The sequence below is a fragment of the Dicentrarchus labrax genome, unplaced genomic scaffold, assembly GCF_905237075.1.
Source record: "Dicentrarchus labrax unplaced genomic scaffold, dlabrax2021, whole genome shotgun sequence".
NCBI classification, from domain to species: Eukaryota; Metazoa; Chordata; class Actinopteri; family Moronidae; genus Dicentrarchus; species Dicentrarchus labrax.
The window spans coordinates 11,932,524-12,147,409 of record NW_026136717.1 but is presented as its reverse complement, the minus strand read 5'-3'; the positions used below and the strand labels follow the sequence as shown (position 1 = coordinate 12,147,409).

Here is a 214,886-nt window from a genome sequence, read left to right as displayed (position 1 = left end):
AAGAACGGATCTACCTGGTTATCCATGAACTCTACAGTTTCCAGACACTGTATCACAATATGTATTCATATCTTACTTGAAAACTGGATATACTAGTATAGATAATGTTATCCCATAGTAAGGTACCCATAGTAAGGTAACCTTTTGTACTCGCACATCAAAACTCAATGTAGTTCTAGTGTCCAGAAGAACTGTAAAGCTTGAGGCTACTTTTTAGGCACATATGGACAGATGGAGACTTACTGAACTGTTGGTCCAGAGTTGAGTTGTTTGGTTTCAGTAGTGGCAAAATACACTTCACGTCTTCTAGTTAATTCTATCAGACAAAATATACATCTTATATTGTGAACTTCATTTTGTTGTAATGAGCTGAAAATGAGACTCACAATTGTACACATACAAATACATTTGTTAAATGTTTACACAATTTTACACAACCTGAGTTTTAGTGTTTAGAACTTGTCAACATGTGACACCAGAGAGAAATACGACCAAATTAAACTTGATTTTTTTGGGGGGGGGTTTTGTAGTTTATTAATTTTTTGATGTTATATGGGAGGAAACCGGAGAACCCGGAGTAAACCCAATTTTTGATGTTAGTTTTCCTGAATTGTTGATGGATTTCTTTTTTGATGTTAAATGGGAGGAAACCGGAGAACCCGGAGTAAACCCAATTTTTGATGTTAATTTTCCTGAATTGTTGATGGATTTCTTTTTTTATGTCATATGGGAGGAAACCGGAGAACCCGGAGTAAACCCATGCCATCACGGTGAGGATAGAAACTCCATACAGCAAAGATCAAGGCTGGGAATCCAACCCTGACCATTGCTGTGAGGCCAGTGTTAAACACTGAGCTGCCGTGTGGCCCGAGATGTTTCTCTGTCTTTTACTCACTGCTGCAGCCCACGATGCAGCACCTGAAGGGCTTGGTAAGAGCGTTTCCCACTGCTCTAAAAAACCTGACAGCTGCACCCTTTTTGTTTGTACTGAGGAGGACGTTCAGTTGGCTTTTTAGTTGCTTAACAAAAGCCTCATCAAAGGACACGGGGTCTGATCCCATTGCAGCCTCCAGGAGCAGTTCTTGAGAGCCAAATTCCTCTTTAAGATCCTCCATCACTGCTTTGTTCACTTTTTTCATGCTGTGCTTAATTTTTCTGACAGCAGAGTCAGTGACGACGATCTGGACCTGCGCCTTGTCTGTCAGACGCTTAATGACGGCATTGATGTCTTCCGTCTGAATGCCTTTTATGGTCTTTTGAGGGGCCTTTCTAATCATTCTCATGACCAGAGCAGTGATGATTTTGGTGGTTATCCTCTGTACTTTATGTGTAGGTGTAGTTGAGGTGTTGGTCGACACTACTGAAAGTCCGCTGATGGACTCTTCAAAGCTCGATACCTCACAGGTCTCTGGCTCGATGACGTTCTTGTCCTCTGGCTCGATAATGTTGTTGTCCTCTGGCTCGATGACGTTCTTGTCCTCTGGCTCGATGACATTCTTGTCCTCTGGTGTGGTCAGCATTTTAGTTATAAGCCCCTCAATGTCTTTCAGTGCACCATGCACTGCATTGCCGCGACTTGATTTGTTTGATGGCTCCATGTTGACCCAGAGTAGCACCTGCTGTAGGAACTTCCTGACTGAGTCCTCTGTCATTAAATACATCACATCAGGAGAAAAGGGGAACTGAGTGGTGGCGTCCACCTCCCTCCTGAGCTCTGAGATAACAGAGTAGGACAGACTTCTTGTCATCGGAGCAGCAGAACGTTGAAATGTCTGAATGCTCATCAGGTGATCACACAATTTATCAGTCAGTTCCTTAGCAAACTTTCTGATGTGCTCACTGGACATGGTGTTTTCCAGTGTTTTGGTCCCAAGTACTGCAGGTTTATCTGGGGAGATTAACTGCTGAAACAAGCTGTCAAGATCGGTTTTGATTGTCTCAAAATCTACTGAAGACAGCTTCTTGATCTCTGCTGTTGATGCCATGTTGCTTTGACTGCCAGCCTCAGATTCTGGCGTTGGAGACTCTGGAACAGTTTGTTCTAAAACCTCTTTGCTGGCGTCGTCCTCTTCCGTCAGTCTCTGCTGAGAGGATCCTGAATCCTGTCGGAGACTCACGAGAAAGTCTGGATGTTCTTTGTGACTTGCCTTCATCAGCTGTGCCATCATCTTTTTGTACTGATTCTTGGCAAACTTTAGAAAGCTGAGTCTGCGAGCAGTCTGGCTGTTGTCTGTGGTGTCTTTGTTAATTGAGGCTTGTGAGGTATAAAAGTCTCGGACCTTGCCAACTATTGACCTCATGTTAAAATGAGGTATTGGAACAAGGCTTTCCTCACTGTCCCTAGCACAATCTTCAATGTCAGGATAATGCAGGGTCTCAAGTGCATTCCTGACTATTTCTGGTGCTGCAGCCTCCGCATCCAGGATGGTGAGAAATGAAGGAGTGTGAGCAATCTCTGGGTTCTCACTGGACCAGCTGACAAGGATGTCAGTGACAGCTTTGGTCACACTGTGGACAGAGATTGCAGACTTGATACTCTCAATAGATTCTTCTTCTTCAGATTCCAGGATATCATCTGGACATTCAGATCTTTTTGGGCTTTTTGGCCGCCAACACTGACACCGGTATTCCACTTTAGCTAAATATCCCTTCAGACATGAGGACACTTGGAACACCATGCGCCGAAGAGACACTGTGTTTGAGATGTTGCCCAGGATAAAAATTGCAGGCTTCTCCGGCCAGCTGGGGCAGTTGATGGCAGTCGGCACAACAGAATTGACTTTCTGTGACACCTCCTTCACCACCATTTCGGTCAGTGTGTCTGCACACTGACACATCTGCAGTGGGATGCGCAGAGCGTCAGCAAAACTGCCATTGAGGGAGACTCCTAGTTGAGCTTTTAAAGTCTCTAAAGGTGCACTTGTATCAGCCAGAGATTCACTCCTGGCCACGCACTCCTCAACGATAAATTGGGCAGTTTTCATGGTGGCAGTCTGAATCACTTCCGTGATCATGTCTGCCAGAATGGAAATTGTATCTGTGTCCAAAGGGCCTGTAGCCAGCAGTGCCCACTGGGCTGCAGAGATTGCATCGAAATATTTCTTAACAATGGGCAGAAGAGTGTCTTTGGTGATGAAGACAGTGCTGTCCATCGTGGATTCAGATGTGTTCATTGTATTCACTTGTTCTGTCACAACTAATTTACTGTAAAGTGTTCAGTAATGTGTGGATCCTCAGTTTTCTGACTGTGGTCTGGAACTCACTGGTCAATGGCGAAAATGAAATGCAGATTTTACAAAGCAGCCCTCGATATATACCTCCAGGAACACACTTCATTCTGAACATCAAAGCACGAACGTCACATAGAACACATCAAAGCACGAACGTCACATAGAACACATCGAAGCACGAACGTCACATAGAACGCGCGTCCAAGCCTCTGGAACTGCTTTGACGCGCATGCGCACTTTGACGCGCTCGTACGCTCTGAGGCGCACAGAGACGCGCATGTTTTGGCAAACGTCAACCAGCAATAATTTTCATTTTCAAGTTTCATTCGGCAGCTACATGAACATAAAGTAAAATAACACACGCTAAAGCTGTTCTCAGAGATTAAATTTACTGCAAATACTTTTGTCCAGTCAACAAACCCTCTCAACCTTTTCCCAGTTAAAGTTTTTTTTTCCCTTATCTGAATCAAGGGTCTAAGGGCAGAGGGTGTCAAATTCTGTACATAGTGTAAAGCCCCTTTGAAATCTTATATTGCACTATAACAATAAAACTGATTTTTAAACATACAAAATTAAATACAAAATATGCCATGATGTCCTTGTTTGACTTAAACTATCACATATTCTCACATGAGCTGAATTAATATTTCCTTTGGGCCATTTGTTGCTGATTTTGGGAAGCACATGACTGCATGAAGTTTTTGCCTGCACAACCTAGAAGAGAAAGGATCCCTTTTTTTTACTGAAAAACAAAAAACAATGAGTGCACACCTTCAGGCAATATAACATTAACCAAGAAAAGATGCAGCATTACCAAAAAAATAGAACAGCCAGTAAGAGGGAGGTCTCTTAACTAACTAATATTAGTCTCTCAGTTCAATTGTTACTTGTTTGGTAGCACTGTTATATGATCACAGCACATAATAAAACACATTAAGAGCTCAAAGAGGTATATGGGAATGATATATCTATAGATCAATGTGTGCATAAATACAAAAAGCCAACAACCAACAACCCCACAAAGGCTCAAGGGACAGAAATTAAACAGACAAGGCAGACAGAGAAGTAAAATGTGAAAAAAACATCCCTAACTTGGCTGAAGCTAACAGCCCCATGGGTTTCCACATGTCTAACACCAGAGGGAGGCAACCACAAGGTGTAGAAATATCAGCTGCATATACAGTAAACTGCTTTTACAGTATTTTGTCTTCCTATTGACCCGGAGGCAAATATTGTATTTCTGTATCTATCAGACAGCTTTATAGATTAACACAACAGTAAATAAAGTATTTAAAGTAGTAGTTAATTTGCTTTATCTTTACTTAAAAGTGCTGATTAATCTGAAATCAGGTTGTTCATCATAATAACTCAATAATGCCCTTTACTAAGACAGAGGGGGGTTGATATGTTTCCTTTTTCAGGTGATCTGGAGACATTATTTGCTCCAGTGTTTCAGTGGTTCACCTCTACAATCTAATGAAATCCAATTATTCTGCCATAAAGTTTTCTTTTGTGATGCCTATAATGTTCTATTGTTGTTGACACTGTTACAGAGTTTTTAATTAAAGTCATATAAAGTCAAATCATAGTTTGTGATCCTTTTGTACTGAACTGCCTTATACTGAGAGATACTTACAATATTCTGTCCCTATTAAGCAGCGCTTTATATAATGTAGTCCACAACAACACCACCTTTAACTATGACCTCAGTAATAAGCACATAATTGAATTTACACATTTCCAACAATGTCAACATAACCTGAACATAAAGGTTGAATTCATGGCAAAGCTTTTACAATGTAAATGTGCCAAGAATTCACATGATAAGGGATTTAGAATATATGCATTTTAACTTAATCTTGAATTACAAGCCCTGTCTCTCAATCTAGTTATAATTCCAGTATTATTTCAGTTAATCGTATGTAACTATAAATATTAACCTTGTGGCAGAATCAGCCCCTGTGTAAAATGCTGCATAATAATGTGGCTGCCATGTGTAGTCTTTGTACACTGCTGAGTGTTTAAAGGCAATACAAAATGGGTTGATACAAAATGGAAAAAGAACAAGATGCTAGCTACATTTGTCACCAGTGTCCTGATAAAGAGGCTTTAATTTATTTCTGTTTTAATTGTTAAATTGAATATTTGAGATGGATTCCTCTCATTTGACTCAATCTGCTTACACAACAGTATATCTCTATGCACTGTAAGAAGAATTGTACGGACAGACACACACACACACACACACACACACACACACACACAAGCTGCCTGATTAGACAACATTCATAAGGGTTGTGAGTTTGGTTCCTTCTTGTGTCCCAAGGAAGAAAATACTTCACCAAAAACACACTGACACAGTAACGTTCAGTAACCGTCCTGGATGTTGTACAGTTTCAGTAAAATCACTCAAGAGTTTCCAGTAATACTCTCTTCGTGAAATCGTGTAATATTCACTTCCTGAAATGTGTTCCACAAACAAGTCCTGTTTTCTGATCGACTCTTATGAACTGATTTGTGGGGAGACCCCTGACAGCTAGCCAGAAATCGAATGACGGGGAAAAACTACACGAAGGTTTCATTTTTTTTAAGTGGAAGAGGGAGACGAAGGTTGGAAAGCCCCATCAAACCTCCAACGTTTGTCTGCGGAGCACAGACAATAAGCCCAACTAGCCACAACTCATCAGGGAGCAGGAAGCTGGGGGTGGTGGTGACAGAGGGTGGGAGAGTTCAGCAGGAGTCTGCAGCCCCTCCACAGTCGACCCCCTCCCATGTAGGAAGCTACAGCGAGCTTACACACGTGTTGTCGGCTGGTAGTGCGAGTACCCGGCGTTGGGAACCTGGAGGAAACAGGTGCCCTCGGCTTCATTGTTTCCACAAAAGCACCAAGAAAAAAAAAACACACACCAAATCTGGAAAATGGCGGGACAGAATTCACTTAACAGAAGTTGTGATTCATGGGTAGAAAGAGTGTGTTAATAAGAGGAAGGAAGTCCAGGGAGGAGAAAGGTTGAAGCAGGGAAGTGTGGCAGAGAGAGCTGGGTTTTCACTGGTCTGCTCAGCACTTTGGGGGCTATTTTCATATTAATAATTTTAATTCCATAGATGTAAACATTTGTTTATACATCCTATATAATATCACATATATCATAAAACAATATTAAATGAGACACTGAACACCAAAGCTCCAATTGATATAAAAATGATTTAATTTAATTTGTACAAAACCATCTTTGTCCAGCAAATGAACTCATAAACATACAAATGTAATATTATTATCACTTATCCAATTGCTTACAGTCATCTTATTTATGTCGGAAAACAAATCATTTAATTTTTATACTTTATGCCAAAGTACATGACAACTAAGTCCTTTGCCTGCTCGGACTATGAAAGCAGATATCACTGCTTATTTTTTTAAAGAACACGCAGGCCCCAGGCCTCAAGGTTAAGATAAATCTGAGTTAAATACACATTTAACATTTAAGATTTCAGTAACTGAACACTCATTAAGTGCTTCTCCAGGCTTAAAACAAATGTCAGAATTTAATTTACTCCAAAAACTCCAAGATTCATCACCTCTCCTTCATAAAACTTACTTTATCTTTCCTTCAAACCGTTCACATACTCAGACTTCTTTAAAACACAGTGTGCACACATCCCAAACTTCTCTCCATATTCTTGTTCCCTTCTTTTCATTCCTTCACAAACCTTCAAAAACACTTTTCTTAACACCATCTCCATCTCCAAAAAGCCACCCAGGGTTTTTAATGAACCTTATAATAATAATTCTTAAGTGTGTTATGTTAGCTCCAAGCTCCAAAACTCATCCAACAACATGTCAATGCTAATGTTATTTGTCTCTTTCTCCAAATCTACAGTCTGTTAAAAGTTATAAATTACCACCTCATATTTAAAAACAGCTGTGAATAATTTAAAATTGTTAATTAAATCACCAAATTTCACATTTTCTTCAGATTGAGATATTCAGACATTATTCTGATAAACGAGTCAAAGGTCAGACCTCTTCAGCAGACCTGCAGAATAGGCTGGTAGGTCTCAGTCAGGACCTTGTAGCGGATCTTGGTGTTGGTGACGGCTCCGTGTTTCTGACGCAGGTGAAGACGCAGCTGACTCTTGTGGCGGAAGTGAAGGTCACACTTCTCGCACTGAAAAACAAAAGGGTCAACGGATTAAACAAGCAGCGGCATGACGGGACAATGATGAGGGTATTTTGGTATTTTCTGTGTGCTACATGCTGTGTTTCATTGTGTGTGTGTGTCTCTGACTCACAGTGTAAGGCTTCTCTCCGGTGTGAATGCGCAGATGACTCTTCAGGGTCTGTAGGTGGCGGAAGCGGGTGCCACAGGTGTTGCAGGGGTAAGGCTTCTCCCCTGTATGGATCAGGACGTGGGCCCTCAGATGGGCGACCTGACACCAGGACAAACCACACAAACAGGTTGAGAAGTGTGAAAGATGTATGCCTTGCGTTAAATTAAAGTTCTGCTGTTAGGTGCAATATGTTTCCTGTCCACAAGAACTCAAGAAACATTAAAAACGGGTCTCCCTCAAACTCAACTACCTAAAATTTAACTTTTTTAATCACTGTAATGCATGATTTCTTGGTTGAATTCAGACTTTTTAACTGGGTGCCGCTCACTTTTTGAGGATAAATACAAAACGTTATGTGCTCTTACAAGATAATAGTTAGCATGAGGATGTTTTTGTTCCATTGAAGTTTTTAGAAAGGATTTCTTTTAATGGACTTTTAATGAATTACTAACTTAGAGTAAGGGTTGAGTTGGAAAATCTGACATTTACAGGCACCTACAGGTGAGAAAAAGAGGAAACACTCTCTGAGAGGAAGTTATAATGTGTATGACTGACGCCTGTTTTAGAAGAAGTTCATTAAAATCTCCTCATGCACACACACACACACACACACACACACACACACACACACACACACACAGCAGAATTAGCCCTCACCTGAACAAATCGTGCGCCACAGGTGTCACAGCGGTAAGGTTTCTCCCCTGAGTGAATGCGAGAGTGAGTCTTCAGGTTGGCCGGTCGATTGAACTGGGCGCCGCACACATTACAGCGGTACGGCTTGTCACCTGCCAGGTTCAAAGGTCAGCGTCAGGTATTGGTTTTAAATCAAAGAAAAGTGAAAGAAAGTGATTGGGAAAGAGATTCTTTATAGCCTCACCTGAGCAGACTGTCTTGGTTCCTTGGAGGTTGCCAGAATAACAGTAAGGCACATAGTAGTTCTCACGCTTGACTGCATGCTGGTTGTGGTGGGCTACTTCTGCATCAGAGGGGTGCGGGTTTGGGAAAATGCTGCATGGTGAGACTGAGGAAGCAGACAAATACGTACAAACATGAATGAAAGAAAAGGATTTAAGGCATAATAATGTGTTTAAAAGCGACATTTTCCGTTTGCCTTGTACCTGTTCCCTCCTTGTGAGTGGAAGGCACTGTTGGGTGATCCACAGAGGGGGGTGGCCCCAGGGGAGGGGCTCGGCCAGAACCCTCGTAGCAGGAGGCCTGCCCCTGTCTGAGGAAGCAAGGTCCATAGTTATTCTCAAACCTTCAAAAACATGTAATTTCTTTCCTCTGTCATCTAATAATTGGCATTATTCCATCGTACCTATCAATCTGACCAGGCACTTCTCCAGACCACGCCTCTGTTGAGCCCATCCTGTCGACCAGGGGTGATGTGTGACTTTGTGGTGCCTCCATCTCTTCTTCCTTCACTGTGGTGGCTGCACAGAGAGGGTTGAGGACTATGTACTTGTATTTTTTCCAATTGCAGGCCTTTGGGTCTGGTGTGGATTTGACATCACTCTGCAGAAATAAACAAATCCCAGTTAATTACTTCAATTTAAGGCAAAATTTCCCAATGGTAACATAGAGTATTTTAGTACCACTTAGTGATAATTACTCTCTTAGGGCTCTCTGAATACCTTTTAAAAATCCTGCTTAATCTTCTCTAAACTCACCACAAGGTTTTTGTTGCAGGTGTTGGATTCTGCTGGAGAGTTTGGTTGGCAGCTGGAGCGGGTGGGGCTGTCTGGAGATGGAGTCGGGGTGCCCACGAGGGGCGACTCAGGCTCTCCTTTCAGCGCCTTTGACCCGGGCTGGCAGGTCGGGAAAGCCCCTGGCTTGAGAGAGCCCCCGAGCTCCGCAGGGACCCTGCAGGAGAAACAAAGGAAGTGCTGTAATGAGCTAAACCTGAGCACAGACAAAGACACACAAACCACAGCAGCAGCAGCACTTGAGACGATCTGTAAACAAAATCAGAGAGATAAGCAAGGAGGAAATGTAAGAGTCGCACCCACAGAGCACTTTCTGCCAAATTCAGCTCATTAAATCATTTCAGTTACACTCTACCTTGTTGCAGCCATTGTTGGGAGGAATCTCTGGGGTCCTGGATTGGGCAGGTCTCCTCCTTTGGGGGCTACAGAGGCTACAGACACCCTGGAGTCCAGCTCCAGTTGAGGGTGTCTTGCACTCATATTCTCCCTGCTGGAAAACAAAGAACCACCCACAGTGAAAATCAATCAGTTTTGAATCACACTGGATTTTTTTTAATTCAAACTATTTTGAATTCATGTTTCAGTTTATGGCCCAGCTATGTGCATGATGTAATCTGTCCTGGCCTCACAGCAGATGTTCTCTCGCATCCCTCACCAGTGTAGCTGCATGAAATCCCTGCAGGTATCGGCCACGTGGTCCATCTGCAGGTAGGTTGCAGCCGTGAGCACCCCGGGGACGATGCTTGGCGTCAGAGGGAGGCGGGAGGTGTACATGAAGTCGAGCAGCAGGGAGATGCTGGATGGGTTGAGGGTGTCGGGGAGAGACACTGTCATGAGCTGCTCCCCGCTGCCACCACGCCCCTGAAGCAGTACACGGTGAGAGTACAGCGAGTAGAAGAACCCACTGAGAGGAAAGAGGGAAAGATATTTTAATTTGGACCAATTACAGTGTTTTAAATCTGGGAGATAAGGCAGAAATGGTGGAGAAGGGGTGGAGAGAAGAAGACAATGGGTGTTCCAAGTAGAAAGCAGGAAAGAGTGAAGTGAAGAGAGGACAAATTTAGAAGGAGAAAAACAACTATGACTCAACCAGAGGAACAGAGGAAAGATGTATCACACAGAGGGTTGTTTTTAATTAAGAGAAAAGAAAAGAACCTCAAGAACCTCCTCCATGGTTTAAGGCCACAGAGGGAGTATTCTGCATAGACCTTTGCACCAACCTGCAGGCCACAAGCACGGCACAGTGTGCCCGTAGGTGTACATTGCCCACAACCAGGGTGGTGTCAGTCAGGATGTTGCGGTGCCGGAGTTCGTTCAGGTTCAGCAGCACGTCGTTGGAGTGGCGCGTGAACTCCTTCACATATCCCTCAGCCGGGGCAGCAGCCCTCATCTCCTGCACTCTGTCGACCCTGCATCCTTCCAATACTTCCATTGTGCTCGTCTGGATCTGTAGAAAAGGCATTATAGATGAAACAAGCAAGCAATCCATAAAATTTGAATGTTTGTATGAACAGAGATTTTTTTAAGGTATGATGCACAATAATGACCTACCTGTATGTAATTGATAGAATAAATAGACTGGAGTGTCCCAGACACATCTGTTAGGTGAGACCAGCTCCCTACTCGTACCTATATGAGGAAGGAACAAGAAACATCCACATTCAAAGTCATATTATTGCAGATATCAAGAGGGTTTCAAAATGCAGCAAAGGAAGAATTACTGAGAACTCATCAAGATATTAAATGGTGTTAAAAAATCTTAAATTCAAACTATTATAAGACCTACATTGATCTCACAGTCACTGAAAACAAATCAAATCAAAATAATTAAATCATTCACTCCTCTAAAATCTAAATGTAACTGTTAACTATTAAGGATTAATGAAGACAAGACTAATTCATTAAATCACTTAAAAACAATCATGTCAATCCAAGCAATCAGTTATCAGACACTCCATTAAAAAAGTGAATATACTGAAAAAACATTTCTCCAACTTACCCCGACCAGCAGGGACGAGAACTAACGTGCCCCGCGCTGACGTCAAACCCTCTCGACTCAGTGTTCAGTCTACAGTCAAACAGCGGAGCAGGGCCTCACGCACAGCCTCCACTGGCTCTGATCAGCACTGTGAGAGGAGGCTGGAGGGAGGGAAGCTCTTTATAATGTCGTGCAGGAAGCCCCCATACAACCAGAGCTGCTTGTTTCCTCTTTCCTCAATGGCCCACGCGTATACTGGAAGCAACGCAGGAAAAGCCCTGGCCCAGGCCCCGGGCTCCAAGTATTTTTAGTGGCCTATTAGTTTTTCTAAACCCCCATAGCTCTGAGCGAAGTAATGGCAGGAAAGCGTAGTGTGTTTTTGTGCCATGTTGAAAAAATATATATGAGGACCCTTGGGGAGAAGCGGTACGTGCCTGACTATCCAGGGGTAAGCCAGAGAGCATCAGTGTTCCCCCACCAACGCTTTCCTACCCTTCACCCCACTCCAGGACAGAGGAAACTGTCTGAGAGGAAGCTGGAAGACCAACTTATTGTTGGATAAACAAGCTGTGCCCTCATCATTGAGATCTTATCAAAAATAGTTTTTTTTATTCAAGTTATTCAAGTTTCACTCACATTTTGCAACATTATTTCTCAAGCATTCTTATTTAAAGTCCCCCTTCACTCAGAAATGTGTTTTTCATCTTGTTCCTACAGTTAGATGTTTGATCTTCACATTGCAGAATGATGTGTGTGCAGAGTTTCACATTCATCTGCTGAACGTAGAAAGTTACTCTGTGCTCATTGAAAATCGGATTTTTAAAGGGCGGGGCCTACGAGCATGATTTGTGACATCACAAATAGTTTAGAAATGAATCCTGGTCCTTGTTTTGCAGAAAGAAATATATTAGACACACATTATTGTTCCAAGCAGACTATTTGTGCATAATGTCTCATTACATGTCAGGAGGAGATCTTTAAGTATAAGAAGCAACGACCCTCAAAGTGAAACTGTGTCATTGCTGAGTTGAGCAGTTCAAATGTAAACGGGCATTAATAATAAGGGCCCCACAACAGTGTCCGGAAGCTCCTGGCTTGCTGCCTGAGAGCAGAGGCGTTGTGTTATGAGGACCAAAAGGAAGGAAGCAAGACCAAATTGATCCATCTAGATGGGAGACACCTTCTCCTGGTGGTGAAAAACAACCTTTGCCCCGCCCTGACTGAGAGAAATGCAGCCGACAGATGTGCAGGAACTGCCCTACACACCAACACCCACCCACACACACACACACACACACACACACACACACACACACACACACTTGTGAATGCATCCTGCAAAGCTGCTCAGAGACATGGATGAAAATGCCTGCGCAGGACATCCGTCAATAATAAAGCGAGCAGGAGACAAGGGAGGAGAAATGGAGGTGGGGGGGGGACAAGGGCTCAGAGGTCACGAATAACTAAAAAACAAGCGGAAAGTTACCTCATCCTTAGGGCAGCATTGGGTTCACAGAAAACCAGCCACAGGACAGTTAATTGAGGCACCGCGAACGTGAACCATGAACTGTATTTCCTTCACATCAAAGTATTTTACAGGAGGAGACACAGAAGAAGGAGGAGAGAAATCTTCAAGGTTGACTCAGGGCAGATAAGCTGTTCTTGCTCATACAAAGCTGGGACTGCAGGATGATTCACCTGGTCGATGGATTTATAAAGAGAAATCAGAAGATTGATTACTGTGAAAGAAATATATAGACTGTCTTAACAGTGCAAAGAGCAGTGGAAAAATAGATAATTGTATTCATTTATATTATTAATTTATATTTTATAAGTGTATTATATAGAGAAGTAAACTAGGAGACTCTACAATATGAATGAGGTGGAAAATAGGTTTTTTATTGCATGCAAGTGTAGGTTAATTTTAAACTGCAACAAACTAATAAATTATCTTTTTATAGATTCAATTAAAATCAGACAACATGACCATGTTTGGATGGACCTTTGTAAATGTGGATCGGAAGTAAAGTGTTTGCACGGGGGTGCAGAGCTCGTGTGCGTGTCCTTGTGCTTTTATTTGTTTGGATGGAGGTCGGATCAATTGTGTGCTTTGTAAAAAGAAAAAAAGGAAAAACCATAAAGGAAAACAACGATTAAGAAAACAGAGAGGGAGATGTAGGTCTCGGCTACTTCCAGGCATTGTGAGAAGAACGGATGAGGGGGGCGGTTGAGGAAAAGTGAGAACATTACTAAACAGGTTCACCAATGGCCGGAAGCCATTGAGTCCATCCCGTTGGCAAAGCTTGGCAACGCTCATGGTGACTTCCTGCTTCTTGCCCCGTCCATCAGTGCCCATCAGCGACCCCATTTTTGATTAAAAACCTTAAAATTGAATTTTAATGATCTTTCTGCAATCCTCAAACGAAGAACAAACAGTTTAGTTTTTATGAGCAAATAAAACGTTCAACTGTCACTCCTCGTCAAACAGAACAAAGGCAGGGATTCCCCTTGTTTTGTGGTTTCCTGGTTGCCTGGACAGAACTATACTGTTTATCTGATAATGTATGGGCCGAAGCCATGCTTTGACTTCAAATCCCCCCAGTTGGTGCCAAAGTGTTGATGGCTCGTGCAACAATAACAAATCTGCTCAAACTGCCTCTTCCTGTGATTGCAGAGCACTGTGGACATATATGGGCAAACAGCGAAGCTACTGGAAGGAGGAGCAGGAGGAGGAAGCGGGGATATCCCAGGGAGCAGCCTGGGTTGTTTGTCCACTTACTGGCAAGAGACAGACTGGGAAATAAATAAATAAATAAATAAATAATGAAGTTATGAAACCTTTGAAGAAGAGCCTCGGGGAAAGCACCGGGCCCCCCAACATGGTGCTGGGTGGAGTGGGAGGAAGAAGAAGAAGAAGAAGAAGAAGAAGAAGAAGAAGAAGAAGGAGAAAGAGGGTGGAGGGATACAGGAGAGGGACAGTTGACCCAAATCTCATGAACTGCATAATAATAAATCAAGAGCTTGACCTCCATATTCACTGCCGCTTACAGGGTGGTAAACAACTGGGGATACAGAGAAAACATACCAATTAAGAGCAGACTGTGTGCTCAATGGGAAGCCTTATAATTACAATCAAAACCCAAAATAAAATAGCTTAAATATTGATACAATAATTAAAATGTGTTGGTACAAGCTCAGTATTTCTGGGCTGAGTATCATTTGTCTTCTAAAATATACAGTTGAGAATAAACTGATTTAATGCTATATTGTAATGTACCTTTCTGTACAATTTAATTCAGCGATATATACATATATTCTGTATTAAATAGAGAGTATATGTATATGTATGTAATGTATGTATTGATCTGTCTTGGGCACAAACATTTCCTTTGTGTTAATTACAGTTCTATTTAATTTTATCTCTAAATAATGATTCACTGTAACACTATTGTCTTCCTGCTCCAAGATTTGTCCTTTGACGCACAAATACAGCTCACATATACAAAAACAGATGTTAGCAATATAATACGTTTTTTAATGTCAAAAGACAATGTTAAAAATAAATATCTATAAAGTATATATATTATTTTAATTTATTACACTATGTTTTTATTTAAACAGGTACAGGATTTACTTTTAATACACTTTTTTTGGTTATGTCTGATGCCTCTATACCCTTTTCCTGCAGACATTATATTTAATTTTAACTTTATTTCATTTTATTTTAATATTTGGAATCTTTCCTAAACATATAAACATATAAAATTCAGCTCTCAAAACTGTGTTTCTTGTTTATAAAGTATAGGATACTCCTATTAAGGCTAGTATTAATATGTATGTGACAGACCCCCCCACCTCCCTCTCCCTCTCTCTCTCTCTGCACACACACACGCACACACACACACACACACACACTCTCTCTCTCTCTCTCTCTCTCTCTCTCTCTCTCTCTCTCTCTCTCTCACACACACACACACACACACACACACACACAGAGGCAGCAGTACGTCACACATCGGGAATGCAGTGAGGATCTGCTGCTGCTAAAGGCCTCAGGATCCGTCACAAAGTAGGTTAACGACGCTAAAGCTAAAAGAAAGTAGTTTGGGGATAACTTTCACTGACCTCTGAGCTTTGAAACGGAGGGGCAGTGTGTGTGTGTGAGGCTCCTTTCGGGCGGTAGGTGTCGGATATTTCATTGTTTGCTCTCCGGTTCTGTTGAAGTTAGCCTGGAGGCAAGGCACGAGCTCTGCTCGAGTTCAAAACAGGCTCGCAAACAAGTAAACAAGCCTGTTATTAAAGTTAAGTATTGCTAATTATCCTTCATTATGGGTGCTTGTATTACTTAAGTGGTGTGTTTTTACACGTATGTGACGCACACGGACAGATTTGGACATTTCTGTTTCTGTTCAGAGGTTAGAGACTGCTGAGAGGAGCTAACGAGGCCGATACAAACTAAGAAATGTCGCCTTTATGTGAATGTGTGTGTTTAATGTGCCGTCTGCGTTGTGTTTGACCGATTGTACATTGTTCTTGATTTGTAGATGAGACTGAAAGGAAGAGGAGAGTCACTGTAAAAGGTAGGGAATGCTAATAGGATGCTAATATTGATTACAGATACTGTGTGTGGGTGTCTTTTGTTTTCTTAATGTTAATTATTAACCCATACTGACTTTAACCATGTTGTCCTCCTGTTATTTATAATTTTAATGTAACTAGCACACGTCGCTACATTATTAAGCTACATTGTGTCAAACATGTTAAGCTGACCAGAGCCCTTCAAAATAAAAGCATGATAATACGCTAATCGCTGCAGAATAACAAAAAGAAGTGAGTTAAACGGAGAAAAGGAGTCATATGAATTAAATTTGTATTTGCTGCCAGTCGCTTCAGCCTGTCTGTCTCTCTGTTTAATCATTTGTCTGTGTGGCTGAAACGCTTAAGTTAAGACACATTTTATTTTGAATTTTAATCACACCGGATGTCGTCTTTGTTTATTCCCTCTTTCTTTACCCTTATGACTGTCATCAACTTTGACATTTTGTGAGCTGCTACGCCTCTGTTTGCGTCGAGCCGAGCTAATAAATGAACAAATAGACGAGCTTTGTGTTTTAAATCACATAAAACAATAAAACCCTCACACCTGGCTTTTAAACACTGAGTAATAAAACCCGTTCAGATTAATGTCCTGGCCCAGCCATCCGCGGATTTGAGTGAGTGCTCATCCGGATTCAGACAGGGGGCTTAAATCAGGTCGGTTGTGGAGGTGGTGGTCACTCTTTCCTCCACGTGGTCACTGTGCAGTGTCAGTGAAGTCCACACTGATAATACATACCAACTTAAACATGTAGTAAATGAATAAAAGTCAAAACCAAAACCAAAAGGCTTTAAAATGCAGCGTTCAGGCAATGTGTTTCTGTACATCATCCTCTCATCCATCATCATAATCCTCTTACCAACAAGGATTTATGACGGACACACGACCCACATACAATCAGTCTGAGTGGGCTGTTAATTTCTCCACTCTGGTAATATCGGTTTGACTCTGAGATCCATTCAGGGAATGGGTCAGTCACACAGTGGCTTTTCCCAAAAAGTTTATAACTGTAGTTATAGCAGTTTCCTTTGTGCATGCAGTCTGTGCATTGATGATCATTTTAAAGAGCAATATGTGTTTGTAAAATGGTTAAAATGATGAATCCATTATCAAAAAACTGGTTAAATCTAATCAGCACTAACTTCAAAGCCCTAAATCCTCTTCATGCTTCCTTGTTATGTAACTTTTAACATTTTATCTGTATTCCTGTGATATAAATCAGTGTTTTGAAGTAGATTTTCTTCCATTACAGATCAGTATCTTTAATAAAGGCCTTCAGGTGCAAGTCAGCACTTTGTCGGCTCAGCTGTGTGCTGAGGTGTTGTTATTTATCCCACAGAGAATACATAATATATTGTTATGAGCCAGGTGTTCACATGTACACAGACACATATCATCACACAACATTTCCTGCCCTGTTTTTGTCTCTGCTTCATTTGGAAATCAATGATACCAGTGTGTAAACACCCAAAGACAATAACCATTGTGGTGTATAACAAGCAAGGGGTAACCAGCGGACTTGCACCTGTTTGTGTGTCTGTGTACGAGTTTGTGTGCGAGTGTACCACAGAGTTCTTTTTTTTACATGATTGTTTGTCTCGTAGTGCACAAACACACACCGTTTAAGGGCAATGTGCAAGGCTGCTGGAAATCCCCGAGCCTTTCAGAATGGCCGCTTGTCTTCCTGCTCCTCAACTAGAAGCCTATTGTTCAATCTGTGTGTCTCCGTTGCCATAGGAAACAAAGTCTGAAGCATCCCTTTGTTTCCATTGGTTACCTGTTACGTAAATATACACAACATCCATAACTGGGCTCATGCAAATTATGGATAAAAACATGTTCATGTGTACTCGCTGAACTTTTATCAGGCAGAGGAATATTGTGTGGATGTGTGTACACAATGTAAACTGTATTCATAGATCAACCTGACGGACACATCTTCCTCTCTCGTTGTGCTCTCAGGAGCCTGCCATGTCCGGTCCCACTTGGCTTCCACCGAGGACTCTGGATAGCCCAGAGCGAGCCGTCCCCCAGATGTCCCACTCTGCTGGGTCAGCGATCTACCGGGCCCCCAACAAGAAGGGGATGCCCGACTTCCGGCCGAAGTACGGCCCCTATGACCAGAACGGAGGAGGAGGAGGAGGAGGAGGAGGTGGAGGTGGAGGAGGAGGAGGAGGGATGGCCAACAGGTACATGGCTACTGGACCCACAGGTGAGAAGACCAGTAGTCACACATTGAAGTCAGTGATGGCATGTAAATAAATGTAAACTAAAAATGTAATTGCACTTTTCAGATCAAAATAAATACATTAATACCATCATATATAATTTACTGTTTCAATCTCATGGGTCAACACACACACACACACACAACACATCTAAAAGATACAAAACACACATTTATTATTCAATAAATAATAAATGGTCACAATAAAACCGGATTTAAATTTTTTTTTTTTCTTCAAAATACATAGCTATTGCATGGTGACTCGTGCCTTATTCAAACTGTACCAACATTTACACTTAAACTTCTTTCTTACTGATCATATATGACACACAATAACATCCTTCACGTTTAAGTCTGTGCATACTGTTTATTTATATCTACACAACAACCACAACAACTGGACTTTCAGTTGAGTGTATTTGAAGTTTGGCTTCTTCTAAGGGAACTGTTATACATGTCTTTACATTAAAGTCTTATTTCAATATGTCCAATCTCTAGATCATAATAAGGAAAGACTTTTGGAGAGAAGACCTTTTGGCCCACGTTAAAGAGGTTGAAGATTGTCTTGGAAAATAGTTTTTTAATATCTCTTTTCTGATCTTAAGGTGGGCCCATTCATCATTCCTCCAACGATCACTATTACCCTCCACCCCACGGGCCCAAAGAAGACCGCAACTGGAGCCCCCACATGGACAGCTACGAGCTGATGGTGGGTGCAAGTTTCTGTCACTTTACTGATAACAAAACAACATTGTTGACTTGTTTCACTTCCCTACAACATCAGTTTAACTTTGCTGTTCTGTTATTAGCACCGTGGTCCTGAAAAGCCGGCGAGCTATCACTCTAAAATCGATGCTGATATTGACTCCCTCACCAGTATGCTCGCTGACCTGGACAGCCACCCACAGGACTCCAGCACACAAGTGAGACAATACTCTTTACTGATACTGCGTTAAGTGTTCTCTCGAGAAATTGAACTCAACACTTGCCTTTTGTTTTCACAATCACTCCCCACAGCTGTACGACAATGTGCCTTACAACAAATACCTCTCAGGGGATCATTACAAGCCTGCGCACCAGAACGCAGCCCCTCCTCAGGGTCGGCCATCCATGGGCTACCCCCCTCATCCCCAGAGCCAATACCACCCAGCGCCCCCTTACCCCAGCGAGCACCAGTCACCTCAGTACGCCACCTCCCACCAGCAGGACTACTACTCCTCCTCTTCAGCCCCTAAACCGTACCCCCAGCCTGTCCCAGCCTCCTACACCACAGCCTCCACTCCCACTGGACCCAGGTTCAGTGTCCAGGTGAAGACAGCACAGCCTGTCACCTACTCTCAGACAGGGAGACAGGCTGAACAGGCCTACACCCCACCCCCTCCTCGCCAGCACATGTCACGCCCACCTCCCCAGACTCAGACAAGTCAGCAGGGCTGGTACCCTCCACATCAGGCTCAGGAGATGCACTCCGAGGTGGGGTACAAGGGGAACAGCTCAGGGTCCGGAGGAAGAGGTAATCAGGTTCCGCTGTCCAAGAGAGGGATGGAGAATAACCAGACAGGGTCCGGGGCTGCACAGAGTCCTGCTTATCAGTCCAGTAAGGTAGGGACACACATCTACACATCTCTGTTTTAAAATTAAATGTGAGCTTTAAATTAAATTAGAAAATTGTGAGTTGTTGATATTGACTGATCCAAATGTGAGCACAAGAATAAACATACACACAACTATACTGTCAATAATGCTGGATATTAGTGCCAGTATGTTACCTGCATTTTCAAATAATACATTGATACCCTAATTTAAGAGAAATTAACATGCATTTCTACAAAATCCTGTTTTCATTTTACAGAAAATGTCAAATAAGTATAAACTAGTCAGAAACTGGCTAAATGTTGAATTAAATCATATCTAATTAAAGATCTGACCAAATATTGGATGTCAGCTTCGGTATATGATTTGATTCTCGTTGCTACTGACACATTTCTTCTCAGCTCCTAACTATCCTAAATATTAAATTAACTGGTTTTGAAAGGGATGATTTGTGGTCTTTTGGTGTGATTCGTGTATTCTCTCCTCTCAGCAGGGATTAGTAACACCCAGACCTGAGGAAGAGTTGGAACGACTCACCAAGAAGTTGGTATATGATATGAACCACCCCCCTTCGGAGGACTATTTTGGTACAGTCGCCGCTCGTTACATTAACAACCTATGACACCGCAAACCGTCCACTCTGGTATTTAAAGTAAAACTCGTGATACGTGACACTTTCACCTCCGCCTCCAGGTCGCTGCGCCCGGTGTGGTGACAACGTGGTTGGTGACGGCAGCGGCTGTATCGCCATGGAGCAGGTCTTCCACGTGGAGTGTTTCACATGCATCACCTGCCACGCCCGTCTCCGAGGGCAACCTTTCTACGCCCTCGACAAGAAGAGTTACTGTGAGAGCTGTTACATTGTAAGTAAAGGAACAACGTCTGCTCATATACACTAAATAAATACTTCTATACTTCCTGGTTTATTCTACTTCCTTTCCTCTGTTCTGTCCTTCCTACTCTGATCCGTACACCTGTCTCTACTTTTCTTTTCAGAGTACATTAGAGCGCTGTTCAAAGTGCTCCAAGCCCATCCTGGACCGTATCCTGCGGGCCATGGGGAAGGCCTACCACCCTCGCTGTTTCACATGTGTGGTTTGTAACTGCTGCTTGGACGGGGTGCCCTTCACCGTGGACGCAACCTCTCAGATACACTGCATAGACGACTTTCATAGGTGCAAACACATTGAAACACCATGCTTGCTTGTTACATGATGTTCTTCCTGATGTCCACTAACTGTAAATTCTGGTGCTTGTTCTCCCCGACAGGAAGTACGCACCTCGCTGTTCAGTGTGCGGTGAGCCCATCATGCCCGAACAGGGCCAGGAGGAGACCGTGAGGATAGTGGCTCTGGACCGCAGCTTCCACGTTAACTGTTACATCTGTGAGGTGAGTCTGGACCGGATTATATAACACAAAACACCAGAAACAGCAGGACCTGTTGATTTAATTTTGATAGGTTTGAGAGTTAAGAGTATTGGAGTTTGATTTGAGAATGCACATTCTTCTTGAGATTATAGTTTTAACGCAGGTAGAAGGAGAACTGTTGATTAAGACAAAGTTTAATGAGTCAGTTAACAGTCACTTATTATAAGTTATAAGAGGCATTGACATTTGATGAATAGGGTCTATGTAGCTCTTTTAAACTATTTAACTAATAAGAAAAGTTATAGTAAGACTACAAGATTTGTGCAAAATGTTTAAGAAAAACCTAAACTTGCATGTAAAATGTAGAATTAAATGACTTTGTCACTGTATTTGCTGGATTTGTAACCTTTTTACGTGTATTTGTGAGTCCGTGTGAGAGTGTTAAGTTGAACTGTGTCTGTATCCATCAGGAATGCGGCCTCCTGCTGTCCTCTGAAGGGGAGGGTCGAGGCTGTTACCCGCTGGACGGCCACATCTTGTGTAAGAGCTGCAGCGCTCGCCGCATCCAAGACCTCTCAGCCAAAATCTCCACGGACTGCTAACCAAACCTCCTGCGTCCTCTCACTCTCGCACATCCACGGACGAGTCAACATATTACACGTCGTCGTTGATAGTACAGAGAGGAAATGCCTGTGCTTTGTTCAGAGTCGTGAGCTACTTTTTCTTTTCTTTTTTTCTTGGTTGCTCTGACTGTGAGTTGACATAAACATTGCTATAGTTCCCTCTGTTGGTATCCAGCTGCAATTTCATTTACAGAGGAACACTTACTGATTTAAAATTAGAGTTCGGATGGAGCAACCACCTTTGCTACCTTGTTTCCTTCCACTCAGAAGTCCTACGACATTTTTCTTTCACTTTTGGTACACAGCTGCCCCATTTTTCATGTTTAGTTCTGTATTAGTTTGACAGTGGCCTGACCTGCAGGCAGCTTGGGCTCCACTTACCATTTATTCACACCGGTACTGCTCAACTATTAGCTCGCACATTGTTATGGTATGAAAGGATATTATAGATTTTGACCTGAAAATGAGGAGGGTTATTTTTGTTTGCAAAAGAAGCAGCATAAAGGATAATTAGGATGACGGCTTGTCTTAATCCGACTCAACGACGGGACCTGTACATTTGTAAAACACTAAACATTTAAAGTGCAGAAACTGCCTCAAAACAAGCATATTAAAAAGCACATAATGCAACAACTGTGACTGTACATAACAGGCTGGTTTGGTTTGATGATGAAACTGTTTTGGAAAAAGCATGTAGCCTTTTTAGTGCAGTGAAAGTAGCCTCATAGCACGAGAAATGTAGACGAAAGGAATGTGTAGTTCACTTTACGACCCAGACCGTAGTTTTCTTTAGCTTTTCTTAATCGCTAGTACAATATTCGCTACATTACAGTATCATGTTTAGTTATTAAATCAAAGCTCATAACAGGATTTTTGCCATTTCTTTTTATTATTTTTTTTAATCATCCAGAATAACATTTTTGAATGTCTACGAAACACAATCTTGCTTTGGTTTGTTTAACATTTGTTTTTGGTTGATACTTGACTGTTACATTGAAGATGATGGTGCAATGAAGTCAAACGCTTTGTTCTAAGGAAAAACAGGGTGTCGGCCCCTAACGAGAACATCCTATTGTGTGAAGCTTGAGCCTCGTGAAGAGTACATGTGCCATTTACGGGGGAAATATGAAACTAAAATTATACTCGATTTAAAAGTATATGGGTTGAATTCATTTACTCGACAAATACTGTTTATTCTTCACATTAGATTAAATAAAAGTGGAATTTAACGTGATGTTTTTTGTGATTTTGGAAAACAGCTCTTCACACGCGTTGTTTTTTGTTCGTCCTTGCACTCATGTGGGCCAAGTTTTCATTCTCTGAGACTTTGGAGCTACAGTATTTGTTATGATTGTGTTTAACCTCTTGTCTTTCCGTCCTGATTTTTGTACACGTGTAACTTTAAAGGGCTAAAAATCTCAAAAGCCTTACCTCAAGGATGTCACTCAGTTTCATAATGATCCCTTTTTTTTTAAACCGGATTTGTCTGTGAGTTCTGCTTTTTTTTTTCTTTTGTGACAGATTGTGATCATGCTATAACGGTTCAGTTTTTCATCTCTTGTTAATTTATCTTGTGACGTGTATACTGTGTTAGCATTAGCATCCGCTTTTTTATCAACTTTATCACTTCATTCGTGCTCAGATGTGTCCTTTTTTCTTTTTTAAATCCTGACCCATTTCATCTCTCGTGTCCATGAATCCCGTCATTTTCTTTCCGTTCCATTTATCCTCCTTTACTGTGTTCAGTGTTGAATGCTGTGAATTGGAGCTTGTAGATCAAAGCCTGTGGTACTGCAGCAAAACTCTGTCTGCTGATGAATTCACACTGGTTACACAATTGAGGTCATTTTGTATGAACAGGTTGTTCCAGTACAAATGGCAGTTAGTTACATTACTGGCAGAGCATGTGAACACATTTTCTCCTAATACAGGTTGTAGTAACATAATTATTAAAATGTCAACAAGTCTGTCCTGTGTTTGTCACCTTTTTATACAAATATTTAAAGTTGGAAAGTTGGTAAAAATCTGGGTCATTTTGGATTGGAGGCTCCAAGACGGTGTTAAAATGTGAGTCTGAGTTTGAAAGACTCACCAGATAAGAACAGTCAAAATATGCAGTTGTGTTGCATTAAGGTACATGTAGGATGCAGTGTTTTAAGGAGCTTTACCCATATTTAAGACTTGAAGTGAGTTTAAATGTAACTCTTGTAAGTCTCCAAACGTCATGTGCAATACTAAATAACTGGAAATACCATTTTAAATCACCAAAAATTATCCATAAAATCACAAAAGTTTTATTTTAGACACTTTACATCCCAACCAATCTCAAAACATCCAACCTCATTACTGTTTACAACTGCCCAATCACCTGTTTAATTTGACCTCTTGCAGTAAATGATCCAGTTACAACAAAGTGAGCAAACATGGAAGAACTGATCCTTCAGTCAAAAACAAAAATACTCCCAGCTTGAACGGCTCTTGCACTCGTGTTAACACGAGGTGAACGTCTTCCAGAAGAAGTTGCGGCAGCCTGCCTTGCGCTCTCTTTGGGAGAATGGAACATGTCGCCGCATCACCTCCTCCCTGACTCCCGCCTCCTCAGCCTCCTCCGGCTCGGGGAACATCTCGTCTCCTCGGGCCGCCATCAGTTCGGACACAAACTTCAGCAAGAGCAAGTGAGCGAGATCCTGCGGGAGGATAAAAGAGGAAAGGAGCTTAAAAAAAAGCAAGTTGTTCCAAAGTGTTAGACACCGTATCTCAACTCCTGATTGGCACTCCCCAAATTGAAGTCTTTTCCATATTAAATATGATTCACTCACCTTGTCATTTGCGAGATCTGCTCTCAGTGTCTCTGTCAGCATGTCTCTGTGTGGAGCACCGCTGACCTGCACCAGAAGCACAGAGGAAAACAAAGCCACGAGAAGTACCTGCACCTGAGAGCGAAGCATCTCCAACTCAAACAGCAAAACACAAGAATTCAACTCTTATATTCCCCCGATTCCCTGTTCAACAATGACGAGGTGCAATGCTGCAAAAGTGCCCCAAATATAACAAACGCTGACCAATCAGAAGGTCGCTTATCGCTGTTTGAGTAGGATGTGTTGAGCTGATAAATAGCTCTCTTCATCTTCAGATCCTCCTCATCCTCAAGCCAACGAAAGGATGTGATTGGTGGAGGAGAATGGTGGAGGGGAGGGAATTGAGGAGGTGTGTGGTGGAGGTTGTGAACAGGAAGTGTCACTGTATGGGATAAGGTCATCTTCAGCCACGACGACACTCCAGTGAGACGTCCAACAAAACCTCCAAGAACTGACTGTTTGGGTCGATCGGCTCTCATGTTGCAGTAACTTTAAATGTGAAATATATAAGTCAAACTTAATGGAAACAGGACTTTACTTCTGTCAGTCATGATTAGCTACAGCAGCTTTGTATGTGTCATGGACTCAACATGAGGCCTGCATGCTGTGCAGTGCTGCTAATGACACAATGTGACTCAAATGTTAATGAGGCTGCTAACCAGTCCAACTCTCCACCACCGTCACTTTGAGTCAGAGGAAAATAAACACGGGGAACAGCTAAATGTCAGACTGCAAACAAAACACTTTGTGTACGTGTTTTGTTTGCAGTCTGGGTATAAAGGAGGACATAATTATAGTGTTTGGTCAAGTTTTCCATTAAGTGTTATCACTTTTAATCTTGTCTGAAATGGAAAATTGGCAATAATTTATAGTTTGACCACCCGAAAGCTTGATGTGGAAGCACTGGGAAGGTCACCGAGCTACCCAGTTAACTTAGTTCAGTGGTTGTCAACCTGAGGTTTGGGGACCACCCAGGAGGTCACGAGATCAATCTGAGGGGACGCAAGACAGTTAAAGTGGAACAAATTATACACATGAAAGTCTGTTTACAGTAGGTTCAAAGCTGTTTTAAAAACCTTTTGGCTCAAGGCCAGATTTGTCATATGTAGCATTACAGATGGTGGTCGAGTTGCATTGTGGGTAATGTAGGCGCCAGGTTTATGACCAGGAAGATAAGTGGACTAAAAAAAGACAGATATCTCTGGTTCTGCTGCATTGATTTTTATACTTTTTTAACTTAAGAGAAAGCAGAAAAAACATTGATGCTAAAATAAATCTTGTAACAGGTGAAACCAGCAGTTCTGATACTTTTATGGCTCAATATTGGTGAAAGTAGTCACAAAATGAGTCAAGTTGGATGTATTTTCTTAAAATACTATTAAACTTTTTTTTTCAGCTTTACATGAGCTGAATAAAAATAAATTCATGTTAAATGAAGATGAACTGAAGCCCATCAATCATATTTGAGGGATTAGCATTAGTCGTATGAAAGCACTCTTGTTTATTTATCATTCTCACATTAACCCAATTCATTAATTCTCCACATTTCCCCTCCAGTCATCCACCATCAGTTTGAGAACCACTGACCTTTTTACCACCACAGGACTCTCACCGATACGTCTGATTACTCAGTCTTTAATCATGACACGACTCGACTTAAAGTAACATTTTCTAAGTAGTGAAGATGTTGTGACCATCGGCGTCCAGCTGTGCTGTTCTGGACGAAGGGGAGGGGGATCCAACAGTGTGATGATCACACAGATCACACTTCCATTGCCTCCACACCTGCTGCTACACAATACAAAATTGTTGTCGATGTGTCAGCACTTTGTCAGTTTTAATTAAACATCATCACCTGTTGTTAACACGCAGTAATTCCTCCCGCTGATCTGCATCTGAACATGATTCTTCATGCTGTTGTTCATTTGAGTATTTATCTATATCTATATATATTAATCTATAAGGAGACAAAGAGAGATCGTCATTTATGCTGCCAATTTGTTGTGTATGTACATGTATTTATCCAGTATAAACTGTGTGTATGAGGCACACACAGTAAGATTAGATGAGTTATTAAAAGGGATAAATGCATTGATCTGTTAGTGGAGAAGCAGACTCAATCAGTAATGCTGGCAAACAAAAATGGTGGAAGAAATATACTTTATATGTGAAAATAAGTTAAAGCCCTGCATTGAAAAAGTATTATCAGCAAAATGTACTTAAAGTATAGAAAGGTAAAGTACTCCCAGTCAGTGTTTTATATATTATGTATCACTGCTGCATTAATGTGTAAGTTGCATTTTACTGCTGTAGATGTTTGAAGTTAAGCTCATTTTAACTACTTTATATACTGTTGGGGGGTTCAAACTACAGCAATGCATCGTATTATAAAAGATCATCATATGTTTATGCTGTGAGAGCCACGTGTCTCTATAAAGTTATCAGAAAAACTGCTTATATTCAGTTTTGTGACTGAGTTGTGTATTGTTGGGTGTTTGACAAACAACAACTGTACAATTAAATCCTTTACTTCCTATATTTGAAACTCCAAATCAAGAATCAAACATTCACCTAACCATTTAAAATAAACTAAAAAACGTTATTCTTCCTCGAAATTATAAATTGAACTCATAACTGTATAAAAACCCTTTAATAATCTCAACACTCATCAACCACTCCACCTCTAACTGCTGCATTAAACAATACACACTCCGTCCACTGGGTGTCACTGTAAGATCATATTTTTATTCAGAGCCTCAAACGCAGCAGTTCACATGAAGGCCTTTAATGTAATATAGGTTTATAGAGTTTTTGGCGATTTACTTGTAATTATAAGACATGTATCACCTGTGTTTACAAAGATAAAGGCGGGTAAAACAACCTGGAGCTTTGTGCTAATGAGCGTCTCAATTAACAGGTGCGTCAGTCAAGATGGCGACACTGCCGAAGATAAACACACTGACACATTTCAAAGCGAGATATCAACAAAAGTCTACATTTACTCTTGAAAAATGAAGATATTATTCCATATTTTGTGTGGGTAAGTTTCATGTGAAAGGGAAAATAGCATGTTTTACTGTAAGTTCAGCCTCATACAAAGATATTTGTTTGTTTCAGTGTGATGTTGCTCCTCGACTCACCTTTCTACTGTGTTACCAGTGCAGTGCCGACAGGTAAGAGCAGTTTATGGAGGCACAATAAGGGGTATCATAAAGCCAGAATATACTGTTTTATAACATTACATAGAATAAGAACCAGACAACTCTAGAGGGCCCTTCAGGAAAGAAGTGGATATTACTTCAGACACACTAATAAAGTGATTTTCTTTCAATATAGTGTATTACCTTCCCTTGCACAGAGTTTTATATGCCAGGACTATTAAATATGCTTCCACAGGGGAAATATCGTACTGTTAGAGAGCTCTTGTGTGAAATTATATACAGGATATGGTGCAGTGTGGAGTGAGATAGAGCAAATACTGTTATTTCATGGTCCCCCTGAACGTTACATTATCTAATAAGAGCTGCAGTTTGGTGATATGGCTGGAATCAGTTAGTTGTTATTAAATATGTCTGTACTATATGGCTAATTTATGCTAAACTCTGGATCAAGTAATAAAATGTACGTTCAAAGCCATGGATACTGTCCCACTGTTATGTATAGACAAATGTATTTTCATATAATCATAATTCCACCAAAGGTTTATACACAATAATAATCCATTTATGCCCAGACGTATTGCATCAGAATGATCTAATCTCAGTTTAATGCATTTCTTTACATAATAATTGTAATAATTGTCTTGAATTGACGCCATTTGTAATATTTCCAGGACAGTTTCAGACCAAATGTCTTGAACGTCACTTTCTGCTTTCTGTCAAGTCGAGCTTTCTTGGCCTGATGATCCGTTTTGACTTTGAAGGTATGTTTCTTTATCGTCCTCGAGGAAACATTTGGGTTCTCTCCAAGACTGGTTGATAATCTTTTGCTGTAAACCACCAGATCAGTATGGAGTCCACCTGTTGTCCGATCAGGAGGTGACGCTCTGTGGTTACACTGTCCTGATCGATGATGTTGGAGACCTGGTGTTTCGTGCCTCCTTCCTGGCCTGTCATGTCCACAGCAAGGTAGATTTATCTGCAGCTCCTCCTCTGCAGAGAGCCACAGACTATCGCCTGCGTCTGTGGTTTGTGAACGTGCAGGCAGACGGGAAGGTGGCCGCGTATCCCTTCCAGCTGCACTGCTCCCTCCCGGGGCGGTGGAGCACCAGAGAGATCGTGTGTGAGGAAAACTACATGGAGGTGAGTTACTTCCTCATCATCATCAACCACCACTTATTCTCCAACTCGTGTTCGGTTCACTTTTCCTTTTTCACTAAGTTTTGGTGCATTTAAGTGAGAGAATCTGCTGCATTATATTTGTTCTTGAACTGAATAGAATATTTAAAGGATGTTTAATTAGGATGTATCCATAAAGATTAAGAGATGGAGGAGATTTGAGTATATGCTGTTATAAAATAAAAGATGAGGAACAGAATTCCCTGCTTTGTATTGAAAAATAGAGCTTCAACCAGTAATGAATTAAGATGCAACACTATTATTATATGTTAATATTTATAAAAATTGGTTGATATATTGTTCATTTTACTTATAAATGAAAAATATTTGAATCCACTTAGGTTAAATATGGTCAAAGATGATGGTAATGTTGTTTTATATGTTTAGTATCTATGGTGATCTATATGTCAGTATACGAGGAAACTGGAAACAAGCTCAAACACCATTTCTGTCTTAAACAACAACACAGTTTTATTCTGGTATCCTGGTGTGTACTGGATTATATATCTGTGAGCTGTTTTTCTTTGCTTTGCACCAGCTGGTGCCCAGAAGAGAAGCACTGCTGTGCGTCATTTTTAGTCCTCATTTAAATGTGTGAACAAGTGCGAGGGCTGAGAGAATATTTGGGCTATTTGTGAAGGTTTCTCAAGCCTCGTCTCTTCCTTTGTAGGTGTCCATTCAGCAGCCTGTCCTGCCAGTTACATCCAGAGATGAGAAGGTTGGTCAATGGCCCAGAGATTGGTTGTGTTTTAATGATTTATCATCACAATTATAATAATTCCAAAGATAAGAATAGTTACAATAGTTGCTTTTAACTGATGTTTTCGCTCTATGGCTTCATAATTATATAAAACTAGTAGTAAAAACAAGTTGATTAGACGCCTCTCTGTCACTGATCAGGGAGCTGATGAGGCAGACATGGCTGTGAGGTTCCACAGAGCGGACCAGCCGCCAGAGGAGGCGACAGTCTTGTCTCTGATTGAAGCTTCTGCTCTGGGCTACAACATCCTCCTGCGGGGCTCACGTCTCACCCTCCGCTGTCCCTACTCCTCCCCTCTCTCATACTTTGTAAAGGTACTCAGAGGCGCTGTTGTTTACCGGGAATTAAGCCTGTATTGTTCAGTTAATTAGTGGATGTTGTGTGTGGGTGTTTCTGGTTTTCCCCCAGGAGAGGGGAGTGGATTTAGAGGTCGTCAGAGCAACCATCCTGTACCGACTCCAGAGCAACTTCCTGGCTGTTGAGACCACTGTTGCCTGTGTTCTGAGTTAGTGTGGTTCATCAGTATTACGTTAGTTTGCAACTGTAAAATACCAGAGTGAAACGTCTCTCCCCTCTCTCACCCCCAGATGAGGCGACAGCAGATGGGTCCGACCTGCTGTGGACTGTCCCTCATGTTCTGTCCCCGTTAGTCCACGGTCAGTTCAGGGACGGGGGCATGAGGATCGGAGTGAAGGGCCAACCTCTAAGTGAGTCTGAAAATAAAGAGAGGGGATTCAAGATGGGCCTGCAGGAGGGGAGAGTGGAAGTCAGGATTCCTTTAGGAGCCTTCGGTGGACGCATTAAGGTATACAGATAAGATGTTACTGTAGACTGATAGTGGTTCTCACTACCTCCCAGTGGGTAAATCTGAGGGACAACATGATTCAAAAGATGAATATTTAGGCTTTTTTTTGTGAAATATTGGATTCAGGCCTCTAGAAATACTTCAAATGAAGCAGCCTGAGAGGAAAAGTTGCTGTTTTGTGGAAGCATAAGTTGACAAGAAGGTTGGGAAGCACTGCGACGAGTACAAAACGGGTTTTAAAAACAGCAAGGACATTTATCTGGGTTGTTGTGCACAGACAAACTCTCATCATATCTGGAGGATCCAGTTTAAGTGTTTTACTTTAATGTTTTGTCTGTTTATTGTTGTTTTTTTAATCTACCTTGACTAGGAACAGTATTTATTTCTGCATACTTCTAATGGATGAATGTCATGAAGTACATCTCTTGCTACCAGTCTGCTTATCGCTAACACAATTAAAATACAGAAAGAAAGAAATATTGTGTCTGCTCTGGTTTGTTTCAGAGTAGTGTTGTGAGAGGACAGTACAGCCAGTCCATGTCAGTGGATCTGTTCTTCATGAGGCAGTGGGAGGAGGAGCGCTGGCCTCTCACACAGCATCGCTCCTTCAGGCTCCTCTCGACTCCTCTCATCCCACAAATCCCAGTCTTCACCAACAGTAAGGCTTTCTTAGGCCACGTTAGCTTATTTATTTATGCATATTTAATGGAAAACAATAATAAAGATTGTGTAATGGGGCTGGGTGATAATTTGGCAACATTTAACAGGAGATAAGATGAAGAGGAGGTAAATATTATTGTTATTGTATCATAATAATGTGAACATATGTTACAGAAATCAGCTTTGGAAATTAATGATTTCAAGAAAATTAATTAATTGAAGGTTTTATTTTACATTTGAGTTTTTTCTCATGTGAATCGTTCTCATGTGAATCGAATCGTGTCATTATTTTAAATGTCATTTTGCATGCAGTTGATGTATCATGACATTTAGTTTTGGAGCTATTCATCATTTCACAGACTGCTTTTAAAGTTACACAGAAAAAGATGTTGAATTGGAGCCTTTAGGTTGTTCCATCTCTCTCTCTCTCTCTCTCTTCTCTCTCTCTCTCTCTCTCTCTCTCTCTCTCTCTCTCTCTCTCTCTCTCTCTCTCTCTCTCTCTCTCCACAGACACGGTCCCATCTGAGGGAATGTTTACTGCCACTTTAGGCGTCTTTGCGCCTGATGTTTCCCTCCAGAAGGTGACAGTCGATGGTGGCGGTGACCTGTTAACCTGGACCCAGAGCCACCAAACAGAGAGCAACACAGACCTCAGGGTGTCCAGGCTCTCCACCTCCAATGGGAGCCACTCTTACCAGCTTCGTTTCCTGCTGTCACACATGAAAATAATCCCGGAGGTGAGATTGAATGAGCAGTTTTATTATGTGTGGAAGTTCAGGAGTATGTGAAACAACCTGCTGTCTCACCCCAGTATATAGGTGGTGGCTATACGACGTACAGCCTCTCTTTCACCTTTACTCTTACTATCTTACCCAGTGGAGAGGTGTTTTACCATCAGGCCACCGTAGAGCATAGTGCTGAATACACAGGTGAGTATTTTGAGTAATAATTTTTTTAGAACAATTGGTGCAGTTTAAATAAATATACTAATGGTTTGCATGTTTCATGCCCATATTTAGAACATATATTGTTTATATGACAGCCAACCATTTTCTGATGTGTACTAATGTTTGTTTTTGGATTAATTCATTACTTCATTAATCTGTTTTTTTTTAAAACTGCAATATGAGACTCTTTTGATTTTACTTGATACTGCGGCTGATTTTTTTTGATGTGATGGTGGGAATCTCTGACATGCAAGAATAAATGATCAAACTGTTTACTGAGGGAACTGAGTTAAGATTTATTTTATAGTTTAAAGAGTTTTATAGGTATTACAGAAAGGATTTTTTGTAAACTGCAGTTTAAATTTTCATCCAGGTTTTGTCTTTGTGTTTGTGGTATTTTCTGACTGTGTGATGATTTTTGCTGTTGATGTAACAATTTGTTGTGTACTTTTATTTTGAAATTTCTGTGTTAGGGGGGCAGCGTCTGGGCTGACCATCTCCTGTATGTGTCTAGGTCTCACTGTCAACAATATTCAGCCTCCTCGTAGAGTGCACATAGAGGTTGTTAAACAGGGCGATGAGGCCTTGTGTCAAAACATATTGTTTAAATTAATCAGCTAGTGCTTCGCAGATAGAAGAAAAAAGGAAATTAATCGTATAACAAACAGTGTGCTTTAGAAAATGGAATCATCCTATTAATGAACAGATGTTAGAAATCAATGCAAACCAACCAAATGTTACACTCCTCTCATAAAACAAACACGTGCCCCTGACGATTCCCTTTCTTTCCTGGTGCAGCTCCAAGTTCCCCCAAACTGGAGGGGAAGTGCACAGACAGCAGCCTGGTGGTGCTGCTGCACCACGGGGCCCAGGCCGAGCTGCAGTGGGAGCTCTACCTCGGAGCCCGCAGGCTGGACTGGGACCTGGTGGAGATGGGGGGGTTCGTGGTGGAGCCGGAGGAGGACTACCTGACTGTGGAGATCCCCCTCTACAGCCCTGGGATGAACTATGGGGTGATGAATTGTAGTTTTTTACACCTCCTGTTGTGGATAATTCTGTTGTACCTGAGATTTCTGGAAAATATTCCCACCTTGTTTTCCATTTTCTTACTTAATTAGTCTAAAACCTCCTTTTACATGAGCTTTGGGAAGACAGATAGTGTAGCAATTAGACTGTTAGAAGGTTGTTTTTAACTTAATTAGTTTTTTCTTGCTCATTTACTCGGCTATTGTCTAATCTCCATCTTACTGAATCTGATGCAGGGATCCCATCTGTTTGCTCAATTCGGTAAATTAACTTTCTAATTAAATTAAAGGATTAGAAACACTCCTCAGGCTGGGTTTCTTAAAACCATCTTAATGCAAATAGAGGATTTTAACACGTCATGGATACTTAAAAACAAGCTCCTGTTTATTACCACCAGTGCTTATATAAAAAAAGATCCAGCGTTTGTGCTTGTTTACAGTGTAATTTATACTGTTACTCCATCATAAAGCTGCTTCTTCTTTTCCCATGCAGGAGCTGACATTGCAGGGTCTTGTCTCTGGTGTGGACGTGTCTGTTGTGGGTGCAGAGTCTCTTAAAGTAGAGGATTTTCTCATCCATAAATGCACCTTTGCTGTTAGAGAACTACTAGGTACAAACTACAACCTCCAACTGAACCCATAAAAGTCTTCGATTTAATTCATATTAACGTTGACACTCGCAGTGTTTCTGTAGTATGTTTGCCAGAAGGGAGGATGGTGGCAGTAGTTGACACCACCCACACCATCCCGCCCACTCACCCCAACCGAACCACCCTATTGGACCCCGGCTGTGTTCCCATGGAGACGGACAGTGCCAGAGCGCTGTTCAGCTTCAGCCTGGACTCCTGTGGGACTACGGTCACTGTGAGATCCCCAACTGTTTGAGATTCACACACAAAATATGCTTTCTGGCCTTGTTTCTGATCTCCTCATATTTCCTCAGACTGAGGGAAATTTCCTTGTTTATGAAAATCAGATCAGTTACCCTCAAGATGTTCTGCCTTTGGATGATCCTCTCATACACAGAGATTCTCCATACAGGTGAGAAACACACATACTGACCTCAACCTGTCTTTAAACCAGAGGATAGTGTTGATGTAAGTCTTGTCTTTTCTCAGGCTGACAATTCAGTGCCGCTACCCAGCAAACGATACGAGCACTCTTGCTATACATCAGCCTGTGAGCTCTTCTCGGGACCTTTCACCCATGCCAGTCAAACGCACACGCAGGGAAGCTGCAAACACAGGTGTGTGTGTGTGTGTGTGTGTGTGTGTGTGTGTGTGTGTGTGTGTGTGTGTGTGTGTGTGTGTGTGTGTGTGTGTGTGTGTGTGTGTGTGTGTGTGTGTGTGTGTGTGTGTGTGTGTGTGTGTGTGTAACTGTGACTTCAGTTAGTAGTTTTTTTTTAAAGGTGATATTTAATATGAATTATGTAAATGTGTGATTTCCACTCCTATTAGGTCAAAGAAAATGGAGGGTGAATTTGGAGGGACGGCAAAACCTTCGTCTAGGTAGTGCTGCTGTGGAACTATATTTAAATCAACTGATCTCGGGCGAGTCGTATTATGGGGATGTCAAAGATAATTTATATATTTTACTGTCATAAGTCGGTGTAATAAGATGTTTAACTTCTTTTTTCTTATATGGAGTTTCAGAGTGGATCACATGGACGCTTGTCTCCATGCTGCTGCTGATACTCTGCACATCGGCTTCTGCATACAGGACCTGCAAATTAAATAAATGAGCTCTGTTTTATTTTACATTTTTGTTGTGAATTATGTGTATGTATTTTCTCTTTGTCCTGACAAGATATGAGAAATTAAATGAAAAGGTATTGTTTCTTTTTGTAAACATGTTTGTGTTAAATGATTCATTGAATGTATAATAAAACATATAAACACTGGCATTGTCTACCTCAAGCATCTACTACTGAAATAGAGACTTTTGGTGCTTTTTAGATTTTTCTTAAATACCAAGGCCTGTTTTTAATGAAGGTGAACCAGAGAGAAACCTCAACCTGATGAGCTGTAACAGTTTTTTACGACATAACATTTTGACAAGAGACACAGGATACATTTACAATATTAATAATGCCCCGCCTTGTTCCTGGCAGCTGGATTGTGTCGGTTCGGGGAACTCTGACAGATAACTCTGAAGTAAGCATCATGGAGAAAGAAGACTGGGTCACCTCAGTCCCCCTCAACCAAGACCACAACTGAAGCCAGTCCCTAATAAACAGGCCCCTCATTGGGGTCTGGGACCAGCTTAGGAAGGGACCAAACCCACAGTGGCCCAGCTACCTCATGTGTCCAGGGGCGAACTCATATCTGGATCATTGTCAATCATTATACACAAACACAAATTACAGTTAACAAAATAACAGTATTGGAAATGTGGTAGTAATGATGCATGAATGATATTTATCCCATTAATTACAGAAGGTAACACTGACTGAACGCTGACCTGAACTGATGTCTGCTGTCAGTTTTGGTGTGCTAGTTCAAAAGCTCTGATATTAAACATGCTGCTTCACTGACATGCCGTTAGTGTAATGGGTTGCACCTGTGTGTGAAAAAGGTCCACTGACTGAAGATAGATTGATTGCTAATGAGCTACACATGTGGCTGTAACGCCTGAGGGCCTCTGGTTGGTTGGTGAGGAAATGGACTTATAAAAACTGGTGTAGGAGATAACCACCATGTGGTGCCAGTTTGGCCAGTACATTACAAGGAAGTGGTTCACTTTAGCTTGTTTTGGTTAGCAGGTGTAGTTTGCTAGCAGCTAGGCTAGCTTTAGACACTGCCAACACATCAGTGGCTATGGCTTTGGGTTTTTGCTTTGGGTAAGGGGCTCTGATTTCAGTTTACGAGCCAGTTGATATGAATTCACTTGTATATTGGCAGTTTATATACATATGCCTTTGTTTTACAGTGTGGCCTTCCTGCTGTCTGTGTGGTCAACTGCAAAATGTCAAATTCCCAATGGTGAGAATTTAAATGTTTGCTTATAGGCCTACAATAACTGAACCATTTTGACCATTTTGTTTTTTTGTCAATGCAGAAGTTCTTAACATGGAGTGTCGTGATCGCTTCTTCATGATAGCTGTTGATCTCTCGTTTGCTGGGAATGAACCTCACTTTGAGGCTGTTGGTAAGTTCTACATGGCTTCATTGCAAACGGACACCCCTGAAATTGAACATCTAATCACTGAAGTGTGGTTTGAGAATTAGGCTTTGAGGATTGCAGAGATCTGTTGGGTTTAATAACATGTATTGCCCTCCAGATGAGACAGGTGTATACCCAATCAGTGAGCAGTATGCAGCAACATGTGGCTACAGCATCAGCATTGTTCCTCAATCAGGTCATGTGGAGCTACGAGCCTCTTACTTCAGCTGTCACACTGACAACAAAGTATGTACAATGTCATTTATCAACCCAAACGAAAGGAAATTGGGTATTACTTCAAGAACAAAACTCTAGATTGCCCAGTGGTTACAATTCTAACACTGAGGTTTTTATAAAACACATTTTATGGGTTTTTCTTCAGGATGATGAAATGTTCACATTTAAGTTCAACCTCGTTGCAACACATGACAGAGAGGAGGCCGCCTATGCTTTGAACAAGACCTGTTCTCCCACACTCCCCTGGGCTCCCAGAGATGTTACCTGTGAGGTTAACTACATGGAAGTAAGCTTGGGTTCCTGTAATATTAATTTTTGAAGAATTGTTGCAAGTCTTTGCTAATCCTAGTTTCTCTGCAGGTGTATGTGAGGAATGAAGTCACCTGTCCGTCTGGGAACGAGGATCAGAATGCTTCTCTAAAACCTGTATGGTTGAACTTGATGACTAATATTGCTGAAGTTGATTCTTCTCAGAATAAGTCTCCCATTTCTGTTTTAGGCTTCAGCCACTTCAGACTGGCAGGTGCTGTTGCACAGAGATGGGGAGCAGTTGATGCCCATGAACCTCTCTGAAGCCCATAAGCAGGGTTATGCATTTGACTTGACAGATGGAAGGCTTGTATTTCGCACACCATACGGACAACCTGACTCGCTCAGCACTACGGTAAACCACTAATGCAGAACTTGGCTCATTTTGTAGGTATTTGAAATTCTCTCTTATATAGTTTACAAATGCCTACAGTATTTGTCTTGTAAAGCTTAGTCCAAAGCAGGTTTTGATTTTGAGTCTCTCTCTCTCCAGGTGAATGGCGTTCCAGTAGAGGTGGTCCATGCAACTCTGTTTTCCAGACAAAGCTGGGTTGTCCTCATGGTCGACCTGGTGGCTGCTTGCTCCATGTGTCAGTATTACCATCTGTACATTACTGTAGTTTAATTTTCTCATGGTAATTAAAATGAAGCTGTAATATTGGTGTCCACAGATGAAGGATCATATGATGAAAGCGGATACATGATGTGGGAGACTCCAGAGGAGCTGCAACCGCTGATGTCTGGTCTACATGAGACACAGATCAACGTTGGAGTCAATGGTGAACTTGTGGAGCAGCCAGTTGCAGAGGAGAGAGGCTACATTGTGGAGAAGCACAACACCACAGTCCAGATCAGCATCCCCTATAATGCTGAAGGGGGATACAGGAAGGTCAGAAGGCACCATCATGACACTAATGTCGTCTTGGCAGTCAGAACAGGATTAAATGTATTGCACTGAACTAATTAATGATTCATAAATATACTTTGGGTATGAGGTGAATTGGTTTAATCTTGCTGCACATTTTGTTCACTTTGGATGTTCTGACCGTATTCCTTCACAAATCTCTTGCAGAGCTTGGTGTCTGGTGACCTCTACGAGTTCTATGTCTTTGATCTCTACGTGGAGCAAATCTCAGTGGATGAGGATCATGTTGACACCAGACTTCGTTTCCACAGGACACTAGCCACTCCCCTGCTGCCACGGCCCGTTTTTAGTTTAAACCGTAAGTCTAATGACTCGACATTTGTCCAGCTGATGCAACCATAATCTCAACGGCTTTTCGTTTCAGGAACGGTTCTTGAGGATCGCACGTTCACGGTCTACCTCGGAGATGTTCCTGAGGACGTAGAGCTGGCAGCTGTTCATCTGAATGGACATAAATACATGCTGCCATTTAATAATACAAGCAGCCAAACCATCACAAAGGTTGTTCATCCCAACAACACTCATGGCTACACTCTGAAGGTGCCTTTTGACGACCCTGTCGTTGTACAAAAGGTAACGGTTTTCTGAAAGTAGGCTGATTTCAGAGTTTTGCTCCTTGCAACAGTTTCTGAACTCAGTCGTAATTGTATTTTGTTTCTTAGTTCTCTAAAGAACAAGCAGTTCTTCAGTATAAGCTGGACGTCAACTACACAATGACAATTTTGCCTGAAAATGAGCCTTATTACCACCTGGAATCTGTTGAGGCATTGTTCACAGATGTGTGTAAGTCATTCACTTTTGGATAATTTCATTATTTCTACTGGCAGCGAGCGGAGTTACCATTGTCTTGTATTTCAAAGCTCCTCCGACCTTTCAAGCCGTCTGTTCGGAGTCTGGGATCCGCTTCAAACTGGACCACCGGTCTTTTGACTACATGTGGGACATCAGTGTCGGTTCAGACCTGCTGACATCAGAGCTGGCAGCCCAGCACGGCTACATCCTGAGCAACAATAGCCAGAGTCTGCTGCTCAACGTGCCGCTCTTCACTCATGGCTACAAGTACAAGGTGAGTTGAGGGGAAATGGCGTATTGGAAGCATCAACTTGTGTTGCCTTGAAGACGAATAACTGAAGCTTCATGTATTTTACAGGATGTCACTTTGAAGGGATTCTTTGGCACTTTTGAGATCCTTGTGCGGGATCATGACACATCGGAGGTCCAGAGCTCCACTGTCAAGACTTGTCCCTTCACTGCTACTGAACTCATTTGTAAGACTTTACCATATAGGTGGTTTTTGGGGACTTTACATGTAGATGACAAGTTTAATATAATCCTTTATTTGTCCCACAATGGGGAAATTCCAATGTTACAGCAGCCAAGTGGACAGAGGAAGAAAACAGTATTTAAAAAAACAAAACAAACAGTACGAATATGCTTTCTGCAGTGTGTTCGACTGACGGGAGGATGACCGTGGTGGCTGACTTGTCTCTGGCCATCCCAAGTGGAGGAGTTCCTGCTAGAACCAACCTCGTAGACAAATACTGCGGACCCAAAGAGGCAGACGACACCAAGGCTCTCTTCTCTTTTCCACTCAACGGCTGTGGATCCACAGTCAAGGTAGCGCTGCTTATTAATGGAACTGTTCTTCTACAGTTAAACTCATTGCACAAATAACACTCGCGTATGCTTTGTTTCACCAGCTCGGCAAGGAATACGTGACCTATGAGAACGAGATTTTCTTCAGCCGGAAGTTGAACGCTCTGAAAAATCCAGCAGACTCCAGCAATGACATTGACAAGTACCTTCTACCCCAACTGTCTTTGCCTTATCGACTAGTTCAGGAGGGGTAAATGACAAACCGTTTGTCCCTCTTGTATTTCAGGGTGATGGTGCAGTGTACATATCCTCTGGCAGGACTGTATCGACTTTTCTCAGTGTACAAGTTTGAGTCCGACACGGCTGGCATCGGTCGCATCGTGCGTTCTGCACGCTCCGCTGAAGGTGGGTGGCTCAACCCATAAACCTGTTTCACTCTGTATATTGCATGCTGTCAGTTTGTTTGCTCCTGTACTCTAGGTCTACAGAGTTCCACCACCAAGCCCCCTGCTGTGCTTCAAACGGCAGTGCCCGCTACAAGACTCACCCCAAGACCTGTCTCTATTAAACCTGGTTACCGTCCTCCTGCTCAGTACATCAGAGTATCTAGTTTTCTGAAAAATCTTTCTAAAAGTCAGTACTTGATGATACTAAATGCTCAAACAGGTTTTTAATTAAGTTCTTGGTTCCTAAATCTTCAATTCTGTTCACAGGAGGAAGAGGATCTTCACAAGTCAAACTAAATGCTGGCATATTTTGAAGGACTAAACTTGTATTTTTAAATGTAAATCTCAATAAATTGGTGTCTTTAAAGAAACATGCAGACTTGTCAGTTGATACTGGAAAAACTACTGTACATGAAGGAAGCAGGAAACCAATTAGTGTTGAGTGGCTGATGCGGGGTGGTGTTACAGCTTTAATGTAAATAAAAGCCTGGTTATGGTAAGCTTTATGACATGTCCTAAAAAATGGTTACAAAGTGCTCCATAAACAAATGTAAGTATGTAATCCTACATGGGGAACATATATAACATGGATGGCTAAAATGAGGAAAAGGATAAGTCAAAGTCCATATAGGAAAGGAGATCTATGAAAAGGCTCACCCTTAGGTGGGTTTTGAGGTGCTTCATAAAACAAAGATTCAGCAAACCTGAGTGAGGAAGCTGATTCCAGTGTTGGGGCTAAAACTGCAAAGGCACATCCCCTCTAGTTCTGCAGTTAGTGGGGAATGGATAAAAGGCCAAGATATGAGGAACAAGGAGATCTGAACTGTAACTGGGGCAAGGTCAGGATCTTGTTTGTCAATTGTCTGGCAGATGCATTTTTGGACTAAATGATTTAAAGAAGCTGGACTGAGGCATGTGTAGAGAATTACAGTAATCTAGATGAGAGAAAATGAAGGTGTGAATTAATAGTTCAAGAACAATCTGATTTTTGCAGTAATTCAAAGCTGAAGTTTTGTAACATGGTCAAATGCCAATGTCCAAGATTCTTAGCAGTAGGTTTGATATTTGTAATGGTCCAATAAACTGTAGTGACAATTGTCAGTTCCAATTCAAAGGATTTTTTTTTTTGGCTTAACACTTTTTAAACAGTTAGGTACAGACCCAGATCTGAGAGAGGAACTGATAATGGGCTATTTAATAGTAAACAGGTCAGAAAAGTAAGCATCTTTAATAGTCTGGTTCAATTCCTTCAGAGGCAGTGGACAGGGACTTTCCCAATTGCACTCTGCCTTCCTATATTCCCTTTGTTGTTTAACAGTTAATAACTGGGTCAGCCCTGGATGCATGAGTGGAAAAATAAATTTCTTTCAAACACATTAAACCTATTAGCAAACTGAGGGAGGGAATTGGCCCAACTAGAAAATTGGCTACAAAATTTGGCTGCTGAATTAAGATGCAAAAGTGGATTATACATTTCTGGGATGAAGCAGGTAAACACATTTATGGTCAGACAAAAATCATGCACATTTTAAAAAAACAAAAAAAAAGACTTAAAGAGTCAAGGTTGAGTGCAACACAAGTGAGATGGTCTTTAAAGACAACTGCAATACATACCCCCACCACAGCCAGTTACTCTTGAACTAAAAAAAAAAAAAACTGGGTGGGCAGACTTCAGTTTCAGTAAGAAGTAGAACAAGGTTTTTCAATCATTGAGAATGAAAAGTTAAACACACAAGACTGTCCATTTGGATGGCCACTTACAACTTCACATACTGTATGTAGAATTACACCAAGATGTACAGACTGGCCTGTGGTTGTATGAGCCACTCATTCACATGCATTTGTCCTTATGTTCATATAGTGTTAAAGTATCAATGACAGATCAGGAGCATTTAAGACAAATTTATTCAACTTTACATTTAAAATACATGCAGTCACAATCCAATATATGGTGTCACTTTAGCTTGTGGTGATCCTCTAGCTCCTGTAAAGAGAGTTAAAACAAGATTTAAAATAAAACCCCTACATGTCAGCAAACTGCAAATAATCAACCAACCTTTGTTAAACTGATTTAGAAAACTAGATACTCTGATGTACTGAGCAGGAGGACGGTAACCAGGTTTAATAGAGACAGGTCTTGGGGTGAGTCTTGTAGCGGGCACTGCCGTTTGAAGCACAGCAGGGGGCTTGGTGGTGGAACTCTGTAGACCTAGAGTACAGGAGCAAACAAACTGACAGCATGCAATATACAGAGTGAAACAGGTTTATGGGTTGAGCCACCCACCTTCAGCGGAGCGTGCAGAACGCACGATGCGACCGATGCCAGCCGTGTCGGACTCAAACTTGTACACTGAGAAAAGTCGATACAGTCCTGCCAGAGGATATGTACACTGCACCATCACCCTGAAATACAAGAGGGACAAACGGTTTGTCATTTACCCCTCCTGAACTAGTCGATAAGGCAAAGACAGTTGGGGTAGAAGGTACTTGTCAATGTCATTGCTGGAGTCTGCTGGATTTTTCAGAGCGTTCAACTTCCGGCTGAAGAAAATCTCGTTCTCATAGGTCACGTATTCCTTGCCGAGCTGGTGAAACAAAGCATACGCGAGTGTTATTTGTGCAATGAGTTTAACTGTAGAAGAACAGTTCCATTAATAAGCAGCGCTACCTTGACTGTGGATCCACAGCCGTTGAGTGGAAAAGAGAAGAGAGCCTTGGTGTCGTCTGCCTCTTTGGGTCCGCAGTATTTGTCTACGAGGTTGGTTCTAGCAGGAACTCCTCCACTTGGGATGGCCAGAGACAAGTCAGCCACCACGGTCATCCTCCCGTCAGTTGAACACACTGCAGAAAGCATATTCGTACTGTTTGTTTTGTTTTTTTAAATACTGTTTTCTTCCTCTGTCCACTTGGCTGCTGTAACATTGGAATTTCCCCATTGTGGGACAAATAAAGGATTATATTAAACTTGTCATCTACATGTAAAGTCCCCAAAAACCACCTATATGGTAAAGTCTTACAAATGAGTTCAGTAGCAGTGAAGGGACAAGTCTTGACAGTGGAGCTCTGGACCTCCGATGTGTCATGATCCCGCACAAGGATCTCAAAAGTGCCAAAGAATCCCTTCAAAGTGACATCCTGTAAAATACATGAAGCTTCAGTTATTCGTCTTCAAGGCAACACAAGTTGATGCTTCCAATACGCCATTTCCCCTCAACTCACCTTGTACTTGTAGCCATGAGTGAAGAGCGGCACGTCGAGCAGCAGACTCTGGCTATTGTTGCTCAGGATGTAGCCGTGCTGGGCTGCCAGCTCTGATGTCAGCAGGTCTGAACCAACACTGATGTCCCACATGTAGTCAAAAGACCGGTGGTCCAGTTTGAAGCGGATCCCAGACTCCGAACAGACGGCTTGAAAGGTCGGAGGAGCTTTGAAATACAAGACAATGGTAACTCCGCTCGCTGCCAGTAGAAATAATGAAATTATCCAAAAGTGAATGACTTACACACATCTGTGAACAATGCCTCAACAGATTCCAGGTGGTAATAAGGCTCATTTTCAGGCAAAATTGTCATTGTGTAGTTGACGTCCAGCTTATACTGAAGAACTGCTTGTTCTTTAGAGAACTAAGAAACAAAATACAATTACGACTGAGTTCAGAAACTGTTGCAAGGAGCAAAACTCTGAAATCAGCCTACTTTCAGAAAACCGTTACCTTTTGTACAACGACAGGGTCGTCAAAAGGCACCTTCAGAGTGTAGCCATGAGTGTTGTTGGGATGAACAACCTTTGTGATGGTTTGGCTGCTTGTATTATTAAATGGCAGCATGTATTTATGTCCATTCAGATGAACAGCTGCCAGCTCTACGTCCTCAGGAACATCTCCGAGGTAGACCGTGAACGTGCGATCCTCAAGAACCGTTCCTGAAACGAAAAGCCGTTGAGATTATGGTTGCATCAGCTGGACAAATGTCGAGTCATTAGACTTACGGTTTAAACTAAAAACGGGCCGTGGCAGCAGGGGAGTGGCTAGTGTCCTGTGGAAACGAAGTCTGGTGTCAACATGATCCTCATCCACTGAGATTTGCTCCACGTAGAGATCAAAGACATAGAACTCGTAGAGGTCACCAGACACCAAGCTCTGCAAGAGATTTGTGATGGAATACGGTCAGAACATCCTAAGTGAACAAAATGTGCAGCTAGATTAAACCAATTCACCTCATACCCAAAGTATATTTATGAATCATTAATTAGTTCAGTGCAATACATTTAATCCTGTTCTGACTGGCAAGACGACATTAGTGTCATGATGGTGCCTTCTGACCTTCCTGTATCCTCCTTCAGCATTATAGGGGATGCTGATCTGGACTGTGGTGTTGTGCTTCTCCACAATGTAGCCTCTCTCTTCTGCAACTGGCTGCTCCACAAGTTCACCATTGACTCCAACGTTGATCTGTGTCTCATGTAGACCAGACATCAGCAGGTGCAGCTCCTCTGGAGTCTCCCACATCATGTATCCGCTTTCATCATATGATCCTTCATCTGTGGACACCAATATTAATAGCTTTACCATGAGAAGATGAAACTACAGTAATGTACAGATGGTAATACTGACACATGGAGCAAGCAGCCACCAGGTCGACCATGAGGACAACCCAGTTTTGTCTGGAGAACAAAGCTGCATGGATCACCTCTACTGGAACGCCATTCACCTGGAGAGAGACTCAAAATCAAAACCTGCTTTGGACTACCTTACAAGACAAATACTGTAGGCATTTGTAAACTATACAAGAGAGAATTTCAAATACCTACAAAATGAGCCAAGTTCTGCATTAGTGGTTTACCGTAGTGCTGAGCGAGTCAGGTTGTCCGTATGGTGTGCGAAATACAAGCCTTCCATCTGTCAAGTCAAATGCATAACCCTGCTTATGGGCTTCAGAGAGGTTCATGGGCATCAACTGCTCCCCATCTCTGTGCAACAGCACCTGCCAGTCTGAAGTGGCTGAAATATAGGCCTAGAAGGACAAGTGAAAACTTATTTTACTCTATATGCTTCTTTATTTTATTTTTGGGGCTTTAGACAAGACCACTTTAGAGAGCTATGGGGTCAGATTTGAACCCATGGCTGCTGCAGCAAGGGAGTTACCTGTATGTGTTTATTTAATTGCATCTCATTGTATCCCAGCCATATGTGATAAATTCCATAAGTTTCCCAGAAGGCAATCTCACACATACCATTTGGACTACAGCATCCCAGTCGTCTTGTTTTGTCCCAGTTGGACAGGCCATGTCACTCCTTACAGACACCTAGAGAGACATAAGGGTTAGCAAGCGTCTGAAATAGTTTAATAAAAATGTTATGTTGAAACTTAGCTTACTTCCATGTAGTTAACCTCACAGGTAACCTCTCTGGGAGACCAGGGGAGAGTGGGAGAACAGGTTTTGTTCAAAGCATAGGTGATATCCTCTCCTCCATGCATTGCATTTAGATTGAAGTTGAACGTGAACACTTCGTCATCCTGAAAAAAACAAGGTTGTAGAGAAGAGTCTCAGGATTGCAACTGTAGGCTCTAGCGTTTTGATCATCACATTTCTAAAAAGGGTTAGTAGTGATCTGTAGTCGTTTGTGGATTTTAAAGAGTTTTTATGCCATTTATACATACTGTATTGTCAGTGTGACAGCTGAAATAAGATGCTCGTAGCTCCATACGGCCCAGTAGAGGGAGAAGATTGGTGCTGTAACCACACGTAGCTGCATACTTCACAGTGATAGGATACACACCTGTCTCATCTGGAAGACAATTTTATTTGCACCTTTATTCAGTGAAATACATCAGCATCAATTGGGTGGATGCGCCAAAATATAGCTGATGAAACAGGTTAGTCTTAACTGACCAGAAATTTGGTTCATGAGCTACTGTAGTTAAGTGCAAGCACTTTGCAATCTTCCTGGCTTCCAAAATGTATTTCAACTTAACTTAACTGGAACCCCCCCCAATCAATATTCTTAGTCCCAAATGGCACATGGTGGTTAGTAAGAATCTGTAGGACTTACCAACAGCCTCAAAATTAGGTTCTTTCTCAGCGAAGGAGAGATCAACAGCTATCGTGAAGTAACGATCACGACACTCCATAGTAACAGCTCCTGTGTGAACAAACAAGGTCAGATCTAAATATGTGCCAATGACTACAGGCAGTATCTAGTTTAATTCTTACCATCGGGAATATGACATGTTGCCATTGACCACATAGACAGCAGCAAGGTCACACTGTAAGACAAATGCATATAGACATCAAACATACAGGTAGACTAATGGCAACTTAAAGTATGCAAATAATTCTCAGAGCCCCTTACCCAAAGCAAAAGCAAAAGCTAAAAGCCATAGCCACTGATGTGTTGGCAGTGTCTAAAGCTAGCCTAGCTGCTAGCAAACTACACCTGCTAACCAAAACACGCTAAAGTGAACCACTTCCTTGTAACGTACTGGCCAAACTGGCACCACATGGTGGTTATCTCCTACACCAGTTTTTATAAGTCCATTTCCTCACCAACCAACCAGAGGCCCTCAGGCGATACAGCCACATGTGTAGCTCATTAGCAATCAAATGTTTGAATCATTTGCAGCTGTGGGGTTAAACCTGCCCTCCTTCAAACCTCATGGGTCAAGAAATGGAGTATAAAAGCTGGTGTAGCAGGTAGTAGAAGATGCTGCCAGTCTGGCCAAGATATATTAAGCAAATAGTTCACTTTAGTGTGTGTTGGTTAGTAGGTGTAGTTTACTAGCAGCTAGGCTAGCTTTAGACACTGCCAACACATCAGTGGCTATGGCTTTAGGGTTTTTCCTTGGGTAAGTTGCTTAGTTGCAACTTTATTAAGTTTTATTTGTGCTGGTATTTTTGCATGCTAGAGACATGTTTTGTCTTACAGAGTGGCCTTATTTCTCCTGTCTGTGCGGTCTGTTGTAAAGTGCGCTGCCATTCCCGAGGGTAACTAAAATATTGGCTCAGTGAATTATAATAATTAAGATGTATGTATTTTGACCGTAACTTGTTTATGCATACAGGAGTTCTTCACATGGAGTGTCATGAGCGTTATTTCATGATAGCTGTTGATCTTTCCTTCACTGGGGAGGACCCTCGCTTTGAGGCCGTAGGTAAGTCCTGCACAGCTTCATCATGCTGTTATGTAAATACTTTTGCACCATAACTATCTAAAATGGGCCAGGCCAACATGTGCTAGGAGTTATTATGATCACATTTCTAGATTCTTGCAAATAGTACCCCTTCAATCATGCATCTAATCAGAGAATCCTTTATTGTAGTTTCTAGTCAAACTCGAAGTTCTTGACCTTGTCTCGAGTAAATATTAAGCCACACTATTAATAAAAAAACGTATTATTTCTTCCAGCTGGGACAGGTGTGTACCCAATCAGTGAGCAGTATGCAGCAACGTGTGGCTACAGTGTCTGCCTTCTCCCTCTGCAAGACCATGTGGAGCTAAGAGCCTCTTACTTCAGCTGTCACACTGACAACAAAGTACGTACAAATATTATCAACACAAACTAAAGGAAATTGGGCATGGTTTCAGGAACAAAACTCTACATTGCTTACAGTTCTGACACCTAGATGGTATGTTTTTATAAAATATTTTATGGGGCTTTTCAGGATGACAAAATGTTCAAATTTAAGTTCAACCTGATTGCGACACATGAAGGAGAGGAAGTCACCTATGCTCTGAGCAAGACCTGTTCTCCCACACTCCCCTGGTCTCCCAGAGAGGTTACCTGTGAGGTTAACTACATGGAAGTAAGCTTTGGTACACTTTTGTAACAAATTTGGGCAATTGTGCCAACTGTTCACTAATCCTAGTTTCTCTGCAGGTGTCTGTAAGGAGTGAAGTCAGCTGTCCATCTGGTACAATGAAAGATGACTGGAATGCCCTCAGACCTGTATGTTTCACTGTTGAAGGAATTCCTTAGCTCATGCAGTCAAGTTCCACTTTTTAAGCCTTTACATTTTTTTTCCAGGCACATAGCTCAACCACTTCAGACTGGCAGGTGACATTTCAGAGAGCAGAGGAGCAGTTGCCGCCCATGAACCTCTCTGAAGCCCGTAAACGGGGTTATGCATTTGACTTGAAAGATGGAAGGCTTGTATTTCGCACACCATACGGACAACCTGACTCGCTCAGCACTACGGTAAACCTCCTAATGCAGAATCTGTTTTTGTAAAGCTTAATCCAAAGCAGATTTTGATTTTGAGTCTCTCTCCAGGTGAATGGCGTTCGAGTAGAGGTTGTCTATGCAACTCTGTTCTCCAGACAAAGCTGGGTTGTCCTCATGGTCGACCTGGTGGCTGCTTGCTCCATGCGTCAGTATTACCATCTGTACATAGCTGTAGTAACATTTCACTTAATTTACAATTGAAGTTACAATATTGTCTCCAACAGATGAAGGATCATACGATGACAGCGGCTATATGTTGTGGCAGACTCCAGGGGTGCTGTATCCCAGTCTTGACAGCACACAGCTCAACATTGGACTCAATGGTGAACTTGTGGAGCAGCCAATTGCAGAGGAGAGAGGCTACATTGTGGAGAAGCAAAACACCACAGTCCAGATCAAAATCCCTTATAATGCTGAAGGAGGATACAGGAAGGTCAGAAACCTAAGATGTCCAAACTAGGCATAAGATCCCTTCAAGGTCCAGATTGGGGCAATTAAACATGTCTAGATTATTTAAACACCACTACTTAAAAGGAGACGAATATTACTGATTATGCATTAACAGATTTACAGCAAGTATAAAATGTGTTCTATCTGGCAGCATAATATGAAAGCGCAGAAGAATCTGACTAGAAGCTTATCTGAACTGCATGTGTCTCTTGCAGAGCATAGTGTCTGGCGATCTCAACGAGTACTATGTCTTTCATCTGTACTTGGAACAAATCATGGTGGATGAGGAAAACGTAGAGACCAGGATCCGCCTTTACAGGACGCTGGCCACTCCCCTGCTGCCACACCCAATCTTCACTGAAAACCAAACTCTTATCAACGAGCGCGCGTTCACGGTCTACCTCGGAGATCTCCCTGAGGACGTTGAGTTGGCAGCTGTTCATTTGAATGGACATAAATACACGCTGCCATTTAATAATACAAGCAGCCAAACCATCACAAAGGTTGTTCATCCCAACAACACTCATGGCTACACTCTGAAGGTGCCTTTTGACGACCCTGTCGTTGTACAAAAGGTAATGGTTTTCTGAGAGTAGGCTGATTTCAGAGTTTTGCTCCTTGCAACTGTTTCTGAACTCAGTCGTAATTGTATTTTGTTTCTTAGTTCTGTAGAAAACACTCACTACTTCAGTATAAGCTGGACATCAACTACATACTGAGCATTTTGCCTGAAAATGAGCCTTATTACCACCTGGAATCTGTTGAGGCATTGTTCACAGATGTGTGTAAGTCCTTCACTTTTGGATAATGTAATTATTTCTATTGGCAGCGAGCAGAGTTACCATTGTCTTGTATTTCAAAGCTCCTCCGACCTTTCACGCCGTCTGTTCGGAGTCTGGGATCCGCTTCAAACTGGACCACCGGTCTTTTGACTACATGTGGGACATCAGTGTCGGTTCAGACCTGCTGACATCAGAGCTGGCAGCCCAGCACGGCTACATCCTGAGCAACAATAGCCAGAGTCTGCTGCTCGACGTGCCGCTCTTCACTCATGGCTACGAGTACAAGGTGAGTTGAGGGGAAATGGCGTATTGGAAGCATCAACTTGTGTTGCCTTGAAGACTAATAACTGAAGCTTCATGTATTTTACAGGATGTCACTTTGAAGGGATTCTTTGGCACTTTTGAGATCCTTGTGCGGGATCATGACACATCGGAGGTCCAGAGCTCCACTGTCAAGACTTGTCCCTTCACTGCTACTGAACTCATTCGTAAGACTTTACCATATAGGTGGTTTTTGGGGACTTTACATGTAGATGACACAAGTTTAATGTAATCCTTTATTTGTCCCACAATGGGGGAAATTCCAATGTTACAGCAGCAAAGTGGACAGAGGAAGAAAACGGTATTTAAAAACAGTACGAATATAATGCTTTCTGCAGTGTGTTCGACTGACGGGAGGATGACCGTGGTGGCTGACTTGTCTCTGGCCATCCCAAGTGGAGGAGTTCCTGCTAGAACCAACCTCGTAGACAAATACTGCAGACCCAAAGAGGCAGACGACACCAAGGCTCTCTTCTCTTTTCCACTCAACGGCTGTGGATCCACAGTCAAGGTAGCGTTGCCTATTAATTTAAACTGGCAATGTTGGATTTGAATCCTTCCTGTAACTTTCCCTACAGTAATTGAAAAGATTACAATGTTGTATAAATGTCACTATTTGCTCTTTGCCTTCAGATTGACAGGCAAAATGTGACCTATCAAAATGAGATTTTCTTCAGCAAGAAGTACCTTGATGTGAACGGAGCAGTATCTGTCAATACCACTGAGAGGTATTGATGACTTGCCTCTTCCTGTAGCTACAAATCTAACGCTGTACAGTATTTCAAGTTGTCCTCGTGTCTTGCAGGGTGATGGTACAGTGCACATATTCTCTGGCAAGTCTCCATCGCCTCTTCTCTCTGTACAAGTTTGAGTCTGACAAAGTTGGTGTCGGCCGCATTATCCACACTGCACAGCCCACAGCAGGTACAGTAGTTTGTTCAGCTGCTTGACGTGATCAGTTCTCACTCCTCGTATTGGATTTTAAGCATTGTCTATCTGCACTGTAGCTCAGAGTCCCACCATCAAGCCAACAACAGCACTTAAAACCACACTTGCTGCCAAAGGCCCAACTAGAGTACCTGCTGCATACCTGCCTGCTGCCAACCCACCAGTTCGCTACATTAGAGTTTCCAGGGTTAAAAGTTTTCTCAGTGGTATGAGAAAAGGTAAAATTTTGATTTTAAAAAATTCACATTTAAGAGGTGAACTCACTTTAATGTGTTTGACGTCTCTTCACAGGAGGATCCTCCCAAACTAAAATAGATGCTGCCAAAATTGGAAGGGCATCTAATTTTTAATAGAAAATATTGAATAAAGCTGTTTTTTGTAAAGAGCTGTTTGTCTCCTCTATAGGCGGGTCCACCACCCACTATACACACGCGGTAATATTGACCCAGGAAGGTGTTAAACACTAATTTGGAGACACTGGCTATAGATTTGGTAAATGTGGTAAGTGAGGATGAAGCTGTTACTGCCCCAATATGGCAAAAGGTGAGCCCTTGTGCAGAAGTGTAAAAAACTTGAAATGTCAGGTTACACTAGGTACAGTACTTGTAAATATTACAATAGTATTTTCCTACTCTACATTTGAAAGGGAATGATGTGCTTTTTTTCACTACACTATTTGCTAGCTATAGTCACTAATTAACCTGCAAAACTTGAAGTTCTATGATTTTAACTACAGTGTAGTAAGTGGTTAAAATTGACTTGACCTTTACCAGTTGCAACATTTAAGGTGTCATTAATAAAACTTAAAAAACACCTTTACACATTCTTACTAAATGAATTTAATGTCCTGTAGTGAAGTTTTACACTATTTCTGTTTTTTTTACTTCAACATGAGGCCTAATCAGTTTCAGGATTAACTTGACATTAAAGAGAAACTGGGGCAAATTTGCCCAAGAAGCATGGATTATACTATGGGGAACTTCTTACTGTACTACAAAAAGTTGAAACTAGGACTAAACTATGCTGTAAAAGTATAAAATGGCATTTAATTTTGGAAAAACTCTTTTCCCAAGTGGAAACTCTTAATTAGTAACCGGTGACACATGTTGCTCCATAGTGGATGAATGCGGGGGAATGTAAAAGTACATTTACGCAAGCATTTTTCCCCCCCCCACATCTTTTGCATGCAAAACATTTGAAGTGCTTATGAAATATTTTGTAAATGAAACTACCATTACAGGATCTTCCTTCAGCATGAATGCAAGACATAAGGATGCCATTTGAGTTGAAAGTTGCATAAAACATGACTGACAGACTAATACTTTATAATATTATAAATTGTATTTTTTTAAAAAGGGGAGAATCTTAGTTTCATAAACAGTCAAATAAACGGGGTCTTCTAAGTCAACCAGCAGGGGGCGCTACTTAATTAGCTGCTAACACAGACGCAACGACTGTTTCTCTTTTGACTCCAACATGTGAGCTGAAACTAACTCGGACACCACTTCAGACTCTCTCCAACAACGGTTTCATAAATGGTGAACAATGAACTCCAGTGAAGCGCACTGTGTGGTGAGTTTCCACTATCAAAATGTCCTCTGGCGGTAAAAAGTTTGACCGAACCTGCTCGGTGTTCACCAGCTTCCACCTCCCGCTCATGTCTCTCCTCCAGCGGGGGTCCAGGCCGCCAACCCTGCCCCCTCTCTCCAGCAGGACCCTGGGACACCCCTCTTTCCTGCCCCTGTACCTGACTGCGGGCTACCCACACCCTCACCCGGACTGCCGCGACGTCCACCCCATCACCCCGGAGGAGTTCTTCTACTCGGACCCGACCATGAGCTGTGGGAGGAGGGTCCCCAACTCAGTGAGTGAGCTGAAGGTGAGTGAGCACAGGTTGCCATGGATACCCCATCACACTGTCGGTCACATAGCAACCGTGTGATCTAGTCCCTGGATGACAGAATAAACACACTTTTATAAACTTTAATGTTTTAGAGCAATGGTTCCCAACTTAAATGGCTTTTTCTATTAATGACTAAACTGACCTTTTATGGAAATTTTGATGAATGTTGAGCAGATTATTTCCTGTGAATATTGCTTAAGAGATGAGTAAATCTCTTAAAAAAAAAAAAAGACAAATAATAGTTTGTCCACTGTTTGCAGGTTGAGAGTGAAGGCTCTTTGAATATAACTTGAATAATTTAAACTTTAAAAAAATTGTATCTTTTTCTTCACAGAAATTAACAAAATGCTGATATAGGCCTTCTATGTATCTAAGTACAACCCTTAAGAATCAAGAAGGCCTCGCAACTCTCTGTGTAGCTGCGGTGACAACTGGATCTTTTATCTTCCCACCTGAAATGATTTAAGTTTTCGGAAATACATCAGTTAAACCTGGGCACCTTTATCCATGACCATGTCCAGTTGACTTTTTAGTATTCTGTTTTGATGCACAGATACATCTATTAGATCTAATTGATTCATCCTATAAGTAGTTAACTTGAAGAATAATTGAGAACAGTATTTTTCAGGGATGTTGCAGGGCTGCACAATATACAAATTGAAGACGCTGCATTGTTTTGAAAAAAGGAAAATATGTGTCCAAACAGCATAACAATGACATTTTGTAGTTCTGAAGAGATGTCCTGGCCTACAAATCTTGTTCTCTAGATTTAAGAAAACAACAAAATTTCACATCATGATTTTAAGGTTTTTTTTTTCTGAGAATTAAATTTGTGATGCAAAAATTAATAGCAAATCACAATATCTGTCAAAATAATTGCAATATGATGTTTTTACTATTTCATGCAGCCCTACTTATAAGGGAATTGTTAAAACTTGTTTGTTGTTAATGCAAATGAAGGGTGTAAATTAATGCACAAATTATGAATACTGGACATATATTGAAATTGGATGTTAAATATGATGGAAAGATTAGGATTAAAACTGGGACTTAAATTTACTAACTGCTCTCGGTTCAGTGAACGAGCGACTACAACCATTATTTTAAAGTATCTGACGCATTCATTGCTCATTAAAATATTTATTAAAATGACCTCAGATTGTGAGAACAGTTTCTTCCCCACTGTCGCCCTCTGTGCTCTTTGTGTGGTGGTGGGGGTTGTAGAGGGTAGAGCTTATGGAGGAGCTCAGACAGACAAGGACATTTAATAAGATTGGCTCAGTGCTTTCAGACAGAGCTAAGACCCTAACCGGGGGGCTGGAAGGAAATTGAGACCTACGGCTAAGGAGGAGTCAGATTGTTTTGACAGTTAAGACTTAGCATCAGTCATATACAGTTTTTTTATTTTAGAGAAAACTGTGATTAATGTTTTTTATGAACGCACCAAAAACTCAACAATTAATTGGACTGAAGCACAGAAAAGGAAAACACATAAAACAGAAAAAAGAGGTGGGATGGTAAGAAAACACACAAAAAATAATGTTTAGAATAAAAAAAAAGTTTTATTCCCATTAACTTAAATATTGTAAACTAATGTTTGAGCTTGTAATATCATTATTTTGGTAATTTAGACTCACAGGTGTGTAAAGCTGCACAAGGCAAACTATTGGCAAGTATTTTATTAGTCTAAAACACATACTGGGGCTGTAACAGCTGTAACAGAGCCTCAATAGATTAAACTCACAGAAAAACACCAGCAAAGCAGTTGTGTGGAGTTTACTGATGATACTCAGTGTTTATGCTGTTGAACATTGATGTGGTGTTGCCATTTGAAGACACCAAAATTCAAGACTTTCCTGTTTTATTTCTTTTTCCACAAGGTCTTCGATTGCTTCCAGCTCAACACTCCCTCACCCGTTATGTCTGCCTGCCCGGCCCCACCAACCGGTCCAGACCCATTCAGATCTGAACCACAACCCACCAGGGATCTGGGCGACTTCACCTCCTTCAAAATAAATACCCTCCACCCTCCAGTGCAGCCAAGCCGCGTCGTCATCCAGCTTACCCAGGAGGAGGACCAGGCTATTACTAACCTCCTGAAACTACACCACCAGGAGCCTATACACAGTGACGAGACCCTTACTGCTCCGCAAACGGACTTCCTTAGTCACGCTGATCCTATGGACTCCTCTTCAGCTCTGGAGGTTTACAAGCCCTTCTGTAGCGATGTGCAACATCCGAGCGAGGCCAGTTCGCGGGGTCAGGGAAGATGTTGGTCAGATACGGAGCTCGAGGCAGCCAACACCCTCTTGAGTGGCTTTAGCCTGATGGAGGAGGACAGAATCTGGAGCCAAAACCACAACAAATCAGACATACCACTTCCTAATCCTCTGCCATACCAGCGGCAAAGATCTGAGACTCCTCCTGTAGCAATAACTGCTGGTTGCACTCAAAAGAACATCGGCTACATCAGCTTTAGTTGTGTCAGAGAATGTGGAGAACCAGGCTGGGAGGATTTCGTGTTTCTGGAGGGGAGGAATGCTGATAATGTTCACGTGCAAGTTTGTCAGGAATACATGGCATCACCTTTACCCCCGAGGCTGTCTTCATACCGAAAGCCAAAGAGCAGCTCGAGTGTCTCTGGAGATTTCTCAGAGGTGAAGGAATGGATGCTGTCGGACTCTGAGGGAGATGCTGTGCATGTACTCCTGAACCTTGGAGACATGGGAGTGATGGATATTGTCCAGTGATTGATCCTTTAAAAACATACCCAGGGATTTAAGACAGTGTGTAGACTGTAAATGTTTGAATACAGCTCCACTTGAACATGAAAGGGCCAATCTAGAGCCAGTGTTTGGTTTGTTCTTGATTACTGTGGTGGTTCAACATGGAGGCTTATTCCAAGGCATATATATTAATGTTTCTGCCAATAGATCCTCCTAAATGTTACACACTGGACCTTTACTACCTCTTCCTTATTATGGAAACAACTAGTTGAGTTCTTTGCACTGTTTTGAATTTTGATCCAAATATGGTCCAAAACTTCTTATTTATCTAGGTTGAGAATTTATTTCCCCACTTGAAAAAATAATGAACAGTATTTTCATGTTGAATACTGCACATTTGCCTCCTAATTTTCTTACAACCTGCATCAGTGTTCAATAAAAATGGATCAAAAGTTGAGCCTCTGTCACTAAGAAACAAACAACTAGCTAAAAAGACACACATTTTTTATTAAAAGCACTACCGGAAGGAGGGAATCCCCTGCATCCATTATTTACAACGTATTGTACATTTACAGCTTATCCACAAATAATATCCCATCTTCACTGACATCAAGCTGCAGGGGGAGCTACAGTATTATTCCACAATGGCTAGTGACACAAGCTAACAAGCTAGTAGACAGCACAACCACTGAAATGTCATAATGGCAGTACAGCTCAGCCCACATCTACATGCATTTTCAAAGCTCTTGTGCTAGATTTGATCTCAAGTCTTGGTGTGTAGTTATGTGTTTTTACTTTCTTCGAAGGCACTTCCTGATTAGATTTTGTTTATTACAGGTTTGTCTTGTAGTGAGATAAATTCCTCTAAATGTTAACACTTGATTTTATTTGTATTCTGGCCCACCTTGGTGACCCACGACAGGTTGTTGTGCGTGGAAGGAATGAGAGGGGGTTGAACTTGCTTACACTGGAGGCATTTACAGGAACACCCAGCTCATTTCTTTGCAGCAGCTCTGACAATTGCACAATCTGGTTGAGCGACAGCTAGAATGATTGGCATTTCAGACCTACAGTTTTACGGCAGTGCATCAGGAGACGTCAATAGGGGGCCACATGCTTACAAGAAGAGGTGTAGACTCTACAGCTGTAGTGCTGTAAAATGCAGATCTCTGATAGTGAATGCATACATGCACAGTCACATAGTTTGTTTCAGTGTCCGCAGTAAATCCACCTCCAGTTCCCAGCTGATTATGTGCACACTCACGTCCTCCAGTCATATAAATAAGGTGATTATTGCAGGTCTGTTATGTCTCGTGATCGTTCTCCTTTCATCTTTCATTTCCTGGTTCTTAGAAGCTGGGACTTTAACTAATAAAGTCCCTAAATAAGTCTTTGTTCTTTTAAAGATGATTTAATGTAAACAATCCTTGATGCGTCGATCCTAATGGAGTGTGCTGGCCTTGCTGTTGGCGACCATGCTCGCGGCCTGCATGACTCTGTAGCGCTCTCGGAGGTTCCGCCGCCTCACGTGCTCGTTGGTGATCTCTATGACGTTTGCTACGGGGAACCAGCCCTTCTGACCGTCGGACAGGCGGATGCCTTCATAGCAGCCTGTGAGAAAAGAGGCGAGGCAGGAGGAGGGAGATGGGAGGAGGACAAACAAGGGGAAGATTGGAGGTTTCTGTTTCGTTCATGCAAGAAAGTCAAAACAAATCAATAAACTGCTACGGTGGAGGGTTCGGGATTGAGGCAGTTATGAGGATCGGGGTGTATAAACAAGCAGAGTCAAAGGAAGGGGCGTGTTAATGGTACAAAGTCATGTGAGGACATTCAGTTTTGTTTTGATAGGAAACCTGTTGGAAACCTTTTTAACCCGTCTAGATCCTCAGACACTGATAAGCCAAATACAGAGGAACAGAAGAATGTCGTAGTAATCTGACGCAAGCACAGATTTATATCACTTTTGTTGGTTCTCTGTAAAAGAGGAAATGTTTCCTGTGTGTGATCGTCTTTTCTCTGCTGTCTCCTTGACAGCCTGATAAATAAATAAACAACTCATTGGTCCAGCTCCTGATTTCTTACCCTCGTTGGTTTTGCGGATGACGTTGATGATCTCAGTGGGCTCCAGGGTGAGCTCATCGGCCTGCTGGGCGATGTACGGCTCCACACACTGCACCTGAGGACAATCTGACACACGTAGACGTAAGAAAGTATGGATATGAAACACACACTGACACGTGGTGTAGTATCACTTTGTGTTTACTGTGTGTGTGTGTGTGTGTGTGTGTTTCCTCACCCCAGTCTTCATAAATCACTTCATCATCGTCTCTGTCTGGGTTGGTCGGGTTGGGGAAAGCCGCCATCCACCTATGCATGTCTGACCTGTTGACAGAAACGTCGTAATTTGCTCTTGAAGTCTTAAGTAACATGTCATGAGTTAGTATTTTACTGTAGATTGTAAGGAAGCTACTCACTGGGAGGGAGCTTTAAACAGCCTCTCCATCATGCGTCCCTGGTGGTTTTCCAGCAGGGTGAGGTTGAAGCAGTGCTCCAAGGGGCCGCTGCTGCTCCCACCTTCCTCTAATGGCTGCACCTGCACCAGAGAGCGATGGGCGTGGTCGAGTACCACAAACCGTTCCGCACTGGTCAAGAAAAAGGAGAATCTCTGTTGTATCCCATTGTTTTGTGTTTCTTATCTGATATGTGGCAACAATGGCATATTTAATAAACTCTCCTCTTCCTCTCAACTCTATTCCCTCTAACGCTACTTCCTACTACATTTGAGGAAGCCTGGAGTCATTTCAGTAGTGATGACACCATTGAAGAGTTGTGATTACTTTTGTGGTCAGTGTTTCCATTGTTTGAGTGGCATTATGACAGCTTGTCAAAAGAGGCAGAGATTTTTTTGTACAGCTTCCAAGGAACATGTCTTGTTCCCCTGCCTAAATATATGAAATATACTAGAGAACAGTGAGTGAGTACCACCCTCCCATAACCTATGAATACCATTATTGTTAACAAGGTTAATGATAAACCATCATTTGTGATCTTCAATATATATAGTGCCGTGCGTAACTATGAAAGAGCACTTGCCCTGTAGGTAATACATGATCTCAGTTTACAGGATAACTTACAGGAGACGGTGGCTCTATATTATTGTAGAGAAACTGCTTCGACGGGGTTTACTAGCAGTTGTATAATAGGTGGCAGGTGGGTGAATTGTTGATTCAGCACTCTCTTATTAATTATTATACAATTGTATTGTGTGCAGACCACTGTGATGTCAGAAAGTGTTTGGCACAATTTGACATCTGCAGGAATTTGAGAGGAATGTGACTGAATCAATCAGCGTCCACAGATTAAGACATACTGTAAGAAATTCCACCCTCAAATGTTAACAAGAGCCTACAGCCATGCTCGCATGCTTACATGCTGATATTCAGCAGATGTAATGTTTATACCATGTTTTACCATTTTTGTTTAGCACATTAGCATGCTTACATTTGCAGGTATTTGGTTATTAATCACTGAAATTTTGGCCTGATGAAAGTGTTGAAGATCACAAAAGTGATGAGAATTTATCCTGGCTGGGGGGTCAATTGGTGCTGAATATCAACTCTGCCTCACCCTTTCTTTGCAGCGATGATGAGCAGATCATTGAAGAGGAAGAGGTTGACAGGGATGAACTTTGCCCTCATGTTGAAGAGAGTTCCTCCTTTGGACATTTCCTGCAGCTCTCCCTTCTTCTCCAGATATCGTGTTTGGGAGATGATTGGGATGGCCTGGAGATAGACAGAAACATTTATCTCTTCTTCAAAACGAGTGTCCAACAAGAGTCCAACAGAAATGCTGACAAATCAAAATCATTTATACGTTTATTGTGTGTATTGGAGTTTACCTTGAGCTTGTCAAACTCCAGTGTTTGAGAGATGTGGATCAACTCCTCCATCTGTCTCATCTTTCCCACCTGTGTGTTACACTCGTCAATGATCTGTGGGGGAAAAAGAGAACAAGATTATGAAATAAACACTTTATAATAATATAAAAGATTTATTTTTCTTTCCACACCCATATTCCATTCAGCCGGTGTTATATAAAACTGACTCCCTGGGAAACACACTCAAATGTCTCCCTGTTGGACCAGACTGCCTCATGCTGCCTTTGTCCTCAGTGACACATATGACTCACTTTCACTGTGGAGCTCAATCAATAGGAAATCCTTCATTCAAACAATGGCTGACGTCAAATTTCCAGAGGCATGCGAGGCCCTCGAGAGTCAAATTATTTGGATTTGTAGGCAGAAGGGAGGGTGAAGAGTGAGGGGTGTTTACCTTTGACACCGAAGCCAAAGCCTTGGAGGCCGTCTGCTCCTCCGCCGTCCTCTCCTTTGTTCTCTTCAGGATGTTCTGAAACAGCAAACAACAACTTTTCTATTTCTGCAACGGACAAACAGCATCAACAGGATCATTTTTTTCCATTTACAAACGAGGTCATAAGGTTGAGGCGAGGTGTGCCCATGTGTTTGCTCACGGGTCGAGAAGCAGTGACGAGTTTGAGCTGGAGATAATGCTTGAATAAGGACATACCACAAAGCCATGCACCGTGATGAACTCTTTTTATATAAGACTATTGACATTCAGCGGCTTGTAGCAGGAGCGGAGAAGGGTCAGTTATACAGAATGTAGCGTGGCTTTCTGCTCAGTCACCTGAGGAACTAATATAAAGGTTGCGATGGCTAACTGCATTGTGGTCACGCACCACTAACGTAGCTGTGGCACTGAGCTCCAGAGCTTTGTTCTCACAGAAGAAAAAACAAAAACAAACATATTTATAGTTCTTCATTTAAAAAGCTGACTCAAAACCACATGCATTTCCTTCTTAATCAGATTAATTCTACTTTACAAAGACAGAAACAGACTTTTTAAATACATCAGTAGTTTAGTCAGTGTGCAGCTGTTTCCCACTGATGTGGTTTTCCAGCCCTAGCCAAGTGATGTGTGTATAATTATGACATTATTTGACACTAAGCTTGTTCCTAAGTTAGAAGAGAAGACTGGTACCACTCTCATGCCTCTACATTAAGTATTAAATTGGAGCTTTTGGAGCTAGGAGCCAATGAGCTTAGCTTAGCATGAAGACTGGATGCAGGGGACAAAACAAAAGCAAACCATGCTAACTATTTATTGGCAAACATTAGTCGGACCGAAAGCCCGGCTAGCTGTTTCCCCCTGTTTCCAGTCTTTATGCTAAGCTATGCTAATTCCCTCCTGTGTGTATTTATCCATCCATTGTTCTTTATTATTAAAAGCAGAAACATGAATTCCCATGATGCCACTCACCTCAATGAGCATTTTAATGCGTGTTATTCGCTGGAAGGGCAGCAGCAAGAAGGACATGAAGGGCAGCCGCTGGCATTGAGGCGACTCTTGTAGACGAGTGATGACCGTAGCAAACTGCACGTTGTTCTTCCTGTAGACGCACATAAATGCACAATTATATGCGGCTGTAATATTCATACACTTGTGAAACAGAGAAAGGTCGTTTTAGAGAACAAAACGTCTTTGAAAAACCGTATTTTATCTAATCTTTTGTGCTCCTGCAGTGAGAAAATTCGATCTTTCTATCTGAGAATCAACGTCTGATTTAGCTTTTCCCAAATTCCCTGACTGTGATTCAAAGCTACAAACATTCATCTTTAAGAATTGTAACTTGTGGAAACGACTAATAATAAAAAAAATAAGAAAGTTAAGACCCAACCAGTCTGATTCTCAGATTCTAAGAAGACAGAAAGTGATTCAGACTGCGGTTCCTTACATGAGCAAGGTGTAGGTCTTTTCTTGGTAGATCTGGTTGCGGACGTAGTCGATGTAGGCTGGGAAGTTGTGCTGGGCGTGGTAGTGGATTATGTCGCATATGTCGGGGAAGACGAGGTCCTCGAATATGCGGTCCTCCAGGTCTTTGAGGAACCTGTGGAGTCAGAAAGCCAAGGTTTCACTAAAAACTTAAAAGTGACTTGAACCATAAACGAGACCAGTGGTTGTCAACTCAAAACGGGCCGTTTAACAGACATTTGCAGGATCTTTTCTGTCAAAAATCAAAATCAAACATGGACTAGACAACCACTTACAAAGCTTTAATTGACCATTGCCTGGCCTCAGTTCAGGAAATGACTCATTACATCTTTCGTTTTCCTTTCCTATCTCTTGGTATCTTCGTTCCAAGCACCGAGTGACCTCGTGGTAGTTCAACTCATAAATCACCTTCCTATTTCCCTTTTCCTTTATCTCCCTGTGTCCTTCCTTCTGCCGTTTCTCACCTCTCGCTGACCTCCCGGACCCTCAGGATGTTGGAGAAGAGGGTTTTCTTGTCTCTGATGATCATCGTCTCCTCTAGCTCCCGGCTGTCCAGGAAGTGTTCGGTCAGAACTCGCAGGGATCGAAGGTAGGAGGCCTCTGATGTCAAAACCTCAAACATACTCTGCCGGGGACGAAAAACACAAACATTAATTGCAGCCTTAAAATGATTCTGTGGTGTGTCCCATTTTGTACAGAAACGAGCAAAGAAAGAATCTTTTTAAGTATGTAAATGTTGGTGATTTCAGCAAAAAAAAAGGCACCACAAATTGGATAAAATGCCCTTTTTAAGGGAGACCCATGGCTCATAGCATGACTCATACTAAAAGTTTTAAGAATTTCTAATGAATAACAGTAAGAATGATTGTTATTAATTATGGTTATTAATATATAACCCATTATATAAGCAAAAGTGTTCCCAAACAAGGCCCCAAATGACATGTAATTAAAATACACCTTGAAAAAAGGGAGTAAGGAAACAAAAAGCCAAATAATAAATTAAAATGTACATTTTAAAAAACTATCTCTTTTAAATAATCACTATGAAAAATATCCATTTATATATTATTTGATATGTTTTTTGCCTTTATGATGGAGTAGAGCAGAGAAACAGAGCAGACAGCTGAGAGAGACGTGGATGTTAAGGTTATATGAAATGCATCTTAGTCCACTAATCCATCGTGAAGATTTAAATAATCAATTTTAAATGAATCTTTGTAACTATCGTTATTCATACCATCAATTCCTTTTAATACAACCTGTTTTATTGATGTATTTCAGTCACTTAAATCAAATAAAGACAAGGTTTATTTGCAAGCTCTCAACGTCTTACGCTTTGTATTTTTTTTGGTCTGCTGAGTTAAGATGTCGCGTGGTATTTTTCCTTTTATTTGACGGTAAAGAGACATTAAGGACACAGGGGGAGAGATGTGGTGACGGAGGAGGTTCCTGGCAGGACTCCTGTGGTTGTATATATTTGCGACTAAACAAACTGCTGCTAAGAACAAAACTGCATCGCTTCCTGAACCTGTGCATTTTCCTTTAAAAGTCCTGCCTGACGCTGGAAAGAGAGACTGTAAAAGCTTTCATGAACTGGGGATAGAGGGAATCAATATTATATTACAGCAGTGAGTGATACAGTGGGGCAGAGTAGGGCTTTATATTATATAAAAACATCACATTATTACTTTAAGATGTGATTTAAAACTTGATACTGCATCTCCCATTTCTCTTTCCTCGCATCATTGATTTCTCTTGATGTAATCTCTCCCCAGTACATTAGCCTCCACCTCCTCTCCTCACCTCCTGGTACTTGCACTGCTCAGGGGTGAGCTGCTCCAGCACTCCGCTCTCCCGAACAGTTGGGAGGTCCTGCCACAGGGTGCTCTGACCCGGTGTGGGCACAGGACTGCTCCTGAGCGCTCCATTTCCAGTCCCAGTCCCAGTCCCAGTCCCAGTGCGACGGGCCGTCCAGTCCATAGCGTAGTCCGCGCTAGTTTTACTAATGTTGCGGCAAACTGTCTGGCGTCGGATCTCCTTGGTGATGACGGTGGCACGGTACGTCTGGTACAGAGGTTCTGAAACAAGTCACAAAAGGTTCCTAATAGTCGACCCCAGTATACAAGTAACAGATATACATGCTGTCCCCAACACATTATGCAGATTTGATGGATCCTGCTTCCAAATGCAGTTAAAAACTGAATCGTACACTGAGTTAACAGTTTATTACCTGTACAATCTAATACACCACCCCTATAATGATTAATGTATGTAGTTTTTATGACAATGTTTGAGAGTTGTAGATTATATTTTAGTCTTTACATATTATTCATATTAAAGTCAATAGTTTATTTCATTCACATTTTGTCCTATTTACTAAAATTAAAGTGCACCAGAAAAAAAACCCCTCAAAAATCTCCAACATTGCATCATCAACAAATGTGAAACAACTAAAAAGGGTTAATGAAAGTAGGATTTAGAGGAAGACCTTTGTATTAGGTTGTAAAAGGGTATGTAATAAACTGGTAACTGTGAGTGATTGTGCCTCTAATAACCCAAACAGTGTGATTTGTTCCCTGACAGTTTTGTCACAAAAAAAAGATCAGTACAGCCTGAAGCTGTGTCCCATTTCAAAACTACACACTAATCCCAAACTGGTTTTGAATGTGTTCACACAGGAAAGGAGACACAAAAAAAACGTGTTGGTGCTTGTATTGTATCACCTTCTGTTATTATAAAATAAATAAATAAATAAATGCATGTTCCCTTTTTTGTATACTAATGGCAAAACAGTTTTAGACCAAGCAGAATTTAACTTGTATGCAGTACAGAATTTGGACAGCTTTTGCAGCTAACAGATTAAATTACTGACTGAAGATAAATATTTGCTGATAAAAAAAAGATAAAGGTGCATTGCTCTCATACTGACATTGTTATCTGTTTACTGTGATATGTTTGTGATACTGTGTCTGTGTCCCGTTAGTCTGTTTATGTCTTGTTTGTGTCAGGTGTCAGTCTTACCATCCTGCAGCCGGGACTCCCAGCTGGACGAAGACTCCTTCCTTCTCCTGACCGACCGTGTTGAAAGAGGAGAAACAGATCAACCAGGGAGATATGATACCAAACTGTCCGACCTCAGAGTTACTGACATAATTAATTCCTCAATACACACAAGAACATCGACGCTGACTTTAAGGGTAAGGCTGGTGAAATACTATATTTTCCTTATCGTCAACAAATCCCATAAAAAGAGCAAAACCAGTAGAGTGATAGTCCGTCTGTGTATACTATCCAACTTCTGTCTGTGGCTCTCAGCTCCAAAACAACAACAACAAAAGGCTAGTAATAGTTTCCTAAAACAGCTGGGCACCTTTTAGCAAACATTAACACAACAGGAGTAAACAATGCATTGGTTGGGGACTATTTTCAGATGCGGATTAATACAGATTTGGTGTATGGAGTATTTAGAGCAGGACAGTGTATGTTGAAATGATTAATGATGAACTATAGTGCCCTGGTTCATTGTGGCCCACTGATGTGTTTTTAGTAGTTTGTATATGTTTTTTATGTCACAGTAATAAGCTACATCAGGCTTTGACTAGACTTACTTCTATACTTGTTAATAGGATCAATGCTTTTGATCTTTTCATGGGATTTGTTGAAAACATCGAATAGTGTCAGACTCGTAAGTAATAGTGAGGGTCAGAGTGATAACTCACGGCTCCTCCACACTGTCCTCTTTCTCTCCTTCATTCCCTCCATTCTCCTCTTCTTCTAAAAAGAGAAGAAGTAAATGGTGTCATCGCTTTTGATTACACAGAAAATTAACAACTTGTGCATCATTCATATCTCATCTCAAGCAAAGTCATGTTTGTTCAGCACAAACCTTTTTTCAGTGTGAGGGATTGCACTGAGGCACTGCTGAGCCTCCTGGGATCGGTCTTTGGCGGTGGAGGTGGGGGTCTGTGAGGGCTGGCCGGGGGTGGAGTGATAGCCCGTTGGGGGCTCAGTCCACTGGCAGTGGAGCCGCTTGGGGACGAGGGACGCAAGTTGCGCCACTCCTCCAGCGTGGGTTGGGGGAGAGGAATGCCGCCCCGGTGCACGGGAGTGAGGCTGCGGCTGTCCTGAGTCACAGGCATCCTTGGCGGGATGGCGGGCGGCACGTCGGTTGGGCTCGAGGTGGGTTCTGCGTTAGCCTGAAATTCAGATGTTGGGTCTGACGTGCTGTAGGACAGTTTAGACCGACGGGCTGGTTTACGCACTTTGATCAGAGGGATATCCAGTTCCTTGATCACGTTTGTGGTCTTTTTGGGGTCGACCACTGGAAGTGTGGCCTCATAAATATTTTCTTCTTCGTTTTGGGTGGGCAGGTGTTGGATCTGTGCTGACTGAGCAAGTTTAGGGGGAACAGGGGGAGACTGAGAGCGACTGACAGCAACGGTGAGAACAGAGTGAGGGCCAGGGTCTGAACGTCTCCTGTGACCCTCTGCGATCAAAACATCCAAAGACTGGTGGAACTTTTTCATTTGTTGCTTCGGCACTTCACTGTCATCGACCACGATAGTCCTGTCCCACACCTCACCGTCCTCTTCCCCTACCCTCTCTGCCTCCTCATCCTCGTCCCAATCCTCCCCATCCTCCGCCCTCTGCTCTTCCCCATCCATCTCGTCCTCGTCTCTACCCTCCTCCCCATCATCGTCCACGCCCACAGGCACCCACACTAGTTTCATGCCGGGCCACTGGAGGTGGCACACGCAGCTGCAGCTCTGGTCGCAGCAGGGACTGAGAGGCACATGTGGACTGTGCTCCGCCTCCGCTTCATCTCCTCCAGCGAGCTGAATCTCCACCTCTTTTCCATCTGGTGCTGCATCAGAAAAAAGCAACACAGATTTAATTCTTTGAAAGGTTTATGAAAAGGGAAGAAAATAATCACCATAAACTGCTTTGCATATTTGACTCCGTCCTGATGTTGCTATAAACCCAGGCAAGAACACATTAACAACAAGCTAATGAGAATTAGCTGCTTTCTTTTCCTACATGTGCTTCCCCAGATAGGGCGGCAGGCTTTTATCAAGAGCTGTTATTTTTTTAAATTCCACCAGCAGCAGCTGCAGACGGCACACCCTGGATTGTCGAGTCAGCAGTTCATCACTATGCAAATACGGCACATCTGCAAGTGGTGTGTTCAAATATTCATGGGACGTTTGGAGCGTTTCTTCAGGGGGAAAATTCCAATATTGACAAAAGGAAATGGAAGAGGTTGAGAGACAGGAGAGTTAGGGGGAAGGTTAAATGGGTCAGTGAGTGAAGTCCAAACTCCAACAATCCAACGTTTTCTGTATCAGCCAATACAGATGTCTTTTTAAAAACATAGTTAAATGAAGATCTAAAGAGGATTGAGCTTTATTTTTAAGGTAATGACATTATTTTAATATAAAGCCATGATACTTTTATTTTGTTGCTAATGTAATAATTGAATCTCCATAATCTCTCAAATATCACCAATAAGGCTGAAACTATAGTTCAATTTATTAATTAGTCATTCTACAGGAAAATACCCAACTATTTTGATACTGGATTAATCGTTTTCATTTTTCACATTCTTTGGATCCAGCCTCTCGTATCTGAGGATTTACTGCTTTTCTCTGTTTCATATGATTGCAAATTAAAAACATTTGTGTTGTGGACTGTTGGAACGATTGACCGGACAATAACTGACTGATAAATCAATACTGACAATAATGATTAACTGCAGCTCTGATCAGCAATAAAAAAGAATATTGAAATTGGCTTTTGAAGCTGATATCGATAATGATGGCATGTGATTACTTTATATCGTGCAAAATCTGCTGTCCTGCTTAAAGGCTTCCTGTTGCTTGCAGGGAACCAAAACAAGGAAGTGATAGTAAAGTACATTACGTGTAACTAAGGAGGGAACCCACAAATCAAAACTGTCCAATCAGACAGCTAATAATATGCCACTTCTCTGGGTTCCTCTTTTTTCAAGTCAGGACAAAGCTGACCATCAAAGCTGACACAGCAAAGTACGTCCTGTTTAAAATTAAAAGTGAAACAAGTATTTATGTTCTTTACCTTACGGCTGTATAATTAACAATCAGAGGATAACAAGGTGATTAAGTGGGTGATGGATATAAATGCTTGTGGGATATCTTTTCTTACTGCAGAGCGTCACTTCCTGCTTTCACATTACTCTCTCTCTCTCTCTCTCTCTCTCTCTCTCTCTCTCTCTCTCTCTCTCACACACACACACACACACACACACCCAAACCCTCTCTTCTACACACAGGTGATCAGCTGACTGACAGAACCTGTTTATGGTTGTTGGTTCAGACTAGCCAGCACCAGCCTGACACTCAAATGGTAAAGTCTTTACATGCATGTACAGAGTTTTTGCATCAACTAACAAATGTCAAATAATGTAAAATTAAGATTTATTGCAGTTTTATCAGTGAGATTGACTTTACTGTCTGAAACTAGCCCTAACTGTAGCTACAGTGCCGGGTGTGTGAGTCTGTCAAAGGTTACGAGGAGGGAAAATTAAATACAATTTATAGGGTCATCTTATCTTTCTGCTGACTAAAAGCTGCAATGAACAGCTTTAACTGTTTCCAGCTCTGAAAAGGTAAAAGTCTAAAACCTCTTATCTTTTCAAGGAAGCATGTAACACAGCTCCCTGATGTATTACCATATAAAGTAAGAGTGACTTCATTATTCTCCCAAAGGAAATTTGGTTGACAGAAAGGCATTCATATATGTTATATGTGTGATATATATTCAGTACAATACAAAAATAAATATAAAAAAAGCAGAAGATCAAGCCAAAGACAGACACAAACCTAAATGATCTAAATAAGTAACATCCGCTGTACCTGATCGACCTCCTTCCACACTGATGCTGTCCCCCTCCTCTACTCGCTCGCTCTCTTTCGGCTTCCTGCTCCTCTTCTTAGGTAGAGGAGGTGCCTGCTCTCCTCCTATCTGGAGCTGCAGACTGGAGCGTCCTGGTTTGGGCTTTACAGTAGGCGGCCTTTTGAACCGTTTACTTAGCGTTACTTCTGCCGTACCATTGGTTAGTTGTTCCACCGGCTCGTTCGCCACACACTCCTGTTTGCTAAACTTGTTCACGATCCTCTTGACCTTCCCTTCAGAAAGGCTCGTGCTGCCGCCTCCGTCTCCCGGAGGAGGGGAGCCGGCTTGTGGTGTCGGTTTTGGAGGGATCTCCGGTCTCGGTTTTGCCTCTGGTTTGACGGGTGAAGGCGATGTGGACCGCTGGGATGCTTCCGGGACAGACATGGTAGCTGGGGTCTTCTTTTACGGTGTGTTTCACTCCCAGCCCTGACCAATCAGAGGTCAGAGGTCAGTGTGAGCATGTCATCATCACCTGATGAGTAGAGAGAGAGAGAAAGGATAAGAAAGTTTAAAACCAGTAAACTATTAACTGACTGATAGACAGTTAATATCAGAAGAAATAAAGTATTGATGCAGCAGAACCAGACATTTCTTCTGGCATCACATTCAGCGCAGCCCCGTCTGGAGCCACAAAAGGCTTCATGCAACGTTTTTCACATATGCATAACATAACAGACTTTGATGAGTAAAATCTGAGGCGTTCCCCTTTAACACTGGGGGGCCTCCTGGGCCCCCTGGGCAGTGGTTCCCAACCAGGGGATCGGGAGATAAACCACAAGATAAGACACAAGAAAATTAAAGAGATGAGGAAAACTGTTTGTTTGGCTCATTTTCTCATTTTCTACTTTCACCTCCTCGGGCCCCGTAAATAAGGACACCTGTGATATGGAGCCACAAGTAGACACGACTATTATATTATACTTTATTAGACAGCGAGAGCAAGAGGGGAATGCAATAAAGGTCCATGATCAAACTCGACTTGATGTTGCGATTACATAGTGAGCGCCTTAAACCCAAGGTTAGTGGTTCTCAACCTTTCTGGCTCGTGACCCCTTAAAAAAAAAAAGAGATGATTCACTATAATTATAGTAATTCTCTGTAGCTGAAATAAACATATACTCAAAGCGATAAACACAACATAGTTCAGTGTTTCCATTGCTGTATAATCCTAGAATCAGACTTTGAGCTCTCTGCTACAAATCCCCCGACTGTAAGGCCTAAGGAGGAAAATGAACTTTGCACTGTAAGGAGCCCGTTCCCACAACTGAAACAGGAGATAATGTAAAGTGTGTTTACTGCACTGCAAGGTGACGCAGTGAAGGGAAATCCAGTTACAGATCATTGATTTTTCCATTATGAAATTCCCTGACATCACTATACAACTTCTTATATTGTTATTTATTAATGACTCGCCTCAATGGCTGCTATGTGTCAGCAGTATCAGAGCAGGGATGCCAGTCAAACATGAGAATATGACAGTCTGCTTACGGAAGCTGTAAAACCTAATATTACTCTAAAGGTTTATTTTATTACACCTTGAACTTGTGCGTCATATGATTCATCTCATATGGGTGTAATTCAATTAATAGTTAACCACTGTTTCAATACAAACATACATTTACAATCACTCCGCCCTGTCCCAGCCTCAAGCTCTTTGTAATCTTTTACCTTTCAGCTAGTCGAGTGCTCTGAAAACTTTTAATATTTGCTCGAGGTCTTTACATAGATTTTATTACATCACATGACAAATCTGCAAATGTTGTTATTACAGATGAACACGCTGCCGCCGCCGCAAAGCTTCAAGATTCAAACACAGAGAGATTTCTGTATTCAAAGCAGTCTAAGTCTTTCAAATGAAGCAGTCAAAACGTGGCACTTCTTTCAGCCGGAGAGTCTATAAAAAGATACATGACGACAATAATATAAAATTCAATTTCCATTCTTGGAGTCCAAATGGCCATGCTGCACATTCTTCTCACCATGTTTTTTTGATGTGTGTGCAACAGCTGATGCAACACCAGACCGAAGGAGGGTTAGTCATCTTCTGAATCATGCAGAGAAAGAAAAAGAAACAAGAGCTCCAGATCCAGAAGAAGACGTGACTGCGCTGCTTTGTGAGACTCTTTGATTAATACGTTTGGCATTTAATTAACAGTTAATTTAGTGATTATGTTTTAGGTTAATTGATCAATCGTTTAGTCTGTAAGTATTTTTAAAATGACAAATGTTTGTCACAGAGACCAATAGAGCAGCCGGCAGTCATATGAACCCCAAGTATCTATATTTTAGCCACCAATGCTAGCAGCATTTATTCATATATGTCAGTGTCTGTCTGTCTGTCTGTCTGTCTGTTCACCACTTTGGGTTCAGACTGAAATATCTCAACAACTAGCTGCTGAACTGCCTGAAATGATTTGTTGATGAGTTGTTACACTTTATGTTTAACTGATTAATCGTCTAATTATTGAAACAATCAGTTGATTAATCCTTTGAACTGATGATAAAATTAAGCCATAAACTGGTCGCAGCTTCTTAAACATGAGAACTGTTAGCTTTTTCTCACCTATATATATATCGATGAATATCTTTGGGTTTTGGACTGATGTTGGGAAAAAAAGAAAAGATGTGAGCACATCATCTTTGGGTCTGGGAAAATGTGGATTAATTGCTAGTTGTGGTCCTATTCCAGCACTGATGATAAGGAATATAAATATGTAACTGTAGCCCATCATATTCTTAAAGAGGCACTCAAATGAAGGACAGTGAACTTATCACGAGGAGTTAAGGAGCTCTACTCAGTCTGGGAAAACACTAGTTTAATTAAATTTTTTCAATTAAATTTTATTTGTATAGCGCCAACTCATAACAGAAGTTATCTCAGGACACTTTTCAAATAGATCTAGTCTAGGTCTAGACCGAACTCCTTATAAAATAATTTACAGAGACCCACCATGAGCAAGCACTTGGCGACGGAGGCAAGGTAAAACTTCCTTTTAAGAGGCAAAAACCTCGGACAGACCCATCTGCTCTAGGTGGGTGGTCGTCTGCCTTGACCAGTTGGGATGAGAGAGAGAGAGAGAGAGAGAGAGAGAGAGAGAGAGACAGAGAGAGAGAGAGAGAGACAGAGAGAGAGAGAGAGACAAACACACACACACACACACACACACACACACAGAGAGACAGAGATAGGTAGAGAGAGAGAGACACACACACACACACACACACAGAGACAGAGATAGATAGAGAGACAGGGATAGAGAGAGAGAGAGAGAGAGAGAGAGACTTCTGTGGTCCTGCAACAGTATAAGAAAATAAGACACTATTTGGTTGCATTATGGGAAATGTAGGATCCAGTGTTTTTGGAGCTCGTACGGATATCTCGTCCTCTGCTGCATCAATTTTGACCTTTATTTATTTTTTTAAACATTATGCAAGAGCATTACTAAATCAACAGAGTACCCCTTTAACAGCTCATTCACAAAGTGTTCAATTGCTTTGTGAAAAGATTGAAGGCTGTGCCAGTAATTTCATATGAAGTCGTGACCAGACCAGACGACACTTTCAAGAAATTAATCGAACAGCAGTGACCAAATACCAGCGTCACAGACGAGGCAGTTATCTACTATTTCTGGATCTTGGCTTTACAAAACTCTCTAGAGTCAATAACCGGTAGATGTTTGTTACTGAGAGAGCGCACCAGCTAGTCAGACCAGTTTGGATGAGACGAGCAGTCAGTGAGCTTATAATAAAGAGACAGACAGGGTTTTGTGTTTCAGGGCTGACGAGTAAAGTGTTGAGGGCCGACAAACAGCCGAGCATAAAACAATTACACACTGACTGAGCAGGAACGTACGGCATGAAACCTTCAGGAGGTTCATTAAAAAAACATCATTTTATAACATGCTTTCATTTGTTGTTACACTTTAGTTTTTTTGATTTTCCAAAGTGAAAGCTCACTCCTAACTTGTTTCGTAATCTCAGCGATGACACATGATACGCCAATACTGCAATGTATGTATGTGTGTGTGTGTGTATGTGTGTGTGTGTGTGTGTGTGTGTGTGTGTAGGGCTTTCCAGGTTTCAGTTTTGGCCCTCTGGCTATTATCATTGTCCACAGGGTGACATATAAAACTCAAACAGGAGGGTGTGTTCGCTCACAAAGCACTCATCCAGCGAGCGGGGATAACACACTTTGATTGTGTGTTAATGCACTTGTGGACAAAGTCAGAGAGACCAGACTTGAGGTTACAATTCCCCCATGACTTTCTTTCAATCATCCCCCACCAGACTTCACTTGTCTTTTGTCTCCTTTTTGCTCTATTGACCTGGTTACTTCAATAGCTCCATCCTGCAGTCTGCTGGACCCTACACACACACTCCGGCTGGGTCAGTGGGACAGTCATTCATTCCACTGAGTGTATTTGTCCTGCTAAATCCAATACATCCCAGATATGGTGTGATCCCTTAAATCAGACCAGCTTGAGAACAATCCTAAAGTGCTTAAAGGGGGCGTCCATTAACACAATGCTGTGTGTGAGTGTGTGTGTGTGAGTGAGTGTGTGTGTACAGTATGCCATCTGCTCTGGACACTAATGGGTCAATGTGTATATAAAATGGGTAGGGGGGCTTTAAGAGAGCTGCCATTATAATACATGTGATGTGTATGGAAGCTCCACGTTGGACAGGAAGAGAGGGACGGAAAAGGTGTGTCTGGAGGAAAACACACAAACACACAAACACACACAAGGTGTGGGAATACAGGATGGAAGAGGAATATAAACATACAGAGCTGGTGACATGAGTACAAATGTAAATATGCTGTTTAGGTGTGATAAGATTGTGACATAAGGAAAGATACCATTTAGCTGCCAATGGTGGTCTAGTCTGTATGCCAATTTTAGGGATAGCAAAATTCCTCACATGGAAATTAATATAGACGAATTAAGTGTCAATGGCAGATAAATCATGAAATATTAAAAAACAAAATTTCCCTACAACGGTCTTATTTATATCCCTTAATCGCCTAAAATAGCCTATGGCACTGGTACAACCCCGTGCTGTTACACACCCACATTAATACAACAGGCAAATATACCAATATATTGAACTATAAGCTATTATACAGTATTAACACAGGGGTTACAATAATCAGTATTCAGTTTAACACTATATGTCACTATAATCTTATAAAACCTTTAGCGAGTATTACAACGTTGGGTATGAGGGAACAGGTGCCTCCAGGCTGGACCGTCAAACTCAACCAAACCGCACCCGCTAAACTACCAATAATAAACTAAACTCACTAAAACACAAATATTACAGAGATAAAACTCACCGATGTTATTCAGACATGTTTGTCTGTGTCTCTTCTTGTATTCGGCCCTAGTGTTGGCAGTCCAACATGGTTAGCTTTGAAGAAAAAGAGGGGTTTTTTTTGTGGTTAAAATCGGTCCTGGGCGCAGCTACGTTAGTGTACTTTAAACTTCACCCGGCTCGCGGAGGTTTAACAAACAAAAAACAAAAACGGTCGTTCAATAAACTGTAAATAAAAAAATGTCCACAACTAACGATCACTTTCTTTATGTTTCTATGACAGTCTTGTTGTCTGAGCGCCCATCATCCCCCTGTTGTTGTCTCCTTTGTTACCAGCAGCATGTATGAGAGGAGCGGACGGGAGGTAGGAGGGTAACTGCCCCCTGAGAGCCGACAACCAACCGCCAAGTCACACACACACAGTCATGTTTAGAGGTTCCGGTTAGGGATTTCAAAATAAAATCTATCGACTCTAAAAGCTTCTGCCCAAGTGCTATATATTTTACATTTAATTTGAGCCTGTGTGGTGGCTTTTAGCACTTAACATGTTTGATTATAATGTTTTATGTATTTATTAAGGTTTTCCTTTCAAGTCTGTGTGTTCTGGGTTTCACTTGTCTGCAAGCCACATTTCCCCATGGGAATATAAGGTTAAACTTGAGTTGAAATTGAGTTGAATTAACTAATATGTTATCTATAAAAACATATATTTGTGATATGTGACATTATCATAATAGATGAGCATTTACTAACGTATTCCTTCAAGAAATCCTTCAATCTCATAAAGGAAATATGGCTTGCAGCATTTCAAAAACAGACACATCAAAACATTCTTCAAGCAGCGAAAAAAAGAAAACAGGATAGCAATAAGCAAAAACAAATTCAAACCATTTTAAAGCACACATTCAAAAAGAAAAACACACAGACTGTATTATATGTCTACAGTACTACAGTGGTGGTAACTACAGAGTGCAAATGAAGAGATTTATATACCATTTATTCACATTCTTTTCCATAATATTCACAATTAACCGAAATCTTTACAACTCTGACTGTGTGAACGTTGTGCAACATACACTGCACGCAAAAACACCCTTAACTTAATCTATGAATCCATCTATAAGTTGATTTGATCTGTATATTACTGAATTTACCATTTTACTCTTGTATGATAATGTAAATCTTATATTTTCAACCAGAAATCTTGCTTTGATAATTTAGCGCTTTTGCTCTCTTATTTTGAAAGCTAAAACGTCACAGTTCCGGTATTTCCTGAGTGTTTGTTGTGAACTTCACAATCTTTATTCTCCCAACACGCCTCTAAATATGTGTTTATTTCATTATTCATTTCACACACGTTTTATATTATGTTTTATTTGTTTATTATTATTGTTTCTAACTGAGATATTATTGCCAATATTATTAATTAATTAAATCATATTTCTTTTCCTCAATCTCAATCTAAATTAAAGATTTACACGTGTTAATAAGTGGCATACATCATTTAATCCTATGGTGACCTCTGCCTGTAAGTGAGTATCACATGATACAGTATATAACCAACTCTTATCGGTAAATTAAATGCCATAACAAGTTCACAGAAGAAGGAGGCGCTTGTACGACTCTCCCTTCACCTCTGATTTCACTTTTGTATCCCACTTCCACCTAGTGGTTTGGAACAGGCACCAGAAGTGTCCATTACACTGGAGAAACTGGATTCACCTTACAGTTTGTTTTACATGTGTTATTGTATTCACCACAAGAGGTAAATGAAGAGTTTGGAGTTTGAAGGTTTTAATAGTTCTGCAAATTAGTATCATATGAAAAAACAAGATAGGAAGTAAAATATTTGATTTATTAACTTAGAAATTGGTTTTACTATTTGAAAAAAATCTAACAGTTATCCAAAATTTTTACAATCTCATTATATTTTACTTTTACTTTGTGTTTTTGACTTACTATCTCATTATTTTGATCTTGTAAGTCAAAGTTTAGACTTATTCTCTACTTACTGTTACTTAGTAACTCAAAATGTTGACTATTTTAAAATATTAGTAACAAAAACATACTTATTTAGTAAAGAAAACCTACTTACTATCTCAAAATATTTGATTTAGAAAGTACATTTAGACATAATATTATTAGCTATGTGTGACTTTATATAAGTATTTCTATTTCTATCGTTTATTAGTTATATTTTCCTGGTGAACTTGTGCTATAATAATATGAAAGAAGCTGATAACTTCATTAAAAGTAGACCCTCTGCCTCCTGTAGAGCACACAGACCATTATGAATGAGAAGTAGACCCGGTCAGTTTGATGATCCTTTCTTAAAGGAGGAAACCTTTCACCTATCGATTAACATTCAAGACACCACATCTGGGCCTTTTTTTTTTTTTTCCCACTGCTGAGTGAAACAACAGCACAAGTGGAGTGAGACGCAAAACCAGGCGGATCTATTTAACTTGGATGCTCCTGTTGCGCAAAGATACTGCGGCATTTCCTTTATACTCGGTGAGTCGCAGTGCATGCTCGTATCGCTCCGCGGGCAGAGGAAATGCTCGTAGACCAATCACATCTGTGTTTACACCATCACCTGTCAAACATACACCCTCTGCTATATTTTCTCTCTGAAAGGTAGGGTTTCTATATCTAATATCGCTTTCTGTTTCAACCTAAAAACCGTGAGTGGACTCAGAGTCCAGGTCCGGGAGCGAGAGAGCCGGTTCCGACTGTTAGCGAGAAGTAGCCCGGGTTAGCAAGGTTAGCGCCCCGCAGCTAGCGAGCTTGGAGCTGGTTATCTCTCCGTGTGTGTGTGTGTGTGTGTGTGGTTTTTTTTAGCCGATTATCAGAAAGTCCTTGCGCCTAATCATCCCCAGCTGAGGTCGGGGCACGGCTGTCTAGTGTTAGCTGAGCGAAACCCGGCTAGCTCCCGTTTGAACCCCCCCCCTTTAGCATTTGTGCGCTAGCAGAGGTTAACGTAGCCTCCGGAGCTAACGGGACCAGCCGTGCAGCGCATCCTCAACACAGCCAGCAAACACGGTCGGCTACACACAGATGCGATTATCCGTTAGCTTGCAAGGTGCACGGTTGGATTAATTATATCTGTAGTGTGTGTGTGCAGGGATATCGATAACACGGCGGTATCGATAGGCGCTGCTGCTGCAGGGTTAGCGTTAAGCTGTGTTTGCAGTGAGACAGGTGCTCTTTGTGTCTTTGTAGGTTTTTTTCTTTTCTTGCTTTTCTGTGTAATTGTTAGTCAGCTATCATTGTGGCAGCAGGTGAGGAGTAAAAACACAAATACAACTGTAATAAAATGCTACAGTTTAAAGTCAGGCATAAAAGCACATAAGCATTAACAGCACAATACACTTAAGTTTTAAAGGTAAATATTTATTATAATTGCATTAATTAGTACTGTATCATTAATGTTTGAGTAGCACTTCACTGTACTGTAACTATTTGCTGTGGAGTAGTTTAATCTGTAATGAAGCTTCATGTTTTATAAACTTATTTCTGCAAAGTAGCTATTACTGTAAAATAAGTGTAGATTGGGGATGTGAATGCGATGTAAAATCTTTACAGAGTTTGGCTCTGAAATGTGGTGAAGTAGGGCTTAAAATGTAAATATATGTACAGTAGTTGTTTCCTCTTAAGTAGATCTTTATTGGAGCTGTTGGTTTAAAATATTTAAACCCAAGACTTTATGCATTTTCTGTCTCCTTATCCTGGTATATTTGGTATCGTTGAAAACATTTGAATCTCCATTAGACTTTAAAATGAGGTTGAACAATCTTTGTGTCTGACAACTGGCTGCTGTTGGTTGTTTCCCCCCCTGTGAACCCAGTGTGAGACACCAGGGGCTGAAACCTACAAACTATTAGCGAGAGAAAGTGTTTTTTAGTACAGTGCCCCCTCGTATTTTGTGGTTACATTCGCTCTTGAATTTCCTCGGCCATTTAATAAGTAAAACTATAAAGGAGGGACGATGGGCAGAGAGATGAGGGGAGGGGGGAAGAGAAAGGAGGAGAGTGAATCAGATCCAGACAGTATAAGGTGCAGTGCAGTGTGGGTGTTTACAGTGTTAACCCAGTCTCCGTGCTGTAGAGCTTTTTTTTTGATTTACAGTGTTCACTTTCGGCCTTTTGTTCCTCTCCTGTGCACCCAGGAGCTGAAACACACACTCAGACTGAAGCGCCTACGGTAGCCGCTAACTGGACGGACTCTCTGGCAATTGACCTTTTGCAGGTAAGCCTGGGCTCACTTTGTGCAATACAGTTAGACTAAGCTACGTCGGCTTGATCGGATCCTCCGCAGCTTTAACTTAGCGTTACTATATCCTTCAGTATTTCCCACAGGATTTGTTTCTTACTCCTTGAGACACATTGTGTTGGCTCTTACAGGGTCTTTACATGCAGGAGCTTGTTTCACATGGCAGCACACACTGCAAGCGCATGGTAACATTTTAGGACAGTTTTACTGGATCATCTTAGATAATAATACAAAGTCACTTTTGTGCTCAGCCAGGAGCATCACACGGCAAAGGGATGGATTTGCATTCCTGTTTATGAGTGAAAACAACAAACATCAAAGATATTATAAATGTGGGGGACTGAATCTCAGTGAATCTAGGAGAGATACACAGAAACACACATTTGAAGTGCCTTGTGTACACTGACGATAAAGTAAACTTCTAAAGCAGAAATATTGCGACTAGCTGTTATTTCAGACTTTAATCTCAGAGGTAGAAATCAGAAAAAAAGAAGAAAAAGATGTAAGAGACCTGATTTCATCCATCAAGAGTTAATCAGAGAACATTTTTATGTTGCTCTCATAAATGTCTGCTTTTTAGTATTCTAATGATTTTATTTTATCGCTGTACCAGCGGTTAGTAGCCATAAAAATGCAATTTCCTCCCGAAACCACAAGACTGTGTCTGTGTTCACAAAACATGCACAGTCAGCTGAGCAGTACGAGGATTTGAACATTTTTATTGTCTTTGGGTTTTTAGATTTTATGAAAAATGCTTAAGGAAGACCCACTGTTGACAAGATCCTGTGATTCTGTATCACAAGGAATGTCAGCCGCAGTTGTTTTTAGTCCAGGACTTAGTGTATGACTTGTGATAACCCTTTCCCTGAGGCTTCGTGGCATCGTGTGTTTGTCTGAGGCTTGTAAAGTGTTAATTGGAGCATCTCAGGTGTAACGTGCAGCATTGGCGCAGTGTAGCAATGCCACAGAGGCAACCTCAATCATCTGGGGCTTGTGGAAAGCGATGCTAGAGAACATACACCAGTGCAGCCGAGGGAGAGAGGAAGAGAAGATATAAGAGACGCTGTATTTCTGATGGGTCTTTTTGCTGTTTGATCATCCAGTGTATGAATATGAAATTGCTGATACAGCCACTAAATTCCTCCTCAGAGATTATAGGCTGTGATTTCTTCTTCTTTTTTTCTGCACTCCACCTTTCTTCACCTCTCTGTCTTAGTGGAATAGCGGAATAAGTCTTGGAACAATGAGCTCAGTGGCAGTGTTGACCCCGGAGAGCTTTGCGGAGCATCGGAGTGGCCTCAAGGATCAGGAGATTACAGGTAACGTCCACCTGTCATCTACTTACCTGTTTCCCCTCAGTAGCCCAAGCTAGTTAGCCACTTATTAGCCCAAGAGAACAGGTAAACGTATTTAGATTTTTTTGACGCAGGTATGATTTCTTTAGTATTCCTCCTCTCAGTATATTTATTATCTCTTCTCCTTAATTATACTAATCCTCCCCTATCCATCCATACATGCACGCTGTTTTCTTCCTCCATCTTTACCTTCTTCCTCGCCTTATTTATCTTTGTCTCTCCGGGCCAGGCTGTGTCCCGGAGGATGAGGCCTACATCCCCACCTACCTGGAGGCCTTCCCTCCACTGCCGGAGAAGGGGGCACCAGGGGAAAAGGCCGGGGAGCCGGCTTCAGCATGGGGGAGTAAGATCAGGCCCATTAAAGCCTCTGTCATCACCCAGGTCAGGAATCCACCGACTGCATACATACACAAGCTCCCCTGATTATACAGAAGAAAACATTGTCAGTTTCTAATTTGCAAACTCTTTTGACTAAAAAAAACATGAAAGTAAACCAGTTGATGTTTGTCATTCATTCTTCAGCTCTTTAGACATTTATTCTGACTGTAACTACATTTTGCAACGAGCCACATTAGCGTCAGTAGAGCTGGTCAATAAGACGCACCTGTTATGGGAAAGTAAGCAAATGAGACGTTGCCTGAAATCTGAGCCTCCTCCCCTCTTACTCGCTGCGTGTTTAGGTGTTCCACGTGCCCCTGGAGGAACGTCGCTACAAGGACAACAGCCAGTTCGGGGAGGGCGAGGAGGCCAAAGTGTGCTTGGACATCATGCAGCGGACGGGAGCCCACATCGAGCTGTCCCTGGCCAAAGACCAGGGCCTGTCCATCATGGTCACCGGCAAACTGGACTCTGTGATGAAGGCTCGAAAGGAAATTGTAGCTCGTCTGCAGACACAGGTAAAGTCACTGTAGTTGTTTGTGCTTATAGTTTGTTATACTCATGAAAAGCAGCAATGTGTTAAGGCCATGGTGTTGTATTGAATAATATGTATTTCTAAAATGTTAAGTAGTTTAACAAGTGGGTTTATGTGTTGATAGTGAAGACTATTGAAACGTAGCAGTGGTTAACAGATGTTTCTTTGAGGAGGAACAAAGACTCACATCCCTATTTAAACTAATTAACTGGACCAGAGAAGCTTTAATGCATCTGTGTGTTACTTTTATTGGTATTTTCCATCCTCTCAGAATTATATCACAGTGGTTTATTTAGTTTATTTTAACTCAGTCCAAAGTTACACAGGAACAGTTAGTTCCAGCTGCAGCTTGTGCAGGCAGGTCAGTTTAGGACACAAAGTTGAGCTGAAAAATTACCGTCAGCTCCCCAAGGGCGGCCTCTCTGAGCTTCAGCAACAAACATGCTGATTTCCACTTCAGTTGGTGCACTGAGGTCCACCTGTTTAGCTGAGCTGCAGTTATTGATACAATAGTGCAGAAAATACTGCTGCCCTCTTCGCAAGGTCGAATGCTTTTGTTGTTGTTTACCTACTGAAAACTCTCATATTTCATGGCTTCTGTTAAGTTTCATCCAATTACTGTCCTTGGTAAATTCTGTATCATATAAATATGGAAACTGAAGTTTCACCATCAACAATTGTTTGTTTCGAATACGTCTGAACCGTAACTCCCCAAGAGAGATTCCTATAATGCAAATGAAATCAGTTCAGGATTGATAATGCGCCTTTCTCCAGCGATTTACTGCCCTTTGTGTAACAATGAGAATCTAACTTAGTTTCTCCCTAAAACTTTCTCCCTAAAAATGTCAACCAGGCCTCAGCTACGGTCGCCATCCCTAAGGAGCACCATCGTTTTGTCATCGGTAAGAACGGTGAGAAATTGCAAGAGCTGGAGCTGAAGACCGCCACCAAGATCGCTATTCCACGTCCCGACGACCCCAGCGCTAATATCCGCATCACTGGCACCAAGGAGGGCATTGAGAAGGCTCGTCACGAAATACTTCTCATCTCTGCTGAACAGGTCAGCCGTGGGGCTCAACTTTAAACATTTAACTGACTAGTAAATAAATGGTAATTATACATCCATCAAGTATTTTAATTGGCTGTTTTAAGAGCTGAAGACTAAAGATTTCTTTTTGATCCTGTACTTTATTGCCTCTCTAAACAACTTCAGTATCTCAGCAAACCCCTATTTACATATATTATTGTTTGAACGACTCTTTTGTTTACCGACTCCTCCTCCTCCCCCTCCTCACGCTCACCCACTCACCAGGACAAGCGTGCAGTGGAGCGTCTGTCCCTGGAGAAGGCCTTCCACCCCTTCATCGCCGGCGCCCACAACCGGCTGGTGCAGGAGCTGAGCCAGGAGACGGGCGCTCGCATCAGCATCCCCCCGCCCAGCCTGCCCAAGGACGAGATTGTCATCACTGGGGAGAAAGAGGCCGTTGCCCTGGCGCTCAGCCGCATCCGAGCAATCTACGACGACAAGGTGCGTTCATTGCCAGCGGTCGTAGAGCTCATTTAACCCCATTCTAACTAACTCACTCCTGATTGAGTTTAGAATTGATCCGTAATGTTTAATTGATTAATTTTTAAAGCAATTAGTGGCTTAGCAACAGCTTGAATAGCAGAGCTTTTATCTCCCTACGTACAAACCAGTATTTAATCTAACTGCAATCTGCTTGAGTGGACTAATGTTAAAGACACATATCAGATAACTTCAACATTCACGGTTTGATTCCAGCCGGGTACTTTTGTTTCTTGGCATACACTTCATACAATAACTCCGCCTTCATTTGCGTCTCTAATCTCAACTGTCAAGTGTCTAAAAATGCCTAAAACCCCGCTGATTGTTTTGTGTCATTTGAAGTCAGGGCCCTTTGATACAGCGTTGTTTGAATTGCTGTTTCCTTCTATGTTTTTGTCTACATATTTGCTGTGCTAAACTCACCACTGATGATTGATGATCAGTTTATTTTCTCAACGTGAGCATTGCAAAAAACACAAAGTACAAAATAAATCACAACTGGATCACACACGGATAATGAAAGTGAGTCAAACACATGAGACCCACTTCTTTGTTTATTTTTCTACCTGCTCGTGTTCTTGGTTTATTTTATGCCAGTGTTTAGTCTTTGTTACCCAGAATGACTTGTGAGCGAGCAGATTGGGGTTTATTTTAGGGCTTCATGGAAGGACACACGTGATTGCAGATATGATCTTTGTGGTTCTTTATTTTCACCACTTTAACCACTTGTTTACTCCGCTGCCTAGATCTTAAACTTTGTAATAAAAATATTTGGCACAGTTACACAAACTGTGTGTTTTTAGAAATGAAGAGGTTTTCACCATTGTTTTCAACAGTGGTGTCCTTTATTTCATACCACACAAATATCTGCATTTTCTATAGAAGTTTACAAGAAAATGTGTAAAAGATGGAGGAAGTGTGTGTTTGTAAGTGTCTACCAAATGAACCCTGGTGACTGGCAAGCCGGACCTAATGTGGAGAGAAAATTGGATTTCACTAGAGAACAACAGGATGAGAATGCTAATGTCATTTAGTGCATATGTATGAGAGGCAAAAACAATTTTTCTCTGTTGCCGTCTGGCGTTCAATCATCTTCCTCTCCTTCACCTCTTGCCTGCTTATTTCCTTGTCTTACTGTCTCTCAGTCCTCCTTTTACCTTTACTCATGTCAACTTTTATCCTTTCTGTTTCCTGTTTCTCATTCCTCTTTCTGTCACCTGTTGTGTTCTCATCCATCCCTCACTGTGCTCTTCAATTTCCTGTCTTTCCCATGCGGCTCTTGCTTGTCGAGGCGAGGCAGCTTCACTTCAAACAGTGGGGCAATTTAAAGTTCCTTAAGGAGTAATAAAATACAGTAAAGGTAAAATATCCACAATTGAAAAGTGCAAAAGCACAGGCAGTAGATACAAAAGACTTAAAAAGTAAACTAGTGCATTTAAAGTGAAACTGAAAGAGAAAAGAACACATTAAATACTCCTTTTAAATTAACCTTGTGAGTGAACCATATGTATATTTAAAGATCTCGCTGCATAAACCTCTCCATCCACAGATGGATGAGAATCATACAGGGTAAAGCTCTGTCCCCATGTCCGAGATGTATGTGATAAGATAAGATAAAGTTTTCCTTAATTGATTCCCCCATAAGAGAAATTTTAAAAAAAACTCTTGCTGTCAGAAGTGGGATTCGAACCCACGCCTCCAGGGGAGACTGCGACCTGAACAGCGCCTTGGACCGCTCGGCCATCCTGACTTCATTAGGCAAACAGCCACAGAGTTATTCATAGACAAGCGGCACTATTTCGAGCTCAATTCTGTGAGTGACTGGTTGTAAGGATTTTAGAACTGGTGTAATGTGGTCGTATTTTGTAGTTTTTGTCAGGACCCTGGTAGCAGCTTTCTGAAAAAGCTGGAGTTTTTTTCAATAAGCCTTGTGAACAAACCATTCCAGTAATCTGATCTACTGGAAATTAAGTTGTGGGAAAGCTTTACTAGATCTTGTTTGGACATTGTTCATCTGAATCTTAGAATAGTTTCAAGATGGTAGTAAACTGACGAAGTTAGTTAGTCTGGAGCATCAATACTGTTCTTCTTTAGGAGAGAATTAATGACTGCAGTTTTCATGGGAAGATGTCACATTGGAGAGAATTGGAGAGTATTGTTTCTTTCACAAGGCTGCAAAAAAAAACTGTTTTTAGGAAGCTAGTTGTTAAAACATCAAGGCAACAGGTGGATGATTTGAGATTGGAGACGGTTTCTTTGATTGTGTCAAACCTACTAGGAAGACTGCAGTGAGCTAATAGCAGTTAATAGCATGTCTGTCTGATGACTTGTATCTTAAAATCATCATTAAAAAGATGCAAACTCACTACATTTGCAGGTAGAAACTAGTTCTGTGGATATTGGAATCGAAGGGTTTGTTCCATCAGTGGTAGCAAAGAAGAATTGTTACTTTTCCTTTTGATGATCTCAGAGAAAATTGATTACTGAACACTTTAAATATGGACTGAAACCAGAGATTTGATTTGATCCACTTCCAATCTTCTCTCTGTTCTCCCTGCAGAAGAGGAAGACCACCACCATCTCCGTGGAGGTGAAGAAGTCTCAGCATAAGTACATCATAGGTCCAAAGGGCAACACCCTGCAGGAGATCCTGGAGACAACGGGGGTGTCTGTGGAGATGCCCCCTCTGGACTCCGGCTCAGAGACCATCATCCTCAGGGGGGAGCCTGACAAGCTGGGACCGGCACTCACACAGGTGTACGCAAAGGTGAGGAGGAGAGAGGGGGATGTGGAAATAATGAGGAGTGGAGTGGAGACTGAGACATTTCCTCTTTTTGATGCTGAAATGTTTTTATTAGTTTCTCTTTTATATATCAGAACAACAGCAGGCACTATCACATCCACATCCCAGTTATTGAAAGGCAGGTACTCTCTGTGTGTGTGCATAATTAACCTATAATTGTCCATAAGCAGCAGTGCATGCAACATACGTCCAAAAAAAAAAAGGGGGGAAACATATAAGGCACATGAAAGCATGGAAGAACCACAATTTAAACAAATATATTGTCCATTTAGTCTTATTTAATATATTGATCATTTGTCGAGCTGACACAGAACAACCTTAACAAACATGTTGTTGTGTTTCTGGCCACCTGATGAATGCACATTGGTTTTGGTCTCAACCAACTCTTGAGGGAAATATCTGGCCTCTTTAGCTGCTAAATGCGCCACAGTGGACACTAGCTATTTGCCAACTGTGTCTGACTGTTCCTAAGCAGGTTAGTGTGTAGTGTTTATTAGAGCCTGCTGAGGATCGTTAGGGTAGATATTTCATTCCCTTCTGATCAGGATGTTAGCCAGCAGTTCTGTGAGGTTTGGAGAACCAAAATTAGCTCAACTGTCCAGAAATTGGATTCAGAGCTCTGCTTTTTTTTAAACCGTCTTTTAACCACCAAAATACATCAAACATTGAAAACGTTAGTAACATAAGTCTTTCCATCAGGGCATTAAGATGTACAATAACTCTACAACATCATGTTTAGGCTAGGGTTAATTTTACTGAGATTTATAGGAAAAGAATACGAAAAGGAAAACCCATAACTTCCTCCCCCTTCCTAAAGTCTCACTTGGTACAGTCCACATTGCCAACACCTGGTGGAATAAAGGGCATTCATGTGCGAGCGTTCATGAGAGCACCAGCCTCAACCAGGAAGTGGACCTCAGAGAGAACAATGATTATTATTGTTCAAAGCAAACAAGAAACCAATAAAACAAACACTTGAATGAAATCTAAATAAAGTCGATGTATTAATCACCTAAAGTGGATCCTAAGTTTAGATGATGAACACATCTCACATGACCAAAACCAAAGATTCAACTAAATTAATAATTTTATTTGCACGTTTCCCGGCAAAAATAGACCTTGAAAAGAGTCTGTTCATAGTCATATCAACATTATACCAGCAACATGTACACCTTGTACTACAGTTTCAATCTCTATATCTATAGAATATGTCACAGACATGGAAAGAAATATTAATGTATTTTTTTAAAACTCAACACCTCCCGTATCGAGAGGCTTTTATTGTGTTGGTATTTATCAAAGGCAAACTCAGTATAGACAGATAAGGCTGAACAGCAGCAGCCACGCAGCTGACACGCTGTCGGTGTAAACACCTCGCGCGTGCCAGACGCAGCTGTTCAGCGCCGTAGCCGCCACGTGCTGCTCAGGTAGTTTGTGTAAACCAAGTGTAAGCCTTTTGTCTGTGTGCAGGCGAAGAGTGTAATGGTGGTGGAAGTGACCGCCCCGGCCTGGCTGCATCGCTTCATCATCGGCAAGAAAGGACAGAACATCGGGCGTATCACGCAGCAGCTACCACGGGTAAGAGGAGAGAGATGATCTGAGGTAGAAACCAGAGATAAAACACTTCTTCTTCTTCCCACAATATGACAGGATACTTTGAGCAAGTAGGATAAGTGGTGTATTGCAGTGGCAGTGTGTGGGACCAGTAAGACGGAGAGTGGTGAGCAGTGTGTATCATGTAGGAGGTGATAAAGGAGGGAGAATTGACAAGTGACAGCAGCATGGCAGAGGATACTTATAACATGGACTGAGCTGTGTCACACTTAGATTTGTGTGTGTGTGTGTGTGTGTGTGTGTGTGTGTGTGTGTGTGTGTGTGTGTGTGTGTGTGTGTGTGTGTGTGTGTGTGTGTGTGTGTGTGTGTGTGTGTGTGTGTGTGTGTGTAGGTTCATATAGAGTTTACAGACGGTGAGGAGCGCATCAGTCTGGAGGGACCAACAGAGGAGGTGGAACAGGCTCAGGCCCAGATACAAGAGATCATCAAGGACCTGGTGAGTTCTCTCTCTCACAGCTAACAAGAGCTAACATCATTTCAGCTTTTTCAACAAACCATCTACAACAGAAAGTTTACAAACCAAAGATCACTGATTAAATGATCACTTTACTGTTAATATGATTGTTTATTAACTACTTGTATCACAAATACCGCTCACTCTGGTTAAATGAGATTATCAGATTAATATATCAGTAGTTAACCCAAACAGAGCCATCAGGGTTTGGTTTTTGCTTGAAAAATAACGTTTAAACAATTAACTGTTCGTTCAAGCAAAAAAGCCAAACCCCTGATGGCTCCAGCTGTGAAGATTTACTGCTTTTCTTGGTTTCTATATCAATTGAACTTAATATCTTTGTGTTTTGAACTGTTGGTCAGAGAGAACAAGAAATTTCAAGCTGTCATCTTGGGCTGTAAGAAGTTGTTCAAAGCATTTGACCAAACCATGACGCAAATAATTGACAAAATAATTAGCATTAATAAATAATGAAAATTATCATTTTTGCAGCCCGTCAGTGGATATGTATCACAGAAAGCAGATCAGTGTTAATCACTAATTGCATTAATAAAAAGGAAGTTGTAAAATAAATCTCTTAAAAGCCTCAACCCAATTAAGACACTTGGAAAGCTGAGAGATAAGAAAAAGAGACAATAGACACAGATTTGATGGGGTTCATTACTGTATCTGAGACACAAATCTTGAATCTCCCTCTGTGTGCAGCTGGTGAGGATGGACTACACTGAAGTCATCATAGACCAGCGTTTCCACAGACACCTCATCGGAAAGAACGGAGCCAACAGTGAGTACACTTCTGACACTGCCGATGTCAACAGAAAAAAACTGGAACATCAACACTGCTGGGGATTGGGGTTCAAATGTCAGTGGGACCGGACATTTTTTAAATTTAATGACAGGATAAAGTACTTAAATTATCCACTGACATAGTGACTTCAGCCACTTTTTAGTTTTTACTGTTCTACTTAAATCGCCACATCCGTCTGGGTTCCAAAAAAAGGCTGATTTTTTTTACTTTTGTTGTGTGTTGGTCGTAATTATCATATTATGACTCTGTTCTGCTGAGTCGGACTTTCACCGGATGCTGGATGAAGCCTCCTCACAGTCCGACAATAGAGTTGGTTGTTTTTTTGTTATGTGGGTTTCGACAGGCAATCTGGCTGATGGATTCAAACCTTAAGTTAATGTATTGCTGTAGATTTAAATGTATTAAAGGCTTGTAAAGGTACAACGTTTGTAATTTCCCTCCCACCATCCATCCTACCCTGCTTTTCCTCACCCTCACTACAGTCAATCGGATCAAGGAGCAGTACAAAGTGTCGGTACGAATCCCCCAGGACTCTGAACGAAGTGGCCTGGTCCGGATCGAGGGAGACCCTAAAGGAGTCCAGCTGGCGCGCAGAGAGCTCATTGAGATGGTCCAGAGAATGGTGAGAATGTGGTCAAAGTTTCATGGTTAATTCGTTCATTCTGGTGATCGGTGGCCGTACACAGACTCCACAACGGCACGCTCACACTTTTTTCCTGTTTCCAGGAAAACGAGCGCACCAAAGACCTGATCGTGGAGCAGAAGTTCCATCGGACAATCATCGGCCAGAAGGGAGAAAAGATCAAAGAAGTTCGAGACAAGTTCCCTGAGGTGAATGTTCTCCCCGACCCTCGCTTTATCTCCCCAATTCGTCATTCTAAATGAGTTTTTATCCGGTTCTAATTTAATTTGACGAGAATTATCTCTTCTACTTCCAGGTCATTATCAATTTCCCCGACCCGGCACAGAAGAGTGACATCGTGCAGCTGAGAGGGCCGAAGAACGAGGTGGAGAAATGTGCCAAGTTCCTCCAGAAAATCATTGCTGACCTGGTATGACCCACCGTTTGCTATCTCCGTCTCTTCATCTGTCTCCGTCTCTCTACAATCACTTCACAGCCGCGTTCTTTCTTTTGTAGATTGAGAATAGCTTCTCGCTCTCGGTTCCCATCTTCAAGCAGTTTCACAAAAACATAATTGGTAAGGGTGGCACGAACATCAAAAAGGTGAGACTTTTAAAATGATTGCTTCAAATTATGCAGCAATTTCACTTCTTTATGGTTTTGTCAGACATGTGATGACGGATGTTGTTAATGCCACCAGATCCGTGAAGAGACCAACACTAAGATCGACCTGCCAACAGAGAACAGTAACTCCGAGATGATCGTCATCACAGGCAAGAAGAGCAACTGTGAGGCAGCCAGAGAACGAATCCTCGCCATCCAGAGAGAACTGGTGAGAGACGTCAGACTGGTTGTTGTTGCAGATTACAGGGTTCTGGTCAGAAATAAATGTTTTTCTTTTGTATTTACCTTCTTAAATGGTCCCACATATAAGTACTTAATAAAACAATGGATGTAATTGAAAATATTGAGACATGTAAACTTACATTTAATTTACTAGATTATCCTTTCCAGTAGTCACTGGATGGCTGTATGATTAGAATAAGTTTAATTCAGTTAAAAGTCCAATTAATAGCTTTTTCCTGAGCTTTCAGCCATATCTTATATTCTTCTTCACTGGATGGAAATGGCTCAGTCGCCATCACATGCTACTGTTCGTGATGACAACTGAGCTGAACTATATCTGAATAGAATAAAGTTTAATTCCAATACAACCCACAAAATTTAAAATATAAGATTCATTTAAGAATAAAAGTTTAAGGTTTATATATAAAAAAACGCTCTCAATGTCGCCCTATCACAATATCTCCCTGACTCGCCTCTCTCTCTTCATTCCTTCAGGCCAACATTAAGGAGACAGAGGTCGCCATCCCTGCCAAGCTGCACAACTCTCTAATCGGCTCAAAGGGATGCCTCGTGCGCTCCATCATGGAAGACTGCGGCGGCGTCCACATCCATTTCCCCTCCGAGGGCTCCGGCTCGGACAAGGTCACCATCAGAGGGCCCGCTGGTGAGGTGGAGAAGGCCAAGAAACAGCTGCTGCAGCTGGCCGAGGAGAAGGTGGGTGGGAGTGTGGGGAATACGGATACAAAGAGTGAATGGAACAGAAGAGGGGACTTAAAAAGAAGTGAGTTAGTACAGAGAGGAGGGAAGGAAAAGGCAAATACTGACATCCCTTTCCTGTCCCCTGTGCTTTCCAGCAAGTCAACAACTTCACAGCTGAGCTTCAGGCCAAACCAGAGTACCATAAGTTCCTGATTGGCCGCGGCGGGGCCAATATTCGCCGTGTGCGGGACAGGACGGGGGCCCGCATCATCTTCCCGTCGCCGGATGACACCGAGCAGGAACTGATCACCATCGTAGGGAAGGAGGAAGCAGTTCGTCAGGCCCAGAAAGAGCTGGAAAGTCTGGTCAAAAACCTGGTAATTACAACCCGATGGTGAAATTACTTCATCAACCATCCCCTTAATGTGTTGGTTTACTTTCTTGATTACATACAAGTATGCCTGCCTTTACTATTTACTAATATTTACCCCTTATTGTGTGATAAATGGGCAAAATTTGAATGAAATTGCAAAAACTATGTACAAAAAGCTAAAGATATTGCTTGACTTGCGTTTAGTTTAGGAACCTCTTTAAATACCTCGACTTAAATACCCTCCACTTCCTGTTTCGTCCTTCTCCAGGACGACGTGGTGGAGGACAGCATGGTAGTAGACGTTCGCCACCACCGCCACTTCGTGTGTCGGAGAGGCCAGGTGCTGCGGGAGCTGGCAGAGGAGTACGGGGGAGTAGCTGTTAGCTTCCCTCGCACAGGCGCCAACAGTCAGCGGGTCACTCTGAAAGGAGCCAAGGACTGTGTGGAGGCCGCCAAGAAACGCATCCAGGAGGTCATCGAGGACTTGGTAAGAGACATTTGAGAGATTGAGAAATAGTCGAGAGTGACAGTTGGGTTGGGTTGTTCCAAAATTAATTAATTTTCATCAATTTTGCCCATTAAACAACTGACGATAAAGAGAAAATGACAAGAATGACTGTACGGATCAATATCGATGATCACATCAAAGCTAAATCAGTGAAATCTAGTTACTGTGAATGTCACTGAAATAAATTAATAAATATTAGGTAGAATCAAACATGTTACACTACACTCAATGATTTACATCCAGGAGTGATGGAAGAAATCCTCCTGAACTTGTGATGTGTGTTTTCAGTCAGTACCGTTGTTACCCAGCTGTCTCTTCTCCCGAGCAGGAGTCGCAGGTGAGTGTGGAGGTGGCCATCCCTCAGCGCTACCACCGCGCCATCATGGGGCCTAAAGGTTGCCGCATTCAGCACATCACCAGGGAGCACGAGGTCCAAATCAAGTTCCCCGAGAGAGAAGACAGCTCTGCAGGTCAGAAACAACACACAGGAGTGAATCTGCTGCTGTAATAGTATCATAATACAATACATTAAAACTCTCTGAATACAGGAATGTTAATATCTGGTGAATGTTATTTAAATAAAAGTTAGATCACTGTAAATTAATTCAGATTAGAAGCTATAAATAATATTTTTACACAATGTGGCAGCCAGATAATCATGTTTACGTAGGAAACAGAGCATTGGTTGGCCTTTCAGTCTATTATCTGTGGTAAAATTACAGGTCAGGAGGCTCCACCCCAGGAAAACGGTGAGGTCAGTCCAGAGGCCGAGTTCGTCCCTCGCAAGTGTGACATCATCACCATCGCCGGGCGTGCCGAGAAGTGTGAATTGGCTAAAGCCGCCCTGCTGGTAGGCCCCATTTCACATCCTCGCTGCCTTCCTCTTTATCATCCGTTTCCTCAATAACAGTCTTGCTTCCTCCCTCAGGCGTTGGTGCCCATAACGGAGGACGTCGAAGTGTCTTACGAGCTGCATCGCTACATCATCGGCCAGAAGGGCAGCGGGATCAGGAAGATGATGGAGGAGTACGAGGTGAGTTTCCACTCTCTGCTGCCATCTTCTGGCCAAAAGACCTTTCATACAGCAGGTCAGAAGATCTGCATCAGTGATGAGAAGAGCTGTTTGCTTAGTTATTGTGATACACTTAACTGATTATGTTGATAAAAAGTGATGTGATTGTTTGTGTGTGTGTGCGTGCAGGTGAACATCTGGGTGCCGCAGCCAGAGAAACAGCTGGACGTGATCAAGGTGACGGGTCTGGTAGCCAACATGGAGCGAGCCAAACAGGGTCTGCTCGAGAGGGTCAAAGAACTGCAGGCTGAGCAGGAAGACAGGGTACACAAATATTTATATTTTCTGTTTTTTGCAACGTATTTATCTTATAACAGCTGTTGGCAGTTAAAGAATTAAAGTTTATTCTGTGGTTTTATTTGTTATAAGTCACATTGGAGGAGGAGGAGGGAAGGTTCACAATGAACCTGAGTTCAAGTGTTTCTCTCTTTTTCAGGCCCTGCGCAGTTTCAAGGTAACCATGTCTGTAGATCCAAAGTTTCATCCCAAGATCATCGGCCGCAAAGGAGCCGTCATCTCTCAGATCAGGAAAGACCACGACGTCAGCATCCAGTTCCCCGACAAAGGAGACGAGCAGCAGGTGTGTGTGTGTGTCTGCGTGTATCTGTGTGTGTGGTTTTTTTTTTTTTTATTGCTGCAAAATATCTATTTTTTAATTGTATTTTCTCTTCTATAACTGGCTTTATCTTGAGCTCTTAATACACATTTTGCCCAGTTCCTCCGGTCTTATTTATGTGACATGTTCCTGTTTTGTTTTTTTTCTCCCCCCTCCCAGGATCTGATCGTGATTTCGGGGTACGAGCGTAACGTGGAGGAGGCGCGTCAGGCCATCCAGCAGCTGGTGGCCGAGTTGCAGGAGATGGTGAGCCAAGATGTTCACCTGGACCCGAGGACCCATGCTCGCATCATCGGAGCCCGTGGCAAAGCCATCCGCAAGCTGATGGAGGAGTTCAAGGTGAGATGTTTATTGTGGACACGGAGGAGGAATTATTATTTCCTTCACCTGTTGTTTTCCACTCTTATTTTAACGCCTTGTTCCTGTGTTCAGGTGGATATCCGGTTTCCTCAGCCCGGCTCCGGCGAGCCCGACAAAGTGACTGTGACAGGCCTTCCCGAGACTGTCGACAACGCCATCGACCACCTGCTCAACCTGGAGGAGGAATATGTGAGTTCACAAAGATAAAAGAAATGTTCTCTTCTGTAACTAAAGCTGCTTATACACATCAAATTATAGAACGGTTATATGAAGTCTGAGGAGTGCAGAGCAATAGGAGTTCACTGGGCTGTTTCCTTCTCCACCTCTCTCCCCTCCCTCCTCTCTCAGATGCTCAGTGTGACAGAGACGGAGACGTTGGCGGCGTACATGAAACCTCCATCTCGCTACGGAGGGGGAGGCGGAGCAGGGGGAGGGGATGATAGCAGCGGGGGTCCGGCTAAGGGCTTCGTGGTGCGGGACGCCCCCTGGAACGCAGCAGGGAACAAGGTTGGTCCTTTATGAATGTATTATGATCAATAACAAGATCCTTTATTTATTAATCTCATTAAATCTGAATCAGCTGGAAAGAGGGGATGAAGATGAGTTTAAAGAGGAAGTTTTAAATGTTTCAGAAAGATGTATTTTCATATTTTTAAGTGTCTTTGTTTGCATCCAGGTTATTAGTGCAGTTTGTCAAACAGGCTGTGTGTGTTTGTTCCAGGCTCCTGACATGAGCAGTGCAGAGGATTTCCCTACGTTCGGGACAGGTGTGGCCCCGAAGCAAACGTCCGCCTGGGGCCCCAAGAAGTTCTGAAGCCGCTCATCTGGATGGAAAACATAAAAAAAAAAAAGAAAAAAAAAAACTTCTGTAAAGTAGATGATGAGACAAAACGAATCTCTAATCAAATTGCTGCTCGCCTTCCTCCCTTCTCCTCTTCTCGTTAGTGACCTCTCTTTCTTTCTCTTTCTCTCTCTTTCTCTGTAAACTACCGTCCTCCCACAACCAGCCACAGTGAATTCTGGGAGATCCCTATCCCTTTCTTTTTTTTCCTGCTGTCTTTCCTCTTAGTACCTCCACCTCCTCCTTCTCCCCCCTGAGAGAGGGAAAAAAGAACATCGAGTGCTCTCTTCATAGTTTTGCTGTCCCGCTCTGCCTCTCGGGTTGCACCACTTCTGCCGGTCTCGCTGAAATATTTCAAAAAAACTGTCCCCCTCTTCATTTTTTCCCCCACCTCTGACTGACAAACTCTCCTCAAAATCCAACTATCACCTCACTGCAGTATATCAGAAATGTTTAAACTCTTCGAAGTCTGCTGAGTCAAAGAAGTGGGGACAGAGAGCACGGGGGGAGATATCCTCGGACACCTGAAGCGAGGCGCTTTCAGGGAAGTGGTCTTGGATTTTTAAGCTCAAAAAGAAGAAGAAGAAGAAGAGGGGAGTTTTACTGTGCAAGAAAAGTTTGTAAACAATGACATCTTTTAAGGTTTTTTTCCTGTGTTTTTTACAAGGAGGTTCCGTGTTGGCTCACCTTTCCAGTCACTAATGTGGTGCAGCAGGTGAGGCAATGAGCTCTATATGTGTGTGTGTGTGTGTGTGTGTGTGTGTGTGTGTGTGTGGGCGTGCGTGGTGTAGTGGGTTCAGGAGAGGTTTTTTAACCCACAAGTGTTTGTAGATCCACTTTTTATTTATGTCGGAGCTGGGAGCAAAAAACAGCTGCTGTAGTCGACTTGCTGAACGTTTTTCTTTTAAAAAAAATCATGTTTGAATCAAAAGATGTTGGAAGCTCTGCGCCGATTGTTTGTAATGAAGGTTTGTTTTTGTCATAACTTGTTTTATTTATTCAGAAGAGAAAAAAAAAGGAGCCATTTTATTAGAACTACTGTGATCATGCGTTTTTATAAAAGCACCCACTGTAGCTTGATGCTTACAACCTTATGTTTGGGAGTGAATGCTGTATGTCAGGGTTCGGGCACATGTTAACAGTTATTATGTGTAAGTGTACAAAGAACTTTTTCGCTATTTTTTTAAACTGTGTGGGATTTCTTTTGTTGTTGGTTTTTGGCATATTTGGAAGACTGTATGTAAGTATGTAAGTATGTATGTATGTATGTAAGTATGTATGTGTGCGCGCGTGCAAGTTAAGATGTATATTTGAATGAAGCTGAACCAAACTTTTACATTGTCTTTGTCCGTTTGTCTCTCTTCTCAGAGCTCATTTAGAGGTTTTTACCCTCTCAGCTCGTCATTAACACTTGATTATTTCTTTATGTCAACATCCACACAACGCTGCTTAAAATCAAGCCCCCCCCAAAAAAAAAAAAAAAACTAACTTAGCATCAAGAGCTGCACTTTGGTTTTATTAAGTGCTTCAACATGTATTTAGTGATATTTTGTAGCATAAATCTTTGTTGCCCCCTTTTCCTTTTCCCAGTTTTGAGACTTAAAGCGACACGTATCCTGTTGCTAAACCGTACAGTTGGCCCAGATTTCAGTTCAATCAAAACTTCCTCGTGCCGGAATGGTTTGGCAGTTTGAGAAATTCACTCATTTGCTTTCTGTCTGAAAGTTAAAAGAAGATCGTTCTCCCTTTGAAGTGGAGCCAGGAGGTGATTAGTTTAGCTTAGCATAAGGACTGAGAATACACCTCTAACACAAAGTAATTGACAAGTTATACGTCGTTCATTCAATCTGTACACAGAACAACAACCAACGGAGACAGTTGGATGAGACTTTTCTTCTACTTTAAAGGTCCAGTGTGAAACATTTAGGAGTGTCTATCGACAGAAATGGAATATAATATTCATTGTATGTTTTCATTAATGTTTAATCACCTGAAAATAAGAATTTTTGTGTTTTCGTTACCTTAGATTGAGCTGCCTTTATACTCAGATGCCGCGGGTTGCCCTTCATTAAGTCCGCCATGTTTCTACAGAAGTTTCACAGCAAACACAGTTTCTCCTTCACACCTCACAGCCGCTCTCATTCCCAGGTCAAACACAGACGCGAGCAGTATTCAGTTAGTTGCAACTTCACTGCTAGATGCAACTAAATCCTAACACTGGTCCTTTAAGGTATGTGACCGTATGTAGTGCAGAGGTCACAGATGGGGCTACTGGAGATTGATATCAAGACAGAAAGTGAATATTTCTCAAAATGTCAAACTATTTGACGGGGCCAGGAAGAGCTTGGGACCAGATTGACAGCGCTACGCGTACATTTGAATTAAAGAAAAAAGAAAACTCAGGGTCCAACATTAAAAGTGACAGCTGGTGCAGAAATGACTCTTTTAAAGCTGATTAGTAAAACATAACCGACTATGCAACCAAACAGGATCATACAGCAGATCACTGTCTGTCAGCGGTACATTATTGTACTTTATGGCATCATTATTTATGTTTGTGGGACAGCAAACTATTTTTAGTTGTTGAACTCTTGGCTGAGTCTCTGCGTTTTTTTAAATTTCATCATGTGTGTCTGTTCTTTAATGGCAGGACAGAGCTGCCCCCGAAGCAGCCACTATTTCTGTAAAAAGCTATGAGAAAAAACCCACTATTGGCCTTAATGAGTAATTAGTCTACAGCATTTTGGAAAAGGTGTGATTGAGTAAGTATGCAACACTGCAATAACATGTCAGTGACCAGACTTTTTTTCCTACTCTAAATAAAATTTGAAAAAAAGGAACCAAAAGCACCCGTAGATTTTGTCTTTTCTTCATGACATCTTTTTGTTTTTAACAGGCCGAACAAACAAACATTAACCATCCTTCTGTGCATACTGTCTGTCAGTTTATTTTTATTTTTTATAAATCAGGAAGATATGATTTGTTATGTAACAGCCTGTACAACGCAACATACAGAAAACAAAAAAACAAAAACAATACAAATTAAATTGTACAAAGCAGCACTGGGCCATAAATAACCCATATAATAATAATATTTTTCACATTTTTGATTGGAAGTTTTTCCTTTGCCAAACCCCGTAGATCTTCCATCAGTCAGATCACAGCTGCTCTTAGAAGGTGACTGAGCTTCTTTTAATTATACTTTTTGAGTTTGACTCATTAAAACTGTGCCTTGGAAAATGTTGGGGTTTCATGTTCTGTAGCAGGTTCATCAAATTGGCAACAGGATCGAGAACGGTGAAAAAGAAAACAAAAGATACGCTTTGGAAAGCTGTTCACATACAATCAACCATTAGGCAGATGTTTTGGATTAAATAAAACCCTTGTATAAACATTTGACAAATGTAAATCGATGTTATTTGAAATAAAAGAGCCCTAATTAATAACATTCGCATGTAAACACCAGCGTAGGTCGGGTGGGGGGGATGCAGGCGACTCGTCCTCCTGCTGACCTCGAATCTCCTCGGTGTTGGCTCTGGAGGTCCTGCCAGGTAAACATGGTCAGACATGATGGGTGGATAGATCAGAGTAAACGATGGAGGGAGGGGAGGGGTGCAAGACAGCGGGAGTGATCTGGAAAACCACTTAAACATTTTGGCTTCAGTCCATTTAACCACAAAAATAAAAGTCAAGTTTGGGAAATTCGCTTTCTTGCTGAGTTTGCTGGATGAGACTGATCCCACTGATCCATAGCTGTATGCTAACATAACACAGCCAGGAAACTAAGTTATTTTAAGTAACACTAACTTGATTTTGTAAGTTAAAAACATTCTTCATTAAGCAGCTTTTTACTGGAAATGTTAAGTGAGACTAACTTAGTTTTGTAAGTGAAACATTTTTGATAAAGTACTTTTTACAACGGGTTTTGTTTTCACAGTACAAGTAAAGATTAAAAAGTCAGTCAACTAAAATCTCTAATAAAAGCTGCTTAATCAAGAATGTTTATAACTCACAAAACTGAGTTAGTGTTAATTAAAATATTCAATATTAATCAGTTTCAACAATTGAGTTAAATTAACTCATCAGGTTTTCACAGTGTAACACCTCTGAAGCTTATATCTCCTTAGTTTAATCTGTACAATAAAAACTGTAAAAACTACGAACGAATCCACTACCAACGTTTTCTTGGCCGGAACTACTTCTTGGTTGCCAGACAACCATCAGTGTCTCTCCACTGGCTGCCTAGCAACTGGTCCTAGCCAAGAAATACCCCCCCTCCTCATAAAAGGGCGAACTTTACTACAATTTAGATTTTGTACGCATTAAACAAACGAGATACAACATGTTTCATAATAAGTGAGCTGTAGAGGTGCTGATAGGGTGATAGGTGATCTGCTGCTTTCTCCATGTTTCCAGTCTTCATGCTAAGCTACGTAAGCGAGCTGCTGGCAGTAGCTTCAGGAGATCGGCGTTAACTTTAGGTCCGGGTTAAAAAAAAGCAAATTTCCCAAAATGTAAAGCTTCTCCTTTTTTCCCCCCTGTTCCTGTATGAAAACCTATCAAGTCTACAAGTAAATATATATATTTAAATATCTCATGATGGATCCTCTCAGTTGTAACATACAAGCTGTAAGGCTGGAGCAGAAGTTACCGTCCATTACCCAATACACAATGTTTAGCTTCCCAACAGGTGCAGGAGGTTGTTTTTTTTTGTTGTTTTCCAGAGGTCCATTTTTCTGTAAAACCTTCCAGTTTCCCTCCACAGTGCAAAGCCTGTGAATGTTTTCAGACGTGACGCCAGGGCCAAGAACAGAAATGCAAACAGGACTGATAAAGTAGCCAGACTGCTAACGTGGAGACACGAAGAGGACAGCAACATACAGTGGTACATGTGTAAACATTTTTTTCTTCCTCCAGTTTTAAAATCTTCTCCCTAAAGAAGTCACAATCACAAGACACTCTTGGGTTCATTCTCAGATTCAAGTGTCTTTCTGTTTTTTTTTAAACATTTTTTGAAAACGTCACTTTTTTTTTGTTGTTGTTTTTTTTTTCTTTTTTTGACCCACGTCTCTCTCGTCTTTTTTTTTTAGGTGACAGTCGGTTAACGTGCAGGTTGGCAGGGGACAAGCTCCTCCCAAAATAAAACACTGACCAGAGCGGAGATGATTAAGTGTTAAAATAAGTGCAAAATAAAGAAAATATAAGCTGTTTGTGAGGGTGCAAGTATGTCGGGAAGAATGAGAACAAAAAACGTGGCAAAAAACAAACAAAAAAACAACAACTGTAGCAAATGAACTAAGGTGTCGTGACGATGAGAAGTTAGTTTTAAAAATCGCCCACGAGTGTCCGAAACATAAAGTGCAGGCAGTGTCTGTTCTTCTTTGAAACCGCCGTAGCCCCCGGCCATTAAAAGAGTCCAAGAGCAAACAACCAAAAAAAGAACAAAAAACAACAAAATAAACAAAACAAATCTATAATGCTGAATTGTCAACAATCCACAGTAGGAACAGCTGGATTCCAGAGGAGTCTCTCGCTCAAGGCAGGGGTTGGATTTGGTTGTCAGTTTTTTAAAAGTACGAGGAGTGGCCCACGTGGACCCTCCCCCCACTTCCACCCGATTGCCTCCCTCGTCGCTCCCTTTTTTCACTCGACCCGGATGAGCAGTCCGTAGAGGAGCGTGCCGCCCTGCTCCTTGGTGATCCACTCGATCTCTGAGTTGCTGAAGCGAGGGTCCAGGGGCTCGCTGTGGTTGAGCGTCTGAGGTCCCACCTTGTAGGAGCCAGGACGCACGCACACCTGGAAGCCCACCTGAGCCTGGTGGCAGCGGTGAGAACGGGGGTCCTGAAATCTGCAAGGGGAGAAGCAGAGTCAGTAAAATGCCTTTTACTGTCAGCTCTCCGATATAAAGGCTAAAATAAAAACAGGTGTAGTGATTTTGTGAACCAGGTGGACTTACTGCACTTTGGGGGCAAAGATCTCCATGCCGGAGTAGCGCATAGTGGGAGAGAGCCTCACTCTGGGAACCTCCCTCCCGGGGGCGCTGTTCTCATCTGGCTCACTGTAGCCATTAGGACCCTCTGCCTTCACCGGGGACACCGAGAAGATGGACGACGTCCCTGCGACAACGAAATTACATTCACAGTTCAGGTATTTTGTTTTAGAAGCTCTCTCTTCTGCTTCTGGTGAGAATTTCAGTGGATCAAAACTTTGAGGTTTCTCAAGACGGCTGTGGTCATAACTAAGATGAATGAGTGATTCTCCTACCTGGCAGCAGCTGGCTGTGGTCCAGCGTGCGTCGCAGGGCTCCTACACTGGTGCCGTGGTACGCGATGTGCCACTTCTTCAGTGCGTTAGAAACCTCACAGTGGGGTTTGATCCTGCACATAGAGGATACGTGCATTTATAGACACACATTCTTCTTTCTTTAGTTTAATATTATTGTAAGCATAAATAAATCAGCTTTGCATTTTGGGAAGTAAAACATGAAAAGACTTTTACAACTAAGAGTTACTACACAACTTATGTTATTCTCTCCTAGCGTCATCTATAATTAAAATTAAAGGTGTATTCAGTCATTTTAATAAACGTTCACAGTGACCTCAGTTAGAGCAACGTACTGCTCTAAAGTGTATCTGAGAGTTTGTCCTCTCACCTGAGGGCGAAGCGGCACCATCCGAAGGGCAGGGCGTAGTCCCGGGGCGGCTCTCCTCTCTTGTAATAAGCCTCGTCACCCCGAAGCTTGTGGCAGGACTCACAGTAGCACAGGTTGTACTTTGCGTCTTCGTTGAAATAGCCATCTTACAGACGGCGGTGGAGAAGACAGAGATCACAGTTGTAAGGTGATTTTAGATTAGAGAGAGAGAGAGATCGTGGTGGGGAGGCTGGAATAAAACTCACCTGGTAACGTAAGCAGGTCCTTGAAGCGTGAGCACAGCGCCTGGTACTCGCAGGTCTTGTTGGGGTTGACCTCTGGAGGGGGCGTCCAGCACACACTCTCTTTGATTCCTGTAAAAACACGGCGACAGGTGAACAGGTAAAACTTCAAACACTGAACAGAAGCTAAAAGAAGAGATGAACAGTAACCATCGAGGTTCTTACCGTCAACCATGTCTGCCTTCTCCATGTCGCCCTGACAACGGGTCTCACCACTCTCTCCGCCCACAGCTGGCACATTGTTTGTTACTATAGTAACCTGCCATGATGAGACAACATTCATTAGCATATCTTAGGATTTGGTTCATAGTGATGCAGTGCTGAAATAATTTTTAATTGACAGTGGATGTGTGTGAAGTGATGGTAATTGTAATGGCAACATTATTCTGCTTTATTTTATTGGGTATTTTTGAGTTCTGGACTGTTGGTCAGATATAAGAAGAAAGATGTTTTCCTGTTTTTGACGTTTCACAGACGTAACAATTAATCGATTTATAAAACAAAATCTCTCCTGTTGATCACTGTTGGTGAGTCTAATGACAATTAAGACTTGTTCTTATTCAAGTAAATATTAAAAAGCAGAATTGATTAATTTTCTTATTATTTTGACCAAATTATATATTCACAAATATAAATTGTTAAGGAAAAACTTAAATACATTCCCTCTTTATCTGAATGTACAAACAAAAAAAGCTTTTAAAATGTGTAACTATTGTAAGATTTACACAATATTTATCTATCTATTACTTTTTTAATTTAGTCTACCTCTAGCATAACTTGTGACTATGGACTCAAGCTGTGTATACACACAATGATTTAACTGGTTGTTACCTGTTCAATAAAATGTATTCAAAATAAATAAATAAAGCAACAACAACAGCAATAAAAACCAAATCTAAAACAGCTTATCAAGACCCTGACGTTGAGGCGACAGTGAATAGGGACATTTTAGATAAAGTTAATAAAAGGAGTTTTGTAATTAAGATTTATATAACACAATAAACAGGATTTTGTTCAAGGTAAACACTTAATTGACTCATGGCCCTCATACAGTACGAGGCCAGCTGACTGAGGTGGAGTACGTATGTGTCTGTAGCACTGACCTGTTCACACTGGCCGTAGAGGTCAATGAACAAGTAGCAGGGCGAAGGAATGTCCTGCGCCGCCACACCCTGGTCCATGCCGTTGACGTAGAGGTGGAGACAACTGTTGGCGTCCACCAGCAGACCCAACACCGTCCCCTCCGGACAAGTGTCCAGGTTAGGACCATAGTTCTCACATATCTGAGGAGAAAGCAGTGTCGTTGGAGGGAAGAGAGAGGAGAGACGATGGTGAAAGAAGGGGAGCAGGAAGCGAGGGAGACAAAAATGAGAGACGATCAATCAATCAGGCAACGAGGCCGATGTGAGCGTGAACACACTCAGTTTGTCTTGTGAGACGAAAATCAATAGACAAACACGGCAGACAGATTTTGTGTGTTTAGGTGTGCGTGTACCTTTAGGGAGTTGTGGAAGACGGAGTCTCTCTGCAGCAGCCAGGCAGAGCGTTTGAGACAACACGCTGTGGAGGGGAAGTTGAGCCGGTCGGGGGAGTGACCTATCACGCCTAACGACAGCGACGACGTCCACGACGGGTTCAGACGGTCGATCTGAAACTGGTGAGCAAAGAGAGGATGTTGACAGACTGGAGCAGTCGCAGCTTAAATAACGTCTTTGTATTTGGTAGATTTCATTTTACGTTTTTTTATTATGCTGCTGAATTTAGGTTTGTGTGACGTCCTCTTTAACACTACTATTACTTCTTATCTACCTTCTTTTCTTGTTTAAGATTTTCTTTTTGGAACTTTTTCTGCTTCCAAATTGAGGGTCTAAGGATAAAAGGTGCTGTATGCTCTACACAGTGTAAAGTTATACCATTATCACAGGTTTCACACTGCATGATAATGGAACAAACTGAAGACAGCTGATAATGATAATGTAATAATATGTATCACAAATATAATTTAACACAAATATTTATTTACAACAAATTCCTGGTAATATTATAAAACAGGGCAAACAAGGACAAAAGGAAATACACATACACTGATATATAAAAAAGGTATTTTTACATGTATTGCTATCAAGGTAAATCTAAGAATTCATCATACACAGTTTAGTTATAAAACTTAATTAAGCTAATTAACTGATGCAATCTAAGTTAAATAGATCTCAGTGGTATGAAAATATAGTTTACTATCTAGTTTTTACCCTTTTTATTTAACATGGAGCATTATGTAAAGCTTTTTATTTCAAACTCAAGTTATTCCGATGAAGGAACTGAGCCCCTCGTACCACACAGACACCAAACCGTACGGTAAAGTTACCTGGAACAGCTGCTGGCGAGCGAGCGGCTGGGCGGTGACCAGCAGGCCCTGGTTGTAGCTGGATACTCTGGCAGCCGTCAGGTTCTGATTGGACAGCTGGATGTTTTTGCCGTGGTTCTCCAGGAACGCCATGATGGTGGGCACCAGCGCGCACGGCTCAGTCTCGACCTGGAGGTGACAAGAGGTGACGTGACGAGTCTGAGTCGCAGGCTCTTTTAACGTGCCGGTGCCCTCGTCTCTTTAGGCTCCTACCTCTCTGACGGGGGTGCTGTCCTCCTCTCCTTCGCTGCAGCTGTCCGAGGACAGCGAGGGCGCCTTGATGCTTTCCATGTCCTCCATTAGCGAAGAGCTCACGATGGACACCGCGGTTATCCGCCCGTACAGGTCCAACACTGCATACACATTCTGCGAGGAGCCAGAGAGAGGTGGTGAATGGTGGCGTGGGGCTGAGAGGCTGTGTGCGCGTGTATGTGTGTGCGTGTATGTGTGTGTGTACCTTGGCTACTGCAGTCGCTGCAGGTCCCATGTCTTCTCCATCGATGAAGATGTGCATGGTGTCGTCACTGCACCTCTTCACACCCACACGGTTCCCAACCTAAACAACAGTCATATTCAGTGAAGATCAATCAATAATGAGCACAATATCTATTGACAGAATTAATAACCTGTTACTGATTTAATTGTGTTTAATTGACTTTATGCAAATATCTGGCAACCACAGAGTATCATCCATCACCTGTAGTAGAACAAAAAGAATATTTAAATCATTGAACTTGATGGATGACAGTAATCATCTTCAGGATTCAGGTCTGTGTGTCCAAGGCCTCTGTTGCCTTAAGGTCAATATTAAATAATAGTTTTGTGTTAAACTACCACATTTCTCCCTGTGAACTGTTAAATATTATCTGATCCCACTGCTGCTAGTGCTTCTCTTTATTGCCCTGCAGCTTTTAAGGTGCTCAAGTGATAACAGTTCTAAATGATAACAAAGTCAAAAAGATAAAAGGAGAAGAATTAAAGTATGGTTAGAGAATAAGAGAGATTACATAAAAAGATGTGATATTTTTGATGTGAGATACTGATCAATACAGATTTCTGTTAAGCTTCTCTGGCAGATTGCGACAATCTCAAAGCTGTGATAACGTCTTTAGTCTTTAATCAGGGCTTTGAAGCAGCCAGAGGGGCTCCATCAATGAATCTGAGACAGAAGACAACATTATTGAGGGTGTAAAGGTCTTTGATATGACCTCTAACTCATTCTGAACGGACTGTAAATCTAACAGTGTCCACGAAGGGCTGCCAAAATCAGTGTGAAGTGATTTTCCTCACAGAGCAGGGAGGTGCGAGCTTACCGTCAGCCGGTCCAGTGAGCAGCAGTAGTTCTGGCGCTGCAGCACACCGTTGCGACGGACCTCAGAGCCGCAGAGCAGCCAGGTGACCTTGGTGCGGAGCTGCGGGAGGGAGGGGGAGAGACCTGACAGCGGGCATGACGGCAGCTCCGGGGGTGCGAGCGTGGTCAGACCGATATGCAGGGAACCGCACCACTGCTCATCCACTTCATCAATCCTCACCTGCAGAGGGCAGACAGGAATCAGGAAAGAGAGAAAACATTTTTTTTCCATATACGCAGACAGCAGCATTTAGGAGGTTAATGTGCAGATTATTTTAAAAGCAACAACAATCAGTATCAGGTTTATTTTCAGCCCTACTTTACCTCAAACAGCTCGTCTGCTTTCAGCTCCTTCACACTGAACACGATGCCGTGAGCGTAACCTCCTACTCGGACGGCCTGGCAGCCCTCACCGAGCAGCACCACGTTCTTACCATGTTTACTGTGGAGCCGGTGGGCAACGCCTGCTACTACACACGCACGCCGACACACACACACACACACACACACACACACACACACACACACACACACACACACAGACAGTGGACATATGGAGATGAGACTTTGAGTGCAATTGATATGTAATATATCTCATCTTTTACTCCCTTTCTTCTACTCTTTAGCTTTACTTTCCATTTGTAGAATTCAATACAACTGAATGGAAGAAAAAAAAAAAGAAAACCAACTATATAAAAGAAATTATCTCACTAAACATTCACAAAATTTCCCAAAAAATCTGACTTTATTTTCTTTAAAGTTCCAGTGTGTAACATTTAGGAGGATCTTCTGGCAGAAATTGAATATAATATTCATAACTATGCGTTTTCGTTACCATAAAGGAGCCTTTTATATCTACAGACACTGCGGGTCACTTTCCACACAGTCTGCCATGATTCTACTGTAGTCCAGAACGGCTGCAGTAGTTTCTCCTTCATTCTTAGAAAGAGTGAGTGAAATGAGGGAGTTGCGATCTGCAATAACACCGCTAGATGCCACTAAAGCCTACACACTGGTCCTTTAATGCTTTTCATGGCTTTCCAGACCTGAGTTGGGTCCCTGATGTGTACCTGGTGAGTGGATGGGGAAGCTCTTCTCAGTAATGTTGCTGGTACAGAGGCTGTTGTCAAGCGGGCCTGAGGAGCTGGTGATGGACACCTGAACACACTGACCATACAGGTCGATCACAGCGTACACCTCTGAGAGAGAGCGAGAGCCAGCGAGAGAGAGAAAGACATGGAGCACTGGGTCATCAAATTAAATTTCTAACTCAAGACAGTGGTATTTCAGCCGTATCTAATTATGATTTCTATTAACTACTCTTTTACCTGGTGGCAGGCCCGAGCAGGCGACACCTTGGTCTACGCCGTTGATGTAATAATGGAGGTCACCGCTGGCTGAGCGCATCATGCCAATCCGTGACCCTGTGGTCAGAGAGTCCAGGTCACAACCGTAGTTGTTGCGCATCGTGTTGCCATCCTGCATGATGGCTGTTCCACTGCAGGAGAAGGAAGAAAAAAAGGTTTTTAATTGATGATTTAAACTATATGTGTCCGTTTTGTAATACATTCCTTTTTTTATGTAGCTCACTGATACAGAAAGTTTATTTCTGTATCAGAGTTTTGGAGTTTCTTTTATACAGTTCTACATCTTTTGAGTCTTCATATTCACAGTGTTCTACCTGAGCATCCAGGTGTCATAGTCAATATCGGTCATAGTGTTCGGAAACTCGAGTTCGTCTGGCCTGATGGCTGTCACTCCTGGGCACACAGAGAGGGGAGAATAAAAGGTTTAAATATAATGTCTAAAATGCTTTATAGATACAAATGTTTGGTAACACAGAAAACACAAGCAGCTGGAGTCCTAGTGGACACAATAGAAACACCTCACCTGCTTCTATTGAACCCGACCAGCGGTCCACCATCTTCTGAATAATGATTTCAAACAACTCTCCATCTCGAAGGCACCTACAAGGAGGGAACAAGTTCAAACCAGATTAAGTTCCTTTTTCATCTGTTTCATCTGGCTGTTTAACCACATTACTAATAACCCTGATTAGTTGTGGATGGCTTCAACTAAAACCTTGAATGTGTCCTAATTACTCAGTATAGTGCTCAAGAATGTCTAAAGACACTTTCATGATTAAACTCTTAATATTCTTGGCACTCTGCTGAGTTGTTGTCAATCTGTCCCACATAAACTTTAATTAACAGAAAACTCAGATTGCTTTCTTACTTTCTGTGGCCGTCTGCAGGTAACTGAAGTTTAAACTGAAGCACAGATGGCAGAACTGATGTAGAAGCTGATGTGTGTCAGGTAAGATTTACACCAGCTGTTAAGGTGTGTTCCTCCCAAGCTTGTGCTTTTCACTGTGTGTGCTTACTGTCTTTAATGTGTGTGATCCATAGATGGATATGAACCACTAACAGGTGTTCATAATTAGTTTCATCACCTGTTGGAAATGACAATAGCGTCGTTGAACTCGCTGCGGCAGTTCTGACGCAGGGCGGTGCGCCCCCCATTGGTGATGACGGCGTTGGTGCCGTGTAGCTGGTGGAAACGCAGGTCGTTGGTTGTGCTGGCCCCGCCTACCGAGCAGGGGCTGCCGGGGGACATGGCCGTGGGGCCTTCTGAGCTGTCCTCTGGGAGAGGAGGGAGGTCCACTAACAGAAAGAGAGGAAATAGTTAGAAGTAAAATCTTTATTTTTAGCATCCAAACTGTTTAAAACGGAGCTTCCTCCCTCTCTCACCCATGTCGTCCATGATGGTGGCCTGAGCAGCCTGGCCGTAGAGGTCAACCACAGCATAGACACTGGGAGGGACATTCCAGGCTGCCGGGCCCTGAGCCACACCGTTTACAAAAAAGTGGAGGCTGCCATCTTCTTTCCGCACGACGCCTACTGTGTCACCAGCCTGCAAGAGGAAATATAAGCGTTAAAAAAACAACTTACTAGAAAGGAAAAGGTCAGCAGCGTTGTGGGAGGAGGACGGAGGACGGAGGACGGAGGGTGACTGTCAGCTGAGTAATAAAAGACAAATCTCACTCACCTTGAGTCGGTCCAGGTTGTGTCCGTACTCGTCCAGTATTGTTGTTCCATTGTGCATTACACCATTCCCTGTCATCATCCACGTCCCTGGAAAACAACAGCAGCAAAGGTTTTGTTCATCATTACATAATTTATTGGTCATCAGAAAGGACTGAGACTGAAAGAAATCTCCACTCAGCAGATTTATTGTCCTTTACCTGAGCGCAGGTTGGTCATGGTGGAGGGCAGCTGCAGGTATGCAGGGTTGTGCGTTGTGACTCCGATTTCGATGGAGCCCGCCCACTTGTCCACCATCTTGTCGATGCGAACCTGGAACACCTCGTTGGAGCGCAGTGGCCGGCTGCTCAGGACCACGCCATGGTTGAAGTCATCAGTCGCACTGTGGAAGCAGTGGTGTAAACTTATGAGTGTGTCCATGTTTTATGTTTAAAGTGCTGCATGTAGACAGTTTCTATCCATGCTCCAGTGCAAACGCAGGTATTTTGCCAGACTTATGAAAATACTAATTGAATAATAAGATCAAACGCCTGAAAAGCTGAAGACTTTAAGTATTTAATCTTTTAAAACTTGAGCACAATCAAGATAATTTATGACTTTCCACACATAGAAATGTTCAGTTAAATTCATTTTTTTTACTTAACATAAAAACATTAAATTCAATGATACCAACCTAAAAATCTGTAAAAAGAACAGCTGTAATAAAATCAGGTGTGAGGTGGGAGGTGGACTCACTGTGGCCGCAGAGCTGTCCTTCCGTCACTGATGATGGCGGCCTTCTGGCCACAGTTGGTGTGGAAGAGCAGCCGGTCAGGCCCCTCTGTGTCTGGTGTGAGGGAGAGAGATGGCCTGGGCCGGCCGACATCGGGAGATAGAGCCCTCATGATGGCGTTGTTGCGTCTGAGGCGGTCACTGTGGTTGTGGTTGTGGACTATGGTCACTTTGACAGCCATGCCGTAGAGGTCGACCACGCCGTAGACCACGCCGGGGGTCTGGGCTGCCGCAACACCTGGGGAATGACACCAAGTGGTTGGGAGTTTAATTACACATTCTCAGTTACAGTTATGTCTAACTTGTGTTTGTAAGTATTGATTATAAATATTAGATCTTCAGTCACATCTTTATATTGTTGCTGACATTGCGGATAGTCTTTAAGCAGCTGATTGGTTGGGGTGTTTCTTAATCACTCATTTATAACAATCACCATCATATCACAGCGACCACCTACTTCCCGCCCTCCCCCAGCAGGGGGCCTCATGAAGGAGGGTCTCACCTTGGTCGATGCCATTGATGTAGAAATGGAGCGCTCCACTGGCTTTGCGCATCAACCCAATGTGATCTCCCTCCTGAACGTGGATGAGAGGAGTGGATGGAGATTATAAAAAGCAGACACACTTGCATGACAGGTGGCAGAAAGAAGTGTGTGTGTGTGTGTGCGTGTGGTGTGTGTGTGTGTGTGTGAGAGATCACAAACCTGAAGTTCATCGAGGCTGAATTCACAGTATTCCCTGCGAGTTCCTTTCCCGTTGGTCAGTATCCCGCAGCCACTCATCATGATTGTACCTGATACAAACAGCCAGAATAATCATTCACACTGAACACTGAATGTTTTGTTTAATACAGTTTCTATACGTCTGTGTGTGTGTGTGTGTGTGTGTGTGTGTGTGTGTGTGTGTGGTGTGTGTGTGTGTGTGTGTGTGTGTGTTACCTGAGCGCAGATTGGTCATAGTTGCAGGATAGTCCAGGTTGTTGGGATTGTGTGTGGTCACACCAATCTCTATTGAGCCTGACCACTTGTCCACTAGCTTATCAATGCGGATCTGAAAGTGTAACAGAAATGCGTTTAAATATTTCTAACAATTCTTTTTGATTATTCATCAGCTATAATAAAGAGATCTTCTCTGCTGTGCCTGAGTGGAGAATATCACCGGACCTCCGGGCATTAAGTAAGCTCATTTTTGATTCTCATCATATTGACATTACGAGCAACTCTTTTCAAATATTTATTCTTTGTAATGATCCTCTGGCAGTTCTTAAACGGCTGTGAAGCAGTTAATCAATGGACTGAAATGTTTGATAAGTCATTTATCAAGCACATATGTAAAACATTTACTGGATCCACCTCCTCAAAATGTGAGAATTTGCTACTTTTCTTTGTTTATACATCTTTCCATCCAAAAAGCAAGAAATGTGAAGATGTTGCATTCCCACTCTGGGAACTAAAATTCCTACGACTATTAATCAGTTAAGGATTCAACTAATGATTATTTTATTTACTTATTAATCTGCATAGTATTTTGTAGATTAAGATTGAATGTTTGGTCTATAAAATGTCAGAAAATGGTGAGAAAGACCGTCCAAGTTTCTCAAAGTCCGTCAGTCCAAAACCCAAAGATATTTAATTTAATGTGAAATGAAATAGAGGAAAGCAGGAAATCTCTTTCATCTTTTTGCATGAAAAATGACTTTAAATTAAAAATGTATTAATTAAAATTACTAATAGGCTAATAAAGAATCACCATTTGAAGCTCTATTTCTCAAATACATTGTTATGTTATTGGTCACATACACAGTGATATCTCAGTATCACGCGGCTCCTTCGCTGCCTCGCCATTATTCAGTTACTAACAAACATCCCAGCAGTGAGTCGTGTGATTGTAAACACCTCAAACATCTCGTTGTGTCGGAGCGGCCGGTTGGTCATCACCACGCCGTTATTGAACTCGTCCAGCGGTCTCCTCCGCTCCGCCGTCTTGTTGTTGTTGCTCAGTTTGATCAGTGTGCCACATTTCTCGTGGAAGAGCAGCGCATCGTTGGTGGTCATCCCACCTGTCACAACCCCCGGCCCGACCCCTCCGTTACCAGCGGGACTGTTATTAGTATTTCCACTGTCTCCACCAGCTCCTCCACCTCCTCCACTCCCTCCCGTTGTCCCTATACCACTGTCGCTGTTGACAGCACCTCCTCCGCTGCTGCTGCAGCTTCCCCTGTCGTTTCTGGAAGAGGAGTCGGTTCCTGTGTTTCCTCCTCCGCCGCCGCCTCCCGTTCCTCCACCGTCTTCCCCTCCGCCCTCATCCTCAGAGCGATAAAAAGATACTATTGCGTTGTTGAACACGTCAAAGAGCTGGTGCTCCGTTAGAACTGAAGAGAGAGAGACAGAGAGAGAGAGAGAGAGAGAGAGGAAGGTGTCAATACCGGTCGTATCGCACTACGTCCCATCGACTGATCTGAGGAGGGTTTTCTTACCCGTGTCAGGCTCCAGGTTGTTGGGGAACTTGTCTGGTCTGCTGTGACTGCAGCTAAGCTCAGGCACTGACGGGGAGAAGAGTGAAAAAGTGAAACGACAAGTCCCAGAATGCAGTTAGGAAAATAAACAAACCATACAGATAAAAGTCCCCCTACCTTCATCTCCATTCATCATTCCATTCATTGCTGCCACATTCATCAGTGCCGTGATCCCTGCATCCTCCCGAACCCCACACACCACCACCTCTTCTTCCTCCTCCTCCTCCTCCTCCTCCTCATCTTCTTCCTCCTCCTCCGCCTCCCGCTCTATTGTCTCTTTCTCCGTGGAGGGCGGCGGCGGCTCGCAGCTCACCACTGTCACTTGAGTGCACTTGCCGTACAGGTCCACCACTGCCCAGAGTTTGGGTGGCAAGCCACTCGCGGCTGCACCGCAGTCCTGCCCGTTGACCCAGAGGTGGAGCTCCCCGCGAGAGCTACGCTGAATGCCCACCCGGTCGCCCTCGGCTAGCTGGTCGAGGTCGCGGCCGTACTCCTCCAGGACCGAGCGGCCGTCACGTAGCACCGAGCAGCCCGACACGATCCAGGAGCCGCCCTTAAGGCCTGTGGCGCTGCTGGGGAAGTCCAGCCCGGCAGGGTCAAGTGCAGTCACACCAATCTCAATGGAACCGCTCCACGAGTTCACCTGAGGGGAAACCGGAAAGAGTGAATGAATGACAAATAATGACACATCATGTTATCAGAGTCTGATCTTATTTCTTACATTTGACAATCTTTACTGATTGTTATATGAATTTTTAGAAAGCTGATGAAATTTAGAGACACTGGAAACTACAGTAACAGATCCAGAGAGAAGAAGTAGTAACAAAACAGTAGCTGTTACTCAGTGTGACATGTCGAAGCATCTGTGTGCTGTGATGTTAAAAGAGTGAAGCACTGCGCTAAAAACTGCAGGTAGATATCTATGGAAAACAAAGTGTGCCTTGTCGTATGATCCATCTTGTTATTTTTAGTCGTCCTGTCAGTGGAGAACGTAGCTCAGGGAGAGCTCCTTTGAAAACAAAGCAGGACAGTGTGAACACGCAGTGACACAAAGGGAACAGACTAAGCTATGTGATGGCAAAATATATAAATATATAAAACATACTCTCTTCCAAGAACCAACCAATGGTATGTACCGCACATGACTGTAGCACCAGCATCCAACTTCCATGATGAGAGGTTTAAAAATATACTGATGCAGAAAAGAAGTAGAGTGCACATCCCCTGCTATATTTAGACCTGATGCAGGAAAACAGATTAAAGAAAAAAAAAAAGAAAGTAATACATCTCGCTCACGTCACATCAACACTTCCTGTTGCAAATGTTGATGGTCGGTTGACCACGAAATGAGAGGACTGGACCTGTAGGGTCAAAACAGTTCCCTGTGAATAAAGATTTGGAAGCTTTCAACCAGTGTGCAGATTTCCTCTCCTACTTTTTGGAATTTGAGGCCTAAAAAAATCTTAGTGGAGTCAATTATAATTCCCCAGCTACTTGAGTTTCCAGATGACAGCTGTCAGTCGCTAACGCTCCTACTTCCTTCATCATGTTTTCTTCTTTCCACTGTATAGTGACAGAAACAATAATTGAGCACTCTCATGAAGACACAGATGTGATAAACCCCTCGCATACAAAGCAAACAATATTTAAGCAAGCAGGCGTCACCTCCGTGATCGTGCCTTCCATTGAAGACTCAAGACGTGAAAAACAAATGTTTTACTGCAAAACTCCTTTCCGTCTTTGCATGACATTGGAATCATATCGCGTAACACGCAGCCCACGATATCCATCTCTTCCCAGAAACACAAAACTCAACATAAGCTCACGATAATGTGATACTTTATTGATCTCCAGGGGTGAATTCTATTATTTTTTTTTTGCCTCCATGATGAGGATGACAGAGTGCAGTGTCAGCTACAGAGCGGAGTCGGTGCAGCTGGTGGACATTCAGCGTCCCGCTTAGAGGTACAAGCAGATTCTTTCCGACACACAGGGGCATGAACCCACGTCATCCCACTGTGGAGTGATCTCCTGGCTCGCTGCACTCCACCTGCTGCCCCCCGCAGAACGACATCAAACAAAAAGCAATGAAGTTTGTTCCTTCAGAATCAGATCAAAAGCACTCCGACGCTTTAGGATCAATCGTCAACCGATCTCCTCTTTCCTTTTTTCCCTGGCACGCCACAGGACTCTAGTGTAAGCTGGCAGAAATCCACCCTGATGAAGTGACCTTGAGCATAACATTGAAGTCCTGCTGGCTCTCGGGAGGTTTTTCTGCAGCTCACCTCCGTGCCAAAGAGAAAAACAAAAGAGAATTTCCTCAGAGATCAAAATCATTTAAAAAAAAAAAACAGCAATCATTGCCTCCACTCCTTTGTCTGTTCCCGTGGTGTCCTCCTCAGCCGCGTGGCAGGTGCTATGTAAGGCAGTGTGCTACGAAAGCCTGAGTATCTGGGTTAACAGATTTAGAAGTAACTCAGCCTGACCGGGTCGCTGTGTGGAGGAGACAGACATCTCCTTCCCTTGCTCATTCACTTATGTAACAACCAGCCTGTGGGTGTCTGCCTCAGAGTCTCTTTCTCTCTCTCTCTCTGTTCAAAGACCAATAACTACAGGATACAACCATACATGCCGAGTCGGACCGCTAGACAGCTTTCTAAAGAAATGAAAAATTAATTGCATCAAAAGCAGAGCCTGAGACTGCTACGACTATGCAGAGAGGGAAAAGCTTCTCCTCTCACAGACCACACACACACACACACACACACACACACACACACACACACACACAGAGACAGTTGTGTACAGGGGAGAGGTGAACTAAAGTCTCACAATAATAAACTACATTATAGAATAAACTGAAACTGTAACAGCAGTTAACGTTTAAAACAGTGAAATGATTTTGACAAAACTTTTACTGATACCTTCATTTTTGTAGCCTAATTAGTAACATAATGCTAGAACAGACTGTAAACAATATTATAATACAATTAGCGTATTGATAATATTGGCTGCAAAAAAACATTTTTTAACAATCAATCAATCTGGCAATTCTTTCTCTATTAATCCAATAATAGTTTAGTCTATAAAACAGAAATTATCCCAATTTCTCAGAACCCCTCAAACAGCTTGTTTCATCCGACCAACAATCCAAAACCAAAAGATATTCAGTTTACTGTCATACAGCTGGAATTAGAGATGTTTGATATTCATTCTTTAAAAATGACCTAAAATAATGAATCTACTATCAACACAGTCACTGATGACTATCAATGAAATCAGCCTATTGTTTCAGCTCTAACTGGTTGTAACAAACACTAAGCTGATACAGACATCTACAATTTAAATTAAACATTTCCAGTTCATAAACACACAACATCTTCCTTACAAACTTCCTCTACAACCACAGCTTTTAAATACAAAACCCTCAACCACTGACAGTGTCCCACTCTGGGTAAACTGTCTGCACTCATCTACTAACATCCACTGTAGCTTGGTGGATTGTTAGTAGATGAGGTTGGGCCGTCATGCCAGTCTGGGCGCGCTGTGATGGAAAACTATTGATTTTCAGACAGGCAATGCATGTCATGACGGAGCATGAGGCAGTGCAGGAGAGCTCTTATCAGGCTGAGAGCCCCATAAGGGATGGATAATCATTGACATACAGTAGGTGCTATTAAACCACATGTTCAGCTTCACCGGCTCACGTGCAGCTTTTGTCTCATCACGGTAGATCTGCTCAATAACTATGTGTCTTGGCCGAAGACACTGTCATTCAGAGGGGGAGCAAGTGGCCCAGTTGGCACTGGCACAGGCTCCAGAGCTGCCATGTTGTTGACAAACCCAGTAGGGTTGCACTCTGCAGAGGCCATTACAACAGACAAGCACTCCTCCTACGCTGATAACAGCCAAAATGTAAACACTGCACAGCCTTTGATATGATACGAGGGAGACCTGAGTCACAGAGCGCAAGCCGAAGATAAGCAGTCGTGTTAAAGCTACAGAAACGAAAGGAATATTATGGATGGAAGAATTTAATTTGTTCTTTTAATCACACCCTCATATAAAAAACAAAACAACAGAGCTGAACACACGCTTACCACTCATCTTCTAGTCACATGGCAATAACATATTTTAGGAAATACACCTTCAACCTTGAGAGACAATTCAGGTGATGAGATCAGAAGTACGAAGAGAGATCAACCCGTAACTTGGTGAGATTTTACTGGCGTTAAAATAAACCCCTAAAACCATACAGACATTCCCACTGAGGGAGATCTCTCCTATACAGTGGGGAGAAATGAATCACCGTCTCCAGATACAACAAGGACACATCACATCTGGATCTGGATGAATCAATATGGAGATAAACACAGCAGATACTGATGATGAGCTGAAAGAGACTGGAAGAGTGTATATTCCCAGACTCCAGTGATTAATGAGTTACAGGCTTTAGTGGTCACACTGGTGCTGCTCTACACTTTAGATTAATCCCAGTAGTAACACATAACACATCCTAACTGAGCTCCTGTGTGTCTGTTCACACTGTGAGAGCACTGCAGTATCATTAGCCATCACAAACCAACCACAGCGACGTTCACCACGTTAGTTGGACTCCTGCAGTGCACTACACAACACCGAGACCCCCGAGACCCCCCAGACCCCCCCAGACCCCTCAGACCCTGTCAACACACGACTGAGCCCCACATAGCGCCTCCCAGAAAGGCTAACCCCGGCTACCGTGAGCTACCGTGAGCTCCCACCGCCTGCTGCTGCTAGCGGCTCGTTAGCATGCTAACGTTAACGGCCGGTACCAAGGCAACGCGAGCCGGTCCTCGTTATCTCGGTGATGAGTTCATGAACCCCCCCCGGGTTAAAGCCCCGGCTGTCTGAGCTACTCGCCCCTCAACTACCGCGACAACCGTGGTCGCTGTCAAGCAGCGTGAGCCGCCCCGGGCAGCCCCTCACTGCGGACGGACCACCGGCCCGACCCACCGGCGCTGCTCCCGGACTCCCGCTGCTCTCAGCCCGGTCTGGAGGAGCAGCAGCGGGCCTGCGGTTGTTTACCTTCTTGTCAATGCGGACGGTGAACACATCCCGGTCTCTCAGCGGCTCTTTACTAAGCACCAGGCCGTGGTTGAACTCCTGCACTGGCTGGTTGCGCCGGGCGGTTCGGTTGGAGTTGGACAGGCCGATCAGCTTTCCGCTCCGCGGATGCAGCTCCGCCGCCATCTTCAGTGGGCGGCCAGTGTTCACGACAGTCGGGCTTTGCGACAGTAACGTTATGACATCCGGCAGATTTCTGCAACCGCACCGCACCCATTTCTGTTATCAAATGACACTTGTTTATAAATAATGAAAACTGTATTTAATGTGATTTAAACACTAAATTCAACTTATGTTACTATATTGTGTGTGTGTGTGTGTATTTTATTATTTATATATTTTATTATAGCTTTAGCTTTCATGTTTTATTTTAGGCCTTTATCTGTTTTTATTTGTTTTATTTTAGGCCTTTATCTGATTCACATCTGTTTTTATTTGTTTTATTTTAGGCCTTTATCTGATTCACATCTATGTTTTTATTTGTTTTATTTTATATTCACATCTATGTTTTTATTTGTTTTATTTTAGGCCTTTATCTGATTCACATCTGTTTTTATTTGTGTCTTCAGTCTGGATAATGTTGCTCCCACTGAATGTCTAAAACCTTTTATTCATAGATATAAATGCCCCAAATTACAAAGTGGAAGAATGAACTGAATCTTCTTGCAAAATCTGCCTAAAATTACACTTTTTATTTATTTTTAATTGAATTGTTTATATTAATTGCAAGAGCCTTCACCATTATGCATTGTGCACTGGTTTCATTGTGTTATTATGTTGTGTATGTTCTGTTTTGTTTACCATGAATGTGTAGTTAAATTATTCAAATAAAGCCTGAATTCTAGACAATAAAGAGATGAAAAATCTCTTTATTGATCATTTCTCTTCATAACTTTAAATATATTCAGTGTGTAACATAATACCCTGATTATACCCTGATTATTAATACATTTACATAGTTAAATAATACAAAAGAATATCTCACTCAAACATTGCTCAAACTCTTACAGATGTGAAAACGTAGAAAAAAAACGTGAAATGTACTTTTGTACTGTTCTCTTTCTTTTCCTTTTCTACTTATTCAACTCAAAAGGTGACTCCCGCAGGCACATGCAATATACTTTCAACTTTATGAACATTTAATAAAGAGGAAAAAAGAACCTCAGATTTGTGATTCTACATGAATTTAGTGTCCAGATATTGTTGGATGGTATGACTCTGACATTATCTTTAACGATCCACTAGAGGGAGCAAAATCCATGTGTTTAAATCTTAGTCACACCCCACACTCAGTGTATCTAACATTATTATTGAATCAGAGTGTTTTAATCTCCTCAAAGCACTATCGGCTTTTATTTAGCCTTAAATATAGCAGTAAAATTCACATTCATGGAAAGCCATTATAGGGAGAATCATATTTTATTTAGAAACATACTGTTACACGTACCAAGGTCACAACATCACTCACATTTCTCAGATTAATCAGCATTTTCTGTTCAAATGGTGCTAAGGGGAGGGATATTTATTGCACAACATACTCATATTTTATTTCAAATTCTCCACATTTTAGAGGTTAATTGGTACAAATAACACATTCAACTACAGAATGACTATCTGTACCCTCATAAGAAGGATGTTAGGGTATTGTTATGCTCTATAGATGTGTCTCTATCATTTTATAGACAATTTTGAACTTTACATATTGTACTTTTTATGCCATTCGGACCCAAAGGTGTGCACTGCAAATGTCTGGTCCATGTATTGTATGTGCATACTTTCATGCTTCAACAGGGCAGCTGTGAGAGGAGATTGACTTGTGTTTGACGCCTAAGTCCAGGTCCAGATCCTTCCCTTGGATCTGAATCTTCTCCAGACAGCCTGTCAAGAAGTTGGAGCCAACGCTGTCCTCACCCTCACCTGAATGAAAAGTAAAAAAGAGGAGGAAGAATGACCTTGTATGGCACTCCAGCAAGCTCCATGTTTGGCCTAATCAGTGGCTTCTCTGTATGGGAATGTATTTTATTGGAACTGCTTGTTTTGTGTGCTGTCCATGTTATGAATGTTTTTTATTGTGTGGTTTTTCTATAAACTCTGTCTGCAAATCAAATCCCTGTTCCTCAACAGTAATATAGGACCTTCAATTCGAAGATATAAAAACTGTAGCTGACTGTGCCGACAATTTGAAGATACACTGCACATCAGCGCTGTTTTAATCTCACCTAGGAGACCTCCAAAGGCAAGTCGACCCTCTCTCCATGTGGTCAAATAACCAGGGTGGCTCGTTGGATTGATAGATAACGTTGTGGTCTTTGATTCATCTTCATCTTGAAGCACTTGCAGTAAATCTGTCTGAAAGGTTATCACCAGTCTCTTGACGGTGTATTTCATACTGAGCTTTTCTTTACCGAAAGTGAGACTGACCTCCTGCACATTCAAGAGAGAGAAACAGAAGAAGAAACAAATGTTCATGTAAGCTCTGAAGGCACGCTTACAGTGCTATGAGCAGTTTTAAACAGATGCTAGGAATTACAGGCAAATTTAGTTTGACTTACGTCTGATTTACATGCATACCTCTTTGTTATTACTGGCCACTAAATCGAACATCAGTTCTTGCCCAGGAGCCCTGATGCTCAAAATGGTCCCATCCATCTTACTGAAATCCCCCTGGAATTCAACCTTGACCCCATGATCCGCCTCGATGGGGAAAACTGCAGAGGACAAAACAATAACTCAATTAATGAATACAATATTTTCTACCCAAGATGTCAGACAAAAAATGCATTATCCAGGCCTGTTGGAAAGCTTGTTATTCTATGCAGGAGTGTTAGCACTTGCCCATATCTTGTATAATCGAGCACAAAGTTCCCACCTGAGGTGTTGAAAATGGCAAATCCAGTGCCAGGGAAGTAGCTGCCAGGTTTCACTCTGTCACAGCAGGGCCAGAGCTCCTCCACCTCTGTCTGCCAGGGGACGCTGAGGTTTAGCCAGTTGCCTTCGCGTACACAGCCGTCCATCTGCGGCTCAAACTGTAGCAAGGAACAATGCATTAAGTGGTATGAACTTAAGTTTACATTGTCACAGTCCCATTACAGGGTGCTTGAACAACCCCAAACACCCCAAAAGCCACTTATAGTACTTTACTCCTACGAAACAAATCAAACTGTAATTTATAGGCACATTTTATGGTAATATGTCTGCTTTTCTTCCAAGGACAGCTGACCACATGTTGATACTAAGTCATGTCCAGCACAAAGCTGCAGCTACAGTGCATTGTGATATATTATCAATTTTATAACAGCTACAGAGAAGTAATGTTTCTGGTGTTAGTCCTTCAGAATTAACAACAAAAGCTGCTTTTTACACTCATAACAAAAGAGGCAGAGAGCCTGACAAAAGCCTCAATAAAGCAGAAATCAACACAGCTGCCAAAGTTTGCAAAACCAATCCCAACTCAAGGTCCACAAACTGGCTTTGTCTGAGCTTTAAAGGACCAGTGTGTAGGATTCAGTGGCATCTAGTGGTGAAGTTGCAGATTGCAAAAAACACAAATGGCCCTATTTTGAGCAAGTGGGCTACTGTAGAAACATGGCAGTTCAACAGACTACATATAAATGGACCCACTCCCTCAGTAGATAAAATGTCTCATTCTAAGGTACCAGACAGATAGGAGAATCGCCAGGGTGGATGAACACACTATACCTGAACAATCATCTTTTCCTTGCTGATCAGGATCCCACCAACAGCCAATCGGAGTTTGCCTGAAAGGACCTCATCCATCTGTTTGGACTGCATGCCCACCGCCAGCCCGTTGGAGCCGTCCACATCTAGAATCACAAACTTATCTTGGTTGCTCACCTCCAGCTTGGTGGCACCAAGAAGAAGAATTCAGACTTAAAGTTCCTGCGTTGCAACACATGGTCACCAATTTGTATTATGACACACTATGTCCAGTAGACTATATGATTATTTAATATGTGGCAAGAAAGTCCATTTAATCTAGTATTTAGCCTTAAATCTTCAAACAAACTGAGAATTTGTCCTGTGTTATTTCAGGTTAAATCAAACTACACCAGAAACTCACTGTGTGCCATTTTCCGTCGTTGAGTTTGGGGCCGCCTGCCACACTGATGAGGACGTCCCCTTTGCTGATCTGCATCAGAGGGATGCCTTCTTTCAGGGACAACACAAACCAGTCCTCCCCGTTTTTGGTGTCTCCATAGAAAATTGCACCTTCTGGGTCAAACGTCCGGAACTGAAAGGATGACTTGATGCTGCAGAAACAGAAAAAAAGAAGAGAATAGTTGTTCATGGGAATGCAGGTCCATAGTAGATAAAGAAGTGTCTCAGGTTGCCTTTTAAATATTAATCATTATCCGTACGGTTTACAAAGAACAATGCCACTGACAGAGGGAGAATATAATGAATGGTTATTTAATATTTAAGTTACTGAAAATAACGGGGTTCAGGATCAACAATCGTCCAGTGGGTTTCCTAACTCTACCCTCTACTTGCTTCTACACATTCTTCCCAGAGTTCATTTTCAAACATGCATTTTTTTTGCCTCCTAAAGCTTAGATTTTCTTTGAGCAGTTGATGTGAAGCCTTCGCGGTGCAGTTGGTCTGCTGCTGCTGACGTACCTTCTGATCTCACTGAGGTTGACTGTTGTGTGGATCAGTGGCCTCCAGATGTCTCTCTCCTGGCCGAGGTAGACGCTAGTCGAGCCTGATACTTCTTTCTGAAAGACACAGTGTTCACAAGGTTCTCATTAAACACAACTTCAGCTCATTATTGTGTTCACAGTTCACATTCATTGCTTTAGTATTTCCTTGTCAGATATGATGATTGGTTAGTGGTTAAAGCCATATTAAACCGAGTGATGAATGTTATTCAATTATTGATTCAACTTAATTACTGTTTAATAAAGTGTGGTCACTCAAATTCTTAAGTGGTAATGAAGTAAAAAATCAATGTGGAGTCATTGACAAGAGAGCCATGTGGCATCAGTGTATCTGTACACAATGACTATCATGAAACTTAATGGGAAAAAAATAATAATTCAATCAGGTAAAAACAGCTGGTTGTCTCACAATCTGTTCTGTTCAAAATGTTCTTGATCTAAAATCACTGTTAGGAGATGCTGCGATACCGCTCTTCATCTGGCTTTGGAATTGCTTGTATGAGATGATTTATGATATTTGTTTACTGGTTTATAGAATATTATACAGGACTTCTACTGGATAAAATATACAGAGGGAAAAACAATCATTTTAAAGTTGTGAAAGAGGCTCTGAAACAGATATTTGCAACTATATAAGGAATTAGATTTATGTTAGCTATTTAATTTATGTTAGGGATCCCACTCCTTTTAAATGTGTTCCTTTATTTATTCTTGACCAGTGGATACACATGCTCTTTAGACTATCAGATAAAGCCTGATAGGAGCATTTTAAGAAAACACACACACACAGCAGTGCACTATTCATTCCAGGCATTATAATCGTGGCATCGCACATGAACGTACCTTTTCCCGTCTGTTCTGCTGTCCCTCAGCTCCCCACCCCAGCAGAGTGAGGCTGAGAGTGAGGAGCAATCCACCTGCCATCACTTTCCAAACCGTGACCATCCTTCGGTTGCGTTCACTACCCTCAGATGTCAGTGGTGGGACGAGGAGCAGAGAGACTCTACAAGTGTGAGTGTGTGAAGCGTTGGTGTGTGCTGGCACACTTTTCTGGGGTCCAGAGGGCAAATATGCCGTGGTCAGTGAGTGCAGGTTATTGATCCCCAGGAGGGAGCGCTTCATGCCCAGGATCTTCGTGAAAATGTAGGTGGGCGAAAGACACTGAGTGGGCAGCAGGTAAACAGAGGATAGAGGAGAGAAACAAGATAGTCAAAGGCAGAAGAAAGATAATAATTCCAAATTCGGCAAAGTATAATTTTTTAATAAAGTGTGCATTACCATCAGTCTGTGGATTTTCTGCCTTTATGGTGATTCATGTAGAGTGGACACTACTGCAGGCTGGGTGAGTGACCTTAGCCTGACCACTGTGTTTACCCATTACACAGGGACCTTGATTCACCCCAACTGACTATGAGTGTGTGTTGTAGAGTCAAAGGGGGAGAGATGGGAGGGGGCCTGTGTTTCAATTCACAAAACAATTTTTCTGCACACTGCCTCCCTGTGACACAGCGCCCTTCCAAGAAGGCTGTGGTGACTGGGAAATACCGGGAAAACACAAAGAAAGTAACATTCAGTAAACAACCTGTTATTCAGTAAATAACAATTGTGCCTTAATCATGTCTTAAACACACGGTATGTTGTAGGGCTGTCATGATGATTACCATTATCTCAATATTTCATGTTTAAAGAGCCCCTCCAGACATATATACGACATTTATAAATATTCTGCTTGGAAAATGTATGTTCGTCTGATGTGTTTTTTCTACAAAAAACAAATATAAGTTACAGATAAAAAAATCCTTAAAAAGTCATCTACTGTTGTAGTTTCACTGTTGGGACACAAAATGTCTCCTCCTTCACTGTAAAGTCCATTCTCAGTGTTTGTGCACTGGTGGCTTCAGGTTTCTACATCACACTTTTATAAGTCGCATACTGCACCAAGATTGACTTCCTGATCTATTTTGATGTCACAAAGCATGCTCTTAGGCCCCACCCTTTAAAAATCTGATTTTCAATGAGCACAGAGAAACTTTCTCCTATCAGCTGATGAGTGTGAAAACTTCTTTTCTACATGTATCTACACAAGTTAATGTAAGATCACGTGGATGTAAGTAGATGTTGGGAATCAGTTGCATAAATCTATTTTAATTGTATTTTCTTTCTTCCTTGTTTCTAAATAGTTAGTTGGGCTTTAACACTTTTTCTACATTGAAAAGTCAGAATGTGCACAGTGAAAAAGATCCATTGAGGTAAACTTATTCAGTACTTTACATTAGTGAAAAAATGTATCATCGACAAGAGAGCACTACTCCTTTAAATCCCAAGGATCCTGCAGGCCATGAATGCACCTTTTTCATTCACTCTCAACGTTTCATGATGAATGTTTTGATAAATTTATTCAATTTCTGAAATTCTTTCGTTCATATTCAATTTTGCAAGAAGAAATTCATCTGTGAGATCATCTTTTAGGAGTGCAAAGCCGGGTGACTCACCGGGCCGAGTGTTTCTGTTTAAACCACTGAGTCACTAGTGGGAAAGTGCTCATTCAAGGATGGTAAAAAATCAGCTCCTGACTCTGTCAAGAGGAAGCTGTAATTAGCCTCTGGTTTATATGTCAGGAACAAACTTTCAGGACAATATTTGTATAGAGAAAACATGAAAACGCACTGTGGTTAATGTTACATAAAAGAAAAACCATGGAATGAATAACCAAAGATACTGAAAAACATTCACCAGTGGAAACAGAGAAGACATTAAATCAACACTGAGCGATAGAAGTAAATTGCATCAGTATCAAACAACGGACCATGCGTTTAAAAGAAGTGCAAAGGATTCATTTTGACCAATTTCGATAAATGCTGAATGCACATTTCACCAGAGAATTCACAGGGAGGATCAAGCAATGTGGAACCAGGCATCCGCCAACTTTAAGCACATGGTTCACATTAAGAACTCAAGATCAACTTGTAAAGATGAATAGAGACATCATCTTAAAAAACATGAGACCAGACTAGAGCTGATTTCATTGGGTCATCAGGTTAATACTTTATTTTGTTTGATTGCAGCAAAGAGAAAGAAAGGGAGACGGAAACAAGGGGAGAGAGAGAGCGAGAGAAAGAGAGAGAGAGAGAGAGAGAGAGAGAACAAGAAGAATGTCGGAAAAAGGAGACTACAGACTTTGGGAGAGCTGTGGCTACAAGCCTTTGTATCAAATCTAAAGACAAAGTCATCAGGCAACATTAAAACATCTTTTAAAAATAACATTAACATATTTCATGGGCTCTATATGGCACAGTATTACCCTAGACATGTACACGATACCAAAACAGTTTAGCCACACCCCTACATCTATGAACAGCTTCATAGCAAACAAAGCCATGAAATCTATCTCCAAATTATACTGTCGTTTCTCAAGAAAATGTTCATTTACTATTCAAATTTCTTATGCCATAACAAGGCACCTTAACAGTTGAAATCTGGCAGATCCACATCTTACTATAGATAATTATTTAAATATCAAAGCAGAGGCACATTCATTTAAACTAAAACATACAGTAAATAGTTGTATATTACCACCAGATTCCAGTCCAGTCACTACAATACGTTGATTTGCATGCTTTTGGTCTGTATGATAACCTTGATGGCAAACTATGGCATAAGAAATGGTCCAAAAACACAAACATGTCCATCTACAGGAATGGCTTGAGAGAGAGTATTGGAGACAGCAAGGCTTTTTTACACTGAAACTAACCCACAGAAAAAGTGTCAAAGAACCAAAAAAAACAACCAAAAAAAAAAAAAACAGGTGGCCCATATACCGCCATGGGGTATGCTGCTTCGGCAGATTTACAGTATTTTGGTTTCCTTATTCAACCGGTCACTCACGTCTCACGTCTTGTACACAAGACACGTACGGCCTACGCGCAAAAGGCTTGTAACCACACCCAAGGGGGATGCTTGTGCATCCACAGTTGGTCATGCTGTGTTTTAACACACTCCTGCCTGAACCAAAAGGCGCCCCGGTACCATCACACACATGCACACACACGCTGAAACATATGTACTCCGTTCAGGAGGAGGTGCAGTGCGCAAGTGTGTATGCATGAGGGAAGAGGGAGAATTAAAAACAGCTCCTAAATAGTGACTGTGAGACGTAAATGTGGCAGCTAGTTTTGTGGAATATCTCCAAAACTGCGGTCTATAACGAATAATAAAAAAAAAAAAAAAGAAATATTAAGAGAGATATGGAAGATGAAGAGGCCAGAAAATATAAAAGGAAACAGAAACAAAAGCTGTGCGCACAATGCCAGATTTGCTGAGGATATAAACGGTTAGGAAGCAAGTGTTGCTCATGCTTTGTGGATACAGAACCCAAGTTTACTGACATGTTCCTAGGACTACTGTATATATGCATACCAGACGTTATACGGTTCTTTAACAGGTTATTTGTGTCAAAACAGAAACAAAAAGGAACTGAAACCAACTCTACCATTAATGCAGCTGTACTTCATTAACCTCATGACTAAATTTACATTCATATTTTTAAGTTTACTCCCCCTTTTTCACTGAAGCCATTTCCATCTGGTAAGAGGGCTAAACAACATAAACAACAACATAGTTTAACAAAACAAACATATAGAGATAACATTACACATAACAAAAAGGCCCCAGGAGGGCAGCTGGGGAGTGTCGGGCCACCACTTTGGCTGCTAAGCTCAGCCTTTTCCTATCTCTTAGTAAATGACACAGGGCAGGAGGGGAAATAGTTCAGGCTATTTCCAAACTCTCCTCAGGTGGGAAGCAGTTTTTTTTGTCATTTTCATTTCTGTGGGGCCTTCTGACTCAGAGTCCAACAGTTTTGTGCCCATATATTTCTTCCTATCCAGAAACTCAATACCCTGAATCCATTTTTTTTCTTTTTCCTTCCTTGCTATTGCTTTCTTCTTCCTGGCTTCGGAAATGGAGCCTTTTCCTCTTCCAATCAAAGAGGGAAAGGCTACGTAAGATGAAGGCTGATTGGTTTTTATTCTTTTCCTTTTTGTTTTTTTACGTGAAGGAAATGAGATGAAAAACGGAAGTGCAATGGTCTACCAGCCTTTTAATTCTTACCCAGTGGCCAGCTACATATCCAAAGCAGCTACAAGTGTCCCCTTTAAGTGACCACTACTTTTCTATTTTGTGCACGTAAGGTTTAAACTATGGTGAATGCTATACAGATCCTACAGTGTCATCTGGCCACGAAGTCGCCAGGTTAGCTGAGACATAAGAAGCTCAGATGATCTGTCATTGTCATGCGTCCATCCATAGCATTGACTTCTTAATGATTTGGATATGAGGAATCACTTCTAAATGCACTTCTACACATTGACCTACAGCTAGCTATTCCAACTAGAGTAGGAATGCTGTGTGCGTCTCACACGGAATGATCTAGCCATTCACACACACACACACACACACACACACACACACACTGTCACACACACGCAGTAATGCCTGCTTAAGCCCACCTCTGCATGCACACATCCCTACATACATGTGCATGTACATGCTCATATATAACTTTCATGGACAGTTTGACAACAGGATAGACCTGCATTCTCATTCGCTCGCACAAACATACGCAAAGGTTTGAGTTGCTTAATGCTCCACCTCTAACTGCGTCGAGTAAGGACTCTTCTGTCTCATCCCTTATCCTTGCCCACACAAGCCTTCCCTGAAGAGCGTTTATCCTCGTTATGCGGTGACTATAAAGGGAAGCAGACTGAACTAATTTTTCACACAACACACCCTGTTAGCAGTTCTTATTCTTATAAGATAATATAATGAGTCAGAGAGGAAGATTAATCAAGCTCTAGAACTACGACACACTACAGCAAGACAGGAGAGACACAGAGAAAGGTGAGTGAGAGTAAAGAGAGGGGAGTAATGATACGTCACTATAATATCGGCCTCTCTCCCCGTTTCTTTGCTCCTTCTCCTCCTTTCAGCCTTCCCCTGTTTTAATGCCTAGCTCTGATCTCTACTGAATAAAAGAGAGGCAGGGGTACTGTGCGAGTGTGACCCAGTGAGCAATGCACCCCTCCCGCTCCCATCCTAAACAGGCCAGGCCATCCCCTTTGAAATATATTCCTTATAGTGCTTCTGTGTCCTACGGTTTGCTGCCGCTGCTGTCTCGTTGCTTCTTGCTGCTGCCACTGCTGCTGCTGTAGAGGCTGGGGTTTGCCACAAGGGGGTGAGGGGCTGCGCCCATGTAGGGTCCAGCAGTGGCGGCATAGTTGAAGATGGCAGGGAGGAAAGGCAGAGGCTCCACCTTGTCTCCTCCAGGTGCCATCATATTCAGAGCCACAGGAAGAGCCGCAAGGTTATAAGGGTATGCCAGCAGCTGGGGCCCATAGAGCAGCTGGTAAGGGTCAGGATAAAATGGCAGCTTAGCCAAATCCCCACCATTAGGAACCATCATTTTTCCCAGTGGGCCAAAGGGAAGAGCTCCAGCAGGATAGGAGGACATAAGCAGGTTTTCCTCCTGCTTCTTCCCAGAGCGGTAGCTGTCCGGCACAATAAGGGGTAGGGGATAATTCTGGGCATGGTATCCCACCGGGTTGGCGTCCCCCTGCTGGGAGTCTCTGGAAGAAACTGTCTCCTGGTGCTCCGGCTCAGGTGGTTGGGGGGCTCGGGGGAGAAGCAGAGCGTGGGCAGAGGGGCGGTCACCGGCACCAGCTGCTCCAGTGGGCAGTGTGAGCCTGTCGAGTCCTTGTGAACTGGAGTGAACCTGGCGGTTGGCTTGAGCTAACAGTCCAATAGTTGAGGGTGACCGGCAGGGCGACTTGGGAGTGTGCCTGTGTGAGGAGGGTCCATTCATAGTGGTTTGAGTGGGGATATGCTGGGGGGACGGCACAGGGCTCAAGGGCTCCTCTTTAGGGACCAACAGAGAAATCTGGTCCTCGGGGGCGTGTGCAACTCTACTCATTTGCTGGGTCCTCTCTATCTCTTTTTCTCTCTCTTTTGCCATTTCTTTGTCCCTCTCCCTTTCTCTCTGTCTCTCGAGCTCCCTCTCTTTCTCCCTCTGCCTCTCTATCTCCCTCTCTCTAGCTAGAATAGAGGACATGGTCAGGTCTTGTGCTTCATTGGGAGAGGGACTCCTGGACAGGGATGCAACTCTGAGATCTTGGACCAGAGGTGGTTCCTCATAACCTCCATGTAGAAATATACCACTCCCACCCTGCCTCTCTCGGTCCATAATGACCCCATCCCGTTTCATGAATCCCCCCTCAGAGCTGAGAGCTGTTGTCATGGAAACAGGAGGAGCAGCAGTGGTTATTCTGGTCTGTGACGTCACGGGCACATTTGGAGAGGTGTTGGTGGATGCCACTATGTGCACAGGGCTGGGTAGTCTATGGATCTGGCTGTCTAGGTTCTTTTTGCTGGGTGTGCGGTAGTCCAGACATTCAGGTCCATTCATGACTAGCACGCTCTGGAGAGCGGAGGGCGTGGCAGGCGTGAATTCGTGTTTGGTGGGTGTAAGGTTAACTGGGCTTTCTAATGGAGGGTCTGCAACTTGTGGGCTGGGCTCTCTCTCTGGAGATGGCTGTGTGAGCTCTGTCAGTTCAGGTTTGTCACTGGATTCTGACATCTGACGTCCATCCGTCACTTCACTGAGATGGTCTTCATGCTGTTGTGATGCCAAACAGTCACCACTGCTGGGCGGGTCTGGTGTTGAATAGCTGATAACTGAAACAGAGAGAGCACTGGGAACCAGTCCTTTTTCAGTCTCTAGGTCTCTGCTAACAGTGTTAACAACTGTTTCTGTTGTTTTTGAATCTTTATCCTCCTTTTCTCTCTCTGGGGAACTGCTTAACTCATGGCGTCGGATATGGCGAGTTAGTGCTGAAGATGTCTTGCACACCTTATGACACTGTGGACAGGTGTGTCGTGATAATGCTCTTCTGCTTAGGCGACTCGGACTAGAATTACTCCCCGCTAAGCCTACTTGCCCCCCTTTTTCTTCATCATACTTGGCGATCTCTGGCACGGATTTAACCCCGACTCCTTCAACTTGTTCACCAAGTGTCACTTTAGGGGGTACGGAGGGTGCCTCAGCAGGCTTGGGATGCTGGGCTCTCTGGTGATCTTCCAACTTATCCCTTGAGGGGAAAGTGGCTCGGCAGAAGAGGCATACAAACTCCAGCAGATGGCTCAGCTCGTGTTTGTCTCGCTTCCTGGGGCTTGAGAACCAGCGGCCACATGTACCACACTCTGCTGCATTCCCATTAGTCCAAGGCCGCCTCTTTATTCCTGTAGGAGCCACTGAGGTAGACACAGGGGGCTTTGGAGAGTGCAGAGGAGGAGGAGTGGAAACCTTGTGACAGGCCTCCTTAACTTGTTCTTCTGCATCTTTGTTTTTCTCCTTTAAAGGGGCAGAGAAATAATTCCTTTCCTTCTTTTTCCTCTCTCCCTTGTCTCTGTTAGCTTTTGACGTTTTTTCGGCTTCCTCAATCTTCCCATCCTCTTCCTCATCTTGTGATTTATCTGTTTCTTTATTCACGTGGTTCTTGAGTCTCTCGGCCCTCCTCTTCAGCCGGATGGAGCGCTTGAACTTCAGTTTTCTCTGCCAGCTCTTGACCCTCTGTAGGTGTGCTTGGGCCTTTCTCTTAGGCTTGTAGGAGTAGTAAGGCCGCCATAAATTATCCTCTGTGTCATGGTCGCTGTCCTGCTCACGCACCTCCTGACGGAAGTAGTACTCCCTCACTTCATCAGGGGATTTGGATGTCTTTTTCCTGACATCCTCCTCCTCCTCCTCCTCTTCACAATCATCTCCTTCCTTATCCCCCTCTGCTTCCAGGCTGGCCCTGCGGTGGAGGCGGTGTTTATGGTGATGGTGGTGGGAATGAGAGTGCCGTTGTTCCTTGGCTTCCCGCACAGAGGATGTTTCACTACGTTTGATTTTTGGGGGAGAAAGGCTCTTATCTCTCCTGAGGTCTGTTTCAGAGATGCTGCGCTTCACTATTGCTTCTTCACCGATACGTACAGTTATCTGGCACAGTGGCCCTGCTTCTTTGACCTGTGACCCTACAGATGCTGACAGCTGCTTCGAGTTAGAGATGTCACTTTTGCTGTGGGACTTGCGCGATTTGTGAAACAATCTGCCTGTCTCTGCATCCTGTCTACCTCTTGAGCGCTCCTCTGTGGTATCTGAACTGTCTCTTGACCTCTTTCTATGGCTATCTGCGCTATCTCTTTGTTTTTTGATTGGCCTGGGACTGCCCTTGTGTGAAGTCTGACTGCTGCTGGTTTCAGGAGATGGGCTGTTCATTGGGCTTTTTTCACTTCCAGAGGTGACCTGGTTGCTATGCACAATGACAGAGGATGACACTGCTGTTCCATGAACTATGACAGAGGGTTTTGTATGGCCATATGTTATCACAGAAGGCATGCTTGTTTCTGTACCTCTACCAGCCTTGGGAGTTTTGGTTTTGCTGCTACTAGACGTTTTGAAACTGCCACTGCCTCTTCCCTGCTCTAACTCCAGGGCCTCACTGTCATGTTTTCTAACTTGGGGCATGTCTGTCTGGGGGAGGGTTGTTAGTCCGGAGATGTCCCTGTGCTCAGCAGGCACGGACACAGGGAAGCCATCGGGGAAGGCATCTGGGTCAGGCTTTACACTCTGAGGGTGGGCCCCACTGATTAGGCTTTGTAGGTCCTCAGGGCCCAGAGTACAGCCCAGGCCGGGCAGGGAGAGGGAAGGTGTTTCAGTTGATGGCAGTAACAGGCCATTATGCAAACTATCACTGTAGGTCTTGTAGGGTCTCTTCTGGGAGCGCATGGGGAGAAGGCGGTAAAGCTTGAGGGCATTAGCTTTCTGTTTATAACCACCGTTAGCTGTCTTTTCACTGGAGATGAGGCTGGGATTAATCCCGTGGATGGCCTTCTGGTGTGTTTTCAGGTTGTAGTAGGTAGCGAAGGCATCCCAGCAGAAGATGCACTGGTAGCGCCGCTCACCTGTGTGCCACACCTCATGCTTTGTGCGGTACTCAGCCAGGGCAAAGACCTTGTCACAAAAATGGCACGGATATCTGCGGCGCCATGAGTGTACATTAGAGTGACGCTTCAGGCTGGATAGAGTCATGTAGGAGCGCTCACACACAGAGCAGAAGTAAATGACATTGCCATCTACCACCTTCACAAAATGGTGTTCATCACCCTCTAGTAGCTCTGTGGCTGCTGCATCATCACCTTGGATACGTGCCAGGAGGCTCCGCGCTTTCTTCCCTGGCCGCGCCTTACTGATGTCTGTTTCTCCCACAATCACTCCCCCCTCCACTCTCACCTCACCCTCCTCCAGTGGCTCCTCCTTTGGCTGCACAGTGAGAGAAGGAGGGCCCAGGCTGTTGGAGGGTAGGCTTGGCACCCTGCAGGAGGCCTCATGGGATTGCAGTCTCTTGCTGTGGATGAAGACTTTGCCACAGTAACGGCAACTGAGGGCGCGGCTGCCACGATGCAGCCGCATGTGGACTGTCAGGGAGGAGGCCGAGCTGAAAAGTCGATGGCATACTCCGCAAATCAGCTCGGGCTTCAGGCTGTCGGTAGGGGAGTAGGAGGACGAGTGAGGGGGTGCGGTGAGACCCTCAGATGGGGGAGGAGGGGGTGGTGGGAGGGGGGGAGGGAGGTGGAGGGTGGGTGGGTGAAGACTTGGTCCATGAGGGCTTCCCACCTTCCCAGCTGGTCTTCCTGTTATTTTCTCTCTCCTCTCCGCATCCCCGCCTCTCTGATAGGCTGACGTGCCCAGGCTGAAGAGGATCTGGGCAGTTTGAGAAGGTGAGGCTGTACCGTTGGCCAACCTGTGCCTCTCATCCCATCCATCGCCACCATAACAGCCCCCTAATGACCCACTGGAGGATCGTGGGGGCGACCTGTGAAACTGAGTCTCTGGATTGAGTTTAGAGCACTTCAGAGGAGGCGGGGATTTTATATCCCTCCTGATAAGTGCATGAACAGTCATGGGAGATGAGGAGGAGGACGGTGAAGAGGACGGAGAGCTGTCGTGCCTCGGGGGCTTAAAAGGTCTGTGCTTTACGTCCATGGTAGCATCCAGTTTCCACAGCGACCCCTCGTCTGAACTCTTGGAGGATGGCCGCTGTCGGTGAGGGGAAGGGGAGGATGACGAGGAGCTACGACAGTGGTTTGGAGATGTCAGGGAGGCTGGAAGGGGGGCGGCACTAAGTGGGAAGCTTAGGGTAATTTTTGCATTCTTAGGTCCATCAGCCATGTCCTCTAGCCTGTCCTCCATCACGGCCTCTCCCCGGCCTCCATGCCTTTTACCCTTCATCTCCAACTGCTCAGCTTCCCCTTCCTCCTCCTCTTCTTCAGGCTGAGAGACCACTCCAAGACAGTGGACTGGTTTGTGTAGCCCTTTGATCTTGCTAGAGCTGCAGAAAGCGACAGGCGGATGTAACTGTGAGGAGTCCTGAACCGGGTGAAGGTTGTCTACAGCCACTAATGACAGTGGCAGGGAAGACAAAGGTGACGACCGCTGACTCTGGTAGCACGTGGTGTCCTTAGTTGCACTATGTGTGAGGTTGCAGAGGGGAGTTAGCCCAGCAGCCAGGTGTTGCTCACTCAGACGTGACTGAATAAGGCCCGCATGGAGGGGGTCCCACACCTTCTCACCGGACACCATGACCAGCCCCCGAAATCTGGAAGAGAAACCATAAAGAACCCATTAGCATTATATACATCCCAAGATTAATGCATAACATGCAAATATACATCAACATGAAGCAAAGAATTAACATTGCACCCAAAGCTTTTGCAGTAGCAGCCATGACGCTTGTGGAGCTTTTGAGAAACGGAAAAGAAAACTAAATGCCCCAGCAATGCTGAACTCCAACAGCTCAGCCAGGAATGGTGAGTGAAAGGAGGGAGAGGGTAGGGGGAAGGAATGAATCTGCGGCAGTGCTGGTTTAGATTTCAGCGTGCCACAACCAAGCCTTCAGAAAGGCATTCCAGAGATCCATCTCTCTCGACTGTGACACAACATTCCCTATGCCTAATTGGAAGGCGTTCAGATTTAATCAAGATTCAGAACAGTGTTGAATTAGATCCATGGCCCTAACTCTAACGTACGTAAAAATAGTCCCACTCTCTTGCTATTTGAGCAAGAGCCTGGTTAGCCATTCCTGGCAGTGGCTAGTATTTGCCGGGCATGACTCTAACCATTTATTTGTGAAGGCAAAGGCGGGAGGGAAGGAAAGAGGGGAAGAGGAGAAGGGAGGGAGATTGCATGCATGTGCACAGAGAAGGGGTGTTTTTCCGCCCTCTGCATCCGGTACAATCTCAGCTAAGCTGTAGGAGATGAGCGACAGGCTATTCTCATTTCCATTCTAATTCGCGGTGGTGGCGGATGCAGTCCTCCTGCAATTTCTCCATATATAAGATTCATATGTGAGAGGCAATTTTCTGTTGCTACTTATTTAAAATGGGTCCATTTGTTTAGGTCTGCAGAAGGGGGAGAAGAACGAAGACAGTATAAGGCCATAATGATGAGATGAGAAGAAAAATCCTCAGTCATGCTTTTCTGCCTGCGTTTTCAAGCAGCAAAGCAGCCAGGAAGGCAGGCCGCTGTAAAATTCCACAGGCAGCCCTGAACAGGCAGAAACTAGGTCAGCACTGTTATTGCAGAGGGAAGAGGAGGGAGAGAGAGGGAGAGAAAGGGAGAGAGAGAGAGAGAGAGAGAGAGAGAGGGTGAGGATGAAGAGAGTGAAAGGGTGATAGAAAAAAGGAGAGAGAGAGAGAGAGAGAGAGAGAGAGAGAGAGTGAGGGTTAGTGAGAGAGCATGAGACAGAGAGAGACGGAGAGAGGAGGAGGGACGGTGGGTTTGAAACAGGAACAGTCAGACACACTGCACTGTCAGACAGACAGGAGCCCGGGCAAACACTAACACACAAAAAACAACCAGCACACAGACAAACAAAAAATCATGCACATACACTCACACAAACAAACATGCATGTGTACATAACACTGAACATACATTCATACATGCCCGCAGGCAGGAAAGACAGCCATAAACAAAGTAGTTCAACATGGATGGGCCTACTTGTAAATGACATTCAAAATCAAAAGGTGAATCTGAGTGCAACACCGCACTGAGACTGAGGGCACAGGTGGAATAAAGTACAGTCAACAAAAGGAAAACAGAAGTGGCAATTAATGACGTTCTTAGGGCAAGCAGTGGCGCATGCATTTGTTGTACAAGGACAACAAACCAGTTCATGTCTATTAAAGATGATCTGTGTCTAAAAACAAGGACAATCCGGTCTCGCCAGACTTGCCATCTTTCGTTGCTCTGTATTGAAACAGGCCGTCATTGTCGCTCACATTTGCTGAGCGATAAATGTTGTGCAGGAAATCCCTTATGGCAAGCGTCAGTCTGCTACAAGTGGGCGCACACACTGAGAGACAGTGCTAAGGCTAAAAATTTCACCATCTCATCTGATGCTTGCGCCGCGGACAGGAAAATGCGTATGACGCCCCCTCGCTTATCTCCCTGTGACGCACACAGACGCTGCACAACCAGAGCCTGCACGACACGCTGTCTGACTGTGACAGGCAGCTTCTAACAGGCTTTAAATGTACTAGATTTACTCAGACACACAGGGATATGTGCACAAATGCATAGGACATGCAGAAAGACACTTTTATCGTTTTGTTTTTATTTGTGCAGATGAGTGAATACACACATGAAGACACGTACATCTTTCTGTACCATTCACAGGCACACAAACAAATGTGACCATGAATGTGGTAAGGACCCTAAAGCAAAATCAAAATAAACAGCAACCCTGTTCCCACACCTCTCTGCAACAGGATGTTCTGCACAAACAAACATGTTGGTCAGCTTATGAAGTGCTCATCTATTTACGCTTGTGGCAATACAAAACCGCATCGCACGAACAGGTACTCAGCTGGTGCAGGACAAATTACTAACTAGATTCACGTAAACAAAAAATACATTATACCAAACGCAGTGGCTTTCATGTAACAGACAGTCGCTCTTCACTGGCAGGCGGAGGGAACAGAGGCATACATTTTGCCACGCACTGATTCAATTTGTATTCCATATCAAATGACAAATGTGAGGCAAAAGTAAACACTGTTGGCTCTTGATTCTGGGAATTTCCTTTTTCCATTCTTTCATGTTAAATCATTAGAAATAGCATAAACTGGCAGATTAGTCTCGCTCTCTTAAAACCAATTAACTAACTAATATTTTAAGTGCTGTTTGGCTCAATAATCCGAGCATATTCTCTGCTTGAATTTTGGGACCAATATAAAACGGCAGAAGTTTTACTATTTGACTCTGAGATACTTTGCCACTAGCATCTGAAAAACATAGATGACTTTATGACCTTGGAAACCATTAGTTAGTAATCCACTGAATTTAAACAGTCACTGGGAACATCACTGCTAAAGTGGCCTTGCATAACATAAGGCAGGACGGCAGAAGAGTTAGGCTGGTGCGCCAGCTCAGGGCCTTGAACCAGCCGTTGAGCAATCTGTTTATTCCACACTGAAACTGGTACTTGTGCTGACAGACAAATAAGCTTTAGGATTCAATGTTTTGTTTTCCATCCCTAAGAAAATCTCTAAGAAAAAATCTAGCCCACAAGTATCGTGATATTATGCACTTCAGAGAGAAACTACATGCAAACTGAAACTTAATTTAGTTATAAAATAAACAGTTTAAAGCTATTTGGTCCAATAGCTCTTGTAATTGAGGGTTAGAAGACTGATCATAGCAAATTGCATTTTTAATACTGTTTTAGTGCCATTTAATTTAACATTTTAATATAAATATAAACAGCTATTTGTACTGAAGCCTCATTAAAATGTCTTTAATAGAGTTTAGCTAAACTCAAGTCATCTCTGCTTCCCCACTACTCTCACTATTAAAGGACAATTCTGTTTGAATACAAGTTGGGTTGTATTTTCATATTTTTGGCCACAAAACACACCAAAGTAGTTCCTGAGTAGAAATGATCTAAATCACTCTACTTTGAGATGAAAATGATTTTATTTGTTTATTTATCAGAGGCAATGGATTAGCTACATTTCATCAGCAAGTCCCCTTGGCAGTAATCCCTAACTGCACATGAAACCTGCGTGTGCACAAAGCTACAGTAACCTGACAGAGTACACTGCAGGTCAAAGCAGAACCAGGAAGTTGATCTGTAATTTGTGTATTTCTATTTTGCACTTCTATTTTAGCAGTGTCACTGTAGTCACAGATCTCAGCAATTAGGTTGCTGAGTGCAAAGTTATTATTACTGATAGGAACGGGGGCCAAAACTACCAAAATAAGAAACCAAGTTGTAATAAACCAGAATTATCTTTTAACTATATCTTTAGAAGTGATGTGCCGTCATTATGTGTGTTTGTGTGTGTGTTTGAGGAATTAAGGGGAGTGCCCGCGAGGCAGAATGTGGGGGGCCTCGGTGTTCCAGCCGGTGAGCCAGTGGCGAGGAGCATGTGGGAAGAGGAAGGTGTCAGTTGGGCTTTCTCCCCAGTGAGGGGCAGCCAGAGGGGCCCAAGTATCGGAGCAGCAGTTGGTCTGTGAAGAGGGAGTGTATGTGTACGCATGAGGGTGTGTGTGGGTGGGTGGGTGGGTGGGAGGCAAGGGGGGGGGCGGCATCGTTAGGAAGAACAGCTACTGAACTCTCCACAACCCCCCGGCCAAGAGAGCGTGATGGAGCCAGCCAGATGGGATAGAGGGAAGGAGGGAGGGAAGGAGGGAGGAGGTAAGGGAAGTTGGTATGGGTCGGGGAGTGGTTGAGTGGAGATGGTGGTGGTGGTGGTGGTTGTGGTGATGTGAGTGGGGTGGGGTAGGGGTAACTTCAAACATGCCTCTCCTATGTTCACATTTCATGGTTTCCTTGTCTTTCAGATCCCCCTCAGCATGACTGACTGCATGCCCCCCTCATCTCCCCCTCCCCATGTGTAAACTGTCGTATCGTGGTGTTTTCGCATGCCGCTCCATGCACCAACAAACCTACCCATGTCTAAAACGCCATACTGTCCACGCTCTGTTAGCTCCCAGCCAGCACGTAATTCCCATAATTCTGCTTGCTGCAACAGAATCATGGGAGGCATTAGGAAACAGTAAGGCCAAAAAGGTACCCCTGGAGAGCAGTAACACTACACCGGTGACCCTTTTGAGGTAATTTCCCCAAAATCATTTTCAATTTCACACGCAGTCCCTGTTGAAGGGAGTGTGAAAGCCCCATTGGAGTTCTCAGTCTCAAACAACCGAGAAACATTTGAGTATTAGCAAGGCTGAGTCAGAGCGCCATGTAAACTGCAAGTATATGTCGGTTTAGAGAAGATGAAGTGCTGCACCAGTTTCCTGAACGTGTCCACATCCTTTATGTTTGTGGCATTTAAAAAAAAAAAGCACAATAAAACAAAGCCAACAAACTCGGTCTTGCAACCCGCAAGAGTTGCATGTTAGAGCTTTCATGCCCGGGGCAAAAAAAGGCTCAAAGATAAATACAGCAGACATGATTTATCTGCTGTGTGACCTAAACACAAATGACCACAATAAAAAGGCTGCCACCACTATGACAACATAATTTGTGTGACACCACAGAGCAGCGAGAAACTACACTTCCTATTGCCTGACCTATGACCCTGTGGCAGTGTGGATCATATAGGGGCCTGGCTTGGCATCCATGAAAACCAGGAATGTGGAGTAGTTGGCAGCAGATGCTCTGTTGTTTTGGTTAAAAAAAAAAAAAAATTAAAAAAATAATTGAAGGCTTAGGGCCCCAACAACGGGGTAGGTGACATCAATATGCCCTCTGCTGCTCTAGGAGAGACAACCTCCAGCACAACAACAGGCTGGTAAAATGGAGGACAAACTGGGCGGCCCATAACTGAAATAAGAGACACAACTGTTCGGTGGAACTAGAGATGTTTACCGTCGCATATATACAAGTTTTTCTCCCAAAACACTTCCTCTGATGTTGGTAGTAAGTTGATGGGCAGGACTGGCCCACCATGTTAAGACCCTCAACAACAAAGCTCACATCTGTTCAGACGTGTGCTGAACACCCCCTGACTTGCGGTGAATCACAGAGATGCAAGAGGCTTCGATAAATTTAAAGTTTGATCACAATCTCAAAACGAGTCATTGCTCTGAAAAAGAACTGCGTGGTGCGCCAGTAACAGAGGGGAGGATGAGGGAGAGAAGGCCTGCGCACACGCACACACACACACACACACACACACACACACACACAACAGACCCAGTACAGACACACACTCATAAATACGCTTCCAGAAACACACACACACTGCATAAATACGCACACCCTCCAACACTCACGCCCCAACACACGCACAGTAAAATAAAAACCTTTTCCTCCTCTTCACGCGCGGAGCAACCACCGCCACAGCAGCGGAGTGAAGCAGAAAAACAAGCAGGAAAACAACAGAATTCAGCCTCTCTTCCTCTTATTCTCTCTGGCTGTCTCTCAGGAAGGCAAGCATACAAGAGAACGTACCTCGGAAAACCTCCTGCTGCATCTCTGCTGCGATGTGTTCTCTCCCCTCACACTCACACTCCCTCTCTCCCTCTCTCTCTCTCTCTCTCTCTCCCCCCCTTGGTCTGTGTATGCGCACGTCTGAGTGTGTGTGAGTGAGAGAGAGAGAGAGAGAGAGAGAGAGAGAGAGAGAGAGCGTAGGGAGAGGCGGTGCGCACACACAAGTACACACACATACAGGCAGCAGTGTGTGAAGACAGAGGGCAGGAGCGATTCTCACACTCGAACTTGCCTGCTCTCTCTCCCTCTCTCCCTCTCTCACTCCAGTTTTTGCCAGTGACACACCATTCTTAGTGTTTTTGCTCTTTTTCTCCAGCAAGTGAACCCCCTCCTCCTCTCTGCATGCACACCCCCCAACCAACTCCCCCACTGAATCCAATCTTCTTTTTATTTGGAAGTGTTGTTCCCTCTCTCCCTCTCTCTACACACACACACACACACACACACACTAACACACACACACACACACACACACACACACACACACACACACACACTACTTTATATACACAAAGCCCAGCGATAGGGAGAGGGAGGGAGAGGCAGAGGGAGACAGAGTGGGAGAGCAAGCAAGCAAGAGGACGCCATTTAAGCAGTTTGTTACGAGCGCTGCAAGTCCCCAAAATGGCTGAAAACAAACAGGAACCACGCCAACTCCAAAACCTGGGCACAAGGACGGACAGACAGACACACAGACGGAGAGTGAGAACAGAGTGAGCGGAGGAGACAGAGAGAAAGTGAGACAGAGAGAGGACAAACTGGCAGTAGTCAAATGGCGGACTGGAGCACTCTGTGAAACAAGTGAAGTTGAGGGAAAGATGGAGGCATTAAAGGGGTACTACAGTGATTTAGCACTGCATTTCCATAAAGTTTAGGGGCTTATGAGAGACAGGTTAAAAAAAGAATGGTCAAAATCGACGCAGGAGAGGCCGAGATATCCTGACTTGAAGTCCACAGTCTGCGTCAGGTGCCAAAAAATGCTGGGTCAGACATTTCCTGTGATGCAACTTGATAGCGTCTTTCTCGGCCACATCTTTCAAACTCTACTCCCTCAGATTTCTGACCTCGAAGGGCTTTCAGATTCAAAATAGGGTTAGGTGATGACAAAATACATCAGCTATCTCCTTTTGCTGAGTCATTTGTCACTTTATTGGCTAATTTATTGGTCTCCCTCCGAAGAATGGAGCCGCCTAGTGGCAACAGTACACACACTGAGCCAAAGAACGAGTAAGAGGAAAAACAGCTGTTGAGTATTTTCATATCTAACTGCGGTGAATTAAGGGTTCATTTCGACTACAGGGAATACACTTATAAGGTGATTTGCAGAGGCTCCAAACAAAACTCTAACTCCGGGGGAGATGAGGACACAGCAGTGACAGCCTGGGACGGAAGAGGGGCAGGCCAGGAGAGGAGAGGCATGAAGCGGGTAGAGGAGCGAGGGAGGTCGGCGACCAGAGTGGCAGCGACAGCTGAGTTAGCTGGTCAGACACCAGAGTTTGTGATTGTCAGAACAGTGGAAATATTAATAAAGACGGTTTGGTGAGTTTTATTTTGTTTCTGTCGAGGTTGAATGAGTCTGTTCAAGAAGAGTTAACAAGGTCTTAGTTCGGTAAAAGAGAGAAACTTAAATTCAGAAGGTGTGTGGTTGTATTTTCTGTTTAATGAGGAAAATATTTGGTTTAGAGAGTTCAACTGTTAGAGATTGTTAAACTTGCCGCTCATCTCCCAGCTGAAACTACTGGTACGGTGATTATGGGGAGTTGGGGGGCGCTGGCGTAACACACACACATGCACAAATATATCGGCAATTGACGATTGTTGGACTGACGGTGGGCGGTTAGAAAATTTTAACATGTTGCCCAACCCGACCAGTTCGATCCAGGACGGATGATCTGAGAGATGAATCCATAGGTATGAAGGTCAAAACACTGCACACAGGTTTAGAGTACTTTAAAAAGGATTTCACAATGTTATCTACCATATTTGCACATATTTGATTGCCCAGCAGAGTATGTTGCCAGATGACGTTGCTTTTGGTTGCAGGAAAACTTACTTACAAAAGCACTGCTTACACACATATCGCAAATGGTGCTGGCATCACATTACACATCTATATCTATAATGTTGCTTGCACATTATAGATAAATCGAGTCTGTCAGGCTCTTGCGTGATAATACATGAGCGAATGGTGAAATGTGTCAAATGGCTTTTAAAATCTAGCTCAGTCTAATGTGTTTATAACGTATGTAATGTACTGTTTTATATTGTTTTACTGATTGATGTTCTTGTATTCTTCTTATATTACATTGTACAGTGTCTTTGAGTATTCAGAAAAGCGCTTTCTAAATAAAATGTATTATTATTATTATTAAAAATAACTGGGGAGGAAATTATCATATGTTGCAAATTGCAGCTTGAATGTTGCAGGCCCATGGATCAAGGTTTTTGGCTCCGCCACTGTGCCAACGCCGTGGTCCCAAAATGGCGACCAGAACACGATCTCTTTCAGACTGTAGAAGGCTCCCTCCAGACATTATACAACTGTTTTCACAGGCTGAGTAGTACTCCCCATGACAGGTAAACCGATCTTCATGTGAAATACCAGTGGAGTGCCTCTTTAAAAGACAAAAGGGGGTAAAGGTGGACAGACAGGGACAGAAACTGGGGCAGGGAAACTCTTCGATTGTCCATGCCCTCAGCTAAAAGGGTTCAAGTGCTATCAGCAATGATGCCAGTCATGTCAATTAACTGCTTTTAGGTCAGCGTGTGTATCCGTGTCTGACACATGTGGCTAAACTAAAACTACTGGTGACAAGCGTCTGTTTTGTTTTGCGGCTCGACTAAACTCCACCTCCCCTCCACCAAAACAACGGCCACAACATCAAGGCCTGCAGCTGGACATCACTTCTGATTCGCCCGTATCCATGCAAAATGCCTCACAACAACAACTCTCTTCGCTCTGGTCGCTCTCGGCCATGCACGTCATGGTCAGTGGAAATTCCACATATCTCTGTTCGGCAATGAGCCATTTGGTGGCCTTAGATCAGGATTCTATCATCTGGAACAAGAGGGCAGAAAAATGAGTGGAGGGGTGGAAGAATGTTCCAGTACTGTTATGCTACAACGCCATCATACTTCCCACTGTCCCTTTGAGTGGAGCTGCTACCCCCGACTCTCCCCCCTCAGTACCCACCAACTGAACCTTGACGCCAACAACCCGCCCTCCTCCTACTCTTCCCCTGCCCTTTCCCTCTCTCCCTCTCTTTCATCACTCTCTCTCACCCTTATTGTACGCTGCCACACTTGTCTCCATGGGAACTGCTCTGGGATTGGGTGTTGTTCCTGTGACCTCTCTGGCTCTTGGAGTTGTACGAACTTTTTTTTTTGTTTCTCCCCCCGGCGTCCTCTCTCATGCACTCCAGCACGTTTTCAAAGCATGCAGGGTGTGTGTGTGTGTGTGTGTGTGTGGACGAGACACATGACAGCAGTAGTGACGGGTTTCAGGACAGGACAGTAAAATTCAAACTAGAAGAAAAAGAAAGAAAGGCTTGTGTGTGAAGCAGATTGCACGTTGGCAAAGACAATAGTGTGCGCGTGTATGCGCGTGTGTTCCAGGAGTGTGGCCGCTCAGTCCACACATGTGTGCTGGCATTGTCCTGTGGCTGCAGCCAGCCACAAACTCTGTATTCAGAGGCACCCCCGTCGTCCAGCCGTCCCTTTTCATGGATGTTTGGCCAAACGTGATCATAGCTTTTCATGCTGTGCTACCAAGCGACACACACATCTGAATACACAAAGATGGAGGAACTAAGAAAGCCATCTTGGTGGAAAATGTAAACCATTAGCTCACCAAGACTTTCAATATTTAACCGTTATCCGAAGAAAGTAAAAAAAAACTGTTTAAGTGAGTTCCAAGAGTAGTGTTAAATCAGGAGGTGTTCATCAACATTCTGGCGTAAATATATTTCTTTGGCAGACAAACGTATTTATTTTCTGTAAATATAAGATGTGTTTTAAACCGCACAAATGGCTATTAGAAGAATAAAACAATAAAAACTTCCTCAACACCTTTCCAAGGAAAGACAACAAGTGCAATTATCCTATAAATCACACAAACATACACACACTGCACTGCAGTTAAAGGCACCCTAAGGAGGGTTTGCTTGCTGGCAGCTCTGCAGGAGCAGTGTTTTGATAAGAGGGTCCTCGTATTGCATGTGCATGAGGACACATATGTACACACAACAGGGGTAAAGTAAAACGCATTTCTGCCGACCGTGAAGGGAAGTAACAGTTGACACAGTTAATGTGCTGTAGTGAAGCGGCAATAAAAGAAAATGCATATTTCAAAACATTTAAACAATCTTTTGCAAATGTTGTATGAGGAAGTAATTACAATTCAACATGTCTGTTAGGCCTTAAACCAGCAATAACTGATTTTCTGGCCTTGTTGGGGCAGCACAAACAAGCTGTGAATATCTCGCTTACTTATTAAAATATAAAAATATTGATTGTAGCAGCTTTAAGGAGACACTAAATACAAACTATGAATACAAACAAAGCTTTGTATGCTTACAATGAAAACTGCACAATTCAGATGTCAATGACCCTCAATGACCTTCTTACATGTGCTTTTTGCACAGAAATCGTCGCTGTCAGTTCCCAAAATGCAGACTCACGCCTGCAGCCTGATTTGTTTTTTGTGCAAATGAGCAGCGAATGTGTTCATGCCATGCTTATCAAGTATCAAATATTTTGGTTAGGTCAGAAGAAATACAGTATAAAGACATGAACAGTAACAGTACATGAGTCAACTGTTTATAATATTAGTTTCTACTTAAATTCAGGCTGAATTCCTACTGATACGTGTGTGAATATATCCTGAGGCATGCTCAAGGGTCAGTAAACATCCTCAAGGACAACTAACCTGCTCTCCAGAGGGGTATTGCACAAAACCAAGATAAGGGATTAAGCCGGGATATGTTGGTTATCCTGGCTGAATTTAGCCTCAAGTCGGTTGCATGAAAGCAGGTCAAAGTTAACCCGGCCAAGTTACTATGGTGATTTATTCTCTGCAACTAGCCTGCTCCTGACCAGGCTAACAGCCAGGCTAAGATTAATCCTAGTGATTCACCTGTATTTCCACCGTCAATCCTGTGAGGAATTAATGTGTTTTACAGCATGTCCATGGTCTTTCTAAGTATGTTGCATCATTTTAATTATCCTGCATTAAAATATGACATATATATTGTCATTTCTCATTTCATTTAAATCTGTTGGCTGTTTGTAATTGCAACAGTCTTTTTATATTGATTCAAGTGGTAGTATTATTACTCAGGCCAAGTGTTATATTGCTATGCTAATGAAGACTGCTTGTCAAAATGCCATCAGAGGTTTCATAAATATGTGTTTTATTGCAGTAATTGAGATTACAAAACACAGCTGATGAAGTTGCAAAGGTGTTTTCAAGGGCAATATAGTATATATATATATATATATATAATGTGTGTGTGTGTGTATATACATCTAGTACATAGTGTTTTTTATTATTTCCCTACTCTTACTGTTTATTTATACTGTCTTCTCTCTATCCATTTTGCTGCTGTTACATTGGAATTTCCCCATTGTGGGACAAATAAAGGAATATCTATCTATCTATCTATCTATCTATCTATCTATCTATCTATCTATCTATCTATCCATCCATCCATCCATCCAACTCCCATTCACCTGTTCCCTCTTCATAATGGCTTGCCCTTTCTTGGAGGATGTGCTGGATGAGGAAGCCCTAATCCTCAGACGAGCATTTAGTCATGAAAGAGTCTTCTGGGACTGGTCAGACCCATTGGCCGTTGGAGATGACTATCTCATTGAAAGATACAGATTCTCAGGTGATTGACTAAGATATTTATGTAGGCTGCTGGGTCCAAAAATACAGGTAGGAACCATTTGCCGCACATATCCTGGCTTGGTGGGCCGCCCCCTGTGCCAGTTCTATGGGCTTTTTTTTTAACTGCTACAAACATACAGACATTAAACATGGCAGCAGACACCTAATCTATTCACCTCATTTGTTCACTATTATCTACTTTAGAGTCACTTACCAGCCGGCAAAATGTTCTTGTATTTAATTTTAACTTGCTGCCAGATCCTTTTATGGCCAGACAAGTTTGTTCTTTATGAAGGATAGAAAGATAAAATAGATAAAAACGTAACATGAGAAAAATAGATTAAATGACACACATTGTGGATAATTGTTTGCACTTAATCATACTCTACATTTTCTGAGTAACATCCACCTCTACTTGCCACATTTAAAGCAAAGTGTACAACAGTTGATTAGTGGACTTAAAGTAACTCATTTAGTCCTTTAATTGTAGCCTAATTATGACACTTCCAGTGGAGCACTGTTTATTCATTGTACAGTTATGGACTACTTAAGCATTAAGCCGGTCCGCTATTGTCTGCCAGGCTTTCTCTCTTTCTGTAATTATGGCATTGGCATTGCCTTTTTCTTATATCTTTCACCTCTTCACAGAACTCCATCATGAGCTGTTTTTCAGCGGCCGTGAAACATGAAGCGCGACTCTTATCCATGTTCCCATCTGTGATTCTGCGAGCGATCGCGAGGTCTATTTCAGTATGCCGTGAACACGCACTTATCCCAACTATCTACACCTGGCTTGACATAGCCGTACCTTTTCATCCTGGCTCAGCAAACGTGCAACCAATTAAGCCAGGATGCGCCGAGCAGACTAGGGGGCCGTCCACACGAGTACGTTTTTTTCGAATCCGGATAAATACTTCGTATCGGCCTCGTGTCCAGAAGGATACGGCGTTTTCGGGGTGTGAAAACGGTATTTTTTGAAAACGGGTCCCAGAGTGGGAAAATCCAAAAACGCCAGATTGCCCGGAGTCGTCTGGACGGCAAAAACAGATTTGCCCCATCTCTCTAGCCTTTAACCTCAGCCGCCACCGCTAGACGCGTCATAACAACAACAACAATGGTGGACTACTACTACTTGTTTGTAAACAGCTCATGCTCCATGGCTTCTCTTCCGGTTTTAGTGTATTGGTGTGGCGGCGTCACAGCGCCACATACAGGCCTGGCATATGTACTACAGCGTTTTGGGTCGTTTCAGTGAATCCGTGTGGACGCAGATATTTCTGGAAAGGACGCCGTGTTTACAGAGATTTTTTTTAGAAACGACATCGTATTGGGTGAGGCCACGTATCCGTGTGGACAGGCTCTAGGTCAAGCCGCGCTTGCTCAATTATCCTGCATTTCTTTATTCTACTTTTGTTCAATACCCCTCTGCTGACTTGTGCTGAGATCAAAGTGGGAAGTCAGACGACGTTGGAGGAGTTCAAATGTGGGTGGTTTTCTTAAAGAGGAAGCTGCGGCTTAACAAGGACAACACAGAGATTCCTGTTTCTGTGGCCTGGACAGAGACGTGGAATGAAACCACAACACATACATTTTCACTACATGTACAGATAAGCATGACAAATGTTTACATATGCATCGCACACACAGACAGGTAAAAAGGGTGCCTAAGCCCTCAACACTGTCTTACAGACACGGGGGCGGTACAGTGGGTAAGTTGAAGAAACCTCTCTTGAAATAATGAAAGATGAGCGTGCTGGAGCATGTCCTTAGCTAACACTTCTCTTCCGTTTACAAAAACAAATATCAGGGCAACAATCCAACAATATGGAACAAATCCACACACCAGGCCCTGAGGAGCTTCCACTGCAGAACTGACATATCAAGCAAACTGCTCATCCTCTACTAGACTGCTGAGAGCTACAGTGAAACACCTCCTTACATACAAGTCAACCACATGAAATGACACATACAATTATAAATTGTAAATCATTATCAATCAAACTGCGAGATGCACGCACAGTTGAATGCCTCCTTGCAAGAAAGGTTAAATGTTTAGGCTCTAATGAAAGCCTTTAGGTGAGATGAAAATGGAGTGAGAAAAGTTCACATTATGGAGCAAAGACTTCATGTACCTCCTCTTTTTTTCACATATCATGTGATATGTGATTTTTACAAGACCAGCAAAAATAAAAATTGATACCCACTAATACATATCTGTTGAACAATGTAAAATTCCTATTACATGACCACTTGTCTATCAAAGTTTTATCAATGAAAACAGAAACAATACATGTTCATCGAGTCGAGACGAGTCCTGAAGTAAATCTATTAAAATAAAAAAATATGCAGCTTTTAAAGGTTAGATTATTTTTCTATGTTCCAATATTGGGTCCACATGTTGCTGTGTTACACCACTGTATATTGTCATGTGCCAGATTTATGTCAAATGTGCATTTTCATATATTTTTCTTAGAAAATCCAGACTTTTACTTTTCCAGTAAAGTGTCAAAATCTTTTCCTTACCCATCACTGGGTGTAGAAAACCCATCTAATAAAATGTTATAAGAGATTTGGAGGCAACCGGTTCCAGCTTGGCCCGGATGAAGAGGATTTAAACCGGGCCAGTCAAAATGTAATAAAAATTTAAATATTAGAGTTCTGCCCTGATATCCTTTCTAATGTGGCAACCCGACAAATCACATGGCCAGAACTGCAGCAGAGGAGAAACTTTCAATCCAGAGGTCAGTGCAACAATGCCTTTCTATTCAGAAATATCTAATATCTACAGCTAGATAAGATTAGTTTATTTAAGCTAAATAACTTCAACAGTAGCAACCAACTAAAACAAAATGTTTTCTAATGTCCTGACAGGCTGTTAAGATTTTTGTGTGAGATATGGAAACTATGCTATTCTTCTAATACTAATGGCATGTATGTAACTTATAAAGGACAATTTAAGTTCTCATAACAAATTAAAAACATAATTATCCAGATACCTGATTTCAAAAATTCACAAATCCCCACATTCACTTCTTACATAACTTTCTAATGTTTCGGTTTTAAATAATTCCTTAAATTAAGCCATATTTTTACTGTCTTTCAATTCAATGTCACAATCATTCCATAACTTCACTCCATACACTGACACACATCTACTTTTCATATAAGTTCTTCCCCATTTCCTTTCAAAAATGAAATTTCCCCTCAGTGGATAAGTGCTTGTCCTCTTTGTGAATAACCCTTGGATACAGTCTGGAAGTGTTTTACAATGTGCTCTGTACATTAACTGTAATGTTTTAAAGTTAACCAAATCCATAAACTTCAAATTTTGAGAGTGCACGAATAACATATTGGTGGGGTGTGTATATTCAACCTTGTTAACCAGTCTTATAGCTCTTTTTTGCAACAAAAAAATGCAATTTGTATTTGTTTTGTAAGTATTTCCCCATATCTCTATACAGTATGTAATGTAAGGAAGAATGAGTGAGGAATACAAAATTAATAATGATTTATGGTCCAAGATGTCCTTAGTTTTATTGCAATTGCAATAGATTTTGATATTTTAGATTTAATGTAGTTTATGTGGGGTTTCCAGTTTAATTTAATTCAAATTACACCCAGGAATTTGTTTTCATACACTCTCTCTATTTCTACTTTGTTATTCCTGAGTTTAACCTCATTGTTGATTTTTTTTATTTCCAAAAACTATGAATTTTGTCTTACTTAAATTCAGTGATAGTTTGTTCACATCAAACAATTTTTTCAAATTATACAATTCACTTTCGACTATATCCAAAAGCTCATTCAAATCTTTTATGTGAACAAAACGAATTAGTGTCATCAGCAAAAATAACAAAATGTAGCAGCTCTGATGCTCTGCAAATATCATTTAGATAGAGAATGAAAAGTTTGGGTCCAAGGACTGACCCTTGGGGTACCCCACAGGTGATTTTGAAGCTCTGAATCTTCAGTGTTAACATTTACATACTGGTACTGGTTATCCAGATAGCTCTTCAGCCAGGAATATGCTACACCTCTAATGCCATAGTTTTCCAGCTTACTCATTAATATCTTGTGATCTATTGTATCGAAAGCTTTTTTGAGGTCGATAAATACCCCCACTGTATACTCTTTGTTGTCTATTGATGAAGACATTTGTTTCAACCAGTTCCATTATAGCCTGTGTGGTTGATCTATTGGCTCGAAATCCATGCTGTTGCTCACTTGATACATACATTGGTAAGGGTTGCAAGAGAAATCTGAGGGGTTGTGAGATGATGAACAGGATAATGAAATCATATTTCAGCTATAATAAGTTATGCTTGTTTACAGAATTACCCAAATAATTGCTTTCTGTTGAACTGCTGGATAGTTTTAACTTTACATTGCTAAAACGATTCAAATGAAACAAGGAGAAAATGAACTCTTTGGTTGAACTGGTCACAACCAATGATGAGCGGTCACAAATACACTGCTTCATCGTGAGGGATCAAAAGTTAAACCAAGTTGTCACAAAATAACAAAAACTGTTGGTATCAAATAATTGTATGACCTCTTGTGACTATAGCCACATTATGTGAAGATCAAGAAACTATTTTCCTTTGATCAAGTGAAAATGGTTTGCCTATGTCCTCTGTGGTCTTTTGCCTAAAGCACTTCGGTTAAAAGAAAAACTGTATTTCTTCAGCAGCTGACAAACATTTTCCGACATTTTCAACCTTTGAAGTTTCAGCAGAGGAGAAACTTAAAAATCTGAGAATGCCTGAAACTTTTTCAGTTTCCATAGAGGGGTAAGTGAGTTCAACACTGCACCACCCCTTGCCTGCAAGACAACACTGGAGGACTGAAACTCATAGAGACTTTCCAGAGCAGATGTCCACAACATGCATGCTGCAAAGTTCAGAGTATCTATATACAGGATGAAAGCACAGGAAGGATTCATAGAGTTATGTTGACAAGTGATGTTTGATAGCTATATAGCTGCTCTAGACTTGTGTAATATAACTCAATGGGCGGATCCATCTGAGTATCAAATGACAGAAATGGGGTTTCATCAACCAAAGTCTGACGGGCTTAATTAATGTCCCTGGGCACACACAACAGATAAAATGCTAAAAAAAGGAATTAGATGGGTGTAGGCCACACAAGAGTTGCAGTTGGCATTCAATTTACCGTGCGTTTGATACGCAATAAACCGCTGGCAAAGTATGGTTGTGTAACAGGAAAGAAAAGAGCAAAGGAGAAGAGGAAGAGACGGGTTGGAGTGTGGACATTGCCAACAGAGACTGGAAAGGATAGGTGGAAAATCATCTGGGAGGGGTGCCTGATATGGTGTGGAGGAGGGAGGGAGGGGGGTGGATGGCTGGTTTTTCCACTGAGAGAGAGAGAGGACGGCTAAATCAAATTAATTAGCTCCTTCATCTCCAGGCAGCTACTCAGGCATGTTGTACTGGCGAGGAGAGACAGTCGGAGGGAGAGGGGCGGGGGCTGTAGGCACAAGAGAATGGGAGAAAGCGAGATAGGACATGGTGGAGGGGTGAAAAGCCTGCTGTGTATGTGCGCCATTCAGGAGGACAGGCAGTGGAGGGGTGCGGGGCATAATTCTCTGATAAGCGTGAGGGTTGTTTTGCTGGAGCCTCTGAGCCATGAGGAGGAGGAGGAGGAGGAGGAAGAGGAGGAGGAGGAGGAGGAGGAGGAGGAAGTGGCTGCATGTTGGCTGACACTGTGTGCTGCTGCGCTTCGGGGCGATGGTACTTCCTGTTTCTAGACAGCCTGTATTTTGAGGACACTGTAAACAACCCTGCTTTTCTGCACGCCTCTTTAAATAGCACACAGACACTTCAATCACAACCGCCCGGAAAGACAGGGAGCCGAGAAAGTCTTGCAAAGAAAAAGAACAGGGAAGATACAAAGGGTTTTTTTTAGGCAACGGCAGCATGAGATAAACCTATCCTGTGATCAAAAATAAAAAATAAATCACAAAAAGTAGAGTAGAAAAAGGGAAAAGAGAAACAAGAAAGTGAGGCAGATGGTCAGAGGCGATGGCATCGTGCCAGCGGAAAACAAAACAGCAGCACAGCAGAGAAACTCAACACAAAAAAGTAGGAAAAAGGGGAAAAGAGGCAGGGCGAGTGGTACAGCCAGCTGAGAGAGACACTGCAGGCAGCATGTGGTCATCTCTGAGGCAAGGAGGGATGAAGGAAATGCAGCAAGGGAGGGAAGATGAGAAGAGGGAGAAAATATAGAAAGTATAAGTGGGAGGTTCAGTGAATGAGGAAAAGCAATCATGTGACAACAAGGATGGACTGTACGGAGAAAAGAGGTGGGCCGAGTTAATTCAGGGTAAAAAAGTTTAAACAAGAATTGAGCTCCTCCAAAAGCTTAACAATGAGCGAGAGGAGAATGAAAAAAATAGGAGTGTACGGCAAAGCAGAGAGCAAAACACTGTGCCAGAGGTCAAAACCTTGGGAGAAGAGAGCAGTGGACAGCTCGGTGCAGCAGCATTGCCCGGGTGAGACTTGGCTGCACTGCGAGAACCCCAGATTAGCACTAAGCCGATTGCAACGCGAGGTGGGATCAGGAGCAATTAATTTAGCACCCAGATAGTTCCAGGAAGAGGCTGAAAGAACCTTAACAAAACGTAGATATCCTGCAAAACTCCTGGTGTATCCTCTCAGTCAAACACTAGCTGACTTAACATTCCTACCTCTGTCTGTCTGTTCTCTACAAATGAGCCGCCTACAAAAAAAAAAAATCCTGTGTAAAAAGAGAGTAGACGAGAATTTGGAAGGTCTGAAAGGGTGTGAGGATGATAAAAGGAAGGATAAAAGAAAGATGAAGACGCTTGGCAGGGGCTGACATGAGCCAAAACAAACACCCAAAGAACAGGACATTCTCTCGTGAACAAAAATGGGCCGGCCTGTTCCAAAAGGCTCTCAGAGAGCATGCCTCCGACCCTGCGTCACCCATTTTTATTACAAAACAGCATCCTGGTGTATAACTTAAGGGGAAATACAGCTTAAAACAGATTATTTCTGGTTCGCAGACAATTCACTCTATTTTGCGGGCTAGGACTAGACACAAAACTGCCATGACTAGACAAATTTCCCAGGAGTTTCTTGTCTATTTTTTTGATGGTGCATATTAAAGCGGACACTGTAGACTGGGATTGGTTATTTTTACAGCATTAAGTGCCCACAATCTGGTTCAAAAACTTCACTAAGGACCACAAAATCTCCATTTTATGGTCCACGGGGATGCTTTATCCAAAGAACAGCATCACAGCCTGCAGGAGATTGCCTTGGTTTTGAGAAAGTTATCCCTGCTCACAATAGCGGCTGAATTGTTTTTAGAAAACACGGGTGTATTCTGTCTTTAGCTAATTGTGCTTCTGGTGTGATGGCCCACCAGCTGAATACATCTAATAAGGGTGCTGTTTTTCTCCAGTAACTAGGGGGCAGTTATAGTTTGGGCTTTGTGATTGTAAATCAGATCAAATAAATAGTCTGCTCCTCCCACCATGCTTTGCATCTGCTCGTCTGTCTCTCCCTCCCTCCTTGCTCGCCTACTTTATTGTGCTACAAGGTTCCCCCTTCCCTAACTCCCCCACCAACCCCTGAAACCACACTATCAGCTCTGACAACACCAGACAAGAGCTCCCCCTAGATACAAGAATCCTCACCCCTTCAAGGCATTACTGCCCCTGGAAGGGAAACACACGCTGCTACATGAACTGTATACATAGTATATATATGTATATATATATTTGCTGTGGTAGGAACAACAGGTTATAGTTAACTATACACTCTACGGGAACAACCACTGTGAACCAAGAGCCATAATCTTATTAGGGTGCCTGCAAAGCTTCATCAGCTTGGGTTTAAGACCGTTTCTACATTTTTACATACATTTTAATACTTTTAAATAATATTAAATTAGAATAGGAAATATAACAAACTTCATCTCTGAAAAAAATTAACATTTAGACAAATCTATACATAGCAATTTGACTCCTTGAGATGAATCTAAGACATGAAATTAAACTGTATTCAAAGGCATTCTGGGCCTTGAAATTATAAGTCATGCTTTCACATTTTGAGGCTTTTGCAAACATCAAGCTCACTGTAAACTACATGTTTAAATTGCAGTGGTGGAAGAACAAACCAGATGCTTTACTGAAGTAAAAGTAACACAAAAGTATAAAAATACTCAAAAGTTCTGCATTTAAAATTGAGTAACACTATGAGTAAACAAGTATTAGAAGCAAAATATATCAACGTATCAAAAATATTCATGTTATTACACAGAATAGTTAATTTCATTATATATATATTATTATATAGTTAATAAATATTATTAGATTAATATTGAAGATGTATTAACATGAAGGTAGCATTTTACAGTTATATATGTCATGTATGAAAACTATATTTTCAAGAACATGCATGTAAAATCTAAATCTGCAAAAGTAATGAGTCACAAACTATATAAATAAAAGCATGAGCTGGAAATGCTCAAGTAAAATACACCTCAAAACACAGGCGAAGTACTTGGATAAATGTACTTAGGGTGGCTGTGGCTCAAGAGGTAAAGCGGGTTGTCCACTAATCAGGTTGGCGGTTTGATCCCCAGCTCCTCTCGCGGCATGTTGAAGTGTCCTTGAGAAAAGATACTGAACCCCAAATTGCCCCCAGTGCTGTGATGAGCAGTTGGCACTCCTGCTGCCATCAGAGTATGAACGTGTATGAATGTGTGCAAACGGGACGTGAGAAGTGCTTTGAGGGGTCAGAAGATTAGAAAAAGGGCACCTGGATAGCTCACCTGGTAGAGGTGGCGCCCCATGTACCACGGTGAGTCCCTGCTGTAGAGTCCCAGGGTTCTTCATTCTCCTTTGCTGCTTGTCATTCCCTCTCTCTCCCCTTTCCTGTCACTCTCCAGCTGTCCCTATCCATTAAAAGGCAATAAAAGCCCCCAAAATATAATAAAAAAAAAAGAAAGGGGCCATATAAGTACAGTACATTTACTTAGACTACACTGCGTTACACAAAGTATGTACATTTGTTTCAAGTCATGGTTTTTCTTCGGGGATTTAAACACTGTAGTGAAAGGCAAAATAGAAACAGGAACTAAAAACTTAACTTACAAAAAAGGGAAGCAACTGTTTCTGATATCAGGCTGACATTTTGTAGACATGCTTTAAGAACAATGTTGCACCTATCAGCCTTTACAACTACTCAAAACATTTGGATGAATTCCCACCAAGCAGAGGAGACACCAACAGGCCTCTATGCACTAACCTCATTGGCGCAGCAGAGGGAGCACCTTTGATAGCCTTGTGGGACTTCCGCATTGAAAATGTGGTTGTGCAATGCAACGCTGATCATTCTCAATATGAGCCAGAGGAGGGAGCCAGCTGGTCAATAATGAATCCTTTGTATAGTCATGGTATTGCATGGCACATGGTGAACAAAGTGATGTACTGTCACATTCTTCGATTCAAACCTGGCATTCACACATTTCCTTCAGTGTGCGGTACTTAAATAAAACAGGAACATGGTTTAACTCCATAAAGGATACTGCAGATGTGGCATACATCCTTGCTCCTGGACTTGAATGAAGCCTTCCTCTGCTGGACCTACCAAAAAGAGATGATGGCAAAGGGGCATGTTCATGCTGGTGGCAGCACATAAACACCAAGCTGTCCCACTTAACATGAATGTAATGTTTGGACGTGACTTTAAAACATTAAAATGAAATTGCCAGAAAATAAAAACAACCCCACAGTCCACCGTGTTTTAGTTCAGTGTCTTTATTTAAACAAAAGGCAGTACAAATTCCAACAATATGACGAGATGTTTGGAGCACTGTTACATAGTCATCGCATGTAATAAACACATCAAATTGATATTATGTAATCACAGCAGTGAGACATTGAGAACTGGTTCAACCACAGTTTAGCTTTTACTTCCACTTCTTTGAAAGACAAGATGCACAAAAGGATCAACAGAAACATAATTCACCACCTTGTACCCAAATACCTCAAGACTGCTTGAATGAAGCGATGGAGACTTACAGCTCTCAGAGGACCATACATTAACACAGTGTACCGTTCTGCCTTTGGACATTTAGATTAACACCAACCAAATGTTATTTGTTCTCGTCCCTTGGGTACAACTAACGAGAGCTAACCGGAAAATCTATTGTGTAACAAGCTAATGGTATTTCCTAGCCCCCCTCCCTGAAGACGAGATTATTACTTAAACTACAAACACCTAAACTTTAAGTATTTAAACAGATTGAGTAAAAAGAGTAGTCACAATCACGGTAAAACCAGCTGTAAAAACATCGACTACAGACTATTATGGACGTAGTTAGCTAGCAAGATGGCTTCAACTTCGCCACCGACAAGAGTCCGGACTGTTGAAATACAAGCTAACAAACTTCCGATCAGTTTCGATCCGTTTCATCCGATCACATTAAATTTACTGAGATAAAACATTCACACAGCGGTTCCCTACTTCGTCCCGGAGCTCGCTAGTATTTTTTATTTTTATTTTCTTTGAGAGGGGGTGGTGGGGGGGAGGGAGAGAGAGAGAATACGCAGCTATGTGGCAGATCAAGTTAGCCAACAAGAAGCCTCCATCTTTCTCCCTCACAACAAGAAGCAAACACCGCCATGTTGGGCGCTAATGGCGTCCGGCTATGCTACCTGTAACAGCCTTTAATATCAGTGATTTTCGCTCCGAGAGGCTAGCGTTAAACCGTCGGGTTGAGTTGCTTTACCCGCATACAAGACGTCTGAGCAGAACAGGTTTAATGTTGCCACCGGAGCTTCAACATCTGTACACAATATTAAATAAAACAACACAGGCTAGCGGCTAGCAGCTAGCACACCGTCGTTAACGACAGAGCAGTCCTACGTTAAAGCTAACCATCTCCTCTAAAGCCAAGAAAGCAAAATGTGAACGCTGGTATTTAAATATATAATCCACTGGCTGTTAAATCACTTGTAAATAATCACACTTTTATATAATAATAAAGAGTTTTTGAGCGGTTTTAAAACACAAACGCAGCGAACTGACGTTAGTTAACCGCCAAAACCAACAGCTTTCGAGCCGAGGCCTACAACAATGTCTCATATTTTAACACAAATCTTAACAACCGAAGCACAACTGAACAATGTAACGAGATATTAATCACACATTTAACACGTCTGCGTAGAAATAATCCAAAACCGGTGAAAAAGAAACGTTAAATTTACACCCGAGGCTTCCCCCGGACTTTCCTGGAAGGGCGTGCGGGGAATCCGGCCATCACTCACAGGCGAGTCCGAGGCTGCCGACAGAGTCCCGGAGATCCAAAAACACAGAGGACGAAAAAACCAACAAGTCATTGTGTTTCTAAAATAGGTCGAAAATAATCCATTATACAGTGTTTCCAGATTAAAAATATAATGTATTTCGACAGTTTCCCCCTGTTTAATGAAAGGTCTGAACAGGCCTCAGCCCTGAGCCTCTTTTCTTAGAGCCCAGGCTGATCTACAGCGAGACGAACGGGACAACAGAGATTTTTTTTATTTTTGCTCAGAGGGAAGAAATTCACATCGGACACATTCGGCAAATATCGGAAGAAGGGCGGGTTTTGTTGAAATTATTCTAAGAAGGTTCATTTGTTCCTACCGATTGGTCCTCTCCGTCCTGCTGCTCAATATTAACAACAACGCGGACGAATCGAGAGGATTTTAGTTGAATATTCATATTTCACATGCAAAACGGACGCCGCGCCGCCTTCTGTGTTTTAATAAAGCCAATCAGGATGAGTTCAGATAAAATCAACGCCCGCCTCCAGTGTTGATTGGTTGAAAAAATAAACGTGCTCTGTGATTGGCTGTGCGTGTGATGAAATTAATTATTCATATGACTGTCTTGAATGGCCAATGAGCGTTTTACTACAGAGATCCATGTCCCACCTTCCGAATAGTCAGTCCCTGTATTCTTGAGTGGGCAACCCCGTAGCATACAGTCAGTCTATATAAACAAGCGTTGCACAGCTTCATGCTCAGAAGCGCTTAGAGCGCTCCAGAGGGTAGATCAGAAAAAGGGAAGGGAACAGTCGGTAGCCATCTTACTTAGGACCAAAACACAAATAACTCGGGTATAAAGGCAACCGACAGCAGAGGTTCCTGGGATATCGCCTTCGGAGACTTTCCGGTCACCGTTGGCGGCCTGACCAGAGTCGTGGTGACTATTTAAAGGCTGTTCCTGCTCACAAAGCGGCGTGCCGAGGAAGGACGCGTCTCTTTGAATAGACAGGATGCACGGACCGCCCTCCGGCGACAGCGCATGCCCATTGCGCACGATCAAGAGAGTTCAATTCGGCATCATCAGCCCAGATGAGCTTGTAGGTTTTCTTTTTGGGGGAGTGGGGGTATTTATATTAATTTTCCGACACATCACACATCACTCTTGCAGTTTCTTGTCGTATCTTGTAGTTTAACATAATGTGGCAAAGACACGGTTCTGTTTACAGCGGAAGATGCTCGCTGTTAGCCTAGCCTAGCTAGCTGTGTCAGGCTGGTGGAGCTTGTGCTAACTAGCATGTAGCAGGAAGTTTGAAAAACTTTAAGCACTACATTATCAGAAAGGATCCACGCTATCACATCAATTAAACCCCCTTTTTATTCATGCAATGTACCTTATAGGCCCACCAGTAAGTAAGATTTTTTGTTATTTTTATAGCTCTTGGTTATGGACAACGCTTGTTTTGTTTTACCACTGGTCGCATTGTACGCATTGGTCTGCTTTCTCACTCAATAAATGAATAAAAGGGTACTTCAACAAAGTCAGATATGCATGTTTTCTTTAACACAGGATTCGGTGTTTTGTTTGTATAAGAATTAATAGTAGATTATCTTTATGTAATGGAGCATAATGTTTTATTTTATTGTTTACAGAACAATCGTTAGACTTTCTGTTCACTGAAGTAATTTCCTTTAATACTAAATAGTGGATGGTGGTTTATATACATTTAAATTTCCTAACTAATGTGTATGAGTACTAAATATGGAAAAATAAATATTTATGGCTGATATATCTGCAGAGTTATTGATACTTATTAATATTAATATTCTGGCGCTGATGGTAGATCAACTGCTTGTTATTGTAGCATCAACTTATACACATGATTTCTTTCTCCCCAGAAACGGATGTCCGTTACAGAAGGGGGGATCAAATACCCCGAAACAACAGAGGGAGGACGTCCTAAACTCGGTGGCCTTATGGACCCAAGACAAGGGGTCATAGAACGAACTGGGAGATGTCAGACATGTGCAGGTACAGGGTCATGTTCGCATTTCATGCTAAAATATATTATTGATCAGTTGAGTGCTGTCCATATCTGATGATGATTTTATAATGCATGGTTTGTCTCCTCAGGCAACATGACAGAGTGTCCTGGTCACTTCGGCCACATAGAACTGGCAAAGCCAGTTTTCCATGTCGGCTTCGTAACAAAGATCATGAAGGTTCTCCGATGCGTTTGCTTTTTTTGCTCTAAGCTATTAGTGGATTCAGTAAGTATACTCCGCGTATTACAGTACACAATGATAAATATTTGACCATAAAAGTGCATTTTCAGTCTCATTCATAGCTTTGGTAATTTTGATGTTTAACTTTCTCTCATTGCTGTTTTCTTTTTAGAACAATCCGAAGATCAAAGACATCCTGGTGAAATCCAAAGGACAGCCCAGGAAGCGTTTGACACACGTGTACGAGCTGTGCAAAGGAAAAAACATCTGTGAAGGAGGAGAGGAGATGGACAACAAATTTGGAATGGAGCAGCAGGAGACCGAGGAGGACATCACCAAGGAGAAGGTATGTGTCTTTTTGTCATAGCTAATGTGTGTTTCAGATCTCAACATTCACGGCACTGCTCAACTTATTTGTTTTCTCACACCCTTCCCTTCACTCCCACTGTGTGACTTATGCAGGGCCACGGAGGTTGTGGGCGCTACCAGCCGCGTATCAGACGCTCTGGCTTGGAGCTGTATGCCGAGTGGAAGCATGTCAACGAGGATTCGCAAGAGAAGAAAATCCTGCTGAGTCCCGAGCGTGTGCACGAGATCTTCAAGCGCATCTCGGATGAAGAGGACGTCATTTTGGGCATGGACCCCAAGTTTGCTCGACCGGAGTGGATGATCGTAACTGTGTTGCCTGTGCCTCCACTGGCTGTCAGGCCTGCTGTAGTCATGCAGGGCTCTGCTCGCAACCAGGTAGAGTAATATGATCCCAGACTGAATGTTAAGTTGGATTCTTAGTGTGCATATTTTGTTTTTGCGTGTTTTTAAGTTGTGTAAACAATTAGATATATGTGACAATGATAACAACATATCCTCAAACTTCTGTTTTAAAGGATGACTTGACCCACAAGCTGGCCGACATTGTCAAAATCAACAACCAGCTGAGAAGAAACGAGCAGAGTGGTGCGGCAGCTCACGTCATTGCCGAGGATGTGAAACTGCTTCAGTTTCATGTAGCTACTATGGTGGACAACGAGTTGCCAGGCCTGCCAAGGGTATGTATACACTTCCCAGATGCCTTTTAAATATATAGTTAGAGTTCTGCCCTTCACTTGATTCAATGTAACACTGTTTAAAATAGACAAAATGTGAGTCTCTGTTGCTCTCACAGTTTTGGACAAATATTTTTCTTGTGCTCAAAATTACAATTGTTTCCTTTCACAGGCAATGCAAAAGTCTGGCCGTCCTCTTAAATCCATAAAACAGCGTCTAAAGGGGAAAGAGGGTCGAGTTCGAGGTAACCTCATGGGCAAACGTGTGGACTTCTCCGCCCGAACTGTCATCACCCCAGACCCCAACCTGCAAATCGACCAAGTGGGCGTACCGCGATCCATCGCCGCCAATATGACCTTCCCAGAAATTGTCACACCCTTTAATATTGACAGGTACTGTAGAGAAGTTAGCTGATTAAAGTTGATGGGATGTTTAAAAACCTGTATTTGAAAATGTCTATTAAATGTATTGTCAGCTAATTCATTCTTGTGACCCTCCTAGATTACAAGAGCTGGTGCGAAGAGGCAACAGTCAGTACCCAGGAGCCAAGTACATCATCCGTGATAACGGAGACAGAATTGACCTGCGATTTCACCCCAAACCAAGTGACCTTCATCTGCAGATTGGCTACAAGGTTAGATTAAAGCCAACTATATGTTTAAAGATTATCTTTTATTAGATGATTTATAGTATATTTTTATCATGACTAAAACTGAACCCTTTCTCTGTTTAGGTGGAAAGACACATGTGTGACGGTGACATCGTCATCTTCAACCGACAACCTACACTACATAAAATGTCCATGATGGGGCACAGAGTCCGGATTCTGCCCTGGTCTACATTTCGACTCAACCTCAGGTACCAAATGAAGAGCCCACCTCTCTGGCTCTTATAAATGTGTTTGTACTCATAGAAAATAATTTATTAAATAATTATGCATTGATGATTTTTGGCCTGTATGAATTTGCTCTTGATGCAAATACCTGTCGCTGTTACATTTTCCCTGACTGAAATGAGCGTTCTCCATGTGGTGTAGCAGTTCTAACATCCCATCCTCATATCTCCCTCCAGTGTCACCACCCCATACAACGCTGACTTTGACGGGGATGAAATGAACCTCCACCTGCCTCAGTCCCTTGAGACGAGGGCAGAGATTCAGGAGCTGGCCATGGTGCCCCGTATGATCGTGACACCCCAGTCCAACAGGCCCGTCATGGGTATCGTGCAGGACACGCTCACAGCCGTCCGCAAATTCACCAAAAGAGACGTCTTCTTAGAGAGGGTAAAGAGATTGTCACGGGGTCACCAGCAGCTGCTTTTTCTGGTCTGAAAGGGTCTTAACACACCGTTTCTCCACCACAGGGTGAAGTGATGAACCTCCTCATGTTCCTCTCTACCTGGGACGGGAAAGTGCCTCAGCCGGCCATCCTCAAGCCCCGCCCTCTGTGGACGGGCAAGCAGATCTTCAGCTTAATCATTCCTGGTCACATTAATGTGATCCGCACACACAGCACTCATCCTGACGATGAGGACAGCGGTCCTTACAAACACATCTCACCAGGAGACACCAAGGTACAACACCTCTCGTTAATTATGTTTAAATTAAAGAATTAAAATGAACGACAATACGATTGACTCCGCATGTCACTCATTCACATAGGTCATAGTGGAGAACGGGGAGTTGATCATGGGCATCCTGTGTAAGAAATCTCTGGGAACGTCCGCCGGCTCCCTCGTCCACATCTCCTACCTGGAGATGGGCCACGACATCACCCGACTCTTCTACTCCAACATTCAGACTGTGGTCAACAACTGGCTGCTCATCGAGGGTAAGAGAACAGTAAAGCACACGTACCTTTATTACTGTATTGTAGTTGTATTGAATGATGAAACAAATTATATTTTTTCAACATGGATATTTAATGATTTTGAGTTTACTTTTTGATGTTTCCTTCAGGTCATTCCATTGGTATTGGTGACTCCATTGCTGATGCCAAGACCTACCTTGACATTCAGAATACCATCAAAAAAGCCAAACAGGATGTGATAGAAGTAAGGATGGAGTATTTGTGTACTCAACAGCATCTAAAAACTCAAATTTAGTCTGTTTCTTTTTTCAGCTGAAATTGCACATAGAAACGTTACACTTTTCCTCTGCCAGGTCATCGAGAAAGCCCACAACAACGAGCTGGAGCCGACCCCCGGTAACACACTGAGGCAGACCTTTGAGAACCAGGTGAATCGTATCCTCAACGACGCTCGTGACAAAACGGGATCGTCAGCCCAGAAGTCTCTGTCCGAGTACAACAACTTCAAGTCCATGGTGGTGGCTGGTTCTAAGGGCTCAAAGATTAACATCTCACAGGTAAAAGAGTCTAAGTATCATTACCGTACAGTAGATGAACAATAGGTTTGATTCATATCATCTTTAATGCTCACGTCTCTTTACCGCTTCTCCTATCCAGGTTATCGCTGTGGTGGGGCAGCAGAACGTTGAGGGTAAACGAATCCCCTTCGGCTTCAAACACCGCACGTTGCCTCACTTCATTAAGGATGATTACGGTCCTGAGAGTAGAGGCTTTGTGGAGAACTCGTACCTGGCTGGCCTGACGCCAACAGAGTTCTTCTTCCACGCCATGGGAGGCAGAGAGGGTCTGATCGACACAGCCGTCAAGACTGCTGAGACTGGTAAGTCCATGCAGCTGCGTGAGAGAATGGCTATAAATACCATACAATGATGTGCTTTAAGTAGCCATTTTTAAGTAGTAAATACTAGACTCAGGACTAAAAGCTTTGGTTTTCTAACTTTGTAAATGTGTTCCATCCCACCAGGTTACATCCAGCGTCGTCTGATCAAATCCATGGAGTCGGTGATGGTGAAGTACGATGGTACGGTGCGTAACTCCATCAACCAGGTGGTTCAGCTGCGTTACGGCGAGGACGGCCTGGCAGGAGAGAACGTCGAGTTCCAAAACGTGGCAACGCTCAAACCGTCACACAAAGCCTTTGAAAAGAAGTAAGTCACACACCTTTATAGCCCGAGAGTACAGTACCTTGTTTTATTCATGATAACTGGAAGGGAGGTATTACTGCTTTACACAGCTACATTCATAATATTGTTAATATTAATTAATGGCCTATAATCAGTGGCTTAACTCTTGTCTGATCTGTCTAGGTTTAAGTTTGATTGTACCAATGAGCGAGCCCTGAGGCGGATGCTGCAGGAAGACGTAGTAAAGGACGTGCTGACCAATGCCCATGTGCAGAGTGCCTTGGAGAGGGAGTTTGAGAAGATGAAGGAGGACAGGGAGGTCCTCCGAGCTATTTTCCCCACTGGGGACAGCAAGGTGGGTTTATTTGTTGACACACCTCTACTCTTCAGCAGTCTCTAAGTCTGCCACGTGAAATCATATGTATATTATATACTCATATGTTTCTCCTTGCCTGCAGGTGGTGCTGCCCTGCAACCTGGCCAGAATGATCTGGAACGCTCAGAAGATCTTCCGCATCAACATTCGAACCCCAACAGACCTGAATCCTCTAAGGGTGGTCGACGGTAAGCTCAGAAATAACAAACCCAATTAACCAAAAGGACAATAAATCATTGTTTGTTCTCACTTTGTAAAGTTAGGCGTAAACTCATACAGCCAAGTTGCCAGTCAGACATTATATCTTCAGTATATATTTAGTTACAGGATTTTGTGAACCCTGTGGAAGAAGCACCGGCTGTAGAATTAGAAGTAGGAGGTTGTGGCCTGGCCTCAGGAGCTCCCTAAAGCCATTTAAAGCCACCTGGCGAATCCCTCCATTACATAATAAGTAGAACAGTTTAAAGTCCTAGTCTCTCTTTGCTAGAGAGGCTTACAGCCTCATGGTATCGAGGATCCAATTTTTATACTATATTGACATTGTAATATACGATATGCTCTTTCCCCACTGTACGGCTTGTCTCACAAAACACACAAATCTGTGTTATGTTTCTTTTGTACAATACATAAGTACACCCGTAAGCCTAGTTAAACAAAGATGTTTGCATAAATCTCAGTCTGTGTTTGTTTGGATGCCCAGGTGTTCAGGATCTGAGTAAGAAGCTGGTGATTGTGAATGGTGAGGACCCGCTGAGCAGACAGGCCCAGCAGAACGCAACGCTGCTCTTCAACATCCACCTTCGCTCCACGCTCTGCTCCAAACGCATGACCGAGGAGTTCCGTCTCTCCACTGAGGCGTTTGACTGGCTGCTGGGAGAGATTGAGACCAAATTCAACCAGTCCATTGTATGTTTAGCACATTGTTGTTTAGTTTAAGAGCTGTCTGATTTCTTCTTAAACATTGAACTTTGAAGATATTTTTTTTTAAATAAACCCTGTTTTCCTCCGTCCCCAGGCCCACCCAGGTGAAATGGTTGGCGCTCTGGCTGCTCAGTCGCTGGGAGAGCCGGCCACCCAGATGACCCTGAACACTTTCCACTACGCTGGTGTGTCAGCCAAGAACGTAACACTCGGTGTGCCTCGTCTAAAGGAGTTGATCAACATCTCCAAGAGGCCCAAAACACCCTCGCTGACTGTTTTCCTGCTGGGTCAGGCGGCACGTGATGCTGAAAGGGCCAAGGACATCCTCTGTCGACTCGAGCACACTACACTGCGAAAGGTGAGCGAAAGAAAGTGATTGGAGTGTTCCTCCCATATCCAATAATGTCATATAAGCAAAATAATGTTGTCCATATTTTGAAAGTGGTGACTAAATAATAATCTTTTGTACACAGGTGACTGCCAACACCGCCATCTACTACGATCCAAACCCCCAAAACACGGTGGTGGCCGAGGACCAGGAATGGGTGAACGTCTACTATGAGATGCCCGACTTCGACGTGACGCGCATTTCACCATGGCTGCTGCGCATCGAGCTCGACCGCAAGCACATGACTGATCGCAAGCTGACTATGGAGCAAATCGCAGAGAAGATCAACGCAGGTGGGTTGTGTGCACACATTCTGATTCAATGCTTTAAAAGAAATAAGGCGGTTTCCCCCTAATGACACTTTTGTTTTTCTGAAAGGTTTTGGAGATGACCTGAACTGTATTTTCAATGACGACAATGCTGAGAAGCTCGTCCTGCGAATCAGAATCATGAACAGCGATGAGAACAAGTTCCAAGAGGTGAGCGATAGTATTATATTCTTTAAGGATAAACACACTTTGGTCTGTTTCAGTATTAGTCATGAATGACTGCTGTCGTTTTCTAGGATGAGGAGGTGGTGGACAAAATGGATGACGATGTGTTCTTGAGGTGCATCGAGTCCAACATGCTGACAGACATGACCCTTCAAGGCATTGAGCAGATCAGCAAGGTAACCAATTGAACACACACACAGACACAGACACACACACGTAATAGGATACACCCACTGTAGGTTTCTGCTGTGGGGTTGTTGCTGATCTCATACAGACTTGTCTTCAGTAACAAAAGCATATACCTGCCTGTGGCAATAAGTCAAAGGTCACACTTTTCTTCTCCAGGTGTACATGCACTTGCCCCAGACTGACAATAAGAAGAAGATCATCATCACAGAGGACGGCGAGTTCAAGGCCCTGCAGGAGTGGATCCTTGAGACGGACGGAGTGAGCCTCATGAGGGTCCTCAGCGAGAAGGACGTAGATCCCGTTAGGACCACCTCCAACGACATTGTGGAGATCTTCACGGTACGAAAGCATAAAAATAGTTTTTTCTCAACAGTAGAAATACAGCAGACTTAATTACAGTGGTAATAAAGCCATTTTTTCTCTCTTCTACTCTCTTATGTAGGTCTTGGGAATTGAGGCAGTAAGAAAGGCTCTGGAGAGGGAGTTGTACCATGTCATCTCTTTTGACGGTTCCTATGTGAACTATCGTCACTTGGCTCTGCTTTGTGACACCATGACGTGCCGCGGTCACTTGATGGCCATCACACGTCACGGCATCAACCGTCAAGACACAGGACCGCTCATGAAGTGTTCCTTTGAGGAGACGGTGAGAGGATGATCAATTAACTGAAAAATTACAGCCTAAGTCATCAGAAGAAACTACTTTAACCTTGTTGTCATTTAATAACTTGAGTCCATTTTCCCGCTCTCCTCTTTCTTGGATTTCCTCCTCCAGGTGGATGTGTTGATGGAGGCGTCATCCCATGGAGAGAGTGACCCCATGAAGGGTGTGTCGGAGAACATCATGCTTGGCCAGCTCGCCCCAGCTGGCACAGGATGCTTTGACCTGCTGTTGGATGCTGAAAAGTGTAAATACGGCATGGAGATCCCTACAAACATACCTGGCATCAGCGTGGCTGGACGTAAGTGGAGAAACGTTTTTTTTTCCACATACAATGCAGGAATGATTTTATAGTAGATATAGTTTAAGATGATTTGTGATATTTATGTCCTGTGTCCGTCCTATTTGCAGCCACTGGAATGTTCTTTGGCACAGTGCCGAGTCCCATGAGTGGTATGTCGCCTGCAATGACCCCGTGGAACACAGGAGCAACACCGGCCTACGGTGCCTGGTCCCCCAGTGTTGGTGAGTGTATGCCCGGGTTGCTTTGGCTCTTCTATTTTTTGGGTTTCATTCACTGAGTTTTTCCCCTTTTGTTATTTTTCCTCCAGGAAGCGGCATGACCCCTGGAGCAGCTGGTTTCTCTCCCAGTGCAGCATCAGATGCAAGTGGATTCTCTCCAGGCTACTCCCCAGCCTGGTCTCCCACTCCTGGGTCTCCAGGATCTCCAGGACCTGCCAGCCCGTACATCCCATCTCCAGGTTAGACACTGCAGAAATATTTCTTTTAAGTTGCAGTTTGTTGAAAATGTTCTAATAATTTAGGTGATGTTACTTTTTCAGTCTTTCTTTGTACAAATTGAATATAAAAGATACAAAATCTGAGTGCAGGGAGAGGGGAAGAATGGCTTATTTAGTACCATTACCCAAATTATATAAAACAATATCCACAATATACAGTATGGAGATGATGTAAAAGACATTTAAAAACAAAATTAAACAGATATTCAAATCTTTTTTTTTTTTAAATTGTAAGACTTACAGAAAAATCATTTTTAAACAAATGAAAAAATTGGTTTTGTAAGTATAAAATAAAAACTTGACTACAACTCGTGAAATGTTTGAAAAGAATAATATTAGATTACAGTCCGACTAAGTGAGTGTTTTATTTAGCAAATTCTATTAGGCAAAAATGCCAAAATTTGATGGTTTAAGCTTCTCTAATGTGAAAATTAGCTGCTGTTCCTTAAATTACCTTATAATAAATTAAATATCTTTGGCTTTTGGAGTGAGGTTTGGACAATAAAGAAAATTCTTGTGGGTTAACCAAAGGGTTAATTGAAAAGTAATCAACAACAAAGATAATTGTTAGTTGTAGCCATGGTTGTCATCTGCAGAATTATGGAAGAAACTGAATTTGACACATTTTGAATAATTTATATAAATGGGAAATAACAGTGGCCCAAGAATTGCTCCCTGAGGCACTCCTGAAGTCTTTCTCCATCCTTAAAAGTGTTCCTGTTTCCTCTCTAGGTGGAGCCATGTCACCCAACTACTCACCCACCTCCCCAGCCTACGAGCCTCGCTCCCCTGGAGGCTACACCCCACAGAGCCCCGGCTACTCCCCAACATCACCCTCTTACTCGCCTACTTCTCCCTCCTACTCCCCCACCAGCCCCAACTACAGCCCGACATCTCCTTCCTACTCACCCACCTCGCCCAGTTATTCCCCAACCTCCCCCTCCTATTCACCTACATCTCCATCTTATTCCCCAACATCTCCTTCCTACTCCCCTACCTCCCCATCCTACTCTCCCACTTCTCCCTCCTACTCTCCCACCTCACCGAGCTACAGCCCAACGTCGCCAAGCTACAGCCCAACGTCACCCAGCTACTCGCCCACCTCACCTTCTTACTCACCAACCTCCCCCTCTTATTCTCCCACATCTCCATCTTACTCCCCCACCTCCCCGTCCTACTCCCCCACCTCTCCTTCTTACTCACCAACCAGCCCAAGCTACAGCCCCACATCACCCAACTACACTCCCACCTCGCCCAGTTACTCCCCCACTTCTCCTTCCTACTCCCCTACATCGCCCTCTTACTCCCCAACCTCCCCGAACTACACACCAACAAGCCCCAATTACTCCCCTACCTCTCCTTCTTACTCCCCCACCTCTCCGTCCTACTCGCCCTCCAGTCCGCGTTACACCCCGCAGTCGCCCACCTACACACCCAGCTCTCCCTCTTACAGCCCCAGCTCCCCCTCCTACTCCCCCACCTCCCCCAAATACACCCCAACTTCACCCTCATACAGCCCCAGCTCCCCGGAGTACACTCCCACTTCTCCCAAGTACTCCCCCACCTCGCCAAAGTACTCCCCAACATCGCCGAAGTACTCACCGACTTCTCCCACCTACTCCCCGACGACTCCAAAATACAGCCCCACCTCTCCTACCTACTCCCCCACCTCCCCCACCTATACCCCCACCAGCCCCAAATACTCCCCCACCTCCCCTACTTACTCCCCAACTTCTCCCAAGTACTCACCCACGTCTCCTACGTACTCGCCAACTAGTCCTAAAGGCTCTACATACAGCCCCACCTCCCCTGGATACAGCCCCACCTCACCCACCTACAGCCCGGCCATCAGCCCCGACGACAGCGACGAGGAGAACAACTGATGCGTCACGGAGAAGAAAGAGAGGGAGCTGAAGGCACCCCGTCACCTCATGATGGACACCTGAAGGACAGCACCTTTAACCAGCTGGAGGTGGCGGTGCTTCTAGCCACAGGGGTCCCAATTGTGGTTGTTTTTCTTTGGAGAAATCTCTCCTTTGGGGACCTCTGTTATGCTCCAGTCTTGACCATCTGAGGGCCCCCTTTACCACAAGAAATTGTGGTAAAGGGCAACTGCTTTGCCTGAAGGAAAAAAAAAGGCTGCCTTTTTGAAGTAGTTTTTTAATTTTCACGTGGGGTGTTGAAGCAAAACTGCAAATCCCAAGAAGGAATTAAAAGGAGAGGAAGATGTGGTGAACACAACAGGGAGAAAATGTCCCTTTTTAACTTTATAGTGTACTGCATCCAGTCTCTCTCTCATTCTCTTAATGTTGGGTGTATAGTTGTGGAAAGCGTACATATTGCCAAAAGCCTTTTGAGAAGTGGATTGTACTCTAAACTCATCACTAAAGCATAAGCTCTAAAGAAAATCAAGGAGGTATGGGTTAGACTTTGTTTACTGCATATTTCACCAAGGTGTATCTTGTTAGACCTTTTGCTGCTTTGGATTCAAATTTTCTGGATCAAAGATGGAGCTTTAGGTGTTTGATATATAAAAATTGTTAGATTGTCTAAAGAAAGTTGGATGATCAGCAGAAATACATGATAGGAGAGAGAAACTGGCTTGCAGGGGAAAAAAATATATCACTCTGAACGTCATTGACTACATAAGTGTATGTACCCATCGCCCTCCCCTCTTCCTCCTTCACACCCCAAAGACAAAACCTGAAAGATGTCATGAAAACACCCACCAGCATCCTCTTGTCCTCTACCATTTTGGAGACTTGTGCATCAGAAGAAGAAAAAAAAAAAAAAACACTTTTCCACATAATATTCTTCCCGTGACACTGGGAATTTAAAGATTTATATGAAAAAAAAAAATAATAGAATGATTATTCTGTCTTTAATTTTGATTCTAGGAGGAAATGGGGCAAACGAGGACGAGGCATACTAGTTTGGCGTTGCTGCTTTTGTCATTGTTTGCATGAGTAGCACATGTTAATACATTTTAATCAAGCTTTAGGTTAAAAAAATTTCAAATCCCTCCCACTTCTTGCTAATCTTCGTCCCATTTCTGATAGCTGACGTGTACACAGGTTTATTTGGACTATTCAATTTATTTAAGAAAGAAAGTTAACTATTCTGTGTGAATATGAATAGAGGAAATTTAAGAATTTTTGGCTTTTCTCTGCTTTTGGTGACTTTGTAAACATGTTTGCAGGAGGCTCATGTTCATATACTGTGGATGAAGGGGCAGAGGACGGAGGGGAGTGCTTTTATTTTCACCCCCGTTCTCCCCAAAAGTCGGGAGTTTTTGCCCCAGCGGCAACTTCTCTTTTCCACTTACAGTTCTATGAAATGTATGCTGTCACCGGGCTGCTTAAGTTAAAAGGTAGAAGGGCAAAAAAGTTCAGTGCCCAGTTCAATGTTTTTGGGATGCCAGAGAGCAACATTTCCTCCTCCTGTTGGCTTTTTTCTTCACAACGGCGTGTAACAGTTTATTTTCATTTAAGCAGAGATTGTCCAAAGAAAACACTATTGGGCCTCTCTATTTAAAAAAAACCTTACCCACTACATTAGTGTGATCTTCTTTTTGAATATGGGTGCTTTCTCACATGACTCAACCTAGTTTGACCGTGTTAGGGAACCGTCTGTACGCCTGATGACAATGGAGACATTTTTTTCCTTTTCCCTCCTCGTTCCATTTGATCATTCATTGCGGTTTCTGAATTTTATTGGACTTGCTGGGTCTCCCCCCTCTCCCCTCTTCATCCACAAGTGATCCTCATTTCTGAAATCAGTGTTTCTTTTTTCTACCAGTGTATGTACCTGTGATGAGGGGAATCATGGGGAGGGGTGGGACGTATTGGTTCTGACTGGGAGTCCTGAAGAGATAAAAATACAACCAGTAATCTTTAAGGTTATATTTAAATGATTTGTCAGATTTTGTGAAAACATTGCTTCCAAGATGGTCTCGAATTGAAAGGACTGCATCTTCTGGCCTTTTGAGATAAAGCAGGTTTGGAAATTGCACTTAGTAAATATTGTAGTGGACCTAAGCCCCAGACATTGTGATATTTTGTCCACTATGCTTGCATCTAATCCTGTTGTCTTAACTGTGTGCTGTCCAGTCAATTCAGAACATCAGGACTCCCGGGTTGTATGAATGTGTGTATGCGTGCGCGTCCGAGGGCGTGACAGGGTTTCAAACTGAGGAACGAGTTCACATGTCTGGGCGAAGGAAGGGTTTTGACTTGAAATTGCCACTGTATAGAAATTGATTCATTATCTCATTCTCTGTATCTTTGTTCTGTTTGTTTTTTGACTTGGAAAAAAATGAATAAAAGTTTTACTACATGTCTGTCTCTTTTGTCAGTTCTGTGTTGTGTTGGTTATTTGGATAACAAAGAACGATATACATAAGGTTTTTTTGTACATTTCTAACACGCTTGTCCTCAGCAAGTAGACATAGCTGATTTAAGATTTTATATAAAAATGTAATTGTCTTAAAAAACAGTGTAGAATAGGTAAAAATAGCTCAGCAATGACCAGATGTATTAAAATGTTGCTTAAACAGCAATTCATCAGTAATACCTGAATGATATAATATAACAATAGTCTGTTATATATTCCCCCAACGTCTCTATATATTTTGCTGATAATACTTATAATATAGTTTTAGATTTCAATACAGGACTTTTACTTGTAATTAAGTATTTTGCATTGTTATAATTCTAGTTTTAACTTAAGATATGAATACTAGTTTATAGTTTACAACCAGAGAACAGACTTCTCTTATGATGGAAAATCAAACACAGCTGCAGTTAATTAAGGTAAATGACTTTCCTAATAAAAAGAAAAGCATCATCACATGTCACTTGATGAATCCAAAGCTCTAAATGTGAGCTAACACCCTCCTTCCTCTTGGGGGCGCTCTCATCTTGCTGAACTTCATAGAAAATTGCTAAAGTCTGACCATGTGAGGCTGGTTTGTTGCCTGTTTTGAGAGCAAACTTCAGCCAGCTGCCAACTGGAAGTCCTCTAAAGCTGGACATTGAATCTACAGGTAAACTATGGATGGTTGAGGCTGTAATTTGGGATTTACAAACTCTGCCAAACCATAGCTAGCTCAATATAAACACCTGTTAAATGTGTATCTCTTATAAACCTGGGACCATATGGCAGTAATCTGAGTGTACACATTATTTAATAGATACCTTTTAAGGTGTGCTTACAGAATGATGTACATGATTAAATTGATGTGATTAAGCATTATCTTACAGTAGTTAAAACACCACTAATATAATATTTGCTCTTAAATGAACCCTAAAAGGCCATAAATAGCATACTAGCATAAGTAGCCTAGGTGGCCTGAAATGGATGTTGTGCAAGTAAGGACAGACACAGTTATGTTTAGTAAAGCTACATTGAAAAGCACACCATAGGGACTACGCTCCACTGGACCTACAATGTGTGTGTGTGTGTGTGTGTGTGTGTGTGTGTATATATATATATATAAAAGGCCTTAAAATTGTTATTAAAATCAGTTTATAAGCAGATGTTTGTGCAGACTGCAGGGATGCTAGGCTCGCTTACAACTGCATTTTACCTCCACAAACAGCACAAGCTCGTGTGTCTTAATACTAATGCAGAGATGTTTCATGTCATTGGAGCTGTCGTCTCTCCAGCACGTAGTAAACCATCTTTGTGTTGCTCTTCCTGGCCACCAGATGCAGAGAGGGCTCTCCCATGAGAGTCTGCCACAGACAGAAGAGGCCACTCAGAACAAACCAGGTAAGGCTGTTCCACTGATCAATGTAATCAGTAACACTTTTTACATTCCTGTTTTTAAATAACTTTACTGTTGGAAACTCATCCTGTTTCACACAGTATGACGGTATCCTACAGTAGTTTGTGCTTGTTCCAGCTCCATGTTGAAGCTATAAGATATTTTACACTGAGTGAAACACTGAAACAAATCACCCGAAGCTACAGCATAAAATATTGTAGATGTCGAGTGTTTAATTTCATACGCATTTTCACAAAATACTACCTGGAATATGTGCTATCTTTGGCATCTCTGCTGAAATGTAGAATAAAGTTTTTGTGTGTTTGAACAATGTTTATTTGTTGGTAAGGACCGACTCACCAAAGTTAAATAAATCAAGTTTGTACATTTTAATTCCACCTAATTTAAAATTTGACTTAGATTATTCAGTGTAATCAAATTGATTCAGTGGTCCTTCTTCAAATCCATAACTCAGTAGATTTTAGAAACTAACAGAAGCCTCCACACAGTTTTATATCTCAATTACAACCAGATAAGATAGTTCCCCCACCTGTGATTCACCTGTGTAAACGCTGAATCACAGGTTTCCCTCTGACTTTACCCAGTAATACCTGTGCAGGAGTCATCATGATCAGAGGCTGCACTGTGCTCTTCCTACACATACGGGCGTGTTTGACCGAGAGAATCCCACGTATGACGTATGATAAGTGTGTTTGGATCGGTTGCTGTGGTGATATTTACCTTGACGTGGAGTTACCAATGAGAGGGCAGCTGTTAGTTAGACATTAACATTAACAAAGTTATTTTGTTAGACATTATGTACAAGAAGAAAGGAATTCAGGGCATTAATATGCAAGTTAGTGGTACTAGAAAGCCAGTGGTGGAAGAAGCATTCAGATGATTTATTTAAAGATGCCACAAGGAAAGCAGAAGTGTTTCTACCACCTGGTTTCATTTGATTCATGGGAACCTGACCGAAACTGAGCCAGTGGCTGGCATTAACAATAACTACACAGAAATAATGTATAGAAACATCAGTATTACATTTCATTACCAGTTTAAAAACTCCTTGTAGTAAATTTAAGTGAAAATAACAATACAACAGTGTAAAAATAATCTGTAACAAGTAAAATAAAGTCAAAATCCTGCTCAAGTAAAAGTACATAAGTATAAGATATCAGAATATTGATATATGATTGTGTATGACATTATTGTTAATACTGATGCATCAGTGTGTAAGTGTAAACAGGATTTTACTGTTGTAGCTGGTCAGTCTGGTGGTGGAGGGGTCGTGATGAGACGATTAATGGGAAAGGAAAGATCCAACATTCTGATACACACTTTTCTCTTTGATCATTTGATTCTTGTTATTGAATTGAAACCACGTTGGAAATGTCTCGTAAACATCTGAAACATGACAAGAGGCCCAGTCACACTGTGTTTCATCATAAGAGGCCACAAGCAACAAAAAGGTTGGGAGCCACCGGTTTAATCTCTAACAATTAGTTTTATTTATGTTCTCATATGTTGTTTAATGTAAAATCTTAATCTGCAGCTGTCAGATGTGTGTAGATGATTCCACTACATTCTCTCTCAAATTTAGTGGAGTACAAGTAAAAAGTAACAAATGGAAATACTCATGCACCTCATAACTGTACTTAAGCACAGTACAGTTTTGAGTCAATGTATTTTACTTAAGTAGAAAGCAGGGAGGGATTTCATAAAAGGACATTTTTTGTTGTTGAGTGTTTTTGTATCACCTTATCTTTTGTATAAAGCAAGAAAGTCTAATGAACTTTAAGTGAAAAAATGAGCTGTTTCATCAGGACAATGATTTTGTCAAACAGGCCTAGTTTGCATTTGAATTCTTCCTCCGCTCATAAGTCCTGATTGAATCAGGTTTCCGCACTTTTTTTTTTCTTTTTTTCTTCTTTTGTGTTTGAGTCAGAGGGCTGGGCTACGACTGCCGGAGACAGAGGCAGGAAATATCTTTGTGTGTGTGTGTGTGTGTGTGTGTGTGTGTGTGTGTATATATAAGAGAGAGAGAATTTGTGTGTTTAGGGACGTGTTGCTCTTTGCATGACTGCTTTTCTCTCCGGTCTTCACTCAGACGTGTCCTACCACCAACTCACTCTCTAATCTCTAAGGTAAGTTTTAACTTGAACTTTAAGCTTGAACTGTTTTGCACAGTTTGCTGCAGAATCTAAACTTTTCTTTTCTTTTCTTACTGTGTTTTTTTTCTTACTTATTGTCTGTTCTCAATCTTTTTTCCTATTTTTCCTCCCCCGCATTCTTTCTCTGCTTGCTCGTCACATTCCTTCTTATTTTCAGTGAGACTTAGTGAAGTCTCTCTGAAATCTCATTCAAACTCAGCTGAAATGTTTGTGCTATAAGTGGAGAAAAACCACACCCTTAATTTCTGTCTCTCTGTCTGTCTGCGTGTCTCACTTCCTGCACATCACCGTTGTCCTATTTGCTGCTGTTTCACAATTTCCTTAAAGTCAGGGTGGGGTGTTTAAAGAGGCGGGCGCCTCCAGATTGGGTGACTTAGTGGACAAAAGTAAGCTTGGCATTCAAAATACGATAAAAACACGTTTTCCTGCAGCTGTAAAAGTGTAATTTAACATTCATACATACTATATTTCCTTTCTCCTTCCTCTTTGTTCTCTCAGTTTCTATCTCGTCTGCTTCACTGTCTTGATTTCAGCCTCCTAATCTCATAAACATACAGTGCACCCAGCCATACAAACACACACACACACACACACACACACACACACACACACACACACACAGCGTATACACTCACCCTCCATTGACAGATTGCTCTCAGATCTCTCCACGCTTGCTGCTCTGTCCGCCTGCATATTGTCTGCTCTCATATTTCTGTCTGCTTATCAACGCATGAATAACTGATTGAGTCAGTGACCCCTGTAGCCTATCTGTGACCTTGTGTCTCCATCTGAACCCCTCCGTCCACTCTGTCTCCGTCTCTGTCTCGCTCTGTTTCCATCTCTGTTTCCTACGTCTAAGCAGACGCCACTGACCACTCCAGTAGTCAAGGCCGAAAGGGCAAGTTTCTATCTTTTAAAGGTCTTCTCCTTGATAACATTATCAAGATTCACTTTTAAATGTATTCTTTGTGTATTTTCTTTCACTGTTTCACTGATATAAATGATTTGATTGAGAGGTTGAGATGAATTGTAATTTTGATGCAGCTCGTACATTAAATAACTAGCTCATCAGCCCAGAACGATAACAGGAAAAAGAGCAGATCTCACGTTTGGTAAAGCTTTACCCACAGCTTTCCATTGACTGACTAACATCTAATCATTTTAGGAAAAGTGACCACCAAGGGCCCCCAAATTGAGGATGTGTGTTTTTTTACTTGGGTGTTATAGTGATGATTCAACCAGGAGAATTTCATGCAGAAACTAAGCAGAACTTTTACTTCTTGCTCTTCACACTTGCAGCTCTTTTGAGAAAGCCTGCCTATATATTTGCTGTTGCTGTCAATTTTGTGAATTTCATTAATGAATGAGAAAGTCTGGAGGTGTGAGGCTGCTAGAAAAGGCAGAGGGGTGTTACTTCCTGGGCATGTCGTGGGGGCTATAATTCCTAGCTACGCCCCTGCTTGTGAGAATCTTACAGTTCTCTTCATATCTGTTGCTGTCTTTGCATAGAAGGAGGGAATAGCGACAGAGTAAAGGAGGAGGGAGAAGAGCTGGAGTCAGAAGAGAAGGGAAGTGGAAAGATGGAGGAGCCAGCAATTTGCTCTCCCAGTAATTATCCACCCTGGTGTTTAGCTTTAGCCAGGAACCAGGAACCCGACTCTGCTCCCTCCCACCCCCCCACACACACGCACACAGCGTCCTATCCACAGGCCGCAGGTAGGCTTTCATCACACCGGCTCCAGTTACCTCCCACATATAAGCTAACCAGGCCAGGTGAGCGCAAACACTCCTCCTCGCCAGACCTCTCGATCCCTTACAACCTCTCTCACACACACACACACACACACACACACACACACACACTGGTCCACACACACTTCAGTGGACACGCAGAATGGAGTCGGAGTCAGACAGCATGCCGGAGGTACCAGAGGAGATCATACAGTTAAGTGGTTCGGGGGCCTTTTTCTCTGCCTCCTTACTTACTCTTAGAGTGGCTGTCCAAGCATTGTAACTTTAACCCAGGGGCCCTTGCATGAGCTGCCTCAGGCCCTTTCTCTTTTTCCTCGCTCTCCTTACCTCCTCTACGGCTCTACTCTAACATCTGCTGTCTCTCTATCTGGCTTGTTTTTGGTCAGCAGGCCAACTGCAGTTTATTGGTCACAGTTTACTACATTGATGCAGAGTTGATATGAAGTTGTGAGGAGAGCAGAGAGATTGAGTATTAAAGCTTTCCCCTTAACTGAAAAACATGAAACGGAAAGGGGCGAAGCTGTGGCTGACATCCTGTTTGACTGACCACAATGCTGATAATTAGCGCTAATAGGTGACACTTTTTCTGCTGCCTACTGAGCGATTTTTAAAAAAAAAAAAGAAAAAGTATAGAAGAACTAGGGGAGTAGTGTCGGTGTCCTCAGCTGACTTATCTCTGTAATTGTTTGTTTTCCGGTCCTTTATCAGTTATGGTTGCTGCCTGGCGCCTATCAAGCAGCTAAATTGCAACTGCAGTCTTATATAATGATCGTTTACTAAGAAAGTGTAGTAAAGGCTCCACCCGTATTATGTTGATGTTTATCAATATTTTAACAACTTATTTTTAATATGGTAATGTAACGCTGATTTTAGCTGCATACAGTGCTGTAAACCTCAGCAGAAGCTTTTTGATGTAGCTCCAAAGTGGGTTTGATAAGGGTTTCAAATGTTTATGTGTTATCGTCCAGCAAAAGCATTTTGATTATCTGTCGAGGCTCGAAACTGAATATATAAAACACGGTTTTACTGCACCAGTTATCTACATACCGCAGTTTTTCTATAATCTTCTAATGCTGAAGCCTTTTATTCTATAAATTAGTCAAACTTAAAATTTGAAAAGTTCATTCTTGACTGTGAAACCAAAAAAAAACCTTAACTCAGGAGCCTCTTACTCAGATTTGCTGGTGCCTTCAGCTGGATACGAAAAGCCTGGCCAATCACCTGAGCTCCAAATCCCCAGTTTGTTAGTTACTTAGGCCACATGATGAACTGTGCCCTCTCTATCTGCTGGGGACGGAAGACCATGTATGAAAGTTAAAAGCTCTGGAAAAGTTAATCTAAGATCCAGTTTTCTGTAAAAAAAAACAAACAAACAAAACTTTATCGACATAGTCATAATTGACGTACTCTGTTTTTTCTGGAGCTTTCAACTACAACCCATTGTCTTCCTCATCAAGTTATCTAACAACTGAGGGTGCTCCAGTTCATAAATAAGGTCACATTATAATCTGAGCGAATCTTTTTTTTTTATGTAAAGGAAATGGGGTTATTAAACCTACCTGAAAATCATGGCATTACATTTTTAATAAAGTGGGAGACATTCAATGTTTCGCAGCTTTGCCTCATCAGATTATTGTGAAAAGAAGGTTGCAGTGACTCTCTTCAAACCTCACTATGTCGAAGAACAGACAGGAGGAGACAGAGGTATAGTTAGTTGACACACTCATCCAAAACCACAGTTTCTTTTCTTCTGCCTGTAAGACAGGGTGGTGAAAACTGTGAGACAGACCGAGGTGTACATTAGAGTGACTCAACCAAATCCATAGCTGGCTCATTCTCACCTGTGACATGATCGAGCTTGCATATAACCACACCTGGTTTTTGTACAATGACACCGTGTTCGTGCGGTGTTGCATAAACGTGATGTAATGTGGCTCCTGGTCATTAAGCAGCAACACAACCCTTCATTTTGTGTCAGGTCTAAGTGTAATGGCTCTCATCACATCAACCACATCCTCCACTCTGGTCTTCTTAAAAGGATTGTGGTTTAGAGGTGTCTGTGTTTAATTCTAGTCTTTGCAGTAAAACACGTTGGCCTCAACATGTATCTCAAAATCTACCGTTCTCCTCTCTGAAAACAAGTAAAGTTTCATAGAAACTTTAAAAAGAGTCCAAAAACGGACACTCGTCTTCTGATCATGACAAATTCACTGTCATTCAGTCATGTGTCAGTACTGTTGTGGGCTCGACTTCTGCTTTTACTTCTCCTTACTCCAACCAAAACCAAGTATTCATTCCCACTTGGAAACCGTGACACAACTCCACGTATTTACCCTTCCTGTTTCAGCAACTTCTTCCCCTTCTGAGAAGATTTGTGCAATTTGGCTTCCAAGTACGACTCAGAGACCATATTTGTGGTGACTGTCCACTTCCCACCTTTGTGTGACCGTTATTTTCCTCCTCTTTTCTTCTTGCAGAATGCTCCCCTTCCAGGCAGCGCCAGGTCAGTTTGGTCCGGAGGTCCGGGAGCCGGGTCTCCGAGTTTGGAGGGTGGAGAAGATGAAGGCAGTGCCGCTGGATCACTCCATGGTTGGAGCCTTTTTTAACGGGGACTCCTACCTGGTGCTGGAGAACCGTGGTGAACTGGGAGCCGACCTCCACATGTGGATAGGTGAGAAGCTGGAGAAACATCTGGGTTATGTAATCTGTATCTGTCTTGAAGAAAAAATGCTTACTGATAATATTCGGGGCTGATGATTGTTAATAAACCAGTGAGTCTGATTGAAGCGTGGTCATATAAAATGTGTTGCAGCATGTGGGGCAATACAATGGGGTTATGTAGCATGTCGCTAGGCCATCTAACTCGAGACTAAAGCTCTTTGTTCACTCAAAAGTCTTCCAGTGTGTCTGAGTAGGTTGCACATTTACATTGATGGCCTCTCATTTCAGGACCACTGCTATTAATCAAGTGAGATTCCTTAAGAAAGAGTAAGCTGTGGAGAAAGGAGATCGATGAACGAACAGCCTTTGTTTTCGGTGACTCGTGTTCAGCTCCCACAGTGAGTCAGAACTCGGTAGGCGGGATCAAGAACGGGGACATCATTGTCCACCACCAGAGCTATGGATTCAAATAGAGTCTGACCAATACGGGTTTTTTCGAGGCCAATACTGATTGTACAGGGGAAAGAATGAACTGATTACCAATATGCAGGCGATTGTAGTGAATTTTTTGGGCTGGAATGAAAATAGATGTGACGGTGTGAAGGTACTGAGAAGGCTGTTTTCTTTAACAAATGACTATTTAATGAATATTTATATATTATATATTATTATATTCATTGCCAACCAATTCTGAACACTGAGAAAATAAAATAAAATCATTACTGTATAAACTACAACCCTTTTTGCATTATATACTGAAAAAAAACTGTTTTCATATCACAAAGCACATATTGGCAGACATATATGCGGATACCGATACTATACTGTTATGTTTGCAATTGGCCAATGTGTGTGTATGTGTGTGTGTGTGTATATATATATATATATATATATAAGAATATATAAGAAGCTCTAGATACAACTGATGCAGTGATCCACGTCCACATCTCTTAAATCAGTATATTTATTCACACAACATGAAAAATGTGTAAAAACAACCGCTCCTACAGCTTCTACTAGACACTGATATGTTACTCTTTAATGATTGTTTATTGGCAATACAGAATCACTTTTCTCACCAAAGTAAAAGAAAGATTAAAAATTGACATGATTATTGGTGCAAAAAATTACAATATCCAAGGACAGCACAGGGGTTCAAAGACATATGAAATAGTGCAGCTGTACTCTACAACATGCAATGCAAAGAACGTGTAGTCCTGACTGAAAGAGAAGAGATCCTGTTTTCCATTTTACCCCGTCCAGCAAAAGCACGCTAACCATTGTCCAGCACTCATTACACACCTAATCCTGGCCCTGTGCTGCGGTCGAAAAGCTAATAACCCTCCCGCTGATGGTGAGGACACATGAGACACAGGCGCTGACCTGCTGCATCATTGTGTGAGGACAGAGGCTGGATGGAGAGGGATGATGAGAGGGAAAGAAGTCCCGAGGGAAACTGGGATGTTTTTTGAGCGGGGCTCATTAATAAAGCAGGAGGACTGTTACAGTACTCAAATGTGGCTGTTGTTTCCAGCATGTATCCGGTGCTTAGGTAACACTAAGCTGATTGTCACAGCTTGGAGAGGGCTCTCCGAAGCCTCCCTCCCCTCCTCCACTTGTTTTACAATTGTGACGACACACTGTTTGCCTCTCGTCTCTTTGTCTCCGTGACCCATCACCTCTGTCAGCGGCTCTTTTGTTCCTCATATTTTGACATTTTAACCTTTCTGGCCTCATTTCCGAACGCTTTCTCTCACTTACGCTGTGTTTCTGTTTTCTTTCCTGTCTCTCTACCTGCCACTGGATAATTTGTTAATGAACAAAAAAATCACTTCTCATCTCATCATTTTTGGACATGGTTTTGTTGACATGCAAAGTCAGTTTTAGGAGTAGCCGTACATGTTGGCTTAATACTTGTTGATCTTCTACATAATCTGACATCCCAAATAAAGGTTAAGTTACTTTTTTCCAGTGCTTTTGTAGATATTTTTACCGTATGACACCATGCAAAGATACAATGTTCAGGCTTGGTCAAAGTTAATAAAAGGCTTTTATTCATTACATAGCTCATTAATTAACAAGATCACGGTTGTAAGTCTTCATCAGGGATCAATCAGTGTTTGAAGAGACCTTTCTGTACATTCATCCAAGAGGGAGTGTGTCTTAAGATGATTATCACCTCCCTCAAACTCATAAACCACAAGATTTACAGAAGAGCGCCCTAAAAGAATAAATCAGACACAATGTGTATGTGAACATGAATTACATGTTTAATCCTTTTCTCCGTTGTAGGTGAGAAGTCGTCTCGGGACGAGCAGGTGGCGTGTGCCATGCTGGCCACCCAGCTGGATAACTTTCTGGGCGGTGACCCTGTTCAGCACAGGCAGGTTCAGGGATACGAGTCCCCGGAGTTCATGGCTCTCTTCCCCAGAGGGGTCAGCTACAAGGTGAGGAAGAAGACCTGGATGTTTCTGATGCTTTAAAACTGTAATGTCATTGACCTATAAGGGAAATTCGGTACAAATATCTCTTTTGTTCATAATGATTTCCTAGAAAGTATCTTAGAGAGAATTTGGTGCTAATTATTAGTAAAATAGGAATTAAAGCTCCTTTAAACCCATGTAAATATTAATTCACTGTTCATTTTTAATATTAGTTTTGTGAGACAAAGGTAGAAATGCAACTCAATGCAAATTTAAACAGACAAAGACAAATACTATTTTTAAATGAGTAAAATAGAATAATACAGTGAAAATAAATGATTATAAATGTTGAACTTGCCTGTAGACAAATTTTAAAACAATTTAATTTACTTCATTCACTTACAGTTTCAATTAAACGATAAACTGAGTATAAAAAAATACCTTTTGATGTAGCTCTCATGGTATCTAGCTTCCTTTTTATTGCTGTATAAATCCCTGTTATGGTTTTAAAGAAACCCTGGATATTATGGCCTCTGTGCCGAAGTTCATTCATGTCACTTGGTTTGGACAGACGCCAAGTCGAGCTTGTTAAAACAAACCAGGATGTTGAAGCTGAAATCTCAATGACATTTCCCAGCAGGACAACTACCATTTAAAACTAAACATAAAAACCACAATGTCTTGTCTGTCACAGGACGGTGGTGTGGAGTCGGGCTTCAGGAGGCCTCAGGGCTCCGGGACGGTGCAGAGGCTGTACCAGATCAAAGGGAAACGCAACATCCGTGCCAAGGAGGTGGAGCTGTCCTGGAGCAGCTTCAACAAAGGAGACTGCTTCATCCTCGACCTTGGAGAGGTGAGGACTCAAACTGCAGCATGGGCTTATATCAAATAAATAATACTGCTGCAATACAAAATAAAGTTAGTTGTGAAACTAAACTGCAAATTGTATTAATACGGTTATAGTGAGGGTGTGATCGTTGTTGTTTCTTTGCCCTCCAGACCATCGTGTCATGGATCGGGTCGCAGGCCAACATCTTCGAGAAGCAGAAAGTGCGCGAGATCGCCTCGCTGATTCGTGACACGGACAGACACGGTAAAGCCCGAATTGTGGACAGCAACGAGGGCGAGGAGCCGGAGGAGATGCTCAAGGTAAACGCACACTTTTATTGTGGAACTAAACTTCATCTTTATAAGTGGAACTGTTTTATTCAGAGGACATAAGTAAGATTAAGGTGGACTAAGAGAAGAAGAATTTTACTGGACAACATGTCATGTTAAAGGAATAGTTCGGGCACTTAGTTGGTGTTGCAGGGGCTGGTAGGTGGATTTTGTTATCTGTGGACAGAACCAGGGAAACTCTTCTGGTGCCTGTAGTTCCAAAATTAGCGAACCAATCTTCTCATCTAACTCTAAGCGAATAAGCGTATTCCTTTTTTTTTTTGTATTTCTAGTTTCTGAGCTTCTTGTTATGTTTCTGTGCAGGTCCTGGGGCCAATGCCGGCGCTAACAGAGAGCACGCCAGAGGAGGACAGCAAAGCCGACGTTTCCAACTCTGCCTCCCTATACAAGGTAACTTCATCTGATGAGCTTTAAAAACTGCACTGATGGATTAAACAACCATTTACCACTTTTATAAAGGCCAAACTAATTTTAACTAATAGATATCACCATGAAACTTTTCCAACTGATTACTTACATTAATACAATTATATTTTGTATAAAAATGTGTAGTATTTGCCTTAAAGCCGCTACAAGGAACTTTAATTTTGCGCTGATTCTTGTGGCCCCTGTGGACAAGAGCGGTAGTGTCATATAGAGGCATCAGTACTACACTGAGACTTTTCATAACCACTTTAAAAACCCAATTTAGTACAATTTAGTAAAGCATAAAGCTGTGTGCATTCACCCCACAGGTGTCTGATGCGACAGGCTCCATGACGACGACCAAAGTGTCGGAGAAGAGCCCGTTTGGCAAGGAGCTGCTGGTTCGTGACGACTGCTTCATTCTGGACAACGGCGCCAACGGGAAGATCTTCGTCTGGAAAGGTGAGGAAATACTACTTGACCCCCTCAACCCACGCCTGAAATGCAAACCGAGGAAAGTGATAGTTGATATTCAGTATCTGACTGGATCAAATTTTAATGAGCATTGTGAAAAATAGTGGTTGACAGTTTTCACCGAGAGGCGAGTCTCAGAGCAAGCTTGGATATGTCGAATATGAGAAGTATTTCTGAAAGAAGAGCAGCATTATTTATTGTTACTGTACAGCACAATACTGCTCTGATTTCACTATGTATCATTACATGTTGTATGTATTTAGATTGTTATCCAATATAATAATAAAAAGCGTCCGTCTGCTAACAGAGACATCTGGAGGAAAAAGACGTGAATGTTACAAGAATGTTTTCTAATATAAAATATTTTAAGGGTTTATTTAGAAACTGTCATCTCAAAGCAAAATTATACAGCTCAAGAAAACACACACAATGAAATACAGAGAAAACAGCAACAAAACTGGGATGGATCTAGAAGTCAGGGTTTCAATTTTAATAAGATGATTTCAGTATTTTTAGACTCAAATTCTTTAAATTGGACTGCTGTGTTCAAGTCAACATAGTAATAAATAAATAAAAACTCGATCATTTCACCCCCATCATTTTATTCCTGCCAGCGTACAGAGCTGAAGTGTGAGACGAAACTTAATGCATATGGTGGTCTATATACTGTGACAGTTTTCCTAAAATTAGATTTAAGAAATCACAGTATATCACCTGGATTACAGTATTGCAATATATTACAATTTATTGAATCGTATCCCCTGTATTATGTATCGTATTGGCAGATTCTTGCTTACACACAGCTCTACTAACATATTTACTTTAAGTTATTTAGTTATTTTCTCCTGTGGACATCAGAAAGAATAACTGTGACAGCCAACCAGGAAATTATCAATATAGATCTGTTAGTGACAGTACTAATGTCTTTCATTGATGGACTGTCAGGTAACGGAGCAAACGCTGCGGAGAAGCAGGTGGCCCTACAGATGGCAGATAAATTCATCGACCAAATGAAGTACCCCAGGATGAAAACGCAGGTACTGCTCATAACTCCTACTACAGTTAAACATCTCACACTTACTCTTTATAGGAGCCGCTCTGGCTGTTATGATTTTAAGTGATCATTTATGTGGATTATTACCTCCGTTTACATCTGCTGTAACGCCTCTATCTATACAATGAGCAGTAAAAGTGTTTTATGTGCTGCAGGTGGAGATACTGCCACAGGGGAAGGAGACCATCATCTTCAAGCAGTTCTTCAAGAACTGGAACTAGAAGCATGTTCCTGGGAACATTTGACAAATCTTGCACTCGAGAAGAAGCTGCACAAGAAACAGTTCATTTTTTTATATGCATTTACTTATATGTACATATTTGTAAGGTACCATGCTGACACTTTAGCTTGTTTGGACTGGTAGAATCAGAGATGTGATGCCACTTTTATAAAAGCAAACGAGTGTTTTAGTGAGCTTATATTAAAGATATGAAAAGATATAAAAGGAATATTAAGTAAATGAGTTTGGATTTTTTTTTTTTTTTACAATCGTTCTAGTGTCACAGATTTGCCTGTATTTGAAAAATAAACCTGAAACTGCTACTTGTAGAGGAAGTGGTTTCATTTCTTTCCTGCCACTGCACGTTGCCAGAGGGCAATGTGTCAATGCATGACAATGGAGTTTATGTAATGCTGTTTATACTATATAATATAATCTTCCCACAATAATCTAGTTTGATAACTGTAATCAGTGGTGGAAATTTAACTGCATACATTTACTTATATGTAAGTATGAGGTACTTCCATGTTATACTACTACAATGTAGTATCTTCTACAGTCTGCAGACATAGATTTTACATTCAAAACATTTTATAGACATAAAATGCATTGTGAGTGGATTTTAAAGGTGCTATACAAATAAACTTACAGCTGCACATGCATCATCATATTCATTCATGTTACTGCTTCTTGCCACCAAAGGCAATAAATCAAGTCTGGTCCAGTGATGTATTTATGGCCTATTAGTGTAATGAGGTCATGAGAGCAAGGTGGTGACGGTACATGGAGTGATGTAATGTCTCTGTGACGTTTCTTTTCCGCAACTAACCAGGAAAGTAAAACGGTAACTCTAGGCACGCAAAAATACCAAGTTTATTTGGAGCCCACTTTCTTTTGTGTGTGTGTGTGTGTGTGTGTGTGTGTGTGTGTGTGTGTGTCAAAGAGGGTTTATTTGATTTTACTGAATCAGGATCATCGTGGCCAAGATATGAGCACAATTGATGTGAATCACACAACCATAAGAGAGTGAAACATATGATATAAGATTCAGATCAAACCTTTATTATGGTTTTGTCCTGCATTTGAAAGTCCTTCCCTCCAATGCCAGAATGGACAAACTCCAGATCTATTTTTTATGGCAGTTTATTTAAGTGAGGTGATATGAGAGTAATTACAGTAAAAATCAAATATTACCAGGAACTACTTTATTGCCTCCCCATGCAGCGATATACAGCGTTGAATCTGACGCACTGGTACATGCGGTATAATATTGCAAACATGGTTTATAGATCATGTTAAGACCAGAAACCCTATCCCTTTTGTTTTAGGTCTTTTAAAAAAATATGTCAAAAGTAATTTAAGTATATTATAAGTTAATCTATTTTAAGACCCTCACTCTTCCAATTATATCTCAGCTCCTTCTATATAAAAATATCAACTGTAACAAACTAAGAAATGTTTTAATAGTGATAATGACACAGTAGAATCAGATGGAGTGCTGCGTGATATTCAGAGACTTATCAATGTTATAAAAAAAAATGGTAAACGTGCCAGCTGGTGCCGGGAAGTCAAGATGATTTCGTGTCAGGGACCTCTGCAGAAAGTTTCCCTCCCTCAGAGACCATAAAGAAGTCCAAAGATCAGGGAGACACAGAGAGGAACAAATACGCTGATTAGAGCTCAGAGCCTGTCCAGTCTTCTCCACCAGCAGAGCTGCACCACCGCTCCCTCAGACTACAGGTACGACACAATGAACTCTGGGTTATATCTGGGCTAGGTTATATATGATATACTGTATATGTCTACAGGTCTGTGTGATATGACTGAATTTATAACCTCATATTTCAATATTTTTATATTTTCTTCTGAATTTTTTGTTTTAGAAAACTGATCATTTTTCATTGTAAGTGATGTAAAGTGATAAATATTCAACAGTGTAAAATCATTTAAAGCCTACTTTTATCTTTTAACAGATATTAGTTGAAATCATTTACATACTTTTATCTTGTGTTTTGGCTTTTATCTACTTTTTATCACTTGTTTATTACTGTAAAAGTATTTGTAGGTAAACAAGTAAATTAAATTAAAGTTTTATTTGTGTATTTATTTAAATGTAAGATAGTTTACTTCATATTCTAAATTAATCTTTAGGCATCACTGACCTACAAATTCCTGTTGGTTAGTTTAGGCCAAAAATGACTATTACATAAATTATTAAATAGTTTTAGCAGGTGTTGGTTATCATTAACAGTAAAAACAAATAATTATCAACAGATTTTAAGCTTTCTGTACATCTTTCCAAGTGAAACACATCTGAATTAGTTGTTTCTCAACATAATGTAGCTGATTCATAGTTTCCACTGATATTTGTTCTTATTTTGAATTTTGTTAACAAAGAGAAAGGAAGTATGTAAATACTGATATAGGTTGAACGTCTCAATAGTAGTAATACCAGTAGTAATAAGTAATATCGTTGTATTGGTATTTTTACTTCTTCCACCACTGGTCACCAAAATTAATTTTTTAATGTGTCCTCGGCTCCACAGGAGTGAGTTCGCCACCATGGAGATGAAAAGTATCCTGAAAACTAACAAAAGTAAGTTTTTAATGCCACTTTTCTACTTTTTCTAAAACATGCATGTTTGATAACCTTTGCCCAGTGTGGGGAGATAATGACTCAGCTTGATGAAAGGTTTGATTGTGTCCGTAGAGGCTTAATCGTAACCCTTAAAGACACAACCTTTTTCCTCATTTCTGTTAGAAATCAGCTCTGTGAACTGATATTAACAAAGACGTTTTCTCCTAAATGTGTCCCCCCACAGGGGAGAACACCCAGAGCAGCTCCATTGGGGCCGTTCGCTGGACCCTGCCAGAGGAGAGCTTCCAGGCTCACAGCTCGGCCCCCAGCAGACAGGCCAACAATCTCACCAAACACTCACAGGTACATGAAACAACCTTGATTTAGTTGATTACTTTGAGGTTTCATTAAAAAAAAAACCTACAGTAGAAATAAACATTTAAATTGTGACCTGCAGCAACATCCTCGTCAGAGCGGCCTGAAGGATCTACGCAGCCTGCAGGAGTGTGTGCAGTTCATCAATCACTGGAAGGACCAAGTGGACCAAGTCTGCAAGGTAGGACATGAGGGAGGGAAGGAAAGTGTGAGTCACCAATTCATCAGACACATATTAATATTAATACTCATTAATAGCAGTCTTACAGTGTAAATTCAGAGGGCAAAGAACAAATAGATGAGAAAAATGTGTGTCTGAATGTATAATACGTAATTTATAGACATGGTGGTACTGACGTTAAACATTAGCTTGCCTCATTTTTAACCTCCAATTTCCTTTAATATAAAGGCCATTGTAGGCTGTTTGACAGCTCAGTAGAAAAGTCAACAAAAAAAAAAGATAAGAGCCTTTTGATTGGAAAATGAGAAAAATGGTGTTACAGGCTCATATGGTTGATCATTTCAGCCTGTTAAGAGTTCATAGCTGGAGATAAAGTTTACAAATGTGCAGAGTTTCGATTCAGGACTAACTGTTACGCCTTATTTGGTGCATAATGAGCTCATGTGAACCCAGTATTTATGGCCACACAGACTGGACTGGAAGCGTTGCTACTGGAAACCACTTTGCTTGTCAGTGTTAATTGGGTGGGAGGATGCTGATAGGACATATTTATTGACCCTTTTACAGCCCAGTTACGTGACCCTGTGGGCAGAAACATGAAGGGTGGGGGACAACGCCTACAGTAAGAAGTTATGTACTGCATCTGATTCTTTTCCCCACAAGAGGTCATATTGGTTTAAAATTGCCCTTTTGACAACTGTAAATGGAAAACTTCCCACATGTGACTTATTTCACACTAATTCTAACCAGAGTGACCTCTTTCAGCTTTGGCCTTGAAACTCACATTACTGTCAATGTGAGCTGGCTCTCATTTGTAATTTTATTTCATTGTAATTGTAGCCGTCATTATGTTCTGTGTATAACAGTGTCTGACAGTGTGCTGTGTTTGAGCAGGGCAGTAGTGATCCAGAGGAGGGCACCAGTACAAGAACAGCCCAGAGTTCAGACCGGCGTACTGAGCGCAGTCTTGAGGAGAGCAGGAAACTGATCCTGGAGTGGGCTGACGAACTCCATCACGTCGACAAGGTCAGTGCACAAACGAGTCAATGTGTGATTGAGTACTGAGGTGCTTAAAGAGATTATACTGTAATTACCAGCTGTGAAAATGTATTTAGATATAACAGATAGAAAAAATATATAAATCTAAACGTATTGATTTTGTGTCCGTAGCTCCTGAAGGAGACCCCCTGCGCATCTGAGAGTCAAGAACATGAAAATAAAGAAGACAAAGATGCCGATGAGGAGGCACAAATGAGGATCATGGAGTGGGCAAAGGAGCTGCAGAAAGCAACTGAGGTGAGGAGTCGTAAACCTGAACCTGAAAGTTATTAGTATTTTAGTACTGTCAACAGAAATGATATCTAGTGCCGCTCAGTTAAGAAGTGTGAGCCTTTTGTCTGTTTGGCATTAAACTCCAGGAGGGCAGGGAGAGTTTGTGTCAAATATCGCAGCTGAAATGAGTGTTTGTGTTTTCAGAGTTGTGGTGTGCAGAGCGACGAGCTGGGCAGAGTGTTGCGTCTGCTCGGCCTTAAGAAGAAACGACTGTTCAAACTTCTGCCTCTGCTGGAGTTCATCACCTGGTCTCTGCTCAAAGAAGACAGCATAGTAAGAAACCGCTGGCAAATTAACATTTCTACCAGTTCTTTTATCAAATACTGTACATCTCGATAATAAGAAAATAACATTTATTTAAACATATTACAAAATTTCAGCTGATTCGTATCTAAAAATAACTAAATTAGAAATGAGGAAGGAATGTTTTTTACCATAAAACTGTAAATAACTTGATTCCTCAAAAGGACGAAATGAAACAGAAACCATTAGAAGTCACTTGAATATAAAGATAAACATTTGAACTGCTCTGATAGCACACAAATAACCGTTAATCCATAAAACACAGAACTGAATGAGGCTGTTTGATGTCACGCACTGCGGACATGATCAAGTTATACAATGACTTTACATAACATGTGATTCGAGTGAACCCTGCTCTTTGAGTTTGTGCGGAGCATTAATAACTTATATAACTCTGCCTCTGCTCTGATAAACAACAACAATCAATGTCCTTGATAACCGATAGTAAAGACTCCGCAGATAAACTATCATAACATTCATAGATGATCGTGTGGTGTACGTAGTAAAGTTCTTGATTGAAATGTGAAGGAATATATTGTGGTTGGTGCCTCGTTTTAAAATATGAATACAACATGTGCAGTAACAAAAAACTGCTCTTTACTCTACTTGTTATGGTTATGACCTTCCAGGCAATCATTTAATGTTGACCGACTTCTAAAAAGTGTGGGAAAAATCAATATTTACAAGATTTACTAGTTAGGATTATATTTGCAAACTACATGGTCATAAGGGAAGGTAGAATTAGAGAATCACTACATATAAATGCTTTTCATATGAAACATATCTTCATTTTATCTTTATTTTTTCCAGACGATGATTCCACAGTTGTGGCTACTGGCAAAGCAAAGGACCTGGAAAGCAGGAATTCCCAGATACATCCCCAACTCAGGTGTGCATTTTTAAATCAGTTTTTAGATAAGATACATTAAAAGCCTTTTGAAATGCCACAAATTTACCCAAAGGAGAAGTACAATTACAGCTCATAACAGGGTGACTAAATGTTATTTAGAACCAGTGGTTCCCAACTTTTTCTTCATAAGAAGTAAATTCTCCCTGCAGCCCTTCATCACAGTTTGAGTGTCTTTGAGTTAAGCAGTTCCATCAAGTAGGGATTGAAAATAAAAAACAAAAACAAAGATTAGACAAAAGTTAAAACTAAATAATTATTATAAATTATTTCCTATCTTGGGACCCCTTGGAAATCACTGGTTTAGACCATGTACAATAAGCATTTCCCTTGTTTATCCAGTGTAACTTTAATATAATGTCTGCACTTCTACTTTCAGTTTGGAGTTGGATTTGCAGCGCAGAAGGTAAGATCAACCTCCACTTTATCTTCATCTCAACTGAAACAGAGAAAAGGCAAACCAAACATTCACAGTACGACGCACTCATTTATACCAACAATCTCTTTTCCTTATCAGCTGATGTGATTCTCGACCCAATGACGAACCACCCCTGGCTTCAGCTGTCAGACGACCAGCGTAGGGTCCAGGAGGGCATGTTGGAGTCCGACCTGCCTTACAGCCCCCAGCGATTCGACAGCTGGCTCTGTGTGCTAGGCTGGGAGGGCTACGACAGAGGCCGCCACTACTGGGAGGTTGACATAGCCAACACTGGCTCCTGGCGTGTGGGACTGACCACTGGCGTTTCCAAGCGTCAAGGCCGCTTCCCCATGACCCCAAAGCAGGGCTACTGGGCCCTGTGGCGCAGCACACACCAGTTCTACGCCTGCACCAAGCCAGAGATGCCACTGCCTGTCGGTCTAGTGCCACGGCGTATAGGCATCTACTTAGACTACGAAGAGGGCCAGATCTCCTTCTACAACGCAGAAACCAAGTCCCACATCTACACCTTCACTGGAACCTTCAGAGGGAAGCTGTACCCGTTGTTCGCACCGCTGGATGGTCGCACACTCATGACAATCGTCCCACCACAAAAAGTGTCAGAAGACTGAGGAAGATTAACCTTAACAACTCTTGTTGGACACTCTGGAAGAACTCACTTTGACTTTTAAAAAAATGCCTCAACCTAAAAGTACCAAAACCAAAATCTGCACAAAGATTAAGTTTTAAAAAAAATTTGGTATAATCAGTGAAAAGCACAAATTCTGGCTTTTAGAAACAAGGAAGTATTTAAAATTTCACATGAGCTTGCCTTCCCGAAATGTTACTTTAAATATATCTGTCAGTTTCTCCTCTTAAAACTGAATTTAAAATCTCTTAAGTGTCAGTTAAAACTGAAAAACAGCAGCAGACACAAGACTGAACTACATAAAAGTGCTGATCACATTGTTATAGAACACGTTAATAGATGTATCTGATCATAGCACTCAGTAGATAAAAGTGGAAATTGTTATACGAAGTTGAGAAACACACCTAAAAAAAATTTTATTTATAATTAATGGAATTTTAAAAGATAAGCAAGAAATGCTATTTCTTAAAAAAAACACACATTCTGCATACATCTATATACATGCACTTTATTATGCACTTTCAGACTTATCATAAATACTTCATATACATTTCATGTTGTTTTTTTCTGCCATCACATCACACTTCACACACATATTTCACTGAGAGGAACTTATTCCGTGCAAATGTCAACTGCATGTATCTCTACTCATGTAAAGCTTTTCAATAAAAAGTCTTTGGGAACTTTGTCCTTTTGCAAAGCTGACTTTACCCTTCAAGACTTTGCATTGCTGGTGTAAAAGTGTCAAAATTCTGTAACAATATCCAAATTACAATTAATTTACTAGAACATTGTACATAAAGAAATATAAAATAATGTGTGTACGTATGTGTGCTGCCTGTCAGGAGTCTTTCTCACAAGCCCAGGGTCCATAATCCTCGCAGCTGGCTGCGAAGAGCCTCCCACCTCCCCTCAGATCTGCACAGTCCCTGTGATCAGCATCCCACTCCACCATTGCCCTGCAACACACACACATATATATATATATATATATATAAACACAGGGAGGTGATAAGAGACTTCAGTGTTTTAATAAAAATAAAGTTGATCTGTATAAAGGTATTTGGTAAATGTAGATCAATACAATAGTTGACTCAATGTATATATGTATATGTATGTAACTATGTATATGTATGTATATATGTACTGTATTGTTGTAATAAAAAAAGAAAGAAGAAAATCTTCAATAGTGTTTGTTTCTTAATCTTTAAGAAAATAGACAAATATGGTTAAAAATAAGTGTTTTCTATCAATATCTTGAGCTATTGATATTGATACTGATTGGCTGCAGTGTGTCCATTAATTCCATATAATGTATACCTCCTTGGGCATTATCCCTTACTTACTGGGTACTGTCACTGTACAGTATAATAGATATTAGTTAAAGATTATCATTATTGTCCTGCTTATAGTCTTTATTCTCTGCTGTTATTGAATTATTTTTGAGGCAACAAGAATTTTCTTGAACGTTTCGTTTTGATGTAATTGAACACAAATGTATGTAAAATACTGTCGATAGAGTGTACAATTATTAACAAATATTATAATATAAACAAATATTTGTATCTTCACAGACAAATGTCTCCTGAGCTAACTTGGGATACAGATATTTTACTATCTTACAAAGACTACAGATTCATAACAATGTTTTTATAATTATTGATTATTTGTGGAATTAAATAATTAGATTTTGAAGAAAAATGTACACTAATACTCATGTTAGGAACTTAGGAACGCCTCAAAGATCAACAAATAAACTAAGAGCATCAACGGGACACAGAAAACCACATGTGTGAGACTTTACTGAGGTGAAGTGTATTTCTATTATTTAATACTGCATCTGAAAAACTGTTCGTCTCCTAAACCGTGTGTCAGTCAATCCAGACTTACGGCATGTAGTGCTGGATGTCCAGCCCATCCAACCACAGCCACTGACCCTCCTTCTCAGCGTCCGTCAGTCCCACCCACAGGAAGGGAAACTGAGGCAGCTTCTCCATCACACTTTGGATAAATTCCTGAGGAGGACGCAACATTTAGAGGATTTCAGATCCACTGTAGGACAGAATTTTTGATGTTTTCGGTCTGGTGTCTATAAAACTTAATCTGTGTTATGTTCAAGTGGACAAATGTTATATTTTAAGATCACAGAACTTATAGAGAGAGCTGCGTGTACCAGAGCTGCAGGTGTAAGTTATAATGTGATCTGATGTGTCATGTTGAGTTTTTGTGCCAAGCTAAAAACATTAGAGGGATTTGTTTACAGGTTATAGATACAAAATTCACTTAGCCACTAGATGTCACACTACAGCAACAGCATCTCAGACCACCATGGGTACTACAGCCAACCAGACTCTATTGACAAAACTAGTTATTTTACGGAGCAGATGATCATAAAAAACTCTTGTTGGACACTTGGAAGAACTCACTTTGACTTTTAAAAAATGCCTCAAACTAAAAGTACCAAAATCCAAAACCAAAAAAAAAAAAATTTGGTATAATCAGTGAGAAGCACAAATTCTGGCTTTCAGAACCAGGAAGTATTTAAAATTTCACATGAATTTGCCTTCCCTAAATGTAACTTAAATATATCTGTCAGTTTCTCCTCTTAAAACTGAATTTGAAATCTCTTAAGCATCAATTGAAAACTGAAAAACAGCAGCAGACACATGACTGAATTACATAAAAGTGCTGAAACCAAACCAATAATCACCAAGGATCCCTACTGAGATAAACCTTGTTGTTTAACCAGAAACAGCCGTAGTATCACTATCGCTCGCCACCAGACTCAATATATAAAAAGTGTAATTTTACCTTGCATATCCTCGGAACATCATAAAATAAAACTCACCTACAACATCTTTCCGCTGTCCCAACAATCATCAACTCTGGTTTGGCTAAAATAAATCCTTAATTAACTGACATAGATGAGAAAAACAGTAGTTTCAGGTGTACGCACTAACACCCACACATGGCCAGGCAGGATTTGTAAACAAAGCACAGAGAGGCTGCCATAGCAACACAGGCAAAGGGAGTGTGACATCATTGAATGTTGAGTTTAGCACAGAGCTCCTGCAGGTAAATCTACACCTCTGTGACTCAATCCAATTATTTTCTTCTTCTGAATTATTTTTTTTTTTAACAATTGTGACAAAAACATACTGTTCTTATTCCCTGTGTATTTAGTCTGTGTTTACTACAGCTCCAGATCCTCCCATAGGCTGTTATCATTTTACAGAAGTGCATCAAAGTTACCATCTCTGCAGAGTCTTTGATTACAACCAGGCTGCTGTTGTGTTGCTGGCAGAACTCAGCGCTCTCATTCCACTGACGGTTTTCCTGCAGTTCCACTGAAAAGAAGTAGCAGCGACCCCTCCACCACAGCCAGTGGTCTGGACACAGACTGCACCTGGAGTCTGCACGCAGCAGGAAGGGAACACTTTGAGATGCCACATTTGCAGTAAAGTCAGACATTTGTATTGGAGAAAGAAAATTTAAATGACCTTGAGTGACATTGTGGAGCATCAGGTTCACATCACGACGCTCTTTCTGGCACTGCTGCAGTCGCTCCATCAGCTCCGTCACCGTTTTAGAGGCCTGATCCACTTGTGGTGCAGCTGTCCACGTGACAACAAATGAACAGTAACTTATTGCATAACTTGATCAAGATTGTTTGTGTGTAAAAGTATGGCAGTGACAGGAAAGGCTGTTTGCTCATTTCCCCACAGAATGTGACCACTCTGTCCCTTCCTCATTTCACGAAGGAGCCCAAAATTGAAGTTTAACAGAGGAAGTCAACAGAGCGTACATGCAGCCCCATCTCAGACCCAGGAGGTGTTATATGTGCAGATGTTCATCTGCTGGCCTGACCTAATCGATCTGCTGCTTACCTATTTATTATTTTCTCATTATAAAACAAAGCCATCGGGTCGAGGTGATAATGTTTGTTAGTCGTTGATAAAAGCTGCATTTATTGAGCCCTGAAACTGTTATTACTTGGAAATGGGAGTGTGTGCAACTTTTTATTTCTCATGGAAGATGTTGTAGTTGTAGTCCACTTTATTCTACTTTATACTTCTACTCTTCTACATTTTAGAGGAAAATTTACTTTTTATTTCACTGCTATTCATACTAGTTACTTATAAAACAGACGATCAACTTATTAAATATGATACAATGCAACAGAACACACAAGAGAACCCCTGAAAGAAATATGAACCTGTGTGTAGAAATTATTTTCTTGTAGGCAAAAGATAACAAACAATATATCATACTTCAGAACACTTGAAAGGAGCCATTTTGCTCTAATACTTCTGATCTTAATATTTCTTCCACCACTACACAGATGTTTTCACATATTCTGGTTAATTACACATTCGACAGCCAACATTTTGACTAGGTGTTACTAATAACAGTAAGTGTGTGCCAGTGAGCCAGCATGCACAGTACAAGGAGCCTGAAACTAAAGCAGCTAAATGGAGCCATCATTAATTAAATTATTTAAACCTTGTTTTTGTTCATGTTTCAGTAAGTAGAGGGTATAATAAAACTTAAAATGTATATGAAGAATACAGAAACAGAGAAAGGCATTAGACAGACACAGAAATAAACTAACATACCTAAAACTTATGATCTCATATTAATTGTTTTACTTACTACATAATGCCAAACACAAAATAAGTCCAGTGACCAGGATTGTTGTTGCCATAACAACAGCCACAGAAGCTGCCAGCTGACAGGTGGGCCGACATCTTGTGCCTACAAAAGTAAAAGTTGGCATGACACACAAATCATTTTAAAATGATCATTTTCAACATCATTTGGAAGAAATATTCACCTTTATCTAAGATGGCTGGTTTATGTTTCACCTTTTGACCTCTGACCCTCATTAAGATAAAACTGTGACACTGACACTAAGAAAAATAAAAGTAAACTTGGACTTTGCAACCAGAGAAAACTGCAGATTTACTTGTTATTGTTCAGCCTGTTAGAAAATGATCTAGGTTGTTCTGAAAGTTTACTGCTTACATGAGTATGGAGAAAAACTCTATATTTGGTCAAACTCTTCATCTATAAAGTCCAGTTTAGTTGTTGCAGGAGTTTTATAACTCACCTGCAGATGTTTCCCTCCCAGCATCCACCTGGTTTCTCAAATCCATGCAGCTGTTTGATGCTTTTTGTCCTTTTACGTCAACTCTTTCACTTGCTTGTTCGCCCATTTTCACACAGAATGTGACCACTCTGTCCCTTCCTCATTTCACGAAGGGGCCCAAAACTGAAGTTTAACAGAGGAAGTCAACAGGGTAGTAACTGCACCATCTCAGACCCAGGAGGTGTTTTACAGTATGTGCATATGTTTATGTGCTGACCTAATCGATCTGCTGCTTATCTATTGATTATTTTCTCATTATCAAACAAAGCCATCGGGTCAAGGTGATAAAGTTTGTTAGTCGTTGATAAAAGCTGCATTTATTGAGCCCTGAAACTGGTATTACTTGGAATGGGAGTGTGTGCAACTTTTTATTTCTCATGGAAGATGTCAATAAAACTAATAAAGACACTAATATGTTTGTAATTGCCGCTACACGACAGAGGAAACGGAGAAAAGGCACTGTGGTATTATCTTTTGCTCAAAAGGTAGAAAACCTACAACATACAAAACACACTGTAGTCAGTGACTACAGGACTACCTCAATACTAAATATGCATAGAAGAGAAAAGAAATATCAATGAGATGACTTCTACGTATTCTACAAGACAACAGAACAATGTAACCGTAGAAAATGAAATGGAAATCACAAATATGTCCTCTGCTTAGTTTATTTTGAAGGACAAACTTGCTTTTCATGAAGCAACTTCAGGCAGCAGCTTAGAGACCATTTTCACAGCTAGAAGGCAGAACTTGCCCTGTGCTGTGATGTTGTTCCCTTTTCTGCTGTGAAGACACAATAAAGGTGAAATTTCCACCCAGTGAAGTGAAAACATTTATTTAATTTTTTTCACAAGAGGCCATAATAATGAATTGGGGACTATACGATTAACTGTGGTGTTGTAATGTGTGTGCACTGCACATGTGCATGGTAGTATATCATTTTTTACTTTATTTATCCTGCTAATAATCACCAGTTTTACTTAATGTACCCTCTTAATCCGACTGTGGATTACAATCTGTTGCTTGAACAGCAGACACCGTAGAGCTGGCATGAATCAGCAGGATGACGACAATGAGCAGGGAGCTCTGGCTGCAGGCAACATGCTCATTTGCATATACCACCCACATTGTAATGATACAAAGGCTGTTATTTATCTGAGGTCATTTCTGCAACCATAGTTCATTATAAATGTTGTCTTATTTACAATACGTGCATGGAGAGAGCAGTCAAGTTGGAGTTCACCTTACACAAAAACTGTATTTAGTGTAATAGTATTATATGTTCTATTCAATTAAGACTTTAAACGAGGTCGCTGTGATGTGTCAGCTAGAAAACTTTATTGAGCACTGCAACAATAGAAAGAAATGTTTGATCATTTATAATGTTTTATTTTTTATGTAGTTAGTTACAACATCAGACACACATTTGGAACAATATCAAGACAAAAAATATATTTTAAAAAAGTAACATGATAAAAACTGAAATGCTCACGGTAAATTAACCAGAGAACAAATATATATATATATATATAAAGTAAATAAAAGTAGGAGAAAATCTGAAATATACTAAAGTAAAGTTTTTTTTATACCTTTTTATTAGTAAAATTCAGAATATAAAAGAGTCAATACACATAATAAGAATCGTAATTTGATTTAAATTCACATTCAGTCACATCAACAATTATGACTTCTTAATTCTTCTGAGAACAAAAAGACTGAAAACACTTCTATCGAAAAAACCATCACCGCTAACATTTAATATTTAATATATAATAATAATTATATATATATATATGATGTTCTTTGAGTTTTCAGCTTCCTTTAGATTGACCCTGCTCCAGTTTCCAGCTTATACTGTCCCCGAACAGACTTTCAAAATGTGCTTTCAACTGCAACAAAACAGAGGAAAGGAAAGAAAGATGTTAATGGCCACACAGTTTTAAAAACAACTCTTTAAAATATAAAACGCTAAATTGAGCCACAAGTAATCACTGCATGTCCCATTTATTTATTTATTTGAAGAAACATCTTGAGGAATAAAAATAGCACCTTTTGCTCAAGTTTACCCCAGAACCCTGTATTTGTTTTTATTTTTATGTACATATGGTGTTTGACATACCTGTTGAAATACTTTTTCCCTCTTCTCTGTGCTATCACAGTAGAGAGGTTTTGTTGAAGAGCACATCATAGACAGACCGATTTCCCTTGCCTCTGTAACTGAGGAACAAACAGAGACTGTGTGAGGAGGAAGCTAGAACGAGGAAGCACACACTCATTATGCTGTAAAATTTGCATGTGGAGGAAGAAATAATGTCCACTGTGGTCAGACGCAGTTTGTTTCGTCGCCTGAGTTACCAGTTCTTTACAGATGGACTTTCAACAAACATACAATATTTACGCTGATTTTTTCCATTCATAATCTGGTGTATTCAGGCTGGCGTGAAGGCTATCCCATAATGCCTCTGGCCAGGGTTATCACCAGCATGAAGGCATATAAGGGCTAACTGCATTTAAGGAAGCTCCAAACCTCAAGCTTTGCTGCCATACAGCAACATTATCTGTGAATATACACATAATTCCTATCATCTTTTTCATGTTTGCTAATTGTTTGTCTTCCTGTAACCCTAACCTCAGATGTTGGAGGTTCCTTGAATGCACCAAAAATGTTTTTCTCAAGATTTTGCCAGTTTATTTTCAGCAAACTAAAACTGATTGCTGCCTGAAAGTAAAAAATAACTTATGCTATGCTTATTAAAAGGTAATGGCAAAGTATACACAGTTTGTTGCTAACAGTCTAAAGCATGCAAAACAACCAGTATGGTCTTACCTGTATGTTCACATACACTTGCTGACAAACTGGATAATTTGCCCACCACTGTTTGCACTCTTAAGTTGTACTTTGTCCCGGACTTCAAGCCAGTAAACTCGCAGCTGGTTGCGTTAAAAACATTCTTAGACATTGTGTAGTCCCAGAAGGTGGAGTTAATACTGACAGTGTAATTGACTGTTGCCGAGTTGGCAGGGGGCTTCCACTCGAGCGTGAGCTTATCTTTCAATCTGGAAGTGACCTTGGCATCAGTAGGCCGATTCGGCACTGGAAAAATGGGGAAAAGAAAGAAAATGAAGCAGTAATTTATCAGATAATCTTGGAGTCAAGGGTATTGACAGTCAGGTCAGCAACAGCCATTAAATGTATTTACATTCTGTGTGTAACTCTCTATATGATAGCTTTCATTGTTAGTGGCGGGGTACGCCACTGACTGCAGCATTTGGATTGCACAAGGGGGTCACAAGAAATGTGGTAGCATGTAATCCAGCTTCACTGTTTACTGTTCACTCTCCTAATGTCAGAGCTGTAATGCTAACTGCACATTTCTCACTGCTGCTTCATATTAAAAGCATTCAACTGGCAAAACACTGGCTGGCTTTTATTGGCAAGTCACATGAAATGCTTTATATTTGTCACAGAGGTCAGTGTCGATGTGGTTCCTCCTTGCCGTTACCATGGTAACCACAGGTGTCGCCTAATCGCACCAGGACTGAAATGTTAAGGACTCACGTGTGAATTTTGAGCTCTCCTCCGGTGGGCCTTTGAAAGTTCCACTGACAGCGCTGATGATCACTTTGTAATTGCCTCCATTCTTCAGATCGTTAAAAGTCTTCTCAGGTTTTGTTAGGTTGGTTGAACTATCTACAACTTTGCCTTCCAGCTGCAGCGTGATGGTGAAAGTTGAATAATTACCCGTAGGAGGATCCCATTTAGCAGTGAGGGTGTTCTCTGTTGTAGTCAACGTCAGGTTTGAAATTGGTCCAGGAGCTATGTAGGAGTCACAAAGTCCGATTAATGACTTTAATTAATGTTCTGTTCCTGCGAATGATTTATTCCTCTACTGACCAACAACAACAACAACAAAACCATTAGCTCAGAGTTACCGGTGTAGCTGACAACGGTCACTTTGTCTCCCTCCAGAGTGTAATTGGCCACTGCTGTCACGCTGAGGGTTATCTTGGTGCCCATCGGCAGCCCAGTGACTCTCACGGTGGTTTGGTTCACCACTTCATCAAACAATGTGCTGTTAGGAAGAGAAACAGTTATGTCATTTAAGAGGCAACTGTGCATCTCAACAATTAAAAGATAATACCAGTGCATTACAACTTGGGTCTCATTTTCATTGTCTGGGACAATTCAAAAGTCAGAAGGGGTGAGAAACACAAGCAATAAGATGACTGCAGATTTTAAATAAACTCCGAGTTAGACAGATTTATTATGAAAAGAAAATGAAAGAAAAAGATAAAAGTATCCATCACAATTTACGAAACGACTCCCTGGATCAACTCTACCACCAATGTTTCAGTTGCGCTCACTCTCAGCTTTTCCTCCAAATGAAATAGTTAGATAATACTAACATGTTATGGCAGGTCTAATGCTTCACAATCTTAGCTTAGCTTGTTAGTGTGCTATCATTTGCTAATTAGCATTAACTGGTGGAGCTTAGGCTGATGGGAATGACATTAGTCTTGCAGGCCTTTGGTCATAAACCAAAGTACTGAACAATTTCATACTTCGAAATTTCACAGTACTAGATTAAAATTTAAGGGATCACCAACTTTGTTAGAGTTTCTCCTGGGGTGTGTTGAATGTCTGTACCTAGTGTCTGTACCTAGTCACCATCCATCTGGTAGTTGTTAAGATGTTTCATAAAAACCACAAAATGTGAACCTGAGAGCTCAGTCTCAACCAAAGCTGTGGATGGAGCAGCAGGCAGCAGCAGCACCGCTAAAAACAAACATCACTGTAAACATAACTGATTTCAAATAAGTAAATAAGTTATGGACTATCTAGAAGTCCATACCCATCACGGTCATTCATAGCCTTCACTATGAAACCTGTGGCAGCCCCCACAGATAGCTTCCAGGTAAGCAGCAGCGAGTTGTTGGTATTCTCAGACACGCGCAGGTCGGACACTTTCTCCGGTTCTGAAAGAGAGAACAGACGAAACATCGCTCTGTTTACTGACAATAATCCAAAGTACAATCTTACATGCAACTCTAATTTGCCTCAGCTGATTTGAATTTCATTTTATGTGTGCAAAAAAATACCAGCTATAAACCTTTTCCTCATTTAAACCTGAATAAGCTTTTGATGTGCTTTGACTGTGTACTTTCTTCTGTATCAAATGCTTCCTTCTGTCCATAGAGAAAGGCGCATTAGGAGTAACAGGCAGCGACATACGTTCTCTGAGGCGTTATAATCCTTTTATTTGTTATATGTGATACAAACTCACTGGTGTATGCTGTGATGTTGGACTCTTCACTCCACTGGGACTTGTCCATCACTCCTGAGATGACGGAGAATGTGTAAGGGCTCCCAGGTATCAAACCTTTGAGCTCAGTGGTCTCTGCCGTTGTCTGAATCTGCATACCCTCCGTACCCTTAATAGTATAGAAATCCAATTCTCCTGGTTTACTCCAGCTCAGGGTGATAGAGGTTTCTGTCACTGTGGTGACTTGGAGGTTTTTGACTTTGTTAGGTACTGAAAAAAAGAGAGATATAATCAGGGTTACAAGCCAAGTGTTTGCATTATTATTTTATTCTTCTTTATGATTGCCCACATCAGGCTAATTATTGATGATTTTGGACACAAAATTATTATTATACTGCAGCTCTAAAGACTCAATTTAAGACTAAAACAGAGTTACAGAGTTAAGACATACCCTATCCAGCTACTTTACTATTACAGCAGGTGTGAGAGTAAACTTTAAGAGCAGCTTTCAAACAATCACATGATTAATCACACGTTTGATCTGAGCAGGAACCAATCGAACACAAGGAGTTAACCTGCATATTCCACTCTTTAGAAAGGTTTTACTTTTTGTTGTTCTAAAGTTGTTTTAATTTTAGTTTTTTAATTTCTAACTTGTATTTGTGTGACATGTTTTATCTTAATGTCAGATGTTACAGAAGAAGGCAAACTCACTGGTGTAGAAGGCCCTCTCCTGCGGGTTGAGGTCTCTCTGACACTTAACAGGGAACACCTGGACTGAGTAACGCGCGCCTGCTGTCAGGTTGAAAAGGTCGTAGGTCAGAACAGTCAGATTTTCCATCAGAACAGTCACATTTTCCGTCAGAACAGTCACATTTTCTGTCACTTTTCTGTCGCTTTTGACCTCTAAGCGGTAATGGCTGATGTTACCGGGGGCGGACAGCCATGTGAGGACGGCACTCTCTGAAGTCACGTTGGTCACGTTGGCTTCGCCTACGAAATAATCTGGAAATAAGATGAAGAAGTTGAATTGGAACCAGAGACCAGAGACGTCCACAGAGGTACAAACACAGAAATAGAGAGTGGTGTATGATTCTGAATAAACCAGGGTGTACATCAGACACCTTTACTTCCACACTTGGAAATCTTCTTTTTGTGAGCATTTGTAGATTTATTTCATTTATCTGTTGGCTGGTCACATTGTGATTGTTATTGTTATTTATCTTTACTAAGTTTCTTTTGTCTTTTCCTTTAAAATAATCTTATTGTTCAAAAACTTTGTGGAAATGTTTGCTAGATGTATTTAGGCTTCTTTTTGTTGAGACCTGTGGCTACACGGATCCACACAATGGATTGCAATGGAAGTTGGTGTCTGTTTTGACTTAGTATCTTGATATAAGGAGGATAAAATATGTCAATATCAATAAATAAATAAATGAGTTATATAAATCTTATTTAAACAATACAGAGACAAACACACCAGAAGATTATTTATCTAGACAAATTAAAAGAAAATAATTTTAAATATTTCCTTCCAAAAACATTTTCACTTCCCTTAAATATAATAAAGTTTCTGTATCATCATCAAAACTAGGTAATTATAATCACAGAAAAGTGCATAATTCAGCTAAATAAATGTGTATGTATACACAAAACAAGATCTTAATATGTGTGCTGAAATTGTAACTATGGTTGTTTTCTTTTTGTATTGTGATGTACTGTTTATGGAAATTATTAGAAATAAAGAGCAGATTTAATGTAATGTTCGGGTACAGTGCTGAGTACAGTTGCCCTGCACAAGTCATGTATAATAGTTATTCTTGGACTGTGTGAGATCTAAAATCAAACAAGAATCATCATCACAGAGGCTTTACGTGAGTCTTACCCTCATAACATATAAAAGGTAGAAGCTCCCAGCAGTACTTTTCAACCCAAGCCCCACTGCTGAGCATGGCCACACAAGAGTCTTCAATATAGTTCTCATCAGGGTCGGGGACATCCGGGAACAGCATAGGCGATCGCATGCACTCTGATTCTATTGGTGGTAGCATGGTCGTCATGGGCTTAGTGGGGGTAGCTGTGGTAAATACCGGGGTGGTAACTTCTGTAACATTAACGGTTGTGTTTCTTCTCAGTCCGGTGGTCTCGTTCTGGGTGCTGGATCCCCACAGTCCAGTAACATCTGTCACATCTTCAGTTCCAGTTCCGCTCAGTCCGGTGAAACTGGGGTCATTTGTGACGCTGGAGTCCGAGAGATTAGTAACACCTGTCACGTTTTCGGTTGAATTTTGTGTCATTTGGCTGAAATTTGTCACCTTTGAGGTGGTGAATTCTGTGTATCTGGTGTAGCTTGGCATTGTTGTGGTTGGCCTTGCTGGGCAGGTGCAGGAGCAGCTGCAGCAGTCTCTTCTTGGGAAGGAGGATTTGAACACGGGCCAACCAGGGTACCAGTTCTGGAAGGTGAGGGGATCCCCGTTGGCCCAGCGAGACCAGAACAGGGCGGTGCTGGTGGAGGCGTTGCTGGTGGAGTTACTGGTGGAGTTGATGGTGAAGTTGATGGTGGAGTGGATGGTGGAGTGGATGGTGGAGTGGATAGTTGTGGGGTTGATGGTGGAACTAAAGGTGTAGTTGCTGGTGGAGTTGCTGGTAAAGTTGCTTGGGTAGCTGCTGGTGGGGTTGGTTGGGTAGTTGCTAGTGTGGTAGGCGGTGGAGTAGAAGTTCTTGCGGAGGCCGATCCAGTGGTCAGAGGTGAGTTTCTGAACGATGATTTTGATGTTTTCAGGAGTCAGCGTCACCAGATCTTTGAAACAGATCTGAAAGAACACGAGAGAGTCAATGTTTGACAGTAGTAGTTCCACTCAGGGGTCATTATGAGGTTTGTGGAGTTGTTCAGGTCCTTCAGTCAGTGCTGATGAGGATCTACTATACTTATCCATCAGCTGTTGATAATTTAATTCAAAGTTAGCAATGTGAAACCAAAGTGGAATAATTACTAACTCTGAACACAACACCACTTTTAACTTGACAGCTATATAATTAAACACACATATGCCACAACAACCTCTTTTTGTACGTAAAACTGAGGTTCATGTTGTACCTGGCAGTAGGTCCTGGCCTCATCCCAGGTGAGATTCTTGGATTGAGGGAAGTACTGTTGCTTTGCAGCGCTGTGTGTCAGCATCAGAGCTGAGGAGAAACATAGACGTAGCAGATATGACAGGTCAGTATTTTGGAGAATAAGAAGTGTTTCTTGGTCAATTTCATTACAAAATTCAGTTGCATTGATGAAGTCACTGCTAACCAGTGTTGGACAGTAAGGCATTACTTTCCCCAGTAACAAGTAGTGTAGCTAATTACTTATATATTTTAGTAATATTATTACAGTTTCTCTGGCCAAAAATAATTAGTTACAGTCTTACTTTTGTTGTCACCCCTTACTGATTTGAAATCCAACAATCCAACCACACCCTTTGTAATCGTGGAGGAAAGTAGTTGATTTGATTTTAACAAACAAAACAGATATTAATAAAGTAGTGTAACTAATCACTGTTGGCAGGGACCAATAAGTAATGAGTAATAAATATATATTTTATAAGTAACTAGCTAACTACTTGTTCAGTTTTAGTGCCACAGTCAGTCAGATTAACTGACATTAAAATGAAAGCCACACAGAGCTGCAACTAACGCTCACTTTCATTAATCTGACAATTATTTTCTTGATTGTTTAGTCAAGTTCAGTTTAAATAAAAAATAAAATATTGAAAAATGTTCAAGGTGATGATGTCTTTAAATTGCTTTTTTTTCCCCAACTAACCAAAATCTTTAATTTATGACGTAAAAATCAATCAATCCTTAAATGTACTGTGTATACCAGTCAGAACAATATGATTAATAACTACACATTTTCAGTATATGTACTTACCTTTAACATTTTAAGTTAGCTCTTGTAACATCAGTCGACATAATACTGATCAACTTTGATGACTCATTAATCCAGAGGTAATCAATAGACACACATTAGAACATAGTTGGAGAGGATTTTGTGAGTATTTTTTTATTATAATCTTTAGATTTGAAGATAATAGTCTTCAGAGTACAAAGGATTCCTGTTGGTCACCAGACCCCAGTTTGAAAATCATCAAATCATTCATCAATAAAAAAACAGCCAAAGTGCGTCTGACACTTCATGCAGAGAACAATTAATCATGATCAAATTGCTGCATACTGGCTACAAATGAATACCATTGAGAAAATAATACTCACCCCAACAAATCAAAATAAAGACTTTATCCATGTTGAGATTCCTGTAGACTCAGCTACTTCAAAACAAAGTTTTAAACAAGTAGGGAGCGAAGGAAATCCATTCACACTACATCAAGTTAAAACTGTCTCACTGCTCAGCCAGGCTACAGATGCTGCCAGTGATCTGATCTCTCTCGGTATGAGAGGAGTTCATAAAACACAAATAAGTCTGTTTGTAGATCAACAGGTAATAAGCACATTTGACTGGCAACACAAGGCTCCATTCAACTCGGGACAGAATACCTTTCCAAGCTACTGGTTTTGCATCCATCTTCCAAACATGCAAAGTGAACGAGGGGGAGGGTTGTAACAAATGACGCAAAGACAGAACACACAGTTCTATGTTACAAGTATGTTTATTTAGTATCAAAGCTGTGGAAAACAAAATGCAAATTATTACATAAAGCCATGAAAAAAAATGACAATGAAAAAATAGAAAGATAAACCTCTTATACAAAACTAAGTTCCCAAAATAATCTATAAAGTTACAGAAATAAAACAAAGAAATGCCTTTAATATACTTTTTTTTGGCAGTGTAAAAAAAGTGGTTTTGCCTCAACAGTGATTGGTCACATCAAACTGAAGCGCTAAACAAGTTGCATGGTCTGTGGGTGGGGGCAGAAACGGAAATGTAAAATCAGATCACAGCGGGGGCATCCTGACAGACAGGCAGTAGTTCTCAGTATCTGAACCGAGGGGCTTTAACCTCAAAACACATCCTAATTATTTTTTAAATAAGGAGTTCCTGGTTAAATTGTGCATTTCCTGTATGGTCATGTCAAAATTCCACTTATTCTTCCTCCAACACTTTCTTCCGTATATAAGACGGTACAAATACTAAAAGGTGATTAGGTTTTGGGGTGATCCAGCCAGCCCTTCAACTACCAAATCTACTGTTAATTTTCACAAAAATAATCATGACAAAACATGTTCCCTGCGAGCAGAATCATCACCGTTTAATCGGAGGCGATCCTGACGAGAAAATAACTGATCCTTGGATTAAAAAAAAAAAAGAAATTACAGCTTTATGTACTGAACTATATATAAAAATGGAGTACAAAAAAAATATAAAGAGCCCCACTGACAGTAATACAGCTACGATAATGGAGGTAAACATCCATTCAAGTTTTACAAACACTTTCTCAAGCGAATGGCAGTGACTCGTATAAAAGATAAAAACTAATTTGGCCAAATGCTTTTTCTTAAAAACCCAAATTACCATAATTACTATTTTGTACTAAACATACAAATGTTATTAAAAAAAAGAGAGAAAAGAAAATAAACTGGAGTACAAATAATGCATTATAAGTGACATGACAAATTTTAAAAATGTAATCATTAAAACTCAAATGAGTTTCCCTGCCACGATTAACACTGATTGAGTGCAGACCCTCCCAATGCTAAGTCCCACCCTCATATCCTGTTTCATGCAAACGCTGAGAAAGTTAAAGCTCTCAAAAGCTATTTCACAGACTTTTAAACGCGATGAGGGGTATTGAGGAGGAGGAGGCGGCAGACCTGTTTACAGTATGAACTGCCCTCCTCTGCATAATCTTTATTTGCATATGTCAAAAACAGCAAGTCACTGAATCAAGTTTCCGGGGGAACTGAGGCAGGATTGTGATTGGGGTTCCATTGTCGAATTAAAACCTGAAATAAACCCGATTGCTTGGAGGGACAAAGACATGCCGTTGGTTCTCATGATCAAAACGAGCCTCTCAATCGCTATCGCTCCTCTCTCCTCTTTGCAGGAGTTTCTTTCCACTGGAAGGCAGAGCAAACTCCTGCTTCACTGACACCTTGGTCTTGGTCTTGCTGTGGAGAGAAACCAGGACAAACTCAGAAATAAGGGCGATAAGTGGGAAAGACTTTGTTTATTTGAGTTGACACACAATACTGAAATTTATAATGCACTTGTGTCTGTGTGTGTGAACCAAATGACCTGTTCTTGGTATTTTTCTTTTAGTGTTTCACCTGATATAATGTTGTGCATCTGGATTCAAATGTCCAAAGTAAACACTTAAAGACAATCACAGAAGACATGATTCACTGTTCTTTATTCAAGAGAACTCAGTAAATACAAAAAAAATAACTCACATAATACCATTATATAACCTAAACACACTTTGGTGAAGGTCATTAGGTCACTGATAATATAACAGTCTACAGTACACCATAGATAGTATGATCTGAGTTATGTGGAGTGATATATGTAATAGAAGTATTTCCGAAACCTCAGTTGAACCGTGTTTGCAGACATTTTAAACATAAATATTAACCACAGTGACCTCTAGTGGCAGATCCATACAGACTACAGCAGTTCAGATTAAAACCAGACATGTTCACAACAACGTGGGTTTAATTTAAAACTCTCAATAATCATTCTGAGATATTCTTCAAGACTTAAATTAGACATTTAGTCCACTGAAAGTGATTCAGGCTGTTTTAATGCAAAGTTACTGGATGCTCCACTTACCTCTCTTTGGTCAGCAACTTCAGACCATCGTTGATTTTCTTCAACATCTCGTAGTTCTCACGACCATGAACCTGCACGAGAGATCGAATTAATCCAACAGCATTTTTCTAAAGACGTCCAGCTCTACAACAGTATGTATCTTTACTTACGTGAAGGACAAAGACCTCCTTGTCCTCCTCCTCTGCACTGGAGGCCGACTTTGACTTCTTCACTGAAGTCGTGTCAGGAGTTGGGGCGCTTTCTAAAGAAGCAAAAAAGGAGGTTAGCAAGGTGAAAGCAACAGGGAGGGAAACTGAAATATTTGGCGATGCAACAAGAACACACTTCTTTTCTTTGTTTGTTTGGTGCCGTTCTGCATCTTATCACTATTTGCTTCTTCTGTTTTGCGGTCTCTGCCCGGACATGCGCAGACACGCACCTCGAAGCACCTCCGGCCCAAAACAAGTCCCCTAGGAGGATGAACAGAGGGGTCAAAATGCTTTCCTACGCTGCCCAAAGTTATAAGAACTATAATACACGATTCAACAGGGACATCCTTACAGCATACACAGAAGATGTATGTTTCTACCTCTTCTCTATGCACAGAAGATACATCAAGATATCTGGTAAAAGAGCAGCAAGACTTACTCTGGAGTCTCTAGGGTCAGAATAGTGAGGATGGGTCTGCGGTTCATGCCCCCCATGCAGGAACTGTTGCACATGAAGCTCAGCAGGATGGTTGTCATCTCTGAGCCCAACTGGAAGAGGAAGAGCGAAACACTTTCTATTCACTGCTGTTTAAAGTGTATAAAATTAGGGAGGGAAAATGCTACTACACCAGTCAGTCTTAATAAAAGATTGTAATATTTTGACAAAAGTTCTCATTCAGAAAATCCACTACAAACTAAGCTGCTCATCGACTGTTCTGGGCGTTTATAATGCAGCCAATGTTTTTATTTTTGCTGCACGTTCTTTTTGTACATCGAACATTTGAATTTTAAGGCTAAAACATAACATCAATGTGACACACTGTTCATATACTCACATAGAAAACGCTTGAAGGTCACATTAAAAAGTGTGAATGGGTAAAAATAACTGCTGTAGAAAGAGTAGACAGTTCCCCCTCAGACAGATCGAGTGGGGCAGTTGTACCTGTGGAGGCTCGTATGGGACAGTCACACTCTGCCTCTTTGTGTGCGTATCTTCAAAATACTGAGCTCTCTGGCTGCCCTCCACCCTGATCAGATGGCTGCGATGTTCAGCAGCTGAACGGAAAAGAAAGAATTTAAGTCACCTCAGATCTATTGTGCTCACAATCTGATTCTTCCACTGTACATAAAAGCCGATTTTTAACTAAAACGTTTTCCTTACCGTCCTCATTCTGGTGATGGGGACATCTGCGGACCACTTCGGCCACGTGCTCCGTCTTCTTATAAACCGCCGTGGCCCTGATGACGGCATCCGCAGGAAGCTCCTTGCTCACTAGCACTTCAACTGGGCTGGTCTTTGCTAGCTGGCAATAGAGCTTGTTGAGCTGCTCCGAAAACTGAGAGAAAGCACAGGCAAAAAGCCAGAGCTGTGAGTACATATGTGAAGACTCAAACACTGATCTGAGAACTGTCAGACTCAAACACTATTCTTAAAGTTCAATAAAATAAACTACTCTTTCTAAAGAATCAAAACTACATATTAAGTTCTCTAAATAAGAAAGGCCAGATTTATCAAATTAAAAGAATTTAGTTTTTACCTTGCTTCCATCCGTTTTTAACCCTTTCGTGCTGGAGGAAGACAGCGCAGGAACATGTCCCGTCATGTCAGAGTTGAGCTTTACAACCAGACTGCACCTCTCCCACAGAGGACAAGTCGCAGGGGGCGGGAGTTTCAGGGCCACCCTAACCTCAACTAAACTGGCCAACTGCAGCACGGTGCTGGGTGAGTCACCGTGGACACATTAATACCATTGGCTCTTCAAACTCAGTGACTGACTCTAGACCTTAAATTTTAGCGAATCGTCAGAATGAATTAGATTCCACAAGAAAGCCACCATGAGAGATACGAAATAACTTTTTTCTAACGCGGCGCCAAGGTAAGATTTAATTTAATGTTTCTTGAAGACGTTTTCTGTGTTTTACTCATTTTAAGTCATTTTGTGGGTGATTAAAAACTTAAAGTAAAACCTTTTTAATTACAAACCTGAAAATTTTAAATGTCTGTGTAGTTGAGTTGAATATAATTTATTCAATTAATATAATGCATGACAGGAGGAGGAGTTTCTGCCTATGAAAATTACACTGGATGTGAGAAACTTAGTTCTTAGTTGAACAGTGAATGGCGCCTCAAATCTGAGCAGCTGTGGAAATCCCTTTTGTTCTCTGGCGAGGAGCTCAAACAGCAAACGCCTGCTTCCTTGCCATGTTTGGTTGCAGGATAATAAGCTGCCAATTAAACTTTGTAGTTTAGTATTTAAGTGTAAATCTGTCAAAATTAGACACTATGTGCAGTAATTTGTCTCTGATATGATAACAGATACAAGTTATCTGGTAAATATACTGTTTGAAATAATTTAAACCACCAATCAGAATAAATAAAAACACATCAACAAAAGGTGAATTTCTAAATTTTGAGCCTGGTATTACTTACAGTCGAAGTGACAGACTTTGCCGTGCCCGACTTCTGAAAGCGAAGCTGGAAGCCGTATTCCCCTGGGTAGTCGGATGTAACCGGGACGGTGGAGGCCGGGGGAGTAACACCATCTCTAGAGGGCACCTCTGGAGGCAGCTCAAACAGATTCTCATCAAATCTTTCAGCAAGCGCTTGATCATTCATAAGCTGTGAAATAAGAGGGATGAGTTTAATATCTAAAAAAAATAATAAAATAAACACACTTGTGCAGAAATGTAATCTAATGTTTTTATAAACAATGGCATGAATACTCATTGCTTACCAGCGCTTCCATGTTTCCATTCGTCCCCCATGTTTCAACACCAGTCACCGTAGGAATGGTAGAGATGGAGGGAGTGACTCTACAAAAACAAACATACACTAATGGGTTAATTTGTTTTTTCCTGGAGTAAACTGTATTGTTTTAAATCGAACCATTAAAACTCAACTTACACGCTGTCCCACAGCTCTATAAAGGAGGACTGGCTCAGCAGGGGCTGGCTCAGTGACAAATTTTCAAAATCTTGCTCTTCCATCATTTAATTTCCCCCTTTCCCAGCGGAGAGAAAATATGGAAGAGCCAAGACGCCTGCGTACGGAGGGGAACAAGAGGAAGAGAGAATTAGTGTTAGACTAACGAGGTACGTAACATCAAGATCTCTGCCAAACCCTCCATTTGACTAGTTCCCTCAACGCTACTGAAGTAGTGTATATAACTAATATTTTGGGCAACCATTAGTTATACAATTTAAGCTTCAGTAGGTAACTTCTTTTTAAAAAAATCCACCGGGTTTGAGCAAAAAAACAATCAGAGTCAATAAAGATAGTTGTTTGTAGAGTCTCACTCCCGGGTCGTTAAATACTGATCCTGGGAATGAGACAACAATCAACCATCTTAAAATCTGCCAACCCAATGAGTCTTTCTTCTTGACTCTGATCCAGGCCTGGTGGATTCTTGCAAACGCAGAAAAGAGCGCCACAACAAGTCAGAGAAAGCTGATTATCACAGGTTATCGGTTTCATGAACTACTATTAGAAAACATTTAAAGTTTCAAACATAACAAAGAGTTATTTTTATAAAGGGTTACCTACTGCAGCAAATTCTGATTGAATTATTTTAGCCTATAAAAAATAAAAAAAAAGACAGAAAAAGCCTAAAGTGACGTTTCTAAATAGTTTATGTCCAAAAACATCCAAACATATTTGACTTCTAATGACTTAAAAACAATAATATAAGTAAGTCCACAGATTTAAGAGGCTGGGACCAGGGAATGACAGATTTAAGTATTGATAAATGGCCAATTAATCGATCATAAAGCCTTGTTTGGTGCCACACAGGAAATGCGGGTTGAAGTTAAGAAGAAATAAATAGTTAGGCCTCGTTTTCCCTCCCTGAGAACTGCTGACTAATGTTAACATTATCTTGTCTAAACTACTGTTTAATAAAACACAAACTACCATAAAGACAGCCATGTTTCACACACACATACAGTTTTAAATTAAACCTAGTTAAGTGACTTCACAAGCAGCCAAACAAACACAACACCATTCATCCTGCCGACGTTAGCTCGCCTCCATTTTCTGTCACGCTTTGAGGCCTAGCTGCACAAACTGAATGAAGCTAGTGAAGTTAGCTCCCTTCGACCGTTGAGTCTCTACTTTTGACAATAACTCGACATTTATAAACTCAACTACAAGTCAAAGTGTGAGTGGAGGCGAATAACTATCGACTGTGTTAACAAGGTTTCGGCTACACTTTATAGCGCACAGCCGTTGTTCGTGTTAACCGTTAGCATACCAAGCTAAAAACGTTAGCGCTACGTCCGGGGGTCGAACCGCCGTCAAACTTTCCTTTATCGGACAAATACGCGGCTCTCGGCTCTGCTGCTCTAACGAAAGAGGGGGCCGTACGACCACACAGCTACCTTGTATGTCCCGCTGCTGCTGCTCGACAGAGATGAGTCAGTGGTGACTCGGGGAGAGGAGCAAAACAAACAAACAAACACACAGCCGATAAAGTCTAAATATTTTGAGGCACCGCGGAGCACGTTGTCGGGGATTCCCACAGAACGGGGAAGAGGAGAGGGGCGCGTTATTTAACCCCGACGAACCGTCCAATCACAGAGCGTCCTGCTTCTGACGTACGAAAACGCAACGTCGCGAAAGACGACTGCTGCGTTCAAGGACCAGCGTATAACTCCAGACAGCTGTATTGGATGTGGCTGTGTATTAGTACTGTACATCTACTTCAGGGGGTTAAGATTTGTTTATTTAGTGCTACTCAGGCTATAGATTAACGTGTTTTTATTTGTTTTAGTGCTTGTTTGGAGAATAAGCAATACTATTTGATGTGGTACTGCCGCAGTAAATTTATGCAATACTTAGGACTTATTACTTACTATTTATACATATTTTATATTATATTGCCATTATACATTACTGTTGTATAAAGGGCTGTAGAGCTTGAATCTAAGTGTCGCATTTAGACTCTAAACCACTTATTATGGACTTTTCTCATGTTGCTAAACTTTAGATTTACTTAATTTTATTGCCCTTTTTTCTAACCAAATAAAAAAAAAAGGCCAGGGACTGGTGCTAACTGTGGGCCAGGACAGACCGCAATATTGTATGTGATGTTTGCTTCAAATAAAGCTGACTTGACTACAAAAAACTTCAGTAACCTAACATAGACCTACTTCTGCTGAGCACCTGAAGGCAACATGATGACGTGACGAGGAACTGCTGACTGAGTTTTATCCACACTGACGTCATGCAGGGTGATATCAACATAAATGTCCACTTGTGTTTAATGATACTATAAAATAATTAGAAAACCCTCCAAATTTTTAATAAACTGTTATATATATGCAAAATAACAAATTACCAGACTCAGGATGATAGAAACTGTGTTGACCCTGTTCCCCTGAAGGATCTATTATGTGTCCAGATGTTGACACAGTAATTTAAGGTGTACTAACCCCATCAACAAGCTGTTGTTGTTGTCCAATGAAGAAGATGTATCTCCAATTACAATATTTTCCCAATAATTACTAAACTCAAAAATGCAGCAGTCAGTTGTTGTTTTAGTTCCTGTAAAGCTGACAAAGGTTTTCATTCGACTACAGCGATTTGTGTTTGAGTTTGTCTTTGAGGGCTGAACCCACATTACACCCCTGCTTCTTTCTCTCTCCAGGGAGGTCAGAGGTCAGCTTTGAAGTGGCGTCCCTGGAGCGGGCAGGGTCACAGTCTCACTCGAGGACTGACAGGGATGTTTTCCTCCTGCGTGGTTTAGGACAGTCCTACCTTAATGCTGTAGATAGAGTTTAAAGATCCCCTCCACACATGTTTTAAAATATATATATAAAGTACTCTACTTTAATGCTTAAATTTTGTGCTCCACGACTTAATTAATAAATGACATGAAATAATTACATTTCTTTTTTTTTTGGTAAACAATACGACTTCACCATGGCAACATCACCATCATGCTTGTAGATAGATAGATAGATAGATAGATAGATAGATAGATAGATAGATAGATAGATAGATAGAATAGATAGATAGATAGATAGATAGAAGAAAAGATAGAAGATAGATAGATAGAAGATAGATAGATAGATAGACTTTATTAATCCCCGAAGGAAAATTGGATCGTTATAGCAGCCAGGTACATTAAAATACAATAAAATACAATAGAATAAAATACAACAATAGAATAAAATACTTGGATAGAAAATTTAAAAAAAGTATAAAAGATAAAAAGGTAGGTAAGTTAGTTGCAAGATGGTGGTACTAGTACTGATGACATGATGGTAGTGGGGTAATTGTTAATAACAGTATATAATATATATATATATTAATAATATTTATAATAATATAATAATAATAATATGTATATACAATATGATGACTGAACAGATATACATGTATACACATAGATATTATACATTAATATTGATATAGTGTAAACATTGTGTAGTTTTTCCTGAATCCATGTGAATGCAGCTGTATGTGCGTTGTAAATTGAACCAGGATTGGTTTCCAAGCTATTTGTGATGTCACAAAAAAATCTGATTGTTTAATGAGCATAGAGAAACTTTCTACTTTGAGCAGATGAATGTGAAAACATCCTTCTGTAGAGTAAAAGCTTAAACATTCAACTGTAGGATCAATAAGAAAAACACATTTCTGTGTGAAGGAGGTCTTTAAAATGGTCAGTTTCACACTGTTTAATGATTTTTATAATCTGCTCGAACATGCTGGATGACGTCGCCTCTCATCACCTTTCAAATGCCCCTTTGCTGATTAGATAAACACCAACTGGGACCAGAAACTCTGAGCAGGACCTCCTCGAGGAGCCTGCAGCTGTGTCGGACCACGCTGCTGGTATCCTCTCCTGAACTGGCAAGAGCCTCATCAAAAGAGCGTTCTCGTCTGTCTGGGTGCGTGGCGGCTATCGGTGCCACTTTGGGGCTAGGTGGCTATTTGACCTTTGAGTGAATGTGATGATGGTGCCAGCGAGTCCACTATGAACCCGATCCCGGTGGCACTGCATATAGATACAATAGTGAGGTCTAAGAGAACAAGACCAGGGCAGAGAGGGAGAAGAGACTTTGCAGGATTACTGTTGCACCAGAATATCGGACTAATGTAACATGTAATCTGATATTTTCTTGTAGTGTGCACGTCATGAGGCAGAACAAGAAGCTGCATGATGTGTGTGGGTGTGTTTTGCTTTCCAGTGGTTACCAAGGCTACAGGGATTCAGTCCAGAATACACCAGAGAGCTTCATACACGTATAAGAATTAATTTTTCACAATTAATCTGGTAGGAAGATCTTTCTTAAAACAGATTGACCTTCGAATTTGTTCGAGACTGACAAAGTTTCTGTATCTTGTTTTAAAGGACCAAATACATTTTTTGCTAGTTTTTGACAGTCTGTCATTTATAAAATACATTTATTTACTTTTTGAGTGTTAGATGAGAAGATTGATACCAAACAAACTCTGTATGGTAAATGTAAGGCTACAGTCAGCATATTGCTAATTATATTTTGGTTATTCTAATAAACTGGCACTTCTCTTTTTAAACTTTGTGAAATGACGGTTGATATTATGCAGTTTATCCAACCTTTTCACTGCATCCTGTCACATAATGTTACATTATTTATGGAGCAGCTAGTTGATTAACCCAGAGGAGTGACACTTTAATATATAATGTAATGTACAGACATGGTATCTGTACAATAATCCCCATCACTGACCTTTATGTCGGAGGTTTTTGAACATATGATTTCACATTCAGTGTGTTGCCTGTCACACGCTGACACTAACCATACAGTGCAACACACCTGCCATCCATCACAGGACTCAGTTTACTGGAACATGATTTTGAACCAGCTGACCCCACCAACCACACAAACATACACAAACACACACAAACACACACACACACCAACATGTTATGACAAGGAGGAACAGTATTTACATGGGCTGCTCTACTTCACTTGGGTGCAGAGGGCAGTCACATTGTGTGTGTGTGTGTGTGTGTGTGTGTGTGTGTGTGTGTGTGTGTGTGTGTGTGTGTGTGTGTGTGTGTGTGTGTGTGCGTGACTTTTTGTTTCAGATA

The 214,886-nt window shown here is 41.9% G+C and overlaps 18 protein-coding genes and 1 non-coding gene across 37 annotated transcripts; 8 read left to right on the top strand and 11 right to left on the bottom strand.

The window, feature by feature from the left end:
• Positions 1-6,416: 6,416 nt before the first annotated feature.
• On the bottom strand, positions 6,417-11,419 carry bcl6b (BCL6B transcription repressor). Its single transcript, XM_051429328.1, has 12 exons — positions 11,271-11,419; positions 10,823-10,900; positions 10,492-10,718; positions 9,927-10,175; positions 9,627-9,761; positions 9,236-9,428; positions 8,884-9,080; positions 8,684-8,790; positions 8,443-8,586; positions 8,220-8,350; positions 7,524-7,661; positions 6,417-7,399 (listed from the first exon to the last, which is right to left on the bottom strand). Exons 3-12 carry the CDS (start codon positions 10,701-10,703, stop codon positions 7,259-7,261), a joined length of 1,647 nt encoding a protein of 548 aa, XP_051285288.1. The 5' UTR covers positions 10,704-10,718; positions 10,823-10,900; positions 11,271-11,419; the 3' UTR covers positions 6,417-7,258.
• Positions 11,420-15,200: 3,781 nt separating this feature from the next.
• On the top strand, positions 15,201-23,625 carry trip6 (thyroid hormone receptor interactor 6). Of its 4 annotated transcripts, none has more exons than XM_051429086.1 (11): positions 15,201-15,318; positions 15,794-15,829; positions 17,809-18,058; positions 18,679-18,782; positions 18,883-18,996; positions 19,091-19,675; positions 20,160-20,253; positions 20,360-20,529; positions 20,663-20,841; positions 20,936-21,056; positions 21,506-23,625. In XM_051429086.1, exons 3-11 carry the CDS (start codon positions 17,818-17,820, stop codon positions 21,635-21,637), a joined length of 1,740 nt encoding a protein of 579 aa, XP_051285046.1. In that variant the 5' UTR covers positions 15,201-15,318; positions 15,794-15,829; positions 17,809-17,817; the 3' UTR covers positions 21,638-23,625. The 4 variants fall into 4 exon arrangements, with proteins under 4 accessions (XP_051285046.1, XP_051285043.1, XP_051285045.1 ...); XM_051429083.1 differs by having other exon boundaries at positions 20,157-20,253; XM_051429084.1 differs by lacking the exon at positions 15,201-15,318 and adding an exon at positions 15,335-15,550 and having other exon boundaries at positions 20,157-20,253.
• A 311-nt stretch (positions 23,626-23,936) lies between these two features.
• On the bottom strand, positions 23,937-24,814 carry sst5 (somatostatin 5). Its single transcript, XM_051429087.1, has 2 exons — positions 24,478-24,814; positions 23,937-24,345 (listed from the first exon to the last, which is right to left on the bottom strand). Exons 1-2 carry the CDS (start codon positions 24,604-24,606, stop codon positions 24,148-24,150), a joined length of 327 nt encoding a protein of 108 aa, XP_051285047.1. The 5' UTR covers positions 24,607-24,814; the 3' UTR covers positions 23,937-24,147.
• Positions 24,815-27,411: 2,597 nt separating this feature from the next.
• On the top strand, positions 27,412-34,948 carry LOC127379375 (uncharacterized). Its single transcript, XM_051428878.1, has 18 exons — positions 27,412-27,556; positions 27,634-27,689; positions 28,349-28,438; positions 28,519-28,817; positions 29,524-29,571; positions 29,754-29,927; positions 30,022-30,118; positions 30,201-30,418; positions 30,923-31,076; positions 31,589-31,815; positions 31,890-32,007; positions 32,824-33,038; positions 33,544-33,661; positions 33,745-33,914; positions 33,994-34,091; positions 34,169-34,296; positions 34,508-34,558; positions 34,703-34,948. Exons 1-18 carry the CDS (start codon positions 27,528-27,530, stop codon positions 34,789-34,791), a joined length of 2,379 nt encoding a protein of 792 aa, XP_051284838.1. The 5' UTR covers positions 27,412-27,527; the 3' UTR covers positions 34,792-34,948.
• An 868-nt stretch (positions 34,949-35,816) lies between these two features.
• LOC127379376 (uncharacterized) lies at positions 35,817-40,096 on the top strand. Its single transcript, XM_051428879.1, has 19 exons — positions 35,817-35,889; positions 35,979-36,031; positions 36,108-36,197; positions 36,331-36,458; positions 36,595-36,735; positions 36,810-36,875; positions 36,949-37,113; positions 37,252-37,348; positions 37,430-37,647; positions 37,831-37,981; positions 38,048-38,256; positions 38,346-38,466; positions 38,544-38,749; positions 38,834-38,951; positions 39,128-39,300; positions 39,384-39,481; positions 39,566-39,684; positions 39,760-39,912; positions 39,993-40,096. The coding sequence occupies exons 1-19, from the start codon at positions 35,867-35,869 to the stop codon at positions 40,037-40,039; spliced, it is 2,376 nt and encodes a 791-aa protein (XP_051284839.1). The 5' UTR covers positions 35,817-35,866; the 3' UTR covers positions 40,040-40,096.
• Positions 40,097-41,611: 1,515 nt separating this feature from the next.
• On the bottom strand, positions 41,612-46,209 carry LOC127379374 (uncharacterized). The gene is made up of 19 exons (XM_051428877.1): positions 46,078-46,209; positions 45,939-45,991; positions 45,778-45,867; positions 45,386-45,513; positions 45,101-45,241; positions 44,958-45,029; positions 44,567-44,737; positions 44,338-44,434; positions 44,047-44,264; positions 43,713-43,863; positions 43,438-43,646; positions 43,228-43,348; positions 42,945-43,150; positions 42,743-42,860; positions 42,394-42,566; positions 42,213-42,310; positions 42,010-42,128; positions 41,782-41,934; positions 41,612-41,709 (listed from the first exon to the last, which is right to left on the bottom strand). The coding sequence occupies exons 1-19, from the start codon at positions 46,104-46,106 to the stop codon at positions 41,660-41,662; spliced, it is 2,397 nt and encodes a 798-aa protein (XP_051284837.1). The 5' UTR covers positions 46,107-46,209; the 3' UTR covers positions 41,612-41,659.
• Positions 46,210-46,453: 244 nt separating this feature from the next.
• On the top strand, positions 46,454-55,532 carry LOC127379373 (uncharacterized). Of its 5 annotated transcripts, none has more exons than XR_007888295.1 (20): positions 46,454-46,570; positions 46,651-46,709; positions 46,787-46,876; positions 47,131-47,258; positions 47,388-47,528; positions 47,603-47,671; positions 47,750-47,920; positions 47,996-48,092; positions 48,172-48,380; positions 48,613-48,972; positions 49,062-49,182; positions 49,260-49,465; positions 49,550-49,667; positions 49,839-50,011; positions 50,134-50,228; positions 50,306-50,424; positions 50,508-50,666; positions 50,854-52,020; positions 52,121-52,327; positions 54,232-55,532. XR_007888295.1 is itself a non-coding variant. In XM_051428875.1 (18 exons), exons 1-18 carry the CDS (start codon positions 46,548-46,550, stop codon positions 50,796-50,798), a joined length of 2,397 nt encoding a protein of 798 aa, XP_051284835.1. In that variant the 5' UTR covers positions 46,454-46,547; the 3' UTR covers positions 50,799-50,833. The 5 variants fall into 5 exon arrangements, 3 of the variants coding, with proteins under 3 accessions (XP_051284835.1, XP_051284834.1, XP_051284836.1); XR_007888296.1 differs by lacking the exon at positions 54,232-55,532 and adding an exon at positions 52,686-53,579; XM_051428875.1 differs by lacking the exons at positions 50,854-52,020; positions 52,121-52,327; positions 54,232-55,532 and adding an exon at positions 50,740-50,833.
• Positions 55,533-55,564: 32 nt separating this feature from the next.
• arhgef15b (Rho guanine nucleotide exchange factor 15b) lies at positions 55,565-73,550 on the bottom strand. Of its 2 annotated transcripts, XM_051428873.1 has the most exons (17): positions 73,195-73,535; positions 70,810-71,152; positions 67,820-68,331; positions 64,816-65,793; positions 64,649-64,703; positions 63,951-63,997; positions 62,733-63,007; positions 61,394-61,554; positions 60,892-61,044; positions 60,417-60,546; positions 59,409-59,483; positions 58,976-59,068; positions 58,705-58,859; positions 57,552-57,719; positions 57,374-57,459; positions 57,160-57,264; positions 55,565-56,688 (listed from the first exon to the last, which is right to left on the bottom strand). In XM_051428873.1, the coding sequence occupies exons 3-17, from the start codon at positions 68,241-68,243 to the stop codon at positions 56,519-56,521; spliced, it is 3,075 nt and encodes a 1,024-aa protein (XP_051284833.1). In that variant the 5' UTR covers positions 68,244-68,331; positions 70,810-71,152; positions 73,195-73,535; the 3' UTR covers positions 55,565-56,518. The 2 variants fall into 2 exon arrangements, with proteins under 2 accessions (XP_051284833.1, XP_051284832.1); XM_051428872.1 differs by lacking the exon at positions 70,810-71,152 and having other exon boundaries at positions 73,195-73,550.
• A 2,149-nt stretch (positions 73,551-75,699) lies between these two features.
• hdlbpb (high density lipoprotein binding protein b) lies at positions 75,700-94,231 on the top strand. 3 transcript variants are annotated; one of them, XM_051429071.1, is made up of 28 exons: positions 75,700-75,809; positions 77,341-77,420; positions 78,661-78,763; positions 79,029-79,180; positions 79,480-79,695; positions 80,566-80,772; positions 81,025-81,240; positions 83,840-84,046; positions 85,553-85,660; positions 86,028-86,132; positions 86,856-86,934; positions 87,441-87,580; positions 87,685-87,789; positions 87,897-88,010; positions 88,097-88,183; positions 88,281-88,412; positions 88,922-89,140; positions 89,281-89,502; positions 89,767-89,985; positions 90,335-90,476; positions 90,729-90,856; positions 90,935-91,039; positions 91,208-91,342; positions 91,515-91,658; positions 91,854-92,033; positions 92,127-92,243; positions 92,403-92,561; positions 92,776-94,231. In XM_051429071.1, exons 3-28 carry the CDS (start codon positions 78,688-78,690, stop codon positions 92,866-92,868), a joined length of 3,807 nt encoding a protein of 1,268 aa, XP_051285031.1. In that variant the 5' UTR covers positions 75,700-75,809; positions 77,341-77,420; positions 78,661-78,687; the 3' UTR covers positions 92,869-94,231. The 3 variants fall into 3 exon arrangements, with proteins under 3 accessions (XP_051285031.1, XP_051285032.1, XP_051285030.1); XM_051429072.1 differs by lacking the exon at positions 75,700-75,809 and adding an exon at positions 75,917-75,935; XM_051429070.1 differs by lacking the exon at positions 75,700-75,809 and adding an exon at positions 76,215-76,254.
• Positions 82,949-83,029, bottom strand: trnac-gca (transfer RNA cysteine (anticodon GCA)). The gene is given in 2 exon segments: positions 82,949-82,983; positions 82,988-83,029. It is a non-coding gene; the product is annotated as a tRNA-Cys (tRNA).
• Positions 94,232-95,817: 1,586 nt separating the features above from the next.
• Positions 95,818-115,171, bottom strand: neurl4 (neuralized E3 ubiquitin protein ligase 4). 4 transcript variants are annotated; one of them, XM_051429069.1, is made up of 29 exons: positions 114,980-115,171; positions 110,030-110,555; positions 109,874-109,939; positions 109,293-109,768; positions 108,336-108,447; positions 108,102-108,190; positions 107,901-107,973; positions 107,363-107,636; positions 106,828-107,009; positions 106,632-106,717; positions 106,334-106,496; positions 106,036-106,246; positions 105,474-105,550; positions 105,265-105,343; positions 104,912-105,081; positions 104,654-104,782; positions 103,908-104,053; positions 103,546-103,764; positions 102,690-102,788; positions 102,446-102,598; positions 102,194-102,361; positions 101,324-101,482; positions 100,932-101,111; positions 99,994-100,087; positions 99,793-99,900; positions 99,548-99,692; positions 99,160-99,272; positions 98,852-99,011; positions 95,818-98,743 (listed from the first exon to the last, which is right to left on the bottom strand). In XM_051429069.1, exons 1-29 carry the CDS (start codon positions 115,142-115,144, stop codon positions 98,539-98,541), a joined length of 4,827 nt encoding a protein of 1,608 aa, XP_051285029.1. In that variant the 5' UTR covers positions 115,145-115,171; the 3' UTR covers positions 95,818-98,538. The 4 variants fall into 4 exon arrangements, with proteins under 4 accessions (XP_051285029.1, XP_051285025.1, XP_051285026.1 ...); XM_051429065.1 differs by having other exon boundaries at positions 104,630-104,782; positions 114,980-115,155; XM_051429066.1 differs by having other exon boundaries at positions 103,908-104,050; positions 104,630-104,782; positions 114,980-115,155.
• A 1,247-nt stretch (positions 115,172-116,418) lies between these two features.
• shbg (sex hormone-binding globulin) lies at positions 116,419-121,124 on the bottom strand. Of its 2 annotated transcripts, XM_051429074.1 has the most exons (9): positions 120,976-121,124; positions 120,541-120,858; positions 119,657-119,754; positions 119,100-119,289; positions 118,718-118,879; positions 117,888-118,044; positions 117,590-117,726; positions 117,238-117,442; positions 116,419-116,935 (listed from the first exon to the last, which is right to left on the bottom strand). In XM_051429074.1, the coding sequence occupies exons 1-9, from the start codon at positions 120,976-120,978 to the stop codon at positions 116,796-116,798; spliced, it is 1,410 nt and encodes a 469-aa protein (XP_051285034.1). In that variant the 5' UTR covers positions 120,979-121,124; the 3' UTR covers positions 116,419-116,795. The 2 variants fall into 2 exon arrangements, with proteins under 2 accessions (XP_051285034.1, XP_051285035.1); XM_051429075.1 differs by lacking the exon at positions 120,976-121,124 and having other exon boundaries at positions 120,541-120,865.
• A 1,593-nt stretch (positions 121,125-122,717) lies between these two features.
• zbtb4 (zinc finger and BTB domain containing 4) lies at positions 122,718-137,494 on the bottom strand. 3 transcript variants are annotated; one of them, XM_051429062.1, is made up of 2 exons: positions 137,256-137,494; positions 122,718-131,387 (listed from the first exon to the last, which is right to left on the bottom strand). In XM_051429062.1, the coding sequence occupies exon 2, from the start codon at positions 131,369-131,371 to the stop codon at positions 125,846-125,848; it is 5,526 nt and encodes a 1,841-aa protein (XP_051285022.1). In that variant the 5' UTR covers positions 131,372-131,387; positions 137,256-137,494; the 3' UTR covers positions 122,718-125,845. The 3 variants fall into 3 exon arrangements, with proteins under 3 accessions (XP_051285022.1, XP_051285023.1, XP_051285024.1); XM_051429063.1 differs by lacking the exon at positions 137,256-137,494 and adding an exon at positions 137,108-137,217; XM_051429064.1 differs by lacking the exon at positions 137,256-137,494 and adding an exon at positions 131,492-131,921.
• A 17,739-nt stretch (positions 137,495-155,233) lies between these two features.
• polr2a (RNA polymerase II subunit A) lies at positions 155,234-168,909 on the top strand. Its single transcript, XM_051429061.1, has 29 exons — positions 155,234-155,583; positions 156,383-156,515; positions 156,618-156,754; positions 156,882-157,055; positions 157,172-157,453; positions 157,594-157,755; positions 157,925-158,145; positions 158,255-158,387; positions 158,487-158,611; positions 158,825-159,035; positions 159,116-159,325; positions 159,414-159,582; positions 159,711-159,805; positions 159,915-160,118; positions 160,219-160,441; positions 160,586-160,769; positions 160,929-161,100; positions 161,204-161,309; positions 161,822-162,027; positions 162,137-162,400; positions 162,516-162,723; positions 162,809-162,909; positions 162,996-163,100; positions 163,270-163,452; positions 163,556-163,759; positions 163,889-164,075; positions 164,186-164,299; positions 164,386-164,535; positions 165,307-168,909. The coding sequence occupies exons 1-29, from the start codon at positions 155,497-155,499 to the stop codon at positions 166,455-166,457; spliced, it is 5,901 nt and encodes a 1,966-aa protein (XP_051285021.1). The 5' UTR covers positions 155,234-155,496; the 3' UTR covers positions 166,458-168,909.
• Positions 168,910-172,328: 3,419 nt separating this feature from the next.
• capgb (capping protein (actin filament), gelsolin-like b) lies at positions 172,329-183,012 on the top strand. Its single transcript, XM_051429079.1, has 9 exons — positions 172,329-172,488; positions 176,745-176,938; positions 179,221-179,375; positions 180,046-180,204; positions 180,351-180,500; positions 180,834-180,920; positions 181,265-181,397; positions 182,355-182,446; positions 182,619-183,012. The coding sequence occupies exons 2-9, from the start codon at positions 176,746-176,748 to the stop codon at positions 182,682-182,684; spliced, it is 1,035 nt and encodes a 344-aa protein (XP_051285039.1). The 5' UTR covers positions 172,329-172,488; position 176,745; the 3' UTR covers positions 182,685-183,012.
• A 1,311-nt stretch (positions 183,013-184,323) lies between these two features.
• On the top strand, positions 184,324-190,114 carry si:dkey-219e21.2 (nuclear factor 7, brain). 2 transcript variants are annotated; one of them, XM_051429077.1, is made up of 10 exons: positions 184,324-184,423; positions 185,230-185,279; positions 185,506-185,624; positions 185,719-185,817; positions 186,694-186,843; positions 186,988-187,113; positions 187,294-187,422; positions 188,263-188,341; positions 188,739-188,765; positions 188,877-190,114. In XM_051429077.1, the coding sequence occupies exons 2-10, from the start codon at positions 185,246-185,248 to the stop codon at positions 189,407-189,409; spliced, it is 1,296 nt and encodes a 431-aa protein (XP_051285037.1). In that variant the 5' UTR covers positions 184,324-184,423; positions 185,230-185,245; the 3' UTR covers positions 189,410-190,114. The 2 variants fall into 2 exon arrangements, with proteins under 2 accessions (XP_051285037.1, XP_051285036.1); XM_051429076.1 differs by having other exon boundaries at positions 184,362-184,423; positions 186,712-186,843.
• On the bottom strand, positions 189,919-194,703 carry LOC127379463 (CD209 antigen-like protein E). 2 transcript variants are annotated; one of them, XM_051429080.1, is made up of 6 exons: positions 194,537-194,703; positions 194,080-194,181; positions 192,927-193,040; positions 192,679-192,839; positions 191,317-191,441; positions 189,919-190,385 (listed from the first exon to the last, which is right to left on the bottom strand). In XM_051429080.1, exons 1-6 carry the CDS (start codon positions 194,640-194,642, stop codon positions 190,268-190,270), a joined length of 726 nt encoding a protein of 241 aa, XP_051285040.1. In that variant the 5' UTR covers positions 194,643-194,703; the 3' UTR covers positions 189,919-190,267. The 2 variants fall into 2 exon arrangements, with proteins under 2 accessions (XP_051285040.1, XP_051285042.1); XM_051429082.1 differs by lacking the exon at positions 194,537-194,703 and adding an exon at positions 194,261-194,432.
• A 1,294-nt stretch (positions 194,704-195,997) lies between these two features.
• Positions 195,998-204,349, bottom strand: LOC127379458 (tenascin-X). Its single transcript, XM_051429073.1, has 11 exons — positions 204,103-204,349; positions 202,937-203,025; positions 201,725-202,652; positions 200,554-200,844; positions 199,861-200,109; positions 199,429-199,552; positions 198,509-198,648; positions 198,135-198,392; positions 197,403-197,669; positions 196,695-196,792; positions 195,998-196,464 (listed from the first exon to the last, which is right to left on the bottom strand). Exons 1-11 carry the CDS (start codon positions 204,131-204,133, stop codon positions 196,387-196,389), a joined length of 2,553 nt encoding a protein of 850 aa, XP_051285033.1. The 5' UTR covers positions 204,134-204,349; the 3' UTR covers positions 195,998-196,386.
• A 129-nt stretch (positions 204,350-204,478) lies between these two features.
• Positions 204,479-211,342, bottom strand: tp53 (tumor protein p53). The gene is made up of 11 exons (XM_051429078.1): positions 211,183-211,342; positions 209,711-209,846; positions 209,541-209,619; positions 209,237-209,425; positions 207,968-208,142; positions 207,749-207,861; positions 207,245-207,354; positions 206,942-207,066; positions 206,767-206,858; positions 206,618-206,688; positions 204,479-205,956 (listed from the first exon to the last, which is right to left on the bottom strand). Exons 2-11 carry the CDS (start codon positions 209,794-209,796, stop codon positions 205,860-205,862), a joined length of 1,137 nt encoding a protein of 378 aa, XP_051285038.1. The 5' UTR covers positions 209,797-209,846; positions 211,183-211,342; the 3' UTR covers positions 204,479-205,859.
• Between the last annotated feature and the right edge of the window lie 3,544 nt (positions 211,343-214,886).

Coding starts and splice junctions, on each gene's coding strand:
- LOC127379374 (XM_051428877.1), bottom strand. CDS start 46,106: ATGGCTTTTAGCTTTTGCTTTTGCTTTGG. Junction 45,868..45,938: donor AACATGTCATATTCCCGATG/GTAAGAATTAAA, acceptor TTGTTCACACAG/GAGCTGTTACTATGGAGTGT. Junction 41,710..41,781: donor TCTAAATCAGTTTAACAAAG/GTTGGTTGATTA, acceptor CTCTCTTTACAG/GAGCTAGAGGATCACCACAA.
- bcl6b (XM_051429328.1), bottom strand. CDS start 10,703: ATGGAAGTATTGGAAGGATGCAGGGTCGACAGAGTGCAGGAGATGAGG. Junction 9,081..9,235: donor CCTGCAACAAAAACCTTGTG/GTGAGTTTAGAG, acceptor TTATTTCTGCAG/AGTGATGTCAAATCCACACC. Junction 7,662..8,219: donor GTGGCGCACGATTTGTTCAG/GTGAGGGCTAAT, acceptor TCCTGGTGTCAG/GTCGCCCATCTGAGGGCCCA.
- LOC127379376 (XM_051428879.1), top strand. CDS start 35,867: ATGGCTTTGGGTTTTTGCTTTGG. Junction 35,890..35,978: donor GCTTTGGGTTTTTGCTTTGG/GTAAGGGGCTCT, acceptor TTTGTTTTACAG/TGTGGCCTTCCTGCTGTCTG. Junction 38,750..38,833: donor CTCATGGCTACAAGTACAAG/GTGAGTTGAGGG, acceptor TGTATTTTACAG/GATGTCACTTTGAAGGGATT.
- polr2a (XM_051429061.1), top strand. CDS start 155,497: ATGCACGGACCGCCCTCCGGCGACAGCGCATGCCCATTGCGCACGATC. Junction 158,388..158,486: donor ATCTGCAGATTGGCTACAAG/GTTAGATTAAAG, acceptor TTCTCTGTTTAG/GTGGAAAGACACATGTGTGA. Junction 160,442..160,585: donor CGTCAAGACTGCTGAGACTG/GTAAGTCCATGC, acceptor CCATCCCACCAG/GTTACATCCAGCGTCGTCTG.
- trip6 (XM_051429083.1), top strand. CDS start 17,818: ATGTCCGGTCCCACTTGGCTTCCACCGAGGACTCTGGATAGCCCAGAG. Junction 19,676..20,156: donor CTGCTTATCAGTCCAGTAAG/GTAGGGACACAC, acceptor CTCTCCTCTCAG/CAGGGATTAGTAACACCCAG. Junction 20,842..20,935: donor TGCATAGACGACTTTCATAG/GTGCAAACACAT, acceptor TCTCCCCGACAG/GAAGTACGCACCTCGCTGTT.
- shbg (XM_051429074.1), bottom strand. Junction 119,755..120,540: donor AGCAGAACAGACGGGAAAAG/GTACGTTCATGT, acceptor TGTGTCTTTCAG/AAAGAAGTATCAGGCTCGAC. Junction 118,045..118,717: donor AGGAAAAGATGATTGTTCAG/GTATAGTGTGTT, acceptor TCCTTGCTACAG/TTTGAGCCGCAGATGGACGG.
- LOC127379373 (XM_051428874.1), top strand. CDS start 46,548: ATGGCTTTAGGGTTTTTCCTTGG. Junction 47,921..47,995: donor CTGACTCGCTCAGCACTACG/GTAAACCTCCTA, acceptor GTCTCTCTCCAG/GTGAATGGCGTTCGAGTAGA. Junction 50,425..50,507: donor CACTGCACAGCCCACAGCAG/GTACAGTAGTTT, acceptor TCTGCACTGTAG/CTCAGAGTCCCACCATCAAG.
- tp53 (XM_051429078.1), bottom strand. CDS start 209,796: ATGATGGAAGAGCAAGATTTTGAAAATTTGTCACTGAGCCAGCCCCTG. Junction 207,067..207,244: donor CTGACCCTAGAGACTCCAGA/GTAAGTCTTGCT, acceptor TCATCCTCCTAG/GGGACTTGTTTTGGGCCGGA. Junction 206,859..206,941: donor CAAACAAACAAAGAAAAGAA/GTGTGTTCTTGT, acceptor TTGCTTCTTTAG/AAAGCGCCCCAACTCCTGAC.
- si:dkey-219e21.2 (XM_051429077.1), top strand. CDS start 185,246: ATGGAGATGAAAAGTATCCTGAAAACTAACAAAA. Junction 185,280..185,505: donor TATCCTGAAAACTAACAAAA/GTAAGTTTTTAA, acceptor GTCCCCCCACAG/GGGAGAACACCCAGAGCAGC. Junction 185,625..185,718: donor ATCTCACCAAACACTCACAG/GTACATGAAACA, acceptor TGTGACCTGCAG/CAACATCCTCGTCAGAGCGG.
- neurl4 (XM_051429065.1), bottom strand. CDS start 115,144: ATGGCGGCGGAGCTGCATCCGCGGAGCGGAAAGCTGATCGGCCTGTCC. Junction 107,010..107,362: donor AGGACAGCTCTGCGGCCACA/GTGAGTCCACCT, acceptor CTGCTTCCACAG/TGCGACTGATGACTTCAACC. Junction 102,789..103,545: donor GCTCACTGGACCGGCTGACG/GTAAGCTCGCAC, acceptor ACTGTTGTTTAG/GTTGGGAACCGTGTGGGTGT.
- LOC127379463 (XM_051429080.1), bottom strand. CDS start 194,642: ATGGGCGAACAAGCAAGTGAAAGAGTTGACGTAAAAGGACAAAAAGCA. Junction 194,182..194,536: donor TGGGAGGGAAACATCTGCAG/GTGAGTTATAAA, acceptor TTACTTTTGTAG/GCACAAGATGTCGGCCCACC. Junction 190,386..191,316: donor GACATCCAGCACTACATGCC/GTAAGTCTGGAT, acceptor TGTGTGTTGCAG/GGCAATGGTGGAGTGGGATG.
- arhgef15b (XM_051428872.1), bottom strand. CDS start 68,243: ATGTCTGTCCCGGAAGCATCCCAGCGGTCCACATCGCCTTCACCCGTC. Junction 61,045..61,393: donor GTCCGGGAGGTCAGCGAGAG/GTGAGAAACGGC, acceptor CTGACTCCACAG/GTTCCTCAAAGACCTGGAGG. Junction 60,547..60,891: donor AAGACCTACACCTTGCTCAT/GTAAGGAACCGC, acceptor GTGCGTCTACAG/GAAGAACAACGTGCAGTTTG.
- sst5 (XM_051429087.1), bottom strand. CDS start 24,606: ATGCTTCGCTCTCAGGTGCAGGTACTTCTCGTGGCTTTGTTTTCCTCT. Junction 24,346..24,477: donor CAGATCTCGCAAATGACAAG/GTGAGTGAATCA, acceptor ATCCTCCCGCAG/GATCTCGCTCACTTGCTCTT.
- hdlbpb (XM_051429070.1), top strand. CDS start 76,230: ATGCGATTATCCGTTAGCTTGCAAG. Junction 78,764..79,028: donor CAAGGATCAGGAGATTACAG/GTAACGTCCACC, acceptor TCTCCGGGCCAG/GCTGTGTCCCGGAGGATGAG. Junction 92,244..92,402: donor TCAACCTGGAGGAGGAATAT/GTGAGTTCACAA, acceptor CTCCTCTCTCAG/ATGCTCAGTGTGACAGAGAC.
- zbtb4 (XM_051429062.1), bottom strand. CDS start 131,371: ATGGTGTCCGGTGAGAAGGTGTGGGACCCCCTCCATGCGGGCCTTATT.
- LOC127379458 (XM_051429073.1), bottom strand. CDS start 204,133: ATGGATAAAGTCTTTATTTTGATTTGTTGGG. Junction 199,553..199,860: donor CAACATCACAGCATACACCA/GTGAGTTTGTAT, acceptor TCTCTCTTTCAG/AACCGGAGAAAGTGTCCGAC. Junction 196,793..197,402: donor AAGTGTATGTGAACATACAG/GTAAGACCATAC, acceptor TTTGTTCCTCAG/TTACAGAGGCAAGGGAAATC.
- capgb (XM_051429079.1), top strand. CDS start 176,746: ATGCTCCCCTTCCAGGCAGCGCCAGGTCAGTTTGGTCCGGAGGTCCGG. Junction 176,939..179,220: donor CGACCTCCACATGTGGATAG/GTGAGAAGCTGG, acceptor TCTCCGTTGTAG/GTGAGAAGTCGTCTCGGGAC. Junction 180,205..180,350: donor TCATCCTCGACCTTGGAGAG/GTGAGGACTCAA, acceptor TTTGCCCTCCAG/ACCATCGTGTCATGGATCGG.
- LOC127379375 (XM_051428878.1), top strand. CDS start 27,528: ATGAAGATATTATTCCATATTTTGTGTGG. Junction 31,077..31,588: donor AATCCCAGTCTTCACCAACA/GTAAGGCTTTCT, acceptor CTCTCTCCACAG/ACACGGTCCCATCTGAGGGA. Junction 34,092..34,168: donor CACAGAGATTCTCCATACAG/GTGAGAAACACA, acceptor GTCTTTTCTCAG/GCTGACAATTCAGTGCCGCT.